The sequence below is a fragment of the Molossus molossus genome, unplaced genomic scaffold (genome assembly GCF_014108415.1).
Source record: "Molossus molossus isolate mMolMol1 unplaced genomic scaffold, mMolMol1.p scaffold_m16_p_10, whole genome shotgun sequence".
NCBI classification, from domain to species: domain Eukaryota; kingdom Metazoa; phylum Chordata; class Mammalia; order Chiroptera; family Molossidae; genus Molossus; species Molossus molossus.
In genome coordinates this window covers 66,932,716-67,221,073 of record NW_023425345.1, presented here as the reverse complement: position 1 = coordinate 67,221,073, position 288,358 = coordinate 66,932,716, and the positions used below count along the sequence as shown (strand labels likewise).

The following is a 288,358-nucleotide window of genomic DNA, read 5'->3' as shown; positions in this document are numbered from 1 at the left end:
TTAAGTTAAACTTATATTCCTAGTAAATCTACATTATGTAAAGAGAAATACTTAAGTCATTTCTGTAAATGATATTTAGTGTATTTCTTACCTGTTCAGCATTTAGTTTTTATTAAATTTCACTAAATGTACATTTTAGATATTGATACAGAAATTTGAATCAAAGTGTAATGAATCTTTAAATGTATTATATACTTATTGTTTATCCTGGTTGAAAGACATGCCTGCTAGTTCAGTTAGTCTGCATACCTAACGGTGAATAATTTCCACTCCCTATATTTATGTATTCTGATCCTTTGTCATATTATAATGGTTAACTGATGCTTAACCATAGGGTTCATTGGTCAAATAGTGTGCTTAAGGGAATAGTTTTACTTTGAGTAATTATTCACCAGAAGATTGTAGGTTATACGTAAGAGTAAGCTTTAGTAAGCTTTTATTAGTTATTTAAATTATGTGTAACATGTAATAGATTAGCCTTTTAAGTAGTTCTTAATCATTTGGTCTTTGAAAAATTTTCATCAATGACTAGTTTTATTAATTACATTACTATGAGTCTCTGCTTCCTCATCTGTAAAACTATGGGGTTGGATTAGATGATCTCTAAGCTCTTTCCAGTTCTAAAGTTTAAGATTCTAACTTGGAACTGCCCTACCAAAACAACTTAAGGAACAGTCTATAGGCAGATCATGACAACTTGTCAAAAGAAAATAGGCAGAATAGATTGACTGTCTTAGGTTCATATGATCATTTAGATACTGGTTTGCAAAGACATGGTTTTTGTAGAAAATGTGGATAGAGATCTATGAAGCAAAAAAAAAAAAGAAGCGAATGGGTATTGTATAGTCTCATAATCACCTCGTATATAAGTTCAAATAATAATCGTTTTAGAACTTCCTTAATGTTTTCATGTAATACATACATTTATATATATGTGTGTGTGTACATTTTCATTCAACAACAGAATGCCTACTATGTGCCAGGCAGTATTTTAAGCAGCAGAGCTATGTGGTGAACAAGACAGATAAAATCTCTCTTCTCAAGGAGTTTACATTATTGGAGGGGTGGGAAGAGATGGACAAATAAATAAGAATTTGAACCCTGGGCAGTTTTGCTCAGCGGTTAGAGCATCGGCCTGCAGTGCAGAGAGACCCCGGTTCGGTTCCTGCTAAGGGCGCGTACCTCGGTTGCAGTTTGTCCCTGGCCCTGGTTGGCCGTGCCAGTGGCAGACACTCGATGTGTCCCTTTCACGTCGATGTTGCTCTCTCTCTCTCTTCCTCTCTCTCCCTCCCACTCTATCTGAACAAAAAAATGGAAAAATGTCCTCGGGTGAGGATTGAAAAAAAAAAAGAATTTGAGGTAGTGCCTTGGCCAGTGTGATTCAATTGGTTGAACGCAGTCTCATGCATCCAGAGGTCCCAGGTTCAATTCCTAGTTGAGGTACATGCCGAGTTTCAGGCTTGATCCCCAGTAGGGGGCATGCAGGAGGCAGCCAATCAATGTTTCTCTCTCCCTCTTTCTCTAAAATCAATAAAAACATTTTTAAAAAAAGATTTCATGCCCTGGCCGGTTTGGATCAGCGGTTAAAGCATCGGCCTGCGGTACAGAGAGACCCGGGTTCGGTTCCCACTAAGGGCATGTACCTCGGTTGCAGTTTGTCCCCGGCCCTGGTTGGTCGTGCGGGTGGCAGCCACTCGATGTGTCCCTTCACGTCGATGTTTCTCTCTCTCTCTCTTCCTCTCTCTCCCTCCCGCTCTATCTGAACAAAAAATGGAAAAATGTCCTCGGGTGAGGATAAAAAAAAAAGATTTCAGGTAGTGATAGTTGCTAACACAAAATAATGATGGTAACTTTGGGGGCTCGGGTTGAGGGGAATACAATATTACAAACAGTTGGGGCAGACCTTTCTAAAGAGAATTGCAATTTGAATGACTTGAAGGAACTCGAGCCATTCACAGGGAGAAGAGAATTTTAGGCAGAAGTAACAGCAAGATAAAGACCCCAAGGCAAACACAAATTTGGCATGTTGAAGCATCAGAATACAATGGCCAGTGTGGTTGTTGCATGGCATATGATGAAGTCAGAAGTAGGCAGGGGCTGGGTCATAAAGGACCTAAGACCTTGAAGGCCATAGAAAGGAGTCTGAATTTTATTATAAGTGACATTTTACTATACATATTCTGCAACTTTTTTCACTTATCATGGTTAACTTGCCATATATTAAGTACAAAAACATAATTTAAAAATCTCACTCTCCACTCGCCCCTCTCTTATCCTATAAAACTGCTAAAATCTGTACCATCCTGAAAATGTTCTTCAGCACTCTGTTCTCCTCTAGCTGTTACTCTCTTCTCAGCCAGAGTTAATATCTCTTTCCTCCTCTGCCATTCACTCAACCCCTAACTAGTTTAACTTTCTTTACCATCCATTGTTCTCTGCTTTGAGTCACCAATTACTCAATTGCCTAATCCAAGAAGGGCTTAACATTCTTAACTTCATCTCTTTGATACCTTTAATACATTGGGAACTCCCCTTCTTCATGAAACTATCTTCAAACTTCTGAATCACCACTCCTTCCTGGTTTTCATTTACTCCTCTCTGCCTGTGTTTTAAATATCGTGGCCTCTGGAATACTTATTTTTGGCTCTCTTCTTTTGTACAGTTTCCCTAGGCAGTTTTTTATATAATCTCACCTGATTTATACCTCCCAATTTTTTATTTTCTCATTAGATTTTTCTCTCCTGAGTTCTAGACTTATTTGTTTGTTAGACAACGACTTTTGGATTTATTAGAAGTACCAAAACCATCTGTACTCATTAGCTTTCCTTACTTTCACCTTGTTTCTCCCCTTTTGTTTGCTGTTTTGGTTAATGGCACTTTCATCCACCCTGAGCTCAAACTAGAAACTTTGATTTGCCTGGATTTTTTCTTTTCCTTCATCTTACTACCAAACCTCAAACCTCAATCTAATTGGTTACCAAGCCCTGCAGTTCTACCTTCTATGTATTTTTCAAATCAATCTATTTCTCTCTGTCACCACTGCTCTAGGTTAATCTTTTGCCTGAACTGTTTCAGTAGCCTTCGAACAGGTGTTCTGCTTCTAGGCTGTAGCTCTTCCAGTCCATTTTTCTGTGCCAGAGTAGTATTTCTAAAACATAACTGCAGTAATTCACGCTCTTGCTTAAAATTACTCAATGGCTTTCCATTACTTATTGGATAAAATATAAACTCGCTTGGCTAAACTGTTCATGATCTGACTATGCCTGCTTTTTCTAGCTTCATTTCCTGCTAGTCCCTCTTATCATACTTTACTGTCTGGGAAACGAACTTTCTGAAACACTTTGGTGTTCACTGACTACATCATGAAATTTTGTGCTTTTATGCCTTTGCACATGTTACTCCCGTTTTTCGGAAGATTATTTCTTCCTCTCTATTAACTATTTATTCTTTATTTTTTTTTTTTTATTATTATTTTTTTTTCATCCTCACCCGAGGACATTTTTCCATTTTTTGTTCAGGTAGAGTGGGGGGGGGAGGAGAGAGAGGAACAGAGAGAGAGAGAAACATCGATGTGAAAGGGACACATCGAGTGGCTGCCACCCGCACAACATACCAGGGCCGGGGACAAACTGCAACCGAGGTACGTGCCCTTAGCGGGAACAGAACCCGGGTCTCTCAGGACCGCAGGCCGACGCTCTAACCGCTGAGCCAAACCGGCCAGGGCTAACTATTTATTCTTTAAAAAGTGTTACCCATGGATGACTTCTCTCCCTGTTCTCTGTACCCTAGAATTTGTCCCATGATTCTCTGCTTAAATAAGATTTTGTGCATCATTCATAGCATTTATTACATAGTGGATTTATTACATATATAGCACAGTGTATTATAATTGTAAATGCCTTCTGTGTCCTTTAGGTAATATTTTCTATAAGAAGAATTGAATACACTGGTAAAGGGCACAGACTTTTCACTAATTTCTGAGTTTGAATTTAATTTCTCTCATACCTGCTCTGTGACTTTACTAGATTCTCAGTTGCCTCATATTAAAAATAAAGATGATAATAACAGTCTCAACGTGACTTTAAGCATTATGTGAGATAATGTAGGTAAAGTTTTGGTGTTGTTGCCTGACATATAGAAATCACTTAGTAGATGGAAGTCACATGTATTCTTGGCACAAATTTATTCCTCAGTAAGTAAGTGTTGAACAAATGATCACCTGTCAGGTACCCAATATACATGCATTGATTAACTCATTATCTAACTCAGTACTTGGTTAACTACTCAGTATCTAACTTAATACTCAGTGGGAAGGATACAAAAGAAATCTCATTCCTACAGAAGCCTCCACTTCACTGATAATAGTCACAGGAAATGGTTAAAAAACATACAAGGTATTATGTGGTAAATGCTATACTTTTATAAATGGGGAGAATTCACTGTGAGTTGGATCATTCTCAGATGATCAAAACCCTGATTCCAAATTTGGACTTTATTCTGAATGTTGAGCAGTGGGACTCCATGGAGGTTTTAAAGTTGAGGACTGGCATGATCAAATTGACTTTTTTTTTTTTTTTAAGAAAGAGAAACAGGTGATGGTATAGGTAATGGAGTGACAGGATTGGAGAGAAGGAATGGGGTGATAGGCACTGAGGCAGATGAAAACCTGAAGGAGGTTGATAACTGCCAGGATGGGATAGGGTCTGTAATTGAGAGAATCCATTTGAAGAAAAAAATATGCTTGGTGACTGTTTGGATACAGAGAATAAAGGAGAGGAGTCAAGGATTATTCTGTGGTCATGAGGCTGGATGATTGATAGAAGAGTGATACCACTGACAAGGATTAGAGATGTGGAAAAGGGATCTTATTTGTGGAAAGGTAGTGCAGAGAAAATGGGTTTATTTGGGGTTAAGTTATTTTTAATCGTTCAAGTAGAAATATCCTGTAGGGTACCGCAGTCGCATAGTTGGATTAAAGAGAGACGGGTGTTCATTGTGAATTGTTTACTAAAGGGATTACAAAGGGGTGCCATAGTATTTTAGAAAATATATTTTAACTTTTTCAACTAATTAGCCAAAAGGCTCAACACTTGATATCTATAATGAAATAGGCACAAGGATATTGAAAAATAGTTGTTCCTCACCCTGGCTGGTGTGACCAGTGGTTGGAGCATTGGCCTGTAAATGGAAGGTTCATGGGTTTGATTCTTGGTCAAGGGCACATACCTAGGTTACAGGTTCGATCCCTGGTCGGGGCGCATGTGGGAGGCAACCCATCAAAGTGTCTCTCTCACATAAGTGTTTCTCTCTCTCTCTCTCTCTGTGTCTCTCTCCCTCCCTCCCCCCTCTGTCCCCTTCCACCTTCCTTCCTACCACTCTCTAAAAATCAATGGAAAAGATATTCTCGATGAGGATTAACAACAAGAAAAATAATTGTTCCTCTCATTCTTGAAGAAGGAAAGCTGAGTGTTACATTTGAAGTTTCTCAAAGTTGACTACATTGTAAGGAAAATTATTTCCTAGACCTCTGAGAATATTCCTGGGAATACCAGGATTTTAATATGCCAGTTTGATGATTTAAGAAATTAAAATCTACTCTGTGAAAAATGTCTTTCATGCCCTGGTGGTTTGGCTCAGCGGTTAGAGCGTCGGCCTGCAGTCCGGAGAGACCTGGGTTCGGTTCCCGCTAAGGGCACGTACCTCGGTTGTAGTTTGTCCCCGGCCCTGGTTGGTCGTGCGGGTGGCAACCACTCGATGTGTCCCTTCACGTCGATGTTTCTGTCTCTCTCTCCCTCCCACTCTATCTGTACAAAAAAAAAATGGAAAAATATCCTCGGGTGAGGATAAAAAAAAAAAAAAAAGAAAAATGTCTTTAATTTAAAAATTATTTCTAGAATAATTTAGAATAAAAATCATCTGAGTGAAAACTTATGAATTCCCTATGAGAATATCCATAGAGCTTAGTTTGAGGAAACATTGGTATAGTTATCAGGGCTTAGATTGTTAAGGAGGTGGACCTGGATATAAATATTGGCCTTCTACTTGCTAGCTTTTTTTTTTATTAAAGGCAAATTGCTGAACCACTGTAAACCTCAGTTTCCTTATCTAAAATAGATAATGTATGTAAAGTACTTGGCTCAGTACCTGGCACATAATAATAATAGTAGCAGCTAAATATGTAGCACCATGTATCAGGTACTGAGAACTACTTAAATTGTTATTTCATCTTCATGAGACAGGTATGTATCCTATTTTGTAGATAATAGAAACTGAGGCACAGAGAAGTTAAGTAACTTGCCCACAGTCATATACCTAGTAAGTTCAGATGTAGTATTTGGACTCAGACAGTGGCTCTTAACCACTCTGCTATATTGCCTTTTAAAAAACATTATTTATTTATTTATTTTTAATCCCCGCCTGAGGATATGTTTTCATTGACCTTTAGATAGAGTGAGGTAGAGAGAGGAGAGGAGAGAGAAAAATATCGACGTGAGAGAAACACATCGATTGGTTACCTCCCTCACGACCCTGACCTGGACCAGGGATCGAACCTGCAACCCAGAAACGTGCCCTTGACCAGAATCATACCTGTGCCCCTTCAGTCCAAAGGCTAACACTAATCACTGAGCAAAACCTGCCAGGTCTGTATTGCCTTTTAATATGTTTGAGTGCATAAGGACCTTGTATATGTTTTCTATTATTATCTAGAAAATTATGAAAGATATGGATGTGTATGAAGCAAATTAAATGCATGAAATCTTAGATGTGCCAGAAATAATCTATGAAACCTAGCAACTTTAGGATAAGAAAGTACAAATTTATACTCTCAACAAATAAAGGAGTTAATATGGAATTATTTTTCCTTAAGGTTTTAGATTGTGTTGATATACTATAATATGTAAAACTATAAAGCATATGGTACCATTTTTAATTTTTAAGAAATTTGCACAGTCTCACATCTGATGGGGAAAGTAGTCCTCTGATTTGCATTACCACTTTAAAACTTGTGTTTTTCATTGTTAGTTTTCAAGATGTAAAGGCCTTTATTATTGTACATTTATTCTCCCTCTTTTGTTCCTTTTAAATAAACTTTATATGTATTTTCCCTGTACATATATTTGTTTCAGTGGGAATGAAGCACTCTACAATTTTAGGGATCAGAAATACTTTTAAAGATGAAATATTTTCATAATTCCTCAGTAGAATTGTGATGTTTTAAAACTAGCTGCTTCTTGCTCATTAATTATACTATATTAACTTTTCCTATTTGAAATATATATTTTAATATAAATAAAAGGAATCTCAGTGCAAGAAGATACTTAATCTTGATTATAAGTAGTTTAAAACTGAAGTATAGTTAAACTATCAAAAATCTCCTCCAAAATATATGATAAACAGTAGTAGTAACTTCTTTATAAAAATTATATTACTAACGGTATATCTTTATTCCAACCCTGTATTAATTTACTATACACTAAAAATTACTACCATTTAATTTGGGAACCCAGCCCAATAGTAATCATGAAAATTTTTATAACAATTTTTGCCTCATAATTTTAGATTTTTGACTTTCATACCCAGAATTTATTTTTAATAGATTTTAAGGTGATCCAGTAGCAGTATATTTGAGTAGTAAACTTTGTTTTGTTTTTTATTGTTTTTGTTTTTTTGTTAAACCTTAATATATGTATTTAACAACAGGGTTTTATGTTCTAGTATTTAGCTAACATTTTATAGTTAACTTTTATATGTTTGTCATCATTTTATTGAAAATATATTTATAAGGAAATAAGCTTTTCAAAAAGGTTATAAAAATTTATGCTAACAGGTAATAATGTCTAAAAATGGGATAACAGATCTATTATTATGTGGAAGTCATCATGTATTACTTTAACACTTTCTTAATTTTTAATTTTTTTTATTTTTAGAGGTGTAGAGTTTAAAATTATACCACTGCTTTTGTTTGGGTAACAGATTTATTGCTCTGTGCCCATAGGTTTTATTTGTTTGTTTTGTTTTTTGTATTGTCTTGTTTTTTTTGTTAATCCTCACCCAAGGATATTTTTCCATTGATTTTTAGATAGAGTGAGAAGGGGATAAAGAGAGAGAGAGGGAGACAGAGACATTGACTGGTTGCCTCCTGCATGACCCCCACCGGGGTAGGGATTAAATTTACAACCCAGGTAGGAGCCCTTGACAGGGAATTGAACCCAAAACCCTTCGGTCCACAAGCTGACGCTGTAACCTCTGAGCCAAAGTGGCCAGGGCTATGCCCATAGTTTTTTGCTTAAAATGTTTCTGTAGGATGACTCCTGAATTCATTTTTTTTTTTTTTTTTTTTGGCATCTTAGTATTTATTTTAATTTTTTTTTTCTTTATTGATTTTTTGAGAGAGATAGAAACATTGATGAGAGAGAACATCGATTGGTTGCATCCAGCATGCCCCCCGACTGAGTATTTGGCCCACAACCTGGGAATGTGCCCTGACCAGGAATCGAACAGGTGACCTCTTGGTGTGTGGGTCGATACTCAACCACTGAGCCACACTGGACAGGCCTGAATTCATCGTTACAGCTTTGTTTATATAAAATGGCAAGCTAACATTTAGGAATAAGGCTTGTGTGCAAAACTGTGCAAGAGTTGAGTTCAGCTGTTCTAAACTAATTGAGTGATAAGTATATAACAATAATTGCTCTTTCATCCTGAATGTGACATGAATAGAAAAAAAAAATCCTTTAGTAGTAATGGGAATTTTAACACATAGAACATAAATTTGTTTTGCAGTTATAGACTCTTTTTATATGTATATATGTACAAAAGGAATTTGCTTACTGTGGCTAATTCCTGAAAGCACTTTATACTTGTAAAGGAAGCTTTTGCTCTGTAGGAATTCACCTAGGTATAATTTTTTAAGCTTACATATAGAGAGGGCCAATGAAATTAATTAGGAGGGGGGAAATTTTAGAGTGTCTGTTTTTTCTAGTCCCTGGGCTATGGCTCTGAGAACTATGGTCAGCCTTATTAATGACGTCCTAGATTTATAAGGGTACCTTCCATGGTATCACAGATCCTTCCTTGTTTGATTTAGCTCACTCGAAGAAACATTTATTCATCCATTCATTCATCTATTCAGTCACTCATAAATTATTTATTAGCACCTACCATGTGTCAAGTAATACCAGAAGATGAGTATATACTTTCTAGAATGGTAGTGACACACTTCCCCAGACATACTGTCTCCCTTCTCCCCACAGTTATATGGCATTCTCTTGTTTTTAAAAAAAACATTTATGCACTAGCTAGGCTTCAGGATTGAGATTTGGTTACAGTGCAATGCCTTTTCATATATGTATATTGTGACGTGGGAAACAACTTTAAAGATTAGATTCTGCAAACTTGAGTATACCCTATGGTGAAGTTTACCAAATACGTATTCTACACAAAAGAAATAGATTCATTTCTTACAGGTTTTTAGAAGTAATTTAAAAAGTAAAAAAGGAAGAGACATGCAGAATGAGTTTGTCAAAATGAAAATGTTATCAGTCTGAAGTGTTTATGATTATGGTTCAAGATGTTCTAGAAATATCCTTATGCTTATGACAGAAAGTCTTGTTTTTTTAATGCCATCTTCAAATGTACCTTCTTTCAGATTCTAAAACTATAAATGATAAAAGCATTTGTTGAGAACTTTCTATGTGTGAGCAATTTATCTTAATTTTCATGAGGGAAACTACTAATATTATCTTCATGAGAAAACTGAAATATAAAGGGAATAAGGTTAAAAATGTTTTGTCTAAGATTCCATGACTACTGAGTGTTAGAGCCAGCACTTGAACCCACGATCTTAACCACCAGGCAGCAGTAGATTTTCTTATGCATCTTTTCTTACCTACTAACTGTATTTGAGCAGGTAAGTCACTTTATAACCCTGGGCCTTGATTTTTGTATCTGTCCAATGAAGGGATAGTAAAATGACTTTTGTAGGGAACTAATGTGATAATGTCTATGGAAATGCTTTGGAGAAATATGAAGTGATATATAACTATATTTTTAATACTGTTAGAATTTCCCAGCTACAGTAGTCTCATTTAAGCATCACATGTTCTACACTATGACATGTACTGCCAGTAATGTTAATAAGTGATAGAAGACTGGGTTAAATTTATAGTCCTTATCAGTATTTTTACACCTTTCTCTAAAGCTGTCCCAACTGATAAAAGGAACTATCTTTTTACATTACTAGTTGGTGCCTTGTCTGTAGGCACTGAAAAAGAATATTCTTATTTTTTTAGTTATATTTATTTATTAAAAAAAATTTCTTTTCTGCCCTGGCTGGTTTGGCTCAGCGGTTAGAGCGTCAGCCTGCGGTCCTGAGAGACCCGGGTTTGGGTCCTGCTAAGGGCACGTACCTTGGTTGCAGTTTGTCTCCTTCCCTGGTTGGGTTGTGTGGGAGGCAACCACTCGATGGGTCCCTTTCACGTCAATGTTTCTCTCTCTTTCTCCTTCCCACTCTATCTGAACAAAATATCGAAAAATGCCCTTGGGTGAGGATTAAAAAAAATTTTTTTCTTTTCCTTTATTGATTTTAGAGAGAGAGGAAGTGGGAGGGAGAGATAGAAACATTAATGAGCGAGAACATCGATTGGCCACCTCCTGCATGCCCCCCATTGGGGATCGGGCCCACAATCTGGGCAAGTGTCCTGAGCAGGAATCGAAGCAACGACCTCTTGGTGCATGGGTCGATGCTCAGCTGCTGAGCCATACCAGCCTGACCAGTTATATTTATTTAATAGGTTATGAAGCACAATTTGAAACTAGATTTTAGCCTCGTTGGTCTCACGAAGGTAGATTTACTGATAGGAAAGTCAGAGATGGGATATATTGCTTTAGTCCAAAATGTAGTAGTGAATTTGAGACAGAAAAGTATTTCTTAGGCATGTGGATGGGTCTCAGGGTAAGCTTGTGTTAACATTATTTGAAGAACAGACAGTGTATGCAGCTGTAGAGAATGATGGCCTGTCACATGCTGTTCTTCAGTTTGTAAGATAACATGAGTACTATTATTGCTAAAGTGGGAAGATGAGGTGTGTCCCTGTGAATAGACAATAAATTGAATGGGAGTAATCAAGAGATTGGGGAGTGTAAAATAATAAAGTGAATTTGATAAACAGGATGTTAAAAATCATGCTTCCTAAAGTATAAGGAATTTAAAGTGTGTTAGGCTCTTCAGTCTTCCAAACAATTCATATGAAGTACAAAATGAAATTTTTATCACATTTTGCATTTCTAACTATCTAAAGATGTGATTTATTCAGACCAGAGCTAATAAATAGAAATATAATACATACCACATATGTAATTTTAATTTTTCTAGTGACCACATTACAATGTAAAAAGAAACATGAAATTAATTTTATTAATATATTCTATTTAATCTTGATATGTAGAATCTTATTTTTCAGCATATAATCAGTATAACATTTTTGTCTAAGGTCAAAATCCTTGCAGCAGAGAAGGGATTTAATACGAAGTCTGTCCCTAAAATCTTATCCTGTCCAATATACTATTTTAAAGCATGGCCACCTAGTGTAGGTAGGTGAGTGAGGTTTAGTTCTGCCATTGTTCAGCTACTTTCGATTCACTGCAGTGACTTTAGATTTAATTACTCCTTATTTTAAGATACAAAGGGCTTCCTAGTGTCCTGGCCTGTTTGGCTCATAGGTTAGAGTGTCGGCCCATGGACCAGTGAGTTGCAGGTTTGATTCTGGTCAAGGGCACTCACTTCGGTTGTGGTTCATTGTCCCTGGGATCTGGTTAGGGTCCTGCAGGAGGCAGCTAGTTGATCTCTCTCTCTTAATTCCTGTTCTTTTCTTTTCTTTTTTTATCCTCACCCGAGGACATTTTTCCATTTTTTTTGTTCAGATAGAGCGGGAGGGAGAGAGAGGAAGAGAGAGAGAGAGAGAAACATCGATGTGAAGGGACACATCAAGTGGCTGCCACCTGCATGACCAACCAGGGCCGGGGACAAACTGCAACCGAGGTACGTGCCCTTAGCAGGAACCAAACCCCGGTCTCTCTGTACCACAGGCTAACGCTCCAACCGCTGAGCCAAACCGGCCAGGGCTAATTTCTATTCTTAACACTGAATGACCTGAGCTTCCTACTGTTCTACTATAATCTTGGCTAAATGTCTGAGTACTCAACAGTTTGATTTTTTTTTTTTAATCCTCACCTGAGAATACCTTTCTTATTTACTTTCAGATTGAGTGGGAGAGAGAGAGAAACATCTATGTGAGAGAGACCCATTGATTGCCGCCTCCCGCCCAACCCCGACCAGGGCTGGAACTGAACCACAACCAAAGCATGTGCCCTTGACCAGAACTGAACCCATGATCCTTCAGTCTTTGGGTCGACGCTCCAACCACTGGCCAGGGCTAGTTTGATTTTTTTTTTTTAATTGAGATATAATTAACATAAAACATTGTATTAGTTTTAGCTGCTTAATGATTTGATATATGTGTATATTGAAATTTTAGTTAACATCTAGAGCACTACACATAATTACAGTTATATTTCTTGTGATGAGAACTTTTAAGATCTACTCTTAGCAACTTTAAAATATACACTACAGTATTGTTAACTATAGTTACTGTACATTACATCTCCAGGACTTACTCATAAGTGGAAGTTTGTACCTTTTGACCACGTTCACACATTTCATCTACTCCCCACCCTATCTCTGGCAACCACCAATCTGTTCTCTGTATCTGTGAGTTTGGGATTTTTTTAGATTCCACATGTAAGTGAGATCATTTTTTTTTTTCTTCTCTCTATCTGACTTACTTCACTCAGCATAATGCCCTACTTATTGGGTGCTTGACAAGTGTAAACATTTAGTCTTCTTAAGCATTTTTTACATCATTTTACAAACGAAGAATTTTAATCAAAGATTAGGTTAATCACTCTGCCCAAGGTTATAGTTCAGAGAGGGGTGTTATGGAGTTATGTTGTTGGTTAGATATGACTTGAAAGCTCATTCTCTAACCATTGCACTATACTGCATTACACTTTCATATTGCCCTCCCCTTTACTAACTCCCAACTCCTTTTGTTCCTTCAGCTACCTTTAGGTAAATGTTAGTGAAAGCCATTTGATTGCATTAATTGTAGAATGCTGATAATAAAAATTAAATGATACTGCCCTGGTTGAGTTGAAGTTGGAGCTTCATCCCAAACTTTGAAAGGTTGTGAGTTCAGGGTGCATATGGGAGGCAGCTGATCAGTGTTTCTCTCTTTTCCTTCCTCTCCAAAATCAATAAAGACATATTCTTGGGTGAGAATTAAAAAAAAAAGTGATTTAAAATATTATATATGATTTTGCCCCTTTTATACTGCACTTTTATTTTTCAACTGTATATCAATATTGCTATGATTAAAATACAAAACATTACTGTGTTTATGGTAGAATTTTTTTCATATTTTCTTAGTAAGTGAATACTAAAAATATTAGGGGGATATAAATGAAGAGGTCCTTTTACTAAAAGAGTGGAGAACCATTGCTTAAAGCATGCTGTAAGGAAATTATATATACTGTTTATATTTTAACATCTGTTTTCAAAACATTTATAGTGAATGTCAGGGGATCAGTTATAAAAGATCTTTGGCAGGAGCCTTGCCTTTAGTCGTCTCTTCCTAACTCACAGATTTTTAAAGAACTCTTTCATTTTTTCTCAGTATCTCTGACAGAGACAGATGAGGAATGGAGTAGTGATTTATTGTGTAAACCGAGTGCCTTTTTTTTTTCATGCTAGGATTGGAAAGAGAAAAAAAAACTGAAGATTTATTCATTTCTTCCCCTCTCATATTGCTGTGTATAGTCACAAAACATCCCATTTTACATTAGGTTACTAAAGTCCCAGAAAAGGTGACTTGTCTAAAATCACAAGTCAAATGGTAGAGAGCTAGTATTCTTTTTTTTTTCTTTCCAAATCCTCACTTGAGGGTATGTTTACTGATTTTAGAGAGAGAGGAAGCAAGAGAAACACTAATTGGCTGCCTCCATACATGCCTGGACCAGGGATCAAACTGACAACCCAGGTACATGCCCTGACTGGGAATCGAACCTGCCAACCTTTTCGTGTTTGGGATGATGTTCCAATAAGCTGAGCCACCGGCCAGGTCAGAGCTAGTATTCTTTGCTGCAGAGGTAGGTTTTTTTTTTTGTTGTTGTTGTTGTTTTTTCTCATTTTACCCCACTGCCTTTCAGTGTGGAGAGAGACTTTTTATTTATCTAAATGACATAACTTCTGAAGTAAACATTACTTAGAGGAAAATTTGTACTTTATTTAAACTTAAATTTAATTTGTAGTTTAAATTTTAAAAATTGTACTAGGTTGAAATTAATATAAAACAGGTATAACCCTGGCCGGTTTTGCTCAGTGGTTAGAGCGTTGGCCCTGGGGACCAAAGAGTCTTGGTTTGATTCATGGTCAAAGGCACGTACCTCAGTTGTGGTTCTGTCCCAGCCCAGGTCAGGGTCATGTGGGAGGCAACCAGTCGATGTCTCTCACTCTCTCTCTCTCACATCAATGTTCCCCCCCCACACACACACACACCCTCTTTGTGTCCCTCCCTCCCACTCTATCTGAAGATAAATGGAAAAATATTCTCTGGTGAGGATTTAAAAAGAAAAGAAAGGTATAAATTATACTAATTCTCTGACATCAAAGAAGAAAAAAGAAAATATTACCCAATTACTTTAAAAATATTTAGTACCTTTAAAAAATTCTGTAATTTTGGGGCTGGAAAATGAGAGAAACTATGGTGATTTAGTGTCCTTGTCTGAATTTTGTTTTAAGCAGAATATCAGCCCAAATGTATTTTTATTTATTTATTTATTTTTAAATCCTCACCCGGGTATATTTTCTCATTTATTTTCAGACAGAGTGGGAGGGAGAAAGAGAAAGAGAAACATCGATGTGAGAGAGGCACATTGATTGGTTGCCTCCTGCACGACCCTGACCAGGGCCAGGAACTGAACTACGACCGAGGTACATGCTCTCAACTGGAATCGAACTCGAGACTCTTTGGTCCGAGGGCTGGTGCTCTAACCGCTGAGCAAAACTGACCAGGACTAAATGCATTTTTTCTTTTTAATTTATTTTTTATCCTCACCCGAGGACATTTTTCGATATTTTGTTCAGATAGAGTGGGAGGGAGAGAGAGGAAGAGAGAGAGAGAGAAGGAAACATCGAAGTGAAAGGGACACATCGAGTGGTTGCCACTCACACGACCCAACCAGGGACGGACAAACTGCAACCGAGGTACGTGCTCTTAGAGGGAACCAAACCGGGGTCTCTCTGGACCGCCGGCCAACGCTCTAACTGCTGAGCCAAAATGGCCAGGGCCCAAATGCATTTTTAAAAATAGGAGTGTAACATTCTGTTGTGTTGGTTTAGATTGCCTTATTTATTTTTTTCAAGCAAACACATTCTATCTTCTTTAAATTTTTCTTTTTTGGGTTAAATTTTGTTGGGATTTTAATGTGGACTAAAAGACACTGAAGTTCTCCAGTAGCTGCTTAATGATGAAGAATCATAGTGTAAGTACTGTAGTTAAATAAATAAAAATCCATGCACATTTAAAAAGCAAGAATAGCCCTGGCCAGTTTGGCTCAGCGGTTAGAGTGTCAGCCTGCATACCAGAGAGTCCCGGGTTCATTTCCTGCTAGGGGCACGTACCTCAGTTGCAGTTTGTCCCCAGCCCCGGTTGGGGTCGTGTCGGTGGCAACCATTCGGTATATCTCTCTCACGTGGATGTTTCTCTTTCTTTCTCTTTCTCCCTCTCTCCCTTCTGCTCTGTCTGAATATAAATGCAAAAAATGTCCTTGGATGAGGATAAAAAAATAAATAAAATAAATGCAAGAATAGCTTATAGTAGGATATACGGTTTGGGGAGGAAAGGAATAAACAGCTTACAGTAGTAAATCAAAATTCTGGTAAGTCAGTCTATAGCTAGAACATGAATGTAAATAAATACGTTATTTTGTGCTTTAATTTACAAGAGCTTTTTCTGTCAATTCATTACAGGGTGTTGTTGCCATACTTTTCTTTTTGTCTATTTTTGGTAATGAATCCTGGTTCTGGGGAAAGGGAAGTCATACTATATGAATAAAAGCAGATAAACTTAGAAGTCAACATTTCTGGCACATAAGATCATCTGAATTAAAGGAGTTTTAGAAGTCACTGCTACTTTGGGCAATGGGGTTTGAGAAAAGACGTTTCAGTTGGGTTCTTTTGGTCATAAAGACAATCTTAAACAGATGGTTTACTCTGGGGGTATCTATGGATTGGGACGGTAAAGACTTTAGGAATCAATTCAACTCAAAGGACTCTAGGTGTGTACTTGTGAGTGGCCTCTGTCTCAGTACTGTGCTGAAATATACATGCATGCTTTCATTTTTTAAAACAATCCTGAGAGACAGGTATTATTCCTTTTAGATGAGGAAACTGAGGTTTAGGGAGATTAAGAAACTTGTCCAAAGTCAGTAAGTGGTAACATCTGAATTCAGATAATCTGACTCCCAACATGGGATATTTGTTTCTATGCTATACTGTCTACATGGTTTGTATCATCCTAGTGTATTTGTTTTGTATTTCCTTTGGAATTATCCCCACCTCCCCATTTTAAAAGTCTACTAAACCAGGAATTCTTATCCCCAATGGCCCATTACTCTTAAAGAAGCTATAAGACTCCAGGTGAATGAGAATTCCTTGAAATTATATGCACATTTTTTGTGTGTATGTAGTTTTCTGGGGTGAGAGTTCATAGATTTTATCAATTTCTTAATAGGGTCTGTGATTCTCCAAAGTGGTGAAGATCACTGCATTATCAGCTGCTCTGGGAAAGATACAATGAGTTTTTATTCTGCAGCACCTTGTTGATCGGAATTTAATGAATAAGAGGTGTTGGACAAAATTATATTGTAGTATGTGGGGAAATAACCTTGAAATTAGTAATAATTTGAGAGTTTTAAGATGCCTTGAATGTTTACTAAATGGGTGTAATTAAAGCATCAGTTTCATTTACTTGGTTTAGAGAACTTTTGTTACTGACTGGTTCAAAATTTCCAACTCTAGTATATAGTAGCTGTATGAAGTTAGGTGTTTTTCTTTGTTTTGTTTTTTAATCCTCACCTGAGGATATGTTGGAACCTGCAACATTTTGGTGTACAGGATAACTCTAACCAACTGAGCAACTTAGACAGGGCTGAAGTTAGTTTTTGAAGTGAGAGCATAAAGCAAAAATTTAAGCATGGTCAAAATGATATTAAGTCCCTTAGATTTAGAGCCTGTCATGTGATCCCTCATAAAGACAAGTTTGTTTTTTTCTCCAGTGTAAGAATAGACTGTTTTAATACCTGATGAAGTATTAAGGACCATAGTACATCCTTAAATGTTACAGTCATACTTAGTGTTTGAAGTATTTACAGGGAAACTGAGAGTAGGTGAGGGAATATTATTGTTATTTCTCTCATCTCAGATTTTGTCTAGGGCATATGCTTATTTATTGACCATAACAGCCAATAGAATGATTGTAGGGAATTGCATGCATTACTTTTTCTGCTACAAGTAGAAATTGTAGAAGTTAGAAAAATCTGATATGATTTCAATGTGTATGGTGCTTTCTGGCCATTGTGTTTATGTTGAAGCATAGGTTTCGCTTTTAAGGTTCCATATATTGTAACCCAAAGAAAGGGTCTTATTTAGCCTCCTTTACTGCATGTAATAACTGCTTACATTTTGTTTTATCCAATGGTTTTATTTTATATTTAATAATGACATACTTAAATTTCTTGATTTCTCAAGTGACTTTTCATTTTTGTCTGGTTTCTTCCTGAGCAAAAGTCAAGATGAAATTTTTAAACACATGGCTCGTAAAGTAAATGATGGGAATTTCCTTTTTAGCTCCAAATTCAGTTTATGTTTGTCTCAATCTCTGTGCTTTGTGTGTAAAATGCCCTTTTCCCTTTTATCAGAGCTATGCTCCTTATCTCCAATTGTTGAATGGAATGAGACATCCTATCATTTAATTTATTAAAACATTCTATTTGCCTTTTGATTGCACTGCAGCTTTTCTCTCTTCAATTTTATTATTTGTATATTGTCTTTGTGCTACACAAAATTATACTGGTAGTATTTATTATCTCTAGTCATTGAAAGTGTTAAACACATGCATTTTGATTGGGAATGTTACTAAGTAGAAGACCTCTTGAATGAAATGTATGGGAAATATATGTTGCTTTATTGCATTGCACTGAAGATAGGTTATACAGTGTGTCACACAGATCCTTTTTGGATCTCCAGTTCCTCATTTAGCAGCATTTTTTTAGAACAGACCGTGTTATAATACAGTTTCACTTGTATTCTTGGCAATGTAAACCATAAGGAAGTGTTAGAGCCAGTCTCTAGTTAGTAACAGTTAATGTTTAAAATCTCTTAATACAGTGAGCTGTCACCATGTTTAATAAATTACAGTATTGCATTAGCATAAATTCCTTTGGGTGCCAAGTTATCTGTTGCACAGATGCTTGGTTTTATTTATAGGTTTGTATCTAACCTTTGTGGGTTGACTTGCTTTTATTTTACTCTTCACTTGTCACCATGCAGTAGCATAATTCTTTAAGTGGCCTATGTGTAAAAATAGTTTTCAAGAGTTCTGTGAAAGTACTGAAAAAAGAAGATCACTCAAACTTCTGGACTTTGAGCAATATAGTAAGATAAAGCTCCCATAATTTACTTAGACACACTAGTTTGTCTTTATTTGAATGTGTTCTTATATAACTTATTCTGCCAACATTGGGGAAACTACAGGAGTGTCTTTAGCTGACAAAATTAAGTGGAGGTAGCACCCTAATTGTTTCCCTCTGAAGTTTTAAGCCACTAAAACTTAGGGAGGGGTGTGTGTATGGTGGAGAGAGGTTTATTATTAACTTTATATTTTATATAACCTTAGAGTAAGCTATTAATATTTTATTAAATTCTTCCCTTGGATTAAACATTTTTTTTGAATGGGAGCTTCAATTTTAGTTACTAGATTCAGTAATTAATAATTCTATCAAATATTCTTTGAATTATGGGTGCTCTATTAAAATATCAGAGTTTTATTTTTGGAAGGGATAAACATTAAAATCTTTTAAATGAAAAAAATATTTTGCCCTGGCCGGTTTGGCTCAGCGGTTAGAGTGTCGGCCTGCGGTCCTGAGAGACCCGGGTTCAGTTCCCGCTAAGGGCATGTACCTCGGTTGCAGTTTGTCCCCGGCCCTGGTTGGTCGTGAGGGTGGCAGCCAGTCGATGTGTTCCTTTCGCATCGATGTTTCTCTCTCTCTCTCTGTTCCTCTCTCTCCCTCCCACTCTACCTGAACAAAAAATGGGAAAATGTCCTCGAGTGAGGATAAAAAAAAAAGAAAAAAATATTTTAAATGTGTACTATATTAATATTTTCTTGATTTGCCAGTGATCTAATTTTCTAATATAGTAGTAATTTTATTTTAAGTAAATGAAGCTGGTCTTGTTAAATTTTTGGTAGGTGAATTACCTCCCAATTCCATAGGTTAAGCATGTTAGACAGTAATTTTGAGTATTTGTTAAACATTTACTTTAAAATTATTAGACATAAGCTCCTATATTTTAGCTATGTGCCAAGTTTCTGACATTATTTTTGTAAAAGAGATAACTTAAAATCTTATTTGTAAATGTGAATTGTATGAATTTAGAAAAATGACTTTTTTTATCCAGGTCTTTCTAAAATAAAACAAAACCTTATATTACAATAACTCTTCTAGGGGTTTTTTTTTTTTTTGCAATAAAAGAAACTTTTCTTTTTAATTTTTGATTTGTCAAGAATTTAGATTGAAGTGAAAGGAAGAAAATGTTCTTTTCTTGTACAATAAGCTGCAGCTTTTAAAAGGGTTTCTTACCTAACGTACCTTTATATTGAAGTGATCTTTCACCAGTTTTCTGATAGGATTTTAGCACCACTCACAAATATCTTTTGTTTTGTTTTTTTATACTTTTCTTCCCCTAGCATTTTATTATGAAAAATTTCAAACAGAAAATTGAAAGAATTGTGCTGTGAACACTCAAATACCCACATCTATATCCTATAGTTAACATTTTCTGTATTTGCTTTATTATATAACTTATCCATTATTCTATTATACTGTCTGTCTTTTAAAAACAGTATATTTCAGGTTAAGTTGAAGAAATTAGGATACTTTTCCCTTACATTTATCATGCATGGTATTAACTAGAGGGAGGTGTTTTGTTTTGGTTTTTAGGTAAAATTTGCATAGAGTCAAATGTATAAATCTTTATGTACCATCAGATGAATTTTGACAAATCATCCAACTGTGTAATTTAAATCTCTATAGATACAGAACATTCTTTACCTCCAAAAGTTTTCTCATGTCCAATCAGTACTCCAGTCACTATTCTGATTTTCTTTACCACAGTTTTTGCCTGTTTTAAAACTTCATATAAGTGGATTCACAGAATACTCTTTTATAAAACTTTTTTCACTTAGCATGATATTTTTGAGATTCATCAATGTTGCATTTTTCAGTAGTTCATTCCATTTTATTACTCTTGGTTTATTTATTTTTGTTTATTTTTTAATACTCACCTGAGGACATTTTTCCATTGATTTTTTTTTTTTTAAGATGGAGTGGGAGGTGGTGGGGGGGGGGTGGCGAGAAACATTGATGTGAGAGAGAGACATTGATTAGTGGTCTTCTGCATGACTCCAGCCAGGGCTGGGGATTGAACCCACAACTGAGGTACATGCCCTTCACACGGAATTGAACGCAAGACTCTTTGATCTGCAGGCTGACACTCTAACTGCTGAGCAAAACTGGCCAGAGCCCACTTCCTGTGTTCTTAAAGCACACTATACTAAACTCCAAGGTGGATAAAAAAGCTGTGGTATGTTTACACAATGAGGTATTATGCAATTGTAAAAAAGAAGGATCTCTTGCCCTTTGAGACATCATGGAGGGACCTGGAGAGTATTATGCTAAGAAATAAGCCAGTCATAGAAAGATAAGTATCACATGATCTCACTTATATGTGGAATCTAGGGGACAAAATAAACTGATGAACAAAATGGATCCAGAGACATGGAAGGTTGGAACAGACTGACAAATCTCAGAGGGAAGTGGGGGGGGGCAGGGGGCAGGAAGAGATTAACCACAAAATTTATATGCATATATGCATAGCCCATAGACACAGACAGTAGTGCAGTGAAGGCCTGGTAGGGGGTAGGAGCAGGGTGGAGAGGGTCAGTGGGGGAAAAAGGGAGGAACATCTGTAATACTTTCAACAATAAAGATTTTATTTATTTATCCTCACCTGAGGACATTTTTCCATTTTTTTGTTCAGATAGAGTGGGAGGGAGAGAGAGGAAGAGAGAAGCATTGACATGAAAGGGACACATTGAGTGGTTGCCACCCGCACGACTAACCAGGGCCGGGGACAAACTGCAACCGAGGTATGCACCCTTAGCGGAAACCGAACCCGGCTCTCTCTGGACTGCAGGCCGACGCTCTAACCGCTGAGCCAAACCGGCCAGGGCAACAATAAAGATTTTAAAAAAGCACGCTACACTAAACTCCAAGGTGGTACTGATTACATCACATATCACTGCTGCTCATTTATCTCCAACACTGCTTAAGAGGCATGCTCAGAAACATGATGTATAGAATATGCTCCATAAATACTTGTTGATCAGTTATGGTTACAAGTCTTTCTTACAACTTTTGTTACAACTGGGGGTACAACTATAATTGTAATTAACATTTGAATAAAGACAAATTTCAGTTATTCGTATCATTTTTTCTTCCCTAGGGATTCTGCATTTTTATGGTGAGTAAATGTGGGACTTTCAAATGACCACAAAGTTGAAGGAGACCATAATGTTCTTGATCATATAGAGATGAAGAATAAAAATCAACCATAAAATAGGGCTATTGACAATTTAATTATGAGGTTTGACCTTTTATTTCCTTGGACACATTTTAGTTTTCATTATGTTCTTAGTACTTTGATGTCCACATTTCAAACCCTTTTTATTTTTATTTTATAGAATCACTGTATTTCTGTTGTTCTTTCATAACAGCTTATTTGGAAGCAGCACAGAATTGTTGCCTCTCTTAAAACAGGGCAAATGAAAAGTTAGGAGTTTTATATATGAGAAGTGGAGGAGCTTTTGAGTTTTTGCTCTCCTTCCCTTTTCATTCATTATCTCCATCTAGGTTTGTACCTCTGTAAATCCAGATAGATTGGTAGGGTTAAAATGGAAAAGTTATTTATGAGTAGAACGGGGTGATGCAAGAGTTTACTTGAGGCAAGTTTCATAGTAGACAGCTTTGTCCATAAAACTTTGTCTCTCTCTTTACCCTGGCTGGCGTGGGTCAGTGGTTAGAGTGTCAGCTCACACAGAAGAGTCTCGGGTTTGATTCCCAGTCACGGACACGTGCCTGGGTTGCAGGTTTGATCCCTCTCCTTGGTTGGGGTGCGAGTGTGGGAGGCAACTAATCAATGTGTGTCTCACATCAGTCTTTCTCTCTTTCTCTCTTCCTCCCCCCCCTCCCTGTCCCTCTCTTTTCCTTTCTCCCCTTTCCTCCCTCCTCCCTTCCACTGTCTTTAAAAGAAAAGAAAACAAACTTTGTCTATTTTGATTGTTGATTTAATCTCAATGTTCACAGTAATTTTTAAAGTATACTTGAAGTGAATTGTTCCTGTCTTTTAGAATGACCAAATATTGAACAGAGCTATGAAACAGTTGGAGAACTTTCAGAGAACAAATGTGCAACGTGCTGTGTTGCAAAAGAATGTACTGCCTTATTCACCCTGTCCATTTTTAGATTAGTCTGGCTGATGGTGAAATGCAAAAGTGTTTGCCACACAGGTGCAGTGTTCTGCAGCTGTTGGAAACATTTGTGCCCCCCACCCCCTTATTCACATATAATTATCCTCTGTTTAAACCATTAATGCTAGAAGATGGGATTTGAGAGTTTGAATGTCTGTTTACAAAAAGATGCAACTCAGAGAGATAATTGGTCATTTAAGCAGCTGAATTTAACTGCCTAGATGACTTGAATTTTCCAAAGACTAAAACCTAGGTTTAAGGTCATGGAGTTATAAAATTGTAAGATACTGCCTTTGAAAGTACATGTCTACTGAGTTACTGGCCTCAAGACTACTTTTTGAGGATGGGCTTACATAATTTTTTAAATCTGCAGCTAGCATAATGCCTGGCACATGGTAGGCATCGGATACATGTTTGTGGACATCTTATGTTGGAAGATGAAGCCAAAATGTTGTTTAGATGTAGTATGATACTTAATTAGAAAATTATGATTTTTTAAAAAAGAAAACGGTTGCCTTGTGGTAAGTTTTATAGCAGTCTTATGAAAAAGTGCCATGAAAGCAGAGAGAAGGGGAGTGATTGATTAATGCTGCCTGTGGTGGTCCTGGATGGGACACTTTATATTTTGATATATCATGGAAAACCTTTTGCTGAACTACAATTAGAGAACTTAGTTTTGAAGTTTTCCTCATCTAACACACAACATTGTATTCTCCAGTTCTCCAACAGCAGTGTCTTTTCTTCCTTATCCCTCATTTTGGGTATTTTTCATACATTCTATCATAAGGAAATTAAAGTTTCATGATTCTGAATCTGAAGGTTCTAGAAAAGGACACTTTCCTTAGACCACATACATTCTGTGGTTGTTTTTTCTATAATGGAAAGAGTGTAGGCTTTGGAGTCAAACATAGGTTTGAATCTTTTTGAAGCCCAGCTTTGAAACTTGTTTACCTCAAGGAAGCAACTTAACCTCATCATGCATCAGATTCTTTGTTCATGGCTTGTTTCCTCTGCTCCCTCAGCTTTCTATTCAAATGCAGTCTTTTAGTACGGCCTTCCCTGACCATCTTATTTAATATTGCTTCCCTCTCTCACATGTTAAGCACCATTCTTACTGTTTTATCTTTAAAGCACTAGAAGCATTTGACATCCTATACATTTTAAAACTGTATTTGTTCATGGTCTCTTCTAACCTCTCTAGAACATAAGCTGCTTAAGGGCAGAGATATTTTTTATTTTAGTCCCTACTATATTTCTGGGGCCTAGCAAAAAAGTGCTCTATAAATATTTGTTAAATGTTATCTTTCTTTTCGAGTTATAAAAGAACTTTGGTCACCACAGACTTTTCTTCCATTAACTACCATCGAGTGACCCAAATGGAGCTTTTCTGAGGAGAATAATCTGTTTAGTCAACATCAAACATATGTTTTGTGAATACATTTATTGGTTGATTTACTTTATTTCTCCCTTTTTATCTGGGAATACATAATGGTTTATAAATTTGATCTTAGCCTGAGAGAATGAAAAAAAAGTTTGCAGTTGACAGAAAGGATCAGTAAAACTAATAACATGTTTTGGAATTGATGTGAAAGAGAAAGAGGTTTGGAGAAGGAGAAGCAATGTGTCTTATAAGTAAGTAGGAAAGTATCACATGATTAGAATTTAGTTCCTTGAAGCAAAATGTGATGGGAAATAATTGGACAATTTTGAGGAGTCAGGTAGTAGTATTAAAGAAACATTTTTAGGAATTTGACTTTTATAGTCATTCGCATAGTTTAAATGAAAGAGAAGTCAAAATATTAAGGACATTTACAAAGAACAGTTTGGTACATTTGAGGTTTGAAATAATCTGAACTAGAAAATTGAAAAAGGAATGGCCAAAAGGAGGAATTTGAGAAAAAGCAGTAATGTTGGGGATATATGGTATAAAAGAGGACAATAACAGGTCTACAGTCAAGGTTGTGCCTCTTAGGGGGTGGAAGATAAAGTTGGAATAGCAACTTGGCATTATCATTGCTTTAGGATTAGGAATAAGAACTATATAATTTACTCTCAGGTCCATCGTTAGAAAAGAGGCTAATAGCCCTGGCCGGTTTGGCTCAGTGGTTACAGCATTGGCCTGCGGTCCGGGGAGACCCGGGTTCGGTTCCCGCTAAGGGCATGTACCTCGGTTGCAGTTTGTCCCCAGCCCTGGTTGGTCGTGCGGGTGGCAACCACTCGATGTGTCCCTTCACGTCGATGTTTCCCCCTCTCTCTCTCTTCCTCTCCCTCCTTCCCACTCTATCTGAACAAAAAATGGAAAAATGTCCTCGGGTGAGGATTAAAAAAAAAAAAAAAAAAAAAAAGAAAAGAGGCTAATAAATGAAGTGGCAATGTTTTGCTGTGGAATGCTGTTGGAAAATGGTTTACCCTGTACTGTTGCCTAATAGGTAGGGAAGGAAGGAATATTAGGGTTAATAACAGGTGTTGTTCCCATTAAAAAGTGTAGGTAATTTGGATGAGATAAAAGATTGTTGTGGTTTTAGAAATGCTGAAATGATTTGGCAGAAAAAAGTTAGATGTATAAAGATGCTTCTTTAGAAATTTGAGGGCGTTTTATTTGTTAGAATTACTGTTTTTATTTATTTTTTATTTACTTATTTTTTTTATCTTCACCCGAGGACATTTTTTCATTTTCTGTTCAGATAGAGTGGGAGGGAGAGAGACAGAGAGAGAGAGAAACATCGACGTGAAAGGGACACATCGAGTGGCCATCTGCAAGACCCAACCAGGGCCAGGGACAAATTGCAGCCGAGGTACATGCCCTTAGCGGGAACCAAACCCGGGTCTCTCTGGACCGCAGGCTGATGTTCTAACCGCTGAGCCAAACCGGCCAGGGCTAGAATTACTGTTTTTAGATGGAATTTTCTTTCTAAAACTTAACCTCAAGTCTATATTTTACTTCTGTTAATTTCATGTGTCTGTTAGTTTAATAGGTGACAGTTGTCATAGGAAATAGGGGAACGTTTTTTTTTAACAGAAGATGTATAGAGTGGAAAGTATATTGTTGGTTTTTTAGATGTTGTGCTCTCGGGTATTTTAGCCCATTAGCAAGAGGTAGAAATCTAGAAAGATACAAAGGACAGAGTAATGTTTTTCAACAGAATTATTGTTCTGCTTTTTGGCTTTCCTTTGTTATCTTATCCCCCCTCTCCCTTCCAAGTTGCTGAGAACATAGCCTTCTCCAACTTCCTGCAGAATTTAACACTTTCCCTTCAGTGTTAACACACAGTGTGGAATAAAGAAGAGTGGATTTAACCTTCTTTAAAGTGCATAGCCAACACTTTTCTTTTTTTTTTTTTATCCTCACCTGAGGACATTTTTGTATTTTTTGTTTAGGTAGAGTGGGAGGGGGAGAGAGGAAGAGAGAGAGAAACATCGATGTGAAAGGGACACATCAAGTGGCTGCCACCCGCACGACCAACCAGGGCCGGGGACAAACTGCAACCGAGGTACATTCCCTTACGGGAACCGAACCCGGGTCTCTCGGGACCACAGGCCGACGCTCTAACCGCTGAGCCAAACCGGCCAGGGCATAGCCAACACTTTTCAAGCACTAACTGTATATTCAGTACTATGCTTGGCTCTGGGCAAACAAACATGAATGACACACAGTTCCTGTCATAAGAAGCTCACAGTAGAGCAGTCTAGTGGGAGAACATCTATAATCTACAGCAATACTTTTTTCATAGTGATGCTTGCAGAGCTAGTTTTTCATTTAATCTTTTCAAAAAATACTTTTGTATATAGTCAAAAAATAATGCTATCATGACTTTTTTCATAGATGTTAAAACTGGTATTTTAGAATTGCATGTTTTATATAGTTTAGAATTATTGTTACAAAGAGCAAATTTTAAAAGACCCGTTTTTAGTCTTGTTTGACCAATTTTAACCAGATTTTTATTTTAATTAGATTGGCAGAGCATCTTTTGGTAGTATATTTAACTAAATATAGCTTTATTTTAAGTTGTTAAAATTTTACATTAATAAAAATCAATATTATTTAAAAATGTCTTTAGTCTAAGCATGTTCTAATTCTTAACATTTTATTTAATCTTTAAGCTGTATTATTTGTTCTTTCTGTTCCCCTACTGAGTACTTTTTTCTTTCCCACATTAAAACCCTGTTACTCTATAGAAAAATAATATCTAAAAATTCATTAGCAAAATCTCTTTAGATGATAGCAGGATACATTTTTTTCTTGCTTTTTATACTGTACCTTGTTAAACTGGTCTCACACATGAATTTTCTTAGAATCAGGCAGTTCCTGGTTCCTATGGGACTTCCTGTTTTCTCAAATAAAAATAGAAAAGCACCTCAGAAAGGAAACATGGTGAATGTGAAGTACTTTTTAGGCTCAGTCTTAGTTTGACCTGGATTATAGAAATCCAGGTATCAAAGCTTTAAATATTTTCACATGTGATTTAAAAATAGATGATACAGAGGATTTTCTAAATAATAATCATGAGAGATGCTACATAATTCAGCCATAAACTTGTTTGTATCTTTTTTGGAGGGTGAGTAGATATAAGGAGGTTAGATAGATAGTGGTAAATCCTTTTCTTATGATACAGTATTTATGGGAAATCCAAAGTTGTTTAATACTGAGACTTAATTCTTAGCTACTTAGATCTGTATGTTTTTGCCATTTTCCAGATGTTAACAAGGATTAGGAATGGTTTTTTTGTTTTGAAATATGTTTTTATTGATTTTTTAGAGAGAGAGGAAGGGAAAGAGATAGAAATATCAATGTGAGAGAGAAACATCGATCAGCTGCCTCCTACACGACCCCTACTGGGGATGGAGCCCGAAATCCGGGCACAAGCCCTGACCGGGATTCGAATTGTGACCTCTCAGTCCATGGGATGATGCTTAATCCACTGAGCCACACTGGCCAGGCAGGAAGGGTTTTTTTTTTTAATTACTAGCAGTCAGAATTCTAAATGAATTATTCATTTTTAAAGCATGTTATAGATTCTTTAAGTAGTAACTGCTTTTAGAAGTGTTTTGAAGAGAAACCAAGTAAAGGAGGGAAACAAATGATACAGTCATTAATAGTAACAATAATAGGTAAGATACTAAGTGTTTGAGACTATATGACAAGCATTTTTTATGATTTATCTCATTTAATCCTCACAACAACAATATAAGGTAGATGTCAATGTTACATCCTTCCTTTATAGAGGAGGACACTACAATTTAGAGTGGTAAAATAGATGTTAGTTCAGGTCACATTGCTAATAATTGGAGCTGGGACTTGAACCCAGCAGCTCTGACATTTAGAGCACCTGCTCTCAGTTACTACAGAGAACACCACAAATTCCAAGTGAGAATGGTAAGTATAATAAGTCTGAGAAATACTTCCCCAACTGTTACTATCATCAGTTTGTTTTACATTTATTTGCATGTTTATATTCACTTTTAGCAAAGTGCATGCTGCCATTTCAGAGGACTTGTTTAGGGGGATTCTAATTCTCTAATTTTTAAATGATGTTAATAGTTCTCTCTTTTTTTTTCCCTTGATAGTAAAAAACCCCTTTGATGAAACATTTGGAAAAATACAAGTAAGTAAAAGATATAATACTGATACTTTTTGTCTCATGTTTTATTTATTTACTTATTTATTTTGTTAATCCCCACCTGAGGATATTTTTTCCATTGATTTTTTTTTTTTTTTTTTTTTGTCTTTTAGAGAGTGGGTTGGGGGGGGGGGGGGAGAGACATTGATGTGAGAGAGACACATCAATTGGTTGCCATGGGCAAGCATGCCGGGCGGGGGATCAAACCTGCCACCCTTTGATGCTCGGGCCAAAGCTTTAACCACTTAGCCATACCAGTCAAGGTTTGTGTCATGTTTTACATGATAAAAGTATTAGAGTAATGTCAACTAAAAATAATAGTTTTAAAAAGGTTCTGGCCCTGGCTGGGTAGCTCAGTTGGTTAGAGTATTGTCCCAATATGCCAGAGTTGTAGGGCACATACAACAATCAACCAATGAATGCATAAATAAGTGGAACAACAAAGGCAAATTCTCTCTCGCTTTCTCCCCTCACCCTTCCTCTCTGTCTCTAAAATTTAAATAAATAAATAAATAAATAAAGTTCTTTTAGGTTGAAGCAATAAATTTTCTTATTTTGAGTATTCCTTAACTATAGTGTGTGTGTGTGTGTGTGTGTGTGTATATATATATATATATATATTTTTTTTTTTTTTTTTTATCCTCACCCGAGGACATTTTTCCATTTTTTGTTCAGGTAGAGTGGGAGGGAGAGAGAGGAACAGAGAGAGAGAGAGAGAGAAAGAAACATCGATGTGAAAGGGATACATCGAGTGGCTGCCACCTGCACAACCGACCAGGGCCGGGGGCAAACTGCAACCGAGGTACGCGCCCTTAGCGGGAACCGAGCCCAGGTCTCTCAGGACCACAGGCCGACGCTCCAACCACTGAGCCAAACCGGCCAGGGCAACTATAGTATATTTAAATATGACACAGATGTTCTCCTAAGAGCTGAGCTGTTTGTTTATTACTTTAAGGTAAAAACCAGTTGTCCAGTAAAATGGCAGTGGTATGTCATCTGAAGACCTGGCCTTGTCCTTAAAAGTATGCATGTTTTTGCCCTGGCCAGTGTGTCTCGGTGGTTAGAGCATTGGCCCGAGCACCAGAGGGTTTCAGATTAATTTCCAGTCAAGGGCATGTACTTGGGTTTCAGGGTCAATCCTGTTTCAGGGTGAGGTGCGTGCAGGAAGCAGCCAATTAATGTGTCTCTCTTACATCGAAGTTTCTCTCTTAGACCTCCCTCCCCCTCCCACTCTCTAAAAACAATGGAAAAAAAATATCTTCATGTGAAGATGAACAACAACATCAAAAAAGTATGCATGTTTCCATAAGTTGTTAGAGACCCTAGTAGATTTTGTCCTCTTGAACCTCATCCTGTCTCTCTTTGGAATTTTTGCTCATTGGCACCTGTTTAGCCATCAGGACGGCAAAGGATTTAGAAAGAAACATCCTGCCCTGGCCAGTTTGACTCCGTGGTTAGAGTGTCGGCCCAAGGACCAATGAGTCTCGGGTTCAATTCCAGTTAACCTCGGTTGTCCCCTGGTTGGGGTCGTGTGGGAGGCAGTTGATATGTCCTCCTCATGTCGATGTTTCTCTCTCTCTCTCTCCCTCCCTCCCACTCTATCTGAAGATGAATAGAAAAATATCCGTGGGTGAGGATTAAAAAAAAACAAGCAAAAGAAAAAAACAACCCTTATAGGCTGCCTATTTGTATTCCTTTTCTTTTCTTTTTTTTTTTTTTTATCCTCACCTGAGGACATTTTTCCATTTTTTGTTCAGGTAGAGTGGGAGGGAGAGAGAGTGGGAGGGAGAGAGAGGAAGAGAGAGAGAAACATCGATGTGAAAGGGACACATCGAGTGGCCGCCACCCGCATGACCAACCAGGGCCAGGGACAAACTGCAACCGAGGTACATGCCCTTAGCGGGAACTGAACCCGGGTCTCTCGGGACCGCAGGTCGACGCTCTAACCGCTGAGCCAAACCGGCCAGGGCTGTATTCCTTTTCTTTATAAAAGGATCTATTAATGTTATTTTAACCAAAATTTTACTCACATGAAAATACTTTTTGCTTACCACCATTTTAGGCACTTCAGAAATTAAGATATTTGAGTTATAATACACAATTAGTTCTTAATTTTTTTATTGTAGGAACTGATAGAAATATAGAACTGTATAGAATGAGGGATGTGTGATAATGTGTAATCAGATCCACAGAATATTACTTCACATTGTTTGAGTGTGGCTTTGTAATGGTTATTTTTGGTAATAACTCGATTGAGGTGATATTTGTCTTAAAAAAATTGACTTTATCGATTATACTTTTAAGTATAGCACTTGCTATTGGCTTCACAATTTAAATGTGTACAATGTACTCACTTAACATGGGAAATATTTTCTTCTGTATAATTTTCCCCATGAGGGAAACAAGTTCTGAACCTCTAAATAATAGTAATAATGATAATGAAGATAATGGCAGTTCATTTACATTATGCATTTATTCTGTGCCAGGTACCAGGCTAAGTGTTTAAAATCCATTATTATCATTTAATCAGAGACATGATACAAACAATTGAAAATATTTTTTTTTTTTTGGTACGTGCCCCTAGCAGGTAACGAACCCGGGACTCTCTGGTCCACAGGCTGATGCTCCAACCACTGAGCCAAACCGGCCAGGGCTGAAAATATTTTTGAGGAGAAAATTGGCTGAGGATAAAAGAGTGAAATATTTAAAGGTGACAGTGTATCAGAAAATTTGCTACAGTTTGATTTTTTTCTCCCAAAAATAAGAACTTTGCTTCAGAGAATATTTGTTACTGTAAGAAATCTGGACCTTACCAAACAATTAGAAGGTAGCTATCCCAGATTTTAAAACTATTTTTGTTTAATGAAAGGTTAACTTGAAAACTTACTTTAAATATTGACTTGTTGGTATATCTTTAACTTGTTTTCAGGGTGATTAGGTAGTTAGACACATTTCAAGTTGAATATTAGGAGAGACAATCTGAAAAGCAGTCAGAATGGAAGAAGACTAATGAAACTATAAGCCAATATAAGTTTATATAAAGAAAGTAACTAACATTTGATTTACATACTTTTCAGATTTTTAATTTAGCAAACTGGTGCTAAAAATAATTGAACTAAAGCCTCTCTCAGAGTTGATTTGTTCACATTAGTAACATAGTCCATTTGGATGACACTTGAGAATCTTGTATATAGATGTTCATTCTGAATAAATTGTCATTGGAAAAATCATGAAAAAATTACAGTTCAACTTTTTGGGTGCTTATGTTATCCAGTATGAGATCCATTTACATCTGATTTTATTTCTTCTGCTTATCTAGTCTAGTATTAATATCTGTGAATGAAAGGATGAAGTATATTCCTAGGCCTCTGACATTCATTAAAAATGTAATCACAGTGGGCAAGTGTCAAATTTTTTAATTTAGTTTTGTTTTCAAAAGGAGAGTGGGGATGGGTTTGATCAGGATATATAAAACAAAAAGGAAATCAGTCACTTTTCCAGATAAGGGAGGAAACAAACTACAAAACTTTCAGCTACTTTAATCTCAGAGCCTAATCAGATTTACTTTGGTTTTATGTGTCAAGTCTACAAGCTACACTATCATTGACTTCCTTCTCATCCTATTATATTGAATATACTTATTTTGTTTTATTTTTTTCTTTATTGATTTTAGGGAGGGAGGAAGGGAGAGGGAGAGAGGAAACATCAATGAGAGAGAACATCGATTGGCCGCCTCCTGCATGTCCCCTATAGGGAATCAAGCCCTCAATCTAGGCATGTGCCCTGACCAGGAATCAAACCGGCGACCTCTTGGTGCGTGGGGGTCGACACGCAACCACTGAGCTGCACTGGCTGGGCTATTGAACATATTTATTAAAAACAGTTTTGTGATTCAATGTATCACAAATGCATAGCTTTCAGAATCCTGGATTTCAGCCCCTGTAGTTACTTTCTGATGTCCGATTTTTGCAGTTTCGATTTTTAAGCTTATGCAAAGATAGGACTAATTTGATTCAGAATTTGGTTGAGATAAAGTTGAGAGGGAAGAAAAGCAAATGGATTGGAAGGAATATCACTTATCTCTATCAACCATCTCACATAAAACCAGGGACTCTGGTGGTAGGATTGTGGAGCCTTTGATAAGTTTTCTTTTTTCTTTAATATCACTGGTTAAAGCTGCATTGACAACAGCATGCCACTTATAGTGTCCAAAGTTTTCTTCTGTCTCTGAACATAACAGCATGAAATTAAATGGATGAGGTTGCAAGTTATTGGGCATATAATTACTTTCTCAGCTTTTTATATGTTGTCTAAATTTACTCTTGCTCATATTTTTCCAGTAATCCTGTTTTGTTAGACTTTAGGAAGTAAGGAAATAATAAAAACACAGCCCCTCATGAATCATTAATTTATTTCAAATAGTATGATAAGCTATTATTATCCCTTCTCCTAACCCAACTTTCTCCATTGCTTATATTGGTCTCTCTTAATTGTGATTGCTCTTAAATTGGGGGACTCGTTGCTTTAGACTAGTTGGCAGGGTGCATAGACATTGCGGTGGTCTCCTCTGGTTTCCTTTCATATGATGAGAGTAATAGTCCTGATGCACAAATCTGTTTTAGTTTCCTCCCTCTAAACTTTAAGAATAAAGTCAAACTCTTTGTCTTGGTAGCTAGGGCTCTCTAGCAGGCTATTCCAAACTGCTTTTCCATTAGGTTGCTGTGTCAAAGTAGGCTACTGGTTATATAAGAAATGTAACAATGCTTTTATGCCTTCATGCTTTTGCTCATGCTGTTCCTTCTGCTTGGAATGCTGGTTAGTTCTATTCTTCCTGTGAAGCTCAACTCAAATATTCTCTCTTCCATAAATAGATCTTCTCTTCCTTCCCTCTTCTGTGTTTACATTATATTTTGTTTGCAACTGTAATGTAACACTTAATATGTTTTTTGCCTTTGAGAACAGGAACCATCTTGTTCACTGGATCTCTTGCTTGGATGAGAATAGTCTTAACTCATCGTAGATACTCATTAAATATTTTACTTTAATGGTTCATAAACTTATACAGGGTCACTTTGGGAGCCTAGGAGAGGTTGAGGGTCAATCACAGTGTCAGTACTCATTCTCTTATTTTGTGGTTGAGTCATAGTAAAACACGAAGGGGAGCCTGAAAGAAAACAGTGTCATATGGACAATAAACATAAGCATGCTGTTGTATGGGGCAGGGGAGATTGGAGAGTTTTGCTTTGTAGTTGGGGGAGTTTGTTGTGTATGAGACCTTTTTTAGCACTATCCTTAGTGCCAATTTCCTGATCATCCTCACCAAAGTAAAATATTTGAAGTGATAATTTAGATTTTTAGGTTTAGGTTTCTTTAACATGGTAGCCATTATTTAAATATGAATTTGTCCTGTAGATTATGTAGCTTCTGTGATTTTAAATTTACTTATGTTTTTCTTTTGAGTTACATTATTATTTGGTGTATATGTTCTTCTTGGAATTACATAGATATTTTATAATAATTTCTTTAATTTTAGGAAAGTGAAAAAAATCTTATGATGAACACTTTATACAAGCTTCATGATCGATTGGCACAGCTTGCAGGTAATTATTTTAACAATCATAGTCTCTAAAAATGTTTTGAAAATTAATTTGCATATATAGCATGATGTATCAGTAGAAATAGTTTTTCTCAAGTCCAGTATTATGTTTGTGTAATATTTTCTCTTAAGAAGTTATTGTTACCTATGTGGAATGGCTTATTTTTGTAGATATAGTTATTCAAGATCTTTTTTTCCACATGTATTAGATGAAATATAAATGTATATTATATAATTCTAAAGTTAAATTTCTTTTTGTCATCAGTAGTAACAAAATTCTGAAAGCTAAGTATCAATTGAATTAGGTAAACAGTGACTTAAACTAAAATCATAGATTAAATATAAAAATGCAGATTTTCCTTTAGTGGTTGTATAGATGTCATAAATATATCCTAGAATTTTTTTTCTCCTGATTCATTGCATTTTCCTTATATTCTGCTCTTAGTAAGTCTTTGAGAGCTCTCAGGTATTAACATGTTTGCAGTTAGAATAATAATATAGGTGAATTGGTATCAAGTTTAGCTCCTATGAGCTGTGGTAGCAGCTTAAAAGTTTATTACCTTTTAACTTTTTTAGTTATTCTTATTACCCATATAATCCAAAAGAAGAGATTTGGGATTTATTTTATAAACAGTTACAAGAAAAGAAAAAGGTAATTGTTCAAATGTTTGATGTAACAGATCCTTTTGTGGAAACCATATCATTGGTAGAAGTGCAGTAGGTAATGTGGAACTCCTCTTATTGCATGGAGACATTTAGAATTCTGATAGTTCCCCATCCTCTCATCAATCTTTGGTTTTTTAGTTTGGGTCCTTGATTCTGGTGAGTTTTTTAGGCTCATAGTTCTGTATATATCACTATAAAAACCTTCTTTGCATTGACTGATGAACTGTCACATGTATACACTGCAAGCAAATGACATTTATTTGGTATGCTGTACCACCCAGAAATAGTTTAAGTACATAGTTTAGCCAGGAATTCTTGATGTTGCTACCGCAAGGTTCTACAGCTGTCTCTATAGCATTGTTTTATGAAGTGTACTACGTCAGCATAATTTGAAGTGCTTTTAAAGATATAGATTCCTTTCTCTAGAGCAGGGGTTGGCAAACTTTTTTCTGTGAAAGGGCCAGATAGTAGTACATTTTTAGGCTTTGCGGGCTAGACCGTCTCTGTCGAAACTACTCAATTCTGCCATTATAGCATAAAAGCAACCATAGATAATACATAAATGAATGAGTGTGGCTGTGTTCCAATAAAACTTCATTTATAAAAATCAGTGGTAGGCCAAATTTGGTCTATGGGCTGTAGTTTGCTGACCTCTGCTATAGATCTATGACATCTGAATCTCTGAAGATGCATTATAAAATTTGAAGACTGACTTGTTCATCTAATAGGTATTTCTTCCCTTTTTACAGCTATAACCACTAACATCTGGCTACTTGAACAGAATTATAAATAGGATCATGGCTTATTTTATGATAGAAAAATTTGCCAAGGCTTTTATTTTACTTTAACTACTGTACTTTTATGTTAAAGTTTTTTTAATTACTTGAAAGAAGCAGGGTAGGAAAAACTTACATTTGAAATTAAATATGAAGATAGTTGATCTCTAATAATCACAGATAGCCTGAAAGAAAAGGCTTTGTATTCTCTTATAGTTACAAGAAAAGGAAAATAAAGTTTTCTGTAGCAATCAGATCATAGCCAGAAGCTTCTAATTTCCCTGTTGATGTGTTATAATAATTGTTAAGTTATGTACACCTCTTGCTAAATATAGTCTTAGTTATACTCTAAAAATGTATGTTTTAATTAAAACTTACTTGAATAATTGAATGATTAGTTTTAGTGATAGATGTCTATGTTAGCACAATGAATTTTCCCCCTTGAAAAATAATATATCTGTGGAGGGCCTTCTGTGTGCCAAGATCTATGGATGGGCATTAGTGCGACATGGTTCCTACCCTGGCTAACAATTTAGTTGGAAATATAAGAGGAAGATAGGTTCTTATCTGGTCTGAAATGCATTTTAAAGGTTGTGTTTATGTAAAGATAATTGTTTATTTATAATACTTGAATTTTTCCTAGGAAATATAAATTATGTTCATCTTTCTTTACTGATTAGAATAATATAACTATAATTGTAATTTATAAAATATTTTTATTAGTATTTGTTTTCTTTCATTGAACACAGTACTGATTCTAAATTAATAATATGCTAATCTTTCCAGGAGATCATGAATGTGGCAGTTCTAGTCAGAGAACACTTTCTGTCCAAGAGGCAGCTGCATATTTAAAAGTAAGCAGTGAAATTATAATTTTAATAGCTATATTCTTAAAGTTTATATAAACCATTACAGCTTATACCATGCATTTGCCCTGGCCAGGTGGCTCTTTTGGAGCGTAGTCCCATACACCAAAAGGTTGCTTGTTTGATTCCCAGTCAGGGCACATACTCAGGTTGTGGGTTTGATTCCCAGTAGGGTGCCTATGGGAAGCTACCGATTGCTGTTTCTCTCTCACCTCTCACACATACCTCTCTCTCCCTCCCTCTCTCGCTTTCTTTCTCTCCCTCTCCCCCCACCCCCGTCTCTCTCTCCCTTTCTCCCTTCTTCTTTCTCTAAAATCAATAAAAAACAACATATCTTCAGGTGAGGATTTAAAAATAAAAAATAAAAATACCATGTATTTGATTAATTGCACTGTTAAAAGGTTGGACCTACTGTCTTGCTGGTGTGGCTCAGTGGTTGAGCATCGACCCATGCACCAAACACTGATTCGATTCCCTGTCAAGGCACGTACCCAGGTTCCTTGCAGGAGGTGGCCAATCGATATTCTCTCATCGATGTTTCTCTCTCTCTTTTCCTCTCCCTTCTTCTCTCTCTAAAATCAATAAAGAAAAAAAAATTTAAAAAAAAAAAAGGGTTGGACCTACTGTTTGGTATAATGTGAACAGATAAAAAAGTAGAATCACTCAACATTTTTTGTTTTAGTTTGCTTTGGAACATTCTCATTAATTTGGAAAGGAAACAACAGTGTGAGAGAGAAATCAAGATAGGTACATAGCAAGTATGCATCTAACTGTTGTCATTTACTGTATTTCAAATCTTCTGCCCCAGATTAATTTTATCTCAGGGTACTAAGAAAACTTGCAGATGAATTTTATAAACCACTGTAAGCAATCTTTAGGAAATCCTAGATGAAAGGAAAGGTTAAGATGGACCTTTCATTCTGATTTCCAGAAAGAAAGTGGATTTTGAAAACCATACTGGTGAGCTTCAATTTTATAAATACAATTCTATAAATATAATTCCATAAAGATGTGAGTACTTACAAATGGAAATGCTGATTTCTAGAAGCTGGTATGGTTCATTACGAACAAGTCATGTCATATAAAGTTCATTTTCGCCTTTGTTTATTGTGGTAAAAAACACATGCATGAGATTATCCTATTAATACATTTTTAAGTGTACAGTTCAGTATTGTTAACTACATGCACAGTATTGTTAACTGCATGTACATCATTGTACTAGTGCTTTCGTCTTGCATGACTGAATCTCTATCCCCATTGCACAGCAGCTATTCATTTGCCTTCTTCCCAGTCCCTGACCACCACCATTTCACTTTGTGCTTTTATGAGTTTGACTGCAGTATATACCTCATATAAATGTAATTATGCAGTATTTATCACCTGTGACTGGCTAACTTCACTTAGCATAATGTCCTCAAGGTTCACCCATGTTTTAATGTGACAGGATTTTTGTTTTTAAGACTGAATATTATTCCAGTGTGTGTATGTGTATAAAACACATTTTCTTTATCCATTGACCTGTTAATGAACATTTAGGTTGTTTCCACTTCTTGTAATACTACAGTGAACATGGGGGTGCAGATATCTCTTAGATCCTCTTTTCAATTCTTTTGGATAAATACCCAGAAGTGGGATTGCTAGATCATATGATAATTCTATTTTTAGTTTTTTAAGGAACCACTGTACTGATTTCCATAGTGGCTACACTATTTTACATTTCCACTAATAGTTTATAAGTGTTCCCCTTTCTTCATATCCTTAACAATACTTATTTTTTAATAATGATCATGCTAACAGTTGTAAGGTGATACCTCATTGTGATTTTGACTTGAATTTTCCTGATGATTAGTGATGTTGAGAATCTTTTCATATACCTATTGGACATTTTTTTGTCTTGTTTAGAGAAATGTTTATTCAAGTTCTTGCCCATTTTTAAATCATGTTATTATTGTTGAGTTGTAGGAGTTTGTTTCTTTTGGATATTAACTGTTATCAGATATATGGTTTGCACATATTGTCTCCCATTCTATAGGTTGCCTTTTTACTCTGTTGAATGTTTCTTTTGCTGTGCAGAAGCTCTTTAGTTTGATATAGGCCCACTTGTGTGTTTTTTATTTTGTTGCCTGTGCTTTTGGTGTCATGTCCAGAAAATCATTGTCAAGACCAATGTCATGAAGCATTATTACCCCGTTTGTTTGTTTTTTAAGGAGTTTTATAGTTTCATGTCTTACATTTAAGTTTTTAATTCATTTTGGGTTGATTTTGTGTATAGTATGAGTCCAGTTTAATTCATTTACATAGGGAAATTTGTTTATTTCAATACTGTATGTTGAAGAGGCAATCTTTTTCCTGTTGTGTGCTCTTACTTGTGAAAAATTAGTTGATCATATGTATACATGAATTTCTCTATTGTTTCCATTGGTTTATGCTGAGCCTGTCTTTATGCCAATACCATACTGTTTTGATTACTGTAGCCTTGTGATATGTTTTGAAGTCAGGAAGTGTGAGGACTCCAGTTTTTTTTCTTCTTGCCCAAAATGGTTGGCTCATCCTTGCATTTTAGGAATAACTCCCACTTACTTATGGTGTATCATCCTTTTAATGTACTGTTGAATTTGGTTTGCTAGTATTTTGTAAATAATTTTTTGCATTTATATTCATCGGGGATATTGGTCTGTATTTCTTATAGTGTCTTTGTTTGGCTTTGGTATCAGAGTAATGCTGGCTTCATAAAATACATGTGGAGGTGTTCCCTCCTCTTAAATTTTGTGGAAGAATTTGAGAAAGATTTGTGTTAATTCTTATTAAATGATTGGTAGAATTCTCCAGTGAAGCCATTGAGTTCTGGACTTTTCTTTGTTGGTAGATTTTTGGTGGCTAGTTCAATCTCCTTACTAGTTCTAGGTTTGTTCAGATTTTGTATTTTTTTGTGATTCAGTGTCAGTGGGTCATATGTGTCTAAGAGTTTATTATTTTTAGGTTTTTCAATTTATTGGCAAATTATTATGTTCACAGTAATCTCTTCTGATCCTTGTATTTCTATGATAGCGGTTGTAATATTCTCATATTTCTGATTTTATTTGAGTCTTCTCTCTTTTTCTTAGGTAAGGATTTGTTAGTTTTGCTGATCTTTTGGGGAAAAAAACACCAACTCTTTGTTTTCATTGATCCCTCCCCCTATTTTGATTATTTCTGCTCTAATCTTTATTATTTCCCTCCTAGTTTCTTGAGGTGCAAAATTGGGTTTTTAATTTAAGCTCATTTCTAATGTAGGCACTTACCACTATAAACTTCTGTCTCTGTACTGCTTTTCTTGTATTGCATAAGAGGCTGTTGGACTTTTTGAATCTGAATATCTCCCCCCCCCAGATTTGGGAAGTTTTGATCCTTATTTTTTTAAACATGCTTTGTCCCCCTTTCTCTGTCCTTTTGGGATTTCCATAGTGCATATATTGGTTTGATTGATGATATTCCTGAAATTATTTAAGCTTCTTTTATTCTCTATTGTTTTTTCTTCTTTGTTTCTCTAGTTAGATATTGTCAAATGACTTGTCTTCGAGTTCCTTGATTCTTTCTTTTGCTTGATTAAGACTGATATTGAACCCATCTAGTGAAGTTTTCAATTCAGTTATATTTTCCAGCACCAAAATTTCCATTAAAAAGTGTTTTTTCTTTATTGATATTTTCATGTTATTCATGCATTATTTTCCTGAGCTTGTTGAGCACATTTATGTCAATGATTTGGAATGTTCTGGCAGGTAATTCATATTCAATTTCTTTAGGGTCAGTTTCTGGAGATTTATTTTGTTCTTTAGTTGGGACATATTTCCTTGTTTCCTTGGTGTGCCTTGCTACTTTGGGTTGCAGTGTACACATTTGAGAACAGCCACATCTCCCAGTCTTTATGCAAGGGAAAGCCTTCGACAGGGAGCTTAGAGATTCTGAGGTCGTCTCACATCTTTTCTGTGGATGCACCCTCTTGTGAGTACATATTTTCAGCTAGATGTTTTTGTAGGTTTCTTTTTTCAGGAGCTTCTAATTTCTTGCTGCTTCTGGTGTTTGCCTGTTGTAACTGCAGGTCCTCTGGAGCAGTAGCAAGCTGTCCAGTTCTTTTCTGTTCTCAGCAGCTCCCCCATCTAGGCTGTGTCAGGTCTTATCAGTGCTCTGAGACAGGTGCTACAGATACTAGTCCCTTGGCCAGCTCCCCAAGAAACTGGAACATTGGACATATGTGGACACATGCTTCAACTCTTTCTCTCCTCAGGGAGGAGCCAGGAGTTTTAGGTTTTCTCCCACTCATTCTCTATACTGAGCTGTGGGCAGGGGCAGTGGTCAGTGCCCGTGTGCTAGTTCAAACTGTTGTCTTTGTTTTTGGCAGCTCCCAACTTGGTGCCCTTACCTGTCAATGCCTATATTAGGCAAGACTGAAATCAGTCCCTCTGGTAGCCCCCCCCAAAAGTTTGAACATTTGACATTTGGGTCCAATTTTCTCTTTCCATCCTCAAGGAGGACCCACCAGTTGGAAATTTTCTCTTGACTGCACCATGCTGTGCCAGGAAAAGAGGCCCTGGTGAGTGAGTGCTCTAAGTTTCCCTACAGGCTTCCATGCAGCTAGTTTCTGTTGGGTCTGTTTGGATACAGGGGCCTCTTGACTGGTTTTTGGATTTATTACAAGGGAAATCAGTCTGAATATCTGTCTCCTGGGGGAAGAAGGGTCTGGGGCTTCTTATTCTGTCATCTTGCTGATGTCATTCCCCCTTTTTAAAAATTAAGAATGTAGTGTAGTTCTAAGGCTTCCATCAGGGTTTTTTGTTTTTTTTTATCCTCACCCGAGGACAATTTTCCACTTTTTGTTCAGATAGAGTGGGAGGGAGGGAGAGGAAGAGAGAGAGAGAGAGAAACATCAATGTGAAAGGGACACATCGAGTGGCTGCCACCCGCACGACCAACCAGGGCCGGGGACAAACTGCAACCAAGGTATGTGTCCTTAGCGGGAACCGAACCCGGGTCTCTCTGGACCGCAGGCCGACGCTCCAACTGCTGAGCCAAACTGGCCAGGGCTCCATAAGGGTTTTATTGACAGTCTTTTGATATGCTTGCCAAAATTAGGACTCAGATTTTAATTTAATTAATGACTTACATGTAGATAACCAACAGATGTTAAGATAATATAATATGATGGAGATTAGATATGGATTCAGATTGTGGCACTACTACATAGAAGCTGTTTGTCTTGGTAAAAGTCTCTTCACTTTTCTATACCTGTTTCTCATTGTGATCCTTGTCAGAGTTGCTCGAGACTTAAGTGAGTATATTCAAGTACCTAGCTCAGTGCCTGATGATTATAGTAGCTTACCAATATGTTTTTCATTCTTTCTCTGTGCTTCCTGACTAATTAAATCAGTGATACCTGGAGAGAGGTTCCTAATAACAAAATTTGTCTCTCAGCCTTGTTCTTTGTCTTTATTTTCAGTTTTGACCTAGATGACAGGCACATTTATTGGTAGCAAATAGATTGGATAGCTAAAGAATCTGTAACCACAAAGATTTTAAATAAGTAGGGGTTATGATTATGGGACTATGTCTTAAGGGATAGAAGATAGATTGTGGGCTGGGGGCAAAGAAGGGATTGGAGTGAGTAGGCTAAAGGGGACATAGAATAAAATATTCCAGGAAGAGGGTATAGCATGTGGGAATCCAAAGCAAGCAAGTGGTCTTTATGAGATATTTGAAAGTGTTTTTACTTCTAGTAGTAGGAAAAACTGATTCCAACCATTGCTTCCTTTCTGCTTTCTCTCTTTTTATTTTCCAGTTAAATCTCTTAGATATGTGTTGGTAATAAATTCCTGCAACAAGATAATATACATTTCAGAAGAACCCTGAGACTCTTAAAATCTACTGAATAATAACTTTGAAGGACTAAAGGGATGGGACACAGGGCTTTGGGACAAGATAGGGCTTGATCCAGTAGTTAAGCTGGAGCTAAAGAACAGGAAGGGGTTAATGTGGAAGGATGATTGTTAACCTCTTCTCTTTTTCCTTCTCCAACTTACGGCTGTGGGTCAGCAATAGAATACAGTAAAAAGATGGGACACAGACCAGGATTGGGACAAGTCAGAGTCTAAGTTGGGCAGCTACAGTAGGGTACAAGAGGTTAGTTCTAAGGATGGGCAGCAAAGGAGTTAATGATAATACCCATACATGAGTCAAGTTATAACTTCTTGTATTGAGTTTTAAGAAAAAATTGATATTAATGAACATCAGTCTTAAAAATTTTTCATATCTTTTTTCCTGGAATTATTTTATGTTTCTAATTAGGTTTAATTTTTTTCTTTTTTAGATTCAGTAGAATTTCTTATGTATATATTTACAAAACATTTTGGATTAATCAGTTTCATTTCTTAAGTAGTTAAGTGAAATTATTTTATGTAGAAATGGCAATGTTCTTTAGTGTTTAGGTATGTGTGTTAACCATTTCTTTTTAGAATCCCATGTTCAGTTTTTCAAATACTGTAAAATGTGGTCTGGCTTATCACCACCTAAGATGTAGTTTGGGCTGCCACTTAAAAAAAACAGAGAGAACACTAAACAGGAACCCCCACCCCCCAATGTTATGGTCTAGATAAAAGCTTTTAAGTTCTATTTTTAAGTTGTTTGAACACTCTTACTACCATTACTTTGAATTCTTTATCTGACAAACTGCTGGCCTCCATTTCACGTCTTTCCTTTTCTGGTGATACCGCCTTTTCTTTCATTTGGAGGTTGTTTCTTTCTCTCACCATTTTCTCAGTCTGGTAGTTCCTGACACCCCAGGTCTTAAGTTCTATTTTTAAAATATTGCTTATATTTCTCAGTATAACATTAACTAATGCTTATGATTTAACTCATATGGAAAATAAAAGGAATAAAGACATTTCAGATTCACCACCGAAGGTTAGCCACTAAGTTTGGTCCATTTTTTTAATAGTCTTATAGTTTTCCCCCTAAAATTAGTATCAGTATAAATATTTCATATTATAAATTTTGTTTCTTAAAGTTATGACCATTTTCCCATGTCATTGTTCAGGTTTTTAAAAACTGTTTATCACTTGATAATATTTCTTTATAGGATTGCACTATATTATATTGGTTTGTGGTTTTATTTTAGTATTATGAAGGCACTCTATTCTTTTTAAAATCTTTATTGTTGAATGTATTACAGATGTTCCTCATTTTTTCCCCATTGACCCCCTCCTCCCCACTCCCACCCCCCTCCTGCCTTTTCCCACATTGTTATCTGTGTCCATTGGTTATGCATATAAGTTCTTTGGTTTATTTTTTCTCACCCCCCTACCCCCTTCCCTTTGAGGTTTGTCAGTCTAGCAACCAATTTGTACTTCTTAATTCCTTCACCTTTTTTACCCATTCACCCAACCCCCCTCCCATCTGGCAACCAACAAAATGTTCTCTGTATCTATGAGAATGTTTCTGTTCTGCCTGTTCATTTTGTTTGTAGATTCAATTGTCAATAGCTATGTATTCATTGCCATTTTGTTTGTTCATATATTTTATCCTTTTCTTCAAAAAGACCCTTCATCATTTCGTATAATAACGGTTTGGTGGTGATGAACTCCTTTAACTTTTTCTTGTCTGGGAAACTGTTTATATGGCCATCGATTCTAAATGACAGCTTTGCAGGATAGAGTAACCTTGGTTGTAGGTTCTTGCTTTTCATCACTCTGAATATTTCTTGCCACTCCCTTCTGGTCTGCAAAGTTTCTTTTGAGAAATCAGCTGACAGTCTCATGGGAACTCCCTTGTAGGTAACTAACTGCTTTTCTCTTGCTGCTTTTAAGATTCTCTCTTTGTCTTGAACCTTTTGCATTTTGATGATGATGTGTCTTGGTGTGGGCCTCTTGGGGTTCATCTTGTTTGGGACTCTCTGTGCTTCCTGGACTTGTATGTCTGTTTCCTTCACCAAGTTAGGGAAGTTTTCTGCCATTATTGTTTCAAATAGGTTTTCAATTTCTTGTTCTCTGTCTTCTCCTTCTGGCACCCCCAAGATGCAAATGTTGGCACGCTTGAAGTTGTCCCAGAGGCTCCTTACACTATCCTCACTTTTTTGGATTCTTTTTTTTTTTTTTTTTTTGCTGTTTTGATTGGGCGTTTTTTGCTTCCTTATATTCCAAATCGATGGTTTGCTTCTTGGCTTTACCTACTCTACTATTGAATCTGTGTAAATTATTCTGTATTTCAGTTAGTGCCTCCTTCGTTTCTGACTGTGCATCCTTCATTTCTGACTGGTCCTTTTTTATGCTCTTGAGGCCCTCACTAAGTTCGCTGAGGTTCTCACTAAGTTCATTGAGCATCCTTATAAGCAGTATTTTGAACTCAGCATCTGTTAGGTTGCTTATCTCCATTTCACTTAGTTCTTTTCCTGGGGTTTTGTTCTGTTCTTTCATTTGGGACCTGTTTCTTTGTCTCCTCATTTTGGCTGCTTCTCTGTGTTTGTTTCTGTGTATTACTTAATGAGAGGTATGGGGCTATCTGAGACCAGATGCTGCTTGTTTCAAAGAATTTAGAAAAACCTGAAGCAGGATCCAAGACAGGCCAATCCTATGGTTAAGCAACTGGCAACAGCTTGGGTGGGGCGGGGCCTCAGGGAGTCACCAGGGCGGAGCAACCAGAGTGAGCCAGGTTGCTGGAGTCCCAGATGTGGTAACTGTCTGGCGCCCCAGGGAAGGGCTCACCAAAGGAACAAAGGCCTCTGACAGCACGTTTGTCCCAGAGAAAGCCCCCTCTGCAGCCCTCGCTCCAGTGCCAAACAGCTCAGTTCTTCCCTGTATGTCTTTGGTGTCCCTCGAGCTGCCTCCCCTCCAAGCTTAGAGGGAGCGAGTCCGATAAGTCCGTGTGCGGGCCCTTTAAGGAGCTGCCTGGGGCTTCAGGCACCTCAGCCTCCCTGAGCCTCAGTTCCCGCTGGTTTTTCCAGCCAGAAGTTATGCGGACTTCTCTTCCTGGCACTGGAACTCTGAGCAGGGCACCTGGTGTGGGACAGGGACCCCTCAGTCCTCAGGGAGGACCTCCCCAGTAGAGGTATCCTCCTGATTTTTATTTGCCACACGTGGGTGTGGGACCAGTCCGTCTCACCTCTGACCCTCCTACCAGTCTCAGTGCGGCTTCTTCTTTAATTTCGTAGTTGTAGGACTTCCATTGAGCTTGATTTCACGTGGTTTTGAATGATGGTTGTTCTGTACTTTAGTTGTAACTTTGATGTGGTTGTGGGAGGATGCAATACTATGTTTACCTACACCACCATCTTGACCAGAAGTTCTGAAGGCACTCTATTCTTTTATATATTCTTTGATTTTTTGATCATTTCCTTAGGAAATAGTCCTAGAAAGGAAATTACTTCTTCAAAGAGCATGGCCTTTGTTAATGCTTTTGACATATGTTGCCAAATTACTTTCTAGTTTGGAATGAGAAATTTTGTATAATCTAGCTATTTTATTTTATTCAAGTTTCAGCATGAATTCGAAGAATGTCACTAAGCTGGTATCAAACAGTGATGATAATAGATATGTATGTTGTAGGCAGTCTGTTTTATGGAGGGGATATTGTACATTTCATGTATTTGTCCTGTGGTTTAACCACCAACACAATTAAGTTATTGCATTCACTCAGGAGTAAATAAACCAAAGAATGTGTAGAACTCCTATAGGTATAAGCTAATTTCCCCCCAGCTTATAAAGTACATTATAAGCACAATATTAGTAAATATTTAATGGAATAAAATGAGTGAATAAGTAAACCTCAGTTAAATTTTCTTAAAATTGTTGTTACATTGTTTTTATTTTTCCCACCTTCCCCTTCAAAGGAAATTTAAGTAAACATAACGGTTAATTTAAATAATTAACTTTTATTTTTCTAATTCTCTCAGTGTCTTGAGCATTTTATTCATCATTTTTCAGATTGAAAGTTTGATTTATGAAAAGTTAAGAGGTCCCTCTGGTGGAACATTTAGGAAATACATAGCATTATATTCATGAAAAGACAGATTGGGTTTTTTAGTTTTGGTTTTTTGTTTTCCTTCTTTCCTTTCTCCCCCTGCCCCCAAGACCTTCCCATTTTATTTGCAAAAAGAGTACTCTATAACAATTAGTGCAGACTCAGAGATTAACTAATATAGATTGATTAAGTTAAGTGGTGTGATAACTGTGTGATAACTTTCCAATAGAAAGTTGTAATGAATGGGTGGTTTATTTCTTAGGTCAGCTTTAAAACATGTTTAATCTTTAAAATGATGAATATGTTTAAGATTTGTGAAAGAAAAAATAGGAAAGAAGATAGCTACAAATGTGTCAATTATGTAGCTGAATAGATTTTTATGACCTAGTTTAGAATGCTAATCACTGTTAATAAAATTGTGTGTTTGTGGTAAAATAAATGTTCATGGAAATGGAAAGAGGGAGAAGTTTCATAATAATTACAATTTATCCAGTATAGCAGGTCCTTGAATAATGTCATTTCATTTAATGTCATTCATTTCATTATCAAGTTGATGAGATGCCATAGGAACTTAACTCTTGTTTATATCACTTAGCCAGTGGTAAAACTGGTTTAGTTAAATGTCATTTCACTCAAAGTTGCAGAACCTATCCATGATGTTAAATGAGGACTTAGTGTATAGTTTATCTTAGTACTTCCTGTGTGTTACTTCTAATGTCAAAATGATCCATCAAGGTAGGTGGTATCAGACCCACTTTATAAAGAAACTGATGCTCTGAGAGCATTAATGATTAGGTCATTCAGTTAGTAAGTGATGCAGATAGAAATGAGTCACTATAATGTTCTGCTTCTTAGATGGAAGGACTGGGTTCATAACCCCTAACTCTATCTGTTGAGTGGACAAGAGACTGACCATGAATAGTGGTTGGAATCTGAAGAAGTGATCAAAGTAGATGTATCTACATAAATGACATATTTTTCTTTGTCCTCACTTAAGGTTATATATATAGCTAGTCATTAATGGAGTCATGATTTAGTCCCAGGCCTGCTTAATTCTAGACTTTTTATTACTTCTGGAGGTGAAAGATCAAGTTCCCACTGAATGATCAAGAGTTAAATCATATTCACTACTGTATTTATTTCTGTGTCATATATTTTAATTAATTTAAAAGGTAGCATTTGATGTATAGCATATATCATCTCACAATTAACCAGAATATTTACTGACTAGAAAATCACATAGCTATTATCAATATGTAAATTATCCACTTTGTGAACTATCCTCTCAGTAGGTTTTCTTTTTTCTTTTAAAAATCCTCATTCAAGGATATTTTTCCATTTATCTTCAGATAGAGTGTTGGGGGGGAGGGGAGAGAGAGAGAGAGAGACATCAGTGTGAGAGAGAACATTGAATGGTTGCCTACCGCATGACCCTGACCAGAGCCAGGATTGAACCTGCAACTATTTGGTCCTTGGGCTGACACTAACCACTGAACAAAACCAGTCAGGGCTATCCTCAATAGGTTTTTAATATTTGCTGGACTTCTCCCTGTAGCAGTTTTCCCTCCTTCTTACTAATGTTTTGTTTTTTAATGAGCTGAGTCTTTTATAGAAACAGTATTATTTTCGCACTTTGAAACTGTAATCCAAGTTCAAAGCATCTGACATGGGTTTCAAAATACACATTTTTGGTCAGTTATTTTGAAAATAAGATAGATATGAAATTGGAAATATTGTGTGTGTGTTTGTGTGCACGCGTGCGTGCACGCATATGGGTTAAAATAGATTTGTTAAAGATTTGGGAAAACATGCTTTGAATTTAGAAAGATTTATATGAAGCAGTCAGCAGTTTGTTGACTAAGCTATTGCCTATAAGTAAATAGTAATAAGTAATAATAATGAACCTTTGAAAATTAAAAACTTAGTTTTATCCTGATTTTTGTCATCAGTAATTAGAAAATGGGTGTTTTATGAGGGAGGGAATGCCTTAACTTAGGGGTTGGCATACTATATTGCTCATGGGCTTGTTTTTGTATGGTCTGCTAGCTGTGGTTTTACAAAATTTTTAAAGGTTGCTTTAAAAATGACAGAGACAAGAAATGTATATGGCTACAAAGCTTAAAATATTTATTCTGGCCCTTTACAGAAGTAGTTGGCCTACCTCTGCCTAACTTAACAGCTTTCCACATGGCTACAAAAACAGTAATAAAATAAAACTTTAGAGTCTTAAAATCAAGTAGATGTTATGTATGCTACAACAATAGCATGAACTGTTTAATTAGCAGGAGCCAGAAGAAATTCAGCTTCTACAGAAATTCCATTTATAATACTGTAGAACTCTGTGTACTGGGTAGATATTTGTAGAAATAATGGCCTGATTTTAATGAAGTTTTAAATAAATTATCCATTTTTGAAAATGTGTGCTCATAAAGGAACATTCTGTGGTTCTATTGTATCCCAGACAGTGAGTGGATATTAAGTGGTATTAATATGAGAAAGAAATCAGAAAATGAGAAAATAACAAAATACTCTTTTTTTGCCCTTATTATTTTATGAGTAGAAGTTTTAAGTTGTTTATTCCTCCACATGTTTAGCTTATTAGAATGGGTGTCCTTGTTAATTTGAACCATTGTGTACATTTTTTAGGGTAATTAATGAGGGCAGTCTTACCTTTGGCCTTCTAAAATTTTTATATGTAAAATATACAACTAGTAAACTTGGAAATTTGTTTTAACATTATTTGAAACTTCTATTTATAGTCTAGCCTTCAACATTCTTTGTAGTAATGCACAAATGTCAATATTCTGCATGTTGTTATAATTCAAGCTGAAGCACATATGTACACATACAAGCAAATATAGTGTATGTATTTCATTGAGTTTTAAAATATGTCTTTGAGCCCTGGCCCATTTGGCTCAGCAGTTTGAGCATCAGATGCCCACAGACCAAAGAGCCATGGGTTCAATTCTGGTCAAGGGCACCTACCTCCATTGCAGTTCAGTCCCCAGCCCTGGTCAGGGTCATGCGGGAAGCAACCAATCTGTGTGTCTCTCTCATGTTGATGTTTCTCTCTCACTCTCTCTTCCCCTATCCCCCTCTCTCTTCCCCTCTCCCCCTTTCCCTCCTTCCCACTCTAACTGAAGATAAATGGAAAAATATCCTTGAGTATTAAAAAAAAAGCCTTTGACATCTGCTGTACTGTCTATGTTTGAAGGATTAGGTCTGTGAGAGGAACTAAATGAGTATAAAAATCCTTTTTATAAACCTATATATTATAAAGAAGAATCAATGCGATGTCTCCAGGTCTATGGATAACCCATACTAATCTTGTTTTGTGGATTTTGACAGTCCTGTATAAAGTACTGATTCCTTGCCCTGGCTGGTTTGGCTGAGCGATTAGAATGTCGGCCTGCAGACTGGAGAGTCCAGGGTTTGGTTCCTGCTAAGGGCACGTGCCTCAGTTGCAGTTTGCCCTCGGTCCCAGTTGGGATTGTGTGGGTGACAACCACTCAATGTGTCTCTCTCGCATCGATGTTTCCCCCCCCCCCCCCCGCTCTATCTTAAGATAAATGCAAAAAATGTCCTCAGGTGAGGATAAAAAATAAATAATAATAAAGTACTGATCCCTTATCTGCAGGGTATACGTCCTATAATCCCCAAAATTTCAGGTAGTACTGAACCCTATAAATACTATGTTTTTTCCTATACATGCCTACCTATAATAAATTTTAATTTATAAATTAGGGACAATGAGAGGTTAACAATTAGTAATGGAATAGAATAATTATAAAAATGTACTGTAATAAAAGTTTATGTGAATAGAATAATTATAAAAATGTACTGTAATAAAAGTTTATGTGAATGTGATCACTCTTTTCAGAGGACCACTTGCTGAAGTCTTTGAATAGGCTCAGTGCTTTCTGACATAACACGTTGTCATCAATCAGAACAGGTTTTCTGTTCATGTCTTCACCCACAAATGTAATTAATGCCTTTTCCATCTTATTAAGCACTTACTAGGCACTGTGTCCGTAACTTTTGCGGTTTGAGGTATGAAAGCAAAATGAGCATGGATTTCTTTTTTTTCTTCTTCACACTTTTCACACATAGAAGATACATTCTTACTGTAGATCTTAGCAACCTCACCAAACAATTTTCTTTCCTTATTAAATCGAGACCTATTACCTTTTCACTTAAAGGAAGCACTTTATGGTTTCTCTTTGGCATATCTGAATTGCCAGCATCACTACTCTTGTACTTTGGGGCCATTATTAAATAAAACAGTTTTACTTGAACACAAGTACTGCAATACTGCCACAGTGAATCTGATAACTGAAAAGGCTAAGTGACTGGAAACGTATACAGTCATCCCTTGTTTATTGCAGTTAATTCGTTCCAGACTCTAGCAGTTGCACCTGGCGTTAAAGGATTCCTGGGGTGCTCGAATACATAGGCCTATAGTCCATATGTACATTAATTTTAATTTTAATTGTAATACAGGGGTGTATAATTAACTCAGACAACCGAGCATGCACTGTATCATTTTCACTATCTTGATCAACTTTTAAATGAATATATTTGAAAAAACTGTGATAGAGTGAAGCTGTGAAAGTTGAAGTGCGAAGTGTATATCGTGGATGTGCTGGACAAAAGGATGATTCACATCCTGGTTGGGATGGAGTGGAGACATCATGAGATTTCATCAAACTACTCAGAATGTCATGCAATTTAAAACTTATGAATTGTTTGTTGAATTGTTTATTTCTGTAATTTTCCATTTAATATTTAGTATTTTTGGATGGTAGTTGACCGCAGGTGACTGAAAACTGAGAAAGGCATAACTGAGAGTAAGGAGGACTATACAACAGGTTGTGCTTTAGCTAATCCTGATCCATGCATTGTAATCAAAAGTATGTTCTCTTGATGCTTCTTCATCAGAGTTTTTTCTTCTCTAGTGTTAGAGCAGTGATTATGAATCCTGTTTGATTTTTACTTATACCCAAAGTGATTTCTAGTAATATATTTATAACAGAACAGTAATTGTCTGAAATTAATTTTGTATAATTTTATTGTATAACACGTTAAGACAGTATTTAAAACAAAAATCACTATAATTTTCTAGTTTTTACTCGAGTACAAAACTTTTATAGTTATAAATATATATATAAGTTGAATGTTGTAGTTACTATTTTATTTATTTATTTTTTTACCCTCACCCGAGGACATTTTTCCATTTTTTTGTACAGATAGAGTGGGAGGGAGAGAGAGGAAGAGAGAGAGAAACATCGATGTGAAAGGGACACATCGAGTGGCTGCCACCCGCACAACCAACCAGGGCTGGGGACAAACTGCAACCAAGGTACATGCCCTTGGCGGGAACCGAACCCGGGTCTCTCTAGACCGCAGGCCGACGCTCCAACCGCTGAGCCAAACCGGCCAGGGCGTAGTTTTACTATTTTAAACATATAGCTATTTAGCTCTCATCATGATTATTTTTGAATTCATAATATCCCACTGAAGTGATTTCATATATAAACCATTTTTAATTTATTAAATATTTACATTGGCTACAATTTTTTAAGTTTTTATAAAATGGAAATGATCACTTTTTTTCCAAATAACAGATAGCCTATAGTTATCTTTTCCATTTGAAAAATCTTGATATTAATAGTAATGCCTGGCAAAATTAGTTCTGCTTATAAAACATTTTCAAATTATATATGTTAAAATTACGTGCCAACTTCATATTGGAAAGTAAATTTACTGATTAAATGAAAACCTTGTGATTTCCAATGCCATTGAAGAATCTTTGCTAAACTGTAGTAGCTATTATTTACAAATTTCCTTTTCTTAAAGGGATTTTAAAAACTGACTTCTTATTTCTACTTTTAGAAATTCATTCTTTTCACTTTGAAAAGTACCTGAAAACATACTTTTAAATAGAACATGAGCACCGTGAGCATAGGGAATTTTTATTATTTTGTTTAGTGCTATATCTCTAGGTCCTAGAACAGTACCTAACACATAGTGACTCCTCAGTTAAAATTGACTGAAAGAATTTTCAAGGATGTTTATTATAGTACTATTTGATATATGAAAATACTAATTGGAAACACCCTAAATGTTCATTAATAAGGGATTGATTGATTAAAGTATAAAATAGCCATACAATGGAATATCATTTCATTAGAAAAACTTGGGGTTGTGTCATCTGTACTGACATCGATATAATAACTCATTTTGTGAAAAAAAAGCAAGTGAAAAACAGTATATAATGATACCACTTTTAGTTTTTTAAATTGTTTTATCCTCACCTGAGGACATTTTTGCGTTTATCTTTAGAAAGAGTGGGAGGGAGAGAGGGAGCAAGAGAAAGAGAGAGAAATATCGACATGGGAGAGACACATCGACTGATTGCCACCCGCATGACCCCAACTGGGGCTGGGGACAAACCGTAACCGAGGTACATGCCCTTAGTGGGAACCGAACCCAGGCCTCTCTGCACGGACCGACACTCTAACCGCTGAGCCAAACCGGCCAGAGCACCACTTTTAGTTTTAATAATTTGATTTAAAAATATACAATCCACCTATGTACAACAGTTTTTAAACTCTTTGGTTTCAGGATCTTTCTGTATTTCTAAAATTACTGAGGGCCCTGAATGATTTTTGTTTGTGGAATATATATATGTATGTATTTATTTATATCTAGATACATAATTACTATATTAGAAATTAAAAATGTCAATTTATGTATTTGTTTAAAATAAGGATAATGAACTATTACATGTTAACATAATGTATTTTTATGAAAAATACCTATATTTTTCCAAAATAAAAATTTAGTGAGAAGTGACATGCATTATTTTACATTTTTTGCAAATCTCTTTACTGTACAGCTTAATAAAAGGCAACTGGTTTCTCATAGCTGTTTCTGCATTCAGTCTGTTGTGTTGTGTTTTGGTTGAAGTACATCAAGGAAATTTAGTCTTACAAAGATATATAGTCACAACAGAGAAAAGTATTTTAATACCCAGGTAATTGTAGATATTCTTTTGTTGTTGTTGTTGTTAATCCTCACCTGAGGATATTTTTCCATTGATTTTTACATAGAATGGAAGGGGCTGGGAGGAGAGAAACATCACTGTGAGAGAGACACATGGATTGGTTGCCCTCTCACATGATCCCAGTGGGAACCGGGTCTGGGGATTGAACCTGCTACCCAGCTACATGCCCTTGACTGGGAATCAAGCCCACTTCCCTTCGTCCACAGGCCAACGCTCTAACTGCTGAGCCAAACCAGCCAGGGCGAATTATAGATATTCTTTGATACTATATTAAAACTCTACAAGTAGTAATTTCTTAAAGTTTAGTTGCAATGTGGAATTTGAAACCATATCTAAACTTTTTCATACTCAGTCTTTAAAGTCCATTGGTCTACTTTGTACTACAATGGATTTTTTTACCTGTGCAAAATTTTGTAACTCATGTACCGGTAATTTGGAAAATATGGGCTTACTGGTTATGTAGATCTTCCAAATGTTGACAATTTTATTATGTCATACCTAAAAGTCATATTTGTTAATATCACACCAGTCTCATTGCCAGGGGTTTCAAGTATTGTGAAGCTGAAGCTGTCAAGCTCATAGTTACAGATACAAGTTTTACAAATTTCTACTTATCACTTGAAAGCTTGAATTTTATCATTAGTAATATATGGTCACTTGTTTTTCTTGACTTGGCAGGCTTACTCTATTCACTTGTTGAGAAAATGTCTGTGAAATAGCCAAGTCTGAATATTTTTTCATTTGTTCATCTAAAAATAGTGTTCCTTTTTTTAAAAAGTGGCTAACTTACTTTTTATTTTTATTTTTTTTATCCTCACCTGAGAACATTTTTCCATTTTTTGTTCAGATAGAGTGGGAGGGAGAGAGAGAGAGAAACATCAACATGAAAGGGACACATTGAGTGGTTGCCACTCACACAGCCCAACCAGGGCCGGGGACAAACTGCAACCGAGGTACGTGCCCTCAGCGGGAACCAAACCCGCGTCTCTCTGGACCGCAGGCTGACGCTCTAACCACTGAGCCAAACTGGCCAGGGCCTAACTTACTTTTTAGATGATAATTAAAGAAACAAGTTATTAAACAAATATCTATAAATGAAAAAAAACAAAACAAAAAGAACATAGCAAAATATTAACCGTGGTTATCTTAGGGTCAGTGGGGAAATGGTAATTTTTTTTTTTTTTACTTTTCTGAAATGAATAATACATTTCTGTTATGCTGTATAGTTTAAAGTGTTATATAAAGTAAATTATTTATAAGACAGCTTACACATAGAGGGAGATGAATGTGAATTATTAAGAAAAATTAATAATGTTCTCTATTTTTCTTATTAGGATTTAGGTCCTGAATATGAACATATATTTAACATCTCATTACAGTGGATTTTTGAAAATGGAAAAGATGTTGGAATAAGGTAAAGGATTTGATTTCCACTTTGATCATTTTATAGTGTAAGAAGTGATTTTGCCTCTAAATTCTCCCTTAATTATGTTTAAATAGGTGTGTCGGTTATGGCCCTGATGAACAATTAACAAATATAACTGATGTGCAGTTTTTACAATCCACAAGACCACAGATGTCTTTTTGGTGTCGTTTTCGACGTGCTTTTGTTACTGTCACCCACAGGTTATTGTTGTTATGCTTAGGTAAGTTGTTAGGATGGCAAAGAAGGTGTATTGTATTCTAGAATTTTTGTGTCTGTATTTTACCACATGCTAGAGTTGAGAATTTATTTCTGTGATAGTTGCCATTATAAATCACATCCAAAAGTCTTTGCTAAACTATAATAATTGAGGTTTTTATATATCAATAATGTCAGCATCAGTTTAGAAAACAATACTTATGAGGGGAAGTGGGAATAAAACTTTGTCATACAAACATCAAAGAAAAAGCAGGTATAGTGAATAGATGGAAATGTACTTTAAAATAGAACAGGAAAATATAAAAATTAAGCTTAGTTTCTAAATAAACGATTATAAATTAAGTTTATTAAAACTTTTAAATTTTATTTATTTTTAAATTTTAAGTTTTGGTTGTTTTTTTTTTCCCTTACCTGAGGACATTTTTTTTTGCATTCATCTTCAGATAGAGCGAGAGGGAGAGAGGGAGGAAGAGAGAGAGAGAAACATTGATGTGAGAGAGACACATCGACTGGCTGCTACCCACACGATCCCAACTGGGGCCGGGGACAAACCGCAACCAAGATACGTGCCCTTAGCGGGAACTAATAAACCCAGGTCTCTCTGGACCGCAAGCCAATGCTCTAACCGCTGAGCCAAACCAGCCAGGGCACTATTTTTTTTTTTTTAATCCTCACCCGAGGACATTTTTCCATTTTTTTGTACAGATAGAGTGGGAGGGAGAGAGAGGAAGAGACAGAGAGAGAGAAACATCGATGTGAAAGGGACACATCGAGTGGCTGCCACCGCACGACCAACCAGGGCCGGGGACAAACTGCAACCGAAGTACGTGCCCTTAGCGGGAACCGAACCTGGGTCTCTCCGGACCGCAGGCCAATGCTCTAACCGCTGAGCCAAACCGGCCAGGGCAGGGCACTATTTTTAATATTAAAATATTACTTACCTGAGTTAAAATTTTTATTTAGATTCCTAGATTTTGTGTGACTATTTAGCTTGATAATAAGAATTTAGGAGATTTGTTTTTTATGTCCAAGTTATTTAAAAATAATTTAATTTACCTAAAAAGTAAGATATAGTATGTTTAGTCTCTGTAGACTCACTTTTCTAGTAGTTTAAACATGCAAAGGAAAAAGTATGTGAAACATAGCTATGTTATTTTGTTTTAAAAAAAATTCATAGTTAGAATTGAAATATTACTGCCATTATCGACAAATTGGAAAAAAAGGTTCAGTTGTCAACGTAATGGAAGAAGTGAGATTAAGTTAAACTCTGGATTATGTTTAATATTAAATTTTTCTATGTAGTTTTAATTATGTAGCTAATTCAACACACTATTTTGAAGGCTCATTTCATTATCCCATTATGGCGGTTAAAATAATCACTGTAGAAACTATCATAAGTTTTCTTTTTTAAATGTTTGCAATAAATGTTGTTGAATGCCATCGAACACAAATTTTTAAAACACAAAATATATTAATATTGTAGGTGTAGTGATGGTTTGTGTTGTTCTGCGTTACATGAAATATCGCTGGACTAAAGAGGAAGAGGAAACCAGACAGATGTATGATATGGTGGTAAAGATTATAGGTATAGTATTTTTAAAAATCTAAACTATTTCTAGAATAGTCACTATGTGCCAAACTATAACATGATAACCAGTGATTGATTCATTGGTAAATGTATTTGATTTATTTTCAGATGTTTTACGAAGTCATAATGAAGCTTGCCAGGAAAACAAAGATTTACAACCTTTCATGCCTATTCCACATGTTCGAGATTCCTTAATACAGCCTCATGACAGGTGTGTTCAAAGCATTATGAATTGGAGTAAATAAGAATGTTGGTGTTTTCTATAGTTGTGAAAATTATATTGAGAATTGTGACCCTTCTCACCTGTTTTACTGTACAGGCTTTATTTTTGTACTTGAAACTCTTCTTTCTTTCTAATTCTCTCCTGTTACCTTCCTGATTTTGAGTGGCAAAATAGACAACTGGATTTCTAAATCATTCTCATTCTAACACATTTGTTTCTTTGTTGCCATCTCTACCTTATTTCCTTTACTTTCATCTTGAAAAGAAACAGACAGTAGCTAGTAATATTTTATTAGTACGGTTTTAAAATGATTTATTTTGTTAAAAAAGCTTTTGAAGTCAAAGAACTAATAGCTTGAAAATGAAAGATGATGCCATGTGCTAAAGCAGTACTCTTAATCCTAGTAACACAACAGAGACCAGTGGAAGTTTTAGGAAGGAAAAAAATACTGATGCTTAACACTTCACCTCGAAAGATTGAAATTCAGTAAATCTGAGGTGAGGTTCAGGCATCTAAATCTTTTTTTAAAAAACTTCGTAAGCATTGATAAGAACAGCCAGAGTTAATAATTACCACTCTTGAATTACTAATATTTGAAAAAGATGGCAAGCCAATATGATAGTCATTTTGTTCACATAATAGGAAAAAAATGAAGAAAGTCTGGGATAGAGCTGTTGACTTCCTTGCTGCTAACGAGTCTAGAGTTCGCACAGAAACACGAAGAATAGGTGGTGCGGATTTTCTAGTTTGGCGGTGGATCCAGCCTTCTGCATCCTGTGACAAAATATTAGTAATACCTTCTAAAGTATGGCAAGGTCAAGGTATGTATTTTTAAACAATAAAAAATATAAGCATAAATTTTTTCTATTTTTCAATTACAAAAGTCTTATGTTTACAATAGCACAATTGAACAAGGTATGAAAGCAAAGCTCCCCTTCCAGTTTCATCCCATAGAAGGAATTAGTGTTAGCTTCTTACATATCCTTCCACTTTTCTCCTGGCTGATAAAAACTTAAATGATTTATCTTTACTGTAATAGAATTCTGTGTTATGTTACTTTGATTTTTTTTCCTTTTTCACTTAACAAAAAGCAACTTCGTTATTAAGATTTAATTGCATTCTTTTCCTCTTAATTTTTTATGCAGATAAGACATAATTTATGTTTTATATATGTATATGTTTTATGTATATATGACAGCATATAGTATATATACTATATATATAGATTCAATAATATATATAATTAAAACATAATAAATGGAATCATAAGTTTTTAGCTGCTTTTTTTCCCCAGTTTTAGCTTGTGTCCCTCTTTTCCCTTCTACCTGTATATCCCGCCACCCCCTGCCCCGTGCCAGATAGCTTTTGTGGGCATCTTCCTTCCCTCCCCCCCCTCCCTCCCTCCCTCCCTCTCACCATTGCATAGTTGCAAAGACATGTGTATGTAAGTATACAGGAGGGTTTGGTGATTGGTTGCCTTATGTAACCAAACTTCTACTAGTGATAACTGTTACCTCACTTGAATTTTTTGTATCCTAATGGTTAGTGGAAAAATGAAATCTCATGATTAGTTTAATTTGCATTTCAGGACTAGTAGTGAGTTGAGTTTCTTTTAATCTTATTTATCAATGTTTGCAAAGTATAGCATTTATGGGAAAGGTCAGTAGATTATTTTGAAATTACAATAAAATTCAGTCTCTCCCTTTTTTCCTAATGTTCACTGTTAAAGAGCTTGAATAATATCTGGATACAATCATGGCATAAATATGAAGCTTTGATGTTGCCAAAGATGATACTAAACAATAAATGATTTGCTTCAAAGAGTGCATGCAGAAAGTCCCTTTGACACTGGAAACAGAATTCAAAGCCAGTCAGATCTGATTACCTTAATGTCTGGTTATAATGGGTGTGGTGTCATAGCCTGATTTCTTCATAGAGCTAGCAATTCGTATTCTTGTATGCATTTGAAGTTCTAGAAGAGGCATTATTTTGTTCATAGGGATTTTTTAATAATTATAATTTGTCTTATTTTTAAAATGTGAGATTTTCAAGATGAATCTAAAGAATTTCTTAACAGAATAATAATCCACATTGTGTTACGTATTAGTAGTGGTATGATTTACTTTAAGTGTGTTAAATTGAAGACTCTAGTCTGGCCAGTGAGGCTTAGTTGGTTGAGTGTCATCCCATGCACCAGGAGGTCATGGTTTGATTCCCGGTCAGAGCACATGCCTGGGATTGTGGGCTCGATCCCTAGTAAGGGGTGTGCAGGAGGCAGCTGATCAAAGAAAATACATAAAATAAGTTTTGCTTTCATGTAAATATATTTGAACATAAATGTTATGCTGTATAAATCTGGCTGTATTCCGAGGGATCTTGGTAGTTTATGTAAAAAGATAGTTTAACTTATTAACAAGCTTAATGTTTCTTCCCTTATAAATGCTGTGATTTAATTCAAAAGACACATGACTGGAGGGTTGGTAATTATAGTAGTCTTATGAATTCATTATGACTATAAGCTGTTGTTATTCAGTATTATTTTCCTCAAGTTAATTGTTAAGTAATTGACCTTATTGACTTTTTAGTTCAATTTATAAAAGATAGTTATATATAAATTGGATGATTTTATATAATATTTGTATCTTTAAAGGTATTTTAAAGCACCAGTTAAAAATTAAACAATACCTGCTGGGGAGCATGAGAACTATTTATGCTTTGACAGATATAGTGTTTGGAATAAACAGCATTTATTTGAAGGATCCAAAGGTAGTTCCTGAGGTATTTAAAATGTATTGTTCAGTAACTACTGTATCTCTATTTGGCCCAGGAGGCAATTACAATTTAGTTAGGGAGACAAAGCATATATATATTTTTAAATCAATTTGATCTTTAGGACTACTTTCTGACTAGAAGTGAGCAGAATAATTTCTCCTAGCTCTGTTATTTTGTGGAAACTTGTGTCTAAGCTAGCACAAGGTAGTATGAGTTTTTTTCTTCTGGTTCATCCTCTGTTGGCCCAGGCCAGTATTGGAGTTTCAAGAAAGTCAGATTGCCTTCAGCTAAAAGATCATCTAAGAACTGAACCCATACACTGTTAGAGAAGTTTGGAAGGTACTAGAGGTTCACAGACTTTCTTGATCTGGGGTTTGGCAAAGATTTTTTCATATCCAGTGACCATTCCTCCTCCTTATGTCAGGCACTATTCAAGGACATCACACTCCAGATATTTCTTATCAGTAGATACTTTAAAAATCTTTAATTGATACACTCTGATCTTTCGCCGTAAACTCATCCTTTCAACTTTCCTGCTTTATATATTTGAATTTTTAAAAAACTCCACAGAATCTTGATTCTTCAATGTACCAGTTTTCTCCAGTTCTTCTTCCTTCCTCTTATCTTTACTTCTTTTCCTATCCATTTTAGTTCCCATTATTTATCTTTCTAATCACTCTTGCTAATACTCTTTAAGTCATTACCCATCCTTCCACTCACCCTGGTAAATTTCAACCAAGGATGAAACTTACTTCTGCTTGTCTGTGTGCAAGTAGCTGAGCAGGCAGGAGAAACTCGTACAACTTGGCTAACTAGTACCCTCATAAATGGTCAACTTCAGTTAAGCCCTCAGCACTACCAGACTTATCTTTCCATATTTTACTAGTCACTTTACTTTCCTACTCAGTAACAATTTTAGATTTCTTCTCCTTTTTAAACCTTTGCCCTTCTTTTCTCTCTCTTAATTCTCAGTTGATGACTTAAGTAGAAGCAGGGAGATTGTATGTACCTCAAATTTCCACCACCAAATCCATAAAATTACCAGAATCCACACTCATCCACAATCATTCTCATTTTCTATTGTGATTGAGGAGCTGTCTCATTTAACAGAGACCTGAGCCCTTCCCTTTAGTCTTCTCAAGTATTTTTCCTTACTGTTTTACATTCCTGCATCTACTGGACCTTTTTATCAGCACTTAAACATGCTGTAGTCTCTCTCATCTTTAAGACAGTGTTGAACTCACCCTGACCAGTTTTGTTCAGTGGTTAGAGCATCAGTTTGCAGACCAAAGAGTTGCGGATTTGTTTCTGGTCAAAGGCACCTACCTTGGTTGTGGTTTGATCCCCAGCCCTGGTTGGGGTTGTGCGGAGGCAACCAATCAATGTGTCTCTCTCACATCGATGTTTCTCCCCTCCTCTCTCTCTCCCACTGAAAATCTGAACATCTGAAAATCAATGGAAAAATATCCTCGGGTGAGGATTTTTGAAAAACAAAATAAAAATAAATAAATAAATAAAACAATGTTGGCACTGTATTGTCTGGTAGCTATTACCCTGTCTGTCTACCTCTTTACAGCCAGATAGCATTAAACAGTTTACTCAGTCTTTACTATTTCACCTCTCAGTTATTCTTCAGCTCACTTCATTCTGTCTTCCATCTCCATCATTCTACAGAAACAGCTCTTAAATTTCCATATAGGGAAATCCAATGGATTTTTTTTTTCCTATCCTTATTTTACTTAGAACTGTTAAATATCGAGCCTGCCTAGAAACTTCCTGCTTTTGACTTTGGGGATGCCACTTTCTTCTGGTTTCCTTGTACCTCTGACCATTTCTTCAGTCTCCTTTTCTTGGACCTCTAGGCGTTAAGTTACTCAAGGCCACCTTCTTTTCTCATTCCATCTGTCTCCCTAGATCAGTGGTTCTCAACCTGTGGGTCACAACCCCTTTGGGGGTCGAATGCCCCTTTCTCAGGGGTCGCCTAAGACCATTGGAAAACACATATTTCCGAAGTTCTTGGGAACCTAGACACCGCTCCTCTATCCTCCTCCAGGCGGTTCTGCCCACATGCAGATACGCCCACATACAACCTGAACTGTATTAGGAAGGTTGAGAACACTGCACTAGATGATCTCATGTTGTGACTTCATTTACCATATATATATGTTGATAACTCCCAAATTTATATCTTGAACTAAGTCTTCTGTTTCAGTTTTCAGATTCTTATACGCAGCTATATACTTCTCTACTAGGAGATGGGCATCACAAATTCATGAACTCAGCATCTTCTCTCCCCAAACTGACCAGGTTTCCTGTCTGATTAATGATATCTCTCTTTAGTTGGTTCTGCCATTAATCTGGATATCATCCATAATCACTCTATTACCCTCCTCCATCTGCAGTCTTTTTTTCCCCTCTATTGATTTTAGAGCGAGAAAGATGGAGAAATCAATGAGCGAGAACATCAATTGGCCACCTCCTGCATGCCACCCACTGGGGATTTGGCCCACAACCTGGGTGCATGCCCTGACCGGGAATTGAACCAGCGGCCTCTTGGTGCATGGGTCGATGCTCATCTACTAAGCCACACCGGCCGGATTCCATTTGCAATCTTTAAATGAGTCACATCAGATCTGCGCCAAAATATGTTTCAATTCTGTTCACTTATTTTCATATGCATTGCTAGTCTGTCTTATCCACATTACTATCATTTCCCTCTTAGACAGGTATAATAACCTTCCAACTGGTCTCCTTGTGTTCACTTTTGCTTCCACCTAATTCATTCTCCACATGTCTATTTTTTAAAATTTGTAACTTTAAAAGACAGATCTTGTCTTATTCATTCCTCTCCTGAAGATGTTTGAGTGACTTTCTGTTGCACTTATGTTAATGCCTAAATACTTTAATATGACCTATATGATCCTGAACAACCTGACATCTCTCTCTTTAGGTTTATCTTTCTATTGTCCTCACTCTAACCACAGTGGATATCTTTTAGTTACTTGAATAGACCAAGCTCCATCTTGCTTCAGGGGCGGTGTGCAAGCTGTGACCTTTGCTTGAAATGTCCTTTACTCCTGTCTTCACAGTTATGATTTCTTAGGTGACACAATTTTTCATGTCTTCCCCACTAAACTGTAAATTCTCTGAGAGCAATTGACTCCGTCTTATTCACCTTAACTTCCAGGGGTCTGTCTCATAGTAAAAGTACACAGTGAATATTTTTGAATGAATTAAATGATTGAATACCTTTTCAATAAAATGGGATAAATGGCACATAGTAAAACTAATTTGTTTCTTGAAGCATTTCATTTAGATAGAAGAAATTCACCACCAAATAGTTTGACACCGTGTCTCAAGATTCGAAATATGTTTGATCCAGTTATGTAAGTATTATGATCAGGTTTATATGTAGTTTTTATTTGGACTATTTGGCTGAAAAATTAATGATATTATTATAATGCTATGCCTGTAATTGAAAAATATCTCTTCTGAATCTCTAACTACAGAAATGTTATATTTTTCTCTTCTCTTTTGTTATATTCCAAGCAAAGATTTGGCCAAAAGACACAAAAATGTGTAACAATTTGTAAAACTTTTATATATCTTTGTGTTCACTGTGAGTCCCCATAGTAGATAAATGCTTGAGTCAAATTAATGACACACACAATATAGACAGTACTTTTTATTAAATGTTTAGGTCATGGCCCTGGCTGCTATGGCTCAGTGGTAAGACTGTTGCCTGCTGACCAAAGAGTCCCGGGTTCGATTCTGGCCAAAGACACGTACCTCGGTTGTGGTTCGTCCCTAGTCCTGGTGGGGGTTGTGCAGATGACAACCAATTGATGTATCTCACATAGATGTTTCTCTCTCTTTCCCTCCCTCTCTCTTCCTCCCTCTCTTCCTCCAGCTCTATCTGAAGATTAATGTAAAAATGTCCTCGGGTGAGGATTAAAAATAAATAAAACAAACATTTAGGTCATGTTTGCCAACATTCTTATCACAATAGGCAATAGAGATTTAAAAAATATCTACTATTTTAGCCCTGGCCAGTTTGGCTCAGTGGTTAGAATGTCAGCCTGAGGACCAAAGGGTCTCGGGTTCAATTCCTGGTCAAGGGCACATACCTAGGTTGTGGGTTTGATCCCCCGCCCTGGTCAGGGTTGTGTGGGAGGCATCCAATTGATGTGTCTCTCTCACATCGATGTTGTTCTCTCTCTCCCTCACTCCCTCCACTGTCTCTAAAAAATCATTGGAAAAAGATCCTCAGGTGAGTATTAACAACAATAACAACAAAAATCTACTATGGTAAAAATTTCTAATCTTATGGTAAAAATTCTCTACAAAGATGTTACATACCTTCCCTTCTACAACCCTGTTTATCCATGTAATACTTGAAAAACTTTTCTGTCCATTTAATAGTTGAGACACTTTTCTGTCTATATAGTCACAGCAGCACATATATCCAGAGAATAGTCTAAAGTTAATTGCTTTAGAATCCGTAGTATTTCACATAGAAGCTATAATAATCTTTAGCATTTGCTTCCTGCAGGCAACCACATACCTGTTCAATGATATGACTTTGTTCTGTTTGTTTTTTCTAATCCTCACACTGGAAATTGTTTACATATAAAATACCCATAAGTTCCATTTAATAACTCATTCATTTCAAGAAATAGAGCCCTGGCCAAGTGGCTCAGTTGGTTGGAGCATTGTCCCATACACCTAAAGGTTGCAGGTTCAGTTCCTGATCAGGGCACACACTCAGATTGCGGGTTCAATCCTTGATCAAGGCACGTACAGGAGGCAACTGATTGATGTTTCTCTCTCTTCCTTCCTCTCTAAAAATCAGTAAAACCATTTCCTTGGGTGAAGATTAAAAAAAAAAAAAAGAAATAGTTGATATGATGAGATTCCTAAGTGAGAGCAAAATTGGAAATGTGGGGAAAACAGCCTCTGTTTTTCAGAGATAGAAACAATTAGCAAACAAACATTTAGGTCATGTTTGGGAATGACCTTCTCTTGGGGATTTTACCTCATACCTTGATGGTGAGGAAATCAATGCCAATCCAGTATTTTATTACCTGAGGTGAAGGATTACTATTTAAAGTATGGCCACCTTCCTCTCTGTCCCACCATCTCTATCTCACAAGCAAGACCTATATGCATTACTGCAGCAGGATATCTTAAAGCTCTCTTAATAGTGGGGTGACTAGTCCAGCTGGTGTGGCTCAGTGGTTGTGCATCAGACCATGCACCAAGAGGTCATCGGTTCGATTTCCGGTCAGGGCACATGCCCAGGTTGTGGGCCAAATCCCAAATGGGGGGGCATGCAGGAGGCAACCAATCAATGTTTTCTCTCATTGATGTTTCCATCTCTCTCTCCTTCTCCCTTCCTCTCTCTCTAAACAATTAAGAAAAAAAGTTATAAAAAGAAAAAAAAGAGGCAGACTATCTTTAAAAAAATAATAACGAGGCGACTAGTTTTGCAAAATGTTTTGTATTACTTTTGGAGAAGAGAAGCTCAGAATACACTACAGTAGGTCCTTGAATAGCATCCTTTTGTTCAAACAATGAGACATGTAGGAACTTAACTCCATTTGTATCAATTAGCCTCTGGTAAAATTGGTTGTCATATCACTTAAAGTCACAGAATTTTTTTTTTTTTAATTAATTGATTTATTTTTGTTATAGGTGTTTCTCCTTTTTCCCCCATTGACACCCTCCTCCTAATCCCGTCCCCCATCCCCCCTCACAGTGGCCACACCAGTCTGCACTCCCACCAACAATGTACTGGAGTCCCCTTTTCTCCACACCCTCGCCAGCACTTGTTGTTTGATGGTTTGTTGATGGCAGCCATTCTAGCAGGTGTGATAATGTCACAGATTGTATCGACAACATTAAGTGAGGACATACTGAATTTACTAAGAATTTTTCTTAAGTGTAGGAATTTCAAAATGTCGTTAAAAATAAAATAATATTCAACTTTTACCAGTCTACTCCAACTCATTAAAGTACTTGTTAACATATGTAAAAAGAAAAAAGAAATGACTTTAGGTACATAGGATTTTGAACATAAAAATGAGAGCACATTTGTTCTGCTATGGTGAGCTAATCCTTCATTGCCTGTGGGTTCTGTGGGTTCTCACACTGGAAAGTGAGAAAAGAGCTGGGCTTTTGAATGCTTATTATTTTAATCTACCTACTAGTACCAACCATTTATTTACTACTACCTTTAACTGGGTATGCTTTTTTTTTTTTCTTTTTTGGTGCGTGCTCCTAGCGGGAACCGAACCCAGGACTCTATGGTCCACAGGCCAACACTCCAGCTGCTGAGCCAAACCGGCCAGGGAAGCTGTATATGCTTTTTAAACTATCCTCATTTTAGTAGGATATATATGTTTTAAGAGACAAGAGACTTCTCACTGAGTATGAATGTGGTTGTTAATTTTTGTTTTCATTAATTTTTAGGGAAATAGGGGATCAGTGGCATTTGGCAATTCAAGAAGCAATTTTAGAAAAATGCAGTGATAATGATGGCATTGTTCATATTGCAGTAGACAAAAATTCCCGTGAGGTAAAGTAACTTTTACTATTGAATTCTGCGTTTTGAATTTGTGGCTATTAAACTAAGACTATTTTTTCTTTCCTTTTTAACATCACAGGGTTGTGTATATGTTAAATGTCTGTCTCCAGAATATGCTGGAAAAGCTTTTAAGGCATTGCATGGCTCTTGGTTTGATGGTAAGAAATTTGAGTATTATAAACATTTTGAAGAGATAAATGATGGCTTAGTATTTAAACTATACCAGATTTTTAATTAAAGAATTTTAAGTTAGCATTTTAGAGTAATAAGTTTAAATTATTTTGTGTGTTTTTACCACATCATTTCTATAAATGATTAAGCACGTTTTTACAGATCTAAAATATTATTTTTATCTTACAACAGGGAAATTGGTTACAGTAAAATATTTACGACTAGATAGATATCACCATCGCTTTCCCCATGCTCTTACTTGCAACACTCCCTTGAAGCCATCAAATAAACATATGAACTCTATGTCTCATCTTCGTCTGCGGACTGGCCTAGCCAATTCTCAAGGAGGTTCCTGAAAAGACTTTCTTCCACTCCTAGGACTGTTATTTACAATAGGAAAATTCCTGTTTGGCTTCCTGTCTTCCTTTTAAAATGCTTTTTGTATGTAATATTTTTATTGAATACAGCTCTGTTTGAACGTTCCAGAAATCTTAAGGTTCCAAAGGGACTTAGCAGTGAAGCAGCAATGCTGAGTAGATAAAAATTGTTTCATTCAGTTTTTTGGAGCTCATTTAAGCCAATGCATTTAAAGTTTTGCATGAGGAACATTGCTTTATTACATATTTTCGGATGTGGTGGTGGTATTTTTGCACCAAGAAGTGTTTTGATAACCACACAAAAGCATGGTGAAGAGGCTTCTTGTATTTCCATAATATCCTGTGAACTAATGTTGTGAATTCTTGTATACAGTAACCTGCATAGTTCCTTACAGGCTAATGTGGTAAAACTGTTAATTTCTTAATTTAACTTTAGGTTTCTATTGCTTATAAGAGATTCATTTACTACAGCTGGAATATGGGAAAACTAATTTGGGTCTAGTGGTTACATATAAATATAAGTGGATGTATATGTACTTAAACTGGCTTTTGTATATATGTATAAATGCTGGTGGTGGCGAAAGTAGTCTCGTTTTGTGAGGATGTCTGCATTAAAGCAGTAAAATAAGCTTCCTATTTTATTCATAAAGTGTATATATATGTGTGTATGTGTATATATGTGTGTATGTGTATATATATATATATGTATGTGTGTATTGTATATATACACACACATATATGCATATGGCTGTACTATCACATAGATCAAACAGCCAAACACCTTGGAAGTATTAGATACAAGTTTCAAATATCTTTTATAGGTTTTATATAAAAATGTCTTGAGTATGATTTTGTGTGAAAGTTTCGATACCAGTTGTAATGGATTCAAATTTATGTGAGCAATAAATAAGCAATTGGCAGATGTTGGAAAAGTATTTTGTGAAAAGCTGTATTTATTATAAATACTAGGGCTATGATATAGTACCATTGGGATTAAGTCATTTTCCCAATCTATTTATAATTTAATGTTAGCTCCCCTGTTTTATGTCAAGTTTAAAACAGGGAACATTGGTTCAGCAAAATGTGTATCTGAAAAATTATATTTACAGTTTTGGGTCATGAAAAGTTTGCAATATAGTAAATGCACGAGTGACCGTTGCTTTGTGCCTCGATATTTACTTTGTTTCAATAAAATTACTTTATTACTATTTTTTATTTCAGATTAAAATAGTTGTGGAGCAAATTTTACTTGTAACAACTGACTTTTTCTTTTTTTTAAATAACCTGTTGATATATCATTGTCAGTCCAAATGAATATGTGAAACAGCTAAAATTGTACCAATTTTTATTTTGTTTAAAGCTCAGTTTCCTTTGGTTTTATTGTATATGTGTTGGGTTTGCAGCATGAACTTGCACAGATAATGCACGTTTTCTGGTTAAATAAACATGATGCACACTGTTCTGTAACAGGAAACCCTATTGTGCCTTACCTATGTGCTTTTGTGGGCACCATGTTTATGAAGAATAAAAAATGATTGTTATCTGAAGAGAATAAATTTTAAATTCTCAGTTTATGTCTCAGATGCTAAAGTGTGAAAATATAAATATATATAATATATAAAATAGCCGTTTTATGTGCATCATAGTGATTTATCTGAGCTTAGTGACCCCATCTTGTGACCTGTTGCAAGAGTGAATGTAAAATATAGTTGTGGCATTTTAAAAGGTCGCCTTTTGATGCAGATGCATCTTTATCTTGCTTCTAAAATATATTTCATGTAAACATTGTACATTTATTATTGTAATATATACTATTCAGCTTATTTTACCTGAAACTGTTAAGCCGACCAAGATCCCTCCCTGCAAGACAGATGGGAATGTGTATAATAACTAGATATTTGAGAAGTTCTGAAGTTTGATGTAATCTGTTACTTGTCCTGTTACAAAAAGGAAAAAATTAAAAATTTATTAGGTTTTTTTAATGCGTGTTGGCTTTTAAAAAACTTTTTAAGTGCCCTGTGTCTTTATTTTTTTTACCGGTGAAAATAGGTGCTTTTATTTTAAATCTTTTTGGGGGATCTGTTAATATATGTGTTCATAAAGATCAATAGACCCTAAAGTTAATTTTAACCATCCATTCCTTCGCATTTTCTTTTTCTTTATGAAAAATGTCTTTTTCTAACTCTCAAGTGTTTGGATCAAAGTGGGCCAAGAATATAAATCAGCTGCATCACTAAAGCACAGTTTAGTTTAGCTAGACTTTTTTTAAAGCAAGACTTTCTCCAAAAAAGAAGCCATTCTTTTACACATTCTGGTTCAAACTGCTCATCTCATCATAAACAAATAGTTTTTGGGCTTTGAGTAGCAATGGTTTAGATTTTTTTTTTTTTTAATGTTTTTTTTTTTATTTTTTATCCTCACCCGAGGACATTTTTCCATTTTTTGTTCAGGTGGAGTGGGAGGGAGAGAGAGGAACAGAGAGAGAGAGAGAGAAACATCGACGTGAAAGGAACACATCGAGTGGTTGCCACCCGCACAACCGACCAGGGCCGGGGACAAACTGCAACTGAGGTACGCGCCCTTAGCGGGAACCGAACCCGGGTCTCTCAGGACCGCAGGCCGACGCTCTAACTGCTGAGCCAAACCGGCCAGGGCTGGTTTAGATTTTTTGATTGTTTAATCAATCAAGATTGCTAGATGTAGCACGGTTATATGCTAGGGATGCAAAGATGAAAAGACACACCCACTTCTCAAGATGGTTCCAGTCTAGAGGAAGAACATTGGGCAGATAACTTAAAAGATAGTGTGGAAAATATTGTGAGAGAAAAGAGCAGAAATTCTGGGAGAACAAAGAGGCACCTATGATCTTAATGGAGAAGACATAGCTAAGGATGAGGTCATAGCTGAGCCATATTTTAATTAGTTTAACATTAAACTCTTCTTAATTTGTATGATACAATGTTAAGTCTTCTTTTCCTTGAACTCTCAGGGGAGCTTCTAGTCTTGTGATGAGCTCATAAAAATTAATGTATGGAACCCGAGTTATTACACAATCCATTTTCATACTCATTGGTCTATAGATTCCTGAATATCTTGTGAATACTGAAGCCCGATATTGGACTTTTGTTGTATTTTCTTTATATGGTATTCACTGCTTGGATGGCAGGTTGTGATTTCCAGGCGAACAACATTTGATGTATCCTGTGGCAAGAACACTTCCTTTAATAAGACTGACCTTGTAGTCTCACTGCCTGCTCCTAGTGACATCACTTTACTGTAGGCCACCTACATGGCTTCTTCGCCCTTTTTCCCTAGACTTATCTCAGCAAGTCACTTCTTCCAGATGACTCAACAGAGGATGCTAAGTCAAGCAGAATTTTGGCAGCCACTCTTTTGGAAAGGATGCTCAAGAACAGGTACTTACGAACTGAAAATAGCTAGAAACCAGAGGTTGTGGTTCAAAGAAACAGTGACCAGGATGCTTGTTTTTTTTTTGTATGTTTGTTTTGGTCCAGTATGCACAATTACTACCTTTAAGCCCCATTGGAGATAGTTTATGACTAGAAGTGCAAACTGATGGTAAGATTTCTACGCCTAAGAACCTCTACTAGGGGACAGACTCATTGTGTTGATTCTTAGATTTTAAAACCAGTAGGATCTGTGTACTTAGATTTACTTTTTCTTTCATAAGTGGACATTGGGCACCTGCACATGCCCCTGGAATTGCAAAGGCGGCTATCTAGGCATAGAGAACACATGAAAAAAGATAGATTGATGAGAAGCAACCAGTGCATTTATAAACTACAAGCAGTTTTTATGATTGAATTACTGAGTACAAGACAATGAAATAGGGAAGGTAGGCAATGATCAGATCAACTTGTACAGTTGGTCACCTTGTTTACAGCCCATCTCAATTCAAATGCTACATTTTCATTGAAAATACTTGATCTGTATTTAGATTTCATAAAACCTATAGATGGGAAAAAGATTCTCATCCCCTCCAAGTTCTTCTAAACATACTTAAAGGTTTTTCTATAACTGAATCAGTTACCAGTTTTTAAATTTACATTAATTCAAATGAAATTAAATTAAAACTTCAGTAGTTCATGAGTAGTACTGGCCACATTTTTTTTTTTAATCCTCACCCAAGGACAGAGTGGGAGAGAGAGAGAGGAAGAGAGAGAGAGAAACATCAATGTAAAAGGGACACATCGAGTGGCTGCGACCTGCACAACCAACCAGGGCCGGGGACAAACTGCAACCGAGGTACGTGCCCTTAGTGGGAACTGAACCCGGGTCTCTCCAGACCGCAGGCCAACGCTCTAACCGCTGAGCCAAACCGGCCAGGACAGTACTAGCCACATTTTTAAATGCCCAAGAGCCACATGTAGCCAGTGGCTACCATGTTGACAGCGAAGGTCTAGGCCAATCTGTACCTTTCTAGCTAAATTCAAGTCCTCTCAAAGCCACAGAGCTCCAGCTAAACTGCACGGCTTGCCTTTTCCATGCGTATCTAACTTTTGCTTGATTCTACCTTTACTGGCATTGTTCGTATTGGGGTTTGTTTATTTATTCGCCTGAAACATCTTGCATTTTCTGTTTCTATGTACCCAAATCTATACATATGCCTCCTCCAGGAAGAGTTGTGATTGCCCCTGGCTGAAAGTAATTCCTACTATGTGCATTCCTGAAATATTTGATTTTCACTTCTCTTATTTTAGCAATTTCTTGCTGTATTATATAGTGTTCCCAATCTTCTCTAGTTTTGCTTCTGTTATCACTTCTCTAGAAATTACCAAAAAACTTACTTTGCAAATTCAAGAGTCATTTCTATGTCCACATCTTTTTTGAACTCTCAGTATCACCTGCTACAGCTTATCATTACTTTTTTACTTAAAATTTTTTTATTATGAAGTAATTCATACATATAAAAAAAAATATATATATATATATATATATATATCCCTAGCCAGTTTGGATCAGCAGTTAGAGCATTGGCTCATGGACCAAAGGGTCATGGGTTTGATTCTCTTCAAGGACACATACCTCAGTTGCAAGTTCTATCCCTGGCCCTGGTCGGGGTCATGTGTGATTCAACCAATTGATGTGTCTCTCACATCAATGTTTCTCTCCCTCTACCTCCCTTCTTCCCTCCCTCCCACTGTCTCTAAAAATTAGTGGAAATATATCCTTGGGTGAGGATTAACAACAAGAAGAATATAAAGCATATACTTTACTTACATTTTGAAGTATACCATCATTTAAGATGTACATTAACTTTGCAGCACCTCTGTGTTTTCGCCTGATGCTTCTCTCTCCTTCCCAACTCCCAGATGAGCACCATCCTGAAATATGTTAATAATTCTTTCTTTTTCATTAGTTTTATCACATAGTATTTCTAAATACTACATCATTTAATTGTTCCTGATTTTGACTTTCAATGAACAGAATCAAATTGTATACTTCAGTGACTTTTTTTGCTGTTTTTAAGATTCATCTGTATGAATGCATTTATTGTTATGGCTATATAATATTCTATTATAAAACATACCACAATTCAGCCCTGGCCAGTTTGGCTCAGCGGTTAGAGCGTCGGCCTGCAGTCTAGAGAGACCCGGGTTCGGTTCCCGCTAGGGGCATGTACTTCGGTTGCAGTTTGTCCCCGGCCCTGGTTGATCGTGCAGGTGGCAGCCACTCGATGTGTCCCTTTCACATCGATGTTTCTCTCTCTCTCTCTCTCTCTCTCTCTCTCTCTCTCTCTCTCTCTCTCTCTCTCTCTCTTCCTCTCTCTCCCTCCCACTCTATCTGTACAAAAAATGGAAAAATGTCCTCGGGTGAGGATTAAAAAAATAAATAAATAAAACATACCACAATTCATGCAACTATCTTTGGACATTTAGATTGTTTTCAGTTTTTTACTATTATTAATAAGGTACCTATGAACATTTCTTCTTGAACATGTTTCCTGGTGTACATATTTAAGTTTCTCTAGGTCAGTGATACTCAGAAAGTATGGTTCTCAAATCTGCATCAGCATCACCTGTGAAGTTGTTAATTCAAGGAAATTATTGGGCCCCATCCCGGATTTACTGAATCAGAAACTTTGGAGTTGGGGCCTACTAATCCGTGTTTTAACACATTGTCCCAGTGATCCTTATGCACATGCGAGTTTGAGAACCACTGGCTTAAACTTAACCTTTGTGCGAAAATTTGTGTCTCCTGAATTCAATGTTTGGCTTTCATGTTCTTAAAATATTTTTAAAACTGTATGAACCAGGCTTACTGTTCCTAAACTATAATTCCCTCCCTCTTACTCTTTCACATTTTTTATTTTTGATCTTTTTTGTTTGATAAGTTTTGACTGACTACCTCATGTGACTAAATTTACATGCAGGCAGCTAAATATCTCTGAATTAATTTTTTACACACCACAATCCAATTTTTTAGTCTCTTCTACCAGCTCCTCCCGCTTTGCTCAGTCTCATTTTTTTCCTTTATTGTTGAGAGTATTACAGATGGTCCCTCCCCCCCACCCCATTGCCTCCTTCTACCAGGCTCCCGCCCCACCCCAGGCGTTCACCGCATTATTGTCTCTGTGTCTATGGGCAATTCATATAGGCATATAAATTCTTTGGTTAATCTCTTTCTGCCATCCCCTCCACCCCCCTTCCCTCTGAGATTTGTCTCTGAGATTTGTCACTGTTCTATGCCTCTGGATCTATTTTGTTTGTTAGTTTATTTTGTTTATTAGATTCCACATATAAACAAGATCATATAATATTTGTCTTTATCTGTCTGGCTTATTTCGCTTAGCATAATAATCTCTAGGTCCCTCCATGTTGTCTCAAAGGGTAAGAGGTCCTTCTTTTTTATATCTGCATAGTATTCCATTGTGCAAATGTAGCACAGCTTTTTATCCACTCATCTGATGGGCACTTGGGCTATTTCCAGATCTTAGTTATTGTAAAAGGACTGTTATGAACATAGAAGTGCATATAGTCTTTCTGATTGATGCTTTGGGATTCATAGGATATATTCCTAGAAGTGGAATCACTGGGTTAAACGGCAGTTCCATTTTTAATTTTTTGAGGAAACTCCACACTGTTTTCCATAATGGCTGCACCAGTCTGCATTCCCACCAGCAGTGTACTAAAGTTCCTTTTTCTCCACATCCTCACTAGCACTTGTTGTTTGTTGATTTATTGATGGTAGCCATTCTGGCATGTGTGAGGTAATACCTCATTGTAATTTTAATTTGCATCTCTAATGATTAGTGACAATGAGCATTTTTCATGTCTCTTGGCCATCTGTATGTCCTCCTTGGGGAAGTGTCTACTTAGGTCCTTTCCCATTTTTAAATTGGATTGTTTGTCTTCATTTTGTTGAATTGTATGAATTCTTTATATATTTGGGAGATTAACCCCTTATCAGATGTATCATTGGCAAATATATTCTCCTATACAGTGGGTTCCCTTTTCATTTTGAAGATGGTTTCTTTTCCTGTGAAGACACTTTTTAGTTTGAGGTAGTACCATTTGTTTATTTTTTCCTTTGTTTTTCTTGCCCTAGGAGATGTATTGGTGAAAATTCTGCTACCTGAAATGTCTTAAGATTTTGCTGCTTACATTTTCTTCTAGGATTTTTATGGTTTCACAACTTACATTTAGGTATTTTATCTATTTTTGGTTTATTCTTGTGTATGGTATAAATTGGTGGTCTAGTTTCTTTTTCTTTTTCTTTCTTTTTTTTTTTTTTTGCATGTACCTGTCCCATTTTTCCAACACCATTTATTGAAGAGACTGTCTTTACTCCATTGTATGTTCTTGCCTCCTTTATCAAATATTAATTGAGCATAATGTCTTGGGCCAATTTCTGGATTCTCTGTTTTGTTCCATTGATCTATATACTGGTTCTTGTGCCAGTACCAGGCTGTTTTGAGTACAGTGGCTTTGTATTATAACCTGATATTCGGTATTGTGATTCCTCCAACTTTGTTTTTCTTTCTCAAGATTGCTGTGACTATCTGGGGTCTTTTTTGGTTTCATTTAAATTTTGGGGGTATTCTAGATCTGTGAAGTATGCTGTTGGTTTTAATAGGGACTGAATTGAATCTATAGATTGCTTTGGATAGTATGGACATTTTAATGATGTTAATTCTTCCAATCCGTGAACATGGCATATACTTCCACTTGTTTGTATCTTTAAGGTAAACCAAATCTTCACTGTCTAGTGCTACATGGGTTCACTTTCCCTTCTGTTTTTCTGAGTTGGGGATCCCTGCGTGGGTCTTAGACTCCATACTCCCAGGGGCGGGGGTGGGGGCTCCGCCGCCACAATGTCTTTCTGGCTTCCCAGCTGCACACCTGCGCAAGTTGACTCACCCTCTCCGCGCTACCTCCTGTTTTTTCTCTGTGTACCCTGTACACAGTATTTTAGATCAGCTTTACTTCAACTGGTTCTTCATGCCATTTACCCTGCATTTTAGCCACAAATCCTTCTGGTGTTAGGAGCAAGCATTCAGAGGTTCTGCCTGCTCTGCACCCATGATGGATCTCCTGTTCAGTCTCTTAATACTGGAGTGCCCTGGACATTAGTCTGAGCTCCTGTGCTTTTCTCTATCTGGATGTTTTCTCTAGATGATCTTACCCAGGAATGACGCTGAAATATTTGTCTCCAGCCTTGAGTCCTCTGTTAGGTTCATAACTTATGTATATTCAGCTTGTTGTTTATATCTTCATTTGGATGACTAAAGAGTCTTCAAAATTTGCATACCAAAACAAAACTCCTTGCCTCCAAACTCATTCTTCCTCTAATCTTTCCTTTCGCAGCAAACTACACCCCATATGTCAATTGCTTAAGCTGAAAACCTAGAAGTTATTTCCCTCTTCAGTTCCTACATTCAATTAGTAAGTCCTTTCAGCTCTTTTATTTCTATCTACCTGCCTAAACTACCCAGCAACTGACCAACCTACCTACCTACCTATCTACCTCTGTCTCCAATCTATCCTTCACTTGACACCATCATGTCTTGCCTGGATTGCAATAGAAATCTCCTGTGCTGCTGGTCTTGTTCCTTGCCCAGCTGCAATTGATTTTCCATTCAGGAATCAAATTTGTCTTCAAGAACATGTATCAGAATATGTCACTCCCTAATTCAAAATCCTCCAACAATTCCCATTACATTTAGAACAAAGTCCAAATTTTTTGTCTTGGCCTTCAAGGCCCTCTTTCAACTGGCTGATGCCCATCTCTAAATATTTCTTCCATCATGTCTCTTTCACTTAAATTTCTCTACCCATTCTGGTTTATTTTCTATTTCTCTATATACTTCTCACCATAAGACTTTCATACTTTCCCTCGCTGGGAATACTGTACCCTTGCGTTTAGACCTTTACATTTGATGAAGTCCAATTTATTACTATTTTTTGTTGCTTATGTTCTTATTGTCTAAGGAACCATTGCCTAATCCAAGGTCATGATTTACTTCTATGTTTTCTTCAAGAATGTTACTATTTTTGTTGTTGTATTTGGGTTGTTGATCCATGTCAAGTTGATTTACATATATTGTGTGAAATAGGGGTCTAGCCGTATTGTATATGTGTGGATATCCATTTGGGGTGTTCCAGCACCATTTGTTGTAAAGACTCTTCCCCTACCGCAAGAAACCCCCCTCCCTTGAATTGTCTTGTCATCTTTGCTAAAAATCAATTGACAGTAAAAGTGAGGGTTTCTTTCTGGACTCTCAGTTCTATTCCATTTATCTACCTATATATCCATCCATCTATCCATCTTTATGCTAATACCATAGTGTCTTGATATCTATAGCTTTGTAGCAAGATTTGAAATCAGGAAGTGTTTTTCAACTTTTTTTCTCAATTTTTTTTTTTTCTATTCTGGATCTCTTGAATTTCCTATGAAATTTTATTTTATTTTTTTTATTCTCACCTGAGGACATTTTTGCATTTATCTTCAGATAGAGCGGGAGGGAGAGAGGGAAGAAGAGAGAGAGAGAGAAACATCGATGTGAGAGAGACACATCGACTGGTTGCCACCTGCACAACCCCAACCAGGGCCAGGGACAAACCGCAACCCAGGTACCTGCCCTCAGCAGGAACCCAACCCGGGACTCTCTGGTCTGCAGGCCGATGCTCTAACTGCTGAGCCAAACCAGCCAGGGCCTTTTTTTTTTTCCTCTTAATTTTTACTTTATGAATTCCAGAGAGGGAGGAAGGGAGAGAGAGAGAGACACATGCGCCCCAACTGGGGGTCAAACCTGCAACATTTTGGTGTATTGGACAATGCTCCAAGCAACTGAGCCACACCAGCCAACGCAAACTATGAAAGTTTAGAGTCCACTTCAGTTACTGCAAAGGAGGCAGGTGGAATTTGATGGGGGTTGTATTTATCTGTACATCAATATGCAACATGAGGAGTATTGCCCTACTGACAATATTAAGTGTTCTGATATATGAAAATATGATATCTTTCCATTTATTTAACATCATCCTTAATTTCTTTCAACAATGTTTGGTAGTTTTCAGAGTATAAAAGTTCTGTACTTCATTTGTTAAGTTTATCCCTAGGTATGTTATTCTTTATTATGCTATTATAAATGGAATTTTAAAATTTATTTTTAGAATTCTTATTGCAAGTGAGCAAATTGTGCAGTATGGGATTCTGCCTCTGTTAACTTGTTTGTTAGTTTTAATAGGTTTTAGTGATTTTCTTAGACATTTCTATACATAAGATTATGTCATCTGCGTATAGTGATAGTTTTGCTTATGCCCAAATTTTGTTTTCTTCCCAATTGCCTGGCTAGAACCTCCAGTACAATGTTGAATAGAAGTGGCAAGAGAGGATATATTTGTCATGTTCCTGATCTTAGAGGGAAAGCATTGAGTCTTTTACCGTTAAGTATGATGTTAGCTGTGGGTATGTCACAACATTTTGTATTCTTCATTTTCATTAATCTCAAAGTATTTTCTTGTTTTCCTTTATCAGGTTGAGGAAGTTCCCTTCTATTTCTCATTTGTTGTTTTTATCATGAAGGATTGTGTCAAATGCTTTTTCTTGTCTTTTTTTTTATTAATTAATTTATTTATTTTTGTTACAGATGTTTCTCCTTTTTCCTCCACTGATTCCCCCCTCCCTCTCCCTCCCCGCCCTCTCCCCAGCTTTGTTGTCCATGTCCACAGTTCATGCATACATGCATATAAGTTCTGTGGTTTATCTCTCCCCCACCACCCCCTCTTCTGGAGATTGTCAGTCTGTACCCCACTTCCACATATCTGGGACTACCCCATTCCTCAGACTGTTATGTTCATTATATTCCACAAATAAGTGAGATCATATGATACTTGTGTTTCTCTGCTTGGCTTGTTTCACTTAGGATAATACTTTCCAGGTCCCTCCATGTAGTCTCAAAGGATAAGAGATCTTTCTTACAGCTGCACAGTACTCCATTGTGTATATGTACCACTGCTTTTTTATCCATTCGTCTACTGATGGACACTTGGGCTGTTTCCAGATCTTAGCTATTGTAAATAGTGCTGCTACAGACATGGGGGTACATATATTCTTTCTGATTGGTGTTTCAGGCTTCTTAGGGTATATTCCTAGAAGTGGGATCACTGGGTCAAATGGAAGTTCAATTTTTAATTTTTTGAGGTAACACCATATTGTTTTCCATAGTGGCCGCACCAGTCTGCATTCCAACCAGCAGTGTACTAGAGTCCCCTTTTCTCCACACCCTCGCCAACACTTGTTGTTTGATGATTTGTTGATGGCAGCCATTCAGACAGATGTGAGGTGATACCTCATTGTTGTTTTAATTGGCATCTCTCTGATGATTAGTGATGTTGAACATTTCTTCATATGTCTCTTAGCCATTTGTATGTGCTGTTTGGAGAGGTGTCTATTTAGTTCCTCTGCCCATTTTTTAATTGGGTTCTTTGTCTTCCTTTTGTTGAGTTGTATGAGCACTCTATATATGTTGGAAATTAACCCCTTATCTGATATATCATTGGCAATTATGCTCTCCCATACAGTGGGTAGCCTTTCCATTTTGATGATTGTATTTTTTGCTGTGCAGAAGCTTTTGAGTTTGATGTAGTCCCATGTGTTCATTTTCTCCTTTGTTTCTGTTGTCTTAGGTGATGTATCAGTGAAAATTCTGCTGCGTATGATGTCTGAAATTTTGTTGCCTACAGTTTCTTCTAGGATTTTTATGGATTCATGAGTCACATTTAAGTCTTATCCAGTTTGAGTTTATTCTTGTGTATGGTGTAAGTTGATGGTCTAGTTTCATTTTTTTGCATGTAGGTGTCCAATTTTCCCAACACCATTTATTAAAGAGGCTGTCTTTACTCCACTGTATGCTCTTGCCACCTTTGTCAAATATTAATTGAGCATATTGGCTTGGGTCCATTTCTGGGTTCTCTGTTCTGTTCCACTGGTCTATATGCCTGTTCTTGTGCCAGTACCAGGCTGTTTTGATTATAGTGGCTTTGTAGTATAACCCGAAATCTGGTAATGTGATCCCTCCAACTTTGTTCTTCTTTTTCAAGATTGCTGTGGCTATTCGAGGTCTTTTTTGGTTCCATATGAACTTTTGAAATATTTGTTCTAGTTCTGTGAAGTATGCCATTGGTATTTTGATGGGGATTGCATTGAATCTATAGATTGCTTTGGGTAATATGGACATTTTAATGTTGTTAATTCTTTCAATCCATAAGCAAGGTATGTGCTTCCACTTTTTTATATCTTCCTCTATTTCTTTTTTCAATGACCTGCAGTCTTCTGCGAATAGGTCCTTTATTTCTTTGGTTAAGTTTATTCCTAGGTGTCTTAATTTTTTTGCCATGATGGTAAACGGGATTGTTTTTTTAGTTTCTCTTTCTGTGAGTTCATCATTGGTGTATAAGAATGCCATCGATTTCTTGATTTTGTATCCTGCTACCCAAATGCTTTTTCTGTGTCTCTTTAGATGATCATGTGATTCCCCTGCCTTTGTTCTGTTGATAATGGGAATTGATTTTCTTTTTTTTTTATTTGATTTTTAGAGAGAGGAAGGGAGAAGGAGAGAGAGATAGAAACATCAATGAGAGAAAACATTGACTGGCCGCCTTCTGCATGCCCCCCACTGGGGATTGGGCTCACAACCTGGGCACGTGCCCTGACCAGGCATCAAACTGGCGACCGCTTGGTGCATGGGCTGACGCTCAACCACTGAGCCATACCAGCCATGTGAGAATTGATCTTCAAATGAATGCTAAAGCAACCTTGCATTCCTGGGATAAATCCCACGTCATAATTATAGTATATAAGCTTTTTTATATGTTGCTGAACTTGGTTCACTGGTATTTTGTTGAGGATTTTGGTATCCATGTTCACAAGATATATTTGGAGTGTAGATTTTTTGTGTGTGTGAGATCTTTGGTTTTGGCATCACAGTAATACTGTTCTCCAAGTGAGTTTGGAAGTGATCCTTCCCATTTTTTGGAAGAGTTAGTGAAGAACTGATACTATTTTTTAAATATTTGGTAGAATTCACCATTGATATCATCAGGCCTGGGCCTTGTAGATAGTTTTTTTGATTGCTAAATCAACCTTTTCACTTATTATAGGTTTATTCAGATTTTCTATTTCTTCTTGAGTCAGTTTCAGTAGTTTGTGTTTTAGGAATTTTTACATTTCATCTGTTATTAAATTTGTTGGTATATAGATATTTAGAGTATTCCCTTATAATCTTTATTTCTGTAATGTTAATAGTAATGTCCCCTCTTTTATAACTGATTTTTAAAAATACGTTTTTATTGATTTTTTTTTTTTTTTTTTATCCTCACCCGAGGACATTTTTCCGTTTTTTTTTTTACTCAGATAGAGCGGGAAGGAGAGAGAGGAAGAGAGAGAAACAACGATGTGAAAGGGACACATCAAGTGGCCACCACCCACACGACCCAACCAGGGCCGGGGACAAACTGCAGCCAAGGTACATGCCCTTAGCGGGAACCGAACCCGGGTCTCTGTGGACCGCAGGCTGACGCTCTAACCGCTGAGCCAAACCAGCCAGGACCTTACTGATTTCTTTTAGAGGGAGAGTCAGAGGGAGAGAGAAACATCGACGTGAGAGGGAAACATCGATCAGCTGCTTCCTGCATGCCCCCCATTGGGGATCAATCCCACAATTTGGGCATGTGGCCTGACCGGGAATCGAACCAGGACCCCTCAGTCTATGGGACAAGGCTCAATCCACTGAACCACACTAGCTGGATGCATAACTGATTTTAATGATTTGAATCTTCTTTGTTTTTTTCTTGGTCAGTCTAGCTACAAGTTTGCCAATTTTGTTGATGTTTTCAAAGAATCAACCTTTGGCTTTGTTGATGTTATCTATGGTTTTTCTATTCTCCATGTCATTAATTTACACATCAATGTATTATGACCTTCCTTATACTTGCTTTGGGTTCATTTTGCTCTTATTTTTCCAGTGTCTTCAAAGTTTAGGTTATTGATTTGACATCTTTTTCAATATGTCATTTATAGCTATAAATTTCTTTCTTAAAAACTGTGTTAGCTGTATCCCATAAGTTTTTATATATTGTGTCTTCATTTTTATTCATCTCAAAGTATTCTAATATCAGCCCTGGCCGGTTTGGCTCAGCGGTTAGAGCATCAGCCTGTGGTTCCGAGTGACCCAGGTTCGGTTCCTGCTAAGGGCATGTGCCTCGGTTGCAGTTTGTCCCCGGCCCTGGTTTGGTCGTGTGGGTGGCAGCCACTCGATGTGTCCCTTTCACATTGATGTTTCTCTTTCTCTTCCTCTCTTTCCCTCCCACTCTATCTGAACAAAAAGGAAAAATGTCCTCGGGTGAGGATTAAAAAAAAAAATAGGGTATTCTAATATACTTTTTGGATTATTTTTTACCCATAGGTTTATTTAGAAGTTTGTTGTTTTAGTTCCATATGTTTGTGAGTTTCCCATATTTCTTTTTTCAGTTATCAATTTCTAATTTCATCCCAGTATGTAGTTGGATAACATACTTTGATTTCAATCCTTTTAAACTTTTTTAAGCTTATTTTATGGCCTAACACATGGTCTCTCATGAAGAATGTTCCACGTGAACTGAGAAGAATATATACTCTCCTAGTAAACACTCTAGGTCACCGGGGATCAGCAGATGCTCTTTAGACCACCAATGGCTTCCACACTTGAGAATATCTTCAGTTTTCTGCTTTTGTTTTGTTTTTGGCCTCTAAGAATCTCCCTTACTTTATTGCCATATCAGTAACTCACTTTTAAAAATGTTTTTCATGTTTAATTCAGTATAAAGGATATCTTACGATGGGAAATTTATCCAGCATGTCTGGTTGTATCACATTGCAGGAAATAAGTAAGTTCTCTTACACGACCCCTTATTGACCTCATCCGCAAAAATTAATACTTGTGCGCTTTAAAGAAAAACATCCCACTCTTACAGTTGGTGCCTGTGTGTTTAATAGGGATATTCTGTTTGAGATGGTGATTTAACAGATAAGTACACTGATATCACCTTTGAATGAAAACAAGACCATGTGAGGAAACTACCCTTAAAGAGATCAAGGAAAACAAACAAATGGGATATAACACCATTTTTCTTTGATAGGCTGAATATAGAAAATAGATGGCCTAAATTAGTACAGAGGTTTATTGCCATGCCAATAATGCTTCCAGTAGATTTAAATTAATTTTTAGGAATTTATAAATGAATTTCTAGGTTATCAGCTGGAAGGATAAACAGGAAAGATTGTAAAATTTTAAAAGTAAAACATGTTTACAAGGGAGAGTAGCCCATCAGATAATAAAGCAAATTAAATCTGTGTTAGTACTGTTATATAGGCAGACAATAAATGCCTTGAAACAGACAATTTGTCCGAGTATAACTGATAACTGGAAGGTCACTTAAGTATGTTTAAATCATGGGCCAATTTTTCATAATAGTTTCACTAGAACTTTAACTTGGATTTTTTGCTAATATTTAAAAAAATCTTATTTTCTATATAGCAAAGTTAAAGTAGAAATTTTTAATTAAAAATTTAAGTTGACTTTAGCGAGAGGGAGGGAGAGAGAAAAAACATATCAATTTGTTGTTCCATTATTTATGCATTCATGGTTGATTTCTTGTATGCGCCCTGACTAGGGATCGAACCTGTAACCTTGGTGTATCGGTGCTCTAACCAACTGAGTTATCCAGCCAGGGCCAGAGATAATTTTTTTTGACATTTTTTTTCTTGACAAAATCATCTGGAACATAAAATGATAGTGTTCACTAGTTTGTTTTCTGCTCCATAATCAAAACATTTAACAAAAATATCCCTGATTCATTCATTCCTGATAAGGTCTCTCTCTAGTCACATCCTTTCTTTATGCACTTCTTGTGTCGTTGTCCTTTTGTCCTTGGCAACTTCCCTTTGATTGCTAAGTGGATTGTGTGTCTGACATTCTATGGCTATGCTCGTCATTTAATTGATTCTCCATCTTTATCACCTTTATAAAATCCTACATATTTTGCAAGATTTGCTAGTTCACTTTGTAGTGGATATTCATTGTATTTGGAGTGTATTTTTGAATGACAATCTGCAAGACACTAGCAAACACAGATATTAACATAGCTGATACTGGGAAACAGAGAAGGATATTTGAGGAGGCACTGACTTTTTATATTCTGTAAGAGTATTTACTGTTCTGATTGACCACCACATTAGGTTATTATGGTTAATGAATACACTTGAGTTATGAGGACACTCTGCTATATAAGAATTCAGTTTACACCCGGCCGATGTAACTCACTTGGTTGAGCATCGACCCGTGCGCCAAGAGGTCGCCAGTTTGATTCCTGGTCAAATCACATGCCCAGGTTGTGGGCCCAATTCTCAGTGGGGGCCATGCAGGAGGCGGCCAGTCGATGTTTGCTCTCATTGATGTTTCTATCTCTCCTTTCCTCTCTTTCTAAAATCAATAAAGAAAAAATATTTCTAAAAAAATTCAGTCTATGATAAAGGTGACTTTAAAAATTAGCAGAGAAAAAAGATCATTCAATAAAAGTTAAAAAAAAATTAAAGACAATGTAACTGGTGCCAGAGCTTATGACTCCTACAACTCTGTCTCAGAACAGGCACAGACCCTTTGGTTTGTAGTAACTCAGAAGATTTTAATGACTAGATACTCCCACACTGCGGGAGTCACGCAATTTCTTCATAATTGCCGGACTCAGAGAAGATATCCTTCACAAAGATTTCATGTTCCAATAATACAACAAATAGTAATTTGTCTTCTGGAAGTGCAGTCTCCTTACCATGGCAAGCTCCAGGGCAAAAGAGGCAGGAGAGGTTTCCTGATGCTCATTTTGTTCAAGGCTCTCTTTTCAGTCGATAATTATAGTTGGGCTTATCTATCACTACCAGAACCCTGGGAACATCAGCAGAGAGGAGGTCCTATCAGAAGAACAAAAGCAGGAGAGCTAGCCTGGAACAGAACTTCCCAGCTGGGGTGCCACAAGCGGGTTACAGCTGCACCAGGACGCCAGCCGGCAGAGCGGCAGCAGGACTCGCAGTTGCCTCGGGCAGGCTGCTAAGTAGCCTCCCTTTAACCAGTGCCCTGGGCAGTAATCATCCTTTTCTCTCGGTGCTATAAAGTAAAAAGAAAGTTGGGGAGCACTATTCTAAGCAGTTAGCTAGAAACAATGAGAACATGAATAATACTGTGTGAACACATAGAGTCCTTTGGTTTAGGGAAGAGAATAGCAGATTGTAGCGGAGAATGGGTGAGGGCGCAGGTTAGACTTTTTTCCTGGCTGAAATCACTCCGGTTCTATTTTCACATTCAGCTTCATGTCATCAATATGATATTTACATTAGTATCAGCCTCTGAAATGTTTATTTGTTAATAGTTCTCTACATATACCTAGATAAATTCTGGGAGGAATAAAGAGTTAAGAAATAGTCATAAAATAACCAAAAGAAAAATCAGAGGAAAACATTTGATGTAGGGTTAAGCACAGAAACAAAGAAATCATTAAAGCAAACAACAACAGAAACATGTCCATGGCTGGTTTACTAAAATAGAAACAGGACATCCAGAATTCTAAGAACAAATGAAAAGGCAAGGAAGTGGGAAAAAGTTAGCATATATGATTTGCAATACTATTCTAGAAATAAAATTTATTTTAACATAAAAAGACTAATGTCTCAACAGAAAAATAGTCTTACCAAATATGTGAAACATCCAGCCACAGAAATAAATGCAAATTAACATCTGAGAAAGTATTTTTCACATGGAATGTGAGCGATTTTACTTAAGCTTGGGGAAGATAGGTCTCCTATATCAAAGGTGGTAGTCATGTGAAGTGATGAGCATTTCTATAGTCAGTTTGGTAATACATAAAAGTTTTAATCTTCATACTCTGACCTTAATGTTTTAATTTTTAGGAGTTTATTCTGAAGATATCAGATGGCATGAAGATATATGAAAATGGTGTTCATTACAGCTTTATACTATGATAAAAATAAGTAATTAAAATCCACAAAAGTGAGAAAAAATAATGGATTATAAATTATCTTATGGAATCATGGCCAATTGTTAAAACAATGTCTTTGAAGACTAAGGTGTGGGAAATACTGTGTCTGTGTCGCTTAAAAAGCATATATGTTATTTAAAATGTACTATATTTCATCTGAGATGTTATTAGTTGGAAGATGCACCATTTTCTCTGACAGAAAGAAAACAATAAAAATAACACCCAAGATGTGGATTCTGCTAGAAGACCCTGGTATAAAGTTAGAACAACCCTAGAGTCCGGGGAAATGAGAACTAGACTTGTCTCTGGAAGAGACAAGAAGAAACCAGCCAGTCTTCATTCAGATCATGGTTTTGATTCCTACCACCAGCATGGTCCAAAAAGCTTCAAGCAAAGAGAATGTAAAGTGTTCACAATTGATAGTTCACCCTAGACAGAAGCAAACATCAGTGCCCTAGCAGAAATGGAATTAAGGCCAGTAGACAGAATTATTTTCTTTTGTAAATTTGACAGGGATTTTTTTGTGACGCCATTGATTCTAGCCTGGCGGTGTAGCTCAGTGGTTGAGCATCGACCCATGTACCAAGAGGTCGCCAGTTTGATTTGCAGGTGCCCAGGTTGTGGGCCTCATCTCAAGTAGGGGGCATTCAGGGGGTAGCCAGTCGATGTTCTCTCTCCCTTCTCGCCCTAATAAATATTTCTATCTCCCTTCTCTCTCTAAAATCAATAAAGAAAAAAAAAAAAGAAAGAAAAGACGCCGTTGGTTCTAAAATTAATTTTTATATCAGAGTTAAAAGTGAAAACTTGTGTGTTGAGAGTGGAGCGAGTATATTATATACATTTGATTAGAGGGGAATATCCAAAATTTAGCAGTGTAACCCAGTCTGTTGGATTACATGCATATTTTACAAAATTTCTCCATGAACATTTATTACATGTATTTAAGTGTTTAACTTAATTAGGATTTCCATAATTGTCTTTACTCCATTTTCTTAATTTGATTATTATACTCTGCTAGTATGTTTTGAATTACTCCAAATCTTGAAGCTCAAACATGTTAGACTTTTTATCATTTCAGCACTTTGGGAAAGAGCTGTGATTATTTTGGTTGCAGACCTGCGGGTATCTGTTAGCAGGTGTATAAAAGATCTTCCCAAACAAGGAGTCCCTGCATTGAGAGAGGCAGGAAAAAAGAATGGTTAAGAACACAGTCTCTAGAAACAGAACTGTGCTTAAGTTTTAACCTGACACATACTTGTGAGACCTTAGTCTAGTTTGTTTAAGTAGTGTAAGACTCAGTTTCCTCATTTTTAAAACGACAATTACGCAGTTGAGAGAACTAAATATAATTATGTAAAATGCATGTCACAAAATACTTCAGTTACCATTTCTAAATCAGTCTGTGAGACCAGCTACCTGGTAATGTGGTTTACATCTCTTTGCTGTTCTTCATTGCAGTCACCTTCAACAATGCTCACAGGAGGGACCTTTGAGAAGCTATAATCTCTTCGGTGCTTCCTTTTTTAAATGACATATTCCCTACTCCACCAAACAGAAAAAGGGGTGCACTCCTGATTAGCATGACCTTGATGCAGAAACCAAGCAGAAAGGGAAATTGTATAGGCCAATCTGACTGAAAAAGGATGTGAAAATCCCAAAAAAAACAAAATGGGTAGCAAGCTAAACCTTGCAACATGTAAGTAGGGATTATACAGCCTGTTCAAGTTGGATTTATCCCAGGAATGCAGGATTGTTTGACATTAGAAAATCAATATAATTTGTCATATTAACAAAATTAATAAAATATCTCAGATGTTACTAAAACCATCTGATAACATTCAACATCCATAAATCCCTTTATTTTTTAATTTTTAATTTAATTTTTAAAAATCCTCACCTGAGGATGTTTTTCCATTTCTCTTATGACAGAGTGGGAGGGAGGGAGAGAGACACATTGATTGGCTGCCTCCCGCACAACCCTGACCAGGGCCAGGAACCGCAACGCAACTGAGGTACATGCCCTTGACCGGAATCGAACCGTGACTCTGGTCTGCAGGCTGGCACTCCAACCACTGAGGTCAGGGTGAATCCTTTTTAAAAAATATATATTTTTAAATTGGTTTTAGAGAGAAAGAGAGAAACATAGATGAGAGAAATACATCAACATCCATTCACTGCCTCTTGCACTCCACCTGCTGGGGATCCAGCCCGAAACCCAGGCATGTGCCCTGACCAGTAATCGAACTGGGGACCTCTTGGTGCATGGGTTGACGTTCAACCACTGAGCCACACTGGACAGGCCATAAATCCTTTTATTAAAAAGTAATTCAGCCCTGGCCAGTTTGGTTCAGCGGTTAGAGCGTCGGCCTGCGGTCCGGAGAGACCCGGGTTCGGTTCCCGCTAAGGGCACGTACTTCGGTTGCAGTTTGTCCCCGGCCCTGGTTGGTCGTGCGGGTGGCAGCCACTCGATGTGTCCCTTCACGTCGATGTTTCTCTCTCTCTCACTCTTCCTCTCTCTCCCTCCCACTCTATCTGTACAAAAATGGAAAAATATCCTCGGGTGAGGATAAAAAAAAAAAAAAAAGTAATTCATAGCAAACAGAGTAGAAGGGAACTTTCTAAATTCAATAAAGACATTTACCAAAGATCTGAAATAAACATCATATTAATGGTGAATTCTCGGGTGTATTCCTATTGGGTGCCCCTTAGAATGTCCAGAAGTTTTGACATCTTCCTTTATTTCTAAAACTGGTTGTTGTTCTTCACTATTAACTCTTTGTGCTTTTGAAACTAATGTAGTTTCCCTTTTTATTTGACTTTGAAACACTAGACCCTGTTAGTCTTTTATCTCGTATTCATTGTATTGTTAGTTTTTCTCAACGGTGTCTCCAAACATTCTTCCTTTTTATGCTCAGTGCTTCTACTTCCAAAAGGTGGGCAAGTTAAATGTGAATTTCTCTTTCTCAAGGTGAACAGCAGATTCAGATCCCCACTTTGACTGTGTCCCTGCGAGTACTGTCAGCCTGGCTGGAATGAACCAGTTAAGCTCCACCAATGAAAGACATTAAATCTTGAAAATGAATGCCTGCCATCGGTCCTGTGTTGTTAAAAGCTCCTTAATGTTTCCCTAAACATTAGGTTAGTGTACTCTTTTAACTGCAGGAGTCCTGGCAATGTGTTTTATGTGATGCGCACCAGGTAACAGTGAGGCTCGGCTGTGCAGTGTGCGCCCCTGGAGGATGACAGGAGCAGTAGAGGTGAGGGGAGAGGCAGACAGTGAGTGAGGGGCTTTCTGTGAGCAGTCGTGTGGGTTGTTGAATAATGTTCTCACATTCAGAGAGCTAGCCAGTGGGGTTTGTTGATTGGCCAGTCGTTCTGTTATTCACCGTTAAGAATTATAGATGGTCTCACATTTAAATACATCACATTTTAATATATCACATTTAAATAAAAGCACACTTTCAAGAATGTATCATATTAAATAAAACAGCTTACTTATATAAAGTTAGTTTTCACTTTCCACAGTGCTTTGGGAAAACCAAAACTGCTTTTCTTGGTTTTCTGCAAGGACAGCTGAATATATTTAAAATACTACCTGATTATAAAACAGAAGCTTATCGTGGATGGAGATTGTTGGAATAAATATTGTCCCATTTAACTGAAATGCTTCAAGCAGTATGCTATATTCATTGTGTTCAGAAAAACACGTATACTATCAAAGCATATCGTATTCTAGCATTAGATCAGTACAGAAAATGTCTATTTACCTGGAGTAATTTTTCAAGATATAACTTAATAAATTTAATATTCCAGTTACCTAAGAGTTATAGCCAGTTTTCAAAGAATATAATAAAATACTCACAGTGCTAAAACTGTGGGGAACGTGCCCTGGCCGGTTTTGCTCAGCGGTTGGATCGTCGGCCTGCGGTGCAGAGAGACCCGGGTTCGGTTCCCGCTAAGGGCATGTACCTCGGTTGCAGTTTGTCCCCGGCCCTGGTTGGTCGTGCGGGTGGCAGCCACTCGATGTGTCCCTTCACGTCGACGTTTCTCTCTCTCTCTCTTCCTCTCTCTCCCTCCCGCTCTATCTGAACAAAGGATGGAAGAATGTCCTCGGGTGAGGATAAAAAAAATTATTTATAAAAAAAAAACAACTGTGGGGAACGTAATCATTGATGACTCAGGAAGCAACTCGGAACCTTGCAGTGCTTCATTTCATACTGCACCTCACTTGTTACTGGGTCAAACTGAAAATTCTAGTTATTTGAGTTGACTGATAATTTGGATTATGAGTAAGCTCATATTTATTTTGTAAAGGTCATGAAAGCAGTGTCATGTATTTTCCTAGAACCCTTTTCATCCCTGTTATGGGCATCCTAGAAAAGAAAGGTAAAACTTACCTTCCTCAACTGGGAAGTAGACATAAAAATTACTCTGGTTACTCCAAAGAATGATCAGTCTTAGAATCAATCATCTGGGGTACCGGTTAGAAACGAAGGTCCCCGAATCCTTCATCAGACCTCCTGCCTCATTGAGACAAGCTCTCCTGGTCATTCTGATACTTAACTTTGAGATTTATCGCCAGATGGCTTCTGGATCTGAGATATCAGCCTAGGGAGAACGATCGGGCAGCACCAAATGAGTCCTCCCATGGACGCTGGTAACGGGAAAAGTGACAAAGATTAAAATGGGTGTGGTACTTCCCACAAAGTATGTGAACAGGAAATAATAGGTCCTGCCATCAGACCAAAGGAATTTTTAGAGGCAAAATTGGAAATAGTACAAAGCCATTTCATTCATGTTTATAACATCCTTGCTTAACGTGTAGATTTTCCAGTGTATTTTTCCATATTGATGTGAAATAACATGAAGTTAGCCGAGCATCATTGATTCATTTGAAAAATGTTTTTATTGTTTTAATGCTTTGCTTTTACACTTCAAACACTATAGTAAATATCTGTTTAGGATTTCTTTCCACTAAATATCTTTTGGTTTTCAGAGCTTTGGTTGTGATATAGTTACATATTTTCATTAATATGAGACAATGTTACTTGTAGTTCTAGTTGTTACTGTCTCTTACCACTATACTTACATCTTTTCATTAATATGAGACAATTTTACTTCTGGTTCTAGTTGTTACTGTCCCTTATCACTGGGAGCAGAATATAGTGGTTTTTAGAAGGAACTATTTGACATTTTATGCCATAGTTTTACTTGGTCTATTTGCTTTTCATATGCGAGTTGAAACATATATAAATTGTTTCTTAACCATCTCTCCCCTTCCCCATCAGTCTCCCTCTCTCACCCCCCCACCCCGGGTTTACAGCGTCTGTCACCGCATTTATTAAGCACTCAGTTCACTATGGGAGTCGCACAGGGAGAATCTAGTCTCCTTTTCCGAGTTCTCTGTTACTGTTGAGAATTCAGTCAGTGTCCAAGTCCTGCCAAGTCTTGCTCCATATCTCTACTACTCAAAAACCTGCAATACTCGCTTTTGCCCAGGGGAAGCCTTCACCAAGCCACAGGCCAATCACGGAGGTTGACCTTACTTTCTCCTCCACTTGTCATCTCCAAAATGCTCCCCACGGGTGTGGGCTGAGGGCCTTTGGTGGCCCCGGCTTCACTGTGTGCTGTTCTTGGGTATTGTTGATTGTTGATTGTGAATCTTAGTCTGCCCTTGTGTCTACAAGAGGGGGGTTGAAACCAGACCCCCTTCTCCTTGCTGGTTTGACTTTTCAGCCTCCACAGAATGAGACAGCGGGGCTCGTGAAGGCCTTAGCAGAACAGAATCACAAAGCAGGAAATAGGATGAAAGTTCTGCAGCTCTATTTTAGATTTTCACTTGTGTTACCCAAGGGGTGATAAGACCTTAAAAGGTCCTAAGCTTTTCGATGGATAAAGTCACCTTCTTGAATGCTCCTGCCTGTCCTTCCAGGTGTGTTACCACCTCAGATGGATTTCCTTCTTTGAATCTTTCAACTGCACCTCCTCCTCCACTGAAAGGGATCTCACTGTCTGAGCCTTTCCTCGTCCACACCCATACCATACACTGTCCAATCAAGTAAGGCCACAGGCTTGGGCGACACAGGGAAAAACCTTCCCTGCCCTGTCTCTCACACATGGCCTGTGTACGTGTGTGCGTGTAGGTGGGGATGACGAATGAACAGACTGTGGGTCCTCCACTTCATGTTTTTTATTCAGTATCCTCTCCAGGGCGACTGGGAGCCAGTGGTTCCTTGGCTGATTAACCCATACATTAAGGGCACACATGTGTGCACACACATTCATGTGGATTGTGCTGGACAATTCAAAACCCACATATTGAGAATAGAATATATCCATACATTAGGAAGGCTCATTCTCCAGCTGGAAAATAAATAAGTCTGTAAAGAACTATTTGACCTCTTTTTTTTTTCTTTTTTTTTTTATCCTCACCCAAGGACATTTTTCCATTTTTTGTTCAGATAGAGCAGGAGGGAGAGAGAGGAAGAGAGAGAGAAACATTGATGTGTCTGGCTGCCACCCGCATGACCAACCAGGGCCGGGGACAAACTGCAACCGAGGTACATGCCCTTAGTGGGAACCGAACCAGGGTCTCTCCGGACCGCAGGCCGACGTTCTAACCGCTGAGCCAAACCCGCCAGGGCTATTTGACCTCTTTATTGACCTTCTCAGGATCCGCAAAAGAGCTGGACTAGCTCTTAATGACTTCCTCTCTGTTTCACAGCGTCATGCTGCACAAACGTTTTTGTTTGTTTCAGAATCTGCCTCAGAGAACTATGGGACTGAGGGTAGAAAAAATTTACCAATTTCTTTAGGGTTTCCGGATTTAGCAAATAAAAATATAGGATACCCAATGAAACAGGAATTTTAGATACACCATAAATAATGTTTTAGTGTAAGTATGCCCCATGCAATATTTAGGGTTTACTAAAAATTATTTGGTGTTTATCTAGATTTCAAATTTATCTGGGAGGCCTGCATTTTATCTGGCAACTCTCTTCCTATCATATCGTCTTGATCATCTCCAGTCTCACGGCTGCCATCAGAGACTAGGGGCTCTCATTACCGCGAGTCTGGGTATCTGCACCTGCCTGGGCGGCCTTCTCAACACTGCTCTCCTTTTCTGATCTACTCCATAGCCTACTGCACAATAAGTTATTTTAAATGCTATTTTCATTTTCTCTTCCACACAAGTAATTGTGGTGGGTCCTACTGCTTTCCAAAGGGATTTTCTTCTTCTTTTTTTCTTTCCTTTTTATCTTTATTGTTGAAAGTATTACAGATACTTTTCGATGGATAAAGTCACCTTCTCGAATGCTCCCGCCTGTCCTGCTTCCAGGTGTGTTACCACCTCAGATGGATTTCCTTCTTTGAATCTTTCAACTGCACCTCCTCCTCCACTGAAAGGGGTCTCACTGTCTGAGCCTCTCCTCGTTCAGAACGCAGGCCTCCCCCACTTTTCCTCCGCTGACCCCTCCTTCCTGCTCCCACCCCCTCCAAAGTGATTTTCTTTTTTTTTTTTTTTTATCCTCACCTGAGGACATTTTTCCACCTTTTGTACAGATAGAGTGGGAGGGAGAGAGAGAGAGAGAGAGAAACATCGACGTGAAAGGGACACATCGAGTGGCTGCCACCCGCACGACCAACCAGGGCCGGGGACAAACTGCAACCGAAGTACGTGCCCTTAGCGGGAACCGAACCCGGGTCTCTCCGTACCGCAGGCCGACATTCTAACCGCTGAGCCAAACCAGCCAGGGCGATTTTCAATCAGCAGGCTACTGTATACCAAATTTCTGTAGGTGCATTTTTTGGAAGATTTTTTTTAAAGATCAGAATCTCTAGGGGGTATTGGCAAGATATGTTAAGAACTGTGGCTTATATAAAGAAACAAAAGTGGGTGAATTAAAAAAAAATGTACCTCACTTCAATCATGACTTTTTTTTAGACCTCAGCAGCTCAAAATCCCCTTGATTGTATCCCTCAGCTCCACCAACATTTTGCAGAATAGACAAGGCAGGTATTGACTTTCATTTCAAGATAAGGTAACAGATCCCAGAGATGAGAAGTGTCCAGTCTTACACAACAGTCACGTGGCACAGGTGGAGTCCGAATAGAAACCTGCCAGTTACAAGTTTCTCTTCACTTTTATGACAGCCAACTTTAAAAAATAGAAAATCAACATTTGTGCAACACTCCAAATAATAGTTTTTAAACCACTTTGTATCTATTTGAGCCTCACAAAGTTTCCTTTCCATCTTTAAAGAGATATCTTCATTCCCATCCTCTGGTGGACCTGGTCCCTCAGGCTGTCCCCTACATACCACCAGATTCGGGTGTTTGGCCATTTGCCCGATGGAGATGGCTTTTCAGTGTGGTCGTGGTGGTAGAATATAACTGAATTCCAGTGCTGCTATTCTTCAGATATTTGGAGACTATATTTTAAGGTAAGTTTCAGAGTCAATTTATAAATCATGAAAGAAAATATTTTTTAATATTTTGTTCACTTCTGTCCAGCCGGTGTGGCTCCGCGGTTGAGCAATGCGCAGGAGGTCGCTGGTTTGATTCCCGGTCAGGACACATGCCCAGGTTGTGGGCCCGATCCCAAGTGGGGAGCATGCAGGAGGTGGCCAGTCGATGTTCTCTCTCATCAATGTTTCTATCTCTGTGTCTTGCTTCTCTCTCTAAAATCAATAAAGGAAAATAAAAAATTTTAAAAATATTTTATTCACTTGTTTAAAAGCATAAAAAGGATGTAACTTAATGTGGCGATTCAACTATTCTGTTTTGGTTCTAAATAATTTTTGTCTTTTTTCATAAATCAAATGTATTCTGAAAATAGAACAAAAAAAGCTTCATTTGCCTTCCAGGCTCCATACTTGCCTGATCTTCCTCCTACCTCTAGGCTCACCTTCTAAATGAGCTTTACTGGCTCTTTTTTTAATTTTTTAATCAATGCATGGACTTCTCATGATGTAAATATCTCTCTGCTGCTATCTATCTGCAGCCCAGATATCCCCCTATACCTGCAAGTTTATATTTAATGGTCCAGATGTGTTCATATCTTGTGTGTCTAAAAGCCATTTCAAACTTCACATGTCCCAAACTGAGCTGTTAATATTACTACCCACCACCCACGCCGTCATCCCTGTCTCCGGAAAGGGCAATTCTGTAATGCTCAGGCACAAGAGAAAAACGAAAAGAATAAAAAGCATAGAGACATTCTCAACTTTTCTTTCTTTCACACCCTACAAATGTGATCTGTCAACAAATGTTGTGGGCCTCTCCTTTCAGTCTGGTCACTTTTCACACCTTTGCTGCTTTGTCCCTACTCTAGATCACCATTGTCTCACCTGGATCACTTCAAGAACCTCCTAACTGGTCTCCCCTTCTGCTCTGCCTCCTTAACCGAACAGCTAGTGATTCTGTTAAAGTTTAGGTCGGATCATGTCACTCTTCTGCTTGAAACCCTATTATAGCTTCCTGTCTCACAATAAAAGCCAAAGTCCTTACAATGACCTATAAGACTCTACATGATTGTCCTTGGGCCACATCTTCTAATGCTCCTCCCACCGCCCCTCCATACCCTTTTCTCCCCATCCCGGCCTTCTGAATGGTCCTACCTGGCCGGCCCGCTTCTGCCTTGGACATGACCCTTTCTCTTGCTCTCCCTGCTCTGCTCTCCCAGACACCAGCATGGCTTCCTTCTTTCTTTCTTGTCCTTAATGTCACTCCCCCAATACTTGAGCAACATTCTCTGCCTTATTTCTTTTATTAGCAATTATTACTGTAACATACTAAATATTTTACTGGTTTATTTATCGTCTATCCAGCACATAGTAAGCATTCAGTAAGTATTTGTTAAACGAATGAACACAAAGATGTTTTTCCTGTGTTGAAGATATTTTAAAAATTGTATTATATATTTTGATAGCAATCTTAAAAGGGTCTTCACAAATGGTTTGAATAATCATTCATATATTGTATATTCTCCTAATATGATTACTTTGAGGAAGTTAAAAATACATACTTGAAAACATAGTTAGCAATTAGTAACCTTGGGGAAAAATATAAAAAGTAAGTCTGAAGAAAATATGTGTTGAAAGGATTACTAGATCTGAACAGACTTCCATAAGAGGTGATTATCAATATAAATTCAGGAACTCTGAGCTGTGAAGAGAAACTGAGTCATTTCAGACAAAGGAAATCATATCAGATAAGGCTTAAAGGCAAAGAGGGACTTTGTGGTGATTAAAGTTGGTAAGCAATTATATTGTATTAGTACTATATTAAGTTTATTACTGTTTATTAAGGATTCACCATTTGCTAGCATAGTGCTAAGTCTCCGGAGGGGTAGGTACCTTTGTTTTTCATTTTACAGAGCAGAAAGAATAGCAAGGCTTAGAGTGGCTACATCACGTGCCCATTGTCCCACAGGCTGTAATAGTAGTGGCCATGCTTGAACCTAGATCTGTCTGGTGCCAAAGCCCAAGGCGCTAACCCCTGAGCGAGCTGCATCTAACTTTGAGATTTGGCAGAGGTGCACATACTGAGGAGAATCCTGAGAGAAGGCATCATTTTGGAGAACAACATATGGTTTCCCAGCAGGCCCAGCGCAGCCAGTGGTTCCTCTACTACAGGATCAGAGTGTAACCACTTGGGATAAATAACACATGAAGGAGCTAGTCTGCAGTTATGGACAAGTTGTGCGTAAACACTGGACACGCACACCATGGGGCGAGATACTCTGTGTGTGTGAGAAGCACTGAGGGACAGACTGGGTGAAAGAGCAGAGTCCAGTCTCCTGCCAGAATCCTCCCATACAACTTAGATAGCTCATTGTCATGCATCCTCCTCCGCCTTCTTCGTGTGTGGTCGGCTTTGCATATCCCACTTTGTGTGATGCAGTCTTCCAAAGGCCAAACAGCTTTGCTAGTCTAGCAAGGTGGTTTAATTCTCTATAATACTGACAACCGTGTGAAATATTTAGTCTTTGCAGCATATCCATCCACAGCCAGAGCGGGTGGAGTCAGGCAGCACATCCTTCGGGATGCGTACTGCAGATCTCTCCAGAAGTGATCAACGAGTGTAAACTTGTTTAAATGTCATTTGAGATGCAGGCAGCCCATTGGACCGTGAACTTTGATTCAGTCTTCTGACCTTGTTTGGGAGTCCCTCTTGGTGTAATGGTAGAGTCCTTGTCATTTTAGTGCCTTTGGTGACTGGGGGCTTAAAGGGTGTCATGGATCAGAACCTGAGAGAAAATGTCAGCTGCCTCCCTCAGCCAGTCAGCATTGACTTTGTGTCCTTCCTGTTGTTGAGAAAATAGTTCTCCTTAACTCCATTGTCACCACAGCACACGTCCATCAGTATGAGTCCGTGTTCTCAGCAGGGGTGAGAGTGACAACATTCTACTTCCCAGGGTAGCAAAACAGAATTTTGGGAGTCTGGATTGAGTGTAATTTTAAAAACTTTCTTCTGGAGAGCCTGTTACATCCTCCTAGGAGATAATTCCCTTACTCTCCAATTGATCATTATTGGTTTGGAAAATGGCACTTGATAAATATTCATTTAATTTAAGACCTAACTTAGGGGTTTCCCACCATGACAGGGACGTCTGAAGAGGGTCTAGTCCTGATGTGTCCATGCTCCTGTTCACAGCTGTTGGCGTCCAACCAAGACACTCCTTGGGGTGGGAGTGGGGATGGTCCCACAGCTTTGTGTAGTGGCTGAGAGGATGTCATCAAAGAGCTGAGAGTAGTATGTCAGAGGGATTACAGCATGCATACCTGTCATGCTTTACAGATTCCCTTTGAAAGAGGCTGCCTCTGAAAAGGTAGAACCACAGCCTGCTTTTTGTTTGGTTTTGTTGTTTAGCACAGGTGAGCATGTTGTGTAACATGTGAGTCTTTCATCCTCGCCACAGCTGAAGAAGTAGGAGAGGACACCTGGCTGGGAGGGAGCCAATCCACGGGCTGCTCAGTGGCTTTGACATAGGCTTGCGCAAGGACCTTCTGAGGGACAATGGTAACAGAATCGTGTTTTCACCTCTAGGACTAGAGAGAGAAATGGCAACTGGTAGTGTGAGCAGAAGCAGGAAAGGCTGTGGTTGTGAAAATGGGAATTACTGCTGTGTTCTGAGACAGTTCATGGGCAGCTGGGGCGGTGATGTGCTGGGGTCCTGTCTACAGGGCTTCTCTTCAGACAGGCTGGTGGGTGTATTGACACCACAGAAATCAGGTTTTGTTACAATTCAGGTCTCCCTCCTCCAGACCCAGTTGTTAAACACACTGGCGCACCACTAGGTTGAGGAAGGGATGGTCTGTAGAAAGTGGGGAAAGCAGTTACCTCCTCTGGGTGATTTGTCGTAAACACAAACAGTATTTAGGGTAATATGTTACATGATTGTTATTAAGATTAATAACAAAAATAAATACTTAATGTTTAATGTGTTTTAAAATAAATATCCAGACTATAGGCAAAGAACTATACTAGGTGTTGTGGGGAAAGTAGTAAAAAGGACATTAGAGGAAAACATTGTGAAATATATCATTTAAATATGAGTGGTTAAAGGACAAAGCTCACAGGAATGTGGTAGGAGGGTAGAACCTTTCCTGTTCCTGGTACCTATAAAAGGTGCAGGTCCCAACCCCCAGGCCCACAAAAGATGACTTGACAAGCCAGTTAAGTCTCTGGTCTTATTTCCACATGTATCCTTTACCACTCTTACCTGAGGTAACCTGAGTGCATACCAGTTACTTAAAACCACAAGGGCCCAGTGAATACAGTTTCTGAATGCCACTTTTTTTTAAACCCTCACCCCAGGATATTTTTCCATTTATCTTCAGATAGAGTGGGAGGGAAGGAGGGAGAGAGAGAAAGACAAACATCAATGAGAGAGAGACACATGAACTGGCTGCCTCCCTCATGACCCTGACCAGGGCTGGGGACTGAACCGAAACCAAGTTACATGCCCTTGACCAGAATCAAACCTGAGACTCTTTGGTCTGTGGGCTGACACTCTAACCACTGAGCCAAATCTGCCAGGGCGGCTGCTACCTTTATTTTTTAATTGTAGAGAAAATGGGACAGATTAGTATGGTAAAGGAATAAAATTAGTATGGACTTGGAAGTGAGGTTTGAATTCCAACACTACTTCTTCACCCTTTCCTGGTAGAATAATTTACTTATCTATGTCTCTGTCTTCTTACCTGTAAAATCAGGATAAAAAAATAAGCTCAGCCATATCTGTAAGGATTAAATGAAATACCAGCTGTAAAACATCTAGCACAGTGCCTGACACTTATTATGCACTTAGTAACGTTGGTTCTTTTCTCCTCCCTTTAACATACTTATTCAAGCCTTTAGAACAGCTGCTGATATTGCTGATTAAGTTCGAAGAGTTGATCCAATTAATTAACTCTCCATTTGTAGTAACATGAATTAGGTTGTAATGATATTGCGTTCTTTATAGTTTTACACTTTTGTATTTAAGGTCAACTAAAATATTTTAAATATAGCCATACTTAACTACAGTCCTTTGAAACAAGCTTTTCTTCACACTTAGAGAACTCCTATATGCCAATTACAGATGGCAGTGCTCATTTTACTTTTGTTTTTAAATAAATATTTAGACTATGGGCAAATAACTATGCTAGGTGTTGTGGGGAAAGTAACAAAAACATATGCTTATATAATACATGGTTAAATATATAAATAAGGAGGAAAGAGAGGTAATACTCAAGAGTTTTCTGAGTATTCCCTTCCAACTACCCAGCTTCTAGTACCTGAACTGAATAATAATGCTAGGTGTCTTTTATATCCTTAATGACAGTATTAGTTTGTTTACTGTTTACTTGGGTCATCTGCCCTTAGTCCCATCATTACTGCTAGTACACTGAGGGTGAATCTGTCCGCCTGCCCGGGCTGTGGTGGGCTGTGGTGTTTCTTAGTGCCAGATGATTTAAGGGGAGCCACTTGCAAATTGACTGGTTTTTGGCATATGGGCCTTAATACTTTGCCAAAATTGAATTTGTTTTGAAATAAAGTTTCTGATTTTCAAATATATATAGCATTTTCAAACAGTGTGATGTACAAATTACCATACTTTAGTTCATGTCAGAATAACTCACACTCTTAAATCTGTTTGACATTTACCCCTTAAGTATTTTGCATCAATAAATCATTTCTGTAGCATCTTAAAATGTTCATAAAGTAATTACATAACATCCTACATCCCCAGGGCCTGTCCCATTAGTGTGAGTAAAGATAAATAAATTACAGTAATTAAGACATAATTATGTTGTCTTGAAAAGCCAAGGGTCATTCGGACTTGATTCCTGGAGGAGTTATCAGTGCCAAAGAAAAGTCAGGGTACTGGCTTAGGCCTGTAATTAGCCATCTGGGACTGACATTTTGATCATCAGAGGCAGCACCTTTTGAATACATTTCAACATTGCCCTTAAGACAAGCTACAATAAGTACAGGACTAGTGTAAGGGGGATGAAGAGAGGTTGGAGGTAGAAAGAACGACAGGTCTAAACATCAGCATTTAGGTAGTGTGAAAAACTGTCATTCAGCGTGCCTCAACTCCATATATGGTGTTCAAATACAAGTTTGGGAAGAGCCCTTTGGTAATTCTGGCCAAGCAAGCAAGCAAGCAAGCAAGCAAGCAAGCAAGCAAGCAAGCGCACACCCCACACACCTGGGGTAGAGGGCCCCTCACGTGGCATGCAGGGGGGTGGCTTTATTATAATGCCTGCTTGTTGTGAACGGGATGGCTCACCTGAGTAAGTGCATAACCGGAAGTGTGGCTCCAGTGTCACCCTCCCACACTTAGAGAAGTATTTGCCGAATCTTGTTATCCCCTCCCTACCAAAGCTCCCAACTGATTAGGGGCAGCGCAAGGTTCCTCAAACCCCTTAAACGTCTTCCCTTAGGACCCTGGCCCGCTGTCCGGCCTCCTGGTGGTGGCTGTCCTCTTTCCTGCCCCTTCGGGGGTCTCAGGTGGGACCCGTGGGGGAGGGGGATGCTCACTGCGCTCTCGGGCCCCCACGTTGGAGAGGCTTGCCCCTGGCAGAGGGCTTCCCTCCCCGGGTCGCGCCCGGCGGCCGGGCGGCTGTGAGGACGGAGGAGGAGGAGGAGGAGGAGAAGGAGGAGGAGGAGGGAGCTGGCGGCCGCGGAGGCCGGGCAGCGGGCCCCGTCCGCGGCGGGCGTGCTCGCCGTCCTCCCTCGCTCGTCTCCTATGCTCATATTTGGACTCGGCTGCCCGTGCCCAGGAATTTCCCGTCATGCCTCCCGCCGCCCCGTCCGTCGCCCGGAGCCGGGGAGGGAGGAAGGGAGGCTCGGGCGGCGGCGGCGGCGGCGGCGGCTCCCTGGTCCTTCCATGAGCCCGCGGCGGACCCTCCCGCGCCCCCTCTCGCTCTGCTTGTGCGTCTGTCTGGCCGCGGCCGCGACGCGAGGAGCCGCGCAGCCCGGTGAGTTTCGGCTCCCTCTCCGCCACCCTCACCCCTCCCACCCGAACCTGCCAAGTTGGACTGGGACCGCGACCCGGGTCCCCTGCGAGCGCCGGCGGCGCCCCCTCCAGCCTCCCGCGGGGACACCCCTTTGCCGAGCCCAGGAGGGGCGCGGGGGAGACGGGCGGCTGGAACGAGGTCAGGGCTGGCTTCGCCCCCGCCGACGGGAGGCGCCTGGCCGCCTCGCTGACACCTTATCCCGTCCCCGGAGCGAACCTGAGCCCGCGGAGGCTCTTGCCCGGCGTGGGCCCCCGGGAGAGGGGCCTGGCGGGGCGGCCGGCCGGCGGCAGGGGAGGGGACGCCGCCGCGGCTCGGGGGGCGCGGGGCTCGCGGCGGGGTCCCTGGAGACCCCTGCTCCGCGCAGGTCGGCGCGGCTGAGGTGGCGGCTCAGATAACGGGCCGTGGCGCGTGGGAACGTGCCAGCCAGGCCCGCGCCTCCCGCCGCGTCGGGGAGGGGCGTGGGCGCCGGGCGGCGCGGGGGGCAGCGGCGGGACCCGCGGGTGGGAGCCGAGGAGGGGCGCACCCAGGGGCGCGCCCGCCGCCCGCCAGCCGCGGCTTCCGCGCCGCCCGGCTCGGGCTCCCGCGGGCCCCGCCGGTCTTTAATAGGCCAGAACCGAACAAAACCCCGAGTTTGCCAGGTACTAGTTTTGTTTTCTTTTTAAGCGGAAAAAAGCATCGAAGCCTGTTTTCTAAGTTTTACACTGCTCTATTTCAGGTCGAACTCTGTGAACAAAAGATGCCTTTCCATTATTTGGTTTAGGACTAGAGGCTAGCAAGTGGGGCAGTTTTGAAGTCTTAGACCGATTTTTAAGGATCCTTTTCTTTAAATCATGTGGAAAAATATCAGAGTTATTTTTAAATATAACATTATGATCAAAGTTAATTATTTGAAAGTACAAATGCAGAGTTTAAGGTAAATGTGAAACTGCATGAACTTTTGTATTTGTGATCAGTATCTAATTAGTCATCATCGGAATTACTCTGTTCTTAATTTTATCTAGCATGGAGCAACAAAAACTGTAATTCCTCAGAGTTCAGACTCTTTAGGAAATTTTAGTTTGCTTTTGTTTTTGCCACCAGTATACTAAACTGTTGAAAATAAGATGTGGCTAACCAATAGGATTCATAAATTAGTTGAAAGCTGACTCTTAAGCTTAGGTTATATTCATTACCTTCTGGCTATCTCTTCATATATTTCCATTTGTAACATTGTTGGCAAAATAGATTTTTAAAGTTCGTTTTTTCTGTAAAAAATCTTCAGGATTTTGTGTAACTTATAAAATTGTCACTTCAGATTAATGGGGTATTTTTAAAAATGTAACTTATTACATGTACAGTTTACAAATATTAATTTAACTAATATCAATTTCTTATTTGTTTCTGGTTAATATTGTCTTTCAGAAAGACCTACTTTTTAATGAATTCACCTTTTAGGAGTAACTTTAATAGCACTTCTTGGGAAACACAAGTTCTAACTCCACATTTTATCATTAGTCTTCTAAAATATACTGTGCTGCATCATGGACAGTGGCTTGTTCAGGGAATAGATGTTTGTTTTCTTTTCCTTGGTGATGTGTTGACTCACCTAATACTGTGGTAAACAGCCCTTGAAGACCAAATCCACCATACTGTGGCCTCTAGCTAGCAATTTTGAACACCAAGTTTATATTTAGATCATTTAAACATTTATTCTTTTAATTTTGGTTCCAGCTGACATATAAGTCTAATTTCTGGTGACTTTTTATTAGAACCCTATGTGAATGTCTGGATTTTTTTTTTTTATATTAAAATAAATATCTTTCTGCCATTTAGAATTTTGTCACAGTGCCTACTGCTTATCTGCCAAGGTTGCAAGCATACAATATCATTTAAGTTTTGAATCCACACCCATTATTTGGCTTTTAAAGGTGGTTGTTCTAATATCTTAACTAAAATGTTAACCCATGAGGTGAGAAATCTTTACTGTTTTGCTGAAATCAAGTAACAAAATATGTTTTAAAATCCTAATAGTAGATTTTATAGATTTTTGTAACACAGTTATCCATTTTCTAAATTAAAAATAAATTTTCAACCATTAGAGAGCAACTTTAAGAAGTAAAGTTGAAATAAAGAACCAAATACACGATCGGGTGTCACAATCCCTTTTTATCACTCCTGTGTTACTCGTTGTAGTTAGGGATTTGGTTGATGAATTTGGTTCTGATGTTCCACTTTATTCTCTGTAAAATGATGAAGTTGGACATAGTCTCCAAGTCCCTTCTAACTCTACGATCCTATGATATTTTTTTTGTTTATAGGATTCTACAGAGCCACCCACTACATTGATTCAAACTTCTGATTGTCAACTCTGACTTGCTATACATGTTAAACTGGTCTACTTTAGTCAGATCTGATGGGTGTGGATCCAGCTTCAGGGGGTCTGGATCTGCCTCAGGAATGTCTTAATACCTGGCACATGCACACACCTGGACAGCATTCATAATATTAAGCTTCTGTAAATTTTTCCCCCTAGCTGATACCAGAAAGTGCTAGTTATGTCGTAGGGTAAATGCCAACCACTCTTTGGAGATAGTGAAGACCAGGTCCTGAGATGATTTGGTATTCAGTTTGAAATTTGGGGCCGGGGTAGGGATGCCACTGGGAAGAACTCAAACCTTTCTGTGGTTAGGAGGACTGTGGCTAGTTATTTGTGGGCATTCCAGATGAAATTCCCTGTATGGATTTCCACTTTTTTTTGTTGTTAATCCTCACTGGAGGATATCTTTCCCATTGATTTTTTGAGAGAGTAGAAAGGAGTGGGGGGAGGGGAAAGAGAGTGAGACATTGATGTGAGAGAGAAACATCAATTGGTTGTCTCCTGCACACACCCCGACTGGTGCTAGAGATCGAACCTACAACCCAGGTACATGCCCTTTACTGGGAATCGAACCCGCTACCCTTCAGTGCACATGCTGACGTTCTAACCATTGAGCACACTGACCAGGGCTGGATTTTTACTTTTTGGTCATTACTTCAGAGGAGATGGATTGGACCTACCCATCTGGTTTATTCAGAATTAAATTGGCTTTCAAAAGGAGGGTAATCAGATAGCTATTTATTTAATTTGCTGGTTGTTAATTAGCAACTCTGTTTGCTGTCCAGATATCTCAAGGCTTTTACTTGAACGTTCCTATGTTTTCTCTTTCCTGGGCATGATGAGTTTTCCTTTTAAAATGCTCAGCACAATCCTGGGTCTCTGTTCACATATTTGTCTCGATAGCCTACCAAAGTCATATGTGTGGCTTTTAAGGAAATACAAATAAAGGGAAAAGAAAGTATGGAAAAGATCGACCACTAATGAATCAACCAAATAACTTTGTGGAGGATTTTTGATTATTTCCTCATTTAAGCTTCTGTTGCAAGTAACAGAAATGACCTTGAACTAGTTTTAGGAAAAAGAAAGAAAGGAATTTGATGGAAGCCAAATACAGACAGACCTTATTAGGCACCAGGGACTGGAAAACCTACAGCTTTCCCAGTCTCTAGTCTTCGCCTGTCTTTGATTCACTGTTCTCTATTTGCTGGCCATTTTATTTCTGCTTTTTTGTGTTCATGGTTCAATGTGGCTTCTCAGAGGCTCCTGAGTATTTACAGAGCGGCTTAATCATTTAGCCTTGATGCTAAACTAATAGGCACAAGTTGAGTCAAATGGTTGATCTAGATTTCCCAGTCTCTTCTAATTCAAGAGTTCTTTATAGAATGTAGTATAGACATACACATGGTTTATTTTACATTATTACCTTTTTTATTATGGATTATTCAGTCCTGAAGATATATATTTTTTCTCTTGATTGCAATGTGTGTGTGAAAGAGGGTGACCCTGGGTGGGACTGGGATGTTCAGTTCGCTCACCCTGCCGTAGCAGTGCCGAGGAGAAAGCCTGGGGAATAAGGTGAGTAGAGCACCACATTCAGGAAGTTCAGCAGAGCTGGGATCCACCTGAGCTGTGAAATCCCGTTCAGATAAACATTTGCACATTTTCAGGAATTCACTGAATTAAAATGCTAAGCTCAAAAAGCTCTTAAATGTAAATTCATTCGATTTTCAAGATGGCGGCATACTTGCCTCCGCCCACAACCACATCAAAATTCACAACTGAACTATAGAACAGCCACCATTCAGAGCCACCTGAGATCTAGCCGAATGGAAGTCCTACAACTAAGGATTAAAGGAGAAGCTACATTGAGACTGGTAGGAGGGGTGGGTGGAGTTGTAGAACTGGCTGGCCCCGAACCCATGTGTAGCAGATAAAAATGGGTTGTGGGGAGAGTGGAATCTTGGCTGTGGAGGTCTCCCCTGGAGAGCAGGGGTCCTGGCCCCACACCAAGTGCCCTAGCTCAGGGTTCCAGTGCCAGGAAGAGAAATTCCCATAACTTCTGGCAGTAAAAACCAATGGGGATTGGGGCGGAGTGACACAGAAGACTGCTGGAGCCCCAGGCATTCCGCTTAAAGGGCTGGGTCATGGCCTTACTTGGACTCACTCCCTCTGAGCTCCAGTGCTGGGGCAGCAGCTTGAAATGCACCGGGAACATATGGGAAGGAACTAAATTATCCAGCATTAGGGTGTGAGCTGGGGCGGGGGGGGGGGGGGGGAAGGGAGCAGCTTTCTCCCAGATAGAAGTGCTACCAGAGGCCATTGTTCCTTTTTTAAGCCTCCCCGCACCCCACACACAGAGTCATGGCCACCATATCCGAGTCTCCATCAACCTTTCACTGTTTGCTCTGCCCTGGTAATTCCTTGAGACCCCATCCTACCCAAGAGGCAGGCCCAACCCAAGCTGTTTCCATTGGCTTTTCCATATGAATGGCCTGGCTTGACTCATGCTTCAGCCTTTCCTAAAGTCTCTCAAAACAAGCAGCATCTGGCCTCAGTGTGCTATGTACCTCTTGCTAAGTGGCCCCAGGCCTGGCACTAGCAGCATCCAGCCTTGGTTCACACTTGGCCTTTCCTGGGCACCTCTAACCCTGGCATACGTGGCAGCCATCTACAGATTGCTCTGTAGCTCATGCCAGGAGGCCCCAGTCAGAGCACAGGCTGCGGCCAGCCTTGGCCTGCACCTCCCAGGCGGCCCCAAAGCCACTGCACTCACTAGACAGCTGAGGCCATGTTGAAGCACCACCCAAACACCTCTGCAAGTGATACACTCAAGGGGCAGACTTAGTGGGCACCAGAGCCCCACCAAAGTAAGTCTTGCTCCATTGGGTGGTCCCTTGCATAGCTCCACGGTGGTTGAAGCTAGTCCTTGCAGTGGATAGGCCGGGCCTAAATCTCTCCTACATAACAGGAAGGTGTACACAGTCCACATAGGGTGTGTGGGGGATGCACCCAGAGTGTCCAGCTTGGGTGAACAGGGGGATGGCACCACTGGATCCAACAGGACACCTACTGCCAAGCCTGGAAGAAATAGCAGCTCTACCTGATACATAGAGACAAGCACAGGGAGGCTGCCAAAATGAGGAGACAAAGAAACAGGTCCCAAATGAAAGAACAGAACAAAACTCCAGGAAAAGAACTAAGCAAAATGGATGTAAGCAATCTACTAGATGCAGAGGTCAAAATACTGATTATATGGATGTTCAATAAATGTAGAGAAAGAGTAGATGAACTTAGAACTTCAACAGCATAAAAAAGGGCATGAAAAAGGAACTAATCAGAAATGAAGGATACACTAATTGAAATGAAAAATACTTTACAGGTAATTAACAGGAAAGTAGATGAAGCCAAGAATCAAATCAGCAATTTGGAATATAAGGAAGCAAAAACACCTAATCAAAACAGGAAAACAATAAAATAAAAAAAGTGAGGATAGTGTAAGGGGCCTCTGGAATAACTTCAAGCGTACCAACATTCACATCATGGGGATTATCAGAAGGAGAAGAGAGAGAGCAAAAAATTGGAAACCTATTTGAAAAAATAATGACAGAAAACTTCTCTAGTGAAGGAAATAAACATACAAATTTAGGAAACACAGAGAGTCCCCACAAAGATGAACCCAAAGAGGCCCACACCAAGAAACATGATAATTCAAATGCAGAAGGTTAAAGACAAAGAGAGAATCTTAAAAGCAGCAAGAGAAAAGCAGTTAATTAACTACAAGGGAGCATCTGCTGATTTCTCAGCAGAAACTTTGCAGGCCAGAGGGATTGGCAAGAATTATTTAAAGTGATAAAACCAACCAACCAACCAACAACAAAAAAAACCCCAAGCACCTACAGCCAAGATTATTCTACTCAACAAAGCTATCATTTAGAATCGAGTGACAGACAGACAAAGAGCTTTCCAGACAAGAAAAGGCTAAAGGAGTTCATTACCAGCAAACCAGTTTTACATGAAATGTTAAAGGGTCAAGAAGAAAGAGGAGGAAGGAGGGGACGGTGGAGGCAGAGGAAGAGGAAGGAGGAGAAAGAAGGAAGAAGATGGCAGTAAATACATATCTCTCAATAACTGGATCTGCAAATAAAATGAACAAGCAGAACAGAAACAGACTCATAGGTACAGAGAACATTTTAATGTTTGCCAGATAGGAAGGGTGTTGGGAGGATGGGTGAAAAAGGTGAAGGAATTAAAAAATACAAATGGATAGTTACAGAATAGTCATGGGGATGTACAGCATAGTGAATATTGTCAATAATGTTCTAATAACTGGTGTCAGATGGGCATAAGATGTATTGGATGATCACTTAGTAAGTTACATAATGTCTAATCACTGGGGTGTACACCTGAAACTAACAGTGTACGTCAACTGTAATTGAAAAATTAAAAAATGAAGGGATGAGAGAAGGTAGAAGAGGGTAAAGGAGGGATAAATGGTGATGGAAGGAGACTTGACATGGGGTGGTGAACACACAATACAATGTACAGATGATGTATTATAGAATTGTACACCTGAAACCTAAGTAATTTTATTAACCACTGTCACCCCAATAAATTCAATAAAAAATAAAAAAGTAAATTTATTAAAACTAATTGTGATAATCAGAGACATGCAAAATAGTAAAATTTTGTGAAACTTTTGATATCTCTTAGAATTTGTCATTTCTTTGTGCTTCTAAGACATTTTGTACCTTGATTGGAGCACTGTTTTACTATATTGCGTTGTAAAGTCCACACGTGTTTATCTTCTTCACTGGAATGTAAGTTCTGTTAGAGTCATCTAGAAGAAATCTGACAGACTTAGCATCCAACCCGGGTATAATGATCCCAGCTTTTTCAGATGCTCTGAAGCTTTTATGGAGTCCTGCAATGTCGCCCCTTTCTTCTTTTGACTTTCGAGCTCAGGTACACTACTCTTCTCTCTCAGTCTTACCTGTTTTCTAAATTTTACAGGCTTTTCCATGAATATTCTACTTTCCTTGTGAGGATTGACTGCATAAACTGACAGGGCGTGGGGAAGGAGAGTATAGGAAACTCACATGGAAGGAAATCAACTTTTGTTGAGCCCCCAGTATTTACCAGGTCACGTAGAAGGAAAAATAGAGCATATGTGAAGGGGAATAGTGTGAAGACAAAGTATAAAGATGGAAAATTAGGTTTGGCCTAGATAGACCATGGCAAACTTTTAATGCTTGGCTGGGAAATTTGGACTGGGTTAGTAAACTGTGAGGTTGGAATTTTTGTGTCCTTGAAATGTCATGATCAGAGTTGAGTTATAGGATATATTATCTAATAATTCAGAGGGTGAATTGAATTGTGAAAGAAACCATTGGATCAATAAAGAAGGGTTCTAAGAGTTTTTCAGAGAATGAAGACCTGAACTAGGCTGGTGGCCACAGGATTGGAGAAATGTTGCTGATGTCGATTGGACAGGAATAAACAGTTCATTAGATATGAGGAAAGAGAGGGATGAATAAAAGGTGTTCAGGCTAGGCAACTGAGAGAATGTGAACTCAGCAGGGTTGTGAGTGGGGGTAAAAAATATGTGCTTAAATCTATTGCATTTGAGGTGCTGGTAGAACATTGATGTGGAGATGTGGAGTGGACTCGGAAATGTAAGACTAAATTGGAGAAATCAGGGCTGAAGATAAACATGTGAGTAGGAAGGTTAAAAATAAAGGGGAGAAGTAACATTTGTTGACTGGACTAAGAGGAAGGGCGCGGGAAATGCATCAAGAAGAAGATACAGCCCCGGTCAGCATGTGTGGAAGGCAACCGACTGATGTGTTTTTCTCACATTGATCTCTCTCTCTCTCTCTCTTTCTCTACCTCCCTTTCACTGTCTAAAAATCAATGGAAAAATATCTTTGAAAAATGCCTAGCATATGGCATTCTGTCTATGAACTTTCCTTATTTAGGGGCATCATATTTACTCATTCCAGTATATGAGAGACATTGAACAAAGGATACTGTAGCCAGAATGACCTTTCTAAACTGCAGAATTGTTGCTGCTACTTTGTACTTAAATTCCTTCAGTGGCTTCTTATCTTTTGTAAAATAAAGGACAATTTCTTAAATGTCCTCCTCCCCAAGCCTTGCTCTGCTCAGTACTCTAGGCTTCCTGGAAACTGTTCAGTTGGCCTTGCGCATACACACTCTGCTCAGTCTCCTCCCCGTCCTGCCCTTCACCTGCCCCCAAGGATGTGAAGCTGATGTGATGGCCCCCAGACAGAGTAGTCCTTGGCCTTTTTATTTATTTATTTGTCCTTTATAGGCATTTTTTACTGCCATGACCAGGTTCACATCCTCTTATCTCTTCAAGTGTCAGCTGCAAGAATCGTACACACTTGAGTTGGCCACCCTGGCCACCTGTACCCAGGCCTCCGACTCTTGGCAGATAGCCTGGAGCAACACTGTTACCTGGCGTTTGAGTGATTGGGTTACCCAGCTGTGTGTTGATTTGAAAACAGTGGGACAATTTCTTGATACCTATTTTTCTGAAGGAAAATGGAGTGAATTTACTTAATTGAGAGGGTTTTATGTACACAGACTGCAGAGATTTGTAAAACATGGAGCTGAAATAGAGAAAGAATCCTGGTGTAGGAAATGTGTTCTCAGGGCCTGGCTTCCTGACCAACGGTCAAACCTGACTCTAAGTTTCTAAAAATAGTACATTACTAACATAAATTTGTCTAAAGTGACATATTTATGATTAGTATACAGGATTAGGAGTAATTTCTAACTCAGTTGAGAAAAGATGATCCTCCCCATATTCTGCTTGTTGTGCTTTTTTAAAATTTTTTTTTATCCTCACCCGAGGATAGAGTGGGAGGGAGAGAGAGGAAGGGAGAGATAGAGAGAAACATCAATGTGAAGGGACACATCGAGTGGCTGCCACCCGCACGACCAACCAGGGCCGGGGACAAACCGCAACCGAAGCACGTGCCCTTAGTGGGAACCGAACCCGGGTCTCTCCGGACCGCAGGCGGACGCTCTAACCGCTGAGCCAAACTGGCCAGGGCTGTTGTGCTTTTTTAAAGCTGCGAACTGAGAAGATACACAATAGCGAAAGCCACTGTAACATTTGAAATGAGCTATTTAAAATATAGAAGCATTCTTATATGTTTGAAAAGTACACATATGTGGATATTATGACTTACAGAGTCTATAGACAATACTTGATTTCTTGCTTTGTGGGTACTCAGGGAAGTTCTGCTCACAGCTTTCCGAGCTCACTGTGGTCTTACCTTTGTTTAAAAATTTGAGCCATTCCTCCTTCTCAACATCCTCTTAATCACAATTGCTTTTTTTTTTTTTTTTTTAATGCCAGGCAATGTACTTTATTCTAAGACTGGGCTATCAAACTGTCTTAAGGATTAGTATATGAATACTTAAAAAATTATATTTTTAGGTATATGAGCATTATTCTTAGGGCTGTCATGCTGTTTTTAAGATGAAATTTAGTAGATGATTTGCATACAAGTACATACCTACAGAAGTCTGATTTTGGCCATGGCATAAATGACTTTTATTATGATAAATTACACAATTAATCTTTATGGCTTCTTGAGTCAGCTATTTTATTTAAAGGCAAAACAACACAAGCAACCAGCCAACAAACAAAAAACATGTTTTTGGGGACATATGACAGACTTAAGACAAAATGAAAAATAAGCCTGTGCTACATGTTACAGTCTTTAAAAATATCAGGAACATTCTTGTAAATATCAGTGAGTCCTGAATTTTATGTTTAATCTTTCATTTCTGTTGTTTATATATTGTGTTTGGTTGTCAGAGAATCTGGGTGTGATTGGGGTTGGGAGAGATCTATAGTGACTATTACATATGAATATTTATTTTTTTATTTTGTTTTTTAGTCCTTACTCAAGGATATTTTTTAAAAATGAGTTTGAGAGAGAGGGAGAAACATCTATGTGAGAAACATCGATCAGTTGCCTCCCATACACACTCCAACCAGGGACCGAACCTGCAGTCTAGGCATGTGCCCTGACCAGGAATCAAACCCCCAACTTTTTGTTGAATGGGACAACACTCCAACCAACTGAGCCACCTGGATACCTATTTTATTTTAGATTAGTGGTGTATAATTAAGTAAGGGTTGCCCATATCTTCCTGTACACAGTCAAGAGATTAGGTAGGGCAGTGGGTGAGGGGCTACAGTCTGTCTTGGAGTTCTGGTGTCACAGTAATTGAGAATGAAAAAGAACAAGTGCTTGCATTGTAGTCTTGCTCCTCATTTCTTGGTGTGAATATGCCTTCTAGTCAGACCACCTTAGGAGGCCAGGAAGAGAATAGGTTGAAGGCAGAGCATGTTTACCTATGTGCAGAGCCTTTTTAAAAAAAAATTTTTTTTTTAGTCCTCATCTGAGGATATTTTTTACTTTATCTTCAGATAGAGTGGGAGGGAGGGAGAGAGAGAAACAGTGATGTGAGAGAGACACATCGACCGGCTGCCTCCCCCGCACTACCCTGACCAGGGCAGGGGACGAACCACAACCAAGGTAAGTGCTCTTGACCAGGATCAAACTTGCAACTCATTGGTCTGCGGGCCGATGCTCTAGTCGTTGAGCCAAACCAGCCAGGGCTGTAGAGCCTTTTAAAAAATTGCATACTTATGAGCATATTTGCATCCTTGTACATATGCTGATGTTGCAAGGGAGTCAGTCTAGTTTGGTGAAAAGAACATTGGAAGACTGGACTTTCCTTGTCTTGTCCTTGCCTAAGGCATTAAAGCTGCTTGTGCCTCAGTTCTCACATCTGCAAAATGGACCATTTGGACTGGTATTGCGTTTGCTTTAAGATTCTGTAGTCTGGCCCTGGCCCTGGCCCAGCGGTTAGAGCGTTGACTAGCAGACCAATCAGTCGCGGGTTTGGTTTTGGTTACGGTTCGTCCCCGGCCCTAGTCGGGGTCATGCGTGAGGCAACCAGTCGATGTGTCCCTCTCAAATAGATGTTTCTCTCTCCCTCCCTCCCACTCTATCTGAAGATAAACAGAAAAATATCCTTGGGTGAGGATTTAAAAAGAAAAGATTCTGTAATCTACAAGTTGTCTAAAAGTCTTCAGGTAGCTTTAATAATTTTTAATGGATACATGATAAAGTATACAAGATTATGTCTTCTCTTGTTATGTTGAGTTCAAGTCATCTGTTTTGTGGAACTCAATATAAATGTTCTTCTGTGACTAAGATCTTTGAACTTTGTAGGCTTGTGTGCCCAGTAATTTGATCCATAAGCAAAGTTATATAACCTCTTTAAATATTTAGTATTTATTTAGAGGGTAGATTACAATGTATTAGAAGCATCTAATTAACCCATCTGAAGTAATGTCATTAAGCTCTAGGTACTATGTCAGTTCTAATGTACATCTAAGAATTGCTTATTTAGGCTTATTTAGGTACGATATAGTTCCGATGGGGAAAGTCCTCTTTTCAGGGTACACTGCCAGCAGAATTTGCCTTTGACCATCCTATAAATCTGTTTAACTCTTAAAATGAGTTAATTTGGTTTTATCATTAAAGAAGAAAATTTTCTCCATTGAGTTTTTTAAAAATGTTTTTATTGATTTTTTTTTTTTTTAGAGGGAGAGAGAGATAGAAACATTGATGAGAGAGAAACATCAATCAGCTGCCTCCTGCATGTCCCACACTGGGGACTGAGCCCACAACCCAGGCATGTGCCCTGACTGGGAATTGAACCAGCAACCTCTTGGTGCATGGGATGATATTCAATCCACTGGGCCACACTGACCAAGCAAGTTTTAAAGAAAAAAACTTTACTAATTTGACAGGTTAAATACAAAAAGTATCTTTTTACTTTTTAAAAAGTATCTTCTCTTGTCTTTAAAACGTCTCAGTAAGTTTTGGCCCCTTTATTATAAAATATTTTATACAAACAAAAGGAATACATAATATCTACATAAGGCATGAATAATAATTTTTAAAAACCTGGATACCCCCACACAGCAGAAATGGAATATTGAAGTCACCTATGGGGCCCTTATCAGCCACATCTTTCCTCGGCTCAGAGGGACCCACAGTCATGCATTTTGTGATGATCATTTAACATAAATGACAACTGATAAACTCTTGCTTTCCTTACAGTTTTATCATTGATATATCTCTATATATTTTATTGCTAGTTTTGCATGTTTTGAAATTATATAAATGGTATCATCTGCTGTAACTTTCATGACTTGCTTTTGTTTACCCTTGACATTATTTTATTTATTTATTTATTTTTTTCATTTATTTTTCCATTTTTTGTTCAGGTAGAGTGGGAGGGAGAGAGAGGAACAGAGAGAGAGAGAGAAACATTGATGTGAAAGGAACACATCGAGTGGCTGCCACCCGCACGACCAACCAGGGCCGGGGACAAACTGCAACCGAGGTACGTGCCCTTAGCGGGAACCGAACCCGGGTCTCTCCAGACCTCAGGCCGACGCTCTAACCGCTGAGCCAAACTGGCCAGGGCTACCCTTGACATTATATTCATGTTATCCATACTGGTGTATGTAACTCATTTTTAAAAGATTAGCATTTTAAAATTATCTGTGTGTTTTTCTACTTTTAATTTATTTCCATTCCTTGCGCATTTATCGATTGGGGTTCTTGTGTTTTCCTATGGAGTCAGATTTGTGTGTTTTCTCCCATTGCTTTTAAACCTCATCATTCATATATCTAATAATAATGGTAATAATAGTAGCAAATACTCCCATAAAGAGCTTACTATGAGTTACGCACTAGTCTAAGTATTTATTATTTACATATATTAGCTCATTTAATGCTCATGGCAACTTTATCAAGAAGGTACAATAGTATTATGATAAATCATATATTAAGTTTAGGGACTGAGGTACAGCCATTCAGTAATTTGTGAGGCTATTATTTGAACCTAGGCGATCTGGCTCCAGAATTCATGCTCTTAATCATTACACTATTCTAACTCTTATGCAGTCTCATTTTAATTACAGTTTTTCTTTTTAACTTCTGAAGATGTTAGATATTTCAGTAACATTAAAAAAGAAATTACCTTCTCTGGCTGGTTTGACTCAGCGGTTAGAACATCAGCTCACACACCAATGAGTTGTGGGTTCAATTTCGGTCAAGGACACGTACCTGGGTCACCATTTATCCCCAGCCTGGTTGGGGTCGTATGGGAGGCAGCCACTCGATGTGTCCCTTTCACGTCCATGTTTCTCTCTCTCTCTCTCTCTCTCTCTCTCTCTCTCTCTCTCTCTCTCTCTTCCTCTCTCTCCCTCCAACTCTATCTGGAAAAAAAAAAAAAAAAAAAGGAAAAATGTCCTCTCCGGTGAGGATAAAAAAGAAATTACCCTAATGTGATGTTCACCATTGATTTTCCTGAATAACACCAGTTGCTTAATGTCACCCCACAGTTTAATTTGTTTCATGGTTAGTCCATGACTTCCTTATATAGGTTTTTACCCTCAATTCTCTGGGATTTACTATTGTTTTTCATTTCTAATTAGAAGGGAAGATTATTGCCTCTTCATTATCCTTTAATAAACCTTTCAGTGTATCACTTTTGATCTTTGGTTTAGAATTGCTTCCATTAATTCCCTGTGCTAATTTGGACCAGTTTCTTCATATTAAAAAAAATGACATCTTCTTTTAAAAATATTTGTGTGACATTAAATGAATCACTTAATCTTTTTGAACCTTGGATTTCACAACTAAGATGCATTTGTTTAGTATAATTATTTCACTAAGCAGACATGTAATTACTGATGAGAACTCCCCTTCAGTGTGAAATAACCAAAGGAGATCATGAGAGACAAGAGTGAGAAAATCATTTTGTGGTAGGAGCAAGAGGGAAATGGTTAGAATTGAGGGCAGATAGGAGGGCCAGATCACAGGGGGCTCTTAGACCAGTGTGAGGAAGCCTTTAGGGGATTTAGGCAGGCAGTGTCAAGACTTAGTTTGCAGTTTATTTTTTATTTTTTATTTTTTTTATTTTTTTATCCTCACCCGAGGACATTTTTCCATTTTTTGTTCAGATAGAGCAGGAGGGAGAGAGAGGAAGAGAGAGAGAGAGAAACATCGACGTGAAGGGACACATCGAGTGGCTGCCACCTGCACAACCAACCAGGGCCGGGGACAAACTGCAACCGAGGTACGTGCCCTTAGCGGGAACCGAACCCGGGTCTCTCTGTACCGCAGGCCGAAGCTCCAACCGCTGAGCCAAACCGGCCAGGGCTTAGTTTGCATTTTAAAATAATCACCTGACTGTTGTGTGGAGAGAATGGGTTGTAGAGGGTCAAATATGGAAGCAGGTAAGCCATTTAGGGCTAGTTCAGTGGTTCTGGTAAGAGTTGATAATGGTTTGTAGCAGGATACTTGTGGCAAAGTTGATGGATTGCTGATAGATTGGATACAGGGTCTAAACACAAGAAGAACCATCCACACTATTCCACTGAAACTACCCGGATTGGAGCAATTAATGGTGTCCATATCATTAAACTCAGAGGACTCAATTTGGTCCCTATCTTTCTGATTTTAGGGCATTTAATACATTGACCACTCACTCCTAGAAATAGTCTTTTCTCTTGGTTTCTAACACTGTTTTGTTAGGTTTGTGATCTTAGGCAAAATAATTGAATTATCTGTCCCCCAATTTATTCACTTGTAAATAGTATTCCTATTGCATAGGTTGTTGTAATCGTTAATGAAATAATATGTCAGTTACTTAGCACGGTGTCATCACAGAGTTTATTCATGGTAAATGTTAGCTAGCAACCTCATCATCATCCCAGTCGTCGTCGTCGTCGTCGTCATCATCATCATCATCATCATCACTGTCATTCTGGGACAAGACTTTCTTGGACCTCTCCCTTCTCTGGCCATTGATCAGTTTTTATGAATGGTATTATCGTTTGTGCGGTCGCTTGAGCCACACTGGAGTCCTCCTGAATTTTTTTCTGCCTTGTACCCTATATCAATCTTTTGCCTAGATTTCTGTAGTAGCTTCCTCATTTTTCTCACTACCTCTGGTCTTATGCCACCCCCATCCATTTCCCACTTTCAGTTATGGTAATCTTTTAATATGCATATCTGATCATGTTCCTCTACTTAGGTTATTTCCCTTTCTTTTTAGGATGAAGTTCCAAATTCATATACAGGGTAGGGCAGATGTAGGTTTACAGTGTGAATATGCAAAACACAAAATTTATTCTTGTATTATTTTTTATTAATTATTGTATTATTTTTTGTACTAATAACTGTAAACCGACTTTTGCCTCACCTGTATCTGCTTCCAGGATTGCTTTTGCCTGCCTCGGTGGCCCTCCTCAACTCCTCCCAGCTCCAGCCTCTTGCTCTTCTTTCATAGCCTTCGATGGGCTAGCCGCACTCTCCTCTCGGGCCCTGCTCATCTCTTTCTTCGTGTGGAGCACTTCTTTCCTGAGTCTTAATCTGGGCAGTGCAGATTCTTTCTTCATTCTTAGTTAAATGCACCTCTAGGCACACATTGTTAGGCCTCCCGAACCAGACTACTGTCTGCTGCCATACAAGACGTTTATTCCTTCTCTGTCCCTCTGTGATCTTCACTGCCCTTGCTTCTAACGTCTGATATGTGCGCTTCCTGGCGGCAGGGACCCTGCCATCTTGTGTCTCACTCTGTCCTCAGCATGTTTGTTAAACGGAGTCAGAGGTGAATGCAGCATGGGTTTGCCCGGTTGGCGGAATGAGAGGCCTTCTATGTGGTGTGTGTTTTCCAAATCTTTCAGGGTGATAAAGGGGAGAAGAGAAAAGTTTAAATTTACTGTAGTTTAACTCTCCGACTTCAGTGGCCTCAAGTGAGAGAGGAGGGAGGCAGCCTCAGAACTGGGGGTGGCTGTATCACAAAGTGTGTGTTGCCTTAGGGTTGAATTTTTTCCCCTCTGATCCCAGTGACATCTAGAATTTTAGTGGCGTGCCCCTAGTGTGTCCCAGGTTTGCCTGTTTTTTTTTGTTTGTTTGTTTGTTTTTAAAAGTCAGCCACGGCAGCACTTTTCAAATCTTCGGTACACTAGGCATGAGTATTGCTACACAACCCTCAGAAGTGTGCCTTCCAGTGTCAGAAACGCTTGCCAGAATTACCTGCTGGGTCCAGATAAACCCTGTGCCAGTTATTAAGCTCCCCATATGTGTGACTTACCGTCTGGCCTTGGATTCTTCTCATTAGAGTCCTAGTGGAATCTGCTGGATTCTCTTACGCTAACTTGTAGGAACAGTGTTCGCACATGAGATGAATTGGGAGTTGGCCTTTTCTTCAATACACCCTCTCTGTACTTTATCTAGCAGAATTTTTCAAACTAGTTCCTTTTAGTTGCCAGTACTGATGTAGATTTTTCTGTATTTTTACATTCTAGTCACCATTTCAATAAGTAAAAATCTCACTGAGGGAAGACATGAATGAGTTTTCTTTCAAAAGATATTTATTTTGTATTGCCACCTTTATGTGCATGTGTACACATGTGTGTGCATTACATGTACAATTTCTCTTTTTATCATTTTTGATTCCTCCATCCTATTTGTTTTGTAACTCTGTATGAGAGTAATTTTTATTAGGTACATTTAAATCATTTATATTTTATGTTACTGTGGATATATTTGATGATATTCCTTATCCTGTTGTTTTATCCTCCTTTTATGATCTCTACCCCTTGATTTTCATTCTTTGGCCATATGGTTTGTGTTATTTGCTTTTTTCTTTTATAGGAATTGGAAGGGTTGACGTCATATTTTAGGTCTATGATTTTGAAAAAGTGTTTAAAATTATTGAACCTGAAGTTTTCTAATTATTAAATTTAAAAACAAACTAAAACTGCCCTGGCTGGTGGGGTCAGTGGTTAGAGAACATCGTACTATGCACTGAAAGGTTGCTGGTTTGATTCCTGGTCAGGGCACATACCCAGGTTGCTGGTTCAATCCCCAGTCTGGGTGCATGTGGGAGGCAACCAATTGATGTTTCTCTCTCACATCGATGTTTCTCTATCTTTCTTGAATCAATAAAAAACACAGCCTTGGGTAAGGATTAAATAAATAAAAAAATAAAAATAAAAAAATAAAATAAACAAGCTGCAATAGCATTAGACTCTTCTCTGCAAGAGGGGATTTTGTATTATTTTATCCCCCACCCCCACCTTTGTTAAGTAAAGGGAGGCCTGTAGATCCACATGATTATTGTTAAATTATTTCTATATCATATATTATCTCTTCTAAGGATTTAATAATCTTTTCATGTAATTATATAATAACATACACTGCATCTGTGATTACCACCATACCCTTTGAACCTTAACTTCACCAGTCTTAGGGATATTTTGATTCAAATGTCGTTTGGCTAGAGCCTGTCCTTGAGTGTCATGGTTTTTGTTTTGTTTTTGTGGGTAGGGCAGAATGCCCATTTCCTGAGCTCTCCTGTTGTCTGAGGACTTACTATTGTATAACATGTTAACCCTCCCTTGCAAAACAACATTTAGTTGATAAGAGGAATGAATCTGAAAAAGCACAATTAGGAGGCTAGAAAATGCTTTTAGAATAACCTGAATGTAAATACTAGTGTAATTATGGAACATAAAAAGTTGCTAGCATTCTATGTGGAAGAAGAACCAAGGAACAATGGAGTTTACTGACATTCAGATGACAAATTAGTGTCAGTTGCAAGGTCACTACTGGGAATTCAATACCTCCAGTGTTGTAGATCATTCTAAAGGTCATGATGCAAAATTAGTTATAAGTCCTAGAACAGTTTTATCTTTGAATGAGTGACTGATAAGGGCAGTTTTAGTTGAATTGTAACAATATTTTATAACTCTTTAACTCTTTTTGAGTTGTCCAAAAGTTTACTTTGTTACATTTCTGTTTTTTTTTTTTTTTTCAGTACATTTGCCTCATGAATATATAAGATTGGATCACTCTCTATGATTAACTGAAACAGCTGATTGTAAAACTTGAAATTTTTATGGTTTTGGTCAAACATAATTTTTTATGACCATCACCAAAACATAATTGCTGAAATAGAAAAATTAATCTTAAATTGATCTTAGTTATCAGCTAGAACAGTGATTTTCAACCTCTTTCATCCCACGGCACACATAAACTAATTACTAAAATTCTCTGGCACACCAAAAATAGTTTTTGCCAATCTGACAGAAAAATAGGCATAATTTTGATTCATTCACAGCAGATGGCTTTTGTTGTGTTGGCTGTTTTCATTTTTTATTTGACAGCCTAAGGGAAAAGAGGTCAGTGCCCCTGACTAAAGTCAGGTACTGCATGTTTTAAACATTCTTGCGGCACCCCGGTGTGACGTGGCACCCCAGTTGAAAATCCCTGTGTTAGACAATCACCTCATTCTTATCTTGTTCAAAACTAAACTAAACTAACTCTCCAACACACATACACACACTCCCCCTCTCTCCTTCTCCATCTCTATCTCTACATAGTATCTCAGACCTCCTCTTGCTTTTTCTTCTCAGGGAAGTAAAATTCACTAGCAGAACAGTCTGCTAGTTACTTTCTTTTTTTTTTTCTTTTATCCTCACCCGAGGACATTTTTCCATTTTTTGTTCAGGTAGAGTGGGAGGGAGAGAGAGGAATAGAGAGAGAGAAACATCGATGTGAAGGGACACATCGAGTGGCCGTCACCCGTACGACTGACCAGAGCCGAGGACAAACTGCAACTGAGGTACATGCCCTTAGCGGGAACCGAACCCGGGTCTCTCAGGACCACAGGCTGACGCTTTAACTGCTGAGCCAAACCGGCCAGGGCAACTTTCAAAACATTATCTCATTTAATCCTTCCAAAACTTAGTGAAGTAAGTGTTATGATCTGTAATATGCAGATAAGGAAACTCATAATCAGAGAAAGTAACTAATTAGCTCAAGATTTATCAGCTGGTTAAGCCATGGAGTCAGAATTTAAACCTGGTCCTAACTCTTTTCTGTATACCACGTACCTAGATACACTGTAGGACTCTTGTCCTGTGGGAATGGACATCAAGCACAGACACGGGGGAAACAGAGGGAGTAACATTTGAATGCAGTTCTACGAAAATATTTGTTGATCCTTTATTTAACAGAAGTGAATGTCACTCTCTCAAGGAGTTTATAAGAGAGGCATATATAAACCTAAAATTCTTTGCTTTATCTCTTCCTACCCCTCCCACCCCCCCCATCCCTCTGAGGTCTGTCAGTCTGTGGTTCTGGATCTCTTCTGGTCAACAGCTTATTTTGTTCATTATGTTCCACAAATAAGTGAGATCATGTGGTACTTGTCTTTCTCTGACTAGCTTATTTCTCTCTGCATAGTACTCTCCAGGTCCCTCCATGATGTCTCAAAGGGCAAGAGATCCTTCTTTCTTAACGGCTGCATAGTATTCCATTGTGTAAATGTACCACAGCAAAGGAGGGGGTCAATGAAGAAAAATGGGGGATATCTGTAATACTTTCAATAATAAAATTTAAAAATTATTTATATAAACCTAAAATTCTAACATGCAATAATAGATATAACAATAGACGTACTGAAGTAGAAAGTAGTAAAGAAGAACTGACTCATTTTCTAATGGAAGAGATGGAGAGAAGGGTGAGGGAATAGCTGTGAAGAAAAATTTCCCACCTATTGAAACTGGGCCTTGAAGGTTAATAACGAAGAGTTTATATAACATGGAGTATATGGATGGCAGGGTGAGGGTAAAAAAGGTGTGTGGGAAATTATAAATAGTTGGCTATTATCAGAAGAGAATATTTATTTATTTATTAACTTATTCAACAAGCACTTATTGAGTGCCTACTAAAGGTTAGGCACTGTTTGAGGTACTAGACATAAAGTAGAGAACAAGAGAGTTCATGGACCATGTAATGTACCAGGAGTTTTGGGGACTGATGTTGTACACGTCAGAAAAGGAGCAACCGGATTAGTCTTGCTGCCAGGACAGAGACTGCGTTTTCCCTTGTCATTGCCAGTGTGCCCAGGAAGCACAGGGAGCAGGGTGCTGGCCTGGGCAGGCTGCCACACAGCACTTTGCAGCAGTGTGGAGGGTGGTCATGAGGGGGGACAGGAAGACCGGCGGGAGGCCATTACTGCATCCCAGATGAGAGATGAAAAGGTTGTGTTTGACTAGTACCTTGGCAGTAAAATGGACAGCACCTAGTGTTGATTGGATATGAATGATTAAAATAAAAAATAATTAAAGGGGGTACTCCCAGGTTTGAGGGTTAGTGGCTAGGTAGATGGGAGTACTTTTCAACAGGATCGGGAATACAGAATGAATAAGAAATTGATGAGGAAAGAAAGAAACAGATTTGGATATGATAAAGAGTTTGAAGTACGTGTGCAGTATTCAAGTTCTTTTTATTTACATATTTTATTTTATTATTATTATTTTTTTTATCCTCACCCGAGGACATTTTTCCATTTTTTATTCAGATATAGCGGGAGGGAGAGAGAGGAAGAGAGAGAGAGAAACATCGATGTGAAAGGGACACATCGAGTGGCTGCCACCCGCACAACCAACCAGGGCCGGGGACAAACTGCAACCGAGGTACATGCCCTTAGCGGGAACCAAACCCGGGTCTCTCCGGACCGCAGGCCGATGCTCTAACCGCTGAGCCAAACTGGCCAGGACTTATTTACATATTTTAAATCCCTATCTGAGAATATTTTTCTATCTATTTTTAGACAGAGTGGGTGGGAGAAAGAGAAACATCAACATGAGAGAGACACATCTATAGATTGCCTCCCGCAAGACCCTGGCCAGTGCTGGGACCTAACCACAACCAAGGTACATGCCCTTGACCAGAATCGAACTCCTGACTCTCTGGTCCACAGACCGACGCTCTAACCACTGAGCCAAGTTGGCGAGGGCAATTTTGCAAAATATTTTATTTCTTTTACATTATGATCTTATTCGGGGATTCTCCTCCCTCCCAAGTTCAACATGGTGTCAAAGGATAGTTGATAGAGGCCATTAAGATTCACCTTTCACTGGAGCAAAAGGGGTCCATTTTTATAAAATGTCTCCTTTATCTGCTATTTCAGATACACGACAGAGAGAATACCATGAGAATTTTATTTCATAATTTTATTACTTTCTGTAACAGAAAGTACTAAACTTGGAGGAGAGGGATGCTCAAATTCTGATACAAGAGGAAATATTTATTTGCCGTTTCAGTGCTAAAATTTTCTATTCCTAGAATGGTGGCAAAGTTCTTTTTGTTTTTAATTTTATTTATTGATTTTAGAAAGAGAGAGAGAAACATTGATTTGTTGTCCTACTGACTGGAGATCAGATCCAGGAACTTGGCATATTGGAATGATGCTCTAACCAAATGAGCTACCCTGCCAGGGCTCTGCAAAGTTCTACTTTAAAGTATTTGAAAGATGATTCAAGGATATATATTTTTAAGGCTTACATTCTATTCATTAAAAATAGTTTTTTAGCCTGGCCAGTGTGGCTCAGTGGATTGAGCCTCATCCCATGGACTGAGAGGTCCTGGTTCGATTCCTGGTCAGGGCACATGCCCGGGTTTTAAGCTTGATCCCTAGTAGGGGGTGTGCAGGAGGCAGCCAATTGATGTTTCTCTCTCACATCGATGTTTCTCTCTCTCTCTCTCTCTAAAAAAATCAATAAAAACATATTTAAAAAAAGAAATTATAAAAAACAATAAACAAAATAGTTTTTTAGTGCTAATAGATACCATAGTTTATAGTTCAAGGCATGGGATTTAGTCAGCCTGCATTAGCGTTTCTTTAGATGAAATGGTCTGTTGCAGCATTTTTTTTGCATGTGTAAGGTTTTAAAATATATAGTTTTACTGATTTTTAGAGAGAGAGGAGGGGAATGGGAGACAAAAAAACAGCAATGTGAGAGCGAGACATCGATCAGCTGCCTCCTGCACACCCTCTACCAGGGATTAGTCCACAACCTGGGCATGTGCCCTGGCCGGGGATGAAACCAGCAACCATTTAGTGCACAGGATGATGCCCAGCCAACTGAGCCACACCAGCCAGGGATATAAGCTTTATTTTAATCATAAACCTGCAGAAGGTTCTTGGTACAGGTGCTAAGATGAAAAGTCACAGTGTCCAATTCCACTCCTCCGCAGCTCTGTCTCATTCTTCCGAAGTAGTGCTTTAAAAATCATTCTTCTGGTAGTTCTGGAACTTTAGTCCATGTAGTTATAGCACTACTACTTATTTCATCAATTTTAGATAACACCCACTTATGAAAAATAAAGATTTATCTGCTCTCACTTCTCTGTTCTGTTTACCACTGTTTACTGTTCTGTTGATTTTCAATTGCTGTAGGTACATTTTTCTAACATTAAATAATATATTTGTTCATCAATTTTTGATAGACTACATGCCAAGCTGTTGTGACAAAAGAGATTCCAAGTGGAGTGACTTACACAAGCAGAAGTTTATTTGTCTCCCCCATAACAGCCCAGGATAGGTAATAGCCCAGGGTTGGATTGGTGAAGACTTTCTTTACCTATGGCCTGTTAAGCCTGTTTTCCTTGTCCAGTAGCTGTCATCTCAGGGCCCAAGTGTGCTGCCCCAGTTGTTGCCATTTCCCAGGGGGAAGAAGTCGAAAGCAGGTAACTCTGTCTTTAAAGGAGGTGACCTGAAAGACCACACATTGTATTGACTTATATTCCATTGGCCAAAACTTAGTATCATGTTCACAACACAGCAAAGGAGCTGAGTAATGTAACTGTTATGTAATTTAGCTAACATTTCAGAGGGTTCTATTACTAAGACAAGGAAGAATAGATTCTAAAGGTCAATTAGAACTTTCTAATCTAGTTAGTATCTCTTAACTGTCTACTTTATAAGATGAGGGTCCTGATACTGTTACCATTTCCTCTGCCTTTCTTTCTGGACTTCTTTACATTTATTAGCTATATGCATTTTTTTTTTTTTTTAAATTATGAAGTTACTAATGTGTACATTCTGTTCTGAGACCACAGCCAAGTCTTTGTCTATTTGTCTATAGTTGTTTCTAGAAGCATACCCCCCCCCCCCCCACACACACACACACAGATACCTATTGTTTACTTACAGGTCAAAAATTAGATCCAGGGTCATGATTTCTGGGCCACTGGAAAGGATATACATTTTTTCTAGCATCATGACAGATGAATAGTTTTTTTTTTCCCCCGAATAATATTTGTAGATTTATTAAAAGCAGGGCACTTTATTTTTAAGATCTGCATCTGGGCACTGACTTACTGGATCAGTAAGAGAAGAAGCATTGAATGTGGTTAGTTTCCAGGAGCTTTCGGTGAGTTCAGGAAATGAGATACTTGTATCCAGTCATTTTACTGTGACCAGGAGCTGCTCAGTCAGTTTTACAGCTGAGTGAAACCTTAGTTCTCGAGGAGCTTGCGCCAGTTTGTAAGCTCCAGGTGATCCGAGGTAAAGTAGTTCACTCCTAGCTCTTAATGTTTCATTATGAGAGGGGAGCCATATCTTTGGACCAAGGTGAGAATCTCTTTGGAATAGTTAGAAACAGAAGGGATGACTAATGAGATCTGCATCTGGGCACTGACTTATCAGATCAGTAAGAGGAGATGCACTGAATCTTCTGGGCTCTTCAAGGTGGTCTCACTGTCTTTAACATTGGAGTTCCCATCATTTCAGACGCCACCGTTTTCCCAAACAAGGACAGCAATCTGGGACACAGGAATTCTGGCTGTTGAGGAATTTTTAGTGTAGTAGGAGAGAGATTAAAATAGACTTCAGTTCAAATTCCAGCTCCGTCATCTACTGGCCATATGACCTCCGCCAAGCTATTCCATGAACTTTAATTTTTGCTGGAACACATAATCCCCAAATCCCAATGGTTTAAAACACAAAGTTTATTTCCTGCTTGTAATTCATGTTCACTGTCTGTTAGAGAGGAACTCTTCTCCATGTCTCCTTACTCCAGGGTCATGGTTACGGAGCAGCCACTATCTAATTATAGAACATTGCTGGTCACTGTTGGAGCAGGAAAGGATAGTCTGACACCAACAATTTAAGTGCTCTGGCTTAGAAGTGACACACATTATCATTTCTGTTCACAACTTAGTGCCTAGAACTAGTGACGTGGTCTCCCTCAACCACAGGGAGCTGGCCAGGAAATGCATTCCTACCATGTCCTTGGAGAGCAAGAAATATTGGACAAATAGTACTAGTGACTACCACATAGAGGAATGCCTAGCTCAGGGTGGATGTGAGGACTAAATGATATTATGTGCTCACGTACTCAGTCACCTAGTGTAGGTGCTCAACATTGATTATCAGTAGCAGTAATCAGCATAGTAAGGTGTACACATGCAAAATATTTGAATAACAGTGTTAAGTGGGTCTAAAGCTTCTTTCACATAAGCTATATAAGACTACATCACAATGCATATGAAAGTGCCTTGTAAATTAGAACATAACGTGCAAATGCAAGTCAACGTTGTTATTATCCAAGAGATATTAGAATATACAGCATTAGAGTTTGATTCAGTGTTAGAGCTAGATCTGCATAGTTATCTATCAAGAAATGATGGTTGAGTTATAATAATAGGTGAGATTTACAAGAGAGATTAAATAGTGAGAAATACGGAGAGTACCAAAGGAGTAGCTCTGGAGCATAGTCGCAGTTTGGAAATCAGAAGGAAATATCACAGGAGATAGAGAAATGGTTTCTGGAAAGCAAGGAAGAAAATGATACTTTCTAGTACCATTGAAAAGCCAAATGAAGAATGTTTTCAAGTAAGGAAAATCACCATTATAAAATGTCCCTAAGAAGCATTGAGTGTCAGTTCTATGAGTTCTGTGGAGAGTCTTAACAAATAATCAATAGGGAATGTATTTAAGAAAGAAATAGAGGTATTACTTCAGAGGGGTGTGTGCCAGTAGCAGTGCAGCGAGGAAGTTATCACAAACCCACGTTCACGGCGAGGCTTCCGGGCTCGGAGGGAAGCACGGGAGGGAAGCTAACTGGTCAAGGAGGGAGCGTCCGTTTGAAGTCAGGTGCGAGGAAAGCAAAACCAGCTGTACTATATAAATACAACAAAACGAAAGAGTAAGAGAGAAAACTTTGAAAAAGTATAAAGGAATTTTTTATAGTAATAAAAAATGATTTGTTTATGGGGGTTTTGCTTTCCTGTTGGCACTTTTTAAATATTAAGAAAATGAAACATATAATGTAGACGCTATGAACGATGAAATCAATGTACATTTTAGAAGACAAAGATTTGTTTTACATTGGCGGATAGAAGTTTTAAAATATTAATGAAAGCCCTGGCCAGATTGGCTCAGTGGTTGAAGCATTGGCCCGAGGATCAATGAGTCGTAGGTTCGATTCTGGTCAAGGGCACGTACCTCGGTTGTGATTTGTCTCTGGCCCTGGTCGGGTTGTGCAGGAGGCAACCAGTCATTGTGGCTCTTTCACATCAAAGTTTCTCTCTGTCTCTCTCTCTCTCCCTCCGTCCCACTCTATCTGAAGATAAACAGAAAAAAATATATCCTCGGTGAGTATTAAAAAAAAAAAAATTAATGAAAGAATGAACAAATCCCTGTATTTGATTACATTCTTTACAAAACAGGAAACTTGAAAAACAGGTAACATTTAGTAGAGTTATAATTAGCACTAGAAGAAGATGGACTTTTGTTTGTAATTCTATCTTAATTATATTGGTGTGTCTTCTGAATGGACACAGTTTAACCCTTGCATTGTGAATATTAGGTACAATTCTTCTTTTGCCCCTTTCCTACTTTTTATGTGAACTGAATCATAAAGAAAATGTAGGTGCTGCAACATGTAGGCAAAGAGGGGTTTCAGCCTAATGTTTCCTCCAAGTGGCTGTCTGACCTTTCATTAGTCTCTTTTTAAACAACAATATTTTTTGCCTTGGCCAGTTTGGCTGAGTGGTTAGAGCATCGGCCTGTAGACCAGAGAGTCCCCGGTTCAGTTCCCACTAAGGGCACGTACCTCGGTTGCAGTTTGTCCCCGGCCATGGTTGGGGTTGTGTGGGTGGCAACCAGTCAATGTGTCTCTCTCACGTCGATGTTTCTCTCTCTCTTTCTCCCTCCTGCTCTATTTGAAGATAAATGCAAAAATGTCCTAGGGTGAGGATAAAAAAAGAATAATAATAAATAAAAATATAAACAATGTTTTTGTGGGGGTTTTTTTGTTTTTGTTTTTTTGTTTTAAATTGATTTTAGAGGAAGAAACATCGATGTGAGAAACATCAATTGGTTGCCTTCCACATGCATCTGACCAGGGACCAAATCCAAAATCTGGGCATGTGCCCTGACCAGGAATTGAACTGGCAATCTTTTGGTGTATGGGAGGATGCTCAGCCAACTAATTTACACCAGACAGGGCTTATTCAGTCTCTTCATTTCTGTTCTGTTATTTTAAAAAAGAAGATGATTTTATTCATTATTTTATTTATTCAGTCCGTTGTTTCTCCCACTCTTTTTCCACTGAGGTACACATGATGGATGATATTTCATGAGCAACACGCTCACATAGTCACACACAGATTATGAGTATAGACTGAGGAACAGGTGGTCTAGGCTGCACATTCCTGGTGCTAGTTCTAACGCCATTCTTTTCTCTCCCATTCCAGAAAGCATGTCAGAAAACAAGTAAATGAAAGTGCTGTTGTTAAAGAGATAACTCAAAATAAATCTTTGTTGTTTTCTTAAAAATCCTTATTCTCAAACTGCGGGATCTAAAGACAGCTTTTTTTTAAAAGCAGCCCTGGCCGGTTTGCTCAGTGGTTAGAGTGTCGGCCTGTGGTCCAGAGAGACCCGGGTTTGGTTCCCGCTAAGGGCACGTACCTCGGTTGCAATTTGTCCCAGGCCCTGGTTGGTCGTGTGGGTGGCAGCCACTCGATGTGTCCCTTTCACATTGATATTTCTCTCTCTCTCTATTCCTCTCTCTCCCTCCCACTCTACCTGAACAAAAAAATGGAAAAATGTCCTTGGGTGAGGATAAAAAAAAAAAAGAAATAAAAGCAAACCCAGAAAGTATTATATTAGCACCAATAAAGTAGAGCACCTGAAGTGATCAATAGTGTTTAGAACAGTAGTCTTTTTACACTGAAGAATACAAAAGGCATGATCTGTGACAGTGTTCGCCATTTCCAAATCCTACCAGGCATGCCTTTCACAGGTTAGGGGTTGATATAATCCTAATTATAGTAAAAAAAAAACAGCTATTTCTGCAAAATGCATACAAAGTGACATTACTTACACACTATTCTAAAAATATGTAGCTGTTATCTCTAAGTAGTTTGGAGGACTGACTGAGGATTCTGAATAGCCAGTGTTCTGTTGTTTTTATGACAAATACAAAAAGATCTCTGCTTAACCAAAAGGATGCCCAATTCTAGCTAATAGCCAATTCTAATGGCCTGTTGATTTCAACAAGTAAATGAGTGATTGACCAGTTCATTCAACAAACATGAGTTGAACATACCTGGTGCCAGGTACCATGCTAATAAGAACAAAAATGTTTCTATGGAACTTTGCTGTAGACCAGTGGTTCTCAACCTTCCTAATGCTGCAACCTTTTATTTTTTTATCCTCACCTGAGAACATTTTTCCATTTTTTGTTCAGATAGAATGGGAGGGTGAGAGAGAAAAACATCAATTCAAAAAGGACACATTGAGTGACTGCCTCCCACACGACCCAACCAGGGCTGGGTACAAACTGCAACTGTGGTACATGCCCTTAGCGGGAACCGAACCCGGGTCTCTCTGGACCGCAGGCTGACGCTCTAACCACTGAGCAAAACTGGCCAGGGCCGCAACCCTTTAACCTAGTTCCTCATGTTGTATGTGGGCGTATCTGCATGTGGGAGGACCCGCCTGGAGGAGGATAGAGGAGCGGTGTCTCGGTTCCTAAGACCATCGGAAATATGTGTTTTCCGATTGTCTTAGGTGAACCCTGTGAAATGGTCATTTGACCCCCAAAGGGGTTGTGACCCACAGGTTGAGAACCACTGCTGTAGACAGTTAGATTAGTGGTTCCCAAATGCTGGCCCAAGATGAAATTTCTTCTTTAATAATGAAATGAGAAAAATAGCGACAATGAAAAAATTTTCCCATAAAACTAAACATATTCTATTCAAAAGAATGTTCTTTATTTATCATGGTGAAATTAGAGTTTGGGGCCTTTTGTTTGTATTTTGCCTTTACTTGACAAAATTCAAATTTGTCGACTCTCCTTTGACCACTGTAGTTTTTGGGGGACATTTACCAGCTTGTGGAAAACCACTGATGTAGACATTCCTTTGTCATTTATTGGAAAGGGATTTGACCTTTAGGTTTGACCCTTTAAATCTATTAGCACAATCAGCTCATTTATTCTGGAGCTAATTATCAACTTTGTGAGTTCTTTGAATTCCTTGTTTATACCATCTTTCTCTGGCATTTTATCATTCAATTGCAAGGAAAAAAAGTAAAAAGAAATAAAAATAACGCCAAACCAAAAACTAACAAACTATAGTCAAATTTTTGGATTTCAGAGTTCTGGGCATGGAGAAAGATTGAGAGGAAGTAAAAAATGTTGACCAAAAAGGACATTTAAATTATCTTTAGATCTCAGGTCAGAATGCATTTTCAACCTCCCACCTTCATAGGAACCGCTAATTCCTATGAAGGAACCAACTGGTCTTAATTCATACTATTACCTCTAAGCACCATTAGCAGTTGAGATGGCAGAGAGAACAGAGTGTGGGAAATGATGACCCTGAACCATCAGTTCCATAGAATCGGTCATTTACATTGCCATTTTTTTTTCACTCAGTGAATGGTGCCAGGTACTGGGATAACAAAGATGAAAAAGACACCGTCCCTGCACTTAAGGCACTTATAATACTTTAGAAGAGGGAGACAGAGATGTAAGCAAATCAGTGCTCTGCAAGTTGTTGCAGGGGATGCAGTAGCATGTGGGCGCCTCAGTGGGGCCATGTTGGAGAGGGTAGGAGTGGTGGGAGGTACAAGTGGTGACAGGAAGAGCAAGGTTGTGGGATGAAGAAAGACATGGACATGGAAATAGGAAACAGCAGACCTATTTGGGGGGGAAATTATGAGCATATTTGTACGGCAGGAGCGTGGTGTGGGGTGGGATGTGGTTATGGCAGGAGAAAGGCTGAATATTCAGAACTTTAGATGCTTTGTTTAGGAATTTGGGCTTTATCCAAAGGATTTACCAGAATGTGTTCTGTGGGATGGTGATAAGAAAGAAAGGGGTTCTCTGTGGTCAAAACTATTTGAGAGGCACCAAGTGAGACAAAGTTAAGCAGGTGTATTTACTGCAAAGAGTCTAAGACTCTTTATATTGGGTAGCATTTCTACAATTATTTGACAACCTTCTTGAAAGGGTAATTTCCTGTTTCTCAGAACATGGTTTGGGAAACCCTGCAATCTGCAATAGGGAATCATGAAAGACTTCTAATCAGAGAATTATTGACAATCATGTAATCTAATTCTATTTAACACATAGTGTAATACTGCTTATTCGGACTGTTCAACCAGTATTTTTTTTTTATCCTCACCTGAGGACCTTTTTCATTTTTTGTTCAGATAGACTGGGAGAGAGAGAGAGAGAGAGAGAGAGAGAGAGAGAGAGAGAGAGAGAGACATTGACGTGAAAGGGACACATTGAGTGGCTGCCACCCACAGGACCCAACCAGGGCCGGGGACAAACTGCAATTGAGGTACGTGCCCTTAGCGGAAACAGAACCCGGGTCTCTCTAGACCACAGGCCGACACTCTAACTGCTGAGCCAAACTGGCCAGGGCTCAATCAGTATTTTTTAACTCCAAATATTTTCAAAATGCTGTGCTAGATATTCTGGGAAATTAAAAATATGCCTAAATCGTGTGTCTGACAAAAACAACAACCATGGTGTTTATAACGCTTATTCTTTTGCCAGATATTGTCACCACTTAGAAGCACGAGCTTCTTTTGCCTCTTTTTGGACTAGGACTGTTTCTGACTAGGGTCCTCATCCAGGCAGCTAACGGAATGCAGTGGAAAGAAAGCTAACACATTGAAATTAGAAATTTTGGGGGGTGGAGGGAACTATTAGTTTGGCCCTCAAAAGTACAGTATCGTCAACATACTGGAACTTTGGTAGATTCAAATGGAATCTTTAGGATATATCATAGTTGTATCCAAGGAGTTTGGAGAACAAATCGGAAGGTGAAAGAGAAAGGGAAGTTGCATCTGATAGGAACAGAAAGATCAAATCTAGAAATCTGAGCGTGTGTCCAGCTTTTTACATAACTCCTTACTTTTTTCACTTACTGCCAAGGGAGAGAATCTTCAAATAATCTTCTTGAATTAATTGAATCCTTATTAAGTGTTTATTATCAGCCACGTTATATAGTAGGTAAACATAGAACTAGATGATCTAGAGTGGGTGGGTTCAGCTTCAGGCTTTTAGTCGACAATTGTGTAGGGACCAAGAGCACTGACCCAGGCACGAGATGGCCTTGGTTGAAATCTATTAAAGCATTCAGTTCAGTCATTTAAGGGCCTGCTCCTAACTAGCTGTAAGATTTTAGGCAAATTACTTAACCTTCTTGTATCTCTGTCTCTTCATCTAAAAATGGGAACATGATATTATGTATCGTATGAGGCCACGAGGATTAAAGGAGCTAATAAATGTGAAGTGCTTAGAAAGGTGCCTGCCACGTGCCCTGCAGCTGAGTTGCAGTTCACCAGCTGTTACTTTAAGGCTATCTCTAGCCTACCATTTCTATCAGGGTAATTCACTATGGAAATCCATCAAAGAAGAGTTAGTTTTCTGGCCTAAATAAGAAACTGACTTTGGAGAATGGCTTGCTGATTCTAAATAGGATTGGGTATAGATAGACTGCTAGAAATGTTAATTCTGTAATTTTAAAATATAGCCTGGTACTGGCACAAGAACAGTCATATAGATCAATGGAACAGAACAGAGAACCCAGGAATCGACCCAAGACATTATGTTCAATTAATATTCAACAAAAGAGGCAGAGCATACAATGGAGAAAAGACAGTCTCTTCAATAAAAGGTGTTGGGAAAATTGGACAGGTACATGCAAAAATATGAAACTAAACCACCAACTTATACCATACAAAAGAATAAACTCAAAATGGATACAAGATTTAAATGTAACTCGTGAAACCATAAAAACCCTAGAAGAAAATGCAGGCAGAAAAATCTCAGACATCATACGCAGTAGAATTTTCACTGATACATAGCCTAGGGCAAGAGAAACAAAGGAAACATTAATAAATGAGACGACATCAGACTGAAAATGTCTGCATGGCAAAAGAAACCAGCATCAAATAGATAGGGAAGCCACTATATGGGACAACATATTTGCCAATGATACTTTGGATAAGGAGTTAATATTCAAAATGTATAGAGTACTCATACAACTCAAAGGGAAGACAATCAAATTAAAAATGGGCGAAGGACCTGAATAGACACTTGTCCAAACAGGACATATAAATGGCCAGGAGACATATGAAAAAATGCTCAACATATCTAATCATCAGAGAGATGCAAATTAAAATGACCATGAGGTATCACCTCAAATGTGTCAGAATGGTGGCCATCAACAAATCCTCAAGTGCTGGCGAGGGTGTGGAGAAAAGGGGACTCTAGTACACTGCTGGTGGAAATGCAGACTGGTGCAGCACTGTGGAAAACAATATGGTATTTCCTCGAAAAATTAAAATGAAGTTGCCATTTGACTCAGTGATCCCACTTTTGGAACATAGCCTAAGAAGCCTGAAACACCAATCAGAAAGAATATATGTACCCCCATGTTCATAGCAGTGCTATTTACAATAGCTAAGATCTGGAAACAGCCCAAATGTCCACCAGTAGATGAGTGGATAAAAAAAGCTGTGGTACATTTATACAATGGAGTATTATGCAGCTGTAAGAAAGAAAGATCTCTCACCCTTTGAGATGACATGGAGGGACCTGGAGAGTACTGTGCTGAGAGAAATAAGCCAGTCAGAGAAAGACAAGTACCACATGATCTCACTTATTTCTGGAACATAATGAACAAAATAAGCTGTCGACCAAGAGATCCAAGTCATGGAAGTAGGGAACAGACTGACAAACCTCAGAGAGATGAGTGGAAGGGGTGGGAAGAAATAAACCAAAGAACTTAAATGCATATATGCAGAACCAATGGACATAGATATTAAGCTGGGGAAAGCAGGAGGGGGGAGGGAGTGTCAAGGAAGGGGTCATTTGGGAGAAAAGGGGACATCTGTAATACCTTCAACAATAAAAAAAAGAAAGTAAAATAAAAGAAAATATAGCCAATATTTGTACACTTAATAATAATAGCTAACATTTGCTGAGCATATGCTGTGTACCAAGAGTTGTTCCAAGTCCTTTTTTCCCATTAACTTATTTTAGAGTTGAGGAAGCTGAGTCATTGAGAGGGTAAGTGACTTGCCCAAGGTAATACAACTAGTTAGGGGCAGGGCCAGGTTTCAAACTGAGGCTATCTGACCCCATAGTTCACACACATCCATCATGATAACCTATCTTTCATGCAAATGCATTCTGTATTTTAGATCCGTTTGCCGAAGTGTTTCATTTCATTTACTATAAACATAAATTAAATGCAAAACATTAGTGAAAAATTAATTTCATTAGATCATTTCAGCATAAAAATAGTTATTTTTCTGTTCTAGAGATAAGTTGCTCTTGTGTGGCACGTTAGAGCCATTGTTCTTTAGAAGTAGAAGACTGAGTTTGATTTCACCAGGGCATCCAGATGCAAGCATCCATTCTTTAGAACTGTTTTTCACTTTACATCTCAGATACATATTTTTAGAATAGTGTGTAAGTAATGTCACTTTGCATGCATTCTGCAGAAATAGCTGCTTTTTTTTTTTTTTTTTTTTACTATAATTAGGGTTATATCAAACCCTAACCTGTGAAAGGCATGCTTGGTAGGATTTGGAAGTGGAGAACATTGTGACAGATCATGCCTTTTGTATTCTTCAGTGTAAAAAGACTACTGTTCTAAACACTATTGATCACTTCAGTTGCTTTACTTTATTGGTGCTAATGTAGCACTTTCTGGGTTTGGTTTTAAAGAAAACTGGGCAAAACTAATTTGCCACTAGATGGAGCCCTGGCTATTTGGGTAAAAATAAATGCAACAGAGTCAGAACATTAAATCATGCAGTCATATCATGCTGGAGGGCCCCCGGTATTTGAGGCCCTCGGCTTTTAATTGTAGAATGCATCTTTGTTCTTTGCCTGACCTGCAGAGTGACATCACTCCCTTTCTTCCTGTGCGCTGGCTTTGACACAAGCCAGATGGCTGCAGCCATCGGTAGGCGCGCAGGCTGCCTGGTACAGCAGTTGATGAAACAGAATAGGAAGACGTTTTATGGTCAGCTGCGGGAGCACAATGAGGCTGCAGCTTTGCTAAGTAATTACATTTGCCGTGCATACTTTATTCCTCACAGAGAAGGTCACAAGGAGAAAATACATTTTTATTTATGGCGTTGTGAGGTATAGACCTTTGATCTTTTATTAGTCAGTAGTCTGCTCCAAAGGAATGCTCTCTTTTCCCTGCTCTGCAATCACTCGTGAAAATGGCATGTTTATTTACGTTTAATGGTTCTTTCAGGCTGCGCATTGTGATGCTTACCTTCCCTCTTCCTCCCTTTTGTCTCCCGTTAGTCACACAAAAATGTTTTAGTTTTGTAGTGAGTTTAGTTTGGAGAAGTCAGAGTTCAGGCATGTTAATACAAGCAGATTTCTGTCAGATATACTCCAGAGTGATTTGCTAAAATATATTACTGTTTATTATGTGTTTGTTCTTCAAGGGGGTCAGAAGAGACCAGGAACAGACTCTTATTTTGGGGAGATGAGGGTCAGGAAATGAACTAGACATTAATTTTATATCCATTTTTGAACATTTAGTGGTTAAGGTCACTTACAATGCTAATTTTAAATAAAATATTAGAAGTTAATATTAATCAATTCTTTTCTATCTGCACTTGAAGTTAATCTTTACCAACTGAAAGACTGTGCAAAACTTTAAAGAAAGTACTAACTGCACCTTCCTCTAAAGTCTATCACTCACACAATTTTGAGATTCTTCCGCATGACTCATTTCTAAAAACTTTTTGAAATATTTTTACCATTTTTAAGATTAGGCTGTGAATATAATTCACAGAATTGACCTAGAAATTAGAAACTATAAAATCAAATGAAAAATTCATATTCGCTCTGCTTTGTTCAAACTTAACACTGTTTCTAAAGCGAAGTGTCTGAGTTGTCCCTAGATTATTTGGTTCTCTATTAATAAAAAATGAAACTCTAATAAAAGAAATCTCTTAATCTTACAATATTTTACAGTCTTCTCCAGGGAGGGCGATTTGCAAAAATTGCTGGAAGAAAGCAGCGTGGTGTAAGGGAAGAATATGGCTTTGCAGTAGATGTAACAGGGTTTTCTAATCCTTTTTCACTGGTTATTTGCTTTGTGCCCTTGGACCTTTGAGCCTCGGTTTCCTCACATATTTATTGGGGGATAAAACCTACCTCCTAGGTTTATTGCAAGAATGAAATGATACAATGTGTTTATTAGGCCCCAGACAGTTCCTGTCACATGGTACAAACTTAGTAAATGCTAATTCCTTTCAACTGTTTTAAAGTTAGTCTCTTTTCTGAACCGCTTGCAAAATGTGTTCACAGATTACAGTTATATTGTATAATATTTTATTCATAAGATATAAATAATCCTGGGTTGAAAGCAAGCTCACCATCTGAAAAATAGGCATTTGAAATTTATTAGCACTGTGTATGCATGTTCAGTTCCAGATAAAGCCATAACCATCAATTGTGCAATGGATGTATTTAACATTTGTGATGTTTTAATTTTTTTCTTTTGTCTCCTACTCAGCTCTTGCCCCTGTTCTTTGCCTCTCGTTTTGTCGGTGAAGATATCACAGTGATGTCTGCATTCAACCTGCTGCATTTGATGACAAAGAACCAGCCAGTGGCCCTTGGAGCCTGTGGGCTTCCCTCAGGTTGCTGCTTCTTGTACTGTACCTAGTGAGGGCACTGGGCTGGGTGGGTGTTTCTGCTGCAGGAAATGATACACCACAATGCTTTGCTAAATTTCGTTTTCTTTTACTTGGGTCCTAATTTGAAGACGGAAATTGGTTATAAATCACCACTCTACTTTGAATAACATTCATTTCCACAATCCTTACAACCCTTGGAAACATTGTTCAGTTTCCTAGCTTAGTTTATAATTGTCACTACTATTTCATGAGATCTTGTTCTTCAATGCACACTGCACATCTGAAAATCATAATGTTGTTCATAAGAGGCTGGTAGTCTTGATAAGAAACCGCCCCAAATCACACAAAATAAGACATTCGTCTTGTTAAAGGATAATGAAATTCTTTTCATTCCACTTGTGGCCATTCCTTTAGGAAAGAAAAAATTAAAATAAACAACTTTAGAATTATTAAGTTAGTTATTGTAGTTAAAAATAAAAAAATGTTCTACTTAATGAACAAATCAACAGAACTAATATAGCATGTGTCAACTGATTCTTAAATTAGAACCATCATACTTTTTAAAACTGTTAACTTATACATTTAAACAAGTGCAGCATGAAAGTCAAAATTTCATTATGTGCCTGTATAAAATAAGTTTAATACTTTAATTTATTATGAAAGCGCATGGTCAGATATTTCTGTGAACATTATTGTCAGTGTTGTTTATATTTTCTATTAATGTACATATGTCTATTACTATTTTGTAGAGGGAATTTAATTCCAATTCATTAAAGAGTCATTGACTGTTAACGGTGAGTGCCAGGCATTGTGTGAAGCAGTGGTAAGATCAAGCCAATTTCTTAAACTAGTACAATATGGAGTTGGAGCTCTATGAGGACCACTGACCCACGTGGTTCTAAGACTAGAACAAAGGTATCTATACTTGGAACGTTAGGGGAATCTGGACAAGGATGATCCTAGCTCTTTGCTTAGGGGAAGACATTTTGGAAGGGAGGGAAGGTCTCTGAAGTTTAAAGAGGGCCTCATGGAGGATATAATGTTTGAGCTGAATCTCAGTCTATGAGCAAGTCAGCCAAGTGTCCAAAGAGGAGGAAGGACATTTCTAATGTATGTAGTAGCATGGGCAAAACATTATGGCCTGAAAAAGCAAGGTATGTTCAGAGAAATGCAGGTTATTTATTATAACTAGCTTGGTGGATGAGGCAAGTAGAAGAGGTGAGGAAGAAAGGTAACCAAACAAAGAAGCACCTTATATGATGTTTTAAGAAATTTCAATCGTGGAGAAGGGATGAAGGGGGATGACATGATTTGATTTGCATTTATGATTACTGATTTAGTAGGGTGGAAGGTCAGTGCTGGTTCCAGATGTTTCTATAAGAAGGCTGGGATGGCAACTTGATTAGAAGGGAGAATAGGGCATTTGTCTTAAAGCTATATTTGAATAGTAAACATCTGTTTTTTTAAAAAACGATTTTATGTCGATTTGTGGTGACGTGAGAGGCTAATGAAGCTCAGTGCATGGGGGCCCCAATCACTCTTCTCAATCCCTTTGTCTCCTGGACCCAGCCATGTCCCTGCCCTGCCACCAGAGAGTGCACTGGAGGACTTGGAGGCTGGAGGGACTCAGGAAGTGCTGAGAGCCTTCACAGTGGTCATTACAGTACATCTGGGAAGAAGGAGGATGGATGAGAGAGAGAGAGAGAGAGAGAGAGAGAGAGAGAGAGAGATTCAGGTTGTAGAACTGACAAGGTTTATCTGTTGAACTGTATAAGTTGAGAGAACACTAATCAGTGTATTCTTGCCATCTGGAACTTTTCATAACGATATATTACACATAACATTTGGAGGATGAAAGTTATTTAATTTATACATAACCATGTTTTCCACCGAGGTGGGGGGTCCCAACATGCGGGAGCACCAGTATAGCTCTTGTAACATGAGTTTGCTATACACAGTGGAGGCTAAGTATTTACAGAAACTTATTAATTAACAGGGTATTCTTCGAGATATGACAGTCATGGAATTAAAGGATTTTGTAATGAAAGTCTTTGAGATATAACTGTCCTTTTAAATTTTGATATCAAAGTTATTCAAAGATAAATTCAACAAAGCTGATAATTCTTAAAAAGTAACCATAATAGCCCTGGTCAGTTTTGCTCAGTGGTTAGAGCATCGGCCTGCGGTCCAGAGAGACCCAGGTTCGGTTCCTGTTAAGGGCACGTACCTCGGTTGCAGTTTGTCCCCCGGCCCTGGTTGGTCGTGCGGGTGGCAGCCACTCGATGTGTCCCTTTCACGTTGATGTTTCTCTCTCTCTCTTTCTTCCTTTCTCTCCTTCCCACTCTCTGAACAAAAAATGGAAAAATGTCCTCGGGTGAGGATATCAAAAAAAAAAAAAAAGGAACCATAATAAAACAGTGCTTAAGCATAGAAATTCTGGAGTTTGACTGGATTTGAAATTTGGCTTTGCCACTTAACTAGCTGTGTGCCTTGGCTTCCTTATTTGTATTGTTTTTGGAATAATAATAATAGTACTAACCCAAAAGGGTTGCTGGAAGAATAAAATAGATTGAAAACTGCTTAAAGCAGGGGCTGGCATAGAGCAAGCACCATATATAAATGTTCACTAAGTTTACTGTACATGTCAATAGATACGTATTTTTTTGGTAATTTTCTAGTATAATAGACTTTTAAAAACATTTAACTTTGTCCCATCTTTCACTTAACTATTTTTATTTTAATAGAAACTACAAATTCATTTTATGTTTGAGAAACAATCATCTCAGTGGGTTGTTTTGATCTCTTTATTTTTTCTGTATATCTTGCTGAACCAGAATTCAATCCCTGTAAATATACAACACATTTCTTTTATTCTTACCCAGTACTGATGGAAGCGCAGAGAAAGTCTCTGTCTTTCTAACTTGCAAACCATTTTAATTTGAGAAATGAATTGGCTAGAATAGTATTCCATAATTCCTTAGCCATTCAAGCACCACTTACTTTTTAAAGTGTTCTGAAAGTCAGTCTTCCAGTATTTATATTATAATTAATATTAGCAAAATCTTTATCATCCATCTCTCAATTTTACTTGTAAAAATATAGAAATGTTGAAGAAATTAAGTTCAACAGTAAAGAAACAAACTATTTAAATTTTGTAAAATAAAAATGAAATCCAAGTGGGAATTCTAGTTCTTATTACTTTGTAAAAGTAGGGAGGGAAGAGGTCAAAATTGGAGATATAGGAAATTAAGGTGAAAGTTTGAAGTCTTGCTTTAATTTACTGTTCCCTGGTCAAAACCCATTACAACAAAACTCTCTGTAAATCAAAAAGATTTCTGCTCCCTAGCCAGTACCCTACTAATTTCAGGTATTATTCAATATGAAATAATTCCAGAACTAAAAAATAATTGGAACAGGCTCTTAAAGTTGATTATAACCGGATTGACCTGTATGAAGGCCATATCCCAGAAGAGTGATCTATCATTTTTCAGCTTTGACTTCCTTTACTTATTTTTTAATAAAGCATAATTTTAATTTAGAGCTTATTAAGTGCATCTGAGTTATGGTTTGCTCATGTTTGTAATTAAAGGTAATTTCTCTCTCTCAGAATTTCTTCTTAATTTCCTAACAGTTTCTTTTATGTATTAAAAAGAGCACTAGAAGAGGAGTCAGAAAACTCTAACCACAGCTCGTAATTAACTTCTGGGACCTTGAACGTATCACGGAACCTCTCCAGATTTTAGTCTCTTTATCTTTAAAATGAGAAATTCAAATTATATAATCTCTTAAATCCTGAAATTTTGTGATTTTATTAACTGTCATTTGTTTCTCTTTTTGGCTTTTGCTAAAACAAATCTTAAAACTCAGCACTAATCAATGGCTGGGAATTGGCGGAAAGTCTGCTAGGTAGTGGTGGGAGAACCGGAATATTTTCCCTGTTTGAATATTGGAATTCCTTACCTCTTAATCAAGACTGAAGCATTATCTGAGGAGGGATTAAGAAGCACAATTTTACACATAGTTTCAGTGCTTGATAAAAATTAAGTCTAATTATATCTTAGATCTGATATCATGGCAGCTTTCAGCCAAGTGAGAGTATTTGTCAAATAGTACCAATTACAGTGATAAATTATACTTTTCCCTAACACCATACACATCATATGTAGTTGTTGCTTTTACTTGGCTGTAGTTGCAATTCTAATGGAGAAATTAGAAGTCTTTAAGAGAAATACTTTGCAAATATTTGTAAGTCATAGAATATAATCTGTATAACTAGAGTTGTCTATGAATTAGGGACTTGGGGCTCTAGAGCTTAGCACAGTGCCTGGCATTTAGTAAACATTTGTTAAAGGGATGAATAAACATTTGGATGTTTATTGCATGTAGGTGAAGTGATAGCTATAACAGAGATACAAATGTATTTGAGACTCTTTTATATGGGAAGATTAAAAGTGAAGTATATAGTTTGGTTGCCTTTTGAGTGAAAAACAATTTTTCTTTTCTCACTTTATGATATTCAATACAGTGGATATGTTAAGTCTGAATCACATTGTAGCTAAACAAATAACAGATAACACAGATTCAGTCTATATTATCTAGACTTTTACTTTTTCTCTCAAACAGTTTGAGTTTGGGTGGTAGATAAACTGTTTGAGGAATGGAATAGTGCATATTATATTTATTATGAGAATTGAGAATTCTGGCTCTTTTGATCACTTTTATCTGGAGCAAATGATGTTGCTTATTGTGCTCTAAATTCTCAATTTGTAAAGAGGAAGTACTGTAAAGAAATGTGTACCGAAGCAACATCCATAAATAAGTACTAACTTACTATTGTAGTTTGAGCTGGTAGTTGTTCATTAATGGTATCTTATGTTACATTTACCTTTTAAAAAATAATTGAAGTCAACAGCATGCTGTTTACCTACTGAATAATTGCCTTTCTCTTTTAGTTTTTTAAAACCTTTTTGAGCCATCTTCATGGTTATTTGACAAAATTATGACTTTCCTCCTCCAGAAAATACATATGTGTGCCTACACACAATTTTTCATATAATTTCAAGGTTTTTTTTTGTTAGATATTCTGAAACTCTTAAGAGAGGGCTCTTTGACCACAGGTTCAGAACTATGTTTTAATATATACACACGAAACCAATATAAAAATGGATCAGAATGCAGTATTTCTGATTTCTCTATTAATATCACCAATGGAATTATCTCCCATCTGTTTAAATTAGTGCCCTCTATTCTGTAGTTCCACCATTCCTACATGTTCATCTGACCTAACTTATTTGACTATATTAAAAAAACTTTGGGGTAAGATTAAAAAATAGTTCTTTAAAAATAGACATATAAATTTCAACTCACATGATTCACAAAATAGTTTGCAGTTAATTGATTTAATAGTATCCACTTTCTCCAGTAGATGGCACTAGATTTACATTCTTTCATAGCATGAAAGGGTACTGATAATAGCACATAGGTGCATTGTGAAAACTTAAACAAAAGTATGTAAAGAATATACAGTTAAGAACATATGGATTTACAAACCACAAATTTTTCTGCTTATATTATGTTCAAACCATTTGTGGAGTGCAAAACCTTTTTCCATTTTCAATAGGATTCCAACTTCCTTATGCTTGGACATCTCACTAAAATTGTCTTTCATGTGTAGACTTTCTATAAACTAAAACAAGTTTTCATAAATTAACTTATCTTGTATCCAAATAGCTGATTTAACAGTAATTTATAGTTTTATATGCAGCTACATTTTCTTCAGCAGACCACCCAAGAATTAAAGAAAATTTCACATTTTGTTTTGCTATGTTTTGAATTTTTATAGAATCTTGAAAATGTTATTAGTTTAACATGTTGACTGTTAAGCATGAACCATTTTTTTGCATGAATTTAAATATTTTTGGAAACTAAGACAATTTATATTTAAAATGTTGATCAATGAGTACTCTGATGTAGCTATATTTTTTTAAAAAATGTTTGCATACTGTGTTATAATAAAGTTTTAGTTAATATTAAAAAGTTGCTATACAGTATCTAATTATCACATGAGTTTTAAAAATTATTTGTACACTTAGCTAAATATTATAGAACAATGCATCTGTATGAATAAGGTGTTGGGCATATAGTTTGTTAAATGTGGATTTTGTTAATTTTTTGTTAAATATGAAATAAATTCTTCATATTATATATTAATTATAAATATAAAATATATAACAAAATCTATTAGCAACAGAGATGAAATGGGCATGAACAAAAATGAAAACAAATGTTAGTTTTGTTTGAGAAATTCACTAATTAACAATGGACTATAAAGAATATAAACATTTGAGTTCTGAAAAATGATAATTTTACAGGGTTAAATTATCTAGACAGTATGGACTTTTGGGGAATTATGTAGGTAAAGTTATTAGATGTTTATTTATCTGAATATGTTCACAATAATGTTACCTAACAGATCATAGAAGGATTTATTAAAACGAGACCGAGCCACCTTTGACTCTCCACAAACGTGTTTGATGAAGGAATGAGGCATGGACAACAATTCACAAAGATTCACTAATATAGAGGCTAGATACTTGATGAATTTTCATATCAGTCTTTTCTAGTTTATAGCTTCATTCTAAACACTTAGAGATTAAATTTGTCATGGCTGCTTTTGCTAGATACATTTTCATTTAAAATGTTTTAAATAAAATTTACTGAGATGCAATGGCAAATTATCTGTAATTACTTTTTGTGTCTTTGCATTTAAAATTAACCATTTATTTGGAAATTTAAAATCCCCATCTCATTTATTTTGATTCCCTATATTTTCTCTTTTTTTATGTTTAGTATATTTGCACTAGTATTGGCCACATAAAAATGCACATTATAAAAAATATACCATGAAATGACAAAGATGTCAGTTATTTAGGTGATTTGTAAGAGATATACATTTATATAGAATTTAAATGTACTCAATAACTACTATGATAAGCATTTTCTACAATACTATATATTTATTATGTTCAGCCACATAATTGCAAACAAAGAATGGAATGCTAATTTAAATCATTAGATTATTTGAATTTTAAACAAGCGGAGAAAATGCAAAATTCTATAGCTATAGGTTTTAAGATTTTGTTTTACTGCAGAAATGCATGTTACCTCACAAAATGATACAGCTCTTCATATCATATTCCATTTTGATTAATATTTTAATTTGTCTTGTGCAAATTTTAGATAATGTCTGATTGGAACGCTCAACTTGTATTTCGTGGTTTGTTTCTCTCACCAACCTGTTTTTTGACCCTAAAAACCTGTCTTCTACCTTTTATTCCTATTCTTCATCTGTAAACTGAGAATGATATAACAACATTCTTGTTAAATTTTCACTGTTAGACATTAGCCTCATTTGTTAACATCGTCTTACATTTCCCAGAAATTTATTCTGTGCAACTTTAATCTTTGGCTGTCAGGAAGAAAGAAGGGTGTGGCACATCAAATAAGTCTGGGAAAGGTGTTGGGTTTGATTAGCCAGAATCTTTTCCTAATGCAGGAAAATCCTTGCTTATTGCAAAATGAGCCCCAGAAAGGCAGACTTTTTGGGTGGGGGGTATATTTAGTTCATTACTTCGTCTCAGCAACTAAAATTGTGTATGTCACATAATAGGTGTTCAATAAGTATTTATTGAATGAATGAATGGGTGTGAATAAGTAGCATCATCATATGTATCACAATAATGCCATATTGTAAATAATGTGATCTCTGTTTTTAAGGAATCTACATTCTGATGAAGAAAGATGGCCACTTTGGGTCCAAGTTTTGTTATCTATCGGGTGAAGGAAGTTATATACTTGATGGTTTTGTGAATCTATGTAAACACTTCCTCCTTTGCTTTACTGTGGAGGGAGGGAGTGGAAGAAGTGAGAAACATTGTGCCTCCTTCTATCCAGAGTTGCAAAATGGCTTCTTGGATAAGATTTGAAACAATGACAGCTCCTCTGAAGGATATTGAAGGAATGTGTAGGTGTAATTAGCAGGAGGTGATGGAGGTGGGGATGTGGCATGGGGGTGGGAATGGAATGTGGACACGGGTTAGTAAAAGATTGGCATGTTAAAACACAACAAAGCATGGGTTCAAGAAAGAAATGTAATGAATGAATAAATTAAAAGAGGAAAACTGCAGACAAGAGAACCTGGCTCTCATTAACCAGGTGTGTGACCATGTCCAGTAACTTTCTTGGGCCTTGGTTTCCTCATTTAGGATTTGGACTAGAAGTTAATCATTTTCTAAATTCTAATCTTGGGGTGGGGGTAGCATTTGAGATCTTGCTTGCCAGCATATATTGTCAATTTGGCTCAAAAAACTTATAAAAAAATAATGAAAACAATTATAATTTAGTTTCTACTAATACCATGTAAATCAGACCCCATCATCAAATTGAGAAAGTCTGCATATTGCCAAATTTTATCAATTCTAAGATGTACTGCTTTTACATTTTATTATTTTGATAATCAAGATGCAGCTTAAAAAATTATTGTGATAAGCATTGTGTCATAGTTTGATTGGCAACTCTTCTTTTTTTTTTTTTTTTTTTACTTTTAGAGTAGAACAAAAATAATGGTGTGTCAAAATACTACATTTTTAATAATACACATCAGCATAAGAGATCTTCATTGAGAAACCCTCGTAACCTAGATTTCCCTAATCTGGTTCGACTATGGAAACTTCTTGCTTGCCCCCACCCCTACCCCAAGAGTATCAACCTTAGCATTTATTTTCAGAGCCAGTATACAATTTTGGGGAATGCTAGATTAGGTACTCTCATAGTTTTAAATCCAGAGAGTTTATGGAATATTAGTCATAGAAGATTTGAATGTGGAACTCTAGAGAGGTATAAAGGATACAGAGTAGTAAAAGAGGAAAACAAAATTTAATCCATCATCATTTATTCTTTTTATAATTTCACTGATTTATGAAGCAAATGCTGTTGTGGCAGTTTTTAAACTAAATTCTAAGAAACATAGCAAAGACATAATTTAGAAAATATCTTTTAGGAAGAAATTTAAATAGCAATAATTCAAATGGAGAGTTGAATAAATATTTAAATATAACATACACTTATTTAGTGCTTACTCTGTTACTCTTCCCAGGCCCATTGGGAGGTGCTGGGCATGCACATAAAATATATATGTGCACTGTCCTGCAAGGAGATGTTGAATAATTCAAGAGAATTATTTTATGCATTTTCTTTAATTATCTGGGTGATAAGGAAAATTGTAAAATTTTTGACTTTTTCCCTCCAGGATCTACTAGATTTTTCTGGAATGTATAGTCTCAGATTTAGTTGTTTTATTGAGTAGCAATTACAGACTTGTTTTTTGCTCATTGTGCTTAATTAATCTAGATTTTAAATTTGATTTGGCAACTATGTAATTTTAGAAATTTGCAAAGCTGAGCTCTTAGACAAAATAAATTTTATTTTTTCTAATGAATACTTAATGTTACATTTAAATAAAATTTTGCATCATAATCTAAGAGAGGGCTCCTTTCCTTCCTTTCTGTGGGTGGTTGGTTACCTCTCCTCTCCCTTGCAGTGTGTTCCCGAGGGAGCAAGGGAGGATGGGAGAGAAAGCTATTTTTTGCAAGTCTTTTGATTGCATGTGAAATGTAGAATGGAAATGAGCCTGTCTGTTTTTAATTTTTTTTTTTTTTCTGTATGGGCTATGATGTTCTAGTGAAGACCCATACTGGAAAAAAAAAAAAAATTAAAAACAGGAACTCCAACTTTGTCAGACGTTTCACATGCAATCATAGAGATTTAAAGTTAAATGACTTTCTCTTCCACTACTGTCATGTGATGATGGAAGTGCCTTTAAAAATTCTCTTTTTACTCAAATGCCTTGCAAGACAGAAAATGCTTTTTGGATCAAGACATGTTTTAAATATTTTCCTAAATTCTAGGCTTTATGGTCCACATTAATATAAAAATCATTTCTCTTGGTATTAGCATTATGTTTTGAAGAGCTGATACATACTCTTTATTTCTTTTTGATACTTAAAGAATGCTGATAAAATGACTACTACACATGAATTCAAAAATTAAAAATTTGTTGCACACAAGTAAAAGAAATGCAAAATGTGGTTTCTATCTTAGAGTCATTCAGGTGAACATTTTGTAAGGATGAATGGAGCAGCAAAGCTCTTCATTGTCTCCTCTCAAGAAAACCGTGCAGACCCACACATGAGAACTTACTATTAAAGACTAGAGTTTTAAGTCAATAATAGGCTTTAGATATTGTGGGAAATGTATTTACTCCCAGTGATTTATAGTGAGAAAATGTTTGCACATTTACACCTTAATTTTAAAACTGTCTTATTTATCAGCTCCCCAATTTCTCCTTTAACAAATCTGAATTTACATTTTATCCTGGCTATATTTTGCTTTGTTAAGCTAGCTGATAGATACCACTTACATGAAAGATTCTGCATTCCTTCCATCAGGATAAGATACTTCCCACCTTGACCCTGTATGCATTTGATCACACTGCATCTCTCAGCTTGTCTAGATGGAGTTTTCTTTCCTGTTTGAATTTTCTCTGGCCCTCTGACCCTGTAGATGCTGTTTCTACCAATTTTGTGAGTTTTCCATATACCGATTATAACCGATGGAGTCAGTCTAGGTGGGCAAAGTTTAAGAGCATTAATGTGGCCCTGGCTGGTATGGCTCAGCGGTTAGAGCTTTGGCCCTCGGGCCAAAGTGTTGCAGGTTCAGTTCCTGGTCAGCAACACATACCTGGGTTGTAGGATGATCCCTGGCCCTGGTTGGGGTGAGTGTGGAAGGCAGCCAATTAATGAGTCACTCTCACATTGATGTTTCTCCCCCCGCCCCCACTCTTTCTAAAAGCAATGGAAAAAATATTCTTGGATGAGGATTAACAACAACAACAAAAGGAGTGTTAATGTGTACTTTGTTAACCCTGTCTACACAAAATTTTGCATATACTTTTACTATAAGACTGCACATTATATTGGTTGTTTTTCTTATCTTCCTACTAGAATATGTCCTGGAGCAGGAACCTTGACCTCCTCATTTTTAACTTTTCAGTGCTCATCACAGTTCTTGATTCGTTGTCAATGTTCAATAAATAGTTGTAGAAAGTATGAATTAGTATTAGGCTCGACAGTTTATATCTTCAAAGAATTAATAACCTGGGAAAATACAGCAGAAATAACTGAAGACATTTGAGAATAATTGCAAAATGCTCTATTAGTCAGTGTACATATTACCTTGCTGAGGAAATACACTGCTACTAAGGGTATACAAATGAAAGGAGTGAGTGCAATAGAGGCGGATTTATCGGCTTATTTGCTTGGAAGGAAAACTTGCTTGAAAATATTTCTCAGTTTATCTATTCAAACCTTCCGTATGGAAACCAGACGACCCATGCTGTCACTCAACTCTGCACCAGGGAAACATAGGGTATTGTTTAATGCAAAAAGTTTAAAATGGTAGGTTGCCTTGGCATGCTTATCATGTCCATTGATGTTAATTAGAACTCTGTGCATGCATCAACAGAGTGTAACTGAAACTGGTCTGTAGAACTGTTTTAGGTGAAATAATAGAAAAACAGCAAAAAGGCATGGAATGTGATTATTACTATTACAAATAAAGATATGATTTTTCTCACATATAGAAAAGTAAAATCTTTACCATAAAAAGAAAGCTGTATGCTTCCTGATGCCTAAGACTTGAAGTTGTATTTTCTTTGTGTTATATTTTGGACTTGGGGGAGAGATGAAATTAAACTGAATCTATAGGTGAAAATTAAGAATGTTTTTGAAAAGAGGAAGCTAAGTTGAGGTACTAATTTTATGCTTTCTTTAGTTGCACATGTTCCCTGCCATCACCTACAGGATGACTCTGAACGGGAGAGTTCCTGAGGTGGTTCAGACGGGTAAAAGCATTGTTTGGCCAAAGGATTTGCTCTCTAGGTCCATCAAAAATTCAACACATACAACATCTATTGAGTATCCTCTAACACATGACTCCAGATTGGGAATGGTGAACTAGAGTCTGAAAGGGGATGGAGATCTAGAGTCTGAAAGGGGATGGATTAGCAGAGCCTGCACTCTGATTTCTGTTCTACCTTCAGCCAGACAAATACTCTGTGAGAGCTATTTTGAGTATAGCACTTTGCTAAAAGGATATTCACTGAGATTTCTCTTGGAAGTAAAAGAAGGTAATGTGAGACACTGTTTGTAGTAAGATACGTAATTGTAACTTGCCTGGTTTAAACACATACTCTTTGGGTGTTTACATTGTCACCTGCTCCATTCACATTCAGGTTTTAGCGTTTGTATGGCAGTCACCTGTCTCTGCCACTGGAGTGTGAACTCCTCAGTGTCTTCATCTCTTGCACTGGCCATTTCCGACGAGTGTTCAGAAAGCACCGCCTTCAGATATCAGCACAGCCCGCTTCCTCTCTTCCTTCAGGCTTTGCTCAGTGAGACCTACTTTGACTACTTTATTTAAGCCCACAGCCCTTCTAGCATTCCCAGTCCTCTGGGCTCTACTTAGTTTTGCTTTTTCCTTCATATACTTACCACCTTCCAACAGGTGATATCATTTAATTATTTTTATTATGTTTTTGCCTGTCTTCCTTTACTCCTGCTGCCTTTATGGAGCTTCATGAAAGTAGTATCTTAATTTTGTTCACCGGTATATCTTAAGTACTTAGAATAATGCCAGCATATAGTAGGTGCTCAATAAATAATTATTGCATGAATGAATGAGTAGATTTTACTTAGTACAGTGCCTGGCACTCTGTAAACACTCAACATTTCTTATGACTTAAAAAAAAGTAAGAAAAAAAATGTTGGCTCAATGGACTTCAAAGTAAACCCTGCAACCCTAGTTCCATGGAAACTAGAGTCCTGTAAGCAAAAGTGTTGTGACATCTTAGATTGTATGTTAGTCTTAGGAATATTTTTCCTATGTAGGTCTACATTGAGGAAAAACAATCAGAAGAATTGGTTATGCTTCTACAAGCTTAGAACTTTTCTTCCCAGTGCTTTGCATTTTTTCTTAAAGACTTTATTGGATTCCTGGCATGTAAAACAAACAAATATACAAGAAAAAATGGTTTATGGAATGTATTTTGTATTCTGTTCAAAAATGGACTAGAATTGGCTTTATTAGTGTCCACTTATTTAGAAATTCCTAACACTGTATATATGGAATAACATTTTGTTCAGATTTCCAATTTCACAAACTAATAACCAGCTAAAAATTAAAATTTATTTGTGAAAATTAAAGTATATTATTTTAAAATATAGTAGCAAGGTATTTCAACATGAATTTTACTGTTTTAACCTAGTAAACTAAAAGCAAAAACAAGATAGTCTTATTATCTCCTATTTGTTTATTATCTTGGGAAAATATTTAATAGTTTCTTTTTTTCTTGATCCTAGAAGCAAAATTAACATTATGGGATCTTTAGGTTTTGTTTTGATTTTTCACACTGAAATATAAGATTTATGGCTTAAAAGTGCTTTAAGATTTAGGTAACTGATCTGATTTACTTCTTAACAGGAAGTTAAAAAGCCTTTCACCATTTTATAGACTTTGTGAGAATCCCGTTTGAACCTTGTCACTGACCCTGTGCTGAAGGAATGAACACAGGGAAAACAGACGTTAGCTAATAGACAAATGTATTTCTTTTTTCTGGATGTACTATGGCGATGATAACTTTTCTCCCTAATTATCTTAAGTCTTTAGTGATAGTTTTTAAACTGAAAGTTATTGCATAATTGAAGAAGTAAGTTGCAGCATATTTTTTTCCTCACAGAAAATAGAATGAACATGGGCTTTGCAGTCAGACAGCCCTGGGCCTGAGTTGATATACATATCTGATTTTTGTCTTTAGTAAGTTATGTTAAACCTCTCTGTGAAATAGGCATGGTACCTACCTCCTAGAATTATTGAGAAGATTAAATGTGGTCATGTAGCCCTGGCTGGTTTGGCTCAGTGGTTAGAGCTTTGGCCCAAAGACTGAAGGGTCGCTGGTTTAATTCCTAGTCAAGGGCATATTCCTGGATTGCAAGTTCAATCCCCAGCTCTGGTTGGAGTTGTGCACGAGGCAACCAATTGATATTTTTCTCTTCCCCGCTCCTTTCCTTCAACTCGATCTAAAAATTAATGGAAAAATATCCTTAGGTGAGGATTAAAAAAAATGTGGCCATGTAAAAGTGCCTAGACATGTGCTTAGCACAGAGTAGGCACTAAATTTTAGTTTTCTTCTTTCAGTTCCTATTTTAAGCATTTTAAATGATAACATGAGTGAAATACTGTTCTGAGGGAATTATAGAAAAATAATTACCGATGAGCTATTGCAGCACACTGAAATACCTGACCTGGCTACCTTTTCATGGTTTTAACTTCAGAATTTACTGTAATCAGGATGATAATGGAATGTTGCATTTCTCCAGACATTGTTTACTAAGTGACAATTGCTGTGACCCTTGGAGCAGACCATGAGGGTGGCTGCACAAAGTCAGAGACTGCTTTGCAGGGCACATAACTGGGAAGCAGGCAGAGCCAGAACATGGACTCTTGCTGTAAGTTCATTACTACTCAGAGCAAAAACTTCCCATTGGAGCATCTAGACAATACCGCCTTTGAGGCAACAACATGGAATAAGCTTTAATATAAAAAGAGACTTTGGGCATATTTCAGTAAATAAATACCCTTGGTTTGGGTCCATGATGGATTTTGTCTATACCAAAGTGACCCTGTAGAGAATGGTGTTGCGATTAGATACCAAAGTGGCAGTACTGCCCTCAGATATACTTTTTTTTTTTCTTTATTGGTTTTAGAGAGAGAGGAAGGTAGAGGGAGAGAGAGAGAGAAACACCGATTGGCTGCCTCCTGCATGCCCCCACTGGGGATTGGGCCCACAACCTGGACATGTGACTGGATCAAGAATCAACTGGCGACCTCTTGGTGCATGGGTTGACGCTCAACCACTGAGCCACACCAGCCGGGCCAGATCAGATATACTTTTTGTTACATGTACACACACACACACACACACACACACACACACACTCCTGCCTTCAAAGTACTCTAGTAAACATTTAAATAAAGGGAGAAATCTTTTCATAACATACTTTTAAGCCAATTTAGAGGTCATTGAGCAGATGTCATGTAATTCTAATGTTAAATTACCCTGTGTAATAAGAAAATTATAGTACCTACATGAAGATAGTAAAGGGAAACCAGTGAATTCTAGAATTTTGAAGTGAAATGATTTCATCAAAAGTAACAGTGGCACCATATGACTTTATAAAAGAGAGTCTGATAGGAAGAAGGGCAATCACAGACCAAAGCGAAGCCTTTCTGTGTTTATACAGGGTGGGACAAAAGTCGGTTTACAGTTGTTCGTATGGAAAATAATACAGTAATTGATACTATAAGAATAAACTCTGTTTTGTGTACTCACAACTGTCAGCCTTCTTTTGCCTGATCCTGTGTATGCAAATTTTTGGTTATGATGATAAAGAGCTAATGTAATAGTATAGCTTTCAGTTGTCCAGGAAATATATTATTATTAAACTATGTGGCAAGAAATTTATTAAAATCTGACTACTCATTGAGTTGTTTCATATAAAATCACAATAGTTGTTTCTAGTTGACATATACTTCCTTTTGCTATTAGGTATACTTTCAAAGCCTAATTATTTTGAGAACATAGTATGACCAAAGAATAAAAATGTACCAAGTTGACAACTTTAAATAAGCACTAGCTTTTCTTAAAGAACAAATCTCACTTACAGTTAGGAAACAATATTTATATTTAAGGTTGAAAAGCCAGGATGTAGGAAAATTTTGCTAATTTGGAAGATGACCTTTAAGTGCACCAAAACCAAATAATTTGTAGGCTACGACATAGGGCACATTCCTACAAAATTTGTGTGAATACTGCTTTAGTGGTTCTTGAAAGACAAACAAAGAAAGCTGGAATGAAATCTCTATTCCCCTCCCAAATCAGACGGAGACTAACAAAAGGGTGCAGCAGCACTCTCTCAAAGCTTGCCATTAAAACGAGGTCTCTGTAGCACAGTTAATGAGATGGTTCATAGTGGAAAATAATCTGTTTTTAACAATGTTTAGATCAAAAGTAATTTCTAATCTATGAAATAAAGTCTCTTCAATACCCTTCATTCACCAGTAAAGCTTTTATGTTTGTATTATTTACTTCAATCAGATGTTTTCAATTTTACCTTTTCTCCTTCTACAAATGCTTGACATGGTTCGTCAATACTGACCAACAGTTTTATTCTTTTTCTTCAGAAAAGAGAGATTCTTGAAGGAGGGAGAATGAAAAAGAGAGAAACATCTCTGCCTAAACGATTTGCAAGCATCTGTGCTTTAAGCTACTTTTTATGAACACTCCTTAGTAAATGACTCAAGGTAAAAAAGCAGAAAAGCATCCAATGTTAGGAAATTGCAATCCAATACCATGTAATTTAAACCTGCAGTTGCTTCTCTTGTACTAAATGACATACAGATGGGTAGCTTAGTTCTCTCAACTTAGGGAACACAATTGGTCTTTTTGTATGAATGAACATATATTAACACAAATATTTTGGGCAGGATTGTTTAATTCTGATTGTACAGATTTTAACTATCCATGCCATTGGGAAAAATAACTTTAACCAAGATATTTTGTTGTGTTAAATTTTCAATTAATGATTTTTTGGAACAAAATCAATAAAGATGCAACCCTTCCAAAAAATAGAAACAAAAAGACAACATCTAAGATAAAGTCTATAGTGAATTGAACAGAAAGGGGCCCATCACAGTCGCCTGACTATTTAATTTAAGAAAGAGCAGTTCTGCATTTAAGCTGTGGAAAGGCTTGTCCTGACAGGACAAACATTTCTCAGGGAAACTTTTCTATCTATCCCTCGGAAAATATGAGCAGTGCCAGCAGTAGGTGTGTGGATGAAGCCTGGTGTACTCCGGGGGGTGAGAGGGAGGTCCGGCGAGATGAGACCAACACGCCATTAGTGGTAGGGCAGCTCTTCCCAGGGGTCCTGCCAGGCCTGAGGGGCCACCATGCAGCGTGTGATGTCAGGAGAGGCGCTGTTCCACACCCCACAGGCCTGCTCGGGCGCACCTTTCTGTTTCCTCCGGCCTGTTCTTTTCCTATCTCCGTATTTTCTCCTAGAGAAGCAACTTGTCTGTCTTGGTGGCCTGAATCTGGAAGCTGATACCCTTCTTTAGTCCCACCACCAGGGTAACTGGTTAGTTAGTTTTCTCCTTGTTTCATTTCAGTGAACTCATGTACTATGAACATTAGGTGCCTTCTAAGAAAATGAAGTATAAAAACATTTCTACTCCTGAATCACATTTCTTTCTTTCCAAAGGAGTTTAATATCCAGGAAACCAAGCAAGCTTTCTTTTAGCAGTGTCGAAACATGACAAGAAGCGCTTGCCGTAGGGCCGTCCGCAGGCCTCGCTCCTGTGCGGACGCACAGAGAGCCGGTTTACTGCAGCCGGGGGCCTGCTTGGTCCCGGGGTTACATTTCTTTTCACTCATTTGTGCAGGTAAAATAAAATAGTGCGTACAAACAGGTGTTGTCTGAACATTTTACTGCAGTCTGTATAGGTTGAAATAAAAGCGGCCATTGTTATTAGAATCACATTAAAATTATTTCACCGTTCAAATACACTTAATCAGTGGAGTGTTCCTAGATATACTTTGCAAAAAATAAAATGTAGGCCTCTAAACAAGATCACATTCACTGTTCCTCTTCTCTTTGGCCTTCTTCCTTCCCATTTTTATCACTGTTTCTTTCTTTGGAACTTCTTGAATCTGCATTAGTGTAAATGTCTCCTGGAGTCTATTAAATGTTCCTTGCTGCCTGTTTAACGTGGTAAGATACAGTCTTTAACGAGACATTTGTTTTTAAGAATTCTGTGGAGCCTAGTGAAGTATTTGACAGAATCACAGAGAACGACAATTCCTAGTCATGGAAAATCTATTTTTAGGATTGAAAAAAATACATAGGATGGTATTTAAATCACCCAGAGTGTACATTGAATGATAAAGGTTTCAAGCTACCCTCGACTAAGGTGCGAAATTCTTGAATAGAGAATTATTGTGTAACATAATATGCCCATCATCTTATATATACAATATAAGTAGAGCCCCACTTTTAAAACTCATCAGGAAAAAAGAATGTCAAGGTGTCAGGGACAAAAGGACATGCTACCATCTTGTGAATGCTCAGTGAGGCTCTATCACCATGTGCGGGTGGTTTAGGCGCAGCTGGTGGTCGGGGCTCCGGTGCACCCACTGCAATCTTGAGAAACTTTTTTTTTTTTTAATGGAGAGAAATAATCAGCTGCAGTTCAGGTAAATTTGTGAGTTAGGGACTGATCTGGTCATTGACAAGTGAAGCAGAAGCTGAGCCATGGCGGCCAGCCAAAGCGATTATTTAGGATTCAAGCTCAAAAGCCTCCTTCTCCATATCCTTTCTTTTTCCAGGGTCACGTAGGGATACAAAGAACTGTAAGGTGGTCTTTTCCCAGCAGGAACTGAGGAAGCGGCTAACACCCCTGCAGTACCATGTCACTCAGGAGAAAGGGACTGAAAGGTAAGGTGAACTGTAAGAAAAAGTCATTAAGCAAGAGCTAGTTTTCTTCATCCCCCCTCCCCCACGCACACTTTGAATTCTCTTCCTTGACATTTAAAGAATTCTACACTTATTTGCTAAAGACTACAAATTAGGATCCTTGAAAAGGTTTGAAAATAGTATTGTTTAGGTTAAGACCAAGTTTTATTTATTCTTTTCCCCATTTAATGAACACTATCTTATGTAAAGTCACAAGGCTTTTATTAAGGGCCTGTTTTTAGTTTACTACAAAATGTGTGGAAGTAATAGCGATTTGGGTACATTTTTTGGGAAGACATCACAGTAAGCAAGACCATGCGGGACATGGCGCTATGCCAGGATGCTGAAATTTTGAAGGTGGCCATTGTAAGTATAGACGTTTTGGCTGCAAAAAGAAGGTAGCATAATTTAGTTCCTTTCTACCCCACTCCAATTTCTTTTTGAAGCACATGTGGAGAAAGTATTTATTGGCTCATTTGTGGTTGGAATGTCAAAAATTTTCAATAACTGCCCTCACATGGCTTTGGTCCTTGGAAGTTCGCCCTAAGTCCTGAAAAAAGAGTTTGTTCACTTCCAAGACTCTTTTTAGTGAATAAAGTCTCTCTCAGCTGATTCCAGCTCAAAGGTAACTTGCCAAGATCCAACCATTTTGTTGTCTAATTTATACCATGGAGGTTGGCATAAGGCCGTAACTTACCTCTGATCCAAATTTATTAATGATGTAACTTCTTGTTTTCATTCATGAACTGAAAGAGCTCTTTACCACACATGGGGTTCTTGTTAATAGGCAACACTCTCTTCCTGTCACAGTGGATACTATTTACTGGATTTACCAAGTGTGGAATCTCTGACAAAGTCCACCCTCACTACACAATGAGCTAGCCGTAGACCTCAGTCTCAGCCCAGGAGGACTTGTACCCGTCCTGTTGTGTACATGACTAGCAAAATGATTTAATGCACACAAACAACTAGAGATTAGGTCATTCTTAAAAATTCTGTTTATAAAAAAATTGGACCTCATAAAGAGGGTGAAAGGATAATAAAAACAAGCTGCAGAGCACATAGACTTTTTGTTGGGCTAGCACAGCTGATTTGTATTAGCTGAATGACCTCCTAGCCTTTAAGATTGTTAACTTAGAAAAATATTCCCTTAAAGCTGCAATATTCCTTTTCAAACCAAAAAATAAGACTCCTTCCACTTGAAGTCTTTGGATCCTTCTGCATTTTCTGGGATACACTCTTGGACACTGTAGAGTAGCAGAAATCTTATGTAATACTGTTGTTGTTTTCTGTGAATCTGAATTACAGGCTTTTTTTTTTTTTTTTTAAACAGGATTTTTTTTTCTTCTATGCATTACGTAACTACATGGCTTAATTTTTTTATTTAACCTGCACTAGTTTGGAGTAGTTATATGCACATTTTATTATATAGATTTGAAATATATTAGTAATGTTCAGATTTCCATATGTTTGGTCTGTTCTCATTATAGGACAAAAAGCCCTGGAAAGATTTATTAGAGAAATATATTTTAAGCAAATACATTCTGTAAGAAATAATCCTAACTTTACTTAATTTTTGAAATGCTTCATTTATTGTTTATCAGTGCCTTCAAAGGAGAATACACACATCACAGAGATCCTGGAATATATAAATGTGTTGTTTGTGGAACTCCGTTGTTCAAGTAAGTATGTTAAAAACTTGTGGATATGGACAGATGGCAACAAACTAGTTATTGCTTGCTCATATTAGAATCTTTACATTACTAAGTGTTCTTATTTCAGGTTCCCTCCCACAAAACAAAAGTAATTGATTTGCAGTATTTGTATCTTTCAAATACCCAACATTAACTTGTTCATCACAATAAACATGGATAGTGCTTAATAGATTTTGTTGAGCATAAAAATATTTCTGTATTTATTGACATTTCTATCAGCAAGTGATGGCCCAAAATTTATTTATTGGACCATAATCGAAGTTCTCCATGTGTATCCTTCAGATTGAATAATATCCACCAAGTTGATGATTCATACTTCTGCAATGAAGGGCAATACGTACATTTAAAGTAACATGGGAATTATAACAGATACTTGTACTTATATAAGCAAACTACATAATAACGACTTTAACAGTTTTGCGTTGGTCCAAATCTTTATTTTAAAGATCTCAGTAGTTTACTATAAAACAGGCAGTGCATAGACTTTTTCACCAAAATATTTGATTCAGACAATGTATTTTGGAGATAATGAATCTTATTCAAGAAAGGAAAATTTTACCAAAAACTTATTTATGTAGGTGGAAAAAATTCTAGAAGCTCTGTATTTCCCATGGGGATGCTAATTTGGGGGAATAAAAAGACAGAAACCTTAACTGAGAGTAGATGTCATGTATTTAAAACAGAATTACAAATTTCTTAGGGGAAATGAACAAACAAGAATCTAATACATGTAGCATGTAAAACATCGTATTTCTCCGTAAATACTTCCCTTTTAAAACACTAACATTTACAGATTTTTTTAGAAATAACAGGAAACAGTAGTTTCCTTCAAAAAATTTTTCTCGTTTAAAACCCTTCTTAGCTTGTGTAAACCTTTTTGCACATTAGTATTGGTTGAGAATCTGTTCTGATTTCTTAAGTATTAATTCTTCATGTTATAAACCCAGCCCTTCAAATTGTCACCCATTTTCTCTCAGAAAACACACATCCTTATATTTCAACACCTTTAGCATGTGTCATAGTAGTTGATATAACACTTAAGGTAGTTGCTGAGCCATGTTAAACTTAATATACCAAATGGTAAAAATTGGCCACATCATCCCTTTGCTTTTTGTTTAAGATTCTCCACCTCTTTTCTTACCATGTGATTCAATAAAGTAAAGGATCTGAGGAAAACTACTGTTTTAAATAAGAAGCAGAACCACTGTGAGTGTAGGATTTAATCCATGTGCAATTTCGAGTCACAAAAACTAAAAGCAAGACCCTTATGCAAATGTAGGTACTGGCGGGGGTCAGGGAGTTTCAAATTTGAGGTGATACTGCCTTTGCTTCCTTTAAACTTCTTGTAAGGAAAGCTTTTACTTTCTAGGTTTTTATGGGCTATCGTTTAATATTGTTATTCTACTTTTTAAAAATTGTCCTTACTTGGTTTCCTGTCAGTGTTGTGGAGGAAATACCCCTGCTTTAGCCTCTACTGGAGAATGGTAGTTCATTGAGTTGGTGTACTATCTTCATACTGGAGAATTTTCCAGGGACCACAGGGCATGGACAGTTTTGAGGGAGTCAATTTTCTGGTCCTCAATTTCTATATGTACACTTTCCTGAAACTGATGTGCCTGAGAGAGTCTGTGGTTGGTCACTTCTTCCTTCCTATCTCCTTCATCGTAATCACCCTTCTCCCACTTCACAAAAGATGTCCTGTCTTTTACCCATCCCAAATCTTACTATGATATATTGTCCTAGGGTAAAATCTCTAAGGCATAAAGCAAAACAACAGCATTACTTCTGAAGGACAGACCCATGAAAGAAGGCAAAAAATATTGAATTGGAAAAAATTATCACAGTATTATTTCATTTCCGCAAGTCTCCGCCTGCCTGTTGTGTGCTTATTTATCTACCTATTGGCTATTCATTGTCTACTGGTCTAAGTAAGGGAGATGGTTGCTAAGAGAACATGCATCAACATATTTACATATTTATTCAAAGTGAAGAAATGGGAGTCTTTTTTGGGACAGATAATAAGCCCGATTTGGCTGATAGATATGACATAGGACTGCCTTAGCAAATCAGGTTATGTGGTGGCCTTCTCCATTTATTAAATGATCTGAGTACATAGCTCTAAGATTTTGAAAATAGTTTAAGCATGTAATTTATATATAGAACACCAGGAAATTCATCGTTTTCAATTATTTAAATTTTTGAAAAGATATTTTAGTTGTTACTTTAAAATATATGAGGAAGTATGTATCAGTCAGCACCAGTCTGGATACAGAAACCACATAGTAACTGAACAGGAAGGTTGTTTTTTGTTGGTTTGTTTTTTATCCTCACCCAAGGACACTTTTCTTCAGACAGAGCGGGAGGGAGAGAGGGAGGAAGAGAAAGAGAGAAACATCACTGTGAGAGAGAGACACTGACTGGCTGCCACCCACAGGACCCCAACCGGGGCCGGGGACAAACTGAAGCAGAGTTATGCACCCTTAGCGGGAACCAAACTCGGGACTCTCTGGTCCGAGTGCCGATGCTCTAACCACTGAGCAAAGTGGCCAGGGCCAGGAAAGTTTAATATAAGGAATTATTACCTATAACAGAGGATTGTGGTAATGAGGGATAGTCTAATAAGAAGTAAATAGAACATTTAAAAAATACAGAAATAGCAATTATAAGAAGTAATCATAACCCCTAGGCTGAGGTACAGCCCCAAAAAAGTTTCCCTGCAACACTGCCCCTCCCCTTCCCAGGGCTGAGCTCTAGACTGCTGGGGAGGGTGTGGTTGCAGCTTACCAAACAGTGGAGAAGCTGCTGTAGTGTCTCAGTAACGCAACTTTCCTGAAATCTGCCTTCTGGAATTTGCTGGAAATCCACCCTCTAGGGTAGTGATTCTCCACCTTTTTCATCTCATGGCGCACACAAACTAATTACTAAAATTCTGTGGCACACTAGAAAATATTTTATTTTGCTGACCTGACCAAAAAATAGGTATAATTTTGATTAATTCGCAACGGACGGCTATTGTTGTGTTGGCTGTTGTCATTGTTTTATTTGACAATCTAAGGGAAAAGTGGTCAGTGCCCTGCCTGCATGGTCAAGTCCTGCACGTCTGAAAACTGCTGCCGGAGCTGCGGTGGGCAGAGCTGGGCCGGCGCATCAGTGGCATCTCTATCAAACGCCTTCAGGTCGTTGGTTTCATACTTTGAACACAGATTGTAGGAAACACTTGGGTTGTGTGTATGTGTGTGAAAACATGCGGAATTTTGTTAGCAAGGAGTGAAGGAAAAATAGGCAGAAAAGACTAAATAGCAGAACAATATGAGAAGTGACAGTGGGAAGGAAACGGGAAATAAAAAGAAAAAAAAAAAGCGCTGAATTTGAAAATGCCTAGTCATTAGCAATATGAAAAGGTTATTTTTCCAACTGCCATTTCTGTTATTCACACTCATTGTGTGTGTGTGTGTGTGTGTGTGTGTATTCACATGTTTGTATAATCCTCTTCGTTTACTTGACTGATATATGTAATACTTCCTTATAAAAAAGCCCATTCAATTATTCTTATTTCATTTTCATACTTTACCCTAAATACATTCCCACTCAACAATATACTGCTTTCTTACTGCTTCCCAAGTACAAGAACCTTATTCACAGACTGCATATAGACCAAATGTGTAATTTATTCCATGGTTCACATTTTCTTCACATTCACAAATTCTACCAAGCTAGTTTATTTCTCATATAGTACTACTGACGTTCAGTTAGTAAATTAACTGACAGAAGTAAGAATGCTCTCCCCTCTGGTTATTTGAACTTCTAAAATGTCACAAAATGAATTTATTGCACATCAGATAAACCAGAGAAGACTTTGGTGAAATAATTTTATTCAAAAAGTCTATATGACCACTTATATTTTGCTCTGGCTGACATTTTGCCAGGTGTTGTGAAACAGATCTATGAACTCTTCTCCTTAAGGTACTTACTTAGAGTTTTGTCGGAGTGATAAGAGAACACAATAAACAATTATAAATATGGGAAGATCGTACGTATTAGCATCTACCCAACTGTGCCTGTTTAAAATGCTTTCATGTATCATAGGAGGGCATATGACTGCATCCCAGCAGGGCCAGGTTTATGGAGGAAGTGAGACCACATTTCACCAGGCAGAGAGAAGGATTTAGTTTTTCCTAGGTAGGGATGCCTGATAGAGCACGCCATATAAGAGGAGGAATTGGAGATAGGATCAGAAGTGGGTTTTTGAAGGGAATAGTTGGGAGACAGGACCAGTAGGAGGGGGGAGATGAGTTATGTTGGGAGTAGTGGGAGAAATGGCTGGAGGGCTAAAGCGCACCCATTAAGGAAGCCCTTGGATACCACAAAAGACATTTCAGTTCCTACTTGAAGTATTTGGCACCTTCCTCCAGGAAGCCCTGTCCAAGCCCTGCAGGTGATCTTGGTGGTTCCTCATCCTTGCGCCCGCAGTGCCTTGTGTGCACCTCCGTCATTGCACATTCGGCTCGGTGCTGGAACTCTCTGCTTCTGGCCCATCTGCCCGCTAGGAAGTGAGCTCCGCGGTGGCAAGGCCATGTCGGAGTCACATGCGTGTCTCTAATCCCTGCCATGGCATGCTCAATGAATACTTGTTTGTCGATCAGATGCATGTCTAAATATTGTCGGACAGATTATGGAAAAATTTTAAATAAGACAATAGCATGAAGTTGGGAAGTAAGCCATAAGTGTACAAGATAGATTTCTGGGGGTGAAAAGAGAAGGAAATAGGGGTGTAGCAGCTTCAGGGGGATTTTTTTTCTTTGTTAGCTGATAAACCTTAATATTATCTGGTATTGTCCTTGTGTAATCCACTCCTGATAAATTCGTTTAAGACTTTGTGCTCTGGCTGGTTTGGCTCAGCAGTTGGAGCATTGGCCAGCGGATCAAAGGGTCACGGGTTCAATTCCAGTCAAGGGCATGTGCCTTGGTTGCGAATCATCCCTGGTCCTGGTCGGGGTCATGCAGGAGGCAACCAGTCAATGAATGTGACCCTCTCACATCAATGTTTCTCTCTCTCTCTTTCTCCCTCCCACTCTATCTGAAGATAAATACAAAAATATCCTCGGATGAGGATTTAAAAAAAGAATTTGAGGAACCACATAGGATAGTTTTATTCTGTATATGTTTCCTTGTCAGAACTTGCACTGAATTAATAACTCATTTTATATAGATTTACTAGTGATAATAATACTAATTTAAATAATAATACATGAGCTAACACTTATATAGCATTTACCAGATGCTAGGCATGATTCTAAGTGCTTTATATACATTAAGGCTTAATCTTCCCAGCAGCACATTTTATAGATGAAGAAACTGAGAGAGGATAAGTACCATTTGAAGAGCACATAGCCAGTATACAAATGGATTTAGAATAATAAGACGTACTCAAATTTTTAGAAAAGACAAAAACTAAAGAATCTGAGGAAAGCAAAGTTTTAATATTTTTCTTTGGTCACTCTAGTCTGGTTATTTTGCTCAGCACAGTGGGAACACATGGAACACACACACACACACACACACACACACACACTCAATTCCTTGAAAAATCTGTATTTGTCATAGTACTTAAGTGGAAAATTGAAGACCATTCTAATATAGGGAGGGCTGAACCAAAACTAAATAGATCCCTCATGGCAGATCATCAAGGACTCGGCTTCCGGCTGGTTGTTATCCTTAGGGAAGCCCCTTGGAATCCTGACAGGAAGAAGTAGCCAATGTTAAGTAAGCCATTCGGTCTTTCAACATCTGTGAGGTAGGGCAGCAGCTGGATTCATAGGCAAGATTCTAGTTATTGAAAAGGAAGATCATTTTATTTTCACTTATTGACTCCCCATTACATTTCTTCAAGTAGCTGTACACCAAATTTTTACTACTTTTAAAAATATTTTTTTTTCCGAGAAGATTGAGGCCAACCAACATGAGCTATCTTAAATGTCTTTCCTCCTGTCTTATAATTTCTTTGTATCTTAATTTTCAGCAAGCAATCAGAACACCCATGCACGGGTTGAAAGCAACTGGGGGAAACAGTTGAATATTAGCCCAGATGTGTGACCTCAGATTCATCACCTATAAATCAGGGAAAATAAAACCAAACAGGTGTAAGAACTAAGTGCAAAAAAAATTCCTAGTGTATGGTATTCTACAAATGTTAAATTCAAGTGGCCTAAGTTTTAGGAACATAGCATACTATCACAGCAGCCTAAGAAATTCCTTATAATGTGAGAAAGTGCAGGCTTTATTAGAGAGAGTCTAGTCTGTCTGTTAACAGTGTATATTAGTGTGATGAGTCACTGCTCCAGCTGTGTTGCTACATTTCAAATGGAACTCTGCTGCAAAACTGTTCACACATGCTACATTTCACAAGAGCCTCCCGTGCAATTTTATTCTAGGCTACCAGAAAATTTAAGCCGTTTTTCAACTCTTTAAGAACATAAGCCCTTTCACTGAAGAAATTCCAATTTGATGCCACACACAATTTACGCAACTGTGCTATTCAGTGTAAGTTACTCCATTTACCACTAACGGAGACTTTCAACATAATCTTTTCCTCTTCTGATATAATGGTGTGTGTGTGTGTGTGTGTATGTGTGTGTTGGGGAAGGTGAAGGAAGAAATGTAAAAGGGAGGGGGAGAGAAGAGGGGGGTCAGGAGAGAGAGTTTTCTGTTCTTACTCTATTCAAATCCCACGTTTTCAACTCCTTTAAAACCATCCTGATCAGTGGTTCTCAACCTTCCTAATGCCGCGACCCTTTAATACAGCTCCTCGTGTTGTATGTGGCATATCTGCATGTGGGTGGACCCGCCTGGAGGCGGATAAAGGAGCAGTGTCTCGGTTCCTAAGACCATCGGAAATATGTATTTTCCAATGGTCTTAGGCGACCCCTGTGAAAGGGTCATTCAAGCCCCAAAGGGGTTGCGACACGCAGGTTGAGAACTGCTGATCCTGATGATATTTGCCATAAACCATTCTGGTCACTATGGAATTCTGCTAGGGAGAGTAACATGAATGTGATTTCCAGCTTTCTTTTTATGGAACACTAGTTGGAAATTGCTCGTAATTCCAGCAAATGTTTCTTAATTTTTAACAAAATGCATTAAACTTGAATATAAAATATTTGAATTACCCTGCACCTCATTCTAAATCCTTTAGCAAAGTGAGCCTTTCAGTGTGATGAAACCACTCTGTAGTGAACTATATTTCTGAGTAGTGGCTTAAACGTTTGTTATATCTAAATATCTCATATATTGTTTTGAAGAGAATATAAAACGGACTTCTCTCATCCCATTGACCCTTCCTGTCTTGTCCCCACATACAGTGATTTATAGGAAAAGTATCCGTAACAGAGGGAGTTACTTTTCTATATTCATTTAATCTGAAAGCTCAGGGCAAGACCACAGCTAGATTGAAAGAAAAATACTTTCTGGAATTACTGACAAAGGAAAGGAGCAAAAAAACATTGTGAGTGCCTAACTCATCAAACCACCAGGAAAAAGGAAAGCATAAATAGCATAAAAGCATATCATAAAATAAAGGCAAGAACAGCTCCATTTCAAGAAATTGGAAAACTATGGTAAGGAACGATTCAAAGTTTAAAAATGTGCAAAAATTATTATAGCTGCATTATTCTATTTAAAAGTTAAAAATACACATACACATAGAAAAATTGAAACAATACTTACACATAAAATCCCTGCACAGCTCAAAGTGTGAGCATGAATGTGTGTGTATGTGTGTGTGTTTTGGGGGAAGAAAAATGTGGGAAGGACAGTCATGCCTCATATTACCAAAATCACAATCTTTCGTTAATTTTCCAAGAGAACAGAAATAGCTTAGATTCTTAGTGAATTGGTATGGATAGTTAGAATATGATGGGAAACATGATAGGCAAAAGTTTTATTCATAATTCATATAAATTTATCTTGTTTGTATAATCAGAAAATTCGCAAATTAGAAAATTCATGACTATTTCACTTCACAGACTTTGAAATAACTTAAAGGTAGCTGATAAAAACAATAACATACAAGTTTTAGCAATTATTTCGGAGAATATCCACATAGTTGCTCTTCCTGTAAATAAATAATTTTTTTTTCAAAACATAATCACTGATTCAATAAAAATTGCATGCATTTTCATTCAGATACATCTTCAATGTGTCTTATCCATGGATAAGTGACCCATCACATAACACTATCAGAGAAAAGTGCAGAAGCCATCCAGAGTACCAAGTGGAGACATTGTGCTGGAAAGTTCCAGCATGGACTTGCTGCATAGTCAGAGCAAGTTACTCAAATACCGCATCTCATTTTTCTCATGTGCAAAATGACGAGAATAACATCAACGCTTTCTAACTCGTAGAACTACGATGGTATCGTGTGAGATAATCACATAAACATATTCTAAAAGATATAAAGATATAATATAATGTAAGATTTGTAAAAACTGTGCAGCTTTAAATATATGTAAGTGGTAAAGTATAAACAGCATGTAAATCTAAAGTTCTCAAAATTAATGGTGACTCCAGCATTACCACATGTTTTATAATTCTTTGTTTGGCTTAATGAACCAGCTCATCTAAAATATTCTCAGTTTCAGATGAATACTTTTTTTTTTTTTTATCCTCACCCGAGGATATTTTTCCATTTTTTTTTGTACAGATAGAGTGGGAGGGAGAGAGAGGAAGGGAGAGACAGACAGAAACATCGACGTGAAGGGACACATCGAGTGGCTGCCACCCGCACGACCAACCAGGGCCGGGGACAAACTGCAACCGAAGTACGTGCCCTTAGCGGGAACCGAACCTGGGTCTCTCCAGACCGCAGGCTGATGCTCTAACCGCTGAGCCAAACTGGCCAGGGCTCAGATGAATACTTTTTAAAAAATTGAATCTGGATTCTAAATTCCCCAAATAATGTGGCTTAGATGGGTAACTGAGACGTTAATACATTAGTTATTTGCAAGTCTATAAACTTCTTGAGAGAACAGGTCATGTCTTAAGATATTTGTAACCTCCATCTGTAGGGGCATAGGATTTTTCATATCCTTGGTACTTAACTATTTGTTAAATAAATAGTTTAATTCTAGTAAGTCAAGAATAACAAACAGTGTTTTATGGTTCAAGTTGATATTAGAATGGTGGAAATATAAATAGATATTTGGTTATGGACTTCCTTGATTATTATCCTCTATCACACTTCCCAAAGTGTTTTCTGTGGACCACTCATGGAGCTTGCTTACTTTTTTTTTTTTGGTACGTGCCCCTAGCGGGAACCAAACCTAGGACTCTCTGGTCTGCAGGCCGACGCTCCAGCCGCTGAGCCAAACTGGCCAGGGCAAGCTTACTTTCATTGGATGCTTATTTCAACAATAACATAGCTTGCAATTGCAAAGGTGTACTTATCCCAGCCAAGGGAGAGGCAAAAATATCTATGGTTGGGACCTTTTACACAGAAACATTGAAAAGGGCAAAAAGTGACAAAAAAGTAAGGTCAGCTACCCAAACTCTATCAAAAGCAAAGTTTATAGTCAAAGTTCATGTTGTTGTTGTTAATCCTCACACGAGGAGATATTGACTATTAGAGAGAGTGAAAGGGAAGGAGGGAGGGGGGGGAGAGGGAAAAACATTGATATGAAAGAAACACATCACTCAGTTGTCTCTTGCATGACCCCAGCTAGGACTGGGGATTGAAACTACAACCCAGGCATGTGCCCTTGACCAGAATCAAACCCACAACCCTTTGGTCCAGGGCGGACACACTAACTACTGAGCCAAACCAGCCAGGGCTCACGTATTTTTATTATTAAACATACGAAAGGCCCAGCTGATGTGGCTCAGTGGTTGAGCATCGACCCATGCAGCAAGAGGTCGCTGGTTCGATTCCCGATCAAGGCACATGCCCAGGTTGTGGGCCTGATCCACAGTGTGGGGCATGCAGGAGGCGGCCAATTGATGTTCTCTCTCATTGATGTCTCCATCTTTCTTCTTCTCTCTTCCTCTCAAAACAAACAAACAAACAAACAAACATAAATATTTAAAGTAACTGAACTAAGTAACTCAAAATGCTAGAAAAAACAATAAAATAAACTGGGATAAAATGCCCACCTTTTGTCTGCAGGCATTCGCCAATTCTAGGCACGGGAAGAGAGGGAAAGATTCCAGACACTCAGAAGCAGTTACCAGTAGACCAGAATTTCTCAATTTTCATACAATTGACATTTGGGCTGGATAATTCTGTGTTGCAGGAGGCTTGATATGTAGTGTTTTTTTATTTCTGCAGTGCAAATACTTCTACCATGGACTGTATAAAGCTACTAATGTGATGTCACTGAATGTGGAGTTGGGAAAAGATGTGTAGTAACGCCTTAATATAGTATTTCCATAATACCAGACAACAGACATAACATAGACAACAGTAAAATTTAGTTTAAAAATTTATAAGTGGGCCCGGCTGGTGTGGCTCAGTGGATTGAGACATCATCCCATGGACTGAGAGGTCGGTTTGATTTCTGGTCAGGGCACATACCTGGGTTGCAGGCTTGATCCCCAGTAGGGGATGTGCAGGAGGCAGACGATTGATGTATCTCTCTCACATCGATGTTTCTATCTCTCCCTTCCTCTCTCTCTAAAAAAATCAATGAAAAATATATTTTTTTTTTTTAGATTTTAATATATTTTATTAATTTATTTTTGCTACAGATGTTTCTCCTTTCCCCCCAATGATTCCCCACTCCCCGTCCCTCCCTGCCCTGTCCCCAGCTTTGTTGTCCATGTTCACTGTTCATGCACACGTGCATATAAGTTCTGTGGTTTATCTCTCCCCCACCACTCCCTCTTCTGGGGATTGTCAGTCTGTACCCCAGATCCACATCTCTGGGACTTCCCCATTCCTCAGACTGTTATGTTTATTATATTCCACAAATAAGTGAGATAATATGATACTTGTCTTTCTCTGTTTGGCTTGTTTCACTTAGGATAATACTTTCCAGGTCCCTCCATGTAGTCTCAAAGGATAAGAGATCTTTCTTTCTTACAGCTGCGTAGTACTCCATTGTGTATATGTACCACTGCTTTTTTATCCATTCGTCTACTGATGGACACTTGGGTTGTTTCCAGATCTTAGCTATTGTAAATAGTGCTGCTACAAACATGGGGGTACATATATTCTTTCTGATTGGTGTTTCAGGCTTCTTAGGGTATATTCCTAGAAGTGGGATCACTGGGTCAAATGGAAGTTCAATTTTTAATTTTTTTTTTTTTTTGAGGTAACACCATATTGTTTTCCATAGTGGCTGCACCAGTCTGCATTCCCACCAGCAGTGTACTAGAGTCCCCTTTTCTCCACACCCTCGCCAACACTTGTTGTTTGATGATTTGTTGATGGCAGCCATTCTGACAGGTGTCAGGTGATACCTCATTGTTGTTTTAATTGGCATCTCTCTGATGATTAGTGATGTTGAGCATTTCTTCATATGTCTCTTACCCATTCGTATGTCCTGTTTGGAGAGGTGTCTATTTTTTAATTGGGTTCTTTGTCTTCCTTTTGCTGAGTTGTATGAGCACTCTATATATATTGGAAATTAACCCCTTATCTGATATATCATTGGCAATTATCCTCTCCCATACAGTGGGTAGCCTTTCCATTTTGATGATTATATCTTTTGCTGTGCAGAAGCTTTTGAGTTTGATGTAGTCCCATGTGTTCATTTTCTCCTTTGTTTCTTTTTTTTTTTTTTTATTTTTATTTTTTTATTTTATTTATTTATTTATTTTTTTGTTACAGATATTTTACCTTTTTACCCCATTGGCACCCCCCACCCCCCCCCCCCCCCCCCCCTGTCCCCGTCTTAGTTGTCCATGTCCATTGGTCATGCATACATGCATATAAGTTCTGTGGTTTATCTCTTCCCACCCCCCCACCCCCCATCCCCTCTTCTGAGGGATGTCAGTCTGTGCCCTACTTCCATGTGTCTGGGTCTACTGTATTCCTCAGACTGTTATGTTCATTATATTCCGTATATAAGTGAGATCATGTGGTATTTGTCTTTTTCTGCTTGGCTTCTTTCACTTAGGATAATACTTTCCAGGTCCCTCCATGTCGTCTCAAAGGATAAGAGATCTTTCTTTCTTACCGCTGCATAGTACTCCATTGTGTATATGTACCACAGCTTTTTGATCCATTCGTCTACTGGTGGACACTTGGGCTGTTTCCAGATCTTAGCTATTGTAAATAGTGCTGCTATGAACATGGGGGTACATATATTCTTCCTGATTGGTGTTTCAGGCTTCTTAGGGTATATTCCCAGCAGTGGGATCACTGGGTCGAATGGAAGTTCAATTTTTAATTTTTTGAGGTAGCACCATATTGTTTTCCATAGCGGCTGCACCAGTCTGCATTCCCACCAGCAGTGTATTAGAGTCCCCTTTTCTCCACACCCTCGCCAACACTTGTTGTTTGATGATTTGTTGATGGCGGCCATTCTGACAGGTGTGAGGTGATACCTCATAGTTGTTTTAATTTGCATCTCTCTGATGATTAGTGATGTTGAGCATTTCTTCATATGTCTCTTGGCCATTTGTATGTCCTGTTTGGAGAGGTGTCTATTCAGCTCCTCTGCCCATTTTTTAATTGGGTTCTTTGTCTTCCTTTTGTGGAGTTGTATGAGCACTCTGTATATACTGGAAATTAACCCCTTATCTGATACATCGTTGGCAATGATGTTCTCCCATACAGTGGGTTGCCTTTCCATTTTGATGATTGTTTCTTTTGCTGTGCAGAAGCTTTTTAGTTTGATGTAGTCCCATGTGTTCATTTTCTCCTTTATTTCTGTTGCCTTAGGTGATGTATCAGTGAAAATTCTGCTCCGTATGATGTCCAAAATTTTGTTGCCTACATTTTCTTCTAGAATTTTTATGGATTCACGGGTCACATTTAAGTCTTTTATCCATTTCGAATTTATTTTTGTGTATGGTGTAAGTTGATGGTCTAGTTTCATTTTTTTGCATGTAGCTGTCCAATTTTCCCAACACCATTTATTAAAGAGGCTGTCTTTGCTCCACTGTATGCTCTTGCCACCTTTGTCAAATATTAATTGAGCGTATTGCCTTGGGTCCATTTCTGGGTTTTCAGTTCTGTTCCACTGGTCTATATGCCTGTTCTTGTGCCAGTACCAGGCTGTTTTGGTTACAGTCGCTTTGTAGTATAACCTGATATCTGGTATTGTGATCCCTCCAACTTTGTTCTTCTTTTTCAAGATTGCTGTGGCTATTCGGGGTCTTTTTTGGTTCCATATGAACTTTTGAAGTATTTGTTCTAGTTCTATGAAATATGTCGTTGGTATTTTGATGGGGATTGCGTTGAATCTATAGATTGCTTTGGGTAGTATGGACATTTTAATTATGTTAATTCTTCCAATCCATGAACAGGGTATGTGCTTCCACTTTTTTATATCTTCCTCTATTTCTTTTTTCAATGACCTGTAGTTTTCTGCAAATAGGTCTTTTACTTCCTTGGTTAAGTTTATTCCTAGGTATCGTAATTTTTTTGGAGCGATGGTAAATGGGATTGTTTTTTCAGTTTCTCTTTCTGTGAGTTCATCATTGATGTACAAGAATGCCGTCGATTTCTTGACGTTAATTTTGTATCCTGCTACTTTGCCAAACTCATTTATTAAGTCTAATAGATTTTTGATGGAGTCTTTAGGGTTTTCTATGTACAATATCATGTCATCTGCAAATAATGACAGTTTCACTTCCTCCTTTCCAATTTGGATCCCTTTTATTTTTTCTTCATGTCTGATTGCTGTGGCTAAGACTTCCAGTACAATGTTAAATAAGAGTGGCCAAAGTGGACATCCCTGTCTTGTTCCTGTTCTTAATGGAAATGTTTTTAGTTTCTGTCCATTGAGTATGATGTTGGCTGTAGGTCTTTCATATATGGCCTTTATTATGTTGAGATATGATCCCTCTATTCCTACATTGCTGAGCGTTTTTATCAGAAATGGATGCTGGATTTTGTCGAATGCTTTTTCAGCATCTATTGATATGATCATGTGGTTTTTATTCTTCATTTTGTTTATGTGGTGTATCACGTTTATTGATTTGCGAATATTGTACCAGCCTTGCATCCCTGGAATGAATCCCACTTGGTCATGGTGAATAATTTTTTTGATGTATTTCTGGATCCGATTTGCTAGTATTTTGTTCAGGATTTTGGCGTCTATGTTCATCAGGGATATTGGCCTGTAGTTTTCTTTCTTCGTAGTGTCTTTTTCTGGTTTTGGAATTAGAATTATGCTGGCCTCATAGAACGTGTTTGGAAGTCTTCCTTCTTCTTGAATTTTTTGAAATAGTTTGAGGAGAATGGGTGTTAGTTCTTTTTTGAATGTTCGGTAAAACTCCCCCGTGAAACCATCTGGGCCTGGGCTTTTGTTTGCTGGGAGAGTCTTGATTACCTCTTCAATTTCCTTAGTTGTTATTGGTCTGTTCAAGTTTTCTATCTCTTCCGGGAATAGTTTTGGGAGACTGTGTGTTTCTAGAAATTTGTCCATTTCGCTGAGATTGTCGAATTTGTTGCCATATAGTTGTTCATAGTAGTTGTTAACGATCTTTTGTATTTCCGTGGTGTTGGTTGTTACTTCTCCTCTTTCATTTCTGATTTTGTGTATTTGGGTTCTCTCTCTTTGTTTCTTGGTGAGTCTAGCTAAGGGTCCATCTATCTTGTTTATCTTTTCGAAAAACCAGCTCTTTGTTTCATTGATCCTTTGAATTGTTTTTTTGGTCTCTATGTCATTTATTTCTGCTCTGATCTTTACTATTTCCTTTCTTCTACTTGCTCTGGGGTTTTCTTTTTGTTTGCTTTCTAATTCTTTAAGTTGTGAGGTTAGACAGTCAATTAGAAATTTTTCTTGTTTTTTGAGGTAGGCCTGTAGTGCTATGAACTTCCCTCTCAGAACTGCTTTCGCTGCATCCCATAGATTTTGTGTTGTTGTGTGTTCATTTTTATTGGTTTCCAGGAAGTTTTTAATTTCTTCCTTGATCTCCTCGGTGACCCATTCATTGTTTAATAACATGCTATTTAGCCTCCATGTGTTGAAATGTCTTTGCATGTTCTTTGTGCAATTGATTTCTAGTTTCATGCCATTGTGATCTGAGAAGATGCTTGATATGATTTCAATCTTCTTGAACTTGTAGAGATTTAGTTTGTGTCCTATCATGTGGTCTATCTTTGAAAAAGTCCCATGTGCACTTGAGAAGAATGTGTATTCTGTAGTTTTGGGGTGTAATTCTCTGTAGATATCTATTAAATCCATTTGGTCTAGTGCTTCATTTAGAGTCTCTGTTTCCTTGCTAATTTTTTGCCTAGAGGATCTATCCAGTGCTGTCAATGGGGTGTTGAAGTCCCCTGCTATAATTGTATTGTTGTCGATTTCTCCTTGGAAGTCCTCCAGAAGATTTTTAATATATTTTGGTGCTCCTATATTGGGTGCATATATGTTTATCAAGGTTATATCTTCCTGTTGGATAGATCCTTTCAATATTATGTAGTGGCCGTCTTTGTCTCTAGTTATGGTCTTCATTTTGAAATCTATTTTATCAGATATGAGAATTGCTACCCCCGCTTTTTTTTGCTTTCCATTTGCTTGGAAAATTTTTTTCCATCCCTTCACTTTCAACCTATGTGAGTCTTTTGTTGAGAGGTGGGTCTCTTGTAAACAACATATAGATGAGTCATGCTTTCTTATCCAATCAGCTACTCTGTGTCTCTTTATGGGAGCATTTAATCCATTTACGTTTAAGGTGATTATTGATATGTACTTATTTATTGCCATTTTTGTTTAGTGTGGTTCCATTTTTCTTCCCATTTCTACTGCTAATTACAGCAGTCCTTTTAACATTTCTTGCAGTGCTGGTTTGGTGCTAATGTATTCCCTTAGCTTTTTTTTGTCTGGGAAGCTCTTTATTTGATCTTCTATTTTGAATGATAGCCTTGCTGGGTAGAGTAGTCTTGGATTCAGATTCTTGTTTTTCATGACTTTGATTACTTCATGCCATTCTCTTCTGGCCTGTAGTGTTTCTTGTGAGAAGTCAGCTGAAAGCCTTATGGGGTTCCCTTTGTAGGTAACCTGTTGCTTATCTCTTGCTGCTTTTAGGATTCTCTCTTTGTCTTTAATTTGTGGCATTTTAATTACTATGTGTCTTGGTGTGGGCCTGTTTGGGTTCTTCTTACTTGGGACTCTCTGTGCTTCTTGAACTTGAATGCCTTCTTCCTTCACCAAATTAGGGAAGTTTTCTCTCACTATTTTTTTGAATATATTCTCTATCCCTTGCTCCTTTTCTTCTTCTTCGGGGACTCCTATGATACGAATATTATTACGTTTCCAGTTGTCCCATAGTTCTCTTAAGCTGTCTTCCTGTTTTTTAATAGTTTTTTCCTTTTGTTTTTCTGATTGGTTGATTTTTTCTACCCTGTCTTCTAATTCACTGATCCGGTCCTCAGCTTCCCCTACTCTGCTTTTTAAACCTTCCAATGTGTTTTTCATTTCGGATATGTCATTTTTTATCTCTTCTTGTTGGTTTTTAATTTCCATTTGGCTTATTTTCAGTGTCTCTATGTCTTTACTCATGCTGTTCAGCTTCCTCAAGATCATGGCTCTGAATTCTAGCTCTGTTAACATGCCTAATTGCTCCACATTGATCTCATCTTCGGTGGAGGTGTCTTGCTCTTTCATTTGGCTTCTGTTTCTGTGTTTCACCATTTTAGCTATCACTGTGGGCTTTGGAGCCTGTCAAGTTCTCCCTGTGGGTGTTGGTGTTCTGCTGTTTGTGGCTCCCTCTCCTGTGTTTAGATGAGCGAGGGAGGACCCGCGTTGAACACCACTGTCAAGTCTTACTTTCCTGGTTAAAGTTGCCAGCCCAGGAAACGTACTGTTATCCTCTAGCTTTTTGCCTGGAGGCTAGCAGTCTAGGTTAATTGATGAGTTTTGGGTTGTCAGTTGATTGAAAAACTCCCTCTGGTGCTCAGCCAAGGGGCTTTCACGAGGGTGGGGCAGATGCTGGTTGTTAGTGAGCCTCAATTAGCACTACAATGGCCCACAGGGTGGGGTTGGATCTCCGAGGGAGGGGCTGCTGCCTCTCTCAGAGCCCTGGGAAGGAGCAATGTGGCCACCGTCCCGAGTGGCTGCACTCAGCCAAAGCTCCGAGCGCCCTCCAAACCCCGAGCATCCAGACACAGCTCCAGTCCAGTCCGCCCTCCCTCCGCCGGAGCCCAAGGTGAGTGGCTGTGGCTGTTTCAGCCTCTGTCCCGGCTGCGCTGTGGAGCCGCCTGGGAGTGTAACCCGCGGGCGCCGCTTACAGCTGAGGCCGCTGCCGAGCTGCCGACCGTGCGCTCCCAGCCCCGTCTCGCGCCTTCGCAAGCCTACCGGGATGGAGTCAGTGTCCTGCGTTGTATGGTCCTCCAAGCTGCTTTTCTGTTGGTTTTTTCCGTCGATTTGTCTGTGTTATAGTTGTAATTCCAGTTTGGTTCTGGGAGACGGTCTGTGTAGCTCCGTTCACTCCGCCGCCATTTTCAGGATCCTCTCCTTTGTTTCTGTTGCCTTAGGTGATGTATCAGTGAAAATTCTGCTGCGTATGATATCTGAAATTTTGTTGCCTACAGTTTCTTCTAGGATTTTTATGGATTCATGAGTCACATTTAAGTCTTTTATCCATTTTGAGTTTATTCTTGTGTATGGTGTAAGTTGATGGTCTAGTTTCATTTTTTTGCATGTAGGTGTCCAATTTTCCCAACACCATTTATTAAAGATGCTGTCCTTACTCCACTGTATGCTCTTGCCACCTTTGTCAAATATTAATTGAGCATATTGGCTTGGGTCCATTTCTGGGTTCTCTGTTCTGTTCCACTGGTCTATATGCCTGTTCTTGTGCCAGTACCAGGCTGTTTTGATTATAGTGGCTTTGTAGTATAACCTGAAATCTGGTAATGTGATCCCTCCAACTTTGTTCTTCTTTTTCAAGATTGCTGTGGCTATTCGAGGTCTTTTTTGGTTCCATATGAACTTTTGAAGTATTTGTTCTAATTCTGTGAAGAATGCCATTGGTATTTTGATGGGGATTGCATTGAATCTATAGATTGCTTTGGGTAGTATGGACATTTTAATGATGTTAATTCTTCCAATGAAAAATATTTTTATATATGGTGTTTTAATTACCTTTTAAAATATATTTTATTTAGTTGCAGGTTTGTGTAATTCATTTTTAATAATGCCTATGTTTAGCAGCTGTCTCTAAAAGTTCCTAAACTTTTAACAATAGGCTTTCTTGAGCATCAGCACCAATGTAATGGGGGCAAACCAAGGGTAGTCCAAGTTCATTAAAATCTATAGCTCAGCCTCAAGTTAACTCAGTTCTTGATTAAAGTAATCTGCCCCTTCTTCTCCCTACTCTAGTTGCCTATCAAAATATAGGATGTGTTAAAGACACATCTCAAAAGACAATAAATTGCTATTTAGAATGCAAAAAAAAAAAAAAGATAGGATGACCCATCTGTAGACGATGACATCATCCAGAGTCCAGTTTTTCATACACAATATCTGGCATTTATCAAAAATTACCAGGCACACCAAAAGAAAGCACCAAGGAAAATAAATTAACAGAAGAAACAGGTCTATAGATGGCCCACAGATCCAGATATTTACATAAGCTGATTTAAAAATAATTGTGATTAATATATTCAAGAAAATAGATAACAAGATAGAGAATTTCACCAGAGAATTGGAATCCTTTGTAAAGAATAAAATAGTTCTGGGGCTGAAAATAGCATTAACTGAAATATAAACACAAGAGATGAATCATATTAGACATAGAAAAAGGCAGGATTAGTGAACAGAAAAACAGGTTGGTAAAAAATATCCAGACTAAACTTCAGAGAGCTAAAAAAGAAAAGTTGTTTAAAAGCAAGTTACACAGGTTGAAGTATAACATATTAGAGCCACAGAAAGGGGAAAACAAAGATAATAAAAAACAAGGAATATTTGAAGAGATAATAGCAAGAATTTCCCAAACTGAGAATAAAACTAAAGTTACAGATTCAAAAAGTACTACAAATCTAAAATAGGATGAATACAAAGAAAACTACATCTAGACATAGCAAGTCTGATGAAAATCAAAGGCCAGGAGAAAATTTTAAAAGTACTCAGATAAAATAACTTGGAAAAAAACAACAAAAGTACAACTGTTAAATAAATCCAAGCCCTGGCCGGTTTGGCTCAGCGGTTAGAGCGTCGACCTGCGGTCCGGAGAGACCCGGGTTCGGTTCCCGCTAAGGGCACGTACTTCGGTTGCAGTTTGTTTCCGGCCCTGGTTGGTCGTGCGGGTGGCAGCCATTCGATGTGTCCCTTCACGTCGATGTTTCTCTCTCTCTCTCCCTTCCTCTCTCTCCCTCCCACTCTATCTGTACAAAAAATGGAAAAATATCCTGGCATGAGGTTAAAAAAAAAAAAAAAAAACAAAACAAAAAAATAAATCCAAAAAGTTGCTTTTTAAAAAGATTAATAAAGTTGAACATTTCAGTCAAGTCTAAGCAAGAAAGGGAGGAAGAAAAGAACATAGGTTTAAAACACCAGGAATAAGAATGGGGTAAAAGCAAAGATACAAAAAACAAAATTTGATGTAAGAGAATACTGTATATAATCCTAGTCTAATAAATTAAAAATCTCAGTATAATTTTCTAAAAATAAATTAATATTTGACTAAAGAAAGGTTATAATACTTGAATTGACAATAACCTTAGAAGAAATTGAGAGTTATCATAAACCAGCTTGGACTTCTACAGAAAAAAGAAAAAAACATTATTTCTATGCCATTACAAACTGGGTCTATCACAGAAAATAAATGAAAGGCTATCAATTCCTTTGACAAATGTAAAATATTTCTAAAACCAAGACCTGACAAAGACATTATAATAAAAGAAAAACTGTAGGCCAATTTGATTTATTAAAATATATGTAAGGATCTTAAATGAAATATTGGTAAAGGAATATAGCTATGTGTTGAAAGGATAATATGCAATGACAGCTAGGGTTTATTTCAGGAATGTACAAGTAGTTCAATACTGGGCCATGTCAGGAAAACATATGATTATTTTAATGTATGCCTAGAAGAAATTTATAAAAATTAAAAGTGAATTTTTTTAATTTAAAAAACTCTTAGTGAAATAGTAATAAAAGTAAATACTGTGTTTCATCAAATTTAAGAAGCCATTGATTAAAGGATTTACTATTACTTCGAGTAACACTAAGAAAAAACTGCCAAATAAATAAATTGTGAAATGCTATTTATTGATTATAAACTCATTAAAGTTTCAAAGATATTAACATGTTTAAAATAAAAAGTGTCCAACAGAATCAATGAAATAATATAGTGTTGGGGTAACCAACTAAATATTATAAATATAAATTTAGATCCCATTCTTATTATCTGATAACACTGTGTCTTATACCCCAATAAATTCTAGGTTAAATAAAAATTTAAAATGTTAACAATATGATTATACAAGTCCTAAGGGAAAATATAAATGGGGAATTTGTACAACATTTGGATGAGGTAAGCCTTTCCAAACAAGACTTCAAAACAGAAATCAAAAGGAAAAAATATATTAGGTTGGCTTACCTAAATATTTTACAATTCTGTAGACTGAAAACACTTAAAAATATTAGCAAACTGGGAAAAGTATATTCATCCTACATGATAGAAGATTAATATTCAAGTCAATTTAAAAAAGACAAACATTGAGGGAAAAAAAACAGAAGATATAAATAGATACTTTTCAAAAGAAGAAATATAATAAATAAGCATGGAGAAAATCATCTACCTCTTAGTAATAAAAAACATTAAATAAAAGGAGGAATAGATTTTTACCTACCAAATAAGTGAGGATTTTCTTTTCTATTTTTCTTCACTATTTTTATTTTCAAATTAAATTTATTGGTTAATAACACTGGTTAATAACACTGGTTAATAACATTATCTAAATTTCAGGCATACAACTTATTACATGACATCTGTATACTCACCACCCGGAGCCTAATCTCTCTCTGTCACCACGGATCTGAGCCCTTTATCCTCTTTGTCCTCCCCTCTGCCTTCTCCTTTGGTAACCACCATTCTATTGTCTGTATCTACGAGTGTTTGTTTGTTTGTTTTGTTTTGTTTTATATCCCACATATGAGTGAAATCATACGATTCTTGTCCTTTTTCATATGACTTATTTCACGTGGCATAATACTCTCAAGATCCATCTATATAGATGAAAATGGCAATGTTTTATTTTTTGTATGGTTGAGTAGTATTCCATTCCATATATGTAAAACATCTTGTTCTTTTTTTAAATTTTTTTTCCTCACCCGAGGACACCCCTGCCTGTATCTTCAGATAGAGAGGGAAGGAGGGAAGGAAGAACAGAGAGAGAAATATTGATGTAGAGAGACACATCGACTAGTTGCCACCCACACAATCCCAACTGGGGCCGGAGACAAACTGCAACTGAGGTGTGTGCCCTTAGTGGGAACCAAACCCAGGCCTCTCTGGTCTGCGGGCCGATGCTCTAACCGCTGAGCCAAACCGGCCAGGCCTACCACATCTTCTTTACCCAATGGTTCATTTTTGTGAACTTGACCTCAAGGCAAGGGAAGTAAAAGCAAAAATAAAAACACCTGACTATATCAAACTAAAAAGTTTCTGCATGGCAAAAGAAACCATCAACAAAACAAAAAGGCAACCAACTGACTGGGAGAAAATATTTGCAAATGATAACTTCTGACACAGGGCTAATACCAAAATATATAAAGAACAACAATAACAAAACAAACAATTAAAAAATGGGCAGAGGACTTGAAGAGACATTTTTCCAAGGAAGACATACAAATGGCCAACAGATATATGAAAAGATGTTCAACATCACTAATTATAATGTAAGTGCAAATCAAAACCACAATGAGATACCACCTCATACCTGTTAGAATGGCTATTATGAATATAATAAGATATAACAAGTGTTGGAAAGGATGTGGAGAAAAGTCCCACACTGCTGGTGGAAATCTAAATTGGTGGAGTCACTATGGAAAACAGTATGGATGTTGCTCAAAAAGTTAAGAATAAAACTACCATATGATCCAGTAATCCCTCTTCTGGGTGTCTACCTGAAAAATATGAAAACACTTATTCATAAAGATATATGTATCCCTATGTTTACTGTAATGTTATTCACAGTAGCCAAGACATGGAAACAACCTAAGTGCCCTTAAGTGGATAATTGAACATTTTGTTTCTTTTTTCCCCACCCAATTTTCAATATATCAAATTTAGTGTTGGTCAAGGTCTGGGAAATTAGCACCTTAAAATACTGCCGGGTAGAGTGTGAATTAGTAGTAACTTTCCGGATGACAATTTAATAAGTATGTCAAGTGTTAGAATTCTGCATGCCTTTGATCTAGCAAATGGACTTTTAGGAATTTGTGTTAAAAATTATGCATAAAGATAAAGCTACAAAAAATTTTACTCATTCTTTTTATGATAGCAAAAATTAGTTTAAATATCCCAAATAGATAGCTAGTTAAAAAAGAAAAAAATCTAGGGAAAACATATACAGTATGGCATTTCAATAATATTGCAAAAGACTATTTATTGATCTGGAAAGAAACTTAAAAGTTACAAAACAATAATTACATATAATCCCATATTTGTAAAATACACATCTATAAATATAAAAACAGAAAACAGTTTAGAAGGTATGTACCAAATGTTAACAGTAATTATCTCTGGGTTGTTGGACTGTACATCATTTTTTTCCTATGTTTTGCTTATCTGTTCTTTTTATTTATTTTTTTAAAAGATGAACATGAATTTTTGGGTAATAAGAAAATTAATTAATGTTATTTTAATATTACCTTTACTCACTGTGTTACTAACACTGAACAATTTATTTTAAAATTTTACTTAAACTGTCATCTTTCTATCCTCCAATTTATATTTTCCCAGTGATAGTATGAAAGAATGAAACAGAATGTAATTCCAAATTTATTTTTGAGAGCCCAAATTCATTCTGTTTATTAATCTACTCACATCCCAAGAAGATACTTCACCCGCTGCCTTCTCTTCTAAGTTGTTGCTTTTTCTTTCTGTTTTATGTCTTTTTCCCTAAGTAACTGGCAATGGTGGTAACCCAGGGAAGGTGGCTACTGGGAGGTTAGACTTAGCTCAATCCTTCTATCTGCCTACCTTCTCTTTGCCTCCACTTCAAGCATCATTTCAAATTTTCTCCTTTCTCATGACTATCTTCCATCTTTCTATACTTCTTACATGGTTCATTTCCCAGACACTGGGAAATAATTGATGAAAAATGGGACACTAAAGTCAGAAGATTTGTATTTATTTCCAAACAGACATATTTTAGTAATAAACTGTTTATCATGTTTAAATTAGGGATTTAAGAAAAAAGTATTGCCCTGGCCGGTTTGGCTCAGCGGTTGGAGTGTCGGCCTGCGGTACAGAGAGACCCGGGTTCGGTTCCCGCTAAGGGCACGTACTTCGGTTGCAGTTTGTCCCCGGCCCTGGTTGGTCGTGCGGGTGGCAGCCACTCGATGTGTCCCTTCACATCGATGTTTCTCTCTCTCTCTCTTCCTCTCTCTCCCTCCCGCTCTATCTGAACAAAAAATGGAAAAATGTCCTCGGGTAAGGATAAAAAAAAAAAAAAATAAATAAATAAATAAAAGAAAAAAGTATTGATTGAGGACTTACCATGTACCATCCATTATGTTAAACACTTTGATTGATTGGTTTTTTTTAAAGGAAACTACCCATGTGAATGAACCACTTTATTTTTATTTTTTATCCTCACCCGAGGACATTTTTGCATTTATCTTCAGATAGAGTGGGAGGGAGGAAGAGAGAGAGAGAAACATCCATGTGAGAGAGACACACCGAGTGGTTGCCACCCACACCACCCCAACTGGGGCTGGGGACAAACTACAACCGAGGTATGTACGTGCCCTTAGCGGGAACTGAACCCGGGACTCTGGTCCACGGGCTGATGATTTAGTGGCTGAGCCAAACCGGCCAGGGCGATTGATTGATTTTCAATCCTCACCTGAGAATATGTTTATTGATTTTTAGAGAGAGAGGGAACGAAATAGAAACAGAAATGTTGTTATGAGAGAGAAATATCGATCGGTTCCTGCCGTATGCGCAGGGGATTGAACCACAACCTAGGTATATGCCTTGACTGAGACTCAAACCCACAACTTTTTGGTGCTCGGGATGATGCTCCAACCAACTGAGCCACCCGGCTGGGGCTATGTTAAACACTTTAAAGAAAATTATCTCCTTTATTCTTTACAACAAATAGAAAAATCAAAGCCCACAAAGGATGTGTAATTTACAAAAGGTGGCGCTGGTGGTAAGAGACAGAGCTTGGACACGAACTCAGATCAGTGCCCTGAAAGCACTCCCCTCCGCTCCTGGGTCACCTTAGGGCGCTTCCCTGTCTCGGCTGGCCTTTCTTTGTGCTGGGTAATTCACCATCTGGCAGCTATCACACTCTGCTGTTAATTGGTGCTAATTTTCTGATGGTGGCCAAGTGACTATACTTGGATTTTAAGGTATAAGACATGTGAGGTTAAAGTCACAACTTTCCCCACTTACTGTGTGTGACTTTGAATAAGCTACTTAACCTCTATAAGCCTTAATTTCCTCATTTGTAAGGATAATACCCATGTCACAAGAACTTTAGAGAGGATTAAGTAAATAATGTTGAAATGTTTTGTTAGTGGAAAAAGCACTGTAAATGTGGAGCATTGATACTAAAACATTGTAAGGATTGGCGTACAGCTTTCAGAACTGAAGTTTATTAGAGAAAGGGAGTCATGCTCTTTATCTAGAACACAGATGTAAGGCCAGTTAGGTAAGTAATGCTTTAAAATTCTAGGAAGTTTTGTCTGCTTGCTGTTTGATTCACATTTTAGTAGTTACTGCAGATTGGTGTTGAGGATAATGAGTAGTAATTCGCTGCAGGCGAATAAAATAGGGAGAAGAGTGATTTTGCTTGCCCAACATAACGGCAGGTCCTGAGAAACCCTGGAGAAAACAGCTAATTGACATTCCCACTGTCTTACAAATCGGCCAGCCTATATCCAGAGTCTCTGTGGCTCCGTACAAGGTACAAGACCCTCCTTTAAAAGGCTTATAGACAAAATGCACCACATTCAGAGAAGAGCAACTGCTGGTCAGGAGACTCAAAACCATGTCACTTCATGAAGAGGAGACAGTGGAGGAGAACGGAAAATGCTTGGTTCCGGGGGAGCAGAAAAGTCATGGAGGCTTCATGATGTACTTCAGCACTTTGGAAACCCAGCTGACCATTAGGCTCACAATCCCAAGCCTCTTCCCCACAAAATTCTGATTGAGCAAGGCTGTAGTGGAGCCCAGAATGTTTTCCTTTTTTTTTTTTTTAAGGCTCTCCCCTTATTCTTACATTTGGTTATAAGTCTAGATGAAGTTTAAGGAAGCTTGGCCTTAGGGTGATGTCCATGGCCATGTAAGGGAGGGAACAGCAGACAGGAAGAGCCCAGAAGACTGACCAACTGTGTGAATGTGAGATTGGTAAAAAGCTGTTACTAATGATTAACTTGATGTTTCAAACTTGGCTTGGGAGGAAAGATGATGAATTGAGTTTTGGAAGCCTGGTAGATTTCAGGTTTTAACATAATTTCAGGTACATCAATATTCCCCAGTGTGTTATACTGAATATTTGTTTAATCAAAAAACTACCCCTACATATACTGGTTCCATGACATGTTCATATATGTTCATTAAAAAAAAAAAAGAGTTTTGTGGACTAGTAAAGCATAGGATTACTGCCCTGGCTGGTTTGGCTCAGCAGTTAGAATGTTGGCCCATGGACCAAAGTGTCCTGGGTTCAATTCCGGTCAAGGGCACGTACCTCAGTTGCAGTTCTGTCCCCAGCCCTGGTCAGGGTCATGCAGGAGGCAGCCAGTCTATATGTATCTCTCACGTCGATGTTTCTCTCTCTCTCCCCCAACTCTGTCTGAAAATAAATGGAAAAATATCCTTGGGTGAGGATTTAAAACAACAACAAAAACAGGATTACTTATTGGAAAACACTCAGTTAAAATAAGTCAGTGGTTGCTTTATCATGAAAATCAAGGAATGCACACAATTCACTGATATAGAGCTCTAGGAATAGAATGTTATAGGTAGCATTTCTGAAAAATTTTGACCACAGAATCTTTTCTTAATTGAGAAACATACTGTAAGGCTAATATAACTAAAAACACACATTGGAAAGTGCTAACGATGAAGATAAATGGAGATATATAAGCCTATATTAGTTAGAAGCCCTGGTGAGGAAGCTCAGTTGGTTAGAGCACCATCCCTGGTACACCAGGAGGGAAGGTTGAATCCCTGGTCAGGGCACATACAAGAATCAGCCAATGAATACATAAATAAGTGGAAAAACAAATCGATGTTTCTCTCTCTGTCAAATAAATTTTGAAATAAAGGCCAAAGTTAGGTGTAGATATCACGGAAGGGATGGACTAGACTATATATTGCTGCAGAGACTCAAAAGAATAAGAACTAGTGGCGGGGTCTGGCAGAGCCAGAGAACAGTTTCTGTAGAAGTAGCAGTGAAAGTCAGAATGTGAAGATTTTAGGATACAATCTCATGCTTTAAAACCACAAGCTGAAATGGAGATAATGTGATAAAATGTTGGAAATTAGAACAATCCCAGAAAACAATCATCACGGTTATGTCACTATAGTTGAGGTTGGAGTAAGTGAGGCAAACCCCTTAGAACTGGAGGGAAAGCAAACTCAAGGGAAAAGTAGATTTTTTTATATAAATTGAAGAAAGGTATAAACAGGGATATATTTAGGGTATTAGAAATGAGGGAAAGGGATTTAAAGAACAGGCAGAATAAGCTCTAGGAAAGAAGATGAACTTCTCTCCTTCTGGGAGGCAGGTAAAAGACTGTTTTAGATTAGTAATTGTCCATCTATGAAATGAGTTTTGTTTGTGTTTTTTTTTTCCTTATTGATTTTAGAGGAGAGGAAGGGAGAGGGAGAGAGAGATAGAAACATCGATTGGCCGCCTCCTGCATGCCCCCCACTGGGGATTGGGCCCACAACCTGGGCATGTGCCCTGACTGGGAATTGAACCAGCAACCTTTTGGTGCGTGGGTCGAAGCTCAACCACTGAGCCACATTGGCCAGGCTGAGGCGAGTTTTTAAATCTTCAAATTTTTGAATTAGCTAGGTTCCTTGCTTGGAGGTGAGTGTTCAGTGGGCTTGCCATTGAGTAGGAGCTTAACAAATGGCAGCTCTCAGTAGTGCTGCTGCTGGTTCCACTCTTTGAGCATTTAAAAAAAATGTTTTTATTGATTTATTTATTTTTTTAGAGAGAGAGAAAGGGAGAGAGAGATAGAAGCATTGATGTGAGAGAGAAACATTGATTGGCTGCCTCTTGCACACCCCCTACTGGGGATCAAACCTGCAACCTGGGCATGTGCCCTGAGCAGGAATCTAACCAGGACATATCAGTCCACAGGACGACGCTCAGTACACTGACCCTCACCTGCCGGGAAGTTTGAGCATTTTTTTTTTAATGCATTGTACCATCACAAGTAGGTAGACAAAGGTAGGAGAGTCGATTAAAGTCAAACCAGATAACTATGTTCAGTTTATCATTCCTATATTTTACAATCATGGATTAGCTGGCTGTAACTCCTGATTCTTTCTGCTGTTCATAACTCATCTTTATTATCTCTCATTATACTTGGAGCAACCTCACTTTAGTTCATTTGTGTCTTGATTTGTTTTCCAGTGGTCGTTGTAGTTGCAATTTTTCTGCTCTAAGGAAAGTTGGCTTTATGCTGCTGGAGATTTTCACATTTTACCATCTATGGACTCACTTCAGTATAGTGTGTTAATGGCAGCTGCATGACTCATAGTCTACATAAGCATAAATTAACTTCAGTACCTCTGTGGTGTGCCCTCTTTGAGATTGCTCTGGAAGACCACCCAGAAAGTGGAATTTACACAAACTGCAAAGGCCCATTCAATTTCAGAAACTGAGCAGTACTGACCAAATTACACCTGCATCCTTCAGGATGAGCCAGCTACGCATTTGCTCCCCATGGAGGTTCAAACTGTTGGTCTTAAACTATAAAGGGCTTTATGGGCTGAATTATGGCTACTTTAAACAAGACCTCTTCCTTCAAATAGAGTGCTTCGCACGTAGTGAGCACTCCATAAATGCTTTTGACTATGACTTAATGACTATGACTTAGATCTTCTAGTGACCTTCTTTTCATGGTTCCCAGATTTGAGGGACAGCTTCTTGCTCTTGAATCTTTGTCTTTCATATTATTTTTGCTTGGGGGTTTAATGGAGTGTAAGTTTACTGACCACACAAAACATACCTTTTCAGTGATGAATCTTTTCATGTGATTTGCTGTCCCACTCTGAATAATTCACGGCACTGAAGGTTTTAGATTCATGTGGCCAGAAACAATAACTATAAAATCAAATGTTTTGAATAAGTTCACCAGGAAAGTGCAAACGTATTATTATTTTTTGCCCCGGGACTGGGTCTTTTCTGACAGATTTGTTACTTGTTTGGTGTTTAGTTCAGTGCCCTCCACAGAGGTAACTTTATAGTGGTGGTGCAGAGCATCGGTGGATGTGGGGGTCTCCTCACTGGGCGAGGAGTTCCTTTGGGAATGACTAACATAAACAAACTCAGATGATTAGAAAGGCAGGGTGCTTTCATATTTTAAATAAGAGAAGTTTTCTTTGCTTTAAAGGAATGCCATCTAGGTCATGGTTCTCAATATCATCTGGAGAACTTAAAAGTATAAATTTCCAAACCCTTTAATCTGTGCTTTTAAAAGCTTGATGTAATTTGGATAATCATACATTTTTCGGAATCATTGAATTGGACCTAAGGAACCAGTGATTTAGTACTAATTTTTGTCCCAAAATCAGATCAAGAAACATTTTATACCATCTCTTTTTTTTTAATCCTCACCTGAGGATATTTTTTCCATTGATTTATAGAGAGAGTAGAAGGGAGGGACGGAGGGAAGGGGCGGGGGGGGGGAAGAGACAGAGAGAGAGAGACAGAGAAAGAGAGAGAGAGAGACAGAGAAAGAGAGAGAGAGAGACAGAGAGAGAGAGACTTCGATGTGAGAGCTGGGTATCGAACCTGCAACCCAGGTACATGCCCTTGACTGGGAATCGAACCCGAGACCATTTGGCTGGTGCTCTAACCACTGAGAAACACCAGCCAGGGCTATATAATCTATTTTTAAGACAGCTTTTCTGTTGTAAAGTAAGCTTTTAGTATTTCTATGATTAAAAAAAAAGAATATACTCATCATGGATCCTGTACGAAACTATATAGCTTGAAACTTTCTTACTGACCCTACAGCTCACCAGAATAAAATAGGAATTAGCAATAGACAGAGGTGGCAAAATGACTCAGTTGCAACAAAACCTACTCTTCCCTCACCCCACCTTCTCCTGTTTACTAAATAGAAGCAGTATTCATTGTCTGCCCAGGTCTTGAGCAGATATCTCGAGCCATCCTTGATGCTTCCCTTCCCCTCACCTCCATGTCTAATCGGTCACCACAGTTAGTGCTGTGCACTTTCAAAATATACTTTGAATTTGACTCCTCATCATATCCACTGCCTCACCAGCATCTTTATCATCTTTTACCCAAATTACTGGGATAGTCCCTCTGCTCTGGCTTTTTTTTTTCATAATAGACTTTATTTTTTTAACAGTTTTAGATTTGCAGAAAAATTGAGAAGCTGGTACAGAGTTCCAAATACTTCCTTACCCAGTTTTCCCTATTATTAATATATTACATTTGTATAGTATATGTTATAATTTATGAACTAATATTGATATATTTTTTATTAGCTAAAATTCATACTTTATTCAGATTTCCTTAGTTTTTGCCTGATGTCCTTTGTCTGTTCCAGGTCACATTCAGGGTACCACATTACACTTAGTTATCATGTCTCATTAGGCTTCTCCTGACTGTGACGGTTTCTCAGACTTCCCTTATTGTTTCTGACCTTTATAGTTTTGAGGAGTGTTGGGTCAGATATTTTGTAGGATGCCTGTCTGTTTTTTGTTGTTGTTTGTTTTTTAATGTTTTTCTCATGATTCAACTGAGGTTCTGGGGAGGAAGATCAAAGAAATAAAATGTCATTTTCATCATCTATGAAGGATACATACTATCAGCATGACATCACTTTTGATATTGACCTTGGTCACATGGCTGAGGTAGTGTTTCTCAGAATTCCTCACTGTAAAGTTACTCTCCCCCCCCCTTTCTTACTGTACTCTTTAGAAGGAAGTCACTATGCACAGCCCACACCTAAGGCATGGGGAGTCATGCTCCCCATCTTGAGGACAGAGTATGTACATACATTATTTGGAATTCTTCTATAAGGGAGATTTGTGTCTTTCCTCTCATTTGTTTAATTAATTAACCTTTTATTTATATCAGTATGGACTCATGGATATTTATTTATTTATTTAATCCTCACCCGAGGACATTTTTTCATTTTTCGTTCAGATAGAGCAGGAGGGAGAGAGGAAGAGAGAGAAACATCGATGCGAAAGGGACACATCGAGTGGCTGCCCCCGCACGACCCAACCAGGCCCGGGGACAAACTGCAACTGAGCTACATGCCCTTAGCGGGAACTGAACCAGGGTCTCTCTGGACCGCAGGCCGACTCTCTAACCGCTGAACCAAACCGGCCAGGGCTGGGTATTTATTTTATACTTCGGGTTATAATCCAGTACTACTGTATTTATTTTGTTGCTCACGTTCCAGCTTTGGCTATTGGGAGCTCTTTCAGCGGCTTCTGTGTCCCCTTCACATAGCCCACCACTGCAGGGGTTTGTTTGTGTGTCCTTGTTTTGAGCTCTTTCTTACTTTCTGGCACTACTTGATGGTCTAGGCTTATCTTGTATATTTTCTGTTCCAGTCTTAGACTTGGCCATTTCTTCAAGGGGCCATGGTTCCTTTTATTAGAGAACAGTATTAAAAAACAAGATCTGGGTGCGAGGTGGGCTCTCAGCTTTGGCTGTTTTTCCTTATAGTTCATTCTTCACAAAATAGGGTGAGGACACAAATAATTTGAAATAAGATTATAATTTGTTCTTGAAAACCTCTGATGATTTATCATTGTATATTTATAAATCACAACTTTTTGCAATGACTTTTAAAGTTGTGATCTGGCCTTGTCTAATTCTCTGACTTCAACTCTTACCATTCTGTCTTTCATTCACTTCTTTCTAGATACATTATTGGCCTTGATTCGTCCCTTCTTCTCCTCCCCACCCACCATTCCATCCCCCTCTTTTCCTTCTCCTTCTTCTTCTTTATACCAAGCTTGGGTTTTTGCCATCACCTTTCCTCTGGAACCTCTAACAAAGATTTCACTCTACACCCACATTGCATAGGGCTCCTTCCCAAGTCATCCCCTCCTAACTCGTGCACCTGACCACTTTATCTACAAAGCTCTTCCACCCCCATCCCAGGGACTCTGCCCCTTTGCTCTCTAGATTTTATTACAGAAGGCACTCTCTATAAGCCTCTGTCTGAAATAAGCTAATTTATATAGTTGTGTGCTATCTGACTCTCTTTACCTAAATGTGAGCTCTATCTTAGTATCCCAGAGCCTAGAGCAGTACCTGTACACGGTCCGTGCTCTCCACATGTCTAATGGAGGAATGGGAAAAAGGATCCATGACTTTCTCATCCATTTGCCATTGAAAGATTGCCCTAGGCTGGGATTTCTTTCTTTCTTTTCTTTCTTTCTTTCTTTCTTTCTTTCTTTCTTTCTTTCTTTCTTTCTTTCTTTCTTTCCTTTATTTCTTTATTTTCTTTCTTTCTTTCATTTTCTTTCTTTCTTTTTCTTTTTCTTTTCTTTCCTTTTCTTTTCCCCTCCCTCCCTCCCTCCCTCCCTCCCTCCCTCCCTCCCTCCCTTCCTTCCTTCCTTCCTTCCTTCCTTCTCTCCTCACCCGAGGGTATTTTTCTATTTATCTTTAGATAGAATGGGAGGAAGAAAGAGGGAGAGAAAGGGAGAGAAGGAGAAACATTGACCTGAGAGGGTCACAAGGACTGGTTGCCTCCTGTACGACCCTGACCAGGGCCGGGGACAAACTGCAACCAAGGTACCTGCCCTTGCCTGGAATTGAACCTGTGACTCATTGGTCTGCGGGCTAACCCTCTAACCGCTGAGCAAAACTGGCCAAGGTTAGGCTGGGTATTAATTGCTCCAACTAAAAAATGATAAAATTTTAAATAAAATAATTAATGAATTTAAGATTCCAATGAATTAATTCCTGTATTCAATTTAATTATTATTATTATTATTTTGGTACGTGCCCCTAGCAGGAACCGAACCTGGTACTCTCTGGTCCGCAGGCCAATGCTCCAACCACTGAGCCAAACCAGCAGGGCTCAATTTAATTATTGAATCATGTAATCCTAAAATTCTCAAGGAAAATTCATTCCTATAACATTTTCCTGTGTTTCGACCATTATTTACTTTGTTCCCCAAAATCTGTATGGAATAGCAGGTATTATTATCCTTACTTTGCAAAAAACAAAAACATCTGACTTTATAAGATCGAAATGGCTTTTTTCAGGTCTTTGTAGAAACAGAGAGTAGACTTAAGACTGGAAATAACATATTTTTCTCCAGGGTTTCTTTATCCTTAATTTATGTTTTTCTCTTTCTAATTTTGTGTTGCTTCTTGTTTGCATACAGTAAAATGAAAGGCTTTGGATAAACGTATTATCTAGACAATCAGGACATCAATTTAACCTTAAAATTATTAACTAATGATTTTTAAAATATCACACTGTCTAAATAATATTCTTTCATGCTTTACTTTATAAATGGTATAATTCAATGATTACTGTCATGACTTGTAGCTGTCATTATTAATATTAGTTATTAAACGGTGTTATAAAACAATGGTGCAATTAGGCCCTACTGAGCTACGTGGGGCTCTGCTTGTCCCTTCAAGAGTTCCTGCAGCGTTCTCTAGAGTATAGAGGAGGATCCTCTGTATCTTTCACCTCCATTGGCATCTCCAGAGGCTATCGAGGTGTCTAGTCTTTTCCTCTACACTAGTCAACTCTGTATGTGTCTTATTTGAGTTTCTTTTATTGTCTCTCTAAAATTTTAGATCTGCCAATTCTTGTGTCTGGCACTAACCACAACTTCCGTTGTTCTATTTCTGATTGCCACCTAGAGTAGAAATGAAAATTTCCAGGGAAAACAGGCAAACAAATATTGTGTGTAAAACTGATGTAGGGCAGTAAATTTTACTACCTCCCAAGTTTGCCTCATCCCCAGAGAGTACATGACAGATATGTTCACAACACTAGTTGTGTAAAGGACCAGGTAAAACCATTGGAAACATTCTCCCACAGCGACATGAAGAGACAAAGAGCCCATTGATCAGAACCTTATGGTGTGCCTACTGGTGGTCTCTAGTAATTTACAGAAGCAGCTGCCCAATGGTCAAAATGTAGGTAAAGCACTTTGGCAGAATATGGTTAAAAATAATGAGGGAGAATAGAGAAATCAAATATATTTAGTACCTAAAATGGGTTAAAGTGTATAAGAGCTGTAGACATTTTTATTTCCAGCTAATTTCTGGGTTTTTGGCTTTTATTGGAGATTTAAGGTTACTAAATATCTAACTGAAGAAGAAGTTAAGTGTAGTAGTTTGCTAGGGCTGCCGTAACAAAGTACCACAGACTGGGTGGCTTACACAACAGAAATGCATTGTCTCACAGTCCTTGCGGCAGGAGGTCTGAGACGAAGGTGTCCGAAGAGTTGGCTTATGGATGGCTGTCTCCTCTCTGTGTCTTCACATGGTCTTCCTCTGCGTGTTTGCGCTCTGATTTCCTGTCCCGTAAGGACACCAGTCATGTTGGATTAGGGCCCACTCAAATGACTTCATTTTAATGTCATTACTTCTTGAAAACCTTTTTTTCAAATACAGTCACATTCTAAGGTACTAGGGGTTAGAACTTCAACATACGAATTGGGGAGGACACAATTCAGCTCATAACATAAAGGTATTACGTTATTCTTTTTAACACTGTTTTCTTGGGCATTTTGAGTTTATTTTTGATAGTTCAAGGAACTGTACTTTTAAAGCTTTATTCTCTCTAGAGATATGATATACAACAGAAACAAGTAAGTTATTTTTAAAGGAAACATATAAAAAAGTGCTATAAATCATACAGGCAAGAAATGATAATGTAACTCAAAGAAGGCAGTCATCAATATGTCCCAGAGAAGAATCGTAGAACCTGGGGGCCAAAAATGGCCTTAAGATGTATCTGTTTTTTCGGTCTTATCCGTCTGTAGTTTCGAGTTCTACAGAGGCAAATTTTTATTATCTCTCACTTTTTCCTCTGGTCTCTTCGCTCTTCTCCTTTTCTTCATAATGGAAATTGCAGCAAAATTTAGATAGCTTACCTCTCCATGGAACAGTTTTTGTGGAGCAACATTAATTTATTTCAAATGCCTTATTATAACTAATGAGGAAAATGGGGCTTACAAGTTTAATGACCTGTCCTGGTTTCTGAGCTAGAACCCAGTCTCCAGATTCTTATTCCAGTATGCCCTAGAGTGAATTGGGCAACTGTTCTAGTTAGAGAATGTTTTATCGGTGCTTTAATGGCAAATAAGATTTTTTCCCATATTTTATAATCAGATCATTTAATTACTTTTCATTAGCCTTCCCTCTTACCTATTTTCCAATTTCTTCAGTTATTTTTATTGCTGTTCTCTCTTATCTTTCCACATCATTTGACACTCATGTTCGAATTGCACCCCAAGTAAGATGTCAATCAGGCTTAATACATTCTTTCTTTTTATAATATAGTGTTGTTTTTGTTTGTTTGTTTTGTTTTTTACTTAGCTAAAATATTGCTAGTTGTAATTGTCACCACAGGTAAATTTTATTTAGTGTCATTGCTTAGATAAAACCAACCTTTTATTTCAACTTCTAATCTGTGTCAGGCCCTGTATAGCAGCATCTCATTTAATATACACACAAGAAATTAAAACGTAAATAAATAACTCACATTCTCTATGTAGTGAAATTGAGACTTAGAGTGGTAATTACCCTCTCTGAAGCCACATAGGGTGGGAAGTGGAAGACCTGTAACTGGACTCTGGTCGGTCTGCCTCCATTGGCTGCCTTTTCCCTGACTGTTACCTCGGTATTAAATGCTTCCTAGACCGCTGTGCTGCATAAAGTCCCCGACACATCAGGGGGATCCCAGTGAAAGCGCCAGGGCTGGTTAAAAGGAAAACAGAGCAGAGCCCAGTGGTAGCGGAAGCGCAGGCGTGCTGCGGACGCAGGGATGTGCGCAGGCGTGCTGCGCAGGCGCACACACGGACTGTGGGTGCCCGTGGGCTGAGCCTGCAGGTTCTCATCAGCGGCTCCTGTGAGGCACCTTCAAGCAGCAGAGGAGGGACCTTGCTGCTCTTTTGCTCATGATTATCTTGATTTCTACAGTTCTGATTTTTTTAATTTTTATTTCTCAGTTTAAAAAAACTTAAGTGTGCAGTGAATGGGCACCTTTTATTTATATCTTTTCCTCAGTGTTTAGTTGAGGTAGCTAACATGTTTTTAAATATTCAGACTGAGTTTTTTCTTACTGTGCATTTTTCTCTTTTGTATTTACAACATCATTATCATAAATATATAACCTAGAAACCTTAATTTTAGACACAATAAGTAGACAGTTCATAACCTAAAGCTGTTATGGTAACAATGTCAATTAAAATATATGGGGTTAAAAGTAACAGAAATTGCCAGGTAGAATCGGCTTAACACAGCCAGATCTGACCACCTCAGCAAAGCTCGGGAGGGCCGCTGTGGAGTGAAGGGTGTCAGAGTTCTGGTTGGCAGTTCTGTGATCTTCTTGGCCTTCTCCTCATGGTTACACGATTGCTGCAGCAGTTCTAAGTGTCTTGTCCCTACTTATAATAACTTCAAAGGCATGAAACAGGGAGAGGGGAGAAAAAGGGCCTTATTCCTAAGTCACCCCTGTTCTTTACCTGGAGAAATACTTTTCCAAGGAGTGTCCCCAGCAGACTTCCCTGTCCCTCTTACTGCTCAAGCCTGGCTTACGTGTCACTCGCACAGGAGAAAAGGAGAATGGGATTGCCGCAGTAGGCTTAACCTACTGATGATTCGTCCCTGGGTGGACACACTGTTGTTAATCCTCACTCGAGGATACTTTTCCATTGATTTTTAGATAGAGTGGAAGGGAGAGAGGAGAGAGAGAGAGAGAGAAACACATCTATGTGAGAGAACCATAGCCTCCCACATGACCCAACCAGGGATGGGGATCAAACCTGCAACCCAGGTACATGCCCTTGACCAGAAATCAAACCCACAACCTTTCAGTCCACAGGCTGATACTCTAATGGCTGAGCCAAACTGGCCAAGGCAAGGGGTGGGCACAACTTTAGCGCCCTTCAAAAACTGGAATTTTGTTATCAGGGAAAAGGGAGGCTGGCCGTTAGATGGGCAACAAGTGCTGTCTACCGCAATCATTGAGCTCTTTTAATATGATCACGCAGCCACACAGACAAATGTAGACTAACGGTTCTGATGAGTGCCAGGAAGGGAGTGACTGGTGACGCAAAGTGAAAGGAAACGGATTTAATCTCTGGCCACTCTTCTTCAAAGAATTGATAATTAAACTAATATGTGGAGAAAGTTTTAGGAGTTAAATAGGCAAAGGGGTTAAGGGATACTAGAGTGGGGGAGAGAGAGGAGGAGGGGGCTTTCCTTGCAGAGGACGTATATTATGTTTATGTAGTGAATGGAGGCTCATACATATTCACAGCTATTATCACTAGCTCTGGTCTGGTGAAGGTCTTTGAATTATTTGTAGGGGTAAGAAGAAATACTTAGACTTATAAGTAGGATCTTGAAATATTGGAATTTCTGAAAAATTTTTGTGCTTTAAGGCGACAACAGGACAGGTTATTTGACCCAGATGGTCCTAGAAATTTTTTGGTATGGAGTTGCCATATATAATGTACTGACAAGCAAAAATCATTCTGTCCCTTCTATTCCTTCCCTCTAATAATCTTCTGTAGCTAGAATCTTTAGTTGACATCAATTAAAAGCAGTAAGAGCAGCACCTGCACTCTCCTATATGTAGTCTGAAAACTTTTGCAATACTGACTTCATTAACCTGTAGTTCATACTTACATGATTCCCTCTTTTTAAAAATTGATTTTAGAGAGAGAGGAAAGAGGGAGAGAGACATAGAAACATCGAAGAGAGAGAACATTGATTGGCCGCCCGTGCATGCCCCCCACTGGAGATTTGGCTCACAACCTGGGCATGTGCCCTGATTGGAAATCGAACTGGTGGCCTCTTGGTGCATGGGTGGACACTCAACCACTGACTCACACCAGCCGGGCATGATTCCCATTTTTAAAAATTTAATGCCTTTGAATATTAAGCAAAAAACAGTGTTCTCTGAGATTTTGTGGGTTCCTCATGAGTCAATACAATTTAAAAAATAAATACAAACTTTTAAAAAATATTATTTTGCATTGGTTTCAAGTGGACAGTATGGAAACACTTTTGACTTCAATACACAAAACTTTCATGGACACCGGGTTATTCTCTGTAAACAGAGAACAGTAGTTTTACAAATTTGTCTGGAACTCGAGCACACTAACCAGTGACTAAAATTGTCCTCTTTTGAAAATCTACAACTTTATTTTCCAAAGAATATGTATAGTAGATATTATAATTATTTAAAAAGTAATAATAATACTTAAATTCTCCTAGCATCTATCTTTTATGGTTTTTAAATTCATAAAATCTTTTCAAGTTTAAAATTTGTAAGTTTTAGTTTCAGAGTTTTTTATTTTTTATTTATTTTTTACCCTTACCTGAGGACATTTTTTCCATTTTTTGTTCAGGTAGAGTGGGAGGGAGAGAGAGAGAGAGAGAGGAGAGAGAGAGAAACATCGACGTGAAAGGGACACATCGAGTGGCCGCCACCCACATGGCCCAACCAGGGCTGTGGACAAACTGCAACCGAAGTACATGCCCTTAGCGGGAACCGAACCCAGGTCTCTCTGGACCGCAGGCCGACGGTCTAACCGCTGAGCCAAACTGACCAGGGCAGTTTCAGACTTTTTTAATGTGACGGTATTATTACAACTGTTTTGACAAGACTCCAAAATAATAGTGGATTAAACATGGTCACAGTTGGGATTGACGTGGCACTACCAGTGTGTGTATACCTTTGGCCCAAGGGGGGGGGGGCCAAAGGCTGTTGCTCTATCAGCATCTCTCTCATGATCTATGAGCTCTACCTCCGCTGCTTCGGCTGCTGGACTCACATCTACATTCCAGTCTTGGGTAGAAGAGAGGAAGAAGGGGAGGGGTGCATAACTAAGGGCACGATTCATATGTTCTACACATCACTTCTGTTTGTATCCTTTTTAAAATTATATATTTTTATTTTATTTTTATTTTTTGTTAATCTTCACCCGAGGATATTATTCCATTGATTTTTAGAGTAGGAGGGAGGGTGGGTGGAAGGCAGGGAAAGAGAGAAAGAGAAACATCAATGTGAGAGAGACATATCGATTGGTTGCCTCCTGCATGACCCTGACCAAGGCTGGAGAGCAAACCTGCAACCCAGGTATGTTCCCTTGACTGGAATTGAACCTGAGACCCTTTGGTCTGTGGGCCGAAGCTCCAACTCAGTGGTTCTCAACCTTCCTAATGCCGCAACCCTTTAATATAGTCCCTCATGTTGTGGTGACCCCCAACCATAAAATTATTTTCATTGCTACTTGATAACTGTAATTTTGCTATTGTTATGAATCACCATCAGAAATATGTGTTTTCCAATGGCGTTAGGCAACCCCTGTGAAAGGGTCTTTCGACCCCCAAAGGGGTCGCGACCCACAGGTTGAGAACTGCAGCTCTAACTGCTGACCAAGCCAGCCAGGGCTGTTTGTATCCTTTTGACAAGAACTTAGTCACATGGGTACAACTAGCTATAGGAAAGCTGGGAAAAAGTATCTTACCTAGGCAGCCATATACCCATCTAAAACTCAGAGATTCTATTTCTAAAATTAAAAAGGGGAGAAATGGAAGTAGGAAGACAGTAACAGTTTATGCTGTATTTGCCATCTTTCGGCTATTGTCAAAGAAACTGATTGAATAGGTTTAAGTTTAAATGTAAGTATGAGATCAAGGGCTAAAATGGGTTTCTGTGGAGACAACTGCATTTATGCATCTTATACCCTATATAACCTCATTTTATGCATTTTTAATCTCCTTACCTCTAACATAATATACTACTGAAAATGAGCACCTAAGAAATGTGTTTGGAATGAATGAATGCTTGCTTGTCTTGTATAATCTGCATCGTGTGAATTCTTTTTCATACTTGCCATTTGTTTGTTTCTATTTATATTTACTTATTTTCTTAAAGAGGATTTATGACTAGAGATTAGTCCATGATATGTACAGGAGTACCTTGTGTCCCTGTGTATGTAAATGGGTGTATGTGAAATCTGATAGAAACGTGAATGAACTTATACACATAGAGTCAATTTTCCCTACCTCTCAAACTGATGGTATTAACTTCAATTGTTGTTTTTTTTGTTGTTGTTGGTGTTGTTTATAAACTTATCTTTATTGTTGCATATATTACAGATGTACCCCCTTCTTTCCCCCATTGACCCCCTTCTCCCCACTCCCGCCCCCCTCCTGCCTTTCCCCACACTGTTGTCTGTGTCCATTGGTTATGCATATATGCATATAAGTTCTTTGGTTTATTTCTTCCCAACCCCCACTCCCCTTCCCTTTGAGGTTTGTTAGTCTAACAACCAATTTGTACTTCTTAATCCCTTCACCTTTTTCACCCATTTCCCCAACTCCCCTCCCATCTGGCAACCAACAAAATGTTCTCTGTATCTATGAGAATATTTCTGTTCTGCTTGTTCATTTTGTTTGTAAATTTGATTGTCGATAGATAGATATTTATTGTCATTTTGGTTGTTTATATTTTTGTAATAGTTTCCTCCAGTCCTTTTTTAAAAAAAAATTATTTATTTATCTATCTATTTATTTATTTATTTAGGTACGTGCCCCTGGTGGGAACTGAACCTGGGACTCTCTGGTCCGCAGGCCGATGTGCCAACTGTTGAGCCAAACTGGCCAGGGCTGTTTGTTCATATTTTTGATCTTCTTTTTTTTTTTCAAGAAGACCCTTCAACATATCATATAATAATGGTTTGGTGGTAATGAACTCTTAGTTTTTTCTTGTCTGGGAAACTCTGTATGTCCATCAAGTCTAAATGATAGCTTTGCAGGATAGAGTAATCTTGGTTGTAGGTCCTTGCTTTTCATCACTTTGAATATTTCTTGCCACTCTCTTCTGGCCTGCAAAGTTTTGTTTAAGAAATCGTCTGAAAGTCTTATGGGAGCCCCATTGTAGGTAACGGACTCCTTTTCTCTTGCTGCTTTTAAGATTCTCTCTCTGTCTTCTACTATTTGCATTTTGGTGATGATGTGTCTTGGTATGGACCTCTTTGGATTCATCTTGTTTGGGACTCTTTGTGCTTCCTGGACTTGTATGTCTGTTTCCTTCACCAGGTTAGGGAAGTTTTCTGTCATTATTTTTTCAAATAGATTTTTAATTTTTTTCTCCCTCTCTCTTCTCCTTCTGATACCCCCGTAATGTGAATGTTGGTATGCTTGAAGCTGTCCCAGAGGCTCTATACACTATCCTCATTTTTTGGGATTCTTTTTTCTTTTTGCTGTTTTGATTGGGTGTTTTTTTGCTTCCTTATATTACAAATTGATGGTTTGCTTCTTGGCTTCACCTACTCTACTATTGATTCCCAATGAAATATTCTTTATTTCAGTTAGTTCATCCTTCATTTCCGACTGGTCCTTTTTTATGCTCTTGATGTTCTCACTAAGTTCCTCAGAGGTCTCCTTAAGTTTTTTGAAGTTCTCACTAAGTTCCTTGAGCATTTTTATAACCAGTGTTTTGAACTCTGCATCTGATTGATTGCTTATCTCCATTTTGTTTAGTTTTTTTCCTGGAGTTTTGTTCTTTTCTTTCATTTGGGACATCTTTCTTTGTCTTTTGACTGCCTCCCTGTGTTTATTTCTATATATTAGGTAGAGTTGCTATGTCTCCTAGGCTTCCTAGGGTGGCCTATTGTAGTAGGTGTCCTGTAGGGTCCAGTGGCACAGCCTCCCTGGTCATCACTGCTGGGCCCTTGTGGTGCAAGTCTCATGTGAACTGTACACCCTTCTGTTGTAATTGAATCTTGACTGCAGTTGGCACGTCAATGGGAGGCATTTACTTAGGCTGATCAGCTGCAAGGACTGGCTGTACCCACTGACCACTGATCTCTAACTATCTTGGAGGATTAGCTGTGCAGGGGCCTAACACACAGAGCAAGACTTACTTTAGCATGGCTCTGGTACCCACTGAGTCCACTCCTTGAGTGTGTCACTTGTGGAGGTGGTTGGGTGGTAGTGCTTTGACATGGTCTGAAGCTGTCTACTGGGTGGTTATTGATAACTGTGGTTATAACAATAAATTTTTGTCCTTACAGTGATTGATTTTGTTTAAACATCAGGTGAAACTTTATTTGGGAATACTTGAGAAAATAAATTTTTATGACAAAAGAAGCTGCTTTTTGCTTATCCTCTCCCCCACTCCCCTTTGATGACTTCTCTTGATGCTAATTTAGGTAAAGAAAGCTACCGCTTCCAAAAGTGCTTTGGTACCCTGGCATAATTTCAAAGAAATCTCCTTTCCCACTTAGTTAACTACATTTCCCTAGGAAAAAAAAATCTTCTGTCAATGTAACATCCTTTAACAGGACTCCTGCTGGCCGGTCCTTGTATCTTGGGGTGGCAGCTGTGAACATATATACTGTGGATTCTTAATGTGTGATATAAACCCGACTGGAGCATGCCCACTAATTGGTTTGAGAGTAGATATAGACAATGCTGTCTTAGAGGGGCTTGTGTAGATAGGCCTAGTCTCAGGGTTAATTCTGCTTGACAGCACACCAGCAGCATCTTGAGAGTAATTACCTAGCAGACGTTTTCCCACAGCTGAACGGAGAGCTTCAAAGGCTTCTGAATTTACAACCAGTATTAACCTATATCTGAAACATAATGTTCCCACAAGCGCTTGGATTTTTTTTCTCCTACTTATTAAACATATGGGGTTACTAGGTTCATTTACTCTGTGAAGAACTTAGTAAAAAATTATTTGGTGTTGAATAATTAAAAATCTTTAATAAGTCAAGAGGATAGTTTTAAATTTTTTTATTGTTTTATTATATTACTGAAACAAGTTAATTTGTAGAGACTGAGTGCTTTTTTAAAAAAACATAATTTACCTTTTTTCTCTCAAAAACAAACTAAAAAGTTAATATCTTTTCCATACTGTGCTATCTCTATGGATATGTGCATGTTTAGGGGACGTAAGGTAATGCATGCATTTAAAATGGTTAAAATAAACATATATTTACACTTAAAAACCTAATTTACTTGTTGACCATTGTACTGAAATTTGTGACTATTGCATCTACCCCCCACCCTCTCCATAAAATAACAGTTATTCTTTAACAAGCAATTTTTATATTGTAAAAAATGTCTTTCCCTTTGCAGGTCAGAAACCAAATTTGACTCTGGTTCAGGTATGTTTACATTAATAATGTTATTCTGAGTATATTTTATTTACATTATTCTCTGAGGAGTAATTCATCAGATCAAGAACCATTTTGATTTTAAACAGACGAGGCAGTCTCTTTTCAAAACATGAACCCCACCTCAAAGCAGAGCTCTTAGCTGCTTGGAATCATAACTTGAGATGTTCACTCTGGGATTCTTGATAGTTCTGCAATAAGCATTAAATGCTCTCTATCTGCAGTTTCATTTTAAAAGCAGAGGTGAGGGTTGTACTTAATCATTGCACAAAATAGGATATTAGTCTCTCAGTGGACAAAGCATCCTGAATAATATGAAGATTCTCTGCAAGTGACTTGTCATCAAATGTAGGTAATAGATACATCTAATTCAGCAAACTATAAAGAGTTTTAGCCAATAGTAATAGATATTTGTCTATGACTTACTTTTTGTTTTGTTCGGGGTGGGGGCGGGTAATGGAAAACTAAGGTCACCTTAAGCCATTATTTTGTATCTATCAAGACAAAATTCACATGTTCACAAACGGTGGCATATCAGCCTCATTGTTAGGTTTTTATTCTCATTAAGGATGAATGTTGCCATATAACCCTATGTTTCATTGTGTCTTTATGTCACTTGCTGAGGTTTGTGAGCTTCGGATTTTCTGATGATGTTTATAATTAAAGCTCAAAAATGACCTCATGTATGATGCAAAGGATTTATGCTCTTTAGTGAACTGTTAATAGATAAATAAACATTAATTTTCCATTCCAGGAGAAATAATTTGCAGAAAAAATATGTAACTTATTGAATTTAAGAGTGTAACATTTCTTCTCTTGTTTGAGTCCCATTATGTTTTAACTTTTTAAAAAAGGTTTTGTTTGTTATGTTCACAAGGGAACCAGTACTATTCTTTTTGATAGTGGTGTTAAGGAGCCAACATGCTTTTTTCTTCAAAGCTTATTCATTCTTTTATTGTATAGATGTATGAATTTCTCCAACTTGGTGAGACTCTAAATACAGAAGTCTAGACATCTCAGTTAACAATTTCACCTAATTTGAGAACTGTGATTCCAGAAATCTTTTCATTCTGTGTGTTCTTGGGCTTCTGAATTACATGTGATAAGCATTTCTGATTTATAATATCAACTATATGGAGACTAACGGCGTGGTGGATTGTATCAACTATTTGACTCTTTAATTGATTTGTAGGAGGTGACTCAAAATAGGGTGAAAAATCTTTGTCATTTTTACTAGTTAAAATCTGTAAGTATAATAAAAATAAATGAATAAAAATTGATGAAGAATGAATTTTTACATAAAACTGCACGTCTTTTATCATTGCCAGTCACCAAATATTTATTAAGAACCAACTTTGTTATGATCTGATTTAATTCCTTAAACATCAAGCCAGAAACTGTTTTTAGGCTCTGGGATCTGGAATATAGCTTTTAAAAATGAAAAAGCCCACTAGGTTCATTTTGAAGGTAAAACCTGGAAATGGCGTACAAAACTGAAATATTAGGCAGCTATTGTCAAAGTCAGAAAATTTATTGTTAAATTCTCAAATCCAAATTTAAGTGTGCTGCTAAATTCCTATAGTGAAGGTTAGTATTTATTCTGAAAATAGTTATAACATCTGTACAGACACACATCTTTCACTCTTGTGACCAAAGATTTTGTTCATGATTCTGATTTTTTTCAAGTCCTGATTTTTTTTAATGTCCATCAAGGACAACATCTGCATGTCTTTGAAAACTATAAAGTTCTGTACTCTGAAAAATCTTATGAGGAATACTGATTAAAAGTTTATTTATTTTTAAAATTTTGAGTTTAAATATGTTGTGGAATCTAGGTGGTTTCAAATTAAAAAACGATTATTATTTTTTCTTATAAACTCTTTTAGCTTACTATCTATTGAATGAAGGAATCATGACAAAGAAAGTTAGAAATGCATTCTTTGGCTTTCTATATCCTGCAAATTTTGGTTAGAAATAAGGTAGCATATTGGAACAATTAAATGTATGACTTTAATAGGTTCAGATTCTCTATTGTTCATCAAATACAGAAAATAAACTAACTCTGTTTAATGTTATATACAGCTGTAACAGTGTTCCTGACCATGTAAGATTTTTAAGTGAAGGAAGATGCCATCTTACTAAGGAAAAGAAACCCTTAAAAATAAATACTATGGTCAATGACTAGCCATAAAGGAAAGTATTTCAAAGTAAATTTATACACACACACACACACACACACACACAGAGCATTTTTTCTTTTCAAGTAAAGAATCCAACTTATGCAAAGCTTATTATACATTTGCAGTTTGTGTAAAAGAGTTTCAGGCTGTGGAGTCAGATTTAGAAGGAAGGAAGGAAAGTTGTCATTGTCAGCACATGGTAAAAAATGTCAGTTGTTGAATATATACCAAAATGATCAACCTAGAACGTGATTTAAATTTGTCTTATTAAAAATGTGTCAATTTTTGTCTTCAAAACCAAATCCATAGATAAAATTTTTTTTTTTTCAGTTTCAAAAAATGCTTGTGATAAAACATATCAACTAGACGACACAGTATAATGAGTACCAATAATTATGTAGATTTTACTATTGGTAATAATTTGCTGTATTTGTTCCACTTTTTTTTGCTTGAAATGTTTTAAAGTAAAATACATACATTTCATGTGATAATTAAAACCTGGAAATTATAGATTGTCTTGATTTATTGAAAGAGATCAATTAATTTTTTGAGATTTTTATCTATCTCCAAAATTTGGGTCACATACACATTCTTATGGAAAGACTGTGGCATTATTATGTCCACATTCAGTGAGAGAGACGAAAGCTGGCCAAGGCCAGCGGGGCTCAGTTGGTAGGCAGCGTCCTGTGCACTGCAACGCTGTAGGTTCAGTTTCCAGTCAGAGTGCATGCCTGGGTTTGGGGCTGGATCCCTGGTAGGGGGCATGCTCTGCCCCCACATTGAGGTCTCTCTCTCTTTCCCCCTCCCCCTTTCTCTCTCTCGAAAACAATCAGTAAAAATATTTAAAAATAAATAAATAAAGAGCTGAAAGTTATTTTTGTGGTGAAAGTTAAGAAAACCTCAACCAGAAGGCAGAGATTTTCTGACCTGGGAATTCAAGGAATATTCTATTGTTGATTAATTTGACTTAAACTTTAGTTGCCATCTAGCTGTGTCCTCTATCTACTGTGTTATATACTGATTAAACTCCATTTCTGTTGGTTTAGTATAACTCAATCAGTTGTCTAAAGTTTTTGGCTTTGCCAGTTGAGAGCACTCTTTCTAAAGGAGTTTTTAAAAGGTTTCCATTTTAATGCTGTTTCCTCGTTGATGTATTAGTGCTGCTTGCCTAGGAGTGCGTGTAGTTGGTGACTTTACTAATAGAGTAAAACAGACTTCCTTTTATGTTCAGAAGTAGCAAGAAGCTGTGCTCTTCTCCCCACCTCCCAAGAAGGGAAGTTAGTTGATGCTGGAGGAAGCAGAGCATCGAGTTTAATGTAGTGATTAAACATGAAAGCCATATATCAAATCTCAGGAGAAACATGCTTTTGAAAGAGGCAGAGAACTGTGGAGCATATTGCATGGTAGGCTATGTAAACAGAGCCCTAGAGGTCAGTGTGTGGATGCAAACCAATTAAATAAAGAACTCACTGGCTTTGCTTTCTATCACTTGGATGGGGAGGACCACAAGTTAACTTGTGCAGGGTTGAAGTGTAAACTTTGCTTGAATAAGCTAGGCACCTTTAAACTTCATTAACTCTTTCCATTCACTAACAGGTTTTTTTGTTTGTTTGTTTTTGTTTTTTAATTTAACCCAAATCCCTAGGAAGTTAAAAACAAAAACATATATATGCTCTGTTGGCCTTTCTGTACATACCCATCAGCAAAAGTGCTGGTGATGAGCAGAATAGAAGAGAATGCAAAGGATGAACTGCTGAAAAGACCCGAGTTGGCTGTGTAGTCAGATTTCAAGAACATGCACATGTCTTTTAGAAACAACCCATTTGGAAAAGCAGAGCTCTTGCAGAATAACTGAAAAAAGATGTTCTACTCTTCTGAATTCTGAGTATGAAACAAAGATATGGTCGGAATTTACTAGTCACTACATAACATCAGGATATTGTTATTTCTGTTCTATTAAGAGTTTTCTGACCAAGAAAAACCTGAAGCCTGTAACTGTGTGTTCAGGGGTGCCTGGTGTCTAATTCTGTGGTCCTAACCTTCTCAGGCAATGTTTGAGTGAGAAAATGAAATACCAAGTTAAATGGTATAGTTTCATGGTCCATAAACATTCCAAACAAAGATTTTTTTTCCCCCCTGAACTAACATGACTAGAGTCATGTTGGCTCAGAATGTGAATAAGCTTATGTTTAGTGCTTGTTGATTCTGGGCTGCTTGGAACAGGTATACTAAGGAAATGGACTCATGGAACATACCAACTGGAAGGTATAAAATTTCATGAAAGCAAATTATGGAGGATTAAGAAACCTAATGAGCATGGTTTAGTGTGGAGAGTGGAGGAGGGAGCTCTCTATTAAATAGAGCCCAAGAGTGTACAAGGTTAGAAGATCCTAAAAGACACCATAATGAAAGGCACAACAGAATATAATTATCCTGAAGGGGGGAAAAAAACCCCCAGTACAAAAAAGCAGCTAGTGTCGCTTTTAAGATCTGTAGTTAAAAAGGAATCGACACTAGGGCAAGGAAATCAAAGAATGTAATCAGTTAAAGCTTGAGGCAAAAACATCAGGGCCAGTGACAAATAAAGTAGGCTGATAATGCTGGTCACTAAGTTGAAGGGAAATAAAGAATTTGCATATAGTAGAACCTGAGTTTTGAAAGTTTATAAGTAAATGAGACAATCTACCTAACATAGTAAGCCTTTCTCAAGAAATATTTACATGGAAAACATTTTCAGGTCTTAAAAATGCGAGAATATGTTGACAATACTTTTTAATTGTTACAACTCAATTTTGTCATTTTAAATTTAATTGTGGAGGTCCCATAACAATGAAGAACACGGAAATAAAATATAAATCAGTATAAGAATATTAAAATCTGTCTTTGGGCATCACTCACTAATTGAAATGACTATTCATGAATTCAACACGTATTTATTAAGGAACACTATATGTAGCGCTTACAGCTGTGAACAGGGCAGACCAGTCCCTTCTCATCGAATTTTACAGCTAGTTGGTCTATTATATAAATTCACATGGATTTCTTAACACATTTAGCAGAGAAGGGGTAACAAGGTTAAATTTAGAACCAGGTGGTGAATTAAATCTTGATATTTAAACGTAAACTAGTGTATTTTAGACTTTGACAAATTCACCTTTCTTTACTTTATTCAAACCATATCACTTGTTTTCCATGTTGACTTTTAAGGGAATGGCCTAATAATGCTAATGATTGGTGTGTAATTTTTCTATACCTTGTAATAAGGAGTGACAGTTCACATTTGATTATCATTAAAGGAGATTAACAAAGAACAATGGCAAATGTTTGCGAATACTGTTCTCTTCTTCACATTCATTCATTCGTTTGTTCACTTATTCTTTCACTGGATCCTATTCAAGGTTGGCCTGAAAAATCAGGCAACCGTCTCTGTAACAGTCTTACTGGATTGGGTAGAAACAAGCGGAGAGGACAAAGCCCTTCATCTCCTTTCATAAACTAATTTAAAGACCAGGAAGCAGCAAGGCATAGTGGCTAAGTGCAGAGGTTTGGGATCAGATAGGTCTAAATGAAGCCTATCCTTCTAATAATCTTCTATTGTTTTCTTGAATTTCATGTACACATTATGTCACAAACTTAAATTTTGTATTTTTTCCTTCTAATTTAGAATTAGAGCATTAAAAGCTGTGAATTTTCTTCATTCACTCCTTAGCTGAATCCCAGTATTGTATTTTAAATAGTAGTTTTGATTTTCTTTTGGACACATGATTATTTAGAAAAGTGTCCAAATTTTTCTACTTTCTACTTTTGTTAGTAATTTTTAGTTGCATTGTTTGGTGGTCAAAAAATGTGGCCTTACTGCTTTTTAGTAAGCCTATTATTCAGTACTTATTCAAGTTTGTACGTGCGTGTGTGTGTGTGTGTGTGTGTGTGTGTGTGTGTCTTTTTAGCTAATATGTATTATTTTTTCAACTCTTCTGTGGGTGATTTGAAAACTATATTCTCTGCAATGTAAAGGGTTTGATGCATATTTACTGGATCATCTTGATTCCTGATTTATATAATCATTTATTGGTTTCTATTTTATCTGACTAGAACTGTGAGGAGAGAGTCTGTCAATCAGTATTCTTTTCTTTTTTACCTGACTCTAACTCTTTAGGTGTTGCCATCCCTGTGTTGTCAGCTCCGTGTACTCTCTATCCTCCGGTACTAGTCTCTTGCTTGGATCATGCATTGCACATGTCTTCTTGTGAACATGATTCCAGATCAGGGCTCATGGGAATGAAGGCTGCTCAAAATAGGAAACTTATGTTCTAAATTTATATGTGAAGCAAGAAGTTGTTTTACCACCTGGAGATACCAGTGCTTTCTCTGTCCCTGTTGCCCTCAACACTACCCCACAGCTTTATAAAAAAAGAGGCTCTCAGCCATTATATCATGCAAATTGTTGTTTTCTCCTCTTAGCATCTTCCCCTATTCCTCCGTCTGTCTGGCAAGATTCTATTTCTCTCATAAGACTCAGCTCAAGCATTGCCCCCTCAAATAAATATAGCCTTCCTTAACATCTTCCCAGCAGTTAGTCATCCCTTCCTCTGTGCAAATATTGGATCTCATACTTACATTTGTTATGGCATTTATCCTCTTCTATAATTATTTTTGTGGATTTCTTCTTTCTTTCAATGTCTCTAAGTTTCTTGAAGGCAAGAACGATATTTTATCTTTATAAGTTTGGCATCTGATTTGAAATAATCCATCAATAAACAAAAATTCTATGAGTTTGGGAATCATGGTGTGTTCTGTTCCCCAGTAGAGGTAGGAATGCTTAACTAACGACCAGAGATTTATTCTCCCTTTTCGTAGTGTTGAGTTGTTGTTGGGAAGTAGCTAGTTGGCCAAGGATTACGATTTCCAGCCTCTTTGCATCCGTGAGGGGACATATGACTAGTTTTCCGAGCGGAGTTTGTGTCATTTCTGGGAGACTGGAATTAAGTGTCCAATATGCTTCCCCACATTTCTCTTCCTCTTCTGAGGTTACATTAAAGGTGCATGTTGAACATGATGGCATCAAAATATGGAAGGAGTCTGGATCCTAATTCATACTTGGAAGAGATCCACTCAGGAGAGTCCTCCATCAAAGAACATCGTCATAGGGTTTTATAGAGAGAGAAATAAAAATTTATTGTAATAAGCCACTGAGATTATACCATTGTTTATTATTGCAACTAGTGTTACATACCCTTAGCTAGCCCAGGGCCTAGAATACTCCCTGGCTAATAGTTGGTGTTCATTGATTATTGCTAGATAAATGACAAAAATCAGTGGCTAGGGATTATGTTATCTAACCTGAAGACGATTCTTTAAACTAAGAATCATAAAAATATATTATATTCTATATAATCACCTAGCCTATCAGCGATTATCACAATAATACAGTATAACAGTATCTCTAAAAGCGGTGACTTAGCCTTGACCGGATAGCTCAGCTGGTTAGAGCAACCACCAAGGTTGTAGGTTTGATCCCTGGTGAGGGCACATACAAGAATCTACCAGTTGCCCAGCCGGTGTGGTTCAATGGTTGAGCATTGACCGATGCACCAAGAGGTCACCGGTTCAATTCCCGGTCAGGGGCACATGCCCAGGTTGTGGGCCCAGTTTCCAGTGGGGGGCATGCAGGAGGTGGCCAACCGATGTTCTCTCTCATCGATGTTTCTGTCGCTCCCTCTCCTTTCCTCTCTCTCTAAAAAAATCAATAAAGAAAATAAAATTTTAAAGAAAGAAAAAAGAATCTACCAATGAATGCATAAATAAGTGGAACAACAAATCGATGTTTGTTTTTTCTCTTTCTCACTCTAAAATAAAAAAGAGAGGTGACTTAAAACAACAATAATTTATTCATGTTCACGTGTCTATGGGTTTGTTGGGAGTTGGCCAATATAAGCTGGTCACAGGTTGGGTCAAGGTCTGCTCCATGAGTCTTGACATTGATGATAAAAGAGAAGAGTGCAAGCCCAGCTACACAAGCCCATTTCAAGCCTCGTCTGCATCAGGTCTGGTCTACCAGCATCCCATTGGCCAAGAAAGTAAAGGAGAGGGGCAAGAACTGCTGAGTCACCTGGTAAATGGTGTAAGGATAGGAAGGAGAGACAAATAGGAGCCAGTAACTGAATCTACAACATTAGACTATCGTGTACTTAGGTCAGTTATTTAGTAAAAATATTTATAAGGTTAGAGTGATAAAATTTTTAAAGTGGGTCCAGTTCCTTCTTCGTAATTGCATTATTTGGTAACCTCACTGCAGAGGTGATATTACTGGATATATAATGAGGAAAATATTTGTATAATGCTTTATCATTTAAAAAGTGCTTTAGCCCAGCTGGTGTGGCTCAGTGGTTGAGCATCGACCCATGCACCAAGAGGTCGCCAGTTTGATTACAGTCAGAGCACATGCCCAGGTTGTGGGCCCAGTCCCCAGTTGGGGACATGCAGGAGGCGGCCAATCAATGTTCTCTCTCATCAATGTTTCTCTCTCTCTCTCTCTCTCCCTCTTCCTTCCTTTCTCTCTAAAATCAATAAAGAAAAGAAAAAAGTACTTTAATGGCCCTGGTCAGTTTGGCTCAGTGGTAGAGCATTGGCTCTCGGACCAAAGATTTGCGGTTTCAATTCCAGTCAATGGCAAATACCTCAGTTGCAGTTAGGTCCCCAGCCTTGATTGAGGTTTTGCAGAAGGCAACCAATTCATGTGTCTCTCTCATGTCAGTGTTTCTCTCTCTCCCTCTCTCTTTCTCTCTCTGTCCCTCCCACTCTATCTGAAGATAAATGGAAAAAATATCCTTGGGGAAGGATTAAAAAAAGAAAAAAATATATATATTTTGGAGATTCAAGTACTGTTTTGTTTTGTTGTTTTTTTTTATCCTCACCCGAGGACATTTTTCCATTTTTTGTTCAGGTAGAGTAGGAGGGGGAGAGAGGAACAGAGAGAGAGAGAAACATCGACGTGAAGGGACACATCGAGTGGCTGCCACCCGCACAACTGACCAGAGCCGGGGACAAAGTGCAGCCGAGGCACATGCCCTTAGCGGGAACCGAACCCGGGTCTCTCGGGACCGCAGGCCGACGCTCTAACCGCTGAGCCAAACCGGCCAGGGCTCAAGTACTGTTTTTTAATTAAGAACATAAGTAGCTAGATGGCCTATATGGTAATGAAATGTTGCAAATTAGTAATCTATTCTAGTTGCACTTTTTTGGTTTTGTTGAAATTAAAGATATATTTAATTGATATATATTAAAGACACATTCGATCAGCATTATATTTTCACACAATAGCATGCGGTAATGTTAAATAAGCGATGAGTGAATGAATGATAAATGAAATGTTGAGTTTTGCAAATAAATGTATTTTGCCATTTCAAAAATAATATAAAATATTATAAAAATGATATTTTCTCTAAAAATATGCCTATAGATGATCTTCATCCAAATCATTTACCATGGATGAAATAGCATTCTGTAAAAGGCGAGGGATGCAAAGGACAAGAAAATTCAGTAACAATAAACATGTTTTTAGGCAGAGAATAGCAACATAGAACAGCACTGCAAAGTTTCAAGATTTATAGCCTATCAGTAGTTTTTCCCCCAAAAAAACCCCCAAAACTTTAGGCTCTACAGCCAATCAAAAACAGAGTTTTGGGGTATTATTCTAACATATTAGATTTAAATTTGTTTCTATGCTGTAATATTCTATTAAAATCAACTCTGTTTTTCTCTTTGTTTTTGTATTCTAATAGTAAAATATGCTTTTACTGTATGAATGAAAGTGGCATTGAAACTCATTAAAATGTAATACATTAGTTATCTTTGTAGGCATTTTCTTCCCAAATTTATTGTGTTTTGTGATTGGCTTTATATTAAATTTTATCTATATATTTGCCTTTTAAATTATATTATATGAAAATTTATTCAATTTATTTTTTGCCATGACCATCTTAGTTAGCAGTATTCTTTAAAACATTGTCTAGATGTGGACTTCTGCTGATTTATTTACTGGGAAATTTGTTTTTTTTTGTTTTTTTAATCAGACATGACTGTCCTAAATTGTTCATTAGGTAAGAATTTTACAAACATTACTTACATTAGCGGTGATGGTGGAGCTGGAGAATACTGCGCCTTCTCCAAGCTGCCCGGCGAGAACCACCAATAGTGTGGTGGGACTTGTGGCCCTTTCCAAGGCCACGGCTCCAGCAGCCTGCAGATGTCAGCCCTCGCATCTCCCAGTGCTGGGGACTGGCTTGGTGACCCACTGGGTGTCAGGATTCCTTGGCATAGCTTTATGGAATGGATCAATGAGGATATCCTCAAAAAATGTGTATGTGGAATCTTCAACCCAGTAAGAATTCAGGACTCTCAGAGCCCCACAGTGGCATCCAGCTTGCTCCTCCGCAGCAGACTGAAGACTTCGCGCAAACTGGAGCTGGTTAACACCATGAAGGACAGGCTTGCCATAGGTCGCACTCCTAGGAACAGGGCATTTGTGGCCTCGGTGCACACGAATCCGATATATGACATAGCCTTGCTTGGCCTTGTATCCCGGCCTGCACACTTTATCGGGCCGGGTGGGGTGGGGCGTGGAGCGCAGGGAGCTGGCGGTACTGCCAGCAGCAAACGGAGAAGGAAGCGCATCACATGGGACTGCTGCTCCCTCCGTAGCTCCCTGACGCGCTTGTAAGCCGCGTCCTGGCTACTGATGGCTGCAGCCCCGCGGGCACGAAGAGCAACGAAGAGCCTTCTCCCAATTTGTTGATTTTTAAAATTTGAAACAATGTACTAATGTATTTATTTTTCTAGCATAAGATTTCGTTTTTTCACAATTGCAGGAAAATACTGTGTATCTAGAACTTAAAAATGCCTAGTTTCCAGTATATATGCTAATACATAAGAGAATAAAAAAAATTCCCCCCAAATCCACTGTTAAAATCATGTTAAATTTATTCATGATGAAATATAATTTTTTTTCCCCTGAGAGTGTCCTATGTAACACTAGTATGCATTTTATGTAACCTGAGAATTTTATAAACTGCCAAATATTGTCATGTCAGATAAGGAAGCAGATAAAACTACATATTAAGATGTTTGGTTAAAAAGATAGAACTATTTTTATGAATGAATAAATGACTAAAAGGGACATTTTACTGTCAAAATGAATACCATTTCATCAATTAGGAAGTTAAATGTAACTGTGTTCTATTCCACAGATTTTGTTGATTACACTATCAGGTAAAAGTAAAGCTTTGCACATTGCGTGGTGCTATTTGTAAATTATATATAATAACTTAGTATCTAACAGAAATAACTCTCTGCATAAAAATACTTTACTGCCCTGGCTGATTTGGGTCAGTGGTTAGAGCGTTGGCCTGTGGACCAGAGTCGTGGGTTCAGTTCCCACTAAAGGCATGTACCTCTGTTGCATGTCCCCGGCCCTGGCTGTGGTCGTGTGGGTGGCAGCCACTCAATGTGTCTGTCTCGCATTGATGTTTCTCTCTCTCTCTTCTCCCCTCTCTCCCTCCCACTCTATCTGATGATGAATGCAAAAACGTTCTCGGGTGAGGATTTAAAAAAAAACAATGTTTACTGTTAGGGTATTTTTATGTGATTATGATAACCATAAAAGACAGTCACCTCTCGCTGCTGCCTGTTTATTTTGTAGTTAACAGGGCCAAGGGAGGCTTTTGATTATCTTGTGCTTGAGTGCCTATACATATCAAGGAAGAAATAATCACAGACCCCAGTGTCAGGTTAATTATACAGTTGGTTTAACTGTTGATTCAACAGCTAGTTACTGTTCACAATATTTTAGTATTTGTAAACTTCTTGGCGGTATGGGTGACGATAAAGTGTTAATAAGTTAATATAGTTTTCCTATAGTACAAAATTACATAAATGAACAAAGAGCATTACTAATAGAATTATTTTAAATTTAAAGATATAGAGGTCAATAATAACCAACTTTATTACTTTATAGTTATGCTTCTAGCCCTAGCCGGTGTGCCTTAATAGTTAGAGTGTCGGTCCTCGTACCGAAGGATGGAGGGTTTGATTCCTGATCAAGGGCATGTACCTGTGTTGCAGGTTTGATTCCTGGTCCTGGTCGGGGTTTGTGCAGGAGGCAAAATGTGTCTCTCCTACGTTGATGTTTCACACCAACGCTTCTCTCTCTCGCTCTCTCTCTTTTCCTCTCTGTCTCTAAAAACAAGTAAAATAAAAATAAGTAAAAATAAAATAAAATTGCCTTTTAGAATTTCCCCAGTTTGAAAGTAATTAGATTAATTTTCATCTTTATCTTGTAACCAGTTTATACTTTTATATTCTCTCAAAAGTACTTCAAATTTGTATGTTAGAAATCTAAAATATCATGTCTTACTTCTATAAAATGATTGGTAGGAACTTACTTTTCTACTTTATTCTTCTTACTGCTAGATTTAATAATCTTTCTCTTTGAGCATAATTTTTCAAACAGGTTTTTTTTTTTCTTATTTCATATGACTCTTGATATATATGATGTCACCACACAAGTCACGAAGCTAGGTAACAAAGGATCAAGGCTTTTGCCCTGGCTCAGCAGTTAGAGCGTCAGCCTGTGGTCCAGAGAGACCCGGGTTCGGTTCCCGCTAAGGTCACGTACCTCGGTTGCAGTTTGTCCCCGGCCCCGGTTGGGGTTGTGTGGGTGGCAACCAGTCGGCTGTGTCTTGTCACGTCAATGTTTTTCTCCCTCTCTTCTCCCACTCTATATCAAGATAAATACAAAAATGTCCTCGGGTGAGGATTAAAAAAAAAAAGATCCAGGCTTTGTATTTCATCTGTTATCTGCATTTCTCACAAAGAGTCACTGTAATGGGTTTATATGGCATTATCAGAAACAGAAAAACTGTGGTTTAGAAAGGTTTTAATCTGTTTCAAATAATTTAACAGGGCAATATGGTAAAAGTGACATGATTAATGACTGAAGAAGATTAAAATATTTTCACATTCTGTTTTTAATGACTGCTATCTTAAATTTTTCTAAAATTTATAACAAGTAAAATATTACAGGAAAAATATATCATTCATAATTCACTTGAAGTTGTGTTCTACCTTATCAAATTGTGCCTGCTTTTTAACCAAAGCGGCATAAATTAAAAACAAATTTTAATGAAAACATTGCTTTTGTACTATTCCTAAATACATTAATCAAAGTGTTAATACTTATTAGGTTCCGCAGAAAAGAGCTAAGATTATTGTTTTCAATTAGACAGGGTAGCCCTTCAGTCAGTATGTAATTTTTAAATTTATCTTTACAAGTAGGCAGATCATAATTTAGAAAGTTTAACTATAAATGCTTTATATGTGTATAAGTAGGTGGCAAGTATAACTATTAATGTTGGAGTTTTGCCCATTGATTCTAGTTGTTCTGTCTTTTTTATCCAGAGATAATGATGTGTATTTAGTCTCTGTCATATTTACCTAGAGGAAGTCTTTTTAATCCCTCATTTTTCTCCTTTACTGAGGTTATATGTAAATACTACATAAAATGGCAAATGGAAGAAAGTCTGTTTTGTCTAAAGATACCAGTCATCTTAAACAAACACATCAGTCTGTCTTTGAAAGCACAATGATATGAGTTTTGTTTGGTGGGAGAGGAGGAGGATGGATAAGACCAAAGCAAAATATGTTGCAAATTATATGAACTGTTATTAAACCCCTTTAAAAGCTGGATACATTTTTCTGATTGTGTGGATTTAAGGGAATCACTGCACCCCACCCCCACACTGTTTCATTGCTTCCGAACTCCCGTCGCCAGTGGCATACTGTATTTATGGGCGTTTGCACTGAATTCTGACAAATTTGAAGCTAACCTTTTAATCAGATATCTTATAGCACAATTTTCTAGAAAGCCAGGTATGTGAATTTATAGTTCCATATAGGAAAAGGAAGTATGTTACTATATTTATATCTAATTTTGAAATCTCACAAAATGGAATAAAATAACTTCATTTAACTTCCTATGCTGTGAAGGCTTTAGGCACAGAGGCCCTGTTTAATTCCTCTGTTATATTTATCCCCAGCACTAAACCCAGGGAGACCACAAGTGATGACTGAATAAATGTCTGCTAAGCTAACACTAAATGAATTCATCTTTTTTTTCCCTTAATTTATTTTTTTAATCCTCATCTGAGGATATGTTTATTGATTTTAGAGAGAGAGGAAGGGGGAGAGAGAGAAACAGAAAGAGAGAGAAGCATTGATGTGAGAGAGAAACACCCATGGCTTGCCTCCCATACATGCCCCGCTCGGGGTCAAATCCACAGCCTAGGTATGTGCCCTGACGGGGGACCAAACCCGAGACCTTTTGGCGTAGGGGGCGACACTCCAACTTACCGAGCCACCTGGCCGGGGCCAGATGAATTCATCTTTAATTTCTTATATTTGCTCACTTATGTTTATTATGAAAAATAATCTATTTGGTATTGTTTCTGCTGTCTTTTTGTCTCTTCACGACGTTGTCCTTTTCTTTCCTTTTTCCCTTTGGATGGATTGATTAAATTTTTACTCTTAAGAAATCTTACAGTTTGAAGTGAAACATACTATTTCTTATCTGTCTGCCATTTAATTTTAAGAAACATAATTGACCTTGTATTTTTCTGCTAATGTTGGAAATTCATTAAAATCTGTAACTTATTTCTACTTCTCCTGATATAAGAACTTGAGTACTTTCAATTTGTCTCTGACCCCTATGCCCTTAGACTGCTTCCAATCTGGAATTTTTGTAATACTTCTCATTATGCTGCTGCAGAACATTTCTGGAGAATTCCATTAAGCATTACAGCGACATTGTTAACTACTGTTTACACGGAACTATTTAATTTTACCTCATTATTTATTCATCGATGTTCCTTAGGTCCTGATCATTCTTAGATCTATTTTTCATTTTGTAGTAGTACTTCTTTAGGTGTTTTCTCAGAAACTGTTTTAGATAGCAAACTGTGAGTTACTTCATACATAGATTATTTATTCACACTTCTCTTGATATCAAAAAGGATTTAAGGCAAAAGACACACACCATTGTGTGTTTATTCTCCAAGTGCAAAGATCTGTGGAGAGAACTTACATAACTCTAAGATCTCACGTGTGCTTCCATTAGGGGTGGACTTTTTATTTTTCTTTCAAATGTTAAACTTTTTTTATAGATATGCTTTGAATTTAGTTTATAATTCATATGCTAAGAATATCCTCTTGGAGGATAAAAAAGGAATTTGTTAGTTAAAATACAGTTTAAAATACTTTGAAAATTACTTAATGAGCATCTTCCTATGTAACAAATGTCCAGTATTGAGGAGGAACATTAAATACACTACTTGGTTAAATGTATTAAAATATATGTTTCATGTTATAGCTTATATTTGGCTTTTATAATTTTGAGTTTTGCTTTTAAGTATGTATTTAAATTAAAAGCACAAGAAGTACATTTTAAAGATATAATATCATCTTGATCAAATTGGAGTACAAATAACAGCACTTTTTAAACGTCATTATCTATTTTTGGATAATTAGATAAATTAACAACACGTTAGAGCAATTCAAGGAATGAGAGGATTTTGCTTTGTTTTTCTAGTTCACAGAGATTAATGTGGCAAAGACCTTTCATGTCAGTTTTGTTGTAAGGGAAAGAATAGAATTATCTGTTATGTAGATATGTGTACCTTTAATATAGACGATATTTCCTGATATTTCTCAGTCTTATCTCATTATTTCAACTTACGGGTTTATTTATGTAAGGCTATTGCAGAGTTAATGGATGACAGGATTATAGTGCAACATCAGTATCTCACTTTAAAAGCATTCAGGGAGTGAGTTTGACACAACAAAGAATGTAGTTTGAGAATAAAGGGCAACGAACAAAGGGAAATAAGGGGGGAATTTGGCCATGTGAATAAATAAAGGTTTGCATATTTTAAAGACTTTTGAGTTTACTGTGACATAGCCTGCCAAAAAAACGGTGCCAATTTATACTCTCACCAGCTATATATAATTGTTTTTTTGTTTTCTGGCTGCATTGACCAACTCTGAGTATTATTTTCTTTACCTGTCTGATAGGTGAACAGCAGAATCTTATTGTTTTAATTTGCACTTTTAACGACTAGAGAGATTTAACATTTTTGTGCTAAGTATTATCCATCAGTGATCGTTCTTTTTTATGAATTGCTTATTAACTTTTCTGTTACTTTCTCAGTGAGGCCAGGGCTTGAGGCAGACACTGTCGTTTGGATCCTGGCCCTAACTTTTAAGCACTGTGCATTTTGGGTCAAATACTGTAATCTGTCTGAGCCTAGTTCTTTATTTCTAAAGCAAGAATATTTATAATTATAATACCTACCTCAATGTTGTGAGGACTAAATAAAAAACATATGTGAAACACTTAACCAAGTGCTTGGTACATATCAACGACACTGCTGCTGGTGAAAAACAGGGACAATGCTTTGCTTTCCCGATTGATTGCTTGGTGGTTAAGACTTTTTTCCTTACAGAAATTTAAAAAACTTTTATTAGTAGCATGCAGTTTTTTTTTTTTTAATAATATTTACTTTGGGATTATGTTAGGAAAATTATAGTTCACATATTTAACAAGTTATTTTTAAATAAATAACGTCAACAGTGCATTCCCTGCATTACTGGTATGTTTAGGAAGGTTCTCTGCTATTTATACAGTGCCTTTGTGTCCATCAGAAAATGGTTCTGTCCTTGGGCCAGTCAGTTAGAACCACTTCCCCCAACCAACGCGCGCGCACACACACACACACACAACGCACACACACGCACACACACACGCACACACACCCTCCCTCCTGCAGCTGAATGACTTCTCTGGGTCAAGGCAAGGACACGAGACACAGGACGCAGGCCTGGGAGTGAGGGGAGCATGAGCTGGAGTTTAGCTCCCACATGTCTCTTCCACGGGCTTTTATGCCCAGATTATACCATGTTATGAGATGACCCCATGTTTCAGTGTTACCACAAAATGGCTTTTGAAATAAGATTAATTTTGAGAAATGAATCATTAATTTATCTCAATCCACCTGCATAATTCAACTGACTCGAGGAACCTTTTACATAGGTACTTTTACAAAAGAAAAGCCTTTTTGTTTGAATATTGTGAACAAAAAATAAGAGCACTGGTACCAATCATACAGCCACTATTCTTCTACACTGGGTATTAATTCATGAGTTCTTAAGGGTTGATTTCTTCCTCCTAGTAAATAGTGATGTTAATGACCCATCTGAGGCCATGTATTCTGGAATGTTTTACTTGTTATGGGAAAATTGATAGGCATTAGGCTGAGTCTCCAGCAAAATGGTCTTAGCAGAAGCCCCACCCTCCCTGTGCCTAACTGCCCTATAGCACTGCCCTCTTACCCTCATCCCTACAGAGCTCCGCATTCGCGGTTCGTTTTCACCAGCCTTGCAGCCATTTTCGCTATGTTCCGTGGAGCTCTCATTTCATTGTAAATGCATTCTTTTTTTATCCTCCAATCTCTTCAGAAACGTTTTCCTTGCTTGGAGGTGTGTTTCTCTCCCAGGGTCCATCCTGTAGCTGCAGTTTTGCCCCCACACAGAAGCGGTGTCAGTAGTAACTCTTCATACCTATGTCAGAGCCTCAGTTTTTCTTGCTCATGGAAGAAATCCTCTTTTCAGGTTTGCCATCTTATGCAGCTACTTCTTGCCTTTTATCACTGCTGTGATCTTCTTAGCTCTCTGGCCATGCCCTTTATTTAGTGAAGATTTTAGTCTTCCACTCTAACTCCTGCCGTCCTCCTGGGTGATTTCAGTGACCCTGTGACAGTCCAACCAACAGCAGGGTGTCTTCATGTCCTGGCCCTTCCTTTTCTCCCCAGTCTACTATGCCCCTCACTGTTTTACTTTTTTCTACATCCATCCCAGACTCCGATGACCATGTTGTTACTTTTGCCAATACCCTCTGGGTTCTGGATTTATTCTCCGTATGTTCAATTCCCTGGACAATCCCCAGCCATCTGCTTTCAGTTGCAGCTCCTTCTTCCAGGCTGCATGGCCCTGCTAAGAAAAGACCACGGTTATGGAATAGTTGCCATCAGACTTATGGTCTTCATTTTCACCTCTTGGCACTATTCTGTAGTCCTTCTACTTCTTTATCACTTTTCTCAAATCCCCTTCCTACCACCCTTTTCTGTCTCAGAGATAACCTTGCCTTCTATTTCACAGAGAAATGTGAGGCTATGAAGCTTGATTTCATCCAGCTTCTCCCTCCTGTGACTGCAAACATCTCTACCAACACTTGCCTCCTTCCTACGTATTGAAGGAAGAGATGCTCTTTCTTCTAGTAACCTCATCAACTCCTGTAGACGGTTAAGCCATCACTTATTTACACAAATTCCTGAATTCTGAAGCTCTTTGATTCTACTTACTTCTTCCCCAAAGTCTGAGGATGAGCTCAAATCATTTCATCTCTAAAAAAAGTCAAAGAAAACAAAACTCATTCGACGTTTTTCACTTCTAACACTATATCTCTTCTTTCCAGTGGAATCAAGGTTTTCAGAACACTACACTGTTTCTACTTTTCTTTATTCACAGGAACAATGTAGTAAAAAAGGATGAAGGAGAAGAGAAGAATTATTAAAGACCAATAAGCGCCCTGGACAGTTTGGCTCAGCGGCTGGAGTGTCAGCCTGTGGTCCAGAGAGACCTGGGCTCAGTTACTGCTAAGGGCACGTACCTCGGTTGCAGTTTGTCCCGGGCCCTGGTTGGGTGGCAGCCACTCAATGTGTCCCTTTCACGTCGATGTTTCCCTTTCTCTCTCTCCTTCCCACTCTATCTGAACAAAAAATGGGAAAATGTCCTCAGGTGAGGATAAAAAAAAAAAGTAAAAAAAAAAAATATATAGATAGATAGATAGATAGATAGATATCTATATATAGCTATATATAGATATATAAAGACCTATAAGCATTTGCAGATATTCAACCCCACTATTATAGAAATGCAAATTATATCAACTACAAAATGTTTAGTGAAAATTCAGGGCTTCAAGAATATGGCGAGATCTTTACTCTCAACTATTGCTAGTGGGGATACAAACTGATGCAATCTTCCTGAAAAGCAGTTTGGTAATTGCTTAATTCAGTAATTACACTTTGGGAGACTTTATAAAGAACATATTTAGAGGTTAATGCAAAAGAATGTTCAGGAAGCATTATTTACAGTAGCAAAAAAGGAAAAAAAAAAGGGGGAACTAGCCTAAGTGTCCAATAATAGAGGTACAGGTTACAACTCTCTACATAGAAAAAAAGTCCCAAAGTAAACATACCAAAATGTTAATGGTAGTTCCTTCAAAGTGGTAAAATTACAGGTGATTTTATTATCTTTCTAATGCATTCCTTTACAATTCCAGGTTGATTTACAAGAACATGTATTGCACTATAATCAGAGGAATGGAGAGGTATACATACCCCTAACACTCCTCCCCCCATCTCTGCCTCTGGCCAAAGAATGGAGATTTTTGTAAGAGAGTGTTTATATGTCCACACTTTTTCAGTGTGTTGTAGTTATTCCTTAGTTTATTTTCATGAAACATTGGAATACATTAAGAACGAAGTGGGAAACATGGTTTTCCCATCAAGTGTTTGACAGTGATAGGAATATGCTGAGCTGTACACGGTGTTGGGGAGAGTGGAGAGGAACTCACCAGTAAAGATGTGCGGAAGCATTAAAGGGGAAAGAACCAACTAGAAACAAAGGAACCAGATTATCTCAAGCTAATAGGAGTAGGCACACATCAGTGCTGATAAGCTGTCGTATAATAATTTCACTGACTATTAAGACTGAAAGCCAATGCCCAGCCAGTGTGGCTCAGAGGACTGAGCACCATCCCATGGACTGAGAGGTCCTGATTCGATTCCTAGTCGGGGCACATGCCTGAGTTGTGGGCTCGATCCCCAGTATAGAGCTTGCAGGAAGCAGCCAATCAATGTTTCTCTCTCACATCGATGTTTCTATCTCTCTCTCTCTCTCAAAAAAAAAAAAAAAAAGACCAAAAGCCAAAGTACCATTTAGTTAAAAGTAAGCATGGGTCTGCTCCTTTCCCCACAAAATGAGGAAAAGCGATTAGTGAAGGTAGTGTATCTGCCTTCAGAGGCTAGAAGCAGCTTTTGGTTACATAGACGTGCTCATGATATATGCTTCTAGCTGGAAACTTTTAATTTGTGACTTTACATATGTAGACTAAAAATTACTATGTGGATTCCCTGGCTCTGTCCTTTGTTCACAATTCATCTTCCTGTAAGTGATCCTGTCATATCAAACACAGGCCAGAATGTGATATATAGAACATGCTCAAAGAAATGAATAGGTTGTTTGTTAGAAGTTTATTTGTAGGTTGGTTTTTTTAAGTCTAGATCACATTTTAAAATAGAAAAATTAGATTTCGAGGCCAGTTCACCAAACATGTTTAACCTATAATGTACTTGAGAGCACATAATAATTTCAGTGAAAAGCTTATTCAGAACTTCAGGTTCGATGTCAAGGATCAACTTCCCATTCCACTATTTTAAGTTTTTTTTGTTACTGTTTTATCCTCACCCAAGGACATTTTTATTTTTTGTATTTATCTTCAGATAGAGTGGGAGGGAGAGAAGGAGGAAGAGAGAGAGAGAAACATTGATGTGAGAGAGACCCATCGACTGGCTGCCACCCACAGAACCCCAACCGGGGCTGGGAACAAACTGCAACCGAGGTACGTGCCCTTAGTGGGAACCGAACCTGGGACTCTCTGGTCCGTGGGCCAGCGCTCTAACCGCTGAGCCAAACCAGCCAGGGCTCTACTATTTTAAGTTTTGTATTTTTTTTTTTTTTTTTAGGGATTCCTTCAGCTCTAAGCTCTTACTGAAGTTTTAAGCAGATTCTATAGATGATTAGATACAAGGTTTGCCCAAGCTAGTCAGTAACAACAGAGGATTGAAGTGAATGTTTTCGGGGTTGTGGACATTGAGGGAGCATGAAGACAGGGTGCTGGCAGAGTTTCCAACAGGGCTGTGGAAGTTATATAGGATCATGAAAAGTCGGATTAGAGGGAGAAAATTTGAGCCAGGTGCTAAAAGAAAATGGGACAGTATTTTAGGAATCTACAGATGGAGGAAGGGGATAACTGAAAACTTCAAAAGTAGTGTTTCTTGAATAATGAAGCTCTACGAAGCCTGTCTAATATTCCAGCTGCAGTAGTCCTATTACCTCTTCCTGGAGTTACTTACACTCACCGTGAGCCCAGCCTTAGCTCTGGTTACCAGGTCCAGTTCCACTTAGAGCAGTTATTCTTAACACTAGCCACATATATGAATTACCTGAGGAACTTTTTAAAAATATAGGTGCCTGGACCCGTCCTAGACTAACTACAAATCTTCGCACTTGGGGCCCAGGCATGGGCATTATTGTAAAAGCTTTTCAGCTGATTCTAATGTGGATCTAGAGTGGAGAGTTGTTGGTTAGAGTCAGAAACAAATTACGCAGGGTAGAGATAGCGGGTGTCTGTTTTATTCAACATAATACCTCTGTCTCCAGCATAGTGCTTGCCTATTAATAGGAACTCAGTGAATATTTGCCTGAATGAAAATGAATCAATGAATAAAATGTGAAGGGATTTAATTAGCTCTAATTCCACATATTATAGTTCAGCTTCAGGTCTCATTTATGGCGAGTGTCTTTCTAACCTTGTCTCAATTCAGATAACCTGATTCCTAAGAAACATTTACCCCAATTCATGTCTTCTCCCTTAATCCCTGTTTCTCAGTCCTTGTCATCAGGAATCCGTCAAGAACGGTGACCTTCTCAAGTCAGACACACCTTCTAAGGCAGGGAATATGGCCGTTGAATCTCAGCCAGACAGTGGAGGGCCTGTATGTTTGGCTGACATATTTATTTATTTATTTTTGTTACAGATATTTCTTCTTTTTCCCCCACTGACACCCTTCTCCCCCTCCCTCCCCACCCTGTCCCCAGCTTTGTTGTCCATGTCCATTGGTTATGTGTACATGCATATGAGTTCTGTGATTTATCTCCCCCCCCACCCCCTCTTCTGGGGATTGTCAGTCTGTACCCTACTTCTAATGTCTCTGGGACTACCCCATTCCTCAGACTGTTATGTTCACTATATTCTACAAATAAGTGAGATCATATATTTGTCTTTTTCTGCTTGGCTTGTTTCACTTAGGATGATACTTTCCAGGTTCCTCCATGTCATCTCAAAGGATAAGAGATCTTTCTTTCTTATAGCTGCATAGTACTCCATTGTGTATATATACCACTGCTTTTTTTTTTTTATCCTCACCCGAGGACATTTTTCCATTTTTGTTCAGACAGAGCGGGTGGGAGAGAGAAAAAGATAGAGAGAGAGAGAGAGAGAGAGAGAGAGAGAGAGAAACATGGACATGAAAGGTATACATCGAGTGGGTGCCACCCACACACCCAACCAGGGCCAGGGACAAACCACAACCGAGGTACGTGCCCTCAGCGGGAACTGAACCTGGCTCTCTCTGGACAGCAGGCCGATGCTCTAACCGCTGAGCCAAACTGGCCAGGGCTGTACCACAGCTTATTTATACATTTGTCTACTGATGGACACTTGGGCTGTTTCCAGATCTTAGCTATTGTAAATAGTGCTGCTATGAACATGGGGGTACATATAGTCTTTCTGATTCGTGTTTCAGGCTTCTTGGGGTATATTCTTAAAAGTGGGATCACTGGGTCAAATGGCAATTCAATTTTTATTATTTTTTTTGTGGGTGGTATGTGCCCCTAGCGGGAACCGAACCCGGGACTCTCTGGTCCGCAGGCCAACGCTCAACCGCTGAACCAAACTGGCCAGGGTGAATTTTTTGAGGTAACACCATAGTGTTTTCCATAGTGGCTGCACCAGTTTGCATTCACACCAGCAGTGCACTAGAGTCCCCTTTTCTTCACACCCTCGCCAGCACTTGTGTCCATACTACCCAAAGCAATCTATAGATTCAGTGCAATCCCCATCAAAATATCAACAACATATTTCACAGAACTAGAACAAATACTGCAAAAGTTCATATGGAACCAAAAAAGACCTTGAATAGTCACAGCAATTTTGAAAAAGAAGGACAAAGTAGGCGGGATCACAATACCGGATATCAGGTTATACTACAAAGCGACTGTAATCAAAACTGCCTGGTACTGGTACAAGAATAGGCACATCGATCAATGGAATCAGAGAACCCAGAAATTGACCCAAAACATTATGCTCAATTAATATTGACAAAGGTGGCAAGAACATACAATGGAGTAAAGACAGCCTCTTTAATAAATGGTGTTGGGAAAATTGGACAGCTACATGCAAAAAAATGAAACTAGACCATCAACTTACACCATACACAAGAATAAACCCAAAATGGATAAAAGACTTAAATGTGACTCGTGAATCCATAAAAATCCCAGAAGAAAATGTAGGCAACAAAATATCAGACATCATACGCAGCAGAATTTTCACTGATCCATCACCGAAGGCAACAGAAACAAAGGAGAAAATGAACACATGGGACTATATGAAACTAAAAAGCTTCTGCACAGCAAAAGAAACAACCACCAAAATGGAAAGGCAACACACTGTATGGGAGAGTATAATTGCCAATGATACATCAGATAAGGGGTTAATTTCCAAAATACTCATACAACTCAACAAAAGGAAGACAAGGAACCCAATTAAAAAATGGGCAGAGGACCTAAAGAGACACCTCTCCAAACAGGACATACAAATGGCCAAGAGACAAATGAAGAAATGCTCAGCATCACTAATCATCAGAGAGATGCAAATTAAAACAACAATGAAGTACCACCTCACACCTGTCAGAATGGCTGCCATCAGCAAAGTATCAAACAAGTGTTGGTGTTTTGATTCTTTAGTACCAATTCCCCAGAATCCGCCCCAGTGTGCTCAGTCCCTTCCGTTGCAAATGTCCTCTTGCCTTGGAACTAACTGTAGTTTGTAAATTCACAGAAACAGTTCTTTTATTCAGTGAGACTGGTCAATTATATTATTTACACCCTTTTATTCTTCCCTATTTTGTTGTTTACCTTTTTCCTTTTGGAAGATGTGCCTTAAGTTGAATGTTACCACATTTCTTTATATTTTTAACAGTTTACTGCTTTATAGTGCATAAAAGTTCATGAGTGTCACATTTTTGAGAGTTACTACTTTTTTTATTAAAAGTATCTCTTTTTATCCTAGCTGATGGTTTTAGAATTGGATTTTTTTTGGTCTGATAATAACAGTATCATCCTATTCTTCTTATGCTGTATTTACCTTGCATATCTTTGCTATTTCTTTATATTTGGTCATTTTATTTTGCTTGCCTCTACTAAGCATAATATAACTTAATTTTGCTTTTTATCCTATTAATGTCCACAGGATCAGTAGTGATGAGCTTTCTTTTGTTTCCAAAATTAGTAATTTGTTATTCTCTCTATTTTTCTTAGTTAACCTTATGAGAGTTTTATAAATTATATTGATCTTTTCAAAGAACCAGTTTTTGTCTTTTTTTATATATTGATTATTTATCTTCAATTTCACTGGTTTCTGTGCTTTTTTTCTTTTCTTTATTGATATTAGAGAGAGAGAGGAAGGGAGAGAGAAAGAGAGAGAAACATGATGAGAGAGAACATCAATTGGCCGCCTCCTGCATGCCCCCCACTGGGGGTTGGTCCCACAACCTGGGCATGTGCCCTGACCAGGAATCAAACTGGTGACTTCTTGGTGCATGGGTCAACACTCAACCACTGAGCTACACCGGGCGGGCATCTGTACTATCTTTTTATTTTTGTTCTGCCTACAGTAGATTTAATTTGCTCTCATCTTTATTGTTGAAAATATTACAGATGTCCCTCCTTTTCTTCCTTCTGTCCCCCCCATCTTTCTTCCTCTAATCGAATCTTAATTCCCTAAAGTGGAATTAAACATAGGTTATCAGTTTTAGTTTTTTCTTCTTTTCTAGTAAATGCATTGTATTATATATTTCCCTCTAAGCAATGCTTTTGCTACATCCCTCTAATTCTGTTGTTTCACTTTCATATATAGTAGTCAAAACAGTATGGTACTGGCATAAAAACAGACATATTCTAATGGAATATAATGGAAAGTCCAGATATAAACCCACACAACTAATACTTGACAAGGAGTCCAAGAACACACAACGGGGGAAATGGTAGTCTCTTCAATGAATGGTATTGGGAAAATGTAAAATAATGAAATTGGACCCTTATCTTACACTACTCACAGAAATTAACTAGAAATGCATTAAAGACTTAAATGTAAAACCTGAAACTATAAAGCTACTAGATGAATACATAGTGAAAAAGCTCCTTGACATGGGACCTGGCAGTGAGTTTTTGGTTATAACACCAAAGCTCAAGAGACAAAAGCAAAAATAAACTAACGAGACTATATCAAACTAAAAAGCTTATGCACAGCAAAATAAATAATTGGAAAAATTAAAAGGCAACCTATGGAATGGGAGAAAATATTTGCAAACCGTATGTCTGATAATGACTTAATATCTAAAATATAAGAATCTCATACAACTCAATAGTCCAAAACCAAACAATCCAATTAAAAATTGACAAAGGACTTAATAGACATTTTTCCAAAGAAAACATACCAATGGCCAACAGGTACATGGGAAGATGTTTAACATCACTAATCATCAAGGAAATGGAAATCAAAACCACAATGAGATACTGATTCAAATCTGTTACAATAGCTACTAACAAAAGGACAACAGAAACAAGTGCTGATGAGGATGTGGAGAAAGGGATGCTGGTGCACTCTTGGTGGGAATGGAAATTAGAACTGCCATATGGTCCAGCCATTCCACTTCTGGGCCATTTCTGAAGGAAATGAGATGTTTGCACTCCCATGTTCATTGCAGCATTTTTCACAATAGCCAGGATATGGAAACAACCTAAGTGTCTGTTGACAGATGAATGGATAAAGATGTGATGTATATATACAATGTAATATTATTCATCCATGAGAAAGAAGGAAATCCTGCCATTTGCAACAACATGGATGAACCTAAAGGACATTATTCTAAGTGAAATTAGCCAGACAGAGAAAAACAAATACTGTATGATCTCACTTATATATGGAATCTAAAAAAAAAAAAAAAGTCTAACTCAGAAACAAATTAGAGTGGTGGTTACTAGGAGCTAGGAGATGGGGAAATGCTGGTAAAAGGATAGAAGCCTTCAGTGATAAGATGAAAATGCTCTAGGGTTTTAATGTAAAGTAGTTAATATGTATTCATGCTTGAAATTTGTAAGAGAATAGACCTTAAGTGTTTTCGACACACACACACACACACACACACACACACACACACACACACGGATATTATATTGTGTAAAGTGATGGATGTGTTAATTAATCTGATTGTGGCAATCTCTTCACAAAGTATATGTATGTCAAATCATCACAATGTACACTTTAAATAAATACTATTTTGTTTGTCAAAAAATAGAGCCCTGGCCAGTTTGGCTAAGCGGTTAGAGCGTTGGCCTGCGGTCCGGAGAGACCCGGGTTTGGTTCCCGCTAAGGGCACGTACTTCGGTTGCAGTTTGTCACCGGCCCTGGTTGGTCGTGTGGGTGGCAGCCACTCGATGTGTCCCTTCACATCGATGTTTCTCTCTCTCTCTCCCTTCCTCTCTCTCCCTCCCACTCTATCTGTACAAAAAATGGAAAAATATCCTCGGGTGAGGATAAAAAAAAAAAAAAATAGATTTGTGTCTACTGCTGTAAATAGTGATAGCTCAGGAATTGCTTGTTAGTATTTATTTAAGGTATTATTGAACTTATTGGTTAATTAAATCATCATCATAATTTTTTTTAACAGGGCAATACACGAAATGAATGTAATTAAAAAATCATTTCTCTTAATTTTTCACTTTCATGTAATTCTACCTTTAAGAATAACTTAGTTTTGCCCGGCCTGTGTGGCTCAGTGGTTGAGCGTGGACCCATGCACCAAGGGGTCACAGGTTCGATTCCCGGTCAGGGCCCAGGTTGTAGGCCGGATCCCCAGTGGGGGGCTTGTAGGAGGCAGCCAAACAGTTCTCTCTCATCGATGTTTCTATCTCTCCCTCTCCCTTCCTTTGTCTCTAAAATCAATAAAGAAAAAAATTTTAAAAATGAAAATAATTTAGCTTTGCCCTAGTCAGTTTGACTCAGCAGTTAGAGCGTCGGCCTGCCGACCAAAAAGTCGTGGGTTGGATTCCAGTCAAGGGCACGTACCTTGGTGGTGGTTCGGTCCCTGGCCCTGGTCGGGGTCATGTAGGAGGCAACCAACTGATGTGCCTCTCTCACATCGATGTTTCTCTCTCTTTCTCTATCTCTCCCTCCCACTCTGTCTGAAAATAAATGGGAAAATATCCTCAGGTGAGGATTTAAAATAAATAAATAAATGAAAATAGAAATAACCTAGTTTTAAGCAAAACTTAAAAATCTTTATAAATTTAGCTTGCTTTCCATGCGTTTAGAAAAATAAACCTCTATTGACCAGAAGAAAAGATGTGGGCAAACAATCTATATAAATCTTTCTCCCAGAAAGAGATACAAGTAACCAATATGCACTTCTGGAAAAATGTAAAACATTAGCTGTTGGAAAATGAAAGTGAAAACCACAGTGAGACACCTCTTCTCATCCAGTAGGATGGTTAGAATAAAAAAGCCAGTAACAAATGTTGGCAAGGAGCTAGAAAATAAGAAACCGCCTGCGTTGCTGGAGGGAACATAAAATGGAACTGCCTCTTTGGAAAACAGTTTGGCAATGTTTCGGATGTTACACACGGAGTTAGCATGTGATCCTGCTGGCATGTACCACTTCTAGCATGTAACCAAGAGAACTGACACCATATGACCATATAAAAATTTGTACACAAATATTCATAACAGTGTTGTTCATAATAGCTAAAAGATGGGAACAGTCCAAATGTCCATCAGCTAATGAGTGGATAAATAAGTGTTATGTTTATTTAATGGAATATTACTCAGCCATAAAAACAAATGAAGTACTGATGCATGCTACAACACGATGAACCTTGGAAACATTATCTTAATATATTAAAAAGTCAGTAATAAAAGAGGACATATTATATTCTTTCATTGATATGAAATATCCAGAATAGACAAATCTGTAGAGACAGGAAGAGATTAATAGTTGGCCAGGGCTAGAGGATTTGGGGGTAAACAGGGAGTGACTGCTCATGGGTAGGGGTGTGTGTGTGTGTGTGTGTGAATAAAGCATTTACAAAGTTGATGTTATATTGGGTTTATTTATGCTGTTTTCAGGTTGCCATCAGATGAACAGGTGCTGGGATTTCATTAGGGAGATGGTTAAGAACATGGACTCTGGATTCAAATCGCAGCTCAGCCATTTAGTCATTGAATAATCTTGGGAAATTATGTAATCTCTCCTAACTCATGCTGAAAGTGATATAAAACAATAGTGCCAACTTCAATTTCTGTTAAAATTTAGTAAACAATCATTTCTGGTCCTTACTATTTGTGTTCTTCTTAGCAGATGAGTTCAGCTACGCAGAGATTTTAAAAAATGATGTCCAGCCCTGGCCGGTTTGGCTCAGCGGTTAGAGCGTCGGCCTGCGGTCCGGAGAGACCCGGGTTCGGTTCCCGCTAAGGGCACGTACCTTGGTTGCAGTTTGTCCCCAGCCCTGGTGGGTTGTGCGGGTGGCAACCACTCGATGTGTCCCTTCACATCGATGTTTCTCTCTCTCTGTTCCTCTCTCTCCCTCCCACTCTACCTGAACAAAAAATGGAAAAATGTCCTCGGGTGAGGATTAAAAAAAAAAAAAAAAAAAAGATGTCCAATGAATGAATGTATGATTTATATTTGCTACCCTGTCTGGCTTCTTCCAGTTCACCTTTCCCCAGGTGAAACTTTCTGGAAAGCTATTTTGACACGGCAGTACTTGGGTCTCGTTTATCAGAACCACTGCCACGGCCTCCCCCCCCTTTTGTGAAGGAGCATATTTGACATACAATATTGTCCTTACTTTGTTTCAACAATTTGAGAATCTGTTGGGTAAGCATTGTGAGGTTTTCAGTTAAGCATACTTTTAAAATAAATAAAGTGCAGCAAAATAGAGGACTGTTCTCAGATGCATTTCATTGAGTTTGCTTCTCCTACTCACATAACGGTAACTGTAAAAGTAAGAGATGTGTCGAATGAACAATAGGGTGTTTCTGTTATCTCTGAATATGCCGTGAAGACTTTAATTCTTCTGTGATTAGTGACAGTTTTCTTTCTGAGAAACTTGGAGGAATGGGGATATGAGCTTTCCGTGGACAAGTCTTGCTTGTGTTGTTTCTTTTTATTTAAGTTTTATGTATCTGTTTATTCTGTGGTTGAATAAAATATGTCCTCTCATGTGCTACCCATTATACTCAAATCTCCTTCTTAAAACCCCACATGTACAAGTGAACGCAAACTTTGTACTTTTTTACCTTTGAAAAATTTGTAATGATCACCATATCTTTTTGATCATTAAGTTGGCAAAATCTTAAATTCTCACAAAATTCCCTTTCTAAGCTGTTTTTAGTTTTCAGATATTCAATCATAGGTCCCTTTTAGAAAGATAAAAATACAGGGTGGGGCAAAAGTAGGTTTGCAGCTGTGAGTATGCAAAAACAGTTTATTCTTGTATTATTATTCATTAATTACTATATTATTTTCCATACAAAACCCACTTTTGCCCCACCCTGTTTATATGTGATTGTTGACGAAATGGAAAAAAGTATTATTGTTGTGTTGCTACTCCATAATTTATTGATGCAGTTATTATGATCTAGATTATTTATAATACATTTTTTATTATTATATTTATAGATTTATACTTAGTATATACTAAATATATAACATATGTAATATATAATAAACCTATATGCATATATATAAAACAGAGGATGTGATTTGTCATGGTTTGATTTTATAGGAACAGAATGTTAGCATTTGAAAAAAGAACATTAAAGATTATGTAGCCCAGTGCTCTCATCTTACAAATGCTCAAGCCTAGAAAGGCAGCACATGGTTACCCAGGGTCTCATGTGGGAGGATCTAGTCAAGAATTCAGGGCTGTGTTCATGATACCATTATTATATTCATGTTTTCACTCAATTCCAAACCCTTTTTATTATGTTTAATTTTATTTTTAATACCAGAGTTATTATTATCATTTTTCTTATTAATTATTTTGCATGGCTTAGCCAATTCCAGTTTTCCTAGCCAGTAATTTGGCAGATTCCTTTAAAAAGAGCCATCATATTAGGCAGCAGACTTATGAGAAACCACTGAAGTTACTGAAAAAAAAAATTAGCAAAGTTCCTTGATAAAGTTCAAGAACAGTCACCCCCAGTACCTACAACGTGTTATGTGTATTCCCATCTTGAAGCCCCAGGAGAACAATAAGTGTTTACTTCTTTTGTCTTCATGGTGCCCTTTCTGCCTACTATGGGCTTTGAAATTATATGCTGTGTCCAGAGGTTTCTAAGTAGTTCAGAATCTTCATGATTAACTGGATGGGCTGAATAGGACTGAAAACAATGTTTCAGTGGTAGTGCCTCTTCATGAAAAAGCATATTAAAAATACAGCTAGCTCTCTCTAATTGCACCTGTCACGGTACCCCTGGGTAATACTAATGTTCATTTCCCACTCCTTGTGAGGTAGTCAGTGCTCTGCTTTTGGTAGGTAGCCGTTGATAGTTTCCCGTATATGTTTTAACAGTGTCTCTTAAAATTGAAAATTCTCTTTTTCCTGCCTTCCAGTCAAGGTACATTTGTTCAAATATCAGGTCTCCCCCCCCACCCTTCTCTCCCTTCTACCCTCTCTTGCTTTCTTTATTCATTCTTTTCAACACCAATTTGACACATGTTCTATGGGTTGGGCACTGAGTATATGTGGTGCAGCAGAGACCAGGGCCCTGCCAAACTGAATGGATTTTTCAAAAAAGATTACAAAGATGAGGTTTTGGAACTAAGCAAATCTGATTAGGTCACCCTGCCCAGAGTTTTTCGATGGCTTCCCATTGGTATAGGGCGGAATCTCTCTCCCTCTGCATGGCATGAAAGGGCTTTCATGACCTGGATCCCCCTCTGCCCAAATTTAAGATATACTCACATAGTATAAGAGGTCAAGGAAGACCTTTGGCATTCAGCTGAAACTGCAGGGTGAGTAAGAGAGAGCTCGGCAACGGGTGGGTGGGTCGGGTGAGAGCAGCCCCAAGCGATGGAATGAGACTCAGTGAGTGTCTTGAGGCAAGAGAGAACTTAGCAAACCCTTACTGCCTTTCATACCCGGGTTTCTCATCTGAATCACACATAGGTCACAGAAAATGATTTGAGTAATATTTTCTCAGTTTCCCTAAGGATGATACACAACAAGTACCACTCTAGATGCTTGATGCTTTGAGACTAGTTAATTACATGCAATGGATGCCTTAGGGTAGAGCCCACATCAGGGCTTTCAAGCTCAGTTCTCTCTGGGAGCTCTGGTTGAGACAGGCTGTGCGTGTGGAAGATCAGCACTGACAGGTCATGAATCCTTAGGGCGCTCCTCCTAAATTGGAGATTAAGTCATTATCTCATTTTATCTCCAGTCTTTTGGGCAATCCTAGATATTCAATGACAGATGCCTGATGCTTTTAACCCATTATGTTTTTGCAAACTCAAGTGCCCGAAGCTACTGCCATACCTTACACCTTACTAGTTTTCCTGTGCTTGGCCTGGTAAGACTTCCAACCCTCTTGCCTCTAATTTTTGGCCTGTATACATGAAGTCTTGCAGTTTTCCTGAATACATTGTAGGTCATACTACTCCCATGAGCCCTGTGGCTAGAGAATTTGGGCCCAAAGGATGAGAAATGTTCATACGCCTGTGGAACAGAATTCCTTGCTTAGTGGCAGCAATCCACCTCTAAATCCTGCCTAGATTCAGAAGAAAGAATGTCTGGGACTGTTAAATATGTAAAAGTAAAAGAAAACCTTTCTGTCCAGGGAACAGCTCAGTCCCTGTAGCTAATACTTCTTAAAGTAGACACCAGTGTCTAGAACCTCATGTCAGGGCTGCTCCGTGAGTGAATGCCATGGCATATGGCCCCGTAAAGCTAGAGGCAAGATTACTCGACCACTGACTCCCTCTTCCTCTCTATGGTACCTGTTTATGGTGACACTGTTGGCTGTCCCTCTGCTACCTGCCCATGATTTGATTTTCTAAAACAGTAATCAGTGGTATTTTTCTAAAATGCAAATCTGACCATGTCATCCCTTTGCCCAGAGTTTTTCCCGTTGGCTTCCCATTGACCATAGGATGAAATGTCTCTCCCTTTGCATGACAAGGAAGGACTTTTGTGACCCAGATTCCTCTTCATACAAGGTTAATTCCTTCTTTTCCCCTCCATCCTAGCAACTTATATTTTACTGCTTTAGGAACAGTAGTAGCAGTTACTACTGTAACAGAGGTAGGCACACAGGCAGGGCCCCTGCTCTTAAGGAGTTTACATTCTAGTGCTTATGTGTGTCTGGCACTAAACAAGTAACCAAACAACTGTGATGACATCTGGTAAGTGGTGTAGAGGGTAGAAAGGGTGAAGTGATAGGGAATAGTGGTGGAGTGGGGTCAGGGGAGGCACTTATTTAGGTAGGGATTTCTGGGACAGTCTCAGTGAGGAGGTGATACTTGAATTAAGGTCTGAAGTATGAGAATCCAAACAAAGAGTTTGGGGGAATATTCTAAGCAGAGGAGAAAGCACATGAACTTGAATAAGTTAGAGGAACTGAAAGACCAGTGTGGTCAGAGCACAGTTGGGAGAGTGGTTTGAGATGTGTTTGGAGAGGCAGGTAGGAGTTGGATCATGTAGGCTTTGTCCACCTTCAAATATGTCTTGAATATGTCAAACCTGAAGTCCGATTATGTATGAATTGGTTGTCCTCGTCCTCCCACACAGCCTCAGGCTCCACTTCTCCCCAGCTGTGTTCCTAATGGGCCTGAAATCACATTTTTCTCTTCAGTTTTATTAGTGGAATTTCACCAGATCTGGAAACATTAAGGGAATCAACTTATTTTCAGTGTTTGGTCTTCTGAGCAGGCCTTTGATAGGAGCGACACCATAATAAATTCAGGATGATGTGAAGGTTGATTGCAGAGGAAGCGGGCTAAGCACAGCTCACAGAGATCTCTGCGGCACACCCAGGACAGAGCTCCTTTCGTTTGCTCCTGGCTTTTATCTTCATCTGAACCAGCGACCTACAAAATGAAAGAAAAGCTCCATGTCCAGTGACCGGTTCACTCCCCTGGACCCACAGAAAGTTAGTGTAGAACCCAGTGAAAAGACCACAGTGAGCTCTAGAAATTTGACTATATTTTTCCAAGATGGCAGTTGATTTTTTTTTAATATGAGCGATGAAGGATATAACTGCTGATGTGAAGACTCTAAAAGACTTCAGGATAACAGTGAAGTGGACTACACATTCTTCTTCCAGCTGCTGCTGTTCACAACACTTTTGACAGTTAAAATACATCACACATTCTCTTGTCCTTATAATGTAAACATTTACCGTTTTAAGTGGACTATAGAATCAAACCAAAATAGAAGGATGCAGACTGATATTTCAGAGGTGAAGCTAAGCACTAGACTAAATTAAATAAAAGTAATTTGCAATCTAACTCAAGGTTACATATTGTATATTACACCGTGTTTGTCCCTGGGAAAGATTAAACAGAGGGCTTTCATTGCTTGCTGTATTTTTACAACCTGTTACCAGAAGGGAATTTCATATAGAACAGGCAAAAGTTTGAATTAGAATCAAGTTTGAAAAAAATGGTAAATGTTTTAAGGTAAGAATAGCACCCTTGATGTTGAGGCTCTTCTGTGCGTAAGCATTGTCTGAAGTCAAGACAAGGATGGCATCTGTAATTTTTGTTGTTGTTGATCTCCCCAGGAAAAACTAGATTTCTTTCTTCCTTTTCACATTGGCATCTGGCTCAAAACTTGACCTTCAACTCTTATAACTTCTTTCAAAGTGTATTAAATTGGGAGACTAAGAACCTTCAAAATGACCCGTATTTGAATCCTGGGCCTATTCCTTATCTGATTTGATTTATTTTTTAAACATGGATATGGAATTTTGCTTAAATCCCCAGTAGTTAAAAATGTGACATTCTAAAAAATGTCACACACACTGTATACAAAATGCTGATGTCCTTGAAGTTAGTTTTACTCTGAAAGGAAAAATTACAAATGAATTTGCAATTTCAAGTTTGTTCAATTTCCTGTTTTTGCTTAAAATTTTCTTGCACAACACATAAATTTATCAAACTCCTTTCCTGGTGACAATACTTCATTAGATTACTTTAGTTGAATATTAAGGAGATTGTGATCTTATGAGTCATAAAATTCTTTTATTCCCCAAAGAATTTCCCATGTCTGTCTGGAATTTCACGTCTTCGTAGTTTTAGCTGGATTCCTTGAAGCAGTTACTTTGTAAATGACTGTTCTTGAGGTCTGTATGTAATACCTGGGGAGCCAGGTCACAGATTGACTCCTGTTTTTCAAGAAAATTGAAAAATTAATCCCTTTCACTAGCTTAGTCCTAGTGATTTTATTCAGCAATTTTCTTAAACTTTTTGACCTCTTCCTCTCACGACGGAGATGTTTTCACTCTTTGGGTATGCAGTCCCCAGCGCTCATCTTTCTGTGCCCGTTTACGCCTGCTTCAGTCCGTTTCTGGGCGCACACCCCAGTGACCTGATGTTAGTGTGTTGCTTGCTTGTCCCACCAGGTTTTCATCACTCACTGGTGTGAAGGAAAAGGAGGTAGGATTACAAGTAAATCAGACCATTGAGCAGTCGATGAGAAATGCCTTTGGATATCCTTTTCCTCGTGGTTTGAAAGCTCTTTTTGAAGGTGAATGTCCGGTTGTGGTGGAAAGCCAGAACCCTTGTGTGCTTCCCTTTGAAAGGCCCAGGGAAGTGAAGATAATGCTTTTTGACATGCGAGTTTCAGAAATTCTTGGTGGTCATTGTTAATACATACTTTGCCTGTGTGAAGAGCTTCATCTGCATGTGCACGCCTTTGTGTGTTTTAAAAGATAATGCCTAACGGTGTTCTGATCACAAGTGGCAGGTGAGCATGCCCAGAGGAGACTGGAGTCTGAGTCTGGATATGCCATTTGGCAAGGTTCCTCTAGCGTGGGACAGATGAAAAATGTAAGACGAGTAGAACATCGACACGAACAAATACATTATTCAGAAATTGATTACCAGGAAATCTTTTACTAGACTTCAATATGTTTGGTGTCTTTAAGAACAACTCTAGAATTTTATCCAGAAAGCTAGTTACTTAATACTTGTTTTATGGCCACATTTTCATTTTTCAGGACAGGACTTTTAAAAAATTTTAAATCAATAAAAGAAGAGATTCTGTTTATAAATCATAAAAGAATATATGTACCAGACTAGTGTTTTACTTGGTTGATTAGCATATTTTTTACTTTTAGAGTAGAGAAAAATCAATGCAATAATTATTTGCTATTTACATATTTACAGAAAATACAAGTCATTGGAATGTAACTCACATTATCATTGCATAATGTATAAGTACATGCTTCTGCAAGAAGCTGAAATGTTAGACCTATGAGAAAGGAACCAGAGCCTAGCACGGGACAATTTTGTGGTAAGGAAAGATGAATGGATTCCAACATTTAAAAAAAATATTTTAAAGCTTGATGGCTCCACAGTGAAAGAAGAGCTGAAACAAGGGTTTGGAGATACATACGTGTCCGCACAAGCTGCCATGTGAAACAGCCACATCCCTCACCTGCGTCCTCCCCGAGCTCCTCTGATGCTGCTGGAGGTGAATGGACTGACTCGCCTCTCAGCAGGTGCAGACAGGGACAGAGATGTCTGTCCCGGAGCCTCTCCCCAGCCCCTTCCCCCACCCGTCTACGGGGCCCTTCTTTAACAGTTCTTTTCCCTAACTTACAGGCAGGTTTGCACCAGCCAGGAGTGAGGTAGTGGTTGGAGCCTGCTGGTTTAATTGCTGTGAGAATGTTACTAATGACGCTAGGGCCGCATGTTTGATTGCCAATGTGAGTATTTTCATACAGTGAAAAAGGTCTTTGTCCAGACATATGTTGCTCACCTCACTCTTATATAAGTTTATATACATTTGAGATAAAGGGATTTGTGAAAATGAGAGTGACTCATTAAAAATATATTCTGAGCCCATTAGGATGGCTATTATTAAACAAACTAACAGAAAATAATAAGTGTTAGAGAGGCTGTGGAACAATTAGCACCCTTTCCCTGGCCAATTTGGCTCAGTGGTTAGGACGTTGGCCTACAGACCTGAGGGTCCCGGGTTTGGTTCCCGCTAAGGGCACGTACCTCTGTTGCAGTTTGTCCCCTGCTCTAGTTGGAGTTGTGTGGGTGGCAACCACTCAGTGTGTCTCTCTCACATGCATGTTTCTCTTTCTCTCTCTCTTTTTCCTCTTTCCCTCCCACTCTATCTGAAGATGAATGCAAAAATGTCCTCAGGTGAGGATAAAAAATAAAATTAGCACCCTTGTACATTACCGGTGAGAATGTAAAATGGAACAGTCAGTATAGAAAACTGTATGATGACCCTGGCCAGTTTGGCTCAGGGGTTCAATTCCTGGTCAAGGGCACGTACCTGGGTTGAAGGTTTGATCCCCAACCCCAGTCAGGGTTGTTCAGGAGGCAACCGATCCATGTGTCTCTCTTGCATTGATGCCCCCCCCCCTTCCTCCTCCTTCCCTTCTGCTCTATCTAAAATTCATGGGGAAATATTGAGTGAGGATTAAAAAAAGAAGAAAAGAAAACTATATGATGGTCTAAAAAAATTAAACATGGCAATTCCACTTCTAGATAATATACTCAAAAGAACTAAAAGCAGGGAGTCAAGCAGATATTTGTACCCAGTGTTCATAGCATCATTCTTCACAGTAGCCAAAAGGTAAACAACTCAGCTTCCCATCTAAGGATGGATAAGCAAAATGTGGTATATCCTACCCTGGCTGTTTTGTCTCAGCGGTTAGAGCATCGACCCTTGGATCAAAGAGTCACGGGTTTGATTCTGGTCAAGGGCACAGACCTTGGTTGCAGTTTGTCCCCGGCCCTTGTCAGGGCCATGCAGGGGGTAACTAACCAATGTTTCTCTCTCACATAGATGTTTCTCTCTCTCTCTTCACCCCTCCCTCCCACTCTATCTGAAAATACATGGAAAAATATCTTTGGATGAGGATTAAAAAGAAAAGTGATATATCCCTATAATGGAATATTATTCAGCCTTAAAAAGGAATGAAATGCTGATATATATCACAACATGGGAAAAATTTAATAACATGCCAAGTGAAATAAAGTACACACAAAATGACAAATATTGTATGATTCCACTTATATCAGGTACCTAGAACAGTCCAATTCTCTCTCTCTCTTTTTTTTAATCCTCACCCGAGGACATTTTTGCATTTATCTTCAGATAGAGCAGGAGGGAGAGAGGGAGGAAGAGAGAGAGAGAAACATTGATGTGAGAGAGACACATCAAGTGGCTGCCACCCACATGACCCCAACCGGGGCCGAGGACAAACTGCAACGAAGATATGTGCCCTTCGCGGAAACCAAACCTGGGACTCTCTGGTCCACAGGCTGATGCTCTAACCACTGAACAAAACTGACCAGGGCAATTCTTAAAGACCTAGAGTCATAGAGAAAGAAAGTGGAATGGTGGTTACCAGGACTGGGGAGAGGCGGGTTATGGGGAGTTAGTGTGTTTTTTTTTTTATCCTCACCTGAGGACATTTTTTCGTTTTTTGTTCAGATAGAGTGGGAGAGAGAGAGAGAGGAAGAGAGAGAGAGAGAGAGAGAGAAAAAAACATCGACGTGAAAGGGACACATCGAGTGATTGCCATCTGTACAACCCAACCAGGGCCAGAGACAAACTGCAACCGAGGTACGTGCCCTTAGTGGGAACCAAACCCGGGTCTCTCTGGACTGCAGGCCGACACTCTAACCGCTGAGCCAAACCGGCCAGGGCGAGTTAGTGTTTAATGTATGCAAAGTTCTGGTCTGAGAAGACCAAAGTGTTCTAGGGATGAATGGTGGTGATGGCTGCCCAACCATGTGAATCACTTTGTGCCACTAAACTGTACACCTAAAAATGATTAAATGGTAAATTTTGTTATGTATATTTTACATACATATATATATGTGTGTGTGTGTATATACATATAAATATATGAACAACACTCCTGTGTGAGTGTGTCATCTGCTCAGAGCACTCTGTTACAATACTGTTTCACTTCTGCAACACCAGCTGGGTGTCCTACCATTTAACTCACTTCTAACACTATGTACCTGGAGAGAGTGTCAGACCCACAGGTCGGGTGAGGGCTCAGTCCCACACGCTGCCACTCCCCACGCACATTTCAGGCTCCAGCTGCAAGGCCAGGGCTTATCTGTGCTTCTGAGCAACCCACGGTTATAAACCAGAGGTTCCTGTAACGCCCTCCTCGGGTTCGGTTAACTTGTTGGAGCGGCTCCCTGAACTGAGGAAAACAGGGTACTTACTAGAGCCCAGTTAGTCCTGAAAGGGTATGAGTCAGGACAGCCAGCCGAGGCGGTGCGCGGCGGGCGGGCGACCTCGCGGGGAGGGGCTCGGAGCTGGCTGCCCTCCCGGGGGCACCCTCCCCGGCCCCAGCCTCTCCCCCAGGAGGCTGGGAGTCCTCACCCTCTAATCTTGTGGTTGATTCTCCTGTCAACCTGCCCCCACCCTTCGGTTTCCCGGGGGCTTCCCAAAACTCACCTCATTAACCTAAACGCTGGTGTTCATGTGGGTCCCTTACAGCAAAACGTTCACAGAAGTCAAAAGGGACTGACGTATAACTAGAATCTCATGTAGTCGTCAATAATTCTTCTAGTGCATCACTGTATCATATGTAATTGTGGCCCAGAGAAGGCCACAGAGGGTTACGTGCTTCCATTGGAGATCTCGTCAGAAGCAAGGATGAAGACAAAATATATATTTCTTACTTAAATCACAATATAGAAATATATTATCTAATATTATTTACCTTCACTTTTATTTAATAATAGTTATTTTTAAAGTCCGACATAAGAATTTCTTCAAATCATCATAACTAGGGGTTAAAGAGGGAGAAAGTTAGACTTCAGGGTACAATGTCAAGATGAAAAGATATCTGTTCTCTCTGACTCTCCCAAATCCCAATTAAAATAACCAAAGGAATGTAAAAGAATTTCTAAACTTTGAGAATTCCTGCCAGATAAGGTGGATTAGGGTGTGCTGAATGGGTGGTACTGCGGGAAGATTTGTCATCCTCCCTCATGGGAGAGTACTGTAGCTCTGAGCTGGGGTGGTCCCGAGAGAACCCAGAAATACTTCTGGACTTGGAGAGCTGACAGCTTAGAGGCCAGGTTAGTACTTGGGACATGTGGGGAACTTTCTGTTTGGGAAATCCTCTCGCCACTGTGGAGCAACTTTATTCAGAAACAATTGAGTGGAAAGGTCTGAAGGCAATAAACATTACACAACATAGGTAAGAATTTGGACTTGTCCTTGCTGGGCCAGACAGTAGTTAGCAACCTGATGGACACCAAATACAGTCCCATCATACACTTGGAAAGGAGGCCAAGCCAGAGAGTAAATTACATGTGGAAAATGGTCCTTTGCATGAAAGGTTTGCCAAACACAGTGGAAGGTATACAGAGACAAATGTCCCCAGTGAGGGCAACCTGTAACGCTTGCTCCTTCCTGTTCCCCTCAATGTACTGGATCAATGAACTGTTAAATTCACGAAATCTCCAGCACCTCACCTAAGAGGAGATTTCAGACGGTACATGGGTGGACAATAAAAATATTGAAGGAGAACATGCTCATATTAATTCAGGGCCAATAGCAGGCCAAAGTGCACTTCTGATGGATGTGGGAAGTAGAAAATGGACAAGCATGAAACCTACAAAATACTCTGCAATGTAAGCAAATGAAAGTAATAAAATGCTAGGGAAAAACATACACATTAAAATATACTTTTATAGAAAAAGTGTACTCAAAAGATTTTTTAAAACTGTAAAAGAGATGAAAGATGAAATGATATCACAGACTAAGATATAATAGTTGGTAGAATTAAGAAAATCCTTCAAGGAAACTAACAATCATATACCCAAATTGAAAACTTCATTAAAAGAGTGAAAAACCAAACTGAATCTGCTACATGGATAGTAACCTAGAAAGCCACTTGAAAAACTACCCTGTAATGCGGAGGAAAAGGAGTAAATGATTGGAAGGTTGTCAGCAGTAAGAAGATAGATATAGAAGACACAAAACAATGATCCAGCTAGGTCGATAGTTGTGGTCCCTTAGGAAGAAAATAGAGAAAAACCAAAACAGTACCGAACACAAGAGATGTGTTAAGAAAGATAGAAAGTTCAAGTTTTAAGAACCACACTTACTACATCTCTGCTATAATTCGTGGGAAAAAAACAAAAACAAACCAGCATCTAGACATATTCTGGTGAACCTCTTGAATTTCAAAAAGCAAAACCCACAAAATCATTTTTTAAGCTTCTAAACAGAAAAAACAATCTCTGAAGGAACAGAAATCAGTTGTGTCTCAGATATTTTCTCAGCCTTATCTCCCAGAAGATGATGACACAATTTGATGTCAGAGCTGTGAGAAATAGAAGACTGTGTCTCTTTTTTTAAATATATATTTTTTTCATTATTGATTTTAGAGAGAGAGGAAGGGAGAGGGAGAGAGAGGTGGGAACATGGATGAGAGAGAATATTGATTGGCCGCCTCATGCATGTTCCCCACTGGGGATCGAGCCCACAACCTGGGCATGTGTCCTGACCGGGAATTGAACCAGTGATTTCTTGGTGCATGGGTTGATGCTCAACCACTGAGCCACACCAGTCGGGTGAAGACTGTGGCTCTTAATTCTGTATTCAGTCAACTGTCATTCTTTTATGAAATAAACAGGAAAATATTATCAAGTTTGTGAAAAGTATAAGAGTAAGTATGTGTTCTGATTTCCTGAACACATTTGAAAAATGGAAGGTAATCCATTCTAAATTTTAAAAAATGATATATGTCTACCAGTCAATTAGAGAAAAAGTCAATGGAAACACTTCTATTTAGGGAAAAGGGAAATCCCAATGAAATACAAAATTAGAAAACAAGATGACAGAAGTTGAGAAGTACATTTGTTTTTATCTAAATTTAAATGGGATACAGTTTCCCTTTAAGACATAGATATCCTCAAGTTTAGTTTGAAGAATCAACTTTTCTAAAAAGAGGTACTCTATTTAAAAGGGGTACTCCAGGCAAAATGACACAAAAGTTAAAAATAGAAGAATGGCAAACAAAATGAAAGCAAATTCACACTTCACTATCAAATTCAAAGTAAAGGCAAAAACTACCAAACATTCCAGAGGGTTTTTCTTTTTTTCTATCCTCACCCGAGGACATTTTTGCATTTATCCTAATAGAGCAGGAAGGAGAGAGGGAGGAAGAGAGAGAAAAATCTACATGAGAGAGAGACATCAATTAGTTGCCACCTACATGACCCCAACCAGGGCCGGGAATGAACTGCAACCGAGGTACAGGCCCTCAGCAAGAACCGAACCCAGGACTCTCTGATCTGCGTGCAGGCAGACACTCTAACCGCTGAGCCAAACCAGCCAGGGCTCCAGAGGGATTTTACAGGGCTGGCTAAGGTTGCCATCTTGATGAAGGTGCATCCATGTTGAAACTTTATATGCCAATAACGTAGCTTCAAAATATACATGTAAAAATCGCTAGAGATAGAAGAAATTATTGCACAAATGTAGTGAGAGACTTTAACATCTCTTTCTCTCCATGTTTGACAGATGACATTGGCAAAAATACTGACATGGGGGTCTGACAGGGTGATGTAGTACATGTACATAAAATTTTGTACCCTACAGAGGACACAACTGATTTCTTTTCAAGTATGTGGAGTTAAAGAAAGTATAAATTTTACAGTATAAACCACTGATAAGGCCACAGTAAGTTATTCCAAACAAAAACTTTTAAAATCACAATCTTTGAATAAAATATAAGAAAGGCAAAATTAATAATAAAGTACAGTAGTCCCCCATGAGCCTCAGGGGGTACGTTACAAGATCCTCAGTGGATGCTTGAACCCGAAGACAGAATAGAACCCTATATATACTATATTTTAAGTGAAAAGTATACATGCATACTTTTTCACTTAAAGGAAGCAGAAGGTGACGCTGGCTGCACACTTTCATCCCCTCACACCACAGCCCACAGGCCCGGCCACTGTAACGGGGATGCTTGGGGTGTTTTGGGGGTGAATTTCGTCACCCTCTTCTGCTTCACTGATAGCAATTCTCAAAGGTTGTTTGATGTTAATAATCTTCCCGGGTTTTCAGGACTGAAAAGCTGTTCTTTGCTTTTCCAAAAACTTATTTTATTTCTTTCTTGAAACATCGATTTGCTGTCCCACTTATGTATGCATTCATTGGCTGATTCTTGTGTGTGTCCAGACTGGGGATCAAAACCCCAAACCTTGGTGTATCAGGACGACCCTCTAACCAACTGAGCTACCCAGCCATGGCCTTATTTTATTTCATTAGATTTCTGATAAGGAAAATCTTAAGTCTGCATCTATACTGCTTCCTCTCTCAGAGTCTACTTTTTGGCATTTGCTTTTGTTTCTCTCCAAAATATTCTCTCTGATTCATACACTGCAGCCCAACAACAGATGATCCTCTTCATTTGTATCGCCCCAGTGCCCGGCCAGGTGTGCACCCTCAGGCCTTCTGGGTTACCTTGTCTGAGGAGTACTGTGCAGCTACTAGAACACACGCTATGTGCATGTAGATGCTAGAAACCCAGGGCAGGTACCTGGAACTGGGCAGGAAATCGAGATGAATTGAGAGGTAACACTTATCTGTGCTGGAGAGACATTACAAATAACATTGCACAAAATTAAAAACTATTAAAGATCAAAGTGCTGTTATTACACTGGCGGTTGATTTACACCTTACGTGAAAGTAGATGTTTTAAAAAAATATTTTATGTAGCTCAAGATCTTGGCAAATTTCCCTCAAGGAAGTTTTCTGGTATGGGAAATAAATGAAAATATAAGTTTTATCTAGCCTTTTAGACCATGATTTTGGCTGTTACTTAATAACGCATGCTTGAGACTTAAAATTTTTCTTGCACTAAAAGGAGGCCAGATCGCCAAACAGAAGGCGGCTCCATGGTGCTGCGATGCTGGAGTGGCCGTGCTGTCCCAGAGCGGTGCGCTCGCAGCAAAGGTGGGGGCGGCTCACGGGGCCACGGCGCAGCCTCCGTGGAGCTGTGCTCCGGCCTAGTGGCTTAAGGAGCAATAAATACATGAGAGGTGATCTCTGTCAAAAATGTCTTAAATACATACATTGACTTGTTGTGATAGCATTTTCACAATTTTTGTTAATGCTTTCTTCAGCCCCTATTTGGTTCACTTATTCAACAAATCTTTATGGATCGCCTACTCAGTACTAAGGAGCCAAGCCTCGCACCTGCACCTTGCATCATTTACAACTGGGTTAGTGGGGTAGGACTTACATATCTCTGCACAATTGACAGAATGATATGTCAGCCTATAGGCCATAGAAGATATTATGGATGTGCTTGGGCCTTTGTGGAATTTTACTCCGTTTGTTGTTGTTGTTACGGTGGTTCCGTGCCAAATTAAAGTAGGTGTGCAGTCCCATACCACTTTTGCCTAATTCATCCATCTGAAGTTCAACTTTCTTCATGAAATGACACCTAATTTTTAATGCATTAAGCTTTTTATTGGTCAGAATCAAAGCCACTGAAACTTTCAAATTGCAAAGGCTACTTATACCTACGGGTCGTGCTTGATACAGGACTTTGGCTCCATGGTCTAATTTAGTTTCAGCTCTCTCACGTGTTCAAAGAGCTGTTGATATGAGGGGTACTAAGTGGATTACCTTCATAGAGGCCCCTAGATATCTGCAGGCATTTGGGGCAGAGAGAATACTGTCAGCCAGGTGCCAAAATCTTCAATAAATATTAGTAAGTGATCTAGATTCTATGGCAAAGACTTTTGTGACTGTGTCACAAGGATTATTATTATTTTTTGAAAAATATGTTTTAATTGATATTTTAGAGAGAGAGAAGAAGGGAGAGAGAGAGAGAAATATCGCAGCCTGCCTCCCATCGCAGCCTGCCTCCTGCACGCCTCCGACTGGGGATCAAGCCTGAAACCTGGGAATGTGCCCTGACTGGGAATCGAACCCATGACATGTAGGAGCATGGGATGATACTCAATCCAATGAGCCACACCAGCCGAGCACAAGGTTTATTTTCACATCTCAGACTTCCAGTTACAAAAATGCAAATAGAAAATGTATTCAACCGAAATTTATTAAATATCAGGTACCCTCCTAGGAGCTTTGAACGCATCAGGAACTAAAGAGTTATCTCTGACGTGGAACTTTCATTCTAGTTTGGGGAGTACAGTCAAGAAACAAACAAAAAAAAACTATAAACAGTAAGTTATAGTACATCACAACATGATTAAATATATACAAGAAGAGCAGAGTAATGGGAATTTAGGTGTGAGCAAAAGATTTCCCTAAAGGGTTTTAAAAAGAATGAATAGTTGTCAGAGTATACCTTGGTTTGATGTAGTTTGCTTCATGCCTTTTTGATGTAGTTTATTTACGAATTTTAATATATTAGGAAATTTACAGTGCTTGATAAATTGCTTCAACTTTGCTGTGTGTGCTGCAAAGGCAAAACATTTTGTCATATAAACAACTCTAAGCAATTATTTTGTTATAAAATATTTGTGTTTAATAGTTTTTCTGAGCAATCTGCTCTGTTTCAAAGAACGTGTTGTCAGAAATTTAAATCATAGTAGGTATAACTAAGTTTTGACGCATCATAAAAAGTTGATGTAGACCAGTGAAGGATCGTAGATTTATGAAAACAAGGAAATATTTGATTTCAGATTGTAGTACTTAAAAGTACATAATACAATAAAGACCTAAGCATATTCAGAAGTTTAGAGAGATTTCAGTTAGAGAAAAATATCTGGAGAAAATTTAGATAAGTAAAAGAATCTCAAGAACTTAACTCTCTCTTAGAAGAAATAGTCTTACATTTTTATTAGGCACATATATTAAGGGGAATCATTCTGAAATTTTTGATAGGTACTCAACTAAGGAATATAAGTAATAGTTTGGCAGTCTCAAACGATGCTATGTTGTGAATGGATCTAATTCAAGACTGCAGTTGAATGGAACACTATTTCACTTTTAGTCTGGATTGCCTGTTGCTGAGAATAGAATCTGTTTCTTTGAATTTCCTCATCCTATATCCCTTCTGGTATTCTTAAGGTCAGTTAAGCACAGTAAATAATCTTCACTCAGCAAGCAACCCAGATCGCCATCTTTCCGTCCGATGTAGCTAATAAATTCTAAGCAAACTCTAAACTCTTTGTGAAGCACCCCTAATGGATACCTCACTGGACTGAAGAGCTTTTGGAAGCAAAATAAAATAATCATCTAAAGTTGAATGTTTTGGGATAAAGGTGACTAGGTCAACACTAAATTTAAAGTCAGTTTGAGAGACATTTTTTAATGGCACTTAGAAATTATGGCTAAAGGTCAGGCTGTTACATGTGATGTTGCTCAGATCCTTTGATGCTAAAGGTCTACAACTGACTTATGTGTGAGATATATTTTTTAAAACATTAACTGTGATTTAAAGTAGCAAGAGACAGTGTTCAGGCCGGGAAAATAAAGTCCCCTTCCCCAGTTTTTTCGGTTGAAATGGTTTGAGTTCAGTAATTTTATTGAACCTGAAAAAAAAAAAATTATTAATAGCTGCCTCCACAGAGGGAAATAGGGAAGCTTGCCCCTGTCGATTCCTGCTTAGGAGTTTCGGAGATATTCTGAGATTGCAAGGAAACTGTGGATGAAATCCGTGCCAATTAGAGATCTTGTGTGTTTGAAACCACTTAAAAATGCTGCACAGGGCTCAGAGGAATTAGCAAAGCCTGCCACAGTAGAGCTACGTTATTAATCTCCAAAGAGAATAGACACCAGATGTTCACACTACCCAAAGGACACCTCAGTGTTCTTGACAGTCTTTAGTCATTTTGTCCTTTATATGGATTCAAATGTCCGAAATGTTTATGGGTGAGAAGGCTATGTGGTTTCTCCATACAAAATTATTAATAGTCAGTTTGAAGAAATGCACTATTTTTGATAGGCAGGAAAATAAACATATTAAATTTGATATTTGTAAAAAATTGCCTAAAGCAAACTAGCAGAAATTCTTTGCATATTTTTTAAAAATGTCTTGAATCGGCCTAGTGAAGGGCATATCCAAACCGAGTGATAATCTTTTAAGTAAGTCTAATTTTGTTGTAAAATAATAAAATATTATATTTTACTTATTTATTTATTCAGCAAATATTTCCATGAGCTAGGGGTTGAGGATAGAGTAGTAAACAAAGCAATCATGGTCCCCTGGAGCTTAGTAAGAGAAGCAGACGTTAATTAAAAGTTGCCCGTATAAATAAGTAATTGCAAATTGTGATACATGCTTTCCTGAGAAAGGACTGGGTGCTGTGAACATGTTTGACAGGGGAACTTGACCTAGAGTTAAAGCTCTGGATTCATTTATTCAACCATATTTATTGAGCACCTACTTTGTGCCAAAAAAACAATGCAGATTTTCATTTAAAACATTACAAACTGTAACTCACAGCTTGGTAGACCGAAAGATACTATGAAAAACAACTTAAAAATAAACGAAAGATAAAGTAGATTCCAGGGATGGAATGTTATTTGTTGTCTAGTCAAATATAACTTCTGTTCAACATCCTAAAGAGTGTTCGAGTAATGCTTAAGATTTTTTAGTGTGTCTGAATATTTTCACATCACTCATTTTATTGCAAAAGTCCATTAGAAAAGTAAAACAGTAACATTTTAAACACTTTATAAAACAGGGAAAGGTGAGGTCAGTGGGAGGGACTTCCAGAATCCAAATATCTTGGCATGAACATTGTTATAGCTGTCACGCTAGTTTACTGTTCTTCCCTGCCAGGCGTTGTAAAGAGTAGACTTTTGTTCACTTTGTCCACCTCAGACATGTCTTTCAACCCAACAGAGTTCAGTGTCAGTCATCAACACATTGAATGGCTCTTTCTGAAGTCCTCCCAATCCCTAACTATTGAATTCAGCAGTCTGCTCTCAGATCTTAATTTGACCTGTCCATTCTGTGGTTTATGTCACCGCTGTCTGCCCTCTAACCTTAAACAATTTTCTATTATCCAGCCCTGTTCCGGCACCCTTGTCCTCCTCCTATTTCTTGAAATGCTCTCTTTTATTTTCCTTCGCCAACTGATTGCTCAGTTTACCTTTTAAATACCTGTCTGGTTCTCCACTCCGGTTATATTTGCCTCCTTCATATCCTCATCCATAACCTTACCGTCTTCTATGCTCCAATGACTCTCCCATCTGTACCTATAGCCAGGGTCTCACTTCTGAGCCCAGATTTCCTCTGCCTCTTAGTTCCACACTAAACTGAGTCTGTCATTTTCTCTGAAAAAGAATGTATGACTAGCATGATCCCGCTGGAAACCTAGTAGCGATTTGCTGCTGTCTTCCTTCACTCCCCACCTGAGTCGGCAGAACCAGAGAATTCTGCTCTCTTGATCTCTCTAAAACCTCTCCCCTCCTTTCCAGTCCCATTGCAAAGGTCTTCATTTGGAGCTTCATCAGTTCTGTTCCCATACCTGGTCTTCCATCGGATATGCCTGTTTTCATCTTCCCTCTTATTATCCCCTACCTTCCAGCTGCTTCCAGAGCCACCGTCCCCAAACACAGGTCTGATCACGTTACTAGTCTGCTTAAAAGCCTGTCACGGACCCCCAGTTATCACAACCTCTGAATGGCCACAGCCATTTAGAGCTGCTGGGTTACTTTGACAACAAGATGAAAAAGCAAGGTAACTAGTAACTGGAATAAAATTAATGCTTGAGTAGTACATTGTACTTAGTTAATGAACATTTCTTACCTTCATGAATTTTTAGAGTCTGTAGACCTATGCAAATTTTTATACATATTTTTAACTCCCTGCTTTGTAGGATTTTTAACTCCCTGCATTTTAGGATAAGTATTTACGTACCATTTTTATTTGAGGTACTGGTTAATAAAGCTAAAGTAAGCATGGGAGAATGTTTGCCAAAACCAGTGATTTTCCTTTTGTCGTTGTTATTGTTACACTATTTTCTTGCCTGGAATAGTTTGCCTCTAGGGACTGTTGCTTGTTTGCAGTAATGAAATTATGTCATCAGCATTCGGGGGGATACTTGTCCCTATATTTGCAATGGCGGGAGTACAGAAATACAATAAATTCTCAAACTGTATCCAACAGTCAAATATAGTGCTGAAAAGTAGTCCAAGACATTTTTTCCCACTGAACCAGTCAGGGAAAGACTATCCTGACCTGCCTTGATACTAACTCAGAGGCCATTTTGGACCTCATGATGTAAGTTTTTTAAAAATATTTTTGTAATTGATTTTTGTTTTTAGAGAGAGGGGAAGAGAGAGAAGCATCGATGTGAGAGAGATACATCCATTGGCTGCCCCCTGCATGCCCCCTACTGAGGACTGAGCCCGCAGCCCCGGCATGTGCCCCAGTCGGGACCTCTCAATCCAATGAGCCACACTGGCCGGGAGTAAGCGTTAATATCATACACTTAGCCCATAATCACTTTTCAGCAGAGTTAAATCTGAGCCAGTTAAAGCTGCTAAGCCTTACATTGATTTTGGTATTTTTATCAGTAAGGTAAAAAACAATATAATTGTGGTTAGCAGAAAAATTATGAAGCCTGAAATCTGTTGCCTCCTCCCATAAAATATTAGATCAAGAGAGTAAAGTCTGCACTTTATTAAAAAGAAATCTTGGCTTCCTGTCCAAAATGATAGACTCAGCATACATGTTTGTTTCCTTCTCTCCCAGGGGACCCCTTTAAAGTGAGAGCAAGGGGGGCAAAAAGGAAAAGGAGGAGGAAGGGGGTGGAGAAGAAGAAGAAACACATTGCAAAGAGAATTAGAATGGGGGGGGGTGCAGGGGGATCTTGAGCAGTCAAGAAATTTTAACCAATTTTTCCAAGAGGAAAAAAGGGTGGAAATGCACTAATGGGTACGACTGACTAAAGAAAGCTGTGGCCCCACCGTGGCTGCAGAGACGCCCGGCAGGATGATGAAGGGCTCAGAGTGCAGAACTGTCAAGGGCAAGACGAGGGGCTGACAGCCCAAGAACAGCCGTACCAGTTTGACATCCTCCTCACTTTCTGTTTTTTTTGAAATTTTTCAGATTTTCAGAAATTGAGTTTATTGGGGTGACATTGGTTAATAAAATGGTATAGGTTTCAGGTGTGCAGTTCTACAACACATCTGTATTTTGTACTGTGTGTTCGGCACCCGCAGCCAAGTCTCCTCTGTCACCGTTTACCCCTCCTTTACCCTCTTCTATCTCCTTCCATCCTCCTCACCTTCATATTTAGAACGACAGGTTGTCAGTTACTCACAGGAAAAAAATTAACCGGAGCACTGCTTCCCTAAGATATTGAACAGCCGGTCTAGGAGAACCGGGGCAGCTAGTGAGGTTGGTACTCCAGGGTAAACCCTTCCCCGCTGGAGTGTTCAGGGAACCGAGGACACGCCAGCAGGCGACCATGGTGTAGCCAGAGCCACGGCCAGCGTCCCCGTCCAGTGAGAGCGCAGTCAGCAGACGGCCCTCGCGCACCCGGCAGAGGAAGCCTGCACCAGCTGCACAAATAGACAGCATCCATCAAGGATCACCAGAGACAGATGAAGAAAACCAAAAGCATGAATGATAAAAATCAAGATAAAGAGAATAATTGCCTCAAAGGAGTCAGAGATATTTTAGAGAATAACAGAAAAACTCAAGCCTGGCCGGTATGGCTCAGTGGTTGAGCGTCGACCCAGGCACCAAGAGGTCACGGGTTTGATTCCCGGTCAGGGCACATGCCCGGGTTGTGGGCCTGATTCCCAGTGGGGGGCATGCAGGAGGCGGCCAATCGATGTCCTCTCTCATCAATGTTTCTCTCTCTCTCTCTCTAAAATCAAGAAAGAAAAAAAGTTAAAAAAGAAAAACTCAAAAGAACTCTAATTCATATTCTCTCTAATTCAATATCAAATATCAAATATTGATATTTGAACTATTTCCATTATAAAATAAGGTGATGCTGTAAAAACAAACAGCTAGAGACCATGAATAATGTGAAAAAATAAGTTGCCAAGAGATACTTGGGAGGCAATGTCATTTATATAATTTTTTTTCTTTATTAATTTTTAGAGAGAGAAGAAGGGAGAGGGGGAGAGAGAGAGAAACATCGATGAGAGAGAACATGGATTGGCATGGCCCCCACTGGGGATTCGGCCCACAGCCTGGGCATGTGCCCTGACCGGGATTGAACTGTCAACCTCTTGATGCATGAGTTGATGCTCAACCACTGAGCCACATCAGCTGGGCTCATTTATATAAATTTTTTTTAACATTTTATATTGTTTATGGATATAGACATATGTAGACAATGAATGAAACATGTGTGGGCATGGTACATAGACAATTATCCTTGGGGCACCAGGAGGCAGAAGAGTAGGGAGAAGATTGGAGGCAGACCTCATAACGTTCTATTTTATTAGAAAAAGATAAAAATCTGTAGCAACTATAGAAAAGAATGTTATTATTGTTACATCTGGGTACCTAATATCTGTTAAATCATGAATGCCTATACTACAGGGTGGGGCAAAAGTAGCTTTACAGTTGTGAGTATGTGAAACACAAAGTTTATTCTTGGTTATTATTTATTAATTGTATTGTTTTCCATACTAACAACTATAAACCTACTTTTCCCTACCAGGTATACTGTATACTTTTGCATATGTTTGAAATATTTGTAATTAAAATTTCAAAAATTAGAATGTTGAATTACAGAAAAATTTTGTACAATTGTATAATAAAGTCATGGTTCAAACAAAAGATAAAAAAATATGGCATGCCTTTTAACATGTGATGCAGTGTAAAAAAAAAAAAGGAAAATCTGTTTGGCTCTAGGCAGCCTGGGATCCGACAATTGGACCATTGGAGAAGGAAATATAATCCCAGAACTCTTTAGCTCTGCATATAATGGTACGAACGCTGTGGACTAGTTTTTAACTCCTTAGAATCAATCTGTGTAAAAGCAGAGAAGACTTAATCATGGTTAGGCACTGGAATGGGGATAGGTGAGGGGAAGATCTTCTTGAGTGGATTGGCAAATGATACTAAGCTACAGGACAGTCGTGCATTCATTTGTCCATCCGATCGTTTTTGCAATACCTCTTATGTTGCAGGCGGTGTTTTATGTCATTGGCAATACGGCGGTGAATGAAACAAACTGCCTGCTCTTACTGAATTTACATTTTAGTTCAAGGGGAAGACATTATTACCAAACAAGGTGGTAAAAGAATTAAAAATAATATAACTACTAAAAATTGGAAGGGTAATGGGATATTAGTGTAAGTATAAATACTAAATCTTCATCATTCAAAAGAGGGAGTCAGTTTATAATGTTTACAACAGCATCGTCCAATCCGGACATTTTTATATCCATGGAAATGATAATATTCTGTATCTGTGTCTGTGTTGTTCAGCGAGTAGCCACTAACTGTATGTAACCATTGATAACTTGAAATGTGGGGCGACTGAGGAACTGAACATTTAATTTTATTTAATTTTAATTAACTTAAATTTAAACAGTGACCTGTGGCTGGTAGCAACTGTATTGGACAGTATTGATTTAAAATGAAGAAATGAAGAGATAGCAGCATAAGCATATGTATTTTAGAATTAAACCAAAACCCTGTTAACACGGTTGTCTGCAGGAGCGGGGAGAATTGAAAGGGAATAATTCCCTGAGCCATCTTGCAGTACCTGGTTTTCTACTACATGCATGTATTTGGTTGATTACTATATAGACTTTGGGTCTTTGAGGGGGAATAGAGAATCATCCTTTTAAAAATGAGATCAAAGTTATACTTGAAATGTCAGTTGAAGTGAATAATTTGTCAAGAATCAGAGCTTTAGCCCTGACTGGTGTTGCTCAGTGGTTAGAGGGCTGGCCCATGTACTGAAGGGTCACGGGTTCAATTCCCAGTCAACGTCTCTCTCTCACAGCGATGTTTCTCTCTCTCCTTCTGTCCCTCCCTTCCATTCTCTCTAAAAACCAATGGAAAAAATATCCTTGGGTAAGGATTAACAACAACAAGAAGAGTCAGAGCTTTAAGCTCCAAACAGTTATTTTTAGCAGGAGGTCTTGATAGAGAGTTTTATTATTTGGTTTGAGGTAGCTAACGAGGTGAATTGTGGTCCATGAGATTAACAGATTCTGGCTTCAGAGAAACTAAAAGCTACATATTTTGAAATATGGTCCTGGAATTATAGAGCTGTGAGAATTGGTACACACACAAAAATAGAGATCTGCAAATCTCCGGCTTGTCTAACCACAACCATACTGAAATGTACACCATCATTATTAAACCGTCACCCAAGCCCAGGTGGGATTTACAGTGCTCAAACTTATTTTGCATTAGAAAGTAACATAATATTTGTAATTACATTTCAGTTCAGTGAATTCTTTGGTTGTGGGTACTTTCTGCTGTGTTCTACTGATGGGTCATGTAGCCAGCTCACTGAGGTTGCTAGTTTTTATTTGGGTGTTAGGGGAGGATGTGGTGGAGTGAAGCTGCATAGATAGCAATTCTTGTTAAATCAAGAATAGGGGACCGAGGGCCACATTTTCCAGACACGGTACAGATGGAATTGGCTTCAACTGGTTCATAATCTGTTGCTAGTTTTAACAACTTCAAAGATTTTTGAAAGGAAGTAGGAAAAGGTTGGGCTAGAGAGTTGACAAAGTTTTTCTCAGGAGGCGGTTGGAGTGAAACATTTAAAAAATTGTCAACAGAACACTGCTTGTGGAGAGCTATGTCATTATTCAATCATGGGTTCAAATAGACTCAGAGCAGCTTTAATTATGCCGCATTCTGAACGAGAGGGGATAATTATTTCTATTGCAATTAAAAAAGATCATTCTAGTGTAGATGTTAGCAAACACTCAGAATCTGCTGTTACAACAAGCTAGGTCACTTGCTCTTATATTTAAGATGTAAATGAGTATGTTCTGGATTTGCTTCACTTTACACCAGCAGTATTGTGTCTACAGGTTAATTTGGCATGATGGTTGGACAAAACTGAAGGCGCACTGCTCTTTTCCAACAGCTACTGCTTTAGCTGTAGTACCTGTATTTATTTGTATCCAGAGATGAGAATTCTTTGAAGGAAAAAGCTATTTATTGAATATAAGATATGCTTGATAATAATAGGCTGATATCTTTAAAAGTACAGTTTTTATAATAATACGCCCAAAATCCAACCTCATCTAGTAGAGACAAAGGGATGGATTGGGGTGGGATGAGCCAACTGTTTATACAGGTTTTCAATCGGCTTTTCTTTTAAAAAGTGCATGGAATGCATCCAAAACTAATAATGTTTTGTTAGATGAGAAGACCAAAAGGGAAATCCTAAAGAAAGGAGGATGGATGATCTTTCTTTAATGTCAGAACTGACATAAACACCGCCCCCCCTTGCTCAAGATAGTTTTCTCAACAAGACCCAGATTGCTTCAGTCTTTGCCTATCACCCTTTGAAGCACTTTCCTGATTAGTAGGAGTGGGGGCAGGGTTTCCTTTGAGGATTTTTACAGCAGTGAAGAGTTCCTCCTTTAAATATTTTCACATGATGAGGGAATTTCGCTTTCAAAGTGCTGTCATCGCTGTGGCTTCTCCGCCATTAGACATTTTATTCCTGGGCGAAGGGCCTTCTTCGTTTGATTGTCAGTAAGGACTTACCTTTCTGATGGATTCTCTTTCTATAAGGCTACACTTTTTTGGGAGACCTAGCAAAAGAACTCAACCTTCCCCCATGTTAACCTCACTGGTGAGGTTGGCCATAACTCTCTTTTGAACTGTGTTCGTTTCATCACACGGGGTTATAGTCCTCAACGTGGTTTCCCTTGGAAGTCTCCACTAATGAAGATTTGGGTGACAGGTAGAATATTCCATTTTGAAAACTACATTTCTAATACAGTGAAAAGGGGCACTGTGGCCCTGGCCGGTTTGGCTCAGCGGTTAGAGCGTCGGCCTGCGGTCCTGAGAGACCCGGGTTCGGTTCCCGCTAAGGGCACGTACCTCGGTTGCAGTTTGTCCCCGGCCCTGGTCGGTCGTGAGGGTGGCAGCCACTCGATGTGTTCCTTTCACATCGATGTTTCTCTCTCTCTCTCTGTTCCTCTCTCTCCCTCCCACTCTACCTGAACATAAAATGGAAAAATGTCCTCGGGTGAGGATAAAAAAAAAAAAAAAAAAAAAAAAAAAAAAAAAAAAAAGGGGCACTGTGAATTTGGAGAAGTTTTGAAATGTCCTTTTTTTTTTTTATTATTAATTTTTGTTACAAATGTTTCTCCTTTTCCCCCCACTGATTCCCCCCTCTCCCTCCCTCCCTGCCCTGTCCCCAGTTTGTTGTCCATGTCCGTTGTTTATGCATATATGCATATAAGTTCTGTGGTTTATCTCTCCCCCACCACCCCTCTTCTGGAGATTGTCAGTCTGTACCCCATTTCCACGTCTCTGGGACTACCCCATTCCTCAGACTGTTATGATCATTATGTTCCACAAATAAGTGAGATCATATGATACTTGTCTTTCTCTGTTTGGCTTGTTCCGCTTAGGATAATACTTTCCAGGTCCCCCCATGTCGTCTCAAAGGATAAGAGATCTTTCTTTCTTACAGCTGCGTAGTACTCCATTGTGTATATGTACCACAGCTTTTTTATCCATTCATCTACTGGTGGACACTTGGGCCATTTCCAGATCTTAGTTATTGTAAATAGTGCTGCTATGAACATGGGGGTACATATATTCTTTCTGATTGGTGTTTCAGGCTTCTTAGGGTATATTCCTAGAAGTGCGATCACTGGGTCAAATGGAAGTTCAATTTTTAATTTTTTGAGGTAACACCATTTTGTTTTCCATAGTGGCTGCACCAGTCTGCATTCCCACCAGCAGTGTACTAGAGTCCCCTTTTCTCCACATCCTCGCCAACACTTGTTGTTTGATGATTTGTTGATAGCAGCCATTCTGACTGGTGTGAGGTGATACCTCATTGTTGTTTTAATTTGCATCTCTCTGATGATTAGTGATGATGAGCATTTCTTCATATGTCTCTTAGCCATTTGTATATCCTGTTTGGAGAGAAATGTCCTTTCTTTTTAAAGGAACTTTTGATGTTTAAATAACGCCATGGTAAACAACAAATAAACTATTCAAGTGTCAACAGTTTTCCTGGAAGCACTAAAATCTTTTGAGAACCTCCACTCTGTTCTTGAATAGTCTTCTGTAAAATTATATAAATATTTAATTCATGGTTACAAAATGTATAGCTGTATAGTTTCGTAGCTCATTTGAAAGCAGTTCACTTCCCTCCCCAAAGTCTTTTGTCAGCAATGATTCACAATTGAAAATAAATAATTAGTATTAAGAAACCCCAAACAGAATGGACAATTTTCTCAATATAATTGCCTAAGGGTAAGCTTCTAAGTCATGGTGTGGTTTTAGATAAATGAATTAAAAAATTATCTCTGTCCCAAACTAGATCACATCATTTATATAATTAATTACTCTTGGCCTTTCCCTTTGAGCAGCTTGGTCATTAGAAGGTGAGAGAACCATACTGTTTGAGCTGCATTCATCAATGGCTCTACCCGAGGCCACTGAGGTGGCAGTGTAACTACCAACTAATCCAGACCCGAAGCTGAACAGATTTCTTAAAACCTGCCCCTCCTTCTTGTTAGAGTGTTCAAGTGAATGACCTCTCAGCCTTGTGCTGAGGAAGAAAATGGAGCATGAGAAGAGGGCCCTAGACTAGAGTCAGAATACCCACTTCTAGTTTGGACTCTGGGACCAATGCCTCTGTAACAGGGGCAAAGGCCTTACCCTCAAACTTCATGTTCTTATGATCCTAAATCAGTAATAAGCCCACTTTACCTACATCAAGAGGCTTAATGGTGATTGAGTCAAGTTGCATACTCCAATGAGAAACCAGCAGTCTTCATCTAGTCCATACAAGAGGAGTATGGTTATAGTCCCTCTCTCCTGTGAAACTCTGTGAGGCAGCACAATCATTCATCCCATTTTTTTGTTTAAGGCTCATTGGAAATCAGTTTAATAAACATCTGAGTGCCCTGGCTGGTTTGGCTCAGCGATTAGAGGGTCAGCCCATGAACAGAAGAGTCTTGGGTTCTATTCCGGTCAAGGGCAAGTACCTGAGTTGCAGGTTCAATCCCCAGCCCTGCTCAGGGTCATGCAGGAGGCAACCAATCGACGTGTCTCTCTCATGTCGATGTTTCTTTCTCTCTCTTTCCCTTCCACTCTGTCTGAAAATAAATGGAAAAATATCCTGGGGTGAGGATTAAAATAATAAGCAGACAAACAAACACCTGGGCCGTGCCTGTGTGCTGTGCTCCAGGACAGGCAGTGAGCGCACTGGGTTCGCTGAGCTCAGGCTCTGCTTGCAGAGTGCTTGCCACCTAGGCACGGAGAGAAGCATGGGAACGAGCCAGTCACAAAGCCAGTGAGCTAACGGAACAAGATGAGTGATATATGACACAGGGGTAGCATGGGAGGGGAAATACACACACACACACACACACACACACACACACACACACACACATCTCTCTGTACCTATTTTTAATTCTAGAAATAGGAAATTGTATGTGTGTAGGGGGTAGAAACAGCTTTATGGTAAACTAAAAACAAAATAAAACAAGCCCTGGCCGGATAGTTCAGCTGGTTAGAGCATCCTCCCAATACACCAAGGTTGTAGGTTCTATCCCCAGTCAGGGCACATACAAGAATCAACCAATGCCTGCATAGATGAGTGGAACAACACATCAACGTTTCTCTCTCGCTTGTTCTCTCTCTCTCTCTCTCTCTCTCTCTCTCTCTCTCTCTCTCTTTCCCTTTCTCCCTTCTCTCACTCTCTAAAATCAGTTAAAAAAACAAACACTTCTAATTCGTTACCTGTTTTCTACTGAATCAATTATGTCCCCCTACAATAGTAGTTGTCATACACTGCAATCAAATGAATTATGACATGAGATGTTAAAAAATACAGAATGTTCTCTCTCTTTTCATAAATAAAACATTTTTCAGTGTCCTCAAACACCATTAAACTTCTCTTTACTAGCAATTGGCACTTCAGTCATTGAACAAAGAAGGATACCTAAATGTGTCAGGTAATCATTATAAACCAAATACTGTAGCCTAGAATATGTTCAGATTCTCTTTAGAATTTAGACAATAGGGAAAATTGAGTTTTCTAAAGAATACTGGTGTGTCTTAGCATAATTAATTTTTGTGGAATGTTAAAACTAGGAGGGTGAGGTTTTCCTAGCGATTTGCAGCAATCTTGAACTCAAATCAAAGAATTGGAAAGTGGTCAAAGTCGGGGAGTGAGATCGGGCACTGACTGTGAAAGCTGTATTGTTGTGTAGTGGACAATGGGGAGCTTGAGAGAATTCTTATAAAAATTTGGCCTGAGCTAATTTGTTTTGTTTGAAACTGGAAGTTGTATTATTGAAGTTTGCATTCTGTGTTCTTTCAATAGGTATATTAACACAAAGCACCATGTTTTTAAAGGGTTTCCTCCTTTCTGCAGGAATAAATTTGGCTTCTGAAAAAGAAAAAAATTGCACCAGTAATTCAGCAACATCGCACCTCTTTCATCATTTTGGGGATGCAGGTTTCAGCTCAGTAACTCCCAACATATTTTCGGGAAACATGTAAAAACATGCCCATAAGTACTGAACATAAAACCTGACTTTACACTCATAAACATTTGTATAATCTTATGGTCCATAAGTACTGAACATAAAACCTGACTTTACACTCATAAACATTTGTACAATCTTATGGTCCATTTACCATTGAGTTTCTTAAAGCTGTGTGCATATTTTAAAAATCATTAGAATAAATGAAAATTGGAACAAGATGCTATTTGAGAGAAGGTGCTACCCAGAAATGCCTGAAGAACACTGTTCTATGATTCTATGAAGTGAGCAAACCTCTTGCCCGTGTAAGACATAGAAGCAACACTTTCCAGATACCCACATCCTGAGGAATTAAATGAAGATGAAAACAGCAGAATATTAAATGTTTAGCATTTTAACTATCCAAACTAAGTACTGAAAAAGCACACTTCTTAAAGAAGTGTGGGATAGTTGAAAAGTTAATAGTCAGACCAATTGGATCGTATTTCGGAAAGTGGCACATTGTAAGACTCATAGTGCTTCAGGGCCACGCCCAGTGACCTGAGCGTAAGAGAGGGAAGAGAGAGCTATGGAAGTCCAAGGATGCTCTAGGAAACCACTGGATGGTCTAAGAATGTCTCATGAAACAAAATCCCAATGCGACTGTAGTCCGAATGTGAGGAAAGGTTATTCTTAAAAAAGAGTTGCACTCTTGCAAATTATATTAGCTTTCAGCTTTTAACATTTTTTTTTCAGGTTGAAAATGGTAAACATTATTTATATACTAAGGATTTCCACTCTTTGCTTAGTATTTCTTTAAAGTTACATTCTAACCCAAGGTTTTGTATCTCTCTCCTCTCTCCGGTTTGGTTCTTGGTCCTGTTCTGCCCCAGGCTGGCCCGCCTTCCACGATGTGATCAGTTCTGATGCCATCACCTTCACAGACGACTTCTCCTTTGGGGTGCACCGGGTGGAAACAAGCTGCTCTCAGGTCAGTTACCCCCACCCCGAAACTCCAGGCTCAGTCTGCGTTGAAAAGACTTCCAAGACTCCCGGTCTTGCTAAATGCAGCAATTAAAGCAAGTGAATGATCATGAAGGGGCCAGCGAGGCAGTGAAGTCTTGATGAAGTTTTAATGGTGTCTCAGTCTTCAAGTGTTTAGCAAGTCCAATTACACGTCAGTCATTGGCTTCAACATATGACTAGACAAAATAACTGGTAGCAAAAGTCATTGTCAGTTGACTCAATACAGTGGGCAATGGGCTGTTCTTAGGCATATGAAGATTTCATGTTGTGGCCTTGACGTAATGTGATGTTTAGATCCTCCTTCTCCCTCTGCAGTTCTGCGCACTCGTTGTTCAGTCCTGGTACTTCTAACAGCAGCGATCCGCACACAGTGGAGAGATCCCAGCACAGCGTCCCTTGAGTGGCTGTGAGGAGGGAGGTGGAGAATGGCAGCAGGAAGAGGAAGTCCCATGGTCGGCTGTGTGAGCGCAGGGCAGAAATAAACACAGGACGGTAGTTCCTGCTCTCCTTCTCCAGGAATATCGACTGATCCTCATTTCCAAGGACGTTCTGATTAATTCCTTTCACTCTGCTCTCCAGATTTACTCTGCCGGCTCTGAGAGAGAAAAGGAGCATGTGCTGAGGAGGGGGGAGAAATAGTTAATCTGTCAGCCCAGTCAAGAGACTTAAATTTGTGGGTATTTTGCGCTTAAACCTAGAGACATAGCCAGAACCTTCTTGTCCACAGAAGAGCAAGCACACATTCTAGGCTACAGCAGGTAGCCCTGTTCTGTCTGCTTCAAGGACGTGAAGCGTGAGGTCTGAGTACTGTGACATTCGTTGATGCTCCAGAGTATTTTGCTGGGGGATGTCTGTTGCGTGTATCAGAGGTAAAGGGGGCACAATCGGGCCGCTGTAATAGCAGAGTGATTGCCACGTGGGCCTCTCGCGGCATTCTTCTGCCCGCCCTTTAACCCCGCCGTCAGGCACCAGAGTTTTGGGAGTAGGTGGCATATTTACTACCAAGTGGGGAGGGAGTTTGGTTTGACCGTAACCATCTGATGGATTTCTGTTTTTTTATTTTTAAATAAGGTTGGCAAGTGTACTGTCTTCAAGTATGAGAGCTATCCTCTCCTTTGAAAAGCAGACTACTTATTTTATCTAAGTCACATATTCAGTTCACTCTTGTTTCTCAGATATGAGTCTCTAAGCGAGATAGTAGAACTTTGTGAAGCTGGGTCTCACCTCCTGAGATTCCAATTTAATTGGTTGGGTTGAGGCCTGAACATCAGCATTTTTAAAAGCTCCGCTGGTTGCCCAGCCTGTGTGGCTCAGTGGATTGAGTGTCATCCCATGGACTGAGAGGTCCTGGTTCGATTCCCGGTCAGGGCACATGTCCAGGTTTCAGGCTTGATCCCCAGTAGGAGGTGTGCAGGAGGCAACCGATGGATGTTTCTCTCTCACATTGATGTTTCTATCTCTCTCTCCCTTCCTCTTTCTCTAAAAAATAAATAAAAACATATATATTTTTGAAAAAGCTCCTTTGATAATACTCAAAATGACCTTATCATGTACATACTATCATTCTCTCTCATTTTACCATTGAGGAAACTGAGGCACAAAGTGGATAATTACACTTATGTACATTTACATAGATCGAAGGGGCAGAACTGAGATTGAATTTGGGTCTTTAGCTCCAGAGCTCTTTACAGTGCTGAGATAGATAGATGATGGATAGATAGATAGATAGATAGATAGATAGATAGATAGATAGATAGATAGATAGATGATAGATAGATAGAGAGATGATAGATAGATAGATAGATAGATAGATAGATAGATGATAGATAGATAGATAGATGATAGATAGATAGATAGATAGATAGATAGATAGATAGTCACATTGAAAAAAATCCTATGATTCCCCCAGAAGTTAGTTGATTCAATTCAATTTTGAATCCAATTGAATTTTAATTGATATTTCTGTAAGTGCCACAAAAACAAATTATAACTACCCAGGAATCTAAAATATTTGACAAAATAGCAACTTGGTAGGATGATACATAGTAATTTATAACCGGTACATACATAATACTTAGCCTCTTTTAAGGCTAATAGTTTTTCTTTTCTTTCTCTCTCTTTACTCTTTCTTAAAGGCTGTTATATGACTGCCACTCTCCTTTTTCACATAGAACCCCCTTTCAAACATTGAGTCTCATGAAGAAGGCACAGAAAAAAGTGAGGTAGAAGATGACTTTCCTGCCCTGGCCGGTTTGGCTCAGTGGTAGAGCGTCGGCCGGGGACCAATGAGTCACAGGTCCAATTCCAGCCAAGGGCATGTACCTCGGTTGCAGTTTGTCCCTGGCCCTGGTCGGGGTCGTGCAGGAGGCAACCAGTCGATGTGTCCCTCTCACGTTAATGTTTTTCTTTCTCTCACTCTCTCTCTATCTAAAGATAAATAGAAAAATATCCTCGGGTGAGTATTTAAAAAAAAAACCCAAAAACGCTTTCCCGAAGGCCCTACACTCTGGTGGCTTTGTAACTCATTCTTAGAAGTCACAGTTGAAATAAACTTCTCCTTTCTCTGTGCCAGCCACAGAGATAACATCAGTAGTAGTAAAGAAAAGACCATGAGGGTGACCAAAGAGGAATGAAACCCACAAACTGTGCCAAAATTAGACAGAATTTACAGAAGGACATCAAGCTAACCCAGCCATAGCTCTCCGCCCTCGGGTAAAGGCCCGGGTGGCTGCTTCTATCTTGTTTGGTGAAGAGCTAACACTGACCTGATCCCTTTCCGCTTCTTTCTCCACCACCTTGACTTCTAATAGTTAAAAAGTGTTTGACCCTTTTTTAAGTTTAAAGAGAAGAGGGAGGGAAATGTGTTCCTCTAAGGCATGTGTAAAACATGCTTTGCGAAGTAAGTTCCATGTATGAAATAATCGGGCTCCAGCCCGCAGTGACCGTCGGCCGGACCCCCCGCGGGACCAGGGCCGTCCGGCTGCAGCGGCCGCGCCCGAGTCAGCGCCTCCACCCACTTCCCTGCCTCTTCATTTGTGTTTCACACACAAGCTTATTTTCCTTTTTTACACTCTTCTTTAGTTTCTCTTTTCCATTTTTTCATTTTTCCTTTTTATCTTGACTTGAAGAAAAAAACAAAACAAAAAAAACCCCTGCTTTAATGGTTTCCATACCCGAGTAACCACTTGTATTTTACTTCCTAGCTTCTCATTCTTAAACACACGTTTCCAGGATCAGTTTCTCTTCTTTTGCCTTCTGTTCTTTCCGTTTGTGTCGTCTCTTCCCCTGCTCACAACTTGTCCCACCTTTTTGTTTTTTTTTGATATGATAGGGTGTGGGAAACTCCTCTTTCTAAATAGGTTGTATTTTGAATTCACGTCTCATTCTTTCTCCGGATTGAATTGCACCAGTGTGGTTTGTGTTATGAAGAATCTGCTAGATGCTTTTAGCATCTCATAGACATTCTCAGTCGGACCTGTTACGGGAAGCACTTCTTTCCTTGTAGTAAGGGCACAGTTTTCAAACAGCCTCTTTTATTGCCAACTTATACAGACGAACTTCCTTCCAGGGGCGAAACCAGTCCACTCCGCCCGCTTGCCGGGCAGGATGGCGACATTTTTTTTAGTTTGTTGGTCCCTAATTCTGCTTTAATATTTAGTATTCTTATTCTTACTTTTAAAAATTGTGGTATGGATCACACCATACCCACCATGCAGTGAATTGGGCCTCAGGGTAGAGATTGCGAGCGTGTTGGGAGCCGTAACCTACCACCTCTTCACACTGCATTGTAGTTTTCCCATGCGTCCAGTGACTTCTTAGCTAGTAATATTGTAGTAAAAGTTTATAGAGAAAGTTAAGCTTGATTCAGTGCTGTCTCCACTTCTCGGAGAGACACTGCAGCCAGGCCCTTCTGGAAGAATCGCTGTGTAAGGAGCCGAGCACTCTGCCTGCTCTCTCGCTGTCTCGCTCTCTGGGGTCAGCAGCCCGGTCAGCAGCCCCGAGACCAGCAGGGAGGTGCAGGCTCCTCCCCACTCCGCCAGGGGCCTGCTGGGAGGAGCTGGGCGACACTGTTCCCTTCCAGGTCTTGTTGCAATCATGTTTGTTCTCTTTTACTATTCTCCCTACTGAATTGAGGGATTATATTCCAGTTATCTCTTCCAAAGAGGATTTTTATCTTAAATTTGCCTGCTTTTGGTAGGCACCAGCACCTTCTGGCTGGCTGCAGCAACTTCCTAACAATTTTCAGTTATAAAGAATATTCCTTTTTTTTAATTATTGATTTTAGAGAGAGAGGACAGGAGACGGAGAGAGAAATAGAAACATTGATGAGAGGAGAAACATCGATTGGCTGCCTCCTCTTTGCCCCCCATTGGGTCCACAACCTGGGCGTGTGCCCTGACCGGGAATCGAACTGGCGACCTCTTGGTGCATGGGTCGATGCTCAACCACGGAGCCACACCAGCTAGGCAAGAATATTCCTTAATTTTATTTAATTTACCTTTTGCAGTCAGCGATAAAATACATGCTTCTATTCCAGTTGCACTGACTACTAGGAATAATTGTTTGACAGCTCTCCCTAATCCTCCAACCCCAGCCCGTTCATCAGTGTTTGTCAGGAGTTTAAATTCAGTGCAAAGATTTGCATGGTTTAAGCTGTAGTTCAGAGAAGGAAGGTCCTCCTGGAAATACTTCCTTCTTTAAATCAAAATTCTACATCTAAAGCAAATGGGAGACCAATAAATCACATAACTTTTTGTAATAATCTTTAAGGAAACCATCAGATTCCTGAGTTTACCCAAAGTTGGAGTCTCTTTATGACCGCGGCTACTACTGCTTGAACCTATGATTGAGCCCCAAAAGTTTGTTTTAGATCATTATTAATTTCTTCTAACTCAGCCAAATCAACAGAAAGGTAAATACCCATCAATACAAAGTATTTTTCAAAAGTTAAGCAGTTTTTGGTAAAACCCCAAACCTTATTCATCTTTTGCAGATGACAACTCATCTATTGCTGATGATTAAAGATACCCATGTGTTCCAATAGGGTTTCAGACTCACAGCCCATCTCTCTGTTTCTTGATCTTCCAGTAAAATCATAATGCTAAACTGGTGACTTTACAATCATTTCCTTGGCAAAAGATTAATCTCATAAGCACAGAGGAAAAGAGCCCTTCTTACACACAAGTGTCTTCAATAACGGTAGGAGAAAACAGGATACTACTGGCAAAGTAAATTGCTTTTCTTCTGAAAACTCTTTCCTCCTTCCCATCCTGCCCCATGTGCCCAAGTGTGAAAGCCCTGCTTTGAAACTACTTCATCTTGCAGATCAAACACTTAAGAGAAAATGACAATAATAAAGCCCCAAGCATCCCAGGGCTAGCTGGGAGAAAGCCCTCCAGGACAGTTGGAAATACATCAGTGCAGAAGTATGTAGCTGTGTTGAATGCACTATTTGTGTTTCTTATGCCCGCGATTGGGAACTGCAGTCAGATTTTATGTTAAATCGGATGCTCAGTCACTTTTCTTCTGGGTTCTCTACAGGTTCTTTAGTTGCCAACTTTCTGAGTGGGAGGCTTAGGTGATAAAGGATTCTTTTTTAATCCTCACCTGAGGACACTTTTTATATTTTGTTCAGATAGAGCGGGAGGAAGAGAGAGAGAGGGAAACATCAACGTGAAAGGGACACATCGAGTGGCTGCCACTCGCACGACCCAACCAGGGCCGGGGACAAACTGCAACCGAGGTACGTGCCCTTAGCGGGAACCGAACCCTGGACTCCCCAGACCGCAGGCCGACACTCTAACCGCTGAGCCAAACTGGCCAGGGCAATAAAGGATTCTTGTTGGAATTAAATTTTTTTTTTTTCTTTTGAACAATTATCTCATGCTTCTTCAGAATAGTCATAGTTTGTATTTTACCTGTAAAATACAGAAATACATAATCACTTCAAAACAACTTTCAAAATGCACACCAAAGATTCTACCCTGAAATAAATCATTAACAGCAGGTTTCTGAGATTTCGGGCAACTAGTTTGTTTCAGTTACAACCAGGTGTGCTGAGAGAGCCCGACACATTGCCAGTTGGCTGGGGCCGGGCAGGCAGAGCTTGCGGGCGGCTGAAGAAACAACGCATCACTGACAACTTCCATTCATCATCCCCGCCTTCGCGCGCCGCAGCCGCGGGAAGAATGGGCTCCATGTGGTTCCCAGGGAGGAGCCTTCAGGGCTTGTGCACTTTTAAGAGAAACCCGGCAACAGTCTTTTATGTGAGACTAGATGTTCCTGGGACGATGCAGACAGGGTGCCGTGTGGTTAGGCTTCCCTCCTACAATGGCCTCTCGGCTGGGCAGGCTGGGGCGGTGGGCCGGTACGTGGTGGCACAGATAGAAATGGGCACCTCGCTCTGCTTGGCAGCGTTGCTCCTTTCTCCACGATCTGAGCTGGGTGTGAATCTTCCAGAAACCCGTGGCAAGCATGCCGACTCTGTCATTCTCAGTTTTACACCTTTCCCTACCCCACCTCAACCCACTACAGTTGTTTGCAAATGGTTTTTGTTGCCTAATTTGTAATTTTTACAAATGATTTGGGAAATAAAGACCATACGAATACTCCTGAATGGCTTCAGGTATATCCTGACGGTGCTTTATTTTTGGAATAAGGTAAACAGGACTGTTTTCTAAATACGCCCAAGAGATGATTAATAAAGACTATATCACTTATTTTGGCTGGATAGTTGTATTCACTCATTAAAATATATATATAGATATATATATCGGAGGCTTTTATGTGAAAACTCCGCCTCTCGGATGCCACGTGATCGAGTTCCGGAGCTGCCTGTGAGCCCACAGCTGTGGGCATGGACTGGTCCTGAGAGGCCAGTTCTGTTGGCCTGCGCGCTCCTCGGGCAGAAATGGGTGTGTTCCTGTGTCCACTGGGTGCGCACATGCACTTTTTACTGATACATCTTAGCTGCCGATGCCTGAAATTTTGGCCTCAATTGTTTATAGAAAGGAAAAGCAGTCTGAGCTGTCAGCCTTGATATTACCTAAACCGGCATAGAATGTGGTAAAATAATGCAAGAGTTGTTTTTTTAGGCCTGTTTCATATTTTCCAGGCAATAGATCAAATCAGTTCAGGGTTCGTTTTTAGTTCTTTAATAAGCTGACACAGTATGTTGGCAGTAAAATAAGAATGCACTTTTAACATGGAAGTGCCATGTAGTCGAACTCGCTATTTGTGCTATTTATTAATAACTGGAGAACCCTCGAGAGTTGAGTTGAGCGCTTTCCGTGGGGAAACCGAGATTCTAGTTCTTGCCATTGTAATGAGCACTGTGTCCATTTGGTATCTTAGCCCTTATTCCTTGTCAGCTCCTACTTTCTTTTTCTGCGATTTGTGTTTTACACACCAAACAAGCAGTGAGAAGAATGAATAAATCATCCGTATGCCTGTTCTCTCATGTTCTTCCCTAAATCTCGACTCTTCCATATGTTCGAAGTGCCCTCCCCTAGATATCCACTCCTTCACTTCAGGTTCTTCTTTCTGCCCAAGTCACCCCAGGAAAGCCGCCCGTGACCACCACACCTAAAATGTAAGCCCCCCTCCTGACACTTCGTATCACTTTTTTCCACTGCCACACTTCACAGTTCCTGCGCGTCCTTGTGCTGTATCATCGGTCTCTCCATGAGAATGGAAGCTCCATGAGGCCGGGTGGTCCTCTGTCTCCAGAGTCTGGGGCAGCGCCTGGCACCTAGCAGGCCTCCGTACATAGTTACTAAAGGAGTGAATGGAAGTCATTTGCCCCAGGCTTTGGTTTCTTTGTGACATGACTAACGATGTGTTTTCGAAGTCTGTTGGAATGCGGGTGCACCGAGGCCTGCAGCCAGCACCCTGCCCCTGGGAGAAAGGGAGGGGGAGGGGTGAGTGCGGTCCCTGCTGTGGCCTCCTGGAGCGTCCCCAGCAGCGGAGCCGCAGTGCAGGGCTGTCTTCAGCGAGCCAGCCTTTTCCAAGACATTTTCTCTGGGCTGCATTTCTCTTAAACACCATCTGCCTGGATTCCACGCCTCTTCCCCTTCCCCAGCTTTCTAGGGAGTCAGTAGCAGGGATCTCAGCGAAACAGCTTATTCCTTCTTCACATGATGATACAGTTCACGCGGGCAATGACGCCGGCACAGCGCTCCACCTATGGGAAGCCAGAAAAAAGAGTGTGTGGACCAGCAGCGTTTGCATTTGCCACACTTGCGGTCCTGGTGACCGCGGCCGGTGCACTGAGCCTTCGCTTTGCTGGGTTCTGAGAGCGTCCAGTGCTTCTCTGATGTTAAGTTTTACTGCCCATGAAAGCAAACATCACCTCCGTCATGGCCAGTTAAACAGTGTCTTTTACAGTGGACTTCTGCATATCTGAAACCCACCCATCCAAAGCCAAAGTAATGCCAGGGGGGAGAGATTTTATTCTGCCATGTTTCTTACAAGAGGAGATCAAGGGTCAACTCAATTCATAAAATTACTGCAGTCATTTTTCAGCTGGCTGAGAGACTTCACAGATCAAACAATACAGTGGCTCCTAAATGATTTCTGATATGCACAATTCTAGTGCTTTTTCTTCTCAGCATGTGGTGCAGAGCCTGCCAGAAACCGTCTTTGCAGCTATTGACAGGCGGATGAGAAATCACCCGCGATGGTTTCCATCGTTTCTCTACAGGCTGGTCATCCATTCAAACTCCTTAACGTGAGTTCCGCTCAAAGCCTGCTTTGTACGCGCTTTTCGCTTACATTTGGTTCTTCTCTTTCAGTGTGGCGCTCACCTCGGGCACATTTTTGATGACGGGCCCCGTCCAACCGGCAAGAGATACTGCATCAACTCGGCATCCTTGTCCTTCACACCTGCCGATGGCAGCGGGGCCGACACGGGCAGTGGGGCGCCCGGCCCAGCCCCGGCGGACAGAACGGAGCTGTAGAGTCCCGGGAGCGATGGGAACAAGTGCTCTTAGTGCACAGCTTGTTAACAGAATGCAGAATTGTCTATCTTAGATATATTTTTTCAAAAGAATATAAGGGCAGTTTTGTGCTATTGATATATTTCTTCTTTTGCTTAAACAGAGGCCCTGGCCACCAGTGTATTTTGCTATTGACTAGATCCAGAACTGTTTATAACTGTAGTGAACCAACATAGCTCTGTGAAGCTTCTTCCCAAGCCACTTAAGTACCCTTCGGCATTATTTTCTTCATGCACATAGCTTCTTTTGAGGTCCCCTCCCCCTTGCTGAGGAGGCAGAGGTGCTTGGTCTTCAGACGTGAAATCGAGACCTGTGCACTGTAGAGACCGGAGCTCAGAAGTGCAGGGCGCCGAGACCTGCGAGACACATGGCCCTGAGGCATTTGTACAGATAAGGATGGAGTGATGTCTCCCGAGACTTCTCAGCTCTGTGGACAGTTTGAGCTAAGGTCGTTTATTCTCACTAAAAGGGTGTGAAGGTCTAAAGTCTTTCCTTATGTTAAATTGTTGCCAGACCTGAGGGGGTGCACCAAGTGTTGTGGCAGAGGAGTAAACATTACCTCACGGCTCGGCCTTGGCTTTATTTTCCACTGAAAACTCTGGAATGTAAGACAACTCTAAAATGTGGAGCCCCACTTTGTCCAGGGTTCACAAGGAAGAACACCTGCCTTTGCCTGTTCTGAGCCCATCCCTGCACACCTAACAGCGGCTGTATCTGGAAGGGCATTGTGGTGAATTCCACTGTGTAAAATCACACATGGGGAACAACGCACTTCAGCGAGGCAGCAGAAATCAGAAAGCAGAGACCAAAGAGGATGTCCTGGGTGCTTCGTGAAGTAGCCAGTGTTATCCCGGAGAGCTGACAAGGCCCCGCAGTGACAAACAGAACCCAAAGGGAGGGACTTCGTGCACAGGTTCAGGGGGACTCCGGAAAGAGCTTGGGGTGAAAATAGAAATAGTGAGGAGCTCGAATCCCACCCTGGACACTGATCCATCACGTGACCAGAGACAAGCCATTTAGCCTCTCCGTGCCTGTTCTTCATGTATAAACGGAGACTTACAACATTTGTAAAATAATTGACACTCTCAGGGCAAAATTTTTAAGATCAGCATTGTGAAATTAAACTGATCTGGATCTAATTGCCTCAAAGGCTGAAACCCAGGCATTTGAAATGGAAAGAAGCAGAAAGGAGGTTGACTTAGCTGATTGGTATGGAAACAGTTGGGCTAAGAGCCAGAAATTTTTCTTTGTAGCGGTGTGGCTGGTTTTACTCGGAGAAGCCCTGCTGGGTTGCTGTCTAACATTCAGTCTGGCAGAAAGGATGTCGTTGTGCACAGACATGAGCCGCGGTGCACAAGCTGATGTCGCCGCAGCCAGGTGCGCAGGTACAGTCGATGGCGGGTGTCTTTTGTGTCTGTAGCCTTGAATGCTAATCCTGAAATGTAGTTTTTGAAAAATATTACTTTTGTAAAGCTTACGAAAATTGACATTTTTGCTTATACGCAACAAGACAAAAATAAGAAAGAGGGACACTTGACAATTTTAAAGAAATAATGAGTCATTAAAATGAAAAGTTGTGACAAATTGACATGTCCATGTGGTCATGTCCACATTCTTATATGTCTCTACCCACTTCCTGCTGAGGCCCTGACATCCGGTGGCTCTTCCTGGTCATGGGTGCGACAGCTTTGCAATTCCAGATGAGTGATGCCCTTCTTCCTGGCTCCCAGGTGCTTCCCCGCAGGCCCTGGGGTCACTCAGGCATATGCAGGTTTCACTCCCCTGTAGAAATGAGATATAAAATGAAATATAAAATTTCAGATCATGGAAGTCTCAGCATTTAGACCATCTCAGAAGCTGTTCCCAACCTCACAGAGGGAGCCCCAACCTTTCCCAGTGACCCAAAGATCCCCTGTGGAGGCAGACGGCCAAAGATGGGTCTCCCGGGACATTTCCTGTCGCAGTGTGAGTGTCCCCTTTGGGGGCGCACACAGCACTTCTCACATCACTCCAGTAATGTGTGGTGGCCTGCCCCGGGGTCTGCTGGACACGAGCCACAGTGTTGGGATAGACAAGGAAGATGAACGAGGGGCTTCTTTCTTCTCCCCAGAGATTCTGGGTTCTCATTGTTCCTTCATTTTTATTATAGGGCTAAACATTTCTCTAAAAAAACCCATAAAAAACAACAACTCTGTTTTTAATCATTAGTCTTTGTTTCACGGGAAGCCAGTTTTTATTCTACCACGTTTTCCAGCATCAACGTTAAGAAAAATGTAACATCCATCGGAAAAAAAAAAAAAAAAAAAGTGGGGTGTATGCATGTGGTTTGATTCCAGATTGCTTTTGAGTTTAAGTGGTATCAAATTCCAGTGTATTTCTGTCTTATGTTAAGGAAATATATTACTAAAATGTCAGTGAGCAATAATGTCAGCTGTCGAGCACTAGATTTATTTTTGCAGGATATGGAGTGCAATGAACTGAGTCAATATGGCGAGGTGTATGTGATCTGTGGGAGCTATGCCATTTAGCATAGGAAATGCAGGGACTTTCCCTCTCTGCTTCAGCCCTCGCTGCACCGTTAGGAGATGCAGGTTTCTGCTGGTGTGTACAAAGTATGTCCAGACAGTCATGCAGAATGGATCGGAAGAAAGCAGCAGTATATACCATAGTAGAGAACATTTCTATGTGTTTAAACTTTTCACTTCTTAGATGCATTTAAATTCTTAATGCAAATGACATAATAATTTAAAAGCTTTTCCGTGTTAATTGAATAGAAAATGTCTTGCTTTAAGTACAGAATCTGATGAAAAGGATTATCGTTTGTTTGGAAGGTCCAATATTATTTTTGCCTTAGATAGCTTTGTAATAATTTTTCTTCCAACAATTCAAGACTTTTGAAAATGATGAGAAATTTTCATTAAAAAAAAACCCTTTTCCTATGTTTATTGTATACAAGAACTATGCAATAAAATTTCTTTATAAAAATGTTTTCTTGTCTGATTCCTAAAGATTCCCCATTTTTAGCAGAGAGACATGGACCACCCATTGGAGTTTGTTGGGGGGCTGCTCTGTTGACCTCCTTACCTGGCTGACAGACCTGCGTCTGACGGAGGCCTTTTGTCTCACGTGGCCTTTGCGTCTGGGGCTCTGACAGTAGGATCGAGTCCAGCTCTCCACACCCCAGGCCACAGGAAAGGCCTCCAGGGATTCGAAAAATAGGAGGCAAGGGAAACATTTGCAGAGTTATTCAACCTTCGCCTCACCTCAGAAACTTCAGCAACTCATATATGTTTTTGTGCTTCAAGTATGGACTTTGGGGAGTTTCGTCGTGATGACTCTATGGATAGGAACGATGCCTAGGTGTCCTAAAGAATTTGACAGGTAACTTACACTGTTGTCAACAATTGATCTCTAAGGAAATACTTCAGAAGTTCCCCATTGCTCACAGATGAAGTTACCTTAGAGCCATCTCTATGCAAGAGTTTCTGTGTCCAGTCACGCACCACATAATGTGTAGGTTAGCGACGGACCACATATATGACGATGGTCCCACACCAAACATGTGGTCCCTAGACTGCAGCGTCAGTATCACCTAAACAAATTGCTACAAAGACAGGTTCAGGCCTTCTCCCTGACTCACTGCATCAGAAATTCTGGGGTGAGGCCTTCGCAATCTGTTCTAGCAAGCCCGCCATGTGACTCCAGTTGTTCAAGTTTAAAAACGGCCACCTTGGAACTTCTAGTGATAAAAACGCAATTGATATTCATTTTAAAAGCATTTCTGTCTGACCTCCCCCCTGCCCCCCCAAAACCACCAAATGGGCTTGCTTTGTCGTCGCTGGCTGTTTTTCTATAGGGATGGTCCAACGGCTTTCCCAAAGCTTCACGTCTTCCAGCTCTCCTTGCCCTGCGTGGCCCAGTTGCCTAGTTCTGGAGGACTGGCTGAGCCTCGACAGCCAGCACCACCTCTCCTCCTGTTGGGACTTCTGGGCTGACCGCGGGCTGCTCATTGGCGTGCAGCTGCCTCTCCAGAACTGCCGATGTCCCAGGCGGGGCTCAGCTCAGCAGTTCCAAGGACCAGAGAACAGATCTGGATTGCAGTCCTGGGTGTGCAGACGGGGGGCCGTGCACATGAAGAGAGCTGTCATAACCAGAGAGCTCTGTTGTAGCCTTAGAGCCGGTCCTGTAAGGTTTCCTCGTATAGGGTGTGAGAGCTCCTCCCACAGGCGGCCCTTCTTCCTGTCTTGGTTATGGTCTCTATCATAAAATTTGACATTCTCCCTTTTGTTAGAGATCTTTCTCGGAAAGCTGATCAGCAGTCAAGTCTGACTTCTCGGACATCCCCCAGAACGTGGCCTTTTGTCCCTTCACACTAGGAGAAACCTCTTCTGGGTGTTTGGTTTCACCTTTGAGGGAACGTGCAGGGACTGGAACTGCTCATGTCTAGGTTCAACAGGCAACAGGTGCAGAGCTTAACAACAAGAAGAATATAGAGCCAAATTAAAAACAACGTAACTTAGTCTGTATGATTCCAAACCAGGAGCTCAAACCTGAAAGTAGTGAAATAAGGGGTCATTATTGTCTTGGACAGATTGAAGCTCTTGATGACAGATTCAGCAACTGGAGAGGTTTCCCCTTTCAAAGAGAGCGGGAAATGTGGACAAGGACATTTTCCTTCTAAGAAAAACCAGGGAAGGAAAGTAAGAAGCAACAGTAAGAAAAGGTGACAGAGGCCTGGTCTGGTGGTTGGGGGAAAGCTGTCTCTTCCAGTCGCTGCCTGCTTCTGTGTGTGGTTCCAATCAAGGTTTGGTGATACTTCCTTCAGTGTGATACATGAACTCAAGAGTCAACTCCCATCTTACTCGTTAAATATGCACCACCTGTGAACTAGAGAGATCAGCTTTGCCCGAGGAGCCTCCTGCAGGTCATCACCGGCAGAGTGGGGGGATTCTTCAGCAGTTGTGAAGAGCTTTGTCAGTGTCGGGGGGTGTGGGGTGGGGTGGGGGGAGAAGCTAGATTAAGTTTATTACAACATTCAAGAGTTCACCCGGCCCCTGTGGCTCAGTGGTTGAGCGTCGACCCATGCACCAAGAGGTTGCCAGTTCGATTCCCGGTCAGGGTACTTGCCCAGGTTGTGGGCCCGATCCCCAGTGGGAGGCATGCAGGAGGCAGCCAATCGATGTTCTCGCTCATCGATGTATCTGTCTTTCTCTCCTTTCCTCTCTCTCTAAAATTAATAAAGAAAAAAGAATAATAAAAAAAAAAAGTTATGTGAGGAGCAGTTAAAGAAAAGGACTTCCTACTTCAAAGGAGGTAAGGTGACGAACCAAAAGATGCTGGTGAGAATTCAGGAGGGATCTTACTGCATGGGGTGCAAGGGTGGTTAAATGGGATCCCCAAAACAATGTCCTTTGTGGATATAACCAAAAGGGCTGTGGCAGTAATGGCTCCAGCAAGGGGGGGTGTCCCTGAGCCACAGCAGGTGCTAACTAATGCCCTACAGGCCTACGGTGGTGCCCATATTTTGGGGATGTCCAAGAGCAGAGGTGTTCATTAAACCCTTCTGTGAGGCTTAAAAGGAAGGCTATGTCGTCCCCATAAAATTGGGTTAGGGCTGTCATTATTTAGTAAAACATACAAAGGTTTTGCCATAAAAGAGATTCGGAATTTAATTTTGGCAGTAGCCCAAGAAAGCCTCCCAGTTGCGGCTCCTTTGGGAATTTAGGACACCTTGAAGCCTGTTTGGGTCCAGGTGTCATCCTTGTTCTGATGTCAGATGCCCCAAATATCGAATCTGGGTTTAGACAAAATAATTTTTCTTTAGAGATTTCATTTCCTTTCGGGCTAAACGTTCTAAAAGGTAGGTGCTGTCTTCCTGTGAGAAGACCTGGGAGGAGGAGACAGAAACAAATCATCCATGTACTGCAACAAAGGAGAACCTTCGGAGAAAGTCACACCATCCAACCCAGCCCTCAGGATCTGTGAGAAATAAGAAGGGCTCTCGGCAGAATCCTGCGGGATTACCAGCCAGGTGCCCTGTTTCCCGCCCAAGGGCAGGCACAAAGGTAATGGCGAGCTGGTCCCCTGGACCGATAACGCACGGCATCAATCAACTACGTAAGGAACTTACTTCCAGCTGGGAGAGACGCTAGTGGGGTGTGAGGGTGAGGAACAGTAGGGTGTCAGGGATAACAATGCTGTTTATTGCCCAGACAGAGGTCCTGGAAAAACCCCCACCCTCGGCCCTTGGGTTTTCTCATAGGTAACTTGGAGGGACTAGGGCCTGGAGTTCTGTAATCTTCTATTATGGGTTTTCTACCTTGAAGGACCTCTTGACTTATGGGATGTTGATTAATTCTGGGAAGGGGTTTGAGGGATCTATTTGATCTTAGTAAGTGGTGCACTGTGGGTTTTGCCAATATCACTTGAAGCGTTTGCCCACGAAGAGGATGGCAGCTGATCCCAGTGGGACACGTGCCACGGTGCCGTCAGAAATGGAGCAAAGGAAAGACGCCAAGGAGTCGCTCAGTTCCCCGATTGGCTGTTTTGAGAGCTACTGGCAAAGCTTAGGATGATTTCCCCCCCTTCATGAGAAAGACATTTTGGCATGATATTTCTTTGGGATGTCTTGGCCTAATAAATAAATAGGCAGAAGAATGAAGGAACTAAGAAACTCTCTCCCAAAGGGCCTGAACCAGAAGGGACTTTTGGGAGACAAAGAAACTCTCTCCCAAAGGGCCTGAACCAGAAGGGACTTTTGGGAGACAGGCACCCCCTGCGGTTTGCTGGAAATCCCCCCCCCCCGAACTGTTTCCTTACTCGGAGGCGGGGCTGCCTGGTAGTAGTGTGCTGAGCACCCACAGTGGCTCTGGTGTCAACGGGACAGAGAAGTCCTTCTCGGTTTGGAGAGAAGTTTCTCCAAGCCGAGTAAGGGGGAGAATTGGGGAGAGCCCCTGTAGGTCCTTGGAGTCCGTCATCGGGATTAGGAAGACCTTGGAAAGGCTGGTTAAGAAGGCTGACAGCTCCTGAAGTACTTACATTTGGGACGATCTATTTTACAGTATCTCGACTCTTTGAAATAATAGCAGACGCAAAAAGACTTTTGGTTTTGTATAAGGGGCTTCATTGGCCAGAGCTGAAAATTAAAAATCTCATGAGCCCTGGCTGGTGTGGCTCAGTGGTCAGAGTGTGGACCTGTACACCGAAGGGGGTACAGGCTTGGTCCTGTGGGAGGCGACTGATCCATGTTCTCTCTCTTTTTCTGTCCCCGCACCCTCCCTCCCACTCTCTCTAAAAAAATCAATGGAAAAATATCCTCAGGTGAGAATTAACAAAAACAAAAAATCCTTAGTCTTACTTCTAGGTGGCTCACCTAGGGTGAGGAAGCTTATTTACCCAATAAATCAAATCTAGAGTGGACATAGTCCCCATTCCATTTTGGTCCTTTTAACTAAGAGGGAAAAGCCTTGTCCAGCCGGTGTGGACAGTCCAGTGGTTAAGCGTCAACCCACGCATCAAGAGGTCACCGGTTCGATTCCTGGTCAGGACACATGCCCAGGTTGTGAGCCCGATCCCCAGTGGGGGGCACGCAGGAGGCCGCCAGTCGATGTTCTCTCTCATCAATGTTTCTATATCTCTCTAAAATCAATAAAGAAAAAAAATTAAAAATAAAATAAAAGGGAAAAGCCTCAGTTCTACCCATTAATAAATGCAGAGTTAAAGGCTACTTGAGTAGAATCGACATCTGGAGGCATAGCAGAATTTTCTTTAAAGACAATCTAAAGTTGATTATAGCAATAGCCATGAATAGATTTTTCAGACTTGTTTTGTGAGCAAGTTTGAATCTTGTCCTGATCAACAGGCTCTGGAAAGGCTACTGAAATTGTTCAGTAGAGATCACCAGTGAGTTTTCCAGCATTTCCCCCAATCTCAGAGGTTGGTTTTTTGAAATCTCTTTTGGGATGTTCCTACTATGCAAGCCCCAACCAATGCCAAGTCTGGCCTTCACTGACTAGCGTGTGAATTAGCTGATGGGAATGAGAAAACTCAGGCTGGTGGGTTCAAATAATTATGTTAAACTCTTCAGAAACCTGTGAGGATCCTCAGGTGCCTTAGGAAGTTCTCTAACTACAGCTCATAATTCAGCTTTAGTCCAGGAACATGGAAAACCCTGGGGTGCTCAGAGGGCTGAACTTGAAAGGGGCAGGAACTGAAGTCTTTACAGAGGGGAAGAGGAAGTTGGGGGGCTGTTAGAACCATATTGCTCTGTTGTAACCCCGGAGTTGTTCCTATAGGGCTTTTGCGCTCGACATAGGGTGCGGTGGCTCCTTGCACAGGCCCTGCTGATTCCCATTTTGGGAAAGGTCTCAAGTATTCTGACAACCCGGTCAAGTGGCGCAGGTCCTGTAAGAATAGTCTGGTGAGAACTTCTGTCCAGGTTCTGGAGGCCGGCCTTGCCCTGGACCAGCGCGGAAAGGGCCTGGCCCGCAGACCACTTCAGGTTCCAAGGCAGGCAGCCACGACTCCAAAATGCCTGGCAGTCTGTCCTGCGAGCAAGGGGCTTTGGTGGAACCGTCACAGGGCAACGCTATATGGCCTGAGCTTTGGGAACTAAATCAGGTCCTTAGGCCCACTTGAGATTTTCCCAATTTTTAAGTTGGTTATGGAATCACAGTAATTTGTCAGATTATAGTTGCCTGGGAAACTCATTCTTTTTTTTTTTTATCCTCACCGGAGGACATTTTTCCATTTTTTGTTCAGGTAGAGTGGGAGGGAGAGAGAGGAACAGAGAGAGAGAGAGAAACATCGATGTGAAAGGGACACATCGAGTGGCTGCCACCCGCACAACCGACCAGGGCCGGGGACAAACTGCAACCGAGGTACGTGCCCTTAGCGGGAACCGAACCCGGGTCTCTCCGGACCGCAGGCCGACGCTCTAACCGCTGAGCCAAACCGGCCAGGGCGGGAACCTCATTCTTATTTCAAGACTTCAGTTCCCCTGCAGTGTCCACCACTACAACTCCCAGAAAACACATACTCACCCACCATCTGAGCTGGGCAGGAACCTGGCAGATTTTCAGGACAAACAGCAGGGCAAGTCAACTGGTAATCAGGAAGCACTTACCTCAGCACGCTCCTGACTGTAAGGGTAGGAAAGAAAGAACTCGGAAGCAAAGAGTGAGAGCCTGTGAGGATAGCAATACTATCTGCTGGAAATGCTGGAAATGCTGGGGGGGGGGGGCACTCACCTGGGCTCCAGTGAGCTTCCTACAGACCTCTCCCCTTTCCAGACCAATATTATGACTGGAACCACCCTAGTGATCCTCATTCTGATTGCAATACACCCTTCAGCAATAACCATCAGGACACTTTGAAGAAAAAAAAAAGTTTATTACTTACAGGACCTGGAGTGTACAAGGCATGCCAGGGGGCACACAGAGAGGTTCCAGGTATATATAGAGAGAGTGAGCATGTGTCTGGGGTCTGTTTTTATCAGGGTCAAAGGTTTCCCAGGCTCACTCTTTATTGGTGAATTTAAAAACATAACATAAGAGTGGAGATTTAAGGTGTGGGAAGAGAGAGAAAAGCCAAGCAGCCCAAGTGGCCAGTTATCTATCAAACAGAATCTCTAAAACAAGAGCCTCCTGATGGTGGCATCTGAGCCAGCCTTCCCTGAGGGGAAGGCGTCTTTGGGATGGATGCCTCAGCACTCCAAGCTTGTGCCGGGCACTGGCATTGCCCAGAGAGAAGCCACCGGTCTGGGCTCACACTACAGTCCACCCCGTGATGCTGGGCATCAGAGTCCGGTGAGAACATTAACAGCCTGGGTGGCTAACGTGCTGAAAGTCAGGGGCAGGGCACGCTGTATTCAGAAACTGTACATCTGAGTCAAGTTATAGTAGCAAATTCCATGATGATTAGGTAGACACTAGTCAAATCTAGGCCATTGCCATGGTCCTAAACTTGGAAGGTCCAATCATGAAAATAGGTCATGTTCTCGAGGGCCCTGGGAACCTGATCAATGACTGGGTACTATTGTGGAATATTTTAACATCCTGGGCGATCTGGTGTGAGCAGGTTTGAGTTTGTCCTGAGTTGACAGACGGCTCCATACCTCATCAAACCAGTCTCTCAGTCCTGAGGATCGGTCAGTTTAGCTAAAACGGTGTCTCACCTCAGCAGGTGGTCATACAGGTCTTCATGGTACAAGTATCTGCATCAAGTACTTGATAAGAAGCGTTTCTATGGAAACAAAAGAAAAAGAAAGGTTCTGATTGGAGCAGATTGTAATCCCAGTTTCTGAGTTTGAAGGCAGCCAGTTGAGGAGATTTCGGGAGGTGCGGCTCCAGGCTTCTCCAGGCGGAGCGAAGGCAGACGGTGGCAACCTGACAGACGTCCCAGTTTGCAGGTTGAATGGTGATCTTTCTGAGTGGCCCATACAACAGTCGGCAGGAAAATGGTCCATATGTGAGCTCTTGTGATTTCCCTGAAGTTTATGTCCGGCTTCGGGAAAGGGGAGCTTTAGTCCTCAGAGATCCCAGGTCAGAAGCGGGGCGGGGGGTAGGGGGAGGGGATGGGAAACATTGGTCTGGAGAGTTATAGCCAAATATGGGAGGAGATGAGAAGATTTCAGTATCCAGTCCATTTTACAGGAAGAAAACAAAACCTCAAGGACAATTAACAGCTAGAATGTAATATCCACAAGTGTGTAATTGAAACATAGTTTTTCTCTATAATCACTGCATTTCTATCAAAGATAACTATAGTAAGACTAATTTGTTTGCAAATTAGTCTAGTTTCAATAAAACTGGACTGCTTATTTGCATATTTGCAGCAGGAATAGTGATTGACCCTAAAGGCTTTTAAATCTCCCGTACAGAACCTCTCATAAGGAAACTCAGCCCAGCCAAGGATTTGCCTGCAATACCTATAGATTTGGATGAATTCCTCTCTCCTTGAGGTCCTCTGAGGTTCCTAGGTCTACCAGGAAGTGACCTTTTTTACCTGGTAAGGCTGCTGGGAACCCTGTAACCAAGGTACTAGGCCGATTTTTCCAAGGGGCTTTATTGGCTCCATAATGCCGACCTTAGTTCCTTAAAGCTATCTGGTCATATCTGAGTCTGTGTGTCTCCCTCTCAATACGACGTCCCAGTCCAAGCCTTGGCGATATAACCAACGTTTCCAATTGTGTCCTGTTACTTGAACTTCAGCAAATAACTATATTGTCACAAAAATTAGAATTTTCATCAGGAGTTTCTGAATTCTGTTGGGATCAGGTAGAGAGAAACATTGTTTCATCTTTGTTAACAAAGGTATACTTTTCAATTTGTTGAAAGCCATAGTTACCTTAAAAGAAAAACTTCCTATTATACTAAGCAAAATAAGCCAGTCAGAGAAAGACAAGTATCACATGATCTCATTCATTTGTGGAATATAATGAACAAAATAAGCTGACAAACAAAATCGATCCATAGACCATGGAAGTAGGGAACAGACTGACTGATAAACCTTAGAGGGGAGGGGAGTTGGGGAAGGAGGGCAGGAAGAGATAAACCAAAAAAACTTATATGCATATATGCACAACCAGGGGACACGGACAACAGTGTGGTGAAGGTGGGTGTGTGGCGGGGTGTCAACGGGAGAAGAAAAGGAGGGACATCTGTAACACTTTCAACAATAAAGATTGAAAAAAGAGAGAGAGAAAACTTCCTTAACTTTGGGGGTAAAAAAAAAGATTAAAGAACTGTTGATGTTTTCAGTTTGTTTGTTTTATCCTCACCTGACCATGTGTTTTTCATTGAATTTTTAGAGAGAGAGAAACATCAATCAGTCCCCTCCCATGCGTGCCCCAAGCAGAGAGAGAACCTGCAACCTTTTGGTGTATAAGACAACACCCCAGCCAACCGAGCCACCTGGCCAGGGCATGAAGAACCAGCAATGTTTTAACAAAAAAAGTCATAAAAAATTAAACCAGCATCAGTTCACTCAGTCTTATATAATTAATACTTGATTTTGATCTTTTGGTAGCAATTTAATGAATTCAGTTTTTCCTTAGACGTCTGTAAATTCTTAACCAGTTCAGTGGTATGATCTGAAAGGTTTCAGAAACCTGTACTTGTCAGAGTCCCTTCCATGAAACCCTTGGAGATGAAGCTCTTTTGCAAAAGCACTGGAGGAAAACAACAACTGTCGGTAAATGACAAAGTCTTAAAAATGTCCATGATTAAAGATCTGGTGAGAGTTCATTATAATGCAGTTGACAAGGAATTTGACTATTTCTGTGACACATAACATTTTAAAATAATAATTGGAATTATGACTGATAATATTACATATCAGATTTTGGAGAATTTTATATAATTTCTGGAACACTTTTAGCCATACAAGGATATCCATAAAGAAGGCTTAGCATTATTTCTTATTTGATAACGCTTCCCATGAAATGTAACATATCACATAAGCCCAATTAGTTTAATGCCCATCTTTTTTATAAGGAGAGAGAATGAATATTTTGAGATGTTCCAGGGACCCTCTGGAAAATCCCAAAGTTATTTGCAGGTCAAAAAGACTTCATTTAGAATTTAATTTGGGGAAGTTTGTCAAAAATATCAGAAAGTTTGGACAGTTGACTAAATAGGATCACAGATCTTTATGAAACATAATTATTTACTTAACCAAAGTGACTAAAGATTTTAAGGGCAAATACAGAAGGTACATTGTTGTGAACCAAACTTAGCTATTTTAATATTGAGAAGACTAAATTTTCTTAAGTAATCAAAGCCCTGATTAAGATAATATGAAGCATAGAAAATTAATTTGATAAAAGAACACAATCTTTGCTTTCTAGCAAGATTACTTAAAAGGTAAAAAGAAGCCTTTTACAATGTCTTATCAAGACTAGATCAATAGTCTAATAAAACGTTGTCCTTTTTAGCAAATGAAAGAAAAGTTTAGTTTTAAAGGTTTTTTTGTTTTAAAGAATAGCTTATTGATTTTTTGAGAGAGAAAAACATACACACACACACACACACACACACCCCCTCACCGGAGACTGAGCTGAAGCCTGGGCCTGTGCCCTGACCAGGAACTGAACCAGAACCTCCTGGTGCACAGGATGATGCTCAGCCAGCCAGGCCCAATAGCTTTTTTTTTTTTTTTTTATCCTCACCCGAGGACATTTTTCCATTTTTTGTTCAGGTAGAGTAGGCGGGGGGGGGGGGGGGGGGGGGGGGCAGAGAGAGAGAGAGAAACATCGATGTGAAAGGGACACATCGAGTGGCTGCCACCCGCACAACCGACCAGGGCCGGGGACAAACTGCAACCGAGGTACACGCCCTTAGCGGGAACCGAACCCGGGTCTCTCAGGACCACAGGCCGACGCTCTAACCGCTGAGCCAAACCGGCCAGGGCCAGGCCCAATAGCTTTTTAAATTAATTTTTAGCGAGAGAGAGGAAGGGAGGGGCAGAGAGAAAGCGGGGAGACAGTGAGAGAGAAAGAGAGAGAGAGAAACATCGATTTGTTGTTCCACTCATTTATGTATTCATTGGTTGATTCTTTTTTTTTTCTTTATTTTTAGAGCGAGAAGAAGGAGGAGAGAGAGATAGAAACGTCGAAGAGAGAACATCGACTGGCCGCCTCCTGCATGCCCCCCACTGGGGATTGGGCCCACAACCTGGGCATGTGCCCTGGCCGGGAATCAAACCGGCGACCTACTGATGCGTGGTTTGAGGCTCAACAGCTGAGCCACACCAGCTGGGCATTGGTTGATTCTTATATGAGCCCTGACCAGGGATAGAACCCGAAACCTTGGTGTATCAGGACGCTGCTCTAACCAACTGAGTTACCCAGCCAGGACGATAGCAAAGCTTAGTTTTTAAAAACCTTACAATGAATTCACTCTGGTTTAGAAAGTTTGACTATACAAAGTAAAATTCTCTCTCCCCATATTTCTGTATCACTTTGTCCTTTATTTTTCTCTTTCCTATTCTGAAATAACAAGTTTACTTTAGAATGGATTTACTTTTATTTCTGTTAAAAATGTATCTTCATACTTTGTACATTTTCTGAGCCAAAAAGACATCCTACTTCCCTTGTATGTATTGTTTTACTTATTTCTTGTAGATTTAATTATGTATATTAATTAGCATTCTTTACCCACAGGAACTTTAATTTCTAGTGAAAACTAAGAAGTAAGCAATTGTGAACTGTTCATTATGCCAGCATTATTTAGATTGGCAAATTCATGAACACATTTTTTAAGTTTTAGAAACATCTATTTCCTCATAGCACAATTTTTTAATGTGGCCCAAGACATATTTAGTAACAGACACCAAAATTTTTAGTTCCCTGTAACAAGAGGTCAAAAGTAAGTAAAGTTAGATTTGTTTAGCAATTAACATTTTAGTATTTTATTTTATTTGGAAATCATCTAGACATTCGGTGAATTCCTGTCACTTATTTTAATTTAGCATGCTAACAAAGAGATTTTGGAAATCACTTTATTTTTAAGTACACATACTGTAACATACAATGATTGCTGATAAATTCACCTACACTCTCGTTTCACTTACATGTATCGAAGTTGTTGGCCCCCAGCAATGTTCAGACTGCTCAGGAGAAACTTCACTAGATAGCGAGCGAGCATCAGCCATCATCCCAAGCTACTTTCTTGCTGACAAATTTTATAATTGAGATAACATAAATTTATTTGGCTAGTAAACCCATGTATAATAAAAGTTGTATATCCACTTATATTTAATGCTAGTAACTATGAAGACATACCTATTTCAATTAAACCAAATTTAAACTAGCGTTTATTTGCCAAAGGGTATCCCGACCATGTGAACTTGAAAAAACACTTGGGTTAGTTTGTGTATTTCTGGGTTTTAGGAATATTTAATACATAAACACTTATTTTAAAGCAGATTAAATAGAGTTCTTTTACAAATTAATTTTGCAATACTATCTAGAGCAGCGGTTCCAACCTGTGGGTCACGACCCTTTTGGGGGTCGAACGACCCTTTCACAGAGGTCGCCTAAGACATAACAGTAGCAAAATTACAGTTATGAAGCAGCAATGAAAATAATTTTATGGTTGGGGGTCAGCACAACATAAGGAACTGTATTAAATGGTTGTGGCATTAGGACGGTTGAGAACCACTGTTCTAGAGGTAGAAAAAAAATCACATATACATACATAAACACAAAGGCAGAAAACCTTATAGCTTCTGTTCTAAAATGTTAGCCAGCAGGTTCAACAATATATAACTCACTAGTTTATAAATCACTGTTGAATCCAAAGTGGCAGTTGGCACAAGTTAAGTTTACCCACTCCAAGGGCTAAAGCGTTTTACTGCATTTATGGAGAAGACTCTTAGGATTTGTATTTATCCTCTACATGTAATTTTAAGGTAGTGGTGGAATAGATTTGGGGCAAGAGGTCTTTTATAGCATTTTATATTTTAAAAAACCTCCATTTTTATTTATTTTCAGGTAATTGTGGGCAGAATTTTAGTTACTTCCTGTGGTGTTTACATGTCAAAAACATAATTTTGGCATCTTCAAGGGACAAAGAAAACATGCAAATTTTCTTCTAGGAGTTCTAGTGCTTTTGGATGGTTTTGGCAGTTCCAACAAAATGTAGTAGCACTGCCGAAAAACCTGTGAAATTAAATCCCTGGACTCAGGGCCAAATGGGGCCTCTTCAGGGCTGGAAGTGAAGAGGGGGTCCTTTGGGTCGTGATAACCCATTGACCGTGCCAATTCTTCCCTGTGGGAGATGCTTCCCGGTCACTGTGAGCCTCCGCAGTGATCACTGTGAGGGAAGGATGGGCACAGAGCCAGACAAACATCCAACTGAGGACAGGAAGGGCCCTTGTAAAATATTGGTGGTTCTGGGGTACTTTGTTTTCTCATCTCCCTCTTCCTCCTTACCAGAGACTTCAATCACCCTCTCAACCCTTCCCCTCCTGGCCGGGACACCTGGCGAGGTGAGCTTCTAGCTGTGCCCCGTCAGGGTACAGCCGAGGGGCTCAGGATCGCAGCATCCTGCGCACACAGCCCAGCAAGGTACTATTCTAGGGTCTTGAGAGAGATGGGCCAGTTGACGCGTTTTGGCAGCTGTAACACTGCAGAACCTTCCTGCTGCATAAAATCTTTAAGAAAAATTTTAATTTCAGTTAAGGCATAGTTTCTAATCTCATTTTCTACTCGACTTTCTCTTGTTACCTTAATCTTAAGTGTTGTTACCCAAACACTAGTGGATGACATCCCTGTGCACCCTCTGCAGACCGCCCCTCTCCTCTGGGTACCTCAGCTGCCGCTCCAGGCCGGGGGTCTGCCTCCCACTCCCCCCAGCTCCGGGCGGGGGGTCTGCCTCCTCCCTCCAGCTCCGGGCGGGGGGTCTGCCTCCCCCCAGCTCCGGGCGGGGGGTCTGCCTTCCCCCCCAGCTCCGGGTGGGGGGCTGCCTCCCCCCAGCTACGGGTGGGGGGTCTGCCTCCCCCCCAGCTCCGGGCGGGGGTCTGCCTCCCCCCCAGCTACGGGTGGGGGGCCTGCCTCCTCCCTCCAGCTCCGGGCGGGGGGTCTGCCCCCCCCAGCTCCGGGCCGGGGGTCTGCCTCCCCCACCAGCTCTGGGCGGGGGGGTCTGCCTCCCTCCCCAGCTCCGGGCCGGGGGTCTGCCTCCCCCCCAAGCTCCGGGCCGGGGGTCTGCCTCCCCCCCAGCTACGGGCCGGGGGTCTGCCTCCCCCCCAGCTCCGGGGCGGGTCTGCCTCCCCCCCCAGCTGCGGGCCGGGGGTCTGCCTCCCCGGCTCCTTATGTGTGGGCTCCGTGAGAAGAGCCGAGGCCCCTGCGCGCCCAGTCAGCCTTGGGTACCCGGGCTGTGGCGCTGGGCGACGCCCAGGAGGCCTCCACAGGCTTCACGTTCACTCGTCAGGAGCTGGTGGCCCTCCTCAGGCTCCTAGGAGGCACTGGCACTGGATGTTCAGGACGTTTATATTTGTCCATTAATTTCGTAGCAACACTGCACCAAGGATTGGACCCACAGTATCCCACTGGGTCAGGGGACAAAGAGCCACAGCAGTGACACCGAGACCGAGGCCTCTGCTGAATTTTCCCTCTGGTGGTGCCACAGGTTTCAGACTAGCTGCAAGGCGAGTTCCCTGTTCTGGGTTGGGACACGCAGTCCAGGCTCGACCCACCCACTCAGTGGTCGCAGGCAGCGGTCTCCTGTCCCCCTCACCTGTGGGAATCTTTTCCTCATGCTCGCACCCCACAGCCAGTCCTTGGCGGTGACAATAGCCTTGCGATCCAATCCGTCCTCCTGGATTCTCCTTCGCCTTGAGGCGTGAAGGACCCTTGTGCACCTTCATAGTCAATTAAGGCCTTTATAATTACTGGTCTAATCCTCTCGTTTGAGCATATGACTTTGATCATGCCGCTCTGGGGAGATCTCTGCATTATTATGTCAGCTGTGACCCTTTGGGTGTGATCCTGTAGACAACACACGACAGAGGCAATTTACAAAAGTATGTAGCAGCTCAACATCGCAGCACACAGCACCTTCTCCCGAGGGTGCCACCGAGTGAGGTGGTTAGTGAGCACGGTGCCGGTGAAAGGCATTCCCGGGCTAACTGCAAGGTCATCATGCAGTCCTGCCCCCAACACCTTTGCCCTGTGTACCAGTCTCGGCCTGTGATGGTAGCAGTGCTGTCCGCTGGAGTGCCCCGGTGAGCTTCCCACAGACCCCTCCTCTTTCCAGACCAATGTTAGGACTGGAACCACCCTTGTGGTTCTTATTCTGATTGCAATACCCCCTTCAGCAATAACCGTTAGGAAACTGGAGAAAAAAGAATTTTATTTCTTCCAGGTCCTGGAGCCTACAAGGCATGCCAGGGGGCACAGCGAGAGGCTGCAGGTGGAGAGGGAGAGTGTGCAGGAACACGGGGGTCTAGGGTTTTGTGGGATCACTCTTTATCAGAAAATTTAAAACATAATCGTGGGCATTTAAAGCATGGGAAGAGAGAAAAAGAAAAAAAAAAAAAAAAAAAACCCAAGTAGCCCAAACGGCCAGTTATCTAAATCAACCAGGATCTCTAAACCAGAGGGACTTCCTGATAGGGTGGGGAGGGCGAGGGTGAGTCCTGGCTCTTTATCTAGCTGCTGCTGGCCATGTGTTTATTCAGCGTAGCCAGGGCAGTCAAAGCCTAAATCACACACCTGCATTACAAAAAGATGGTCAACAACTGTCCAGCTATTAGACAGCCTGGGGGACAAAAAGTGGGGGTGTGGGTGCTGAGGCTGTATTCCCAAGGCTTTGGTCTCACCATGGGACTCCTTTTCACCTTAATGATCCAGTGTACTAGGTAACCTCGGTAAGTCAGGCACTGATCCATCAGCTCTACCATGAGGTTGGTAGTCTCAGCCCCATTTTACAGGTGGAGGAGCTAGCGCTCAGAGCAGTTACAACAAGTGACACAGCTAGTGCTGGCTGGAAGGGACATGCACCTTTGTTCACAGGCTCCCAAGGCCGTGCTCCCCACTCAACACTAACGGCCCCCAATTTAGACACTAGCTATTTGATAGTGTTCATTTGTGGGGGGATGTGTTTATATAATTTCTTATTTATTTCCAAGTCACTGCAATTTGCCCTTCCAAAACAAACAGTGTAACTGCCTGTTTCAGAGAGGGCCAATTAAGAATTGTGCACCTTACTTTTTTTTTTACATTTCAGTGATGGAGAGTTTTATTTTTCCCCCTTTAGGCCCAATTTTAATACTCCTAGTAATTTCTAACTACCACAGAAACAAACAAGCCACATTCTGGATTCATATGGGAAAAAGGAAGAATAGAGGTGATACTAAAGACGCCTTTGATCAAAACACATCCGCTTCTGGCACAGCTGATCCTCATCTCTCCGAGCCAAAGATGTAGAGCCCAGGGGTGGGGATGGGGGGTCCCTACCACGCACTGTATCACAACACTCTGCCACCAGACACTGAAGGAGCAGGACAGGTTCCTCGGGGCTCCAACCACGCCCAGAGTAGGTCTGCAGGGCATATGATAGATCCGTCCTCATACACTAAAAAGGTTTGTTTCTGTTTGATACAATTCATGACAGATTGATAGCTGCAAAGGCATTCAAACTTGGTGTTTCCCCCCCTCCCCCTTTAACACTACAGCTTGTGAGCCTGTTCAGGCATCTGGTGTTTGTTAGATGGTGCGTTGCATCATCCTATGATTGCTGCGGAACATCTCCTGCGTTCGGGCGATCGGAGAGAAGACTATGGGGCACAAAATGGCCTCATCCGGTTTACATCTTCATTACTGCGCTTCTCACATACCTGCTTACATCTGGAAAAAATCTCCAGGTAAACCTCTTGGGCTCTTTTTCTAAAGAGTAACTGTAATTATTAGGGCTATACCCAAATTCAACTTAGAATAGGTATGTGGCTGAACTTCAGCCAAAATCCTGTGCCTGTCTAAAAGAGTCTTCTTTTTTCTTTCTTTTACATCCAATTATAGAGGAGGGGTCTTTTACCCACACATGGCCAGTGGGGTTCCTGGTTCTCTAAAAACCCAAGGCTTCGCCCTGGCCGTTTGGCTCAGCGGTTAGAGCGTCAGCCTGCGGTCCCGAGAGACCCGGGTTCAGTTCCCGCTAAGGGCATGTACCTCGGTTGCAGTTTGTCCCCGGCCCTGGTTGGTCGTGCGGGTGGCAGCCACTCGATGTGTCCCTTTCACATCGATGTTTCTCTCTCTCTTCCTCTCTCCCCCTCCCACTCTACCTGAACAAAAAATAGAAAAATGTCCTTAGGTGAAGATAAAAAAAAAAAAACCCAAGACTTCTATTTCTGCCCTTAGGTCATAGGCAAAGGGATTTTAAGGAAGAAACGTCAAGATCTCCTCGAATCTCCCACTGGCTTTTTTCTCAGCACCAAATCCCAGAATTCTAATGTGTGTTGCAGATCAAGTCAAAATTTTGCATATGCCAAGCCTTTTCCCTGCTAGGTGCTATCACAGACTTTACCTTACCAAGTAACAGCATCGAAAAATGTCTACTTCATGCCCTGGCCCTGCCGTGACCTCTTCTAAGCATGTTGTCTGGCAAGGTCGGACATGGAGAGGAAGCTTCGAGGATGCCTCTTCCAGGGAGAGGACGTGGCACGGGAGTGGGACTAACTGGTATCACGGGAATTATACTAAGAATTGTTATTCTGATGTACCTGGTGACTAACCTGGGAATAGCAAACAAAATGTTTGAAATCTTGCCGCTTCAATTAAATTCTGAAGAAACGCCAGCTTCCCCTGAAACAGTC

General features: G+C 39.0%; 2 protein-coding genes across 9 annotated transcripts in view; both read left to right on the top strand.

Moving 5' to 3' along the window:
• LEMD3 (LEM domain containing 3) overlaps positions 1-93,809 on the top strand; it is a 97,906-nt gene extending 4,097 nt beyond the window's left edge. Inside the window, exons 2-13 of one of the 7 annotated variants that reach the window (XM_036250612.1) lie at positions 28,491-28,528; positions 34,077-34,143; positions 36,368-36,435; positions 54,832-54,911; positions 54,998-55,143; positions 56,623-56,724; positions 56,836-56,938; positions 57,593-57,771; positions 63,027-63,108; positions 66,194-66,299; positions 70,172-70,272; positions 93,671-93,809. In XM_036250612.1, the coding sequence (XP_036106505.1) occupies positions 28,491-28,528; positions 34,077-34,143; positions 36,368-36,435; positions 54,832-54,911; positions 54,998-55,143; positions 56,623-56,724; positions 56,836-56,938; positions 57,593-57,771; positions 63,027-63,108; positions 66,194-66,299; positions 70,172-70,272; positions 93,671-93,794 (1,196 nt within the window). In that variant the 3' untranslated portion in view covers positions 93,795-93,809. Of the gene's footprint in view, positions 1-28,490; positions 28,529-34,076; positions 34,144-36,367; positions 36,436-54,831; positions 54,912-54,997; positions 55,144-56,622; positions 56,725-56,835; positions 56,939-57,592; positions 57,772-63,026; positions 63,109-66,193; positions 66,300-66,387; positions 66,467-66,671; positions 67,789-70,171; positions 70,273-74,425; positions 74,466-75,684; positions 75,743-85,318; positions 85,347-93,670 lie in introns of those variants that run through there. The other 6 variants (XM_036250634.1, XM_036250617.1, XM_036250626.1 and 3 more) reach the window with 6 other exon arrangements.
• A 6,839-nt stretch (positions 93,810-100,648) lies between these two features.
• MSRB3 (methionine sulfoxide reductase B3) lies at positions 100,649-270,970 on the top strand. 2 transcript variants are annotated; one of them, XM_036250648.1, is made up of 7 exons: positions 100,686-100,880; positions 136,290-136,416; positions 154,973-155,081; positions 156,704-156,781; positions 199,686-199,714; positions 258,920-259,017; positions 267,845-268,073. In XM_036250648.1, exons 2-7 carry the CDS (start codon positions 136,341-136,343, stop codon positions 268,007-268,009), a joined length of 555 nt encoding a protein of 184 aa, XP_036106541.1. In that variant the 5' UTR covers positions 100,686-100,880; positions 136,290-136,340; the 3' UTR covers positions 268,010-268,073. The 2 variants fall into 2 exon arrangements, with proteins under 2 accessions (XP_036106542.1, XP_036106541.1); XM_036250649.1 differs by lacking the exon at positions 136,290-136,416 and having other exon boundaries at positions 100,649-100,880; positions 267,845-270,970.
• The last annotated feature ends 17,388 nt before the right edge of the window (positions 270,971-288,358 follow it).

What these genes read in the sequence shown, in the direction of transcription:
- MSRB3 (XM_036250649.1), top strand. Translation starts at nt 100,649, where the DNA reads ATGCTCATATTTGGACTCGGCTGCCCGTGCCCAGGAATTTCCCGTCAT. An exon ending in TGTGGAACTCCGTTGTTCAA is followed by an intron (nt 156,782 to 199,685) that starts GTAAGTATGTTA and finishes TTCCCTTTGCAG; the next exon opens with GTCAGAAACCAAATTTGACT. An exon ending in TGGAAACAAGCTGCTCTCAG is followed by an intron (nt 259,018 to 267,844) that starts GTCAGTTACCCC and finishes CTTCTCTTTCAG; the next exon opens with TGTGGCGCTCACCTCGGGCA.